Below are 288,358 nucleotides of genomic sequence, written 5' to 3'. Positions count from 1 at the left end.
TGCCACTTTACCAAATTCATTGATTAGCTCTAGTAGTTTTCTGGTAGCATCTTTAGGATTCTCTATGTATAGGATCATGTCATCTGCAAACAGTGACAGCTTTACTTCTTCTTTTCTGATTTGGATTCCTTTTATTTCCTTTTCTTCTCTGATTGCTGTGGCTAAAACTTCCAAAACTATGTTGAATAAGAGTGGTGAGAGTGGGCAACCTTGTCTTGTTCCTGATCTTAGTGGAAATGCTTTCAGTTTTTCACCATTGAGGATGATGTTTGCTGTGGGCTTGTCATATATGGTCTTTATTATGTTGAGGAAAGTTCCCTCTATGCCTACTTTCTGCAGGGTTTTTATCATAAATGGGTGTTGAATTTTGTCAAAAGCTTTCTCTGCATCTATTGAGATGATCATATGGTTTTTCTCCTTCAATTTGTTAATATGATTTATCACATTGATAGATTTGCATATATTGAAGAATCCTTGCATTCCTGGAATAAACCCCACTTGATCATGGTGTATGATCCTTTTAATGTGCTGTTGGATTCTGTTTGCTAGTATTTTGCTGAGGATTTTTGCATCTATGTTCATCAGTGATATTGGCCTGTAGTTTTCTTTCTGTGTGACATCCTTGTCTGGTTTTGGTATCAAGGTGATGGTGGCCTCGTAGAAGGAGTTTGGGAGTGTTCCTCCCTCTGCTATATTTTGGAAGAGTTTGAGAAGGATAGGTGTTAGCTCTTCTCTAAATGTTTGATAGAATTCGCCTGTGAAACCATCTGGTCCTGGGCTTTTGTTTGTTGGAAGATTTTTAATCACAGTTTCAATTTCAGTGCTTGTGATCGGTCTGTTCATATTTTCTATTTCTTCCTGATTCAGTCTTGGCAGGTTGTGCATTTCTAAGAATTTGTTCATTTCTTCCAGATTGTCCATTTTATTGGCATAGAGTTGCTTGTAGTAATCTCTCATGATCTTTTTTATTTCTGCAGTGTCAGTTGTTACCTCTCCTTTTTCATTTCTAATTCTATTGATTTGAGTCTTCTCTCTTTTTTTCTTGATGAGTCTGGCTAGTGGTTTATCTATTTTGTTTATCTTCTCAAACAACCAGCTTTTAGTTTTATTGATCTTTGCTATTGTTTCCTTCATTTCTTTTTCATTTAGAAATCAGTATCTTGAAGAGATACCCCATGTTCATTGTAGCATTATTCATGATAGCCAAGATATGGAAATAACTTAAATGTCAGTGGATGAATGGATAAAGAAAATGTGGTATATAACATTATATTATATTTTGATGTAATATAGATATAATACATGATATATTATTTTGTCTTAGAAAGGGAGGAAACCCTGATATTTGTGACCAAAGAAGCTGAACTTATAGTAGCAGAGGGGAGAATAGTGGTTACAAGAAACAGTGGTGTAGGGGAAAAAGGGAGATTAGAAAAAAAGAAAAAAAGTAGAACAGTGGTTGCCAGGGCTTGTGGGGAGAAGGTCATGGGGAATTGTTGTTTAATAGGTACAGAGTTACAATTTTGCAAGATGGATGGTGATGAGGGTTGCACGACAACATGAATGTACTTAATACCTCTGAACTGTACAATGATTAATATAGTAAATTTTACGTAATATTTATTTCACCACAATGGAAGAGAAAATAAAGTACTACTGGGTTATAGCCCAAAGTATAAAATAAATATTCATGAGTACATGCTGACATAAATAAATGATTAAGTGCATATGTCCATATATATATACATACATAAGGAGAGGGAAGAGATACATTTCCTATACAGGACATTCAAAATAATTTATGATGACACTCCACCCTCAGTGATGGGGAGCTTAACATCCCACATTTTTTTTTTTAGCTGTTGGGGGTAGGAGTTTATTAATTTATTTATTTATTTTTGCTGTGTTGGGTCTTCGTTTCTGTGCGAGGGCTTTCTCTAGTTGTGGCAAGCGGGGGCCACTCTTCGTCGCCTTGCGCAGGCCTCTCACGATCGCGGCCTCTCTTGCTGCGGATCACAAGCTCCAGACGCGCAGGCTCAGTAGTTGTGGCTCACGGGCCTAGTTGCTCCACGGCATGTGGGATCCTCCCAGGCCAGGGCTCGAACCCGTGTCCCCTGCATTAGCAGGCAGATTCTCAACCACTGTAACACCAGGGAAGCCCCAACTCCCCACTTCTTAGTTGTGGGCTTTGCACAGTGACTTCCTTCCAAAGAATACGGTACAGTAATATGGGATGTTGGAGAGAGGATGAGGAGAGTGGCAAAGCCTGATAGATGTTACCTCAGCCAGGTGATCAAAGTGATAAATCATGTGAATAGTATGTCCCCTTTAAATAATGTGATGAAAAAGGCACTTTACCTCTGTGGTTTTCCTCTTAAAAACCCATAACTCCAGTCTAATCATGAAGAAAACATCAGACAAACCCAATTTGAGGGATATTCTATAAAATACCTGACCAGGACCCCTCAAAACTGTCAAGGTCATCAAAAATCAAGGAAAGTGAGAAACTGTCACAGTCAAGAGGAGCCTAAGGAGACAAGACAACTAAATGTAATGTGATATTCTAGATGGGATCCTGAAACAGGAAAAGACAGTAGGTAAAAACTAAAATAATAGGAATAAACCTTGAACTTCAGTTAATAATAATGTACCAATACAGTTTTGTTAATTATAATAATAAATGTGCTATACTAATGTAAGATGTTAATAATAAGGGAAACAGGGTGTGATGTGTATGGTAACTCTTTTTACTGTCTTCTTGACTTTTTCATAAATTGGAAACTGTTCTAAAGAAAGGTCTATTACACCTACTACTATATGTAAAATAGATATACAACAAGGATTTGCTGCATAGCATATGGAACTATATTCAATATCTTGTAATAACCTGTAATGGAAAAGAATCTGAAGTTGTACAGCTGAAACTAACACAATATTGTAAATCAACTATAGTTAAATAAACAAATTAAAAAAAGAAAATAACAGAGAAATAAGGTCTACGAAAAAATCAAAACCTAAGACCTCAAAAACATTTGCACATATTCTGGGTGTTTCTGATTACTTCTCACTGTGCCCCCAATCTCCCCAACCAGTTCTACTCAGACTTCCTTCTAACTCTTGTCCTGTTAGGAGGACTTGAGCCTTCATTCTCATCCTCTGAATAATGAGAGCCGCTGACAAGCATTAACTCAAGGAGTGAGGTAGTTAGATCAGAATTTTAAGTAGAACACCCTGTCCTCTGTGTGATGGGTGGATTGCAGGGTGTGTGGAGACAGGGAGCAAAGGAGAACAGCTTGAGGGCCATTGCAATAGTTCAGGTGAGAAATGACCTCAGTCAAAGCTTGGGAGGTGTGGGTAAGGATAGCAAGGACTTGGTCTCTGCTGGAGAGTAGGGAAGCAAAGGAAAGGAGTGGAGAATGATGTGTTGTCTCTGGCTTCGGTGAATGCAGAGAAGGTATCATTACCCGAGAGAGAGAATACCTAAGGAGGAATGACAGTGGGTGTCCCTGGAGTTGGGTGGGCAGTAAGAGATACTAAGTGCCCTTCAACCTATTGAGTTTGGGTGCCTATGGCAGTCTCAAAAGGGATGTCCCTGACATATGCTCATGGCTGTGATGAAATAGCTTTGGGTAACTTGAGACAACCTGCCTGAGATGATGTGGTTAAGTAGTTAGAGCCAGGTGATTCCCAGGAAGGAGGGAGCCCCCACGTCCTGATGTGATTGATGGCAGGAAAGGCTACAGAAATGTCAGGGAGGGTAACCACTGCAATGACCTTGGATCTGTATTTCTCCAGGCTATTCAGCACTTTGGCTTCCATGATTCCAGCTGGCCCAACCTTTACTTCCTTTAGTGACACTGTCACTTTCTCCTTCAGAGACCAGTCCCAGGAGTCTCTCCTCTCCCCATCTTGCCCAGTTCTGCTTCTTTGCTTTCCTAAAGTCTTCCTTAACCATGGAAGCAGTTAGTAAGACTCTTGGAAACCATGAGGACATTCTATGGAGAGAAAACCTGGGCAGGGACCAGAACCCAGGTGGAGCCTCCACTCCCTCCCCGTGCCTTTGGCCATGGGCTAGGATTGGGCTCCGGGGCTATAATGTAAAGCAGTGTTGAACTGAGATGAATAGATCCTCTTCCCCCAACCAGAATAACCTATCTCCTCTTCATGACTGCCAAGTGCTACTTTCAGGTGCATGAATGAAGTTGTTTCATGACTGCTAAGTGCTCCTTTCAGGTGCATGAATGAAGTTGTTTTGTTTTCTTTTGGTGTTGTTGTGATCTCATTTTTAGAAGCTGTTGAATGTATTGAATGGTTTGGGGAGCAGAATTAAAAAGGGGTCAAAATGTCTGTCCTCCTTTGGAAATTGGCCAAGAGTCATTTGCAACCATTAACCCCCACACAGGTTTCTATATGGTGAGCGACAGAGGGTAAAAAGCCAAAGAGAATACAGGATCCCAGGTCTTCCAGCATTTATTCTGTATTATTGTACACACTCACAGATTCAACAATAGTAGTGGGGATGCAGTCAGAGTTGCTGTAGTCACTGTCTCTTCAAGCAGAGGCTCTGGACACCTGAGGTTGGGATTGGGCTCATCAGGGGTGGGTGCTGGGCAATAGCTCCCCTCCCCCCCAAGCCCTATCCAAGGGACATGCAGAAGGACAGGGTCAGGCAGGTTCACAGATAAGGTGGGCCACCCAGGCTGGGGACTGGAGGTAAGCCAGGCCACTGGCTCTCTCTTCACTTGTGTGGGATTTCCAGGGGCCTCTGGCCCCTAGGGGTGGTTACTTATATTTGGGGGACACTACACCTCCTGCTTCTTTAGGGTCAAGACTTCTCCCTTCAGTCGCTGGACTGGGTTGGTCTCTTGGACCTGGCCAGGAGTTGGGACAAGAAGAGGCTACTTCAGCAACCCCTCCTACTGCTTCAGCTGCTGCTCCCCTTTCTTTTCCAGTTGCTCATCTGTCTTTGCTAGCTCTTGATCCAGCCGCTGGCCCAAGACCTTCTTCTCCTGTTTCAGCTGTTCCACATGCTTTCCTTGCTCCTGTGACACTTTCTGCTGCTCCTGCTGTTCCACAGGCTTTCCTTGCTCCTGTGACTCTTTCTGCTGCTGCTGCTGCTGTTCCACAGGCTTTCCTTGCTCCTGTGACTCTTTCTGCTGCTGCTGTTCCACAGGCTTTCCTTGCTCCTGTGACACTTTCTGCTGCTGCTGCTGCTGTTCCACAGGCTTTCCTTGCTCCTGTGACTCTTTCTGCTGCTGCTGCTGCTGTTCCACAGGCTTTCCTTTCTCCTGTGACTCTTTCTGCGGCTGCTGCTGTTCCACAGGCTTTCCTTGCTCCTGGGACTCTTTCTGCTGCTGCTGCTGCTGTATCACAGGCTTTCCTTTCTCCTGTGACTCTTTCTGCTGCTGCTGCTGTTCCACAGGCTTTCCTTTCTCCTGTGACTCTTTCTGCTGCTGCTGCTGTTCCACAGGCTTTCCTTGCTCCTGGGACTCTTTCTGCTGCTGCTGCTGTATCACAGGCTTTCCTTTCTCCTGTGACTCTTTCTGCTGCTGCTGCTGTTCCACAGGCTTTCCTTGCTCCTGGGACTCTTTCTGCTGCTGCTGCTGCTGTCCCACAGGCTTTCCTTTCTCCTGTGACTCTTTCTGCTGCTGCTGCTGCTGTTCCACAGGCTTTACTTTCTCCTGAGACTCTTTCTGCTGCTGCTGCTGCTGTATCACAGGCTTTCCTTTCTCCTGTGACTCTTTCTGCTGCTGCTGCTGTTCCACAGGCTTTCCTTGCTCCTGGGACTCTTTCTGCTGCTGCTGCTGTATCACAGGCTTTCCTTTCTCCTGTGACTCTTTCTGCTGCTGCTGCTGTTCCACAGGCTTTCCTTGCTCCTGGGACTCTTTCTGCTGCTGCTGCTGTTCCACAGGCTTTCCTTTCTCCTGTGACTCTTTCTGCTGCTGCTGCTGTTCCACAGGCTTTCCTTTCTCCTGTGACTCTTTCTGCTGCTGCTGCTGCTGCTGTATCACAGGCTTTCCTTTCTCCTGTGACTCTTTCTGCTGCTGCTGCTGTTCCACAGGCTTTCCTTTCTCCTGTGACTCTTTCTGCTGCTGCTGCTGTATCACAGGCTTTCCTTTCTCCTGTGACTCTTTCTGCTGCTGCTGCTGCTGTATCACAGGCTTTCCTTTCTCCTGTGACTCTTTCTGCTGCTGCTGCTGTTCCACAGGCTTTCCTTTCTCCTGTGACTCTTTCTGCTGCTGCTGCTGCTGTATCACAGGCTTTCCTTTCTCCTGTGACTCTTTCTGCTGCTGCTGCTGTATCACAGGCTTTCCTTTCTCCTGTGACTCTTTCTGCTGCTGCTGCTGTATCACAGGCTTTCCTTTCTCCTGTGACTCTTTCTGCTGCTGCTGCTGCTGTTCCACAGGCTTTCCTTGCTCCTGTGACTCTTTCTGCTGCTGCTGCTGTTCCACATGCTTTCCTTGCTCCTGTGACACTTTCTTCTGCTGCTGCTGTTCCACAGGCTTTCCTTGCTCCTCTGACTTTTGCTGCTGCTGCTGCTGCTGCTGCTGCTGCTGCTGCTGCTGCTGCTGCTGCTGCTGCTGCTGTTCCTGCTGCTGTGGCTCCTGTTGCCGTGGCTCACACTCTTTCTTGGGCACCTCCTTCACAGGAGTTTTGTGTTTCTTCCCGAACTCCATGGGATCCTTCCCTGGGATCTCCGAGGGTACCTTCTGGAATGGGGCAGGCAGTGGAGTTGGCTGCTTCACTTGCTCCTGCTGGATGTTGGTGGGAGGAGAAACAGGCTTGAGGGGCTCCTTACTGGGGGCAGGGGGCAAGGTCACTGGCAGAGTACATTGCTGAGACATCTTGGAAGCTGCTTTAGGTCAACCTGAAAATCAGGATGGGTCAGAGGGTTAATTGAAGGCGAGGAATAGATGAACCCCTGGAAATATGCAGCAGCGCCTGGTTTCTCAGCATCCTCTCTTCCCTTGGGTGGGGGTACTCTCCCACCCACGCTGGGCTATCATTCCCCAGAAGCAGCAGAGTGAAGGGTAGGAATGGAGAGGGGCAGGGAAAGGCCCTCCTGGGAGCCTCTTGTTCCCAAGAGACAACAAAGAGGACTCTCCAGAGGTGCTCTGCAAAGGTGGGCTGGTACCACTTCACCTCCTGCTCTTGCCTATCCTTGTCTCTCCCTTGTTTCTGACCTTCATGTACAAAGAAGAGAGATGAGCTCTGGGATTATGACAGGAAGAGGGAAGGTGCCACGAAAAGAAAGGTCTCCTGGAGAACTCCCGAGTCCTGGAAAATCAGTAGCCCAACCCGAGAGGATCTGAGAGGTGAGGGTGCACGCCCTGGACTGGAGTCACATGACATGATCTCAGCTTAAATCTCCCAGTGAAATGCTGTGTGGTTCTGCAAAAGTCATTTAGCCCCTCTGGACCTCAGGTTTCTCCTCTGTAAAATGAACAGATTGGCCTATTCAGCTCCAGAGCTGCTTTCTCTCCTGACCATCTGAGCTTTAGCTGGTGGTGGTGGGAGGGGGCTGGAAGGTTGCTGAGAGTTGGAGTTGGTTCTTTCAAGTCTCCTACTTCTAAGCTGGGTTTCCCTGTCCCTGCTCAGCCTGGGTTCTCCAAATAGAAAGTGTTCCCCATGCTGCATTTCTCCCTTTGGTAGCACAGCCAAGAGTTACAAGCATGTCCCCGGACACCCTGCCTCCATAAAGAAGGCAAAATCACAGTCAGCCCAAATCAATCAAGAGAGAAACTGACCATATTTCCCCTTTATCCCCATCTTACTCCTCTCTCTGTCTCTTTCTATTTCTCTGTCTCTCTGCCTCTCTGTCTCTCTGCCTTTCTTCCTCTCTCTCTCTCTCTCTCTCTCTCTCTCTCTCTGTCTCTCTCTCTCTCTCTCTCTAAAATACGGTCCCAAGAAAGTATGGGGTAGGAGGAGATTGCTGTCTGTTCTGTGTTTCCATACCATGGCACCTAGCCCTCAGCACAGTGACCTGAGCCCTTCAAGAAGGACAGTAGTCCTGTTGAATCCAGCACACAAATGATACCTACACCCACCTGGCTGGCCACCCCCAGCCATGTTCTGGCCCGTGGGAGACCCCTGGTCCCAACCTTGGTTCTGCCAGCTAACACTTACCTGACTCACAGTGAGGATGGCTGCAGAAGCTTCTAGTGGAACACTGAGCCGAGCAGGGGCCGGGGTGCCCTTTATACTGTTCCTCAGCCTCGCCTCTCTCCCAAGGTGAAGGAGATGGACTGGTTTCACCACTCCTGTTGGTCTACTTCCTCTAGCCCCTTCCTGACTCATCATAGGAACCTTAAGCAAAAAACCCGTCAGGGCCCCTTTTCACAGGGACACACAGCTCCTGCCTGGCCAGAGGGCTCTGGGGGCTCATTCACTCCTGTGATCCTCGCGACCTGGGCACAGGGAGGTGAGGGAGGCATCTCAGGAACCTGGTCCCCTTTTCCTCTTGTTTTGTGACCTCAGCCAAGCTTTTCTTCTGAATCTCAGTTTCTCCACCATACTGTTTCCAAAAGGAATATGAAAAGATTCCCAGCATCACTTATCAGCAGGGAAATATGAATCAAACCACAATGAGATATCTTCTCACACCGGTTAGAATGGCTACTATAAAAAAGTCAAAAGCTAACAAGTGTTGGCAAGGATGTAGAGAAAAGAGAACCCTTGTACACTGTTGGTAGGACTGTAAATTGCTACAGTTATTATATAAAACAATATGAAGGTTCCTCAAAAAATTAAAAATAGAACTACCATATGATTCAGCAATACCACTTCTGGGTATATATCTAAAGAAAATGAAATCAGTATCTTTTTTTTTTTTTTTTAACATCTTTATTGGGGTATAATTGCTTTACAATGGTGTGTTAGTTTCTGCTTTATAACAAAGTGAATCAGTCATACATAAACATATGTTCCCATACGTCTTCCCTCTTGCGTCTCCCTCCCTCCCACCCTCCCTATCCCACCCCTCCAGGCTGTCACAAAGCACCGAGCCAATATCCCTGTGCCATGCGGCTGCTTCCCACTAGCTATCTACCTTACTACGTTTGTTAGTGTGTATATGTCCATGACTCTCTCTCGCCCTGTCACAGCTCACCCTTCCCCCTCCCCATAACCTCAAGTCCGTTCTCTAGGAGGTCTGCGTCTTTATTCCTGCCTTACCCCTAGGTTCTTCATGACATTTTTTTTTTCTTAAATTTCATATATATGGGTTAGCATACGGTATTTGTCTCTCTCTTTCTGACTTACTTCACTCTGTATGACAGACTCTAGGTCTATCCACCTCATTACAAATAGCTCAGTTTCGTTTCTTTTTATGGCTGAGTAATATTCCATTGTATATATGTGCCACATCTTCTTTATCCATTCATCCGATGATGGGCACTTAGGTTGTTTCCATCTCCGGGCTATTGTAAATAGAGCTGCAATGAACACTTTGGTACATGACTCTTTTTGAATTTCGGTTTTCTCAGGGTATATGCCCAGTAGTGGGATTGCTGGGTCATATGGTAGCTCTATTTGTAGTTTTTTAAGGAACCTCCATACTGTTCTCCATAGTGGCTGAACCAATTCACATTCCCACCAGCAGTGCAAGAGTGTTCCCTTTCCTCCACACCCTCTCCAGCATTTATTGTTTCTAGATTTTTTGATGATGGCCATTCTGACTGGTGTGAGATGATATCTCATTGTAGTTTTGATTTGCATTTCTCTAATGATTAATGATGTTGAGCATTCTTTCATGTGTTTGTTGGCAGTCTGTATATCTTCTTTGGAGAAATGTCTATTTAGGTCTTCTGCCCATTTTTGGATTGGGTTGTTTGTTTTTTTGTTATTGAGCTGCATGAGCTGCTTGTAAATTTTGGAGATTAATCCTTTGTCGGTTGCTTCATTTGCAAATATTTTCTCCCATTCTGAGGGTTGTCTTTTGGTCTTGTTTATGGTTTCCTTTGCTGTGCAAAAGCTTTGAAGTTTCATTAGGTCCCATTTGTTTATTTTTGTTGTTATGTCCATTACTCTAGGAGGTGGGTCAGAAAGGATCTTGCTGTGATTTATGTCATAGAGTGTTCTGCCTATGTTTTTGTCTAAGAGTTTGATAGTTTCTGGCCTTACGTTTAGGTCTTTAATCCATTTTGAGCTTATTTTTGTGTATGGTGTTAGGGAGTGATCTAATCTCATACTTTTAAAAGTACCTGTCCAGTTTTCCCAGCACCACTTATTGAAGAGGCTGTCCTTTCTCCACTGTACATTCCTGCCACCTTTATCAAAGATAAGGTGTCCATATGTGCGTGGGTTTATCTCTGGGCTTTCTATCCTGTTCCATTGATCTATCTTTCTGTTTTTGTGCCACTACCATACCGTCTTGATAAATGTAGCTTTGTAGTACAGTCTGAAGTCAGGGAGCCTGATTCCTCCAGTTCCTTTTTTCATTCTCAAGATTGCTTTGGTTATTCGGGGTCTTTTGTGTTTCCATACAAATTGCAAAATTTTTTGTTCTAGTTCTGTGAAAAATGCCCGTGGTAGTTTGATAGGGATTGCATTGAATCTGTAGATTGCTTTGGGTAGTAGAGTCATTTTCACAATGTTGATTCTTCCAATCCAAGAACATGGTATATCTCTCCATCTATTTGTATCATCTTTAATTTCTTTCATCAGTGTCTTATAATTTTCTGCATACAGGTCTTTTGTCTCCTTAGGTAGGTTTATTCCTAGATATTTTATTCTTTTTGTTGCAATGGTAAATGGGAGTGTTTTCTTGATTTCACTTTCAGATTTTTCATCATTAGTATATAGGAATGCCAGAGATTTCTGTGCATTAATTTTGTATCCTGCCACTTTACCAAATTCATTGATTAGCTCTAGTAGTTTTCTGGTAGCATCTTTAGGATTCTCTATGTATAGGATCATGTCATCTGCAAACAGTGACAGCTTTACTTCTTCTTTTCCGATTTGGATTCCTTTTATTTCCTTTTCTTCTCTGATTGCTGTGGCTAAAACTTCCAAAACTATGTTGAATAAGAGTGGTGAGAGTGGGCAACCTTGTCTTGTTCCTGATCTTAGTGGAAATGCTTTCAGTTTTTCACCATTGAGGATGATGTTTGCTGTGGGCTTGTCATATATGGTCTTTATTATGTTGAGGAAAGTTCCCTCTATGCCTACTTTCTGCAGGGTTTTTATCATAAATGGGTGTTGAATTTTGTCAAAAGCTTTCTCTGCATCTATTGAGATGATCATATGGTTTTTCTCCTTCAATTTGTTAATATGATTTATCACATTGATAGATTTGCATATATTGAAGAATCCTTGCATTCCTGGAATAAACCCCACTTGATCATGGTGTATGATCCTTTTAATGTGCTGTTGGATTCTGTTTGCTAGTATTTTGCTGAGGATTTTTGCATCTATGTTCATCAGTGATATTGGCCTGTAGTTTTCTTTCTGTGTGACATCCTTGTCTGGTTTTGGTATCAAGGTGATGGTGGCCTCGTAGAAGGAGTTTGGGAGTGTTCCTCCCTCTGCTATATTTTGGAAGAGTTTGAGAAGGATAGATGTTAGCTCTTCTCTAAATGTTTGATAGAATTCGCCTGTGAAACCATCTGGTCCTGGGCTTTTGTTTGTTGGAAGATTTTTAATCGCAGTTTCAATTTCAGTGCTTGTGATCGGTCTGTTCATATTTTCTATTTCTTCCTGATTCAGTCTTGGCAGGTTGTGCATTTCTAAGAATTTGTTCATTGCTTCCAGATTGTCCATTTTATTGGCATAGTGTTGCTTGTAGTAATCTCTCATGATCTTTTTTATTTCTGCAGTGTCAGTTGTTACCTCTCCTTTTTCATTTCTAATTCTATTGATTTGAGTCTTCTCTCTTTTTTTCTTGATGAGTCTGGCTAGTGGTTTATCTATTTTGTTTATCTTCTCAAACAACCAGCTTTTAGTTTTATTGATCTTTGCTATTGTTTCCTTCATTTCTTTTTCATTTAGAAATCAGTATCTTGAAGAGATACCCCATGTTCATTGTAGCATTATTCATGATAGCCAAGATATGGAAATAACTTAAATGTCAGTGGATGAATGGATAAAGAAAATGTGGTATATAACATTATATTATATTTTGATGTAATATAGATATAATACATGATATATTATTTTGTCTTAGAAAGGGAGGAAACCCTGATATTTGTGACCAAAAAAGCTGAACTTATAGTAGCAGAGGGGAGGATAGTGGTTACAAGAAACAGTGGTGTAGGGGAAAAAGGGAGATTAGAAAAAAAGAAAAAAAGTAGAACGGTGGTTGCCAGGGCTTGTGGGGAGAAGGTCATGGGGAATTGTTGTTTAATAGGTACAGAGTTACAATTTTGCAAGATGGATGGTGGTGAGGGTTGCACAACAACATGAATGTACTTAATACCTCTGAACTGTACAATGATTAATATAGTAAATTTTATGTAATATTTATTTCACCACAATGGAAGAGAAAATAAAGTACTACTGGGTTATAGCCCAAAGTATAAAATAAATATTCATGAGTACATGCTGACATAAATAAATGATTAAGTGCATATGTCCATACATATATACATACATAAGGAGAGGGAAGAGATACATTTCCTATACAGGACATTCAAAATAATTTATGATGACACTCCACCCTCAGTGATGGGGAGCTTAACATCCCACATTTTTTTTTTTTAGATGTTGGGGGTAGGAGTTTATTAATTTATGTATTTATTTTTGCTGTGTTGGGTCTTCGTTTCTGTGCGAGGGCTTTCTCTAGTTGTGGCAAGCGGGGGCCACTCTTCGTCGCCTTGCGCAGGCCTCTCTCGATCGCGGCCTCTCTTGTTGCGGATCACAAGCTCCAGACGCGCAGGCTCAGTAGTTGTGGCTCACGGGCCTAGTTGCTCCACGGCATGTGGGATCCTCCCAGGCCAGGGCTCGAACCCGTGTCCCCTGCATTAGCAGGCAGATTCTCAACCACTGTAACACCAGGGAAGCCCCAACTCCCCACTTCTTAGTTGTGGGCTTTGCACAGTGACTTCCTTCCAAAGAATACGGTACAGTAATATGGGATGTTGGAGAGAGGATGAGGAGAGTGGCAAAGCCTGATAGATGTTACCTCAGCCAGGTGATCAAAGTGATAAATCATGTGAATAGTATGTCCCCTTTAAATAATGTGATGAAAAAGGCACTTTACCTCTGTGGTCTTCCTCTTAAAAACCCATAACTCCAGTCTAATCATGAAGAAAACATCAGACAAACCCAATTTGAGGGATATTCTATAAAATACCTGACCAGGACCCCTCAAAACTGTCAAGGTCATCAAAAATCAAGGAAAGTGAGAAACTGTCACAGTCAAGAGGAGCCTAAGGAGACAAGACAACTAAATGTAATGTGATATTCTAGATGGGATCCTGAAACAGGAAAAGACAGTAGGTAAAAACTAAAATAATAGGAATAAACCTTGAACTTCAGTTAATAATAATGTACCAATACAGTTTTGTTAATTATAATAATAAATGTGCTATACTAATGCAAGATGTTAATAATAAGGGAAACTGGGTGTGATGTGTATGGTAACTCTTTTTACTGTCTTCTTGACTTTTTCATAAATTGGAAACTGTTCTAAAGAAAGGTCTATTACACCTACTACTATATGTAAAATAGATATACAACAAGGATTTGCTGCATAGCATCTGGAACTATATTCAATATCTTGTAATAACCTGTAATGGAAAAGAATCTGAAGTTGTACAGCTGAAACTAACACAATATTGTAAATCAACTATAGTTAAATAAACAAATTAAAAAAAGAAAATAACAGAGAAATAAGGTCTACGAAAAAATCAAAACCTAAGACTTCAAAAACATTTGCACATATTCTGGGTGTTTCTGATTACTTCTCACTGTGCCCCCAATCTTCCCAACCAGTTCTACTCAGACTTCCTTCTAACTCTTGTCCTGTTAGGAGGACTTGAGCCTTCATTCTCATCCTCTGAATAATGAGAGCCGCTGACAAGCATTAACTCAAGGAGTGAGGTAGTTAGATCAGAATTTTAAGTAGAACACCCTGTCCTCTGTGTGATGGGTGGATTGCAGGGTGTGTGGAGACAGGGAGCAAAGGAGAACAGCTTGAGGGCCATTGCAATAGTTCAGGTGAGAAATGACCTCAGTCAAAGCTTGGGAGGTGTGGGTAAGGATAGCAAGGACTTGGTCTCTGCTGGAGAGTAGGGAAGCAAAGGAAAGGAGTGGAGAATGATGTGTTGTCTCTGGCTTCGGTGAATGCAGAGAAGGTATCATTACCCGAGAGAGAGAATACCTAAGGAGGAATGACAGTGGGTGTCCCTGGAGTTGGGTGGGCAGTAAGAGATACTAAGTGCCCTTCAACCTATTGAGTTTGGGTGCCTATGGCAGTCTCAAAAGGGATGTCCCTGACATATGCTCATGGCTGTGATGAAATAGCTTTGGGTAACTTGAGACAACCTGCCTGAGATGATGTGGTTAAGTAGTTAGAGCCAGGTGATTCCCAGGAAGGAGGGAGCCCCCACGTCCTGATGTGATTGATGGCAGGAAAGGCTACAGAAATGTCAGGGAGGGTAACCACTGCAATGACCTTGGATCTGTATTTCTCCAGGCTATTCAGCACTTTGGCTTCCATGATTCCAGCTGGCCCAACCTTTACTTCCTTTAGTGACACTGTCACTTTCTCCTTCAGAGACCAGTCCCAGGAGTCTCTCCTCTCCCCATCTTGCCCAGTTCTGCTTCTTTGCTTTCCTAAAGTCTTCCTTAACCATGGAAGCAGTTAGTAAGACTCTTGGAAACCATGAGGACATTCTATGGAGAGAAAACCTGGGCAGGGACCAGAACCCAGGTGGAGCCTCCACTCCCTCCCCGTGCCTTTGGCCATGGGCTAGGATTGGGCTCCGGGGCTATAATGTAAAGCAGTGTTGAACTGAGATGAATAGATCCTCTTCCCCCAACCAGAATAACCTATCTCCTCTTCATGACTGCCAAGTGCTACTTTCAGGTGCATGAATGAAGTTGTTTCATGACTGCTAAGTGCTCCTTTCAGGTGCATGAATGAAGTTGTTTTGTTTTCTTTTGGTGTTGTTGTGATCTCATTTTTAGAAGCTGTTGAATGTATTGAATGGTTTGGGGAGCAGAATTAAAAAGGGGTCAAAATGTCTGTCCTCCTTTGGAAATTGGCCAAGAGTCATTTGCAACCATTAACCCCCACACAGGTTTCTATATGGTGAGCGACAGAGGGTAAAAAGCCAAAGAGAATACAGGATCCCAGGTCTTCCAGCATTTATTCTGTATTATTGTACACACTCACAGATTCAACAATAGTAGTGGGGATGCAGTCAGAGTTGCTGTAGTCACTGTCTCTTCAAGCAGAGGCTCTGGACACCTGAGGTTGGGATTGGGCTCATCAGGGGTGGGTGCTGGGCAATAGCTCCCCTCCCCCCCAAGCCCTATCCAAGGGACATGCAGAAGGACAGGGTCAGGCAGGTTCACAGATAAGGTGGGCCACCCAGGCTGGGGACTGGAGGTAAGCCAGGCCACTGGCTCTCTCTTCACTTGTGTGGGATTTCCAGGGGCCTCTGGGCCCCTAGGGGTGGTTACTTATATTTGGGGGACACTACACCTCCTGCTTCTTTAGGGTCAAGACTTCTCCCTTCAGTCGCTGGACTGGGTTGGTCTCTTGGACCTGGCCAGGAGTTGGGACAAGAAGAGGCTACTTCAGCAACCCCTCCTACTGCTTCAGCTGCTGCTCCCCTTTCTTTTCCAGTTGCTCATCTTTCTTTGCTAGCTCTTGATCCAGCCGCTGGCCCAAAACCTTCTTCTCCTGTTTCAGCTGTTCCACATGCTTTCCTTGCTCCTGTGACACTTTCTGCTGCTCCTGCTGTTCCACAGGCTTTCCTTGCTCCTGTGACTCTTTCTGCTGCTGCTCCTGCTGTTCCACAGGCTTTCCTTGCTCCTGTGACTCTTTCTGCTGCTGCTGTTCCACAGGCTTTCCTTGCTCCTGTGACACTTTCTGCTGCTGCTGCTGCTGTTCCACAGGCTTTCCTTGCTCCTGTGACTCTTTCTGCTGCTGCTGCTGCTGTTCCACAGGCTTTCCTTTCTCCTGTGACTCTTTCTGCGGCTGCTGCTGTTCCACAGGCTTTCCTTGCTCCTGGGACTCTTTCTGCTGCTGCTGCTGCTGTATCACAGGCTTTCCTTTCTCCTGTGACTCTTTCTGCTGCTGCTGCTGTTCCACAGGCTTTCCTTTCTCCTGTGACTCTTTCTGCTGCTGCTGCTGTTCCACAGGCTTTCCTTGCTCCTGGGACTCTTTCTGCTGCTGCTGCTGTATCACAGGCTTTCCTTTCTCCTGTGACTCTTTCTGCTGCTGCTGCTGTTCCACAGGCTTTCCTTGCTCCTGGGACTCTTTCTGCTGCTGCTGCTGCTGTCCCACAGGCTTTCCTTTCTCCTGTGACTCTTTCTGCTGCTGCTGCTGCTGTTCCACAGGCTTTACTTTCTCCTGTGACTCTTTCTGCTGCTGCTGCTGCTGTATCACAGGCTTTCCTTTCTCCTGTGACTCTTTCTGCTGCTGCTGCTGTTCCACAGGCTTTCCTTGCTCCTGGGACTCTTTCTGCTGCTGCTGCTGTATCACAGGCTTTCCTTTCTCCTGTGACTCTTTCTGCTGCTGCTGCTGTTCCACAGGCTTTCCTTGCTCCTGGGACTCTTTCTGCTGCTGCTGCTGCTGTCCCACAGGCTTTCCTTTCTCCTGTGACTCTTTCTGCTGCTGCTGCTGCTGCTGTATCACAGGCTTTCCTTTCTCCTGTGACTCTTTCTGCTGCTGCTGCTGTATCACAGGCTTTCCTTTCTCCTGTGACTCTTTCTGCTGCTGCTGCTGTTCCACAGGCTTTCCTTTCTCCTGTGACTCTTTCTGCTGCTGCTGCTGTATCACAGGCTTTCCTTTCTCCTGTGACTCTTTCTGCTGCTGCTGCTGCTGTATCACAGGCTTTCCTTTCTCCTGTGACTCTTTCTGCTGCTGCTGCTGTTCCACAGGCTTTCCTTTCTCCTGTGACTCTTTCTGCTGCTGCTGCTGCTGTATCACAGGCTTTCCTTTCTCCTGTGACTCTTTCTGCTGCTGCTGCTGTATCACAGGCTTTCCTTTCTCCTGTGACTCTTTCTGCTGCTGCTGCTGCTGTTCCACAGGCTTTCCTTGCTCCTGTGACTCTTTCTGCTGCTGCTGCTGTTCCACATGCTTTCCTTGCTCCTGTGACACTTTCTTCTGCTGCTGCTGTTCCACAGGCTTTCCTTGCTCCTCTGACTTTTGCTGCTGCTGCTGCTGCTGCTGCTGCTGCTGCTGCTGCTGCTGCTGCTGCTGTTCCTGCTGCTGTGGCTCCTGTTGCCGTGGCTCACACTCTTTCTTGGGCACCTCCTTCACAGGAGTTTTGTGTTTCTTCCCGAACTCCATGGGATCCTTCCCTGGGATCTCCGAGGGTACCTTCTGGAATGGGGCAGGCAGTGGAGTTGGCTGCTTCACTTGCTCCTGCTGGATGTTGGTGGGAGGAGAAACAGGCTTGAGGGGCTCCTTACTGGGGGCAGGGGGCAAGGTCACTGGCAGAGTACATTGCTGAGACATCTTGGAAGCTGCTTTAGGTCAACCTGAAAATCAGGATGGGTCAGAGGGTTAATTGAAGGCGAGGAATAGATGAACCCCTGGAAATATGCAGCAGCGCCTGGTTTCTCAGCATCCTCTCTTCCCTTGGGTGGGGGTACTCTCCCACCCACGCTGGGCTATCATTCCCCAGAAGCAGCAGAGTGAAGGGTAGGAATGGAGAGGGGCAGGGAAAGGCCCTCCTGGGAGCCTCTTGTTCCCAAGAGACAACAAAGAGGACTCTCCAGAGGTGCTCTGCAAAGGTGGGCTGGTACCACTTCACCTCCTGCTCTTGCCTATCCTTGTCTCTCCCTTGTTTCTGACCTTCATGTACAAAGAAGAGAGATGAGCTCTGGGATTATGACAGGAAGAGGGAAGGTGCCACGAAAAGAAAGGTCTCCTGGAGAACTCCCGAGTCCTGGAAAATCAGTAGCCCAACCCGAGAGGATCTGAGAGGTGAGGGTGCACGCCCTGGACTGGAGTCACATGACATGATCTCAGCTTAAATCTCCCAGTGAAATGCTGTGTGGTTCTGCAAAAGTCATTTAGCCCCTCTGGACCTCAGGTTTCTCCTCTGTAAAATGAACAGATTGGCCTATTCAGCTCCAGAGCTGCTTTCTCTCCTGACCATCTGAGCTTTAGCTGGTGGTGGTGGGAGGGGGCTGGAAGGTTGCTGAGAGTTGGAGTTGGTTCTTTCAAGTCTCCTACTTCTAAGCTGGGTTTCCCTGTCCCTGCTCAGCCTGGGTTCTCCAAATAGAAAGTGTTCCCCATGCTGCATTTCTCCCTTTGGTAGCACAGCCAAGAGTTACAAGCATGTCCCCGGACACCCTGCCTCCATAAAGAAGGCAAAATCACAGTCAGCCCAAATCAATCAAGAGAGAAACTGACCATATTTCCCCTTTATCCCCATCTTACTCCTCTCTCTGTCTCTTTCTATTTCTCTGTCTCTCTGCCTCTCTGTCTCTCTGCCTTTCTTCCTCTCTCTCTCTCTCTCTGTCTCTCTCTCTCTCTCTCTCTGTCTCTCTCTCTCTCTCTCTCTAAAATACGGTCCCAAGAAAGTATGGGGTAGGAGGAGATTGCTGTCTGTTCTGTGTTTCCATACCATGGCACCTAGCCCTCAGCACAGTGACCTGAGCCCTTCAAGAAGGACAGTAGTCCTGTTGAATCCAGCACACAAATGATACCTACACCCACCTGGCTGGCCACCCCCAGCCATGTTCTGGCCCGTGGGAGACCCCTGGTCCCAACCTTGGTTCTGCCAGCTAACACTTACCTGACTCACAGTGAGGATGGCTGCAGAAGCTTCTAGTGGAACACTGAGCCGAGCAGGGGCCGGGGTGCCCTTTATACTGTTCCTCAGCCTCGCCTCTCTCCCAAGGTGAAGGAGATGGACTGGTTTCACCACTCCTGTTGGTCTACTTCCTCTAGCCCCTTCCTGACTCATCATAGGAACCTTAAGCAAAAAACCCGTCAGGGCCCCTTTTCACAGGGACACACAGCTCCTGCCTGGCCAGAGGGCTCTGGGGGCTCATTCACTCCTGTGATCCTCGCGACCTGGGCACAGGGAGGTGAGGGAGGCATCTCAGGAACCTGGTCCCCTTTTCCTCTTGTTTTGTGACCTCAGCCAAGCTTTTCTTCTGAATCTCAGTTTCTCCACCATACTGTTTCCAAAAGGAATATGAAAAGATTCCCAGCATCACTTATCAGCAGGGAAATATGAATCAAACCACAATGAGATATCTTCTCACACCGGTTAGAATGGCTACTATAAAAAAGTCAAAAGCTAACAAGTGTTGGCAAGGATGTAGAGAAAAGAGAACCCTTGTACACTGTTGGTAGGACTGTAAATTGCTACAGTTATTATATAAAACAATATGAAGGTTCCTCAAAAAATTAAAAATAGAACTACCATATGATTCAGCAATACCACTTCTGGGTATATATCTAAAGAAAATGAAATCAGTATCTTTTTTTTTTTTTTTTAACATCTTTATTGGGGTATAATTGCTTTACAATGGTGTGTTAGTTTCTGCTTTATAACAAAGTGAATCAGTCATACATAAACATATGTTCCCATACGTCTTCCCTCTTGCGTCTCCCTCCCTCCCACCCTCCCTATCCCACCCCTCCAGGCTGTCACAAAGCACCGAGCCAATATCCCTGTGCCATGCGGCTGCTTCCCACTAGCTATCTACCTTACTACGTTTGTTAGTGTGTATATGTCCATGACTCTCTCTCGCCCTGTCACAGCTCACCCTTCCCCCTCCCCATAACCTCAAGTCCGTTCTCTAGGAGGTCTGCGTCTTTATTCCTGCCTTACCCCTAGGTTCTTCATGACATTTTTTTTTTCTTAAATTTCATATATATGGGTTAGCATACGGTATTTGTCTCTCTCTTTCTGACTTACTTCACTCTGTATGACAGACTCTAGGTCTATCCACCTCATTACAAATAGCTCAGTTTCGTTTCTTTTTATGGCTGAGTAATATTCCATTGTATATATGTGCCACATCTTCTTTATCCATTCATCCGATGATGGGCACTTAGGTTGTTTCCATCTCCGGGCTATTGTAAATAGAGCTGCAATGAACACTTTGGTACATGACTCTTTTTGAATTTCGGTTTTCTCAGGGTATATGCCCAGTAGTGGGATTGCTGGGTCATATGGTAGCTCTATTTGTAGTTTTTTAAGGAACCTCCATACTGTTCTCCATAGTGGCTGAACCAATTCACATTCCCACCAGCAGTGCAAGAGTGTTCCCTTTCCTCCACACCCTCTCCAGCATTTATTGTTTCTAGATTTTTTGATGATGGCCATTCTGACTGGTGTGAGATGATATCTCATTGTAGTTTTGATTTGCATTTCTCTAATGATTAATGATGTTGAGCATTCTTTCATGTGTTTGTTGGCAGTCTGTATATCTTCTTTGGAGAAATGTCTATTTAGGTCTTCTGCCCATTTTTGGATTGGGTTGTTTGTTTTTTTGTTATTGAGCTGCATGAGCTGCTTGTAAATTTTGGAGATTAATCCTTTGTCGGTTGCTTCATTTGCAAATATTTTCTCCCATTCTGAGGGTTGTCTTTTGGTCTTGTTTATGGTTTCCTTTGCTGTGCAAAAGCTTTGAAGTTTCATTAGGTCCCATTTGTTTATTTTTGTTGTTATGTCCATTACTCTAGGAGGTGGGTCAGAAAGGATCTTGCTGTGATTTATGTCATAGAGTGTTCTGCCTATGTTTTTGTCTAAGAGTTTGATAGTTTCTGGCCTTACGTTTAGGTCTTTAATCCATTTTGAGCTTATTTTTGTGTATGGTGTTAGGGAGTGATCTAATCTCATACTTTTAAAAGTACCTGTCCAGTTTTCCCAGCACCACTTATTGAAGAGGCTGTCCTTTCTCCACTGTACATTCCTGCCACCTTTATCAAAGATAAGGTGTCCATATGTGCGTGGGTTTATCTCTGGGCTTTCTATCCTGTTCCATTGATCTATCTTTCTGTTTTTGTGCCACTACCATACCGTCTTGATAAATGTAGCTTTGTAGTACAGTCTGAAGTCAGGGAGCCTGATTCCTCCAGTTCCTTTTTTCATTCTCAAGATTGCTTTGGTTATTCGGGGTCTTTTGTGTTTCCATACAAATTGCAAAATTTTTTGTTCTAGTTCTGTGAAAAATGCCCGTGGTAGTTTGATAGGGATTGCATTGAATCTGTAGATTGCTTTGGGTAGTAGAGTCATTTTCACAATGTTGATTCTTCCAATCCAAGAACATGGTATATCTCTCCATCTATTTGTATCATCTTTAATTTCTTTCATCAGTGTCTTATAATTTTCTGCATACAGGTCTTTTGTCTCCTTAGGTAGGTTTATTCCTAGATATTTTATTCTTTTTGTTGCAATGGTAAATGGGAGTGTTTTCTTGATTTCACTTTCAGATTTTTCATCATTAGTATATAGGAATGCCAGAGATTTCTGTGCATTAATTTTGTATCCTGCCACTTTACCAAATTCATTGATTAGCTCTAGTAGTTTTCTGGTAGCATCTTTAGGATTCTCTATGTATAGGATCATGTCATCTGCAAACAGTGACAGCTTTACTTCTTCTTTTCCGATTTGGATTCCTTTTATTTCCTTTTCTTCTCTGATTGCTGTGGCTAAAACTTCCAAAACTATGTTGAATAAGAGTGGTGAGAGTGGGCAACCTTGTCTTGTTCCTGATCTTAGTGGAAATGCTTTCAGTTTTTCACCATTGAGGATGATGTTTGCTGTGGGCTTGTCATATATGGTCTTTATTATGTTGAGGAAAGTTCCCTCTATGCCTACTTTCTGCAGGGTTTTTATCATAAATGGGTGTTGAATTTTGTCAAAAGCTTTCTCTGCATCTATTGAGATGATCATATGGTTTTTCTCCTTCAATTTGTTAATATGATTTATCACATTGATAGATTTGCATATATTGAAGAATCCTTGCATTCCTGGAATAAACCCCACTTGATCATGGTGTATGATCCTTTTAATGTGCTGTTGGATTCTGTTTGCTAGTATTTTGCTGAGGATTTTTGCATCTATGTTCATCAGTGATATTGGCCTGTAGTTTTCTTTCTGTGTGACATCCTTGTCTGGTTTTGGTATCAAGGTGATGGTGGCCTCGTAGAAGGAGTTTGGGAGTGTTCCTCCCTCTGCTATATTTTGGAAGAGTTTGAGAAGGATAGGTGTTAGCTCTTCTCTAAATGTTTGATAGAATTCGCCTGTGAAACCATCTGGTCCTGGGCTTTTGTTTGTTGGAAGATTTTTAATCGCAGTTTCAATTTCAGTGCTTGTGATCGGTCTGTTCATATTTTCTATTTCTTCCTGATTCAGTCTTGGCAGGTTGTGCATTTCTAAGAATTTGTTCATTGCTTCCAGATTGTCCATTTTATTGGCATAGTGTTGCTTGTAGTAATCTCTCATGATCTTTTTTATTTCTGCAGTGTCAGTTGTTACCTCTCCTTTTTCATTTCTAATTCTATTGATTTGAGTCTTCTCTCTTTTTTTCTTGATGAGTCTGGCTAGTGGTTTATCTATTTTGTTTATCTTCTCAAACAACCAGCTTTTAGTTTTATTGATCTTTGCTATTGTTTCCTTCATTTCTTTTTCATTTAGAAATCAGTATCTTGAAGAGATACCCCATGTTCATTGTAGCATTATTCATGATAGCCAAGATATGGAAATAACTTAAATGTCAGTGGATGAATGGATAAAGAAAATGTGGTATATAACATTATATTATATTTTGATGTAATATAGATATAATACATGATATATTATTTTGTCTTAGAAAGGGAGGAAACCCTGATATTTGTGACCAAAAAAGCTGAACTTATAGTAGCAGAGGGGAGGATAGTGGTTACAAGAAACAGTGGTGTAGGGGAAAAAGGGAGATTAGAAAAAAGAAAAAAAGTAGAACGGTGGTTGCCAGGGCTTGTGGGGAGAAGGTCATGGGGAATTGTTGTTTAATAGGTACAGAGTTACAATTTTGCAAGATGGATGGTGGTGAGGGTTGCACAACAACATGAATGTACTTAATACCTCTGAACTGTACAATGATTAATATAGTAAATTTTATGTAATATTTATTTCACCACAATGAAAGAGAAAATAAAGTACTACTGGGTTATAGCCCAAAGTATAAAATAAATATTCATGAGTACATGCTGACATAAATAAATGATTAAGTGCATATGTCCATACATATATACATACATAAGGAGAGGGAAGAGATACATTTCCTATACAGGACATTCAAAATAATTTATGATGACACTCCACCCTCAGTGATGGGGAGCTTAACATCCCACATTTTTTTTTTTTAGATGTTGGGGGTAGGAGTTTATTAATTTATGTATTTATTTTTGCTGTGTTGGGTCTTCGTTTCTGTGCGAGGGCTTTCTCTAGTTGTGGCAAGCGGGGGCCACTCTTCGTCGCCTTGCGCAGGCCTCTCTCGATCGCGGCCTCTCTTGTTGCGGATCACAAGCTCCAGACGCGCAGGCTCAGTAGTTGTGGCTCACGGGCCTAGTTGCTCCACGGCATGTGGGATCCTCCCAGGCCAGGGCTCGAACCCGTGTCCCCTGCATTAGCAGGCAGATTCTCAACCACTGTAACACCAGGGAAGCCCCAACTCCCCACTTCTTAGTTGTGGGCTTTGCACAGTGACTTCCTTCCAAAGAATACGGTACAGTAATATGGGATGTTGGAGAGAGGATGAGGAGAGTGGCAAAGCCTGATAGATGTTACCTCAGCCAGGTGATCAAAGTGATAAATCATGTGAATAGTATGTCCCCTTTAAATAATGTGATGAAAAAGGCACTTTACCTCTGTGGTCTTCCTCTTAAAAACCCATAACTCCAGTCTAATCATGAAGAAAACATCAGACAAACCCAATTTGAGGGATATTCTATAAAATACCTGACCAGGACCCCTCAAAACTGTCAAGGTCATCAAAAATCAAGGAAAGTGAGAAACTGTCACAGTCAAGAGGAGCCTAAGGAGACAAGACAACTAAATGTAATGTGATATTCTAGATGGGATCCTGAAACAGGAAAAGACAGTAGGTAAAAACTAAAATAATAGGAATAAACCTTGAACTTCAGTTAATAATAATGTACCAATACAGTTTTGTTAATTATAATAATAAATGTGCTATACTAATGCAAGATGTTAATAATAAGGGAAACTGGGTGTGATGTGTATGGTAACTCTTTTTACTGTCTTCTTGACTTTTTCATAAATTGGAAACTGTTCTAAAGAAAGGTCTATTACACCTACTACTATATGTAAAATAGATATACAACAAGGATTTGCTGCATAGCATATGGAACTATATTCAATATCTTGTAATAACCTGTAATGGAAAAGAATCTGAAGTTGTACAGCTGAAACTAACACAATATTGTAAATCAACTATAGTTAAATAAACAAATTAAAAAAAGAAAATAACAGAGAAATAAGGTCTACGAAAAAATCAAAACCTAAGACTTCAAAAACATTTGCACATATTCTGGGTGTTTCTGATTACTTCTCACTGTGCCCCCAATCTTCCCAACCAGTTCTACTCAGACTTCCTTCTAACTCTTGTCCTGTTAGGAGGACTTGAGCCTTCATTCTCATCCTCTGAATAATGAGAGCCGCTGACAAGCATTAACTCAAGGAGTGAGGTAGTTAGATCAGAATTTTAAGTAGAACACCCTGTCCTCTGTGTGATGGGTGGATTGCAGGGTGTGTGGAGACAGGGAGCAAAGGAGAACAGCTTGAGGGCCATTGCAATAGTTCAGGTGAGAAATGACCTCAGTCAAAGCTTGGGAGGTGTGGGTAAGGATAGCAAGGACTTGGTCTCTGCTGGAGAGTAGGGAAGCAAAGGAAAGGAGTGGAGAATGATGTGTTGTCTCTGGCTTCGGTGAATGCAGAGAAGGTATCATTACCCGAGAGAGAGAATACCTAAGGAGGAATGACAGTGGGTGTCCCTGGAGTTGGGTGGGCAGTAAGAGATACTAAGTGCCCTTCAACCTATTGAGTTTGGGTGCCTATGGCAGTCTCAAAAGGGATGTCCCTGACATATGCTCATGGCTGTGATGAAATAGCTTTGGGTAACTTGAGACAACCTGCCTGAGATGATGTGGTTAAGTAGTTAGAGCCAGGTGATTCCCAGGAAGGAGGGAGCCCCCACGTCCTGATGTGATTGATGGCAGGAAAGGCTACAGAAATGTCAGGGAGGGTAACCACTGCAATGACCTTGGATCTGTATTTCTCCAGGCTATTCAGCACTTTGGCTTCCATGATTCCAGCTGGCCCAACCTTTACTTCCTTTAGTGACACTGTCACTTTCTCCTTCAGAGACCAGTCCCAGGAGTCTCTCCTCTCCCCATCTTGCCCAGTTCTGCTTCTTTGCTTTCCTAAAGTCTTCCTTAACCATGGAAGCAGTTAGTAAGACTCTTGGAAACCATGAGGACATTCTATGGAGAGAAAACCTGGGCAGGGACCAGAACCCAGGTGGAGCCTCCACTCCCTCCCCGTGCCTTTGGCCATGGGCTAGGATTGGGCTCCGGGGCTATAATGTAAAGCAGTGTTGAACTGAGATGAATAGATCCTCTTCCCCCAACCAGAATAACCTATCTCCTCTTCATGACTGCCAAGTGCTACTTTCAGGTGCATGAATGAAGTTGTTTCATGACTGCTAAGTGCTCCTTTCAGGTGCATGAATGAAGTTGTTTTGTTTTCTTTTGGTGTTGTTGTGATCTCATTTTTAGAAGCTGTTGAATGTATTGAATGGTTTGGGGAGCAGAATTAAAAAGGGGTCAAAATGTCTGTCCTCCTTTGGAAATTGGCCAAGAGTCATTTGCAACCATTAACCCCCACACAGGTTTCTATATGGTGAGCGACAGAGGGTAAAAAGCCAAAGAGAATACAGGATCCCAGGTCTTCCAGCATTTATTCTGTATTATTGTACACACTCACAGATTCAACAATAGTAGTGGGGATGCAGTCAGAGTTGCTGTAGTCACTGTCTCTTCAAGCAGAGGCTCTGGACACCTGAGGTTGGGATTGGGCTCATCAGGGGTGGGTGCTGGGCAATAGCTCCCCTCCCCGCCAAGCCCTATCCAAGGGACATGCAGAAGGACAGGGTCAGGCAGGTTCACAGATAAGGTGGGCCACCCAGGCTGGGGACTGGAGGTAAGCCAGGCCACTGGCTCTCTCTTCACTTGTGTGGGATTTCCAGGGGCCTCTGGGCCCCTAGGGGTGGTTACTTATATTTGGGGGACACTACACCTCCTGCTTCTTTAGGGTCAAGACTTCTCCCTTCAGTCGCTGGACTGGGTTGGTCTCTTGGACCTGGCCAGGAGTTGGGACAAGAAGAGGCTACTTCAGCAACCCCTCCTACTGCTTCAGCTGCTGCTCCCCTTTCTTTTCCAGTTGCTCATCTGTCTTTGCTAGCTCTTGATCCAGCCGCTGGCCCAAGACCTTCTTCTCCTGTTTCAGCTGTTCCACATGCTTTCCTTGCTCCTGTGACACTTTCTGCTGCTCCTGCTGTTCCACAGGCTTTCCTTGCTCCTGTGACTCTTTCTGCTGCTGCTGCTGCTGTTCCACAGGTTTTCCTTTCTCCTGTGACTCTTTCTGCTGCTGCTGCTGCTGTTCCACAGGCTTTCCTTTCTCCTGTGACTCTTTCTGCTGCTGCTGCTGCTGTTCCACAGGCTTTCCTTTCTCCTGTGACTCTTTCTGCTGCTGCTGTTCCACAGGCTTTCCTTGCTCCTGGGACTCTTTCTGCTGCTGCTGCTGTATCACAGGCTTTCCTTTCTCCTGTGACTCTTTCTGCTGCTGCTGCTGCTGTTCCACAGGCTTTCCCTTCTCCTGTGACTCTTTCTGTGGCTGCTGCTGCTGTTCCACAGGCTTTCCTTTCTCCTGTGACTCTTTCTGCTGCTGCTGCTGTTCCACAGGCTTTCCTTGCTCCTGGGACTCTTTCTGCTGCTGCTGCTGTATCACAGGCTTTCCTTTCTCCTGTGACTCTTTCTGCTGCTGCTGCTGCTGTTCCACAGGCTTTCCTTGCTCCTTTGACTCTTTCTGCTGCTGCTGCTGTTCCACAGGCTTTCCTTGCTCCTGTGACTCTTTCTGCTGCTGCTGTTCCACAGGCTTTCCTTTCTCCTGTGACACTTTCTGCTGCTGCTGCTGTATCACAGGCTTTCCTTGCTCCTGTGACTCTTTGTGCTGCTGCTGCTGTTCTACAGGCTTTCCTTGCTCCTGTGACTCTTTCTGCTGCTGCTGCTGTTCTACAGGCTTTCCTTGCTCCTGGGACTCTTTCTGCTGCTGCTGCTGTTCCACAGGCTTTCCTTGCTCCTGGGACTCTTTCTGCTGCTGCTGCTGCTGTTCCACAGGCTTTCCTTGCTCCTTTGACTCTTTCTGCTGCTGCTGCTGTTCCACAGGCTTTCCTTTCTCCTGTGTCTCTTGCTGCTGCTGCTGCTGCTGCTGCTGTTCTACAGGCTTTCCTTCCTCCTGTGACACTTTCTGCTGCTGCTGCTGTTCTACAGGCTTTCCTTGCTCCTTTGACTCTTTCTGCTGCTGCTGCTGTTTCACATGCTTTCCTTGCTCCTCTGACTTTTGCTGCTGCTGCTGCTGTTCCTGCTGCTGTGGCTCCTGTTGCCGAGGCTCACACTCTTTCTTGGGCACCTCCTTCACAGGAGTTGTGTGTTTCTTCCCGAGCTCCATGGGATCCTTCCCTGGGATCTCCGAGGATACCTCCTGGAATAGGGCAGGCAGTGGAGTTGGCTGCTTCACTTGCTCCTGCTGGATGTTGGTGGGAGGAGAAACAGGCTTGAGGGGCTCCTTACTGGGGGCAGGGGGCAAGGTCACTGGCAGAGTACATTGCTGAGACATCTTGGAAGCTGCTTTAGGTCAACCTGAAAATTAGGATGGGTCAGAGGGTTAATTGAAGGCAAGGAAGTAGATGAACCCCTGGAAATATGCAGCAGCGCCTGGTTTCTCAGCATCCTCTCTTCCCTTGGGTGGGGGTACTCTCCCACCCACGCTGGGCTATCATTCCCCAGAAGCAGCAGAGTGAAGGGTAGGAATGGAGAGGGGCAGGGAAAGGCCCTCCTGGGAGCCTCTTGTTCCCAAGAGACAACAAAGAGGACTCTCCAGAGGTGCTCTGCAAAGGTGGGCTGGGTACCACTTCACCTCCTGCTCTTGCCTATCCTTGTCTCTCCCTTGTTTCTGACCTTCATGTACAAAGAAGAGAGATGAGCTCTGGGATTATGACAGGAAGAGGGAAGGTGCCACGAAAAGAAAGGTCTCCTGGAGAACTCCCGAGTCCTGGAAAATCAGTAGCCCATCCCGAGAGGATCTGAGAGGTGAGGGTGCACGCCCTGGACTGGAGTCACATGACATGATCTCAGCTTAAATCTCCCAGTGAAATGCTGTGTGGTTCTGCGAAAGTCATTTAGCCCCTCTGGACCTCAGGTTTCTCCTCTGTAAAATGAACAGATTGGCCTATTCAGCTCCAGAGCTGCTTTCTCTCCTGACCATCTGAGCTTTAGCTGGTGGTGGTGGGAGGGGGCTGGAAGGTTGCTGAGAGTTGGAGTTGGTTCTTTCAAGTCTCCTACTTCTAAGCTGGGTTTCCCTGTCCCTGCTCAGCCTGGGTTCTCCAAATAGAAAGTGTTCCCCATGCTGCATTTCTCCCTTTGGTAGCACAGCCAAGAGTTACAAGCATGTCCCCGGACACCCTGCCTCTATAAAGAAGGCAAAATCACAGTCAGCCCAAATCAATCAGGAGAGAAACTGACCATATTTCCCCTTTATCCCCATCTTACTCCTCTCTCTGTCTCTTTCTATTTCTCTGTCTCTCTGCCTCTCTGTCTCTCTGCCTTTCTTCCTCTCTCTCTCTCTCTCTCTCTCTCTCTCTCTGTCTCTCTCTCTCTCTCTCTCTAAAATACGGTCCCCAGAAAGTATGGGGTAGGAGGAGATTGCTGTCTGTTCTGTGTTTCCATACCATGGCACCTAGCCCTCAGCACAGTGACCTGAGCCCTCCAAGAAGGACAGTAGTCCTGTTGAATCCAGCACACAAATGATACCTACACCCACCTGGCTGGCCACCCCCAGCCATGTTCTGGCCCGTGGGAGACCCCTGGTCCCAACCTTGGTTCTGCCAGCTAACACTTACCTGACTCACAGTGAGGATGGCTGCAGAAGCTTCTAGTGGAACACTGAGCCGAGCAGGGGCCGGGGTGCCCTTTATACTGTTCCTCAGCCTCGCCTCTCTCCCAAGGTGAAGGAGATGGACTGGTTTCACCGCTCCTGTTGGTCTATTTCCTCTAGCCCCTTCCTGACTCATCATAGGAACCTTAAGCAAAAAACCCGTCACGGCCCCTTTTCACAGGGACACACAGCTCCTGCCTGGCCAGAGGGCTCTGGGGGCTCATTCACTCCTGTGATCCTCGCGACCTGGGCACAGGGAGGTGAGGGAGGCATCTCAGGAACCTGATCCCCTTTTCCTCCTGTTTTGTGACCTCAGCCAAGCTTTTCTTCCGAATCTCACTTTCTCCACCTATAAAATGGGTTTTTCCTCATTGTTAGGCTGTGGGATTCATTTCCAAGGGCACAGAATAGAAAGTTATATGTCTTTCTGGGATGTCCAGTCTGGAGATATTGTGTAAAGGTCGGAGGAATCACTTCTCATGAAGGGATGGGGCTGTTGGGGGATTCTCTTGGCCACTAGTCCATAACCCATCTGCTCTCGAGACACATCTATAACTCCATTCTGTGTGGAAATAAACTCTTTCCTGGGATGGGGTAGGGTTGAGTCTGACAACTTTAGGCCCAAAAAGTCAAGCAGAAGGCTTTGCAGGTGCTACCATGTGCTAGAAGTTATCCAGGACCTATGCTGAAGGCTGTAGTTACAGAAGTTTCTAAGAACGCCATGCTCACCAAAACTCCAAAGCATGGACCATTCTAAGTCTTTAATATATAAATATATATATATATATATATATATATATATATATATATATTTAAAATAAATATATAATACATAAAAATTAAATAATAAGGATTGCTTCTTATGGTGATAAAACAAACATTTCATACAATGTTTGGGGAAATGCATGAAGGTATAAAATCAAAACTAGATCATCCATTACTTTCTCTAAACTACTCTCTAAAAATAGCTTAAGCCAGCTTTCAGAGTGGGGATTAGAGCTTGTTTGTCCCTCCCCGGTGCTGATGATGACCTAACACTCCTGGAATACAATCCAAACCACTGCCTCAGGTTCAAAGACCCTCGCTGAGGGTCCTCAGTTACTAGGACAAGCCCAGTGCTCTCCACCTCTGGGGGCTCTCTGTGTCTTTCACCTTCACTGTAAATGTGGGGACCTGCCAGAGAACCTCCCTGAGACCCCATCTAGAGAGTTATTCCCTGGTTCACTTCATTTCACTAAGAACAATTGAGGGCCCTTTTATATGCTTTTGTTCACTTGTTTATTTCCCATGTCTCCCACTGGAAAATAAGCTCTAAAAGGCAGGAGTTTTGCCTGGTGTGTTTTCCACTATGTCCCCAAAACCTGTCATAACCGTCGAATATAATCAGTGCTCTATAACCATTTGTCGAAGGAATGAAAGAACAGTGCATCTCACCACCTGGAGACAATTACCATTGAGCATTTTAGTGGGGTGTGTGTGTGTGTGTGTGTGTGTGTGTGTAAACAAAACTGAACTGTGACTTGCCTTTCTTTTTAATGATTGGTTAATAGCTTATTTTATGAACATCATTTGAACTCTCTTCTTCACAACCTAATCAAAAAAGAAATATTAGAACAATATCAAGGAAAATACTCATTTCTGGGGCTAACTTTGAGATTCATTCTGATTTCCCCATAGTTTTCCTCACAGGCACCTCCCTCCCAGCCCCAAATAGATCTATTTATGGTGCTAATTTTGCCATGCTCCTGGGGCTTAGTCTGGAAAGACAGATGGAGGGACTCCTGCCTCCAGAATACTACCCTCTGCTCATGCCCTCTCTGGTCCCTGAGCCCACCTGGGACCTCACATGTTCTCCGCCTTAGCACAGGGATGGCCATCTTCTGGGGCTGGGAAAGCCCTCTCCACCCTGCCCCCTGCCATCCCCCTCCCCCATGCAAAACCAACCCTGTATCCTCACACATGGGCACCCATGCCCTGTGCTCTGCTGCTGACATCACACAGGAGGAATCTGCCCCTCCCCAGCTCATTACAGTCAGTCCCAGGTAGCCACACTGGTATTATGGGTTTCCAGGGGCTAGTACCTGCCAGATCTACCTCCCGCCCTCTGATTCATAGCATAATGAGAGCTTTGCAGGGAAGACAGTGTGTGTGAGTCTTTGGTCACTGGGCAAAGCTAGGGTGTGGTGAGGAGGGTGAAGCATGGAGCTGACGTGTGTGTGTGCAGGGGAGGGGTTGGAGGAGCCCCAGCCTTTTAGGGGCTCAGAGGCCCCATGCTCTGCCCTCAGTTTGCCCCATCTGGGGCACAGACAGGCATGTGTACAGGGGAGATCCTCTCGGTGTCTGTGCGAGTGACCCCACAGGCCCACATGAAGAGGCCGGGTAACTGTCCATCCCCCGCCCAGTGTAATGAGGATGAGCTCATATCCCATGACACATGCAGAGGCCCTGACGCCAGCTCATCCCCAGCTCAAAGAGGCCCCAGCTCTTTCTCTTGCAGAGCTAGAAACTCTCCAAAAGAAACGACCTTCTTGAACTGTTGCTTAGCTGTGGGGGCAGGAGGAATGGGTCACGAATTTCACTTCCTGGGGGATGTGAATGGATGAGGACAACTCTTTGTAAGGGACGGGGTGATGGCAGATGGTCCTGAGAGGCAGACTTGGACCAGGAGGTCTCATGTTCCCACCTTGGGTCACCATGACTAAGCTGTTTCCCGAAGAGGCAATACCTCCATCCTCTAAGGCCACTAACTTCCTCTCCATCCCCTGAGGCCTCCTCCTCTGTTCAGCGCACTGTTGCCTACATCATCTAACAATCTGCAGCCCACACTGGTCACCTTCCCACAGGCCCAGAATCCTCACTCTCCTCTCCATGGCCTCCTGAACCTGACCTCCATGCCTCATTTGTCTTTTATGCCCGTCTGCTGCTCCAAGAAGGGAGAGAAGACCAAGAAAGGGCCAAGAGGCTGATTCTTCCTCTCTGGCCTCCTGGGTTGGCCTGTGTGATGTGCCCTGGTTGCCTTCCTTATGTCTTCCTCTGGCTTCCCCTCCTTGGTCTACGGGGTTGCTGGTTCCCAATTTCAGTCCCCATCGCTGGCTCTTGTTTGTGAATCTGATCCCTGTGGAGGAACAGTCACAGTTCTGCCCCTGGTGCAAAAAGTGGGGCAAAGCCAGGAAAGTTTATCAGTAGCAGAGAAAAGGACCTGTTCAGCTTTCCTCCAGCTGGCAGGATGCCCTCCCCTGGGGCTCCCTGGGAAATCACATTCTGGGCTACATAAAAGTACTATACAGAGGATTGGCATCATCTGATCCTGGAGAAGAGGCTTTCACCAAGAGGAGTTAATTGTCTTGCTGGGGTCCTGCTCAGCCCCAGTGTGGCCCTTTTCTAACCTCATCTGTTCTTTGTCTTTGTGCATTGTTTGGCTGTCATTAAGCTGTCTAACTGCTCCAGGCATCCAGATGGGTCTGTCTGGTGTAGAGTATCAAATAGTGCCTCTTCCTTCTTCCCTAAAACACGCCTCCTGCTTACTCTCTGCATCAAACCAGGCCACAATGCAGAGTCAAGGCAAGTCTTGGTCTCTGGGGCCCCAGTTGGGTCAGTGTACTGGGGAGGGCCTTGGCTACCACCCCAACCTCCCAGGGAGTTACAACCCCTGACCTCAGAAAGCCCCAGATTTAGGGGGACACGGCTCCCGTTCCCAGGAAGCTCCCATCTGATGGGAAGACAGGTACAGGAACAGAGCGATGGGTACGATTCAATGCCATGCCACATGAGCACACAACTAACTGGCCTAGGCATGGATGCAGGGGTGAACAGGCCAGGGCTGTGAGTCTCCCTGGGGAGGAGGCAGAGGAGGCAAACCTTCAAAGCCTACTGTTTCCCAGACATGGTACTAAACAAGCCTCATCCGCTATCTCATTTAACCCTCTGCACTTCGCAGACGAGAAGCTGAGGCTCAGAGCAGGGGTCCCCCAGCCAGCAAGTGGAGCAAGCGTGGGTGTGTCTGCTCCCAGGCCAGCCTCTCTACCAGGGAAGGCAGAGATGTCCACCAGGTGCAATAGATACCGGAGATACCGGAGAAGCAGCGTCCAGGGTTGCCACAGAGGAAGATTGAAGAGCTGCAAACCAGAAGACGCCTGAGCTGGAAACTGCAGGAGTGGCCGAAAAGTTATTTTCCTGCCACTCAGGTTTTACTAGAAAGCCTGCTTGGAGTGGGGTGGAGGGGGGAGGGCAGGAAGGAGAGACAGAAGTCAGACGTCTTTAGGGGAGAAAGGCAAGCCCAGGTCTTCCTCTTACAGGCAAGTCCTTGCATGCTCGGCTATAGCCTCGCCTTTTCTCTCCCCTGTGGTCCAGCCTCCAGTACTTCTGGGAGCCTCAGGCCCCAGGCACCACCAAACCAGCTTCTTTACCAGCTTAAGATCCACATGTGAGAAAGCTGGTGCTGGAGGAGCCTTTACGGTCATCAAGTTCAACCCTGGCTTCACGAAGGATGACACAGTCTAGAGACGGGAAGGAAGGGCAGGAATCACACAGCGGGTCAGTGGCAGGCCCCGGCCAGGTCCAGATCCTCTCATCTCCTGAGTTCACCTTTACTCACCTCTGTGCTTCTGTGCTGGAAGTCCCTTTATCACCTTCTGCCTTACTGATCTTTTGTCCATTGAGAGCAGATTGAGAGCTTCCCGTGTGCCTGTGTTCCAGACACTTAGGGGTACAGCCTTGAACAAAACAGGTGAAAGTCCCCACCCTCCTAAAATTTTCATTCCAGTGTGAGAGGCAGGTGGCAAGTGAAATAAACACATGCCTGGAATATAAAGCGTGTTAGAAATACTGTGTAGAAAAATAGGGCAAAGAAGAGGTTTATGGAGCGCTCAGGGAGGGGATGTTGTGTATTTTAAATGGAGTAGTCAAGAAAGGCCTACAGCAAGAACATGAAGGAATGAGGTCAAGGTGAGGATAAGTGGGGGGAGAGGGAACAGCAGGGGCCATGTCCCTAAGGCATGTTCTGAAACCAGCAAGGAGGCCAGTATAGCTGGGCATGTGTGAATGAGGGAAAGAGCTGTCAGAGGTGAGGGTGGAGGAGTGGGTGATGCCAGGCAGTGGGAGAAATCATGCAGCAACTTGGGCTTTTACAGTGAATGAGATGAGAAGCCACTGCAGAGTACTGCACAGAGGATTGGCATCATCTGACTTACTTTAAAAGGATCTCTCTGGCAAGGGTGGAAGCAGGTAGAACCGTAAGAGGCAACCACAGCCACACAGTAGCTGCTTAGAGCTCGGGTAACAGTAGCAGAGGCAGGGAGAAGTGGTCAGATTATAGATATGCTTTGACAATAGAATCAGTAATACTCACTAACAGATTAGATGTGAGGTATAGGTGAGAGCAAACAATGACTCAAAAATTCTTGGCCTGAATGAATGACTAAGGATGGAGCTGCCATTTAACAGATATAGAGAAGACCAGGGGTGGGGCTGGCTTTGTGGGAAAAATCAACAGTGAGCTTTGTGACGTGTTAAGTTTGAGATACCCATTAGACACACCCAAGTAGAATTGTCAAGTAGGCAGTTAGATATACTAGCGGAGTTCGGAAGAAGGTTCATGCTGTAGACATAAATTTGGAAATCATCAGTGTATAAATAGCATGTGAAGTCATGAGCCAGGATGAGGTCATCAAGGGAATGAATACAGATAGTAAAGAGAAGAGGTTCAGGACCATCCCCTGAATTACTCCAGTGTCAAGGGGTCAGATGAGAAGGAACAAGTCAAGAAAATTGGGACAAACTGAGAAGGAGCAGGTAAGAAACCCATCCGGAGAATGGGGTATCCCGGAAGACAAGTGGAGACGTTGAGGAGAAGGGATGAACAATTGGAGGAAATGCTGTAAAGATGAGGACCAAGAACACCCATTGGGCTGGGCAACATGGAGTCCATTGGAGACCTTGACAAAGGCAGTCAAGGGCAGAGGTGAGGATGAAAGCCAGATTGCAGTGACTTCAAGAGCGAATGAGAAGAGAGGGCTTGGGACAGTGAGAATAGACAGCATTTTCAAAAAGTCTTATAGGGAAGAGAAGCAGATAAATGGGAGAATAGCCAGTGCTGATTCCCTTCCTCCAGCATCTTCTAAACTCTGCTCATGACTCTACCCTTCCTCTGCTGGGAAGTCGTCACTGACAGACCAAAGTCCATGAGACCCTGACAGCTCTACAGCCCATGTTCATTTCAACCCCATCTTCCCACTCCTCTGCTCCTGCCTGTGGAGGTTTGGATCCAGGCTGGGACTTTCCCACTTCTTCTCTGTTCCTGGAGACCTCTTCTGCAAATATCTCCATGACTTACTTCTGCACCTCATTCAGACCTCTACTCGAAATGTCACTTCCCTGAGATGGCTCCTCCAGCCACCCTATCTAAAATAGACCGCTCACTCCAACATGCTATTTATCTCATTAGAGTGCTCGTCATCATTTGAACTTATGGTTTTTACTTGTGTTCTTCCTTCGCTAGAATGTAAGTTCATGAGAGGAGAGCTCTTTACTGTATTAATTTCTCGACTTTCCCGATACTTGGGACCGTACTTGGCACATGGTCTCCTCAACATGTCCAATATGTCTGTCACCTACGTAAATACTTCTGGAAGGAATGTCTACTCATGTTAAAAAGATGTAACTGTGTTTTCCCATAAATAAATTTAACGTCTAATATCTAGTCACTGTTCTTGATGAGAGAAAACTTAATGCATTCAAGTCCGGATAAACTCAGTCAACTCTGGCTTAACCTCAGGCAAGGTAAGATCCCCTCTTCCATTCCTTCTCCTCTTACCCCTCAGATTATTTTAAGACTGCTTTCTGGAAAGTAGAAGATTTTAGATCTGTGCCATGAATCCCAAAAGCCTGCTTAGAAACTTAATTTTTGTTTTGAAGATCCAGCCGTAGACCCTCCTCTGGGGTCTGTGCTGCTCGCAAGATGGAAGACGGCTCCTCAGGGAGTCTTGTGTGAGAGAAAGGATGGGATTAAAATATTCCAAAATTTCACCCCCCTACATAGTCTCTCCTTCTTTGTAGCAGTAGTGATCATGTGACTTTGTAAACATTCCTTCCTCCACATTCATAGTCTCAAGCTTTAGAGAGCAAAACCAGGACCCCATTTTTCCTCCTGCGTCTGCCCTGGCGCTTTTTGGTGGTATTTCTGTGCTTAGAGTTTCATTTCTCCTCTCCCTGCCTCCAGCCCTAGCAATATAGGAATTCCAGCCATCCTCTGCCCCTGCCTCTAAGTCGTTCCAAGCAGCAGGTGGATCTAACTGGCCATGAGGCCAAACAAAAGTGTGAAATCTGCATTCAGGGATGAGACTAGAAGAGACAGTCCTGGCATCCCTGCAGGCACTGAGGGCTAATAGAGCCAAGCCAGCCCCAGCCCTTCTGGAGGGTCTGTGCTATGCCCACCTCCAGGAGGCAAGAAAGATGACGGGGGCTGGAGCCAGGGTAAGTATAGTATTATTTTAACTGGGGAAGGAGGAGCATTCAGTCTGGCTGAGGTTCAAGGAGCCCCATCTTCCATGCTTAACTTGCCATTGCAGCTTCCTGGGTCTCACATAGTACAAGCATCTCTGGTGTGTGCAGCAGGATATCAGAGTTTAAAAATTCAGTTTGTAATTTTTGTCTATGACTCCTAAATGTAACCCAACCACTTCATCCAATGCTTAATCAAGCAAACAGCAATTGATCTAGTGTTGAGTGGAGGGGAGAGGAAACATTTAAGTCTCCCCAGTTTGCACCTTCCTAACCTGAGTTTTCTGCCATTGAAATGGTTCTTCTTTTTTCCAGCTTTATTGAGATATAATTGATAAAAATCATGTAAGTCTAAGGTATACAATATGATGCTTTGATACACGTATATATTACAAAGTAATTACCACGATAAGGTTAGTTAACATATTTATCGCATAATTACCATTTGTTTGTGTGTATGGTAAGAACATTTAAGATCTACTCTCTTAGCAGCTTTCAAATAAATAAGACAATATTGTTGCTTACAGTCACCATTTTGTACATTAAATTCCCAGAGCTTATTTACCTTATAAATGGTGGTTTCTACCCCTATTCCCTCCCCTACCTGCCCCCACCCAGTCCCTGCCAACCACCACTTCACTCTGTCTCAATGAGGCTTTTTTTTTTTAAGATTCCACACATAAGTGAGAAAATATAGTATTTGTCTTTCTGTCTGACTTATCTCACTTAGAAATGATCCAAAATGAAATACAGAAAGACAATTTTAAAAGAAAAGGAACAATGCTTCAGTGAGCTGTGGGAAAATATCAAGCAGCCTAGTACAAGCATAGCTGAAGTCCCTGAAAGATGGAGTAGGAGGGCAATTACTGAAATGTTTACAAACCGGGGTGGGGGGATCTACACGGATACAAAAAATTAGTGAGCTCAAGCACAAGAAATGTGAAACAAATTATATTATCACATCAAAATAAAATTGCTTCTAGCAAGTGATAAAGAAAATAATCACAAAAACCAGCACAGAAAAAGACACATTGCACAAGGAAGGTCATATTACAGAGGGAAAAAGAGTAAGAACAAATTGCTCACTCTTCATAATGCAAGCCAGAAAATAGCAGAGCAAGTGTACTGGAAGAGACACTATATATACATTGGAATTCTATATTCAGTAAAATATCTTTATAGAATGAAGACTTTGTCAAACATTTCAAAGCCGAAATAATTTAACACCAGAAGACTCTGTATTCTAAGAAATGTTAAAGGTAATCCTTCATGGGCTTCCCTGGTGGCGCAGTGGTTGAGTCCGCCTGCCGATGCAGGGGACGCAGGTTCGTGCCCCGGTCCGGGAGGATTCCACGTGCCACGGAGCGGCTGGGCCCGTGAGCCATGACCGCTGAGCCTGCGCATCCGGAGCCTGTGCTCCGCAACGGGAGAGGCCACAACAGTGAGAGGCCCGCGTAACGCAAAAAAAAAAAAAAAAAAAAGGTAATCCTTCAGGATGAATAGGAGTGATATAAAATGGAATTATAGATCCACACAAAGGAAGAAAGAGCACTCTACCTGGATAAAAACAAAAGACTTTTGCTTACTATTTAAACCTACTTGGAGAATAAATAATTATTTAAAGCAAAATTGATAGCAATGTATTACGAGGTTTTTAACATATGTAAAAGAAAAGTGTATCACACCAAAACACAAAGGTCAGAAGGAAAGAAACGGAAGAATATTGTTTATAGGTTCTTAGGCTGCAAGTGAAGTGGTGTAATATGAAGGTAAACTATCCTAAGTGAAGGATGGATCTGTACAACACAATTTAACCACCAACATCACACAAAGAGTTATAGAGAGTAAGTCAACAGAGGAGGTGAGATGGGATTATATAAAAGACTCAGTGGAAAGGAAAAACAAAGGCAAAAGAAAACAGAACATAGGTGAGACATAGAAAACAAATAGTAAGATGGTAGATTTAAACTCAACCATATCAATAATCACATTAAAAGTATTGATCTCAATACTCTGATTAAAAAGCAGAGATTATCAGATTGAATAAAAAAGACCCAAATATATATTATCTAGAAGGAACCCATTTTAAATATAAAGATGCTAATAGGGTGAAAATAAAGTGATGGAAAAAGTAATGTCTTGCTTATACCAATCAAAAGAATACTGAAGTGACTAAATTGACTTGAAAGTAGATTTTAGAGCAAAGAATATCACCAGTGACAAAGAAAGTCATTCTGTGATGATTATGAGGCAATTTATGGAGAGGATATAATAAACCCTAAATGTTTATGCATCTAATAAAAAGTTTTCAAAATATATGAATCAAAACTGTTAGAGTTACAAGAAATAATAGAAGAGTTTATGGTTATCTTCAGAGATATCAACACTACTCATTTAATAATTGATAAGTGGCCATAGCATCATTAGAAATATAGAAGACTGAAATCACACTGTCACAAAAATTAACATAATTGACACTATAGAACATTCCGTGCAAAACAGATTCCACTTTCTTTTTGAGTGTACCTGGAGCATTCACCAAGATAGAGCATATTCTGGCCCATAAAACAAGTCTCAATAAGTTTAAAAGGATTCAAGTAATACAAAGTGTGTTATTTGACTACAGAGGAATAAAATTAGAAATAACATAAAGATCTTTTAAAAATCTCCCAACATTTGGCAAAAAAAAAAAAACATAGCTAACACATAGATCAAAGGACAACTCAAAAAGTTAGGAAGTCTTTTGATCTAGAAAGTTAAGACACAACATATAAAAAAATTTTGAAACTAGCTAAAACAGTACTGAGAGGAAAATTAATAACATTAAATGTGCATACTAGAAGAGGAAAGACTTCAAGTTAATGGCCTTGGCTTTCATGTTAAGAAACTAGAAAAGAGAAGAACAAAGTAAGCCCAGAGTAAGCAGAAGAAAGGAAATAATAAAAATCAGCTCAGACATCAGTGAAACAGAAAAGTGAAAACAACATAGAAAACCAATGAAACAAAAAGCTGATTCTTTAAGATTGATAAAATTGTTGAAAACACTAGCCAGACTAAGCAGGAAAAAAAGGGAGAAGACATAAATCACCAATATCAGAAATGAAAGGACTTCCCTGGTGGTGCAGTGGTTAAGAATCCGTCTGCCAATGCAGGAGACACGGGTTCGAGCCCTGGTCCAGGAAATCCCACATGCCGCGGAGCAACTAAGCCCGTGTGCCACAGCTACTGAGCCTGCGCTCTAGAGCCGCAAGCCACAACTACTGAGCCCACATGCCACAGCTACTGAAGCCCATGCACCTAGAGCCTGTGCTCCGCAACAAGAGAAGCCACCGCAATGAGAAGCCTGTGCACCACAACGAAGAGTAGCCCCCGCTCACCACAACTAGAGAAAGCCCACGTGCAGCAACAAAGACCCAACACAGCCAAAGATAAATAAATAAAAATAAATAATTTTTTTAAAAAAGCAATGAAAGAGGTCATCTTGCTACAAATTCTATAGGTATTAAAAAATGTTAAGGACATATTATAAAACACTTTATGCCAACAAATTCAAAAACAAATAATATGGATAAATTTCTTAAAAGAAAAAAATTAGCAAAGTTCATTCAAGAGGAAATAGATAATCTGAAAAACTCTAAATCAGTTAGAGAAATTATATTTTAAATTAAAAACTTTCCCACAAAGAAACACTGGTGAATTCTACCAAACGCCTAAGGAAGAAATATACCAAATTCTCCACAAGCTACTCCAGAAAACTGAAGAGAAGGGACTACTTCTCACTTCATAAGGACATTATTTTGACACCAAAACCAGAAAAAGGCATTACAAGAAAAGTAAACTATAGACCAATATCTCTCCTTAACATAGAGGCAAAAAGGTAACAAGAATTTAGCAAATCAAACTTAAACACATGTAAAAAGGACTAACAGCACAATCAAATAGGGTTTGACTCAGGAATGCAAGGCTGTTTTAATATTCAAAAATCAATCATTATAAAGCAGAAACTAACACACCATTGTAAAGCAATTATACTCCAATAAAGATGTTAAAAAAAATCAATCAATGTAATTCACCATATTAATAGACCAAAAGAGAAAAACTGTATGATCATTTCGATAGATGCAGAAGAAAATATTTTTCAAAATTCAACATCCATTTTTTGTTAAAAACTCCCAGCAAAGTAGAAAGAGAAGGACCATCCTCAAATGGCAGCAAAAAAAAGAGATAAAAAGCATCCAGATTGGAAAGGAAAAAGTAAAACTCTCTTTATGCTCAGATGACCTGATCACATATATTGAAAATATTATGGAATTTACATGAAGCTATTGAAACTAATAAGCAGTATACAAGATTATACAAAAATTGCATTTTCATATACTAACAATGAATAATCAGAAACTGAAATTAAAAACCCCATTTAAATTATGATCAAAATAGATGAAATACCTAGGGAAAATGTGACAAAATATGTGCAAAACCTTTTCACTGAAAACTACAAAACTTAAAAAGAAATTAAAATGACCTATATAAATGGTTAGATATTCCATGTTTATGAATTGAAAGACTCAATATTGTTAAGATGTCCATTCCTCTCCAATTTAATCTACAGATTTAATTCAATCCCAGTCAAAATCTCAGCAGGCTTTCTTTTTTTTTTTTTTTGTAGAAATGGACAAGTTTATTGCAAAATTCATATGGCAGTGCAAAGGACCTAGAATAGCTAAAGCAACTTCGAAAAGGAACAAAATTAGAGGACTTACATTATCTGACTTCAAGACACATTAAAGCTATAGTAAATAAGATGAGAGTGTCAGGAAGGACAAATAGATCAATGTAACAAAATAAGAATTTGGAGGTAAATACAAACAAATATGGTCAGTTGATTTTTGACAAAGATGCAAAGGCAATTCAGTAGAGAAAGGATCAATTGAATATCCCTATATGCCCCTCCACACTGCCCCCCCCAAAATAAATCCTTTGTCCAAAACTTTCACCATATACAAAAAATAACTTATAGAAGAACACATAGGAGAAAACCTTTGTGTCCTAGGATTAGGCAAAGATTTCTTAGATATGACACCCAAAGCAAGATCCATAAAAGAAAAAAAATTAATTGGATTTTGTCAAAATTAAGAACTCCTCCTCTTTGAAAGAAACTCTTTAAGAGCATGAAAAGATGAGCCACAGACTGGGGTAAATATGTGCAGATAGCTTATCTGATAAGGGACTTACATCAAAATGCATATATATATCTTTTAAAAACTTTCAGAATTCAGTAATAAGAAACCAAACATCTCAGCAAAGTAATGGAGGAAATATTTGAACAGATAATTCACCAAGGAAGATACCTGGAGACAAATGAGCACATGGAAAGATGCTCATACCAGTAGCCATTAAGGAAATGCAAATTAAACTCAATTAACACATGTCAATTAGAATGTCTAAAAATAAAAAACTGAGCACACAAAATGTTGGCAAAGATGTGCAGCAACCAGAATTCTCACGTACTTTCAGTGGGAATGTAGAACAGCACAAGCAGTTTGGAAAACAGTTGGGCAATTTCTTAAAAAGTAAAACATATACCTACCATACCAGTTATTCTACCAGTTATTCTACTCTTAGGTCTCTATCCAAGAGAAATGAAATCATATACCCATCCAAAAACTTGTCATGAACGTTCAGGGCAGCTTTATTTGTAATAGTCAAAACCTGAAAACAATCCAAATGTCCATCAATAGATGAATGGATAGACATAATGTGGTGTTATCCGTACAATGAGGGCATTTACTACCCAGCAATAAAAAAGAATGAACAATTGATACATGCAACAACTTGTTTGAGTCTCAGAGTAGTTTTGCTAAGTGAAAGAAGCCAGGCATAAGAGAATACATACTGGATGATACCACTTGTATAAAATTCTTGAAAGTTCAAACTAACTTATAGGGACCAAAAGTAGATCAGTTGTTTTCTGGAGATTGGTGGGCAGGGAGAATCATGAGGGAAGAAACACAAAAGGTCATTAGAAAAATTCTGAAGGTGATGAATATGTCAGCTGTATACCAAGAAAGCAGGAAAAAATGAAGTTTACAAGTATAGTGAATGAGACTGATTTCTCTATTTCTACCTGTCCACCTAGATTAACGGAGGTGTGTTTTGGGAACAAATTGCTGGAGCATGGTGGCTTCTTTGGAGAGTAATAGAGACCTGTTGACAGAGAGGGAAGTTTGAGGAGAACCAATGCATTGAGTATCCATGATGTGTCAGATCCTATGTCAAGCACTTTAAATGAATGATCCCATTTAATTCTCATAAAAACCCTTTGAAGTAAGTACCATTACCCTCATTTTACAGATGAGGGAATGGAGCCTGAGTGGGTCCAACAACTTGCTCCACCATCGTAGAGCTGGTATTGATGCCATAAGACTCTGCTGCCTGGGCCAGCTGCAGTGCTGTGCTGAGTCCTGAGAGCTCTATCTCTACGAAAATCTCTGGGATAAGGGAGGGGAATCACTCCTCGGCATGTGCTCTTGCTGGTTTGACCTCAAAGGTGGTGCACAGGGGCCCAGGGGCACTGGAATTCCTGCTCTTAGGTGACTGGCCGCCCCCTTTTCCTGGGACTGGAGGGATTCCTGGAACGTGGGACTTTCATTTTAAAACAGGGATGAGTCAGTCACACTAATTCTGGCTCAGCAGAGGCCTTGTACTTCTGGACTCTGGTTTTCTGGGTCCTGGGCCCTTGATGACATGCCTAGAATATTTTCTTGGACTTAGGCTGGACAAGGGAGATGGTTTTATAGGTAAAGGAGGAAACAGAGGCAATTTTGTATTGCTCTTTTATTTTTGTGCTATCTAATATCAGGATCGCTAGGCAAGATGTTTCTAGCCTCTTCAACCTTCCATTTCCAGCTGGGGCCTCCCTAGGTTGGGAGGCTATGAAGGGAAATAGGGGCTTCTGGTTGGGAGGAATTGGTGGTCAATGAGAATCAGCTTTTCTAAAAGTAGGTCTAGCCTGACTCTACCAGGTGGTGGGCATGGCACCATCCACTTGTTTGTGACAGTCTACTTGTTTGGCTGCTTCTGCCTCTGGGGACCTGATTTGGGCACCAGTTCTGGACTTTGGGACTGCTGTTGGCTTAGGGAGTTATTGTTCTGAGTTTTTGGTGCAGTGGGATCAGTCTCCTTATTAAGGCACGTGCACCCAGGCTTGGGCTCCAAACAGCAGCACGTGGGCTGAATGTAACACAGAGGCTTCCGCGGGCAGCATGGGCTTCATTTTGGTGGGCAGCTTGGGTTGCATTTTGGTTGGTCACACCTCTTCTCAAGTTTTGGAGGTCCTAGAACAAAAAGAACATTTTCAGAGGGAAAGCTGGCTGCCTGCATTCACTCCCCTCTTCTTTGACCCCCAGATACATCCATCTTCAGAGTGATGACACAGACCAGCGCTGGGAAAGCAAGGCTGGATGCTCAGAGGGAACCCAGTCCCAGAGTTCTGTGCCTTCATATGGGTCAGTGTGCTGGTTCCTCACTAGGGAGCCGTTTTCCAGATAGAAAAGGAAAGACCGGAATATGTAAGAATTTTGCCTAAGGTCTCTTAGCTAATGAGGAAGAGTGTGACCCTTGGCAGCCGAGTCTGAGTCCAGTGGCAGGCACTTCAAGAACTTCATCTCATGAAGGGTTACAGCCAGCCTGAGAAGTTGGTGTTTTCACCCCATCTTACCTATCAGTATGATTGAAGTTCAGAGATCTACCTCAGTTGCTAGTAAGTGGATTCAAGTCAGGTTCCATCCCAACCCAGAGCATGTGCTTGGTCTGGTGTCCAACATGGTACCCAGGGACCCAGGTGCAACAGGACTATTTCTAGGGTGACCGACTATCTTGAGACAGATGGATCTTTTGTCTTGCCCTTCCTGAAAGCATCATCCCCCCCACGCCCCTCAGCACGTAGGAAGTGTCTGCCTTGGGGACGTTTCCAGCAAAGGAGACAGAAAGGTCATTGCTCTTGGCATGGAGGACCGAGTTCCAGGTCTGGCTCTATGACTCCTGAGCCAGGGGGCAGGGCAGCTCTCTTCACCTCTCTGACCTTTATCTCTTCCTTTGTGTGGGGGCAGCGTTAGGGGTGAAGAGGAAACAACTGGACCTTGTAGATGTCCTCTAATTCAACCATTCAGGGCTTCTGTAATCTCCCGATTCTTCTAGGAGTAGGAAAAACCCAAACAACTCTTTCTTTGCTCCTTATCAACCCACCTACCTCCCACCCAGGAAATCCAGGAAAGTTCTCCTTAAGTCCACACATCTAGGACTCAATATATGACCCCTAGGGCAGCACCGCTATGGTTTCTGCCCAGTCCCTCTTATGGCACGTGGACGAAAGCCACTGGGAGGTCCCAGAGCAGGACAGAGTGTCTAGAAGTGGCCCAGAGTCAGCAGGCAGAGGGACTTGGGGTGTCTTCTAGCCCAGGGCGAGACGTGGAGGAGAAGAAATGAGCAAGCACCCCGGATGGGGGCTCATCCCACAAGTCCACACACCCACATCAGGGAGGTGCCTGTCACCCGGGTGGAGGAGGATGTGTGTGGGAGTTCAAGTGACAACTGCTGAGATCAAGTTGCCACCACCCTCCAGCCTCCAGAACCCACAGATAAGCCACTGGCCCAAAATGATTTTTCTTTTTTTTTTTTTTTTGATTTTTTAAAATTTTTTCAACTGCGTAGTTTGTGGGATCATAGTTCCCCGACAAGGGATCAAACCCAGACCCCCTGCAGTGGAAGTGCAGAGTCCTAACCACTGGACCACCAGGGAAGTCCTTCCAAACTGTTTTTTTAAGCTGAACCAGTTACTGCCGTGGGCTTTCCACTAGGCACACACACTTGTGTATCTGTGTGTGTGCATGTGTGCACCCACCTGTGTGTGAGTGTGTGTGTGTGTGTGTGTCCACGCAGAAGCACAAGAACAAGGTAGGAAGAACTTGAAGTTTATGACCATGGCTGCGTGGCTGGACCAAACAGATTTCATTGTATTTGTTCATCAGGCTTTAAAATTGGAGTCTGTGTGAATAACTCCTAAGGAGATTGCTTCTGTCCTGGCCTCAGTCCCTCCTGCCGGTGGATTCTTCCCCGTCCTCTATCCCACCCCTGCCCTGCCATCCACCACCCCCTCCCAGCCCTACTCCAAATACTCCATCCGGTGCTGAGAAAGCCATGGGTCTCATCTTTCTGTTCTTTTCTCTGTGTCGTGAGGATGGGGGGACTCCTGGGGACAGGAGTTACAACTCCCCCTCACACCAAAGGCTCCCTGAGGGTTCCCTGGGTGGGACGGAAAGCCTTACCATCCCCTCTTTGCCACTGAAGGCAGATCTGGTTCCCGGAAGGTGTGCGGGATTCTTACATTAGGTGGTTCCTGGAGGAAACCTGTCCGATGACACACTTTGCTGTAGACCCAGGGCCTCGGCTGTCTCAGATGATGGGTGTCAGGCCCATAGCTCAGCCCTTGCTTCTGGGGATCCACCTCACTCAGCTCGGGTGTGCAAGCTGGGCCCCACTGAGCTGGGCGTGGGGTTTCTCTGGGGGAAGGAGCCACCGCCATGAGCCTGAGGAGGATGTCACTGTGTTGCTTGCTGCTGGCTGAGGACAGACCGGGGTGGCTACCCTTTGGGGTCCACTAGGCTGTGCATCTCCTGAGCTAGAGCACCAGGAGGAAAAGAAATCTGAGAAGGGTCACCTCACGGGGTCCCTACCATGGGTCTGCACTCTCCACACTCCCAGGTCCCTGGCAGTCTGGCTGCAGCCTCAGCTGGGTCAGGGGCAGGTTCTCACCTGAGAGGCAAAAGTGATTTGTGGCGTAGGGTGTTGGCCTCAATTCAGTTGTGACCTTATGCCTGCCAGTTATTCAGGAACTAATTCTGTCATCCGGGAAGAGGTCTCTGCTCAGTTTTAGGCACACGACACTGGACCAGGACTCCTAAGGGGTGGGAGTAGGGCACAAGTGACACAGTCCCTCCCTCCAGGTCAAGAGACGCTGCAGAGAGGCTGAGGTGGCAGAGTTCTGCCCTGTCGATGCCCTGACTTGCCCGGGATGGAGGAGGAAGGAGAAGCAGGGCAAAAGGAGACACACAGATATGAAAATAGAACCCAGACATCAGCAGGAAAATGGGGAAAAAGAGGGGAGAGTTAAGGGCCATAGGAGCCTTGCTCGGTGCCTCCTCCATGGTCTTTGAAGCTGTTTGACAGAAAGTCTGTGTGCACTTGGGCTCCCTGGAGCCCTGGGGGCTGAGCTTGTGCATGTGCGTGTGTGCGCACGCGCACGTGAGCGTGTGCAAGGAGCCTGGTATCTGGCGCAGTCTCCGTGTTGTCAGAATCTGTCCCATGAGGGGGTCAGACCTGAGACCAGGGTAGAGAAGAAGGTGGGGGTGGGAGGGAGGTGGGGAGTGGGAGAGTGGACAGTGAGCCCTTTAAAATTTTTTGTTGCTTTTCTCTGTGCATGTTTTGCTTCCTTTACAATTTCTTCTCCCTGCCTCTCTGTCTCTCTCTGTCACTGTTTTCCATTCTCTCTTTCTCTCCTCCTCTGTGTCTGTGGTTTACCTTTATCCCTCTGTAGCCAGTGCCCCTGGACTGACAGTTGGGAGCCTCCTGTCCACCAGGAAGTCCAGTATGTCAGACTCCATCCTTCCAAGTCCAGGCTGGGCTGTTTCTACAGGAGCAGTTCTCATCCCAGTGGCCAGAGGGTACCCAGAGCTCCCATCCAGGGGTTCACCTGGCTGCTTCCAGACATCCCCTCCCAGCACGTTCCCTTTGGGCAGGTCCCGGGAACAGGTCCCGATTGGGGGTGGGGTGCTGCATCAAAGATGGAGAGCATCTTAGGAATCAGTCCTGTGCACTAAAGCACAGGGAGGGAAAGGACAAGGCCCTCAGGTCCCATGCGTTCTGAGCCAGTGCTCTCTCCTTTGTCTCACTGCCCTCTCCTTGACCTCTGCCCAGCAGCCCAGCCTCATCTCTAGCCACTGTTCCTTCCATGTCATCAGACTGGCCCAGAGCAGATCCCTGCTAAATCCTGCTGGCCTCTGTCTGGATCTTTGTACTGCTCTTCCCATGGCCTAGAACACCTATCCCCACACCCTCACTGAATATTACTCAAACCTGAAGTCTCAGCTTACACATCACTTGAGGAAAACAACACTAACCCGTAGGGTTTGTGGCCCTGATATAAGCTCTTGGTGCTCCCTACACTTCTCGCTACATTTTTATCATGATTTCCCTAATTGTCTGGCTTCTCCTCTGGTCTGTTAGTTTCATGGGCACAGGCATCCTTGCTGTCCTGCTCGCCACTGTTCTCAGCATCTAACACAGTGTATGACATTATGTGGACTTCAGTACTAAGGAATGAATGAATGGATGAATGGACAGCCATGAAGGCAGGACCCATCGACAAGTTTTCTCTGGGTTACCTGCTCTGGACACTTCTTTTTTGTCTCTTTTCAATTCGTGGTTCTCATGCTTGGCTTCCAAAAACTGTCTTCCCTGGACTGGCAGCAGATATGCCCCCGCCCTCAGCAGCCTAGTGAATCCATGACTATCAGAAGTCAAATGGTTTCTGTTCCCTCCGGATGCCAAGCTTCTGAGGTTCTAAGCCTCTGTGACCTTGTCATTCTCTCTCCCCAATATTCTGTGACTGTGACTGACTCACCGGCACCCCCTGCTGCCTGGATAGCAGGGTTCCCCTTGGTTTCTTCTCTCCTGAAGGGCACAGGTAGCTCTTGAGTAAACCCATAATGAGTTATTTGTAGTGAGGTGGATGGACCTAGAGTCTGTCATACAGAGTGAAGTAAATCAGAAAGAGAAAAACAAATACCGTATGCCAACACATATATATGGAATCTAAAAAAAAAAAAAAAGGTCATGAAGAACCTAGGGGCAAGACGGGAATAAAGACACAGACCTACTAGAGAATGGACTTGAGGACACGGGGAGGGGGAAGGGTAAGCTGGGATGAAGTGAGAGAGTGGCATGGACATATATACACTACCAAATGTAAAATAGATAGCTAGTGGGAAGCAGCCGCATAGCACAGGGAGATCAGCTCAGTGGTTTGTGACCACCTAGAGTGGTGGGATAGTGAGGGTGGGAGGGAGGGAGACACAAGAGGGAAGAGATATGGGAACATATGTATATGTAAAACTGATTCACTTTGTTATAAAGCAGAAACTAACACACCATTGTAAAGCAATTATACTCCAATAAAGATGTTAAAAAAAAAACATAATGGTTCGATTACCTAAGACATAAGCCTAACGCACACATATATACTGTCTACTGTCTACCAGGCTCCATCCTGAACATGAAGTGTACAAGCTCAATAGCTGACATTCTCAAAGCTCTTTTAATTCTGTGTAGAGACAGTAGACGGCGTCAGTACTGTGTGATGAGAATGATGGCAGGGGAAGCACAGGTTGCCAAGGGAGCACATGGGGTCGGGTTTGGGGTCTGGCATGCTTTCCGGAAGGAGTGATGTTTAAGCAGGGATTGGGTGGCAACGGGAGATAGAGAGTGGGACATGGAGGTGTCCTGTGTAGGGGAGAAGCTCGGTGTGGCTGGAGCACAGCGGGGAGAAAGGAGAAAGGGTGGACACCGTACCGATGAGGGCCTTATACGCCATGGGAAAGGGTTTGGATTTAACCTGAGGACAATGGGAGCCACTGAGGGGTTCTAAACATGGGAGAAACAAGGATCCCTTGGGGGGGTAAGGACTCTATTTTATTCATTTCTAGCTCAGCATAAACACCACACCCCTCCACCTGGGGCCCTTTGCTTGTACTGGCTGGAATAGTCTCCCCAAGAGATCTTCATCACTAACTCCCTTGCTTCCTTCAAGTCTTTGCTTAAATGTGGCTTTATAAGTGAGATATTACACCTTCATCTTCCTATTTAAAATTACCATCTGCCAATAGAGACACGGATGTAGAGAACAAACGTATGGACATATGGAAAGAAGGGGTGGAGGTCAGGGGTGGGATGAACTGGGAGACTGAGATTGACATGTATACACTAATATGTATAACTAATAAGAACCTGATGTATACACAGGGAACTCCACTTCACTGTACAGTAGAAACTAACACGACACTGTAAAACAACTATACTCCCAATTAATTAATTAATTAAAATTACAATCTGCTACTCTTTCCCTCACTCCAATCACCTTTATACAGTTCTACTTTCTTTTCCTAGGTAACACTTTTTGTATACATACAATATATTCTACGTATAATTTCTTTGCTCTGTTTTTGTCTATTGTCTTTCTTCTCTCACCAAAATGTCACCTCCAAATGGGCAAAGTTTTTTTTTTTTCACACGGACTCACCTCAAGCTTCTAGAATAGTCCCTGACATATAGGGAATAAACAATGTTGGTTGAATGCATGAATGCTGATTGTTAGTTACTTTTTTGTGTGTGGGCTGTGGTCTCTGCTATAACTCCAAACTTCATTTGCACAAGGTGAGAAACCTGTTTTTAAAGTCTGTTCTCCAAACATCATCCAAACTAACAGAATGTGTCCCTTCACAGCCCCACTCCTACCTCCTATTTATTTATTTTTTTTTGCCTCTGTCATCAAAATTAGGGATGATTATGACCATCTTCTTTAGTTATAGCAGCTAAATTTATTGGTGATGAGAAAATTGAGGCCAGTTTGCTCTGTAATGGAGCAAATCCTTGTGGTCTCTCACTTCTGGGTTCAGGTCCCTGAGGCCCAGCTTCCTGTACTTCTCCTTTGATATTATCCATTATTATCATATATTTATTTGGTTTGAAACCCAAAAGGTAAAAAGGATACACAGTGCAATTTCCCCCTGCTACTCCAATCCCTTCATCCAATAGCAATCAGTTTCTCAAATATCTTTCCAGGGGTATTTTATATGCTAAAAGCCACACACAAACATGTATACCTTTCCTTCTTTTAACAAAATAAGAGAAACTCCACATTGTTTTGCTCACTGCTTTTTCTCATGTTGGGGATCATTCCATTTCGGTACATAAAGAGTATCTTCATTCAGTTTGCTGTCTGAATAATAATCTAGAGACACATGGGAATTCCCAATTTGAGCTCTTGCAAACAATGCTGTGGTGACACACTGTACATACATCGTGCCTCGGGGAGAATGGATATAGCATACATTTCCCTAAGTGCAGTTGCTTCCTCAAAAGATAAAACTGAGAGACGTTGTCAATTTTTCTTCCATGGATGTTTCACCAATTTACATCATTCCTCACAACGTGTAGAACTGCATATTTCCCCACAAACTCACACAATGAATTCATTATTAAACTAATTGTGCTCTATCAACCTGATAAGTTAAAACTGATATTTCAGAGTAGGTTTGAGTTTTTCTTAGTAAGTCAGCTCAATTTTCTTTCATTATGCTTGGGAGCCATAATATTTCTTTTTCTGGAAACTGCCCAGTTATGCAATTTACGTGATACTTAATTAATTTCCCCTATATATTTGGTCCCAGCTTTGAGCTTCCCATTGAGTCCTATTGATCTGTCTGTATATTCATGGTCTAGTACCACACTATCTATATAACAGCTTCATAATATATTATAAATATATAATATCCAGTAGAGCTAGTCCCTGCAAATTACTCCTGGTTTTTAGAATTGTCTTGGCCATTTTAATATTATGCTTTTGTGCTCAACATCACTAATTATTAGAGAAATGCAATCAAAACTACAATGAGGTATCACCTCACACCAATCAGAATGACCATCATAAAAAAATCTACCAACAGTAAATGCTGGAGAGGGTGTGGAAGAACTGGAATCCTCTTACGCTGTTGGGAGGTATGTAAATTGGTACAGCCACTATGGAGAACAGTATGGAGGTTTCTCAAAAAAACTAAAAACAGAGCTACCATATGATCCAGCAATCCCACTCCTGGCATATATCTGGAGAAAAACATGGTTCGAAAGGATACATGCACCCCAGTGTCCATTGCAACACTGTTTACAATAGCCAAGACAAGGAAGCAACCTAAATGTCCATTGACAGATGAATGGATAGAGAGGATGTGATACCTATATACAATGGAATATTACTCAGCCATAAAAAAGAATGAAATAATGCCATTTGCAGCAATATGAGTGGATCTGGAGATTATCATACTAAGTAAAGTAAGTCAGACAGAAGAAGACAAATATCATATGATATTGCTTATATGCAGAATCTAAAAAAATGATACAAATGAACTTATTTACAAAACATAAACAGGCTCACAGACTTAGAGGACGAATTTATGGTTACCAGGGCAGGGGGAGGAGGGGGGAGGGATAGATTGGGAATTTGGGATTGACATGTACACACCGCTATATTTAAAATAGATAACCAACAAGGACCTACTGTAGAGCACAGGGGACTCTGCTCAATATTCTGTAATAACCTAAATAGGAAAAGAATTTGAAAAAGAAGAGATACATGTATAACTGAATCACTTTGCTGCACACCTGAAACTAATGTAACATTGTTAATCGACTATGCTCCAATATAAAATAAAAATTTAAAAAAGAACCATAGTCCTGAAGGATGGGCAGAGCATTGCTGTTGCCTATGGCCCACTGTTGGGTTGGAAAAAGTACCTTAAGAACTTGCCCCCCAACCCATGGCATTTGTCCCATTAAATAGAGGAGGAAAAGAAACCACATAGGGTGGATAGCAACACCAAGGCCCAAATGTCTCTCGGGGGTATTATGCTCACTGGACCGTGGTGTACATTCCCACCAGATTCTCGCGCCTGTGTGAAGAGAAGGCATGAGGGACTCAGTCAGGAGGATTCACTCAAGGAGAGCATTTTTCATGGCTTTTTGAACTGAGATCTGAAGACTACATGTACCCCTGTGGCATTTCCTTCTTAAGCATGTGATTCCCCCGAATAAAAATGATCTGGAGGCTAAGTTCTGGAACTGGGAAGTATCGTGTCCTTTATGAGTAGGAAGAAATTTCAGTGATGGTAGCAAATGTGGCAATAGCAGTGGAACAGGGTCACTGATACTTTGGGAACATCCCCTTCTTATTCCCCTCTGGATATTTTTTGTGTGTGTGTGTGTGTGTGTTTTTTTTTTTTTTTTTTTTTTTTGCGGTACGCGGGCCCCCCACTGCTGTGGCCTCTCCCGCTGCGGAGCACAGGCTCCGGACGCACAGGCTCAGCAGCCATGGCTCACGGGCCCAGCCGCTCCGCGGCATGTGGGATCCTCCCGGACCGGGGCACGAACCCACGTCCCCTGCAACGGCAGGCGGACTCTCAACCACTGCGCCACCAGGGAAGCCCCCCTCTGGATATTTTTTTCACAGCCCTCTCAGGCTGCTCAGACCCAGGGTCTACCTAGAGGGAATTTCCCATCTGGTGGCTATTTGTGGGAATCTGCTTAAGGAATCCAGGTTCCTGGAAGCTCCTCAAAGCTGAGGATGGGGGAAATCAACAAACTCTAATTAGTTTTGGGTGCCAGGAAAGATAAGCTTTATTTGTGCACACTGATAAGGCTTTGGGAAGTAGAGTTTTCTCCAGCGTTCAGGTCTTCTTGACCTAGGACCAGAGCTAAGGCCAGGAAGTGTGAGATTTTCAGGAAAAAGAGGAATCCATTATGTACACATCTAGGCAGCTTAATTCAGGAGGAGAGGGACGAATAAAACCGAGAGTGAGAAGTGATGTCAGCTCCAGACTGTTCTTTGGCTGTGGCTCTTTTGCTCCTCCAAGGTTGCAGATCAGCTGTAGCCCCAAAACTATGGCAGCAACTGGAACATCCAGAGGGTTCCACCTCACAGCAGTTGGAAGGCTGGGGCTGGCATAGGTAGACACTTGGAAACCGGTGGGACACCAGAGAGCAGCAGCTTCCAAAGCCAGAAATACAGCAGCTGGGGACACAGCAGGAAGGGGCAGGAGGCGGGCAGGGAGCCAGGGCCTGAAGAGCCTTTGGGGGGTGCTTGGGTGGATATTTGGGGAGGCACTTGGCAGGGAGCTGGTACTTCTGCTGGTTTTGTTGGCAGGACATCTTGGAAAATGTTCAGTTGCTCTATAAAGCAATGCAGATATTTCAAAAGTTCAGTGATTATAAATCTCATTTGTATCAGTATTTTTCCTACAGAGTCTGAAGTTCTGTAATTGATTTTGTGGTTCCAGGACCCATGTCTTTACAGCAGATTAGCCCTACTTTCCTGGCATAGGAGAAATCAGGCAGTTGGTAAGTTAGACTTTGGTAACACCTTCTCCTACCTGTCCTGGTTCTCCTACGACTCCTGACTTTAAAGGCAGTAACATAGGGCACTAGGCAGTTTCAAAAATCGTAAGTTTTTTTTATAACGTTATCTGGTTTATGCATTCTAGAAACCACATGTTTAGCCTCAGCCCATGGTCACTCCACCTGTTTTCATCATCTCCCTTCTTTTCATTCTTACATCATGGGCTCTACCTTCAGCCCTGTGTGGCTGTCTCTTGTCCTACCAAGTAGCCTCCCCCACCACTGGCCCAATCTCTGGTTACCATTTATCCCCCCTAGGATTGCTACTTCTGAGCCACACCAATGATCTTCATGAGCCTTATCTTCCTGCAATTACCAGGTAGTTCCCATTCTCTCCAACCTGTCCCATTCAGCTGATGTGTGGCAGTCCCAGCCACCCCCAAATTGCCATCAGATCAATGAGGACACTCACCTTGTTCTTCTACCCTTGGGCAAGTGATGATATGTCAAATGCAATGAGGAGATAGTGTGATCTGACGTCTTTTATACATATCTTGCACCTAACTCAAGGGAATAAATCATGTGAAAGCTGTTCTCAACCAGGTGGTTATGATGACAATTTCCCACATTCAAGTGGCTCCGTCACTTTGTCACACTGGGTCACTATTGGATGTTCATGAGTATCTTTCCAGAGCATCCCTCCCCTCCATAAGCCCTGGAATTATTTCCATAAAGATGAGAAGATCGTGATTTATAAGGGAGTTTATAATGGCGCAGCTTCAGGATTGAATTTAGGGTTTCTGGAGGAATCCAACACATGCTTGAGATAAAAATCTAAAGCCACAAATGTTGGGTCACCCGAACATATGAAGGAGTTTCTGAAAACTCGATCAACAGGTTTGGGACCAATAATCCAAGCACACTTGGGCCACAATCAAAGGCTCAGTGTATCTGATTCAGATCCCAAAGTGCCTAAAACATTGACCAACAATGTAGACTCATAGAAAAGCCCAGCTGGAAAGGATTTCAGGCCACTATTTACCCTCCACACATGGATGACGAAACTGAAAGCCAGAGCAGATGAAGGAGATGCTCTGAGTCCTGCAGAGTCTGAACTAGAAGCCAGGTCTCCTAACTCTCTGAGACCATGAATCCAGCCACCTCTTTCTTTGATCACAGTTCCTTGTTTCCAACTTCCTTCATTATATCCACTGGAACCTACTAGAGCCCTGCCCACCAGCAACCTTTCCTAGTTTGCTTTTCTTAGTTCATCATTTCAACCACTCTTTGGCCAATATAATAAACTTTCTTGCCCCTTCGGCTTGTTAATGCACTTGACGGACAAAACCCAAACCCTGGCTGAATCTGCCCTGCTATGCCTAGCTGCTATGAAAATTAAAAACAAAACAAAAACAGATCCTTTGGAAAGTTGGTGTTATCTTAAGATCATAATCATCCACCTGGTTGAGCCCAAAATACTGCTTGGCAATCCTGTATACTTCTCTGAATTTACTGCGCACACACATCACGCCTTTCCTCCTCTCTTGAACCTCTGAAACACTTGATGCTGCCTCTAGATAGATGATACTGCCCCTACTTCATGGGGTAAACAGCACCCGTCAAGTGTAAAATACTCCGCTTCCTACCACCAAGTCTACTCATGCCTGCAACCATCCTTTGTGACTTCCTGTGTTGGAGAAGGATCAGCTCCTTTTCTTTTCTAATGCCTGTCCCTATTCCTTTGCTCTGAATCCTTGTATCTCCTATGAAATGCTCCCACAGTTTACGGTATTTCTCATAACACCATGCTTGTATTTATTTTTCTATATCTGTCATCCTGGATAGAGTGAAATGTCAGTGTTTGCTGGTTCACTCTTTATCCTCAGCACCTACACAATGCCTGACATCTTGTAAGTGCTCAAAAAGTATTTGCTCAGTGAATTAATGAGCTGTGGTTGAGACAAAAGTCTCTCTCCTTTCACTCCTGGAGAGAGAGTACCTGGGAGGCCAGGTTAGCAGCAAGCAAATGGGTCGGGTGTGGGAGGCTGCTCCCAGGACAAAGTCATCAATAAAAACGAACCACAAGAACTTGACAATGGAAGTCAGGAATCTAGTCCTGGCTCTGTTACTCCCCCTGGGTTTCAGAGGAGACTGGACCAGATGGTCTCAGTACATCTTCAAGTGTGTATTTGCATTTATGAGCATCAGACCTCCAAGGATTAACATCCAAGTGCTACCTTTCCTGGTTTGCTGTTTTCCCTGAACTTATTTTATCTGAGGTTGGGAGCAGTGGTGAACTTGATGAAGAGGGGAGAGATGATGGCTGGTGTGTATGTGAGGATGTGAAACATTGCAAGGTAAGCCACATGATGAAGAAGCAACTCCATATAGTCTAGTTATTTCATCCCACTTATTAGAGGAAATTATTTAACTTGTCTGGTTGTGACAAAAGAGAGTATTGTGTATATATGTGACTCTTGCTTAATCGTGTCCCTCCTATCTAAGAGTGTGAGCTATTGAAGCCCAGATCTGTGGGATGGGCAAAATTATGCTCCTTCTTTGCATGGCCCCCACTAAAATATTACAAATAATTTTCAAAGATTGGAAAACATTGTTCTATTGTATTGATCCAAAATCATCAATGAATTACTGTTTAAATAATGAAAAATTATTTATCCCAACAGAAACTCCTTTCTTGGAGTAACTTTGAAATGACCATTTTAATGACATTAATTTTTCACTGAGTACCTGTTAGGTGCAGGATTTTGTGAATTCGAAGATTAAGATACTTCTTTGCCCTTAAGGAATGAATGATACAAGTGGGATGATATGAGAGAAAGGAAGGGAATTAAGATTTATTCTCAACCTCTCATCCATCAAACATGTTATTTTCATTATTCCAACACATTATTTCTTGAGTTCCTTGCTGTTAATCCCACGTTACAGATAAAACAAGACTGAGGCTCAAAAACAGAGTGCAAGTTAGTCAGGGGGTGAGAGGGAAACAGGCATTCTAGGTAGAGGGAAGCAGAACACATGCATAGGCACGGAGATGTGAAAGGGCTTGATCTTTTCTGGAAACAGAGTAGCCATACTATTGGATAAAAGCAAGAAGTGGGACACTAACTGGACAGAAAGGAAGGGAGGGTCCAGAGCATTAAGAGCTTTACTTGCTGGGTTGTGTACTTTAGCCTATAGATTAATAGCTTCCAAAATTATATCCTTTGGAACCCTGTTACCCAGGTTGTGCAAACATCACCTCTTCAGAGAGCCACACCTGCAGACAGTATGAGTTGCTCCGTTGCTCTGGGGGTGCTTCCAGCCCTCCCTCCCTGCCTCCACCCTTGCCTACGTGTCAGTTTCATGTCTTTGCATGCACAGAAGCTGGAAGAAGATGAGTCTTGGAATTGGGGCACTGGCCTTTGAACCATGGGTATGTTATTTAGTATTTTTGAGCCTCGTCTCTCTTTTTCTTTTTTAACCTGTAAAATAGAGTTAACCATAAGAATCTCATAGAGCTATTTAGTGTAATAATGCAAATAATGTTTGACAAGTAGTACATTGAAAATACATTTTAGTTTCCTTCCTTTCCCTCACCATTCTACTGATATGGGGGTTCCTAAAAACTTTGAGTCAGATTTTAAATGATCGTTTATCCTAAATTCTTGACAATTTGGGCTACCTGAGAGGGGGAGCCTGAGCAGACAGCAATCTGGACCTTCCATTTACCCCCTGTTGCAATAGAGTCATTGCACCTTTACCGGCTTTATGTATTAGAGGCAAACAATCAATTTCATCTGAAAACTAGATCATGCTGCCTAAAAACTTTTGACTAGAGACAACTGGGTCCTCCTTGACCTTTTAATCAAAGGAGGGACATGATGAGATTTTTATTTTAGAAAGATTACTTGGGTTAGGTGGCCTTAGGTGCCTTGATTTGGTTACTTAAGCTGAAGTCTATGGTGACAACCAGGCTACAAATCTGATGTGAGGATCAGAGCTGGACTCGGGGGAGCTCTTTGTTAATGAGCTTGTAGACAGAGGGACTGGTTGGAAGGTGATGGAGGGTCTTCTCTTCCTCGAGGGCTGTCTGGACCTCATATATTTCTTGACTCTATCCTCATCTGCCCAAGCACTTCCTCACCATCCTGCCTGCCTGAGGATTCAAGCGTGCTCTGGATTCCTGCTGTCTTGGGTGTGCCCTTAATGGAAGGGTGAGGTACCAATCAGGCCAGCATTGGTATGCATGAGATTCTTATCAAGCTAATTCCTAAGTGATGAAATAAAGGAAAATAAGGATCTTCTTTCTGACTTGAGTGGTCAGATCTTTGAACAGTCCTCCTATGGGACAGAATTCCAAATGGCAGGCAGACATGTGGGTCTGACTCTGGCAAACTGCACTGGGAGAGGATTCATGGTCCTCTCAATGGCAGTGGGATTCACACCTGCATTGCTGAAGGACTCATGCTGCTTGTGCTTTCCTTGGGGTAGAAGGAACAGTCATGACCCATGTTCAATGACCTGGCCCCGGGGGTCTGAGACCATCCCAATTAGTGGATGGAAGAAAGGGACAAGATCTGCTCAGCATAACACATCCCCATGACTTCTGTGACATGGTCACAAAAGCCAATCCCCCGCCCCTGTCTGTATAGTGTCGACTAGAGACGTAGGCCCACCATGTATAGGATGGTGGTTTGAATGAAGAAACCAACACCAGCATTGAGTGGGGTTCTGTAAGCTGTAGGTACAGTACAAACATCATTCTTTATTGCAGTCCCAAGTATTCCCTGGCTGCTGAGTCCTATTCCTGTGGTATTGGGGAACACACACCAGTGTCATCTGGTGCCAGTATTACGACCCCTCCTTTCTCTAAATTCTCCAACTGTAGAAAACTCCCTTAGAATGAAGTAGTAGGTCATCCCTGAGGCACAGGCCCAGTCCTGACACTGACCAGCTGTGGGTCATTTGCCTCTTTCAGGCCTCAGTGTCTTCACTTGTAAAGTGAGTGTGGTTATTTGTGTTGTTTTTATCTTGATCTCTGAGGTAATGATGAGACCTCTGTGCTTAGGGGCTGCTTGATCATATTAGGACCTGAGTGACTTTCTGATTGGTCATCTTTGACGGTTGTTGTGGTAACAAATGTAAGCATCCCTCTTTGAATCCTGGGCTCTACCCTGGCCCCTCAGTTGACCTCAGTGAGTAGAGCAATAACTAAGACCTCTTATTGCAGTTTGTATTTACAAATGTCACCAACAAATGATGCCTTTTAGTCCTAAGATCAGAAAGATGCAGAGAGATCACCTTGCCTATGCTTCTCCTCCAGGCAATGATCCCAAGAAGATATTTATAAATCTTCCAAGAAATGAGACACCACAACCTATAGCAACAGAGCTTTCCTGCTCTTGTATAACTTCATCCCTCTCTTCTGATGTTCACCAAGGTGAACAGAACAGATCTTTGGCTCCACCATCCTCCCATACTTAGTGACTGCTGTACACATAATATCTCTGGGTCATCACAACCACATGCTAAAGACTTCACCATCATTCTCTCCACTGTGTCAAAAAGAGAGAACCCAGTAGATTGTATCTTTCAGCTTGCAATTAACACATCTTAAGGAAAAGGCAGGGATGGTAATACTGCCCCTCACTGAAAAGCCAGCTTCCAGTTGGATCAGGAGTATTATCTTTACCTAGGAAGGACAGTTCTATGAAATGTAAGAGGATAGGGGGCAGGCATTAAGAAGCCTCAGGCAAGTTGCTCAGTTTGTGGCATCAGGACTTTCTGCTCTGTCAGTCTGTGAACCTGTAGTTCTAAGCCATTCATACTTTAGAGATAGTAGTCCCACAAGGGGAGTCCCTCACATTCCCCCACATTTGTCTTACATTTCACAGGTTTTACTTTCTCCTCTGAACAACACTGTGAGTTAGGCGTTACTGCCTATGGAAAACCTGAATATTGGAAAGTTTATGAGCAAGTGAAGATCACACAGTTCTAGGCTGAAGAATAATAGGGTTAACCCAGCAAGGAACTGCATGAAGCAAGGAAAGAATTCTTTTAGTCTTGATCTTGGTGCTGTTATAGATCAGAGACTCTACACCTTCTGTGCATCTGAGCTATCTGGGAAGCACTGTTAAAATGCAGATTCCTGGTTCCCAATTAAGACCTATTGAGTTATAATCTCTGAGGGGTGGGTCCTAAGTATTTACATTGTTTAAATATTCTCTGGGTGATTCTGCTAGTTTGAGAAATACCGTCCTAAAGTGTAATATGTATGTATGGTAGTACCATAGAATGAAAGTCAGCCCTAGAACCTTCGGGCAGCAGTGTTTCCTCAGCCTCTTAATCCCTTCCTCCAAGCTCCTCAAGGGATCTTCACAGGCAGTTAAAAGATGTAAGGAGCACTGTCAACTCACAAACTCATTCCGCCTTGGAGGGGTCTTAGCAAACACCTAGTCAGGTGCTTATATTCCCTCTCCCATATGCCTAATGCTTTCTGGCCTAAAATGAAATGCTTTTATTTGGAGAACTCATTACCTCACAAAGTAGGATATTTCCTTTCTGTAATTTTTGTTAGAAAATTTTATCTAATAAATGCATGAGATCAGATAATAAAGAAATAATGGCAATACCTCGAAAACCGTTCTTGACATAGAGTCAGTACTTATTTATTTGTTGAATGAGTGAATTAACTGGAAATAAAATGTGTTGTTTGGCTTGGTTATATGGTTTCATTTCACACATGAGAGTTGAAGGATCAGATAAGTCATTTCACAGAGTTAAAACAGAGGCAGAATTATGATGACACTTAAGGTCAATTGACTTCACCCAGTGTTTATGTTTGGCGTGGGCAGAGGGGGAGCACGATCCTCTTGGGAGCACAGCATAGGGGTTAAATGTCTAGTATCTGCACTCGGATCACCCAGCTTCAAATCCAGGTTCCATCACTTATTATTTGTACAACGTTAGGCTTGTCACTTGTCTTCTCTGTACTATGACTACTCATCTGTAAAATGGTGATAAAAATCACATCTACTTCATAGAGCTGTTGTGATGATTACATAAATAATATGCATACAGTCGTTAGAAGTCAGGTTGTACATAGTAGGTGCTCTATAAATACAGATTGTTGCTGTTTCTTTTTGTGTTGTTGTTGGTATTATTATGTTACTATTTGGCTAGTTCAGTGTCACTCAGTGCTGAGGGTCTATATTTTTATTTCTCTAAACATTTATAAATAACAATGAATATCATGAGAACATGTCAGTGACTGGGAAAAGCTGGTTTCACGACACTCTTCCCACCTCCCGCCCCCAACAGGTCCACCACCATCTCCTCCAAATATCCCCACGAGTCATGCATAGGTTGAGGCTGCAAGCTGTGACAATGGACATTGGGATGGATCAGGCAAAGATTCAGGGTTAATTGGAGTCATCTATTTGAAAAATGGCTCTCATATATCAGAGCTATTATATAAAGTTATAATGAGGAAAGTTCCCTAAAAATCATTTGCCTGTAGGGTCTGAGAGCAAACTTATTAACTAGGCACTAGAAAAATGAGTAGAGCTAGTGTTCGATCCAGGCAGGGACTGAGTTTGTATGGGGTTCAGAGTATGTCAATCCCTCTACTCCACTGGCAATCAAAGCAGGACAGAGAGAACCTGTCAGCGATAAGGGTAGAACTTCTGGGAATTCAATCAGAAGGAGAAGAATGGAGACATCACAGGTCCATGTCGAGAGGGCATACTGAAGCTCAAGGGAGGAGGAGGGATCCGTCAGAATTCAGGGACTTGAGAGAATTGACAGAGCATCTGTAGAGAGAGAGAGCAGTCTGGGACTTAGGTTCTGTTCTTGTTAGGTGTTAGAAGAAGCCTGAGCAGGTGGTTAACAGAGCAGTAAGATAGGTTTATTTAGACCCCTTTATCTTATTTGAACATCATTTCACACCAGAATGAAGAATGGAGGTACTTTTATTATCCATGTTTCACAGATGGGTGAGTTACATCCTTTGTGAACAAAGCTATGACTAGACCTGTGAGACCTTCTGTTTTCAGGCTTCCTTATACTCTCAGTTGACCCTCTCTGCCATGTTAATAAGCAGGAATTTGTTTTAATGTGACTTGCTTTTCTCAATGGGAGGTAAAACAATGTGGTTGTCCTCCATCTGTAATTTTGTTCTAATAATGTTTTTAAGTGTATCCCTGATCATTGCAAACAATTTCTTTTAGAATCCATTGTTAGGAAGGGCAAGCCTTCTCTTGAAGACTATATGTATATGATAATTTGTCTCTTTAGATTTTATCTACCAGAAAGTTCAGAACTAATCATTAGTCTGAGGTATAGTAACTATTTAGGTCACAAATTTAATACTTGTGTGCTTTGATCTACCTATAGGCTGTCCCCTACTGTTTTCTGATCTCCTACATGTAGTTTTATGACAGAGATGCTATGTCCTCTCCTACCCTGATTCATCGAGAGAATCCAAACTGGTCCTAATACGTGCCTGGGTATGGAATGAGGCTTTCTCATGCCTATAGTCCCACACAAGGTGTCTGTGATCTCATGCTTTATGCCCAAGCCATGTGATGAGCTTGCTCCTGGAAAGTGAGTCTGCTAAGGCGGGATGGCGGAAGGAGGAAGCTGAGCAGAGTCTATGTTTAGCAGATGATTTCTGGGGAGTGGAATCTAGGTCTGGGGCAGAGAATATGCAAAATGAACCTGGATCATCTTATAATACCATAAAACAAGGAAGTGCTTAAAAAAGAATCCAAATGGGGTTAAGCCAAAGGGACACTGGAGCTCGCTGAAAGAGCTCCCATGGAGTGACAGTCCATTTCAGTTTAGTCCCTTGGTCTTCAGGATGCCTGGTCTCTATCCTGACCCGTCTTTACCCAGCTTCAAGGACCCTGGCTCACCATTCTTTCCTCTTTAATCAATAGTCTATATAGCCTCCAGAGGCAAGAAAAAACGTTGCTTGCACAGCATGAAATTACTTCTGGGCTTTTATAACTTTGTTTTCAAAACAGAGTATACCATTCCTGCATACTGGGAATGAACAAATAAGTGAATGTGTGGCAAATGGTGGGAGCTGATTTCTCATTGTTGGAGTAGACGATTACAGACGAACAAAGAAGGAGGCTAGGATAAACCATGAGACACTGAATTAGAGTTGAAGTCATCAGTATGAATTCATTTTCAGCTGAATATAGATACTAATGGATAACTATTGAAAGAATTGCAGACCTGTGCCTATACACTGGTTAGTATGCACATGTATATTTCAAAGCTCCATCCACTGGGAAGGCCAAGAAACAATGACACCCCAGTAGCAGTGAACACAACCAACACCCAGATCTTGGTTTATAATGTAATTTCCTAATAAAACAAAGCAGGGCTCACAAGACAAATAGCTGAATCTAGGACTGGGGCAGAGAATATGCAAAATGAACCTGGATCATCTTATAATGCCATAAAACAAGGAAGTGCTTAACAAAGAATCCAAATGGGGTTAAGCCAAAGGGACACTGGAGCTCATTGAAAGAGCTCCCAAAGCTGGAATAATATGAACAACAAAATAAATAAATTGGCATTGGATTAGAACCCAAAGTATAAAATAAATAGATACCCAATATCTATGAGTTCCTACTGATATAAATAAATGATTGAATAAATTTAAATAAAGAGAAAGAGAGAGAGAGAAACAGAAACAGATAAAACTTCCTACAGAAAAATTCCAAATAATTTGTGTAGCTACTGCCCGCTCAAGGAGATGGAGCATAACTTCCTACCCCTTTGAATGGGCTTTGCATATAGTGACTTCCTTCCAGAGAGGAGTACAGAAATGAAAGGAAAAAGAGTAAACTTACAGTTTGGAAACCTGACAAACACTACCTCATCCAGGTGATCAAGGTCAGTATCAACAGAGATGTCATGTCGATAGTATGTACCGTTGATATGATGATATGATATGTAATATGTTATGATGAGAATGGCATTTTACCCCTGTGATCCTCCTCCCTCAAAGCCATAATCTCATTCTAATCATGAGAAAAACACCACACAAATCCCAACTGAGAGACGTTCTACGAAATGCCGGACCAGTACTCATCAAAATTGTCAAAGTCATCCAAAATAAGGAGAGTTTAAGAAACTGTCACAGTCAAGAGGAGCCTAAGGAGACAAGACAACAGAATGTAATATGGTGTCCTGGATGGGATCCAGGAACACAAAAGAGACACGAGTTAAAAATTAAAGAAATCTGAATAAAATATGGGTATGGACTTTAGTTAATAATAATGTATCAATATTTATTCTTTAATTGTAATTAATGAACCATACTAGTGTAAGATCTCAACAACAGGGGAAACTGTTACAGGGGACGTGGGAAATTCTCTGTACTATCTTTGCAACTTTCCTGTAAATCTAAAACTATGTTAAATAAAAAAGCCTATTAAAACATAGAGTACACCCCAAATGTAAATTACAACTAACATTTGTGTCAAAATGTGTTACCTACAATATCATATATAATCCCCTCCACAGTCCCATGAAACAGATACTCTTATTTTACTTTATTTCTAAATGAGGAAACTGAGCCATAGAAAAGCACAGAAACTTGAGTAAAATCACAGAATTATCAGAGATTTGACATGGGTTCCACCTGACAGGGGTCTGAACTTAACACTCACTCTGTTAAGGACAGTTTGGCCTAGGACTCATACAGGGATGTAAAACTAGGATGTGATTTGATTGATTTTTAGAAAAAGTAATATATATAAATGAAAATTAAAAATCAAGTGATTCAATAGGTTGTAATATGAAAAAATGTGTCACTGTAAATAACCTGCTTATACCTTTATTTCTTTGCCTCCTTTCAGACCTATTTACTTCCCCCAATGAAACACAGTGAATGAAGTCCATGTTCATTGTCCCTTCCCTTCCTCCTCCTTATTTAGACATGGTTTTATTTTTCATACTACTATTGGCTACCTCTATAACTTTAAATACTATAACTAAAATTCTATTTCTTCACCTGCCAAGTTTAGGCAGTATTTCTTGCCTTCCACTAAATGAGTGGAAATTAGCACCACATACTTTCTTTCACCTCAGGATGATTTTGTTTTAATATTTTATTTGTGACAACTTTACAGAGATCAATAAAAACAATGACTTTTTATTACTATTTGTGCTATGTCATGAAGTGTATAGGATCTAGTAATATAAAATATGGTCTGCAGACGTCGTAAACTAAGAGCTGCTGAAAGCACATTAGACCTAGGGAGTGGGCCAGGCCAGCCTCACTAGAGGTTGATCACAGAGCCAGGCAAACGAGAGGCATGTCTGTCCTGACTGGAGACCCAGGGAGAGCTGGGCACTCTGAGGCAGGGGCTGTCCTGGCATTAGATCACTGGGCTCAAACTCAGTTCCCCTGCAAGAACTCCCTTGTTGTAAGGCTGGAATCCAGACTGGAAGAGGGTACACAATGCTGTGAAACCTTCACTCAGGGACCTTTCAAAGTCCTTGGGGAGCTCTTTAAAATATCTAGCAACTTGCTTTCTTTCTTTTTTTTTTTTATTTACATGTTCTTTATTTAGTTCATACAATACTGCATTTAACATTTTTTTTAAATTAGATAAAAGGGCATATTAAATGTCAATCCTCTGTCAACATAAAATTTTTCTAAGTAGAAAATATTTAAAATGTGTAAATATTTAATATTCATTAAGAGTGTAAAGTTAGATACATTCTAAAGAAAAATGATGGTACCACTCACCTATTTTTGCTGGCCCAAGATTTCGTATATAGCACATTTTGCACAAAATGTGAAGTCTTTGTTTTTCATTATTTGTTACTATAAAACAAATGTATACTGTGTGTACGATATTAAAATAAAGCCATACTAATGCAACACAAAAAAGACATTTATAATATTGACATTTCTGATGTACAGACATATTTAGAAAATGTGAAGATGCCAAATGAAGACCTTTATGAAGAAAACCAATGATCAAATTACTAGTTTATTTTCAATGTAATTTTGAAGTCAATTTGATACAGACTGAACAGTGTGTCAATGCAATACTATGTAAGTTGAACAATTAGTGGAGGGAATTAACTAGTACTCTTGTCAAAGAAAATTTGTTTCTGTCAAAACTTAATTTTTTTTGTTTTGACTTGGTGAATGTCTGTTTTCAATAAACAGCAGAAATTAAAAATAGAAAAAAATATTCTTTCACATTAAACTTTGCACAATCAACCAAACGTTTATATTTTGCTTTTTTCTTAAGGAAAAATAAGATTTCATTTCCAGAAATCTCTCACATGGACATAACTGAATATCTAAAATCAAAAATATTTAAAAACCTATCAACTAAATATGGAAGCTTAAGCAATGGTATATCAAAATTCCTAAGACATTGCTTTATACAATATAAAGCATCCTTTTTCCTTCAAAGGGAGAAAGCATCTAAACTTTTTTTAAAAGGATGAATTTCATGACAGTAAAATAGATAGATACTTGTCAAGTTTCTCAGAAAGTATTTCTTCTCACAAGAGGCATTCTTTTTCTGTAGCTAGGGTAATTTTTTTTAACATAGTACTCACTCTTGCTCTTGAAAAAAGACATCCTTTTCCCAAAAATGATTTTCTTAAATGGAGGCATTGTAATTGCTACCAAGATGCAATTTTCCTGGAGGGTCTGAAAAAAAATAAAATGAAATAACTTTATAATCTTTGGCAATTCTAGAATTCCAACAATTTCATTCCTAGGCATATATCCAGAGAAAACTCTAATTCAAACAGATACATGCACCCCAATGTTCGTAGCAGCACTATTTACAATAGCTAAAACATGGAAGCAACCTAAATGTCCACTGACAGATGAGTTGATAAAAAAGATGTAGTATATATATGCAATGAAATATTGCTCAGCCATAAAAAATGAATGAAATAATGTAATTTGCAGCACATGGATGGAGCTGGAGATCATTATACTAAGTGAAGTAAGTCAGAGGAGAAAGACAAATACCATATGATATCACTTATATGTGGAATCTAAAATATGATACAAATGAACTTATTCACAAAACAGAAACAGACTCACAGACATAGCAAACAAACTTATGTTTACCAAAGGGGAAAGGGGGTGGGGAAGGGATAAATTAGGAGTTTAGGATTAGCAGATACAAACTACTATATGTAAAACAAACAAGGTCTTACTGTATAGCCAAGGGAACTATATTCAATATCCTGTAATAAGCCATAATTTAAAAGAATATGAAAAAGGATATAATATATATGTATATAACTGAATCACTCTGCTGTAGACCTGAAACTAACACAACATTGTAAACCAACTATACTTCAATAAAAAATTTTTAAAAGTAGAATTCCAATTCTAAATTATTTTATACATACATATATATATATATATATATATATATATATATATATATTTACTGTTGTTTAAACAGCAAAATAGTGGAAACAATTTTAGTGCCAGATATCAGAGAACTAGTTACATAAATTTATGGCGTATTCATCCAATAGAGTATAATAATGTTGATCAATATTTTTTTGCATGGAAGAGCATTGACAATTACATTGTTAAGTAAAACAGCAGGTTATACAATATTCTGAAATGATCTTAGTTTGTGATTGTTTTAAAATTTGGAAATAGATCCATGAAATTATTAGCAGTAGTTATTTTTAGGTGATAAGATTTTTGGTTGGTCTTGATCATCTTCCTTATGCTTATCTACATTAACATATCTTGCATACACACAAGTACGTATCATTTGTTTAATGAGAAAAAATTATACGTTTAAAATTATAATTATATATAATTATACTATATCTATATGACTAGGTATAAATATTTCACAACAGAGGCAAAATCAAGTCCTAGCAATAGGGGGGATGGCTAAGCTATGGAAATAAGCATCCTGTGTATTGGAAATGATAGACAGGCTGATACTCTGCTCTGAGCCTGGGTAATACAGTCTACTGGGTTGGGTACTTGGTTAAAAAAAATACTTCAGTGTCCCCCAGAAAATAAGAATCAGCTAAAATTTTCACACGAAACTTATACTGATAGGCAACATAGTTGAACCTCAAGCCTCTCCAGGCCTCTATACTTTCTTTACCTCAGGTCCCCCCAGTCCCAGACTGATAGACTCTGAGCTTGGGTATAATCTTTTGGTAGCTGGAGTTTTAAACCTTAAGTTCAGCAAATTCAGTTGGTTTGAGTTTTCATAAGGAATTGGAGTTATGAACTGTCCCACATTATCATCCTACACCTGGCAATACAGCCAAATTGAAATCCATGTCATTGGCAAGTACCCCATTTGCTTTGCATTCCATTGTGCTGTATCTTCCACCTGGAAGATCCTCCCTACTCATCCCAGCCCCAGTACCAAAGTCTGCTTATCCTTAAAGGCCCTGTTTAAATGCTTCCAACCCTACCCCGGGGAGCCTATTCTTCTCTCCCACAAGTGGTGTGCTCTCTCTGTTTTGAATTTCTCCTTCCAAAGCCCAGGAAGCCACCTTTGACCTACACCATCAGGATGAGTCTCTCCCTGCTGTCCTTGACCTTTCTTACTTTTTTTTCCCCCTTTAAGTTCTTTTAGATGCAAAGTAAGAAAAAAATAAGTATGTCAATCAGCTTAAAATTATATTTATTAGTCTACATATTTCAGTCTGGAGTGTACATTGCTTCTCCCACTAGACTGTAAGCTTTTCTAGAGCAGAAACAAATCTCCAACTTACATCTGTGAACACAGAGCCTGGTACACAGTAGGTTTTCAGTATATGTTTATTACATTGATGCCTTCAGTGCTAGGATTGGGGGATGACACAGGTCAATGGATGTGAGGATGCTGAGAACTCAGACGTAAGTCTCAAACCACCTGTCTCTTTAAAACATCCTCAGCTCTCTTAGGAGGAAAGAAGGAGGGGCAGCCTCCACCTGCAAAAGTCTCAGCACACCTGAGCAGAAACCTCAAGTGTTCACAGCAGCCGCACCTCCAAAGCAGTTGTGTTGGTGCTGAGCTGAAGGGGTGGGTGGAGGACAGATGTGGAAGTACAGCTTAGCAGAGTTCTGGCCTCCTAAGTGCAGGGGCGCCAGGAGGTGTTTCCCAGCCCAAATGAGAGGGAGGGGGCTAAGCTTCCAGCGAATGAGTGCCGGAGACCCGGGTGGGGCAAGAGCAGCTGTCCTCGTGTCCCCTTTTCTGGGCCAGTCACCTTAATACTCCATAACACTTCTCCTCTTTGATGTGGTAGGTTGTGCCACCCCTGAGGCCGTGGGGCTTCCGGCGAGCCCTCCAAGAGCCAACCAGGCTCTGATCTCAGGTCCTTTGGGAAACAGAACTACAGCCTCCTGTACAGGGAGTGCAAGGAACGGAGCAGGAGAACAGGGAAGGATTTGGGCCTTGGGGAGGGGGGCTTCTGAGAGCACTTGGAGTCTCCTGAGATTGCTGCTTCTGCTGTGACATTGCCTGGCTAGCCCGTGGAAGCTGGAAGGAAAAAGAACATTTGGTTAGATCAGGGACCCAGGTGCCTTGAGTGTTTGTTTCTCTTCTCCATGAGCTGGAGCTGTCATGGGAACCTAGCATTTACAACCTGTTAAAATCCACCCCAGGAGGGGAAAATGGATTTGAAAGGGGAGCAAATCGTGGTGGGAACTCCCAGGGGTCTCACTCATCAATAACCATAATAACTTATTTTTTTCTTAAATAAGAAAAACAAAAACTGCAACCTAGTTGAGCTGATAGTCCACTTTTCCCAGGCCAATGTCCACCATAGTCAAGTGTAAAGGAGGTCCGAGTCTCTACCCTTTCTTCACTTGTTCTTATTTTGCCCTGAATTTCCTAAGCCTGCATATACCTTCTCTACTTCTCTGGCCCTCTAGCTTCTGTGGCTTTCTCCCATGTTAGATCATTTGGGGTCTTTCAAAGGGATTCATTTCCCTTCCCTTCTCCCTGCCCCAGACCTCTCCTACCTGGAGTATCTACTCCCTAGGAGAAAAAAAAAGAGGAGGAAATGGGGCTGCCTTAGCAGCCTCTGAGTAAGAGATATCCACACGTATACCCACCCAGATGTAGCCTCACCCTAGAGGAAGACATGTGGACAACTTATCCCGGAGTCTGGAGGTCTGTGGGGCTGGGAAGGAAGAAGCCTTTTATGCCTACTCAATTAAAGCCTCCAGGCTACATGTTACTTGAGGGCAGCCATGGAGCAGATTATCCGGATGTTTCACAATTCCCAGGGCTGGATTCCTCAGCTACACGCAGCTGGATGTGGGTCAAAGGGATACCCATGTGAGTGAGTGACCAAAAGGTTGGGGCCTTCAGATTGGCCTGAGTGAAGGTGGGTACACTGACCAAGCCTAGATTACATCCCTAGGGGGCTAAATGGGGATATGACAGTTCTATCCAGGACTGGAGGGGGAGGATCAAAGTCAATACTATGCAAGTCTGAGGAGGACCCTTCTTGTCCACCCCCCACCCAACACCCATGACTTTCATCATCCAGCTCAATGCCATCTCCTTCATGGAGACTTGCCTGGTCTCCCAGCCACATCCAAGTCCTCCGTCCTCTGGAGGATGAACTTTGTAGATGCCTTGTTGCAATAAAAATGGAAGTGAGGTTTCTTTTCCCCCCTCTCCTGAGAACAAGGGAAATAAAGGGAACAGTGAACAGGCTAGAGAAGAAACATAACCTGGCCTGAAAAAGTTAATCACTCCTTGTTTTATTTTCAGTGTTACTAATCTGTAGTGTCTGTAACTACATTTGTACTTCACAAAGCTTAACCTACCACTCCCTGACACTATGTAAATTACATCCTGTGCCTACCACTCCCTAACTTTATGTAAATTACATCGTGGTCCTGGTGTTTACATTCCCTGGTCTCTCTCTCTTTTTTTTTTTTTAACATCTTTATTGGGGTATAATTGCTTTACAATGGTGTGTTAGTTTCTGCTTTATAACAAAGTGAATCAGTTATACATAAACATATGTTCCCATATCTCTTCCCTCTTGCGTCTCCCTCCCTCCCACCCTCCCTAACCCACCCCTCCAGGCGGTCACAAAGCACCTGGTCTCTCTTGTAACAATCACCCACTGTAGCTTTTGCATTTCAGAAAGAAGGTCACAGGCCGATAAACCAGAGACAAATGGACCCAATTACCAGGCTGCCTGATGCCAACTATGACTGTTTTGAAATAACGCAAGGACAAAAAGAATGCAAGACCTTCACTACTTTGATCCTTATCATATACCCTGGACTGCAAGCCCCGCATATAAAATCTTCTCTAATTCCCTGAATGGTGGGGGGGGGGGGGGCACAGTTCTTGAGGCACTAGCCTGCTGTGTCTTCCCTTATGCCTGGCAGAGGAATAAAGCCATCTCTCTTATCCTCCAAAATCTCTGTCGCTTTATTTCTGTACGGCATCAGTGCACAGAGAGCCAAGATTCTTTTTGGCAACAGCCTCTCACAGCCTTTAAAGCTGCTCAAGGTCAAGGTGACCTAAATTCCTGTCCTATCTCCTCTATTAAACAGTTCCTTGATGACAGGGACTTCATCACTTCTGCATTCCTAGAGCCTGATACTGTCCCTTTGCCATTTGCAACAACATGGATGGACATAAGTCAGAAAGAGAAAGACAAATACTCTTATGTTATCATTTATATATGGAATCTAAAAAATAAAACAGATGAGTAAATATAACAAAACAGAAACAGACTCACAGATATAGAGAACAAACTAGTGGTTACCAGTGGGGAGCGGGGAGGGGAGAGGGGCAAGATAGGGGTATGGGATTAAGAGGTACAAATTACTATGTATAAAATAAGCTACAAAGACATGCCATATAGCACAGGGAATATAGCCAATTTTTACAATAACTTTAAACGGAGTATAATCTATAAAAATTTTGAGTCACTATGTTGTACACCTGAAACTAACATAATATTGTAAATCAACTATACCTCAATTAAAAAAAGAGATGGATTTATGCATAATGACTGGAAAAAAAAGAAAAAAGAAGATGCAGGGGGAAGCTTCGGAGCCACGGAGGAGAGCACAGCAACAGGGGTGCGGAGGGCAAAGCGGAGAGATTTCCTCACAGAGGATCGGTGCCGACCAGCACTCACCAGCCCGAGGGGCTTGTCTGCTCACCGGCCGGGGAGGGCGGGGCTGGGAGCTGAGGCTCGGGCTTCGGTCGGATTGCAGGGAGAGGACCGGGGATGGCGGCATGAACACAGCCTGCAGGAGGTTAGTGCAGCACGGCTAGCCGGGAGGGAATCCGGGGAAAAGTCTGGACCTGCCGAAGAGACTTTTTCTTCCCGCTTTGTTTCCTGGTGCGCGAGGAGAGGGGATTAAAAGCGCCGCTTAAAGGAGCTCCAGAGACGCGGGCGAGCCGCGGCTATCAGCGCGGACCCCAGGGACGGGGATGAGACGCTAAGGCCGCTGCTGCCGCCACCAAGAAGCCTATGTGCGAGCACAGGTCACTACCCACACCTCCCTTCCGGGGAGCCTGTGCAGCCCGCCACCGCCAGGGTCCCGTGATCCAGGGACAACTTCCCCGGGAGAACACACGGCGCGCCTCAGGCCGGTGCAACGTCAAGCCGGCTTCTGCCTCCGCAGGCTCGCCCCGCATCCGTACCCCTCCCTCCTCCCGGCCTGAGTGAGCCAGAGCCCCCGAATCAGCTGCTCCTTTAACCCCGTCCTGTCTGAGAGGGAACAGACGCCCTCAGGCGACCTACACTAAGAGGCGGGGCCAAATCCAAAACTGAGCCCCGGGAGCTCTGCGAACAAAGAAGAGAAAGGGAAATTTCTCCCAGCAGCCTCCGAAGCAGCGGATTAAATCTCCACAATCAACTTGATGTACCCTGCATCTGTGGAACACCTGAGTGACATTTTCCATTGACTGAAAATCGTGAAATAATGTAAAATCAAGAATGATCAGCCAGACCTGAGCCAGAATGTTCCTTAAAATAAAACTAAAAAAACAATAAGACATCATAGAATTCCACTTCTAGGCATATACCCAAAGAATTGAAAGCAGGGACTCAGATACTTGTACACCCTAGTTCATAGCAGCACTTTGCACAATAGCAAAAAGGTGGAATCAACCCCAGTGTCCATCAACATAAAAATGGATAAACAAAATGTAGTATACAAGTACAATGGAATATAATTTGACCTTAAAAAGGAATGAAATTCTGACACTTGCTACAACATGGATGAACCTTTAAAACATTATACTAAGTTAAATAATCCAAACACAAAAGGACAAATATTGTATGATTCCACTTATATGAGGTACGTAGAGCAGTCCAATTCAGAGACAGAAGGTAGAATAGAGGTTACCAGGGGCTACGAGCAGAAGGAATAGGGAGTTATTGCCTAAAGGATACCGAATTTCTGTTAAGGATGATGAAGAAGTCTGGAAATGAATAGTGGAGACGGTTGCAAAACATTGTGAACGTACTTAATGCCACTGAATGGTGCATCTAAAAATGGTTAAAATAGTAAATTCTATGTTATGTACATTTTACCACAATAAAAATAATAATAGTAAAGACATAACAATGCCTGACCTAGAGCCAAACTGGCACAGTAAGTACCATGTTATAGTTCATAGAATTAAAAGGTCCTTAAAACCCTTGGGAAGTGGCAAACTAGAAATCAGCTTCCCCTCCAGCAGGCATGGATCCAGTTCCTTAGACTTCAGGAAAAATAAGTTACCAAAAATGGTCCACAAGATGGAGCCGATGTCTGACTCGCTTTGAAATATACAGCCCAGCTCGCCTGGCTGAGATAGGATTGTTTGAGGATGTGGATGCAAGTGTGGGACTCACACTATAGCAGGCTCTGGATTCACAGCATGGATAGACTATTTGTTATCCCAAATCAAAAAATTCTTAGGCCGTACTCAGCCAGGAAGCACAAAGAATGCGGAGTCATGGTTCGGGTAACACACACACACACATAAACACACACACACACTGCACAACACACACATATATACAGATACTCTGATGTGTTCCGGGATGGAAAAACTTGGCCTCAAGTTAAGATTTGTTTCCAGCTGTTTGAGAGCCCTGGTGTTTAATAGACACCAATGCAGGTTTGTTAAACTCAGGGAAGACCTCAGTCTGGGCAAAACCTCAGGTTTGCTGTGGTAGACGTGATGGAGACCTGTGGCCCTGTGAAGCCATGAGGTCTTGCTAGTATGACACCAACTGTCCTTCCTCCACTGGGCCCTCGCCATACCAGGCTGCTCAGTGCTTTCTCCTCCTTCAGCATCTTGGAGCCCAACCCTGCTGATGCAGGGTGCAGTGACCTGACTTGGGGTGAAAAGAGGAAGAGGAAGAGGAAGATAGATTCTCCCCACCTCAGGGGAAGTCTGTGGCCCTGAGCAGAGAAGTCAGTGCCCATCAGAAAAAGGCTGGGGTTACACCCTCCCTCCCACCTCCCCCTGCCACCCTGTGATTTGACAGTGAAAGAACATCACCAACCCCATGCAGGTAACAGTACACCCTGCATTCATTCCTCTTTCAGCCTGAGCACCGCTGACGAAGGCACTCCCAAACGCTCACTACAGGAAAGGGCCTGTGTCTGTGCAAAAGACTTTGTCCCAGGGGTAGAAAGGAGCTGGTTCCACACAGAGGTAGGGAGTAAGACCTTCTCCCCCTTGCTGTGCAGACTTTGACACTTGGGGTAACTGCTCACAGAGGCTTGTGCGGGGTTACAGCACTTGAAACATTGCATTTTACTTGGTTGGTTCCACATTTGCCCATCATGACCATGAGATCCTAGAATTGGGCTCTCTTGGTATTGCCAATGTTTTGCAAGTGTTTGGTTCATATTCATGCACTGAGCAAGTCAGTGAGGAATAGTAGGTCTGAGGAAATTTAAGAGGCAGAGTCAGGACTTCCCAAGGAATCTCTTAACCCTTGTCCAAGAAGATGCTGGAGCCTGGGTGTGAGGAGGATGTCATGGCTGTGTCTCACACAGCAAGTCACCAGGCCCATAAAAAATAAAAGTTCAATAAAAGGGACTCCCCCAATTTCTGTTGTCCCTGTACATGATTCTGACCTCTCTCCCTACAACTTTGACCTTATTACGCTCTAAGAGCCTTTGTTCCCCTCCTGACCTCAGGTTCTATTACAAGGAATCCTCATTTAGTTTGTCACTGAAGGACTTCTTTAATTTCCTCACTGCTTCCTAGTTCCTGGGTCTTTTCATTGGGTACCAAGGCAGAGGGAGAGGGTGCAGGACAGAACGGAGGCCAGGCAGTGGGATGGAGGAGAGCAGAGAGGTGTCTGGCACACAGCTCAGTGACTGAGCCGTTTGGGACAGAAATGGCAACCGGAGGTTGAGAGGTTAGGGAAAGGGAGCAATCAAAGGCGACCCTCAGGCCTCGGGTTTGGGCCCGAGTGGACTGTGGTGTTATTTCATCCCTGAGCTGAAGGATACAGGATGAGATGTTTATTCAGGGTGACACTAACAATTGCAACCTTAGACCTGTTAACCTTAAAGTTTATGAGGTTTTCAAATGTATAGAATGTTACAGTCACTGTAGAGGTAAGGAAACTTTCTAGGAACGTTAGGGTCAAATATACCCAGATTTTATTCCCAATTCTGCTGTTGTTTAAGTGTGACCCTGGACAAGTTGTTTAACTTCTCTGAGCTTCTATTTCTTTATCTCTAAGTGGAAGATACTTTTAGCACCTCCCTCACAGTGAGTGAGGGCTGTGAAAAAAAATGAGATAAACGTGTCAAAAAGCACAGTGTCTAACACATAGAAAGTGTTTAGTACATGGTAGTTATCATTATCATCATCATCATCATCATTATTCTTGTTGTTGTTGATAAATCATCAGCAATTGGTCAGTAAATGGAATTCAGTTCTCATCTTCTCCCACCACGCCAGCTCTTCCTCCCGATTTCCAAAGTTCTGTTATTGACACCAAGTCTCAGTTACCAGTCCTGGAAATCCCAAAGATTTTGGGGGTTCCCTGTCCCTCGCATCCAGCCAACCCCCAAGCCCTAGGGAACCAGAGAGTCAGCCTCTAGGAGGGTTCACACATCTGCTACCTCCTCCTCAACACCAGGGCCAGTAGCCTCGCTCAGGTCCTTCTCGTGTTTTGCCAGGCAATGGCCATAACCCATCTCTCTCCCTCTTCTCTGCTTTCCCGTTGGCCTAAAGGCAGATAAGACTTCCAGTAGCTCAGGTCAGATCTCTCATCAAAACCTCCAATGAGATTCCATAAAATGAAAACAGGCTCATCACATTCCAAGAAGAGAAAGGGGGCCAGTGTGGAGAGCATAGAGAGGAATGGGAAGGGCAGGACAGGAGAGCAGAGTTGACAAGGCACTGATCACAGAGGACCTGGAGGCCAAGGTCAGGAGCTTGGGTTTTATTCCAAATACTATGGAGTATTTTAAAGAAGTCTAACCTCATCTATGCTTTTCTTTATTGTTTAATAATTGGCTTCCATGGGAAGGGGTGGGGACAAGAATGGAAGCATGAGGGCATTAGAAGGCTACTCCAGTACAACTTAAAGGAGATGCTTATGACCGAATGGGGCAGTGGAAAGTGGAGATGGAGAGACACAAGCAAATTCAGGAACTATTTAGGAAGTGGACTGGACAGGACTTGTGGGTGGATTGGGTTTGGAGGGGAGGGCATCTAGGGGGCGAGAACAGTGAAGGCTGGATCCTCTCCTTCCTCTGAATTCTAAATGGCAAGTGCTCTGGAGGGCTGGCAGTCTTCCTACTGGAGGTCCTCACTTTTGCAGCAACTACCCCAAAGGTGATTCAAAGCCAAGTTCTGTCCTGACTACATTTTCTATTGTCTGGGAAGTTGTGGGGTGGTAGGGAGAGAGAAACAAGTCACTCTGCCTGTGTAAGAGCAGCCTGTGTCAGTCCCGGGGAGGAAATCAGCTTGAACCCTCCAAAGGATGTTTACCTCCTATACAATAAGGCCAAGGTCCTCAGTGCTCCATCCAAGACTCAGCCCTTCTGGCCTTACCTAACCCTTTAGCCCCATTTCTGGCCGCTCCCTCACCTGTGCTCAGGCTACCTAGGAATATCTGTGCTTCTTAGAAGCCATCCCACTGTTTGAGCCTGGCTTGTGCTACACAGTGCTTAGTCTGGAGTGCCCCTTGGCCTGGGAAATTCTGCCCGTCCTGCTGGACCCAACCCAGAATTCAATGCCTTCATGAACTCATTCTTTTCTGACCCTCTACATATCCCCAGTCCCCTGTCCAGTCAGAATCAGGAGTCCCATTATAGCACCTGTGATTGTTTGAGCATCAATCTGTCTCCTCTGCTAGACAGTGAGCCCTAAGACCTCCGTTCACCTCCCCCAACTTATATTTCTGTAATGCCCATCCCAGCCCTGCCCACCTCTTACACCAGCTTGCACTTAGGACGCTAAGCTGCTTGTTCTAACAGGACCAGAGCAGCATGGACCGGGTTGGGGTCCAGCAGCAGGCTGGCTGGAGCCCTGAGTGTTGATTGCTAGGCATCTATGCTTTGAGATGCCAGAAATCTCTGTGCCAGATATGCTCCCAGAGTCACCCAAAAGGACTCACATCGGCCCCAAAGCACAGGGTGAGGTCTGTTCAGAGGCACAGAGTACCAGGAAAAGGCAGACTGGGTCAAAGACAGTAATCACGACAGTGGCTAAAAACAAGGAAAGGGAATTAGCCATAAGGGCAGCTCCACCCACATGAGCTGGCTGCAAGGTTGCAGGCGGAGGGCTGCAAGAGTGACCAGAGCCACCTAGCAGCTACCTGCGGTGAGTGTTCCTCAGCCCTCCCCAGAGACATCTTCCAAATCGGTGGGGAGCTGCCCCAGCTGACCACACAATTTGCAGCCCCAGGGGGCAAAAGTTATCCTAGCAAAGTTTAAAAAAGGAAACAACAAACAGAGTAAAATTGTTTAGGGTGTTTATTCAACCGCATTAATATTATTACATATTATTAGAGCTATGTAATTACCAAATAGCACAAATGCAGAAAGTCCTATCATATTAAGGAATAAAAATTATTCCCAATTTTGAAAAATTGAGAAAGGACAAAGGCAATTCATGAGAGAACTGTAAATGGCCAATAAATATGAAAATATGTTCAATCTCCTCAATAAACAAACAAAAACTGTTCTACCTGTCTTTCTGTAATCACCAGATCCTGGGCACTTGAGGTTGTGAGGAATGGGCATACACATGGCGGTGATACGGCCAATTTAACCGTGTCTCCAAAACTTGAATTTAACAGAATAGTAACTATTTCTAGAAAAATGCCCGCATTTAAATCAACAGAATTTGATTGTGTGTGTCATTCTTTAGAGGAGCAATAAAGTAGAAATTGCTTCAATGTCCAGCGATAGAGGAAAGTTAACAAAAATATTGTGCATCCATGAAATGAACGAACTATTGCTCCACCATGTGAACCACTTTTAAAGATGGACACATTCTCATAATGCAATGTGAAAAAGCAGAATATATGGTATGCAGGTGTTGTCAAATTTGTATTCACATGTTTCTGTGAATTTTTCACATTTCCAACGTTTTCTAAAGTTTAGCAAATGTGCCTTGCTTTGATTATAATAAAATCGGTTTATTTTTAAAAGAGAATAATTAGGCAGCGTGAAATTCTTAATAATTAAGGGTCCTGATGCTGATGGGCCCAGGGGAAGAAAGGGCTACGGCATCAGAGCTGGAAAAGTCATCCCCCTCGTTTTATCAATGAAGAAACAAGATATCACTGCTCCTCCCTGGTCACCCCGAGTCGGTGACCGCCTCCCGTGACCACTGCTGCGTGGGGAAAGCTCCTTAACCAGAAGGAAAGAGAAAGGGGACTGTCCCCAGGTGAACAGCCTCCCCTAGGTGCTGCCATGAGCCCTGGGAGGAGGACCCGAGTCTGGCAACTCGCCCCACACCCTTGACAGCTGCCCAGATTGACCTACTCCGCTGCAGCAAATTAAGGCTGTGGCGCTGGCCCTAACCTCAAAGTTGACTTTTCCCGCCCCACTTGCGGTGCTGCTTCTCACTGCTCTCTACTGACATTTTATCACTTTTGTCGTTGTTTACAAAATAAGTAACTTAATTCCATTGTATGCATGTGAACTACCTTTGACATCGAAACACTCTGCCATTGAAACTTTATTTCAAATAAACAAACAAAAGCTCAAAGTTATGGGGATGCTTCCTTGGATCTTGTCTAGGCAGAGAAGGGATGCTGGGAGAGCCACCTCATTTTTTTTTTGGCTCTATTCTGAGCCTCCATCAGGCCCCTTTCTACAAAAACCTGTCTGTCGATGCCTTGGGAAGCAGAACAAAGCAGGGGAGAAGCTTCCGTGGGCTTTGAACGTTCACCTTAGAAGACTGTTGCTGGCATCTCCCGCCCCGCGCTACCTCTGCTCCTCTGGCTTCCCCAGGTCTCCAGGGCTGCGGGGTGGGGGCAGGGGAGAGCCCTTTGGCGATCAACAATACAGTAGGATTTTCACTCTGTCATACTTGCACTCACCCCCTTAGGGAAGTTATAGTCCCTATTGTCTTTCTAGTTGTCAATATAACTTAAAATTAAATTGAATTAGAAAGATAAAGTAATAATAAATCTACAGTCATTTTAAACTCATGAAAGATTTTATGAGTTTTTACTGTTAAATGTACCCAAACTACATTTGGGGACAAACTGGGACTTCACAGCCTCTGCCATGTTTTCTGAATGGCCATCCTCATTAATTTCAAAACTACTTTCCTCTTGTAAAATGGTCCCCACATTTTCCTGAAAGGGGATTCCAGGGATAATGCCATTATTGTATCTCAATTCCACGTCACCATAGTAGATATTAACAGAAAATGACAGCTTTGGGGGATAATTTGTTTCCCTAACAACACACATACACACACACACGCACACGCACACGCACACACGCACAAATACACAGATGCTTATTCACACGTATTCACCCACGTGTTTCTCTAGCTCCAGACACCAAGCAACACCTAGAGTCCAAAAATAGCTGGCATGATTATTTCGCATAATCCTAGAATAGGAGGAGAAATACTGAAACAACCTGGTTAATTTGGATGTCTAACCTAAGGGTGACCAGATGGCCGTATCGCCTTGATGAATTTCTTCAGGGTGTCTGTAGGGGAAGTGTGGGGCATGGGGGAAGAGCGCAGTATTTGGATTCTGGTGCTCTTAGTTTTAAATGGGCAGGGCTACTTCCTCTGTGATGGAGATGTTAATAATAATCAGTTTCATGCCAACATAAAAGTGTTAAAAGTAAGATTAAGAGTTAAAGAAACTGGGGCTTCCCTGGTGGCGCAGTGGTTGAGAGTCCGCCTGCCGATGCAAGGGACACGGGTTCGTGCCCCGGTCCGGGAAGATCTCACATGCCGCGGAGCAGCTGGGCCCGTGAGCCATGGCCTCTGAGCCTGCGCGTCCGGAGCCTGTGCTCCGCAAAGGGAGAGGCCACAACAGTGAGAGGCCCGTGTACCACAAAAAAAAAAAAAAAATGTTAAAGAAACTGTGGGCTAAACCTAGAACTGATAAAAATGATTATGTATAGGAAAGAGAAATGGGGCAAGGAAGGAAGCTGGACTTTGATGAATGTACCTTGTTTTATAGCTTTGACTTCAAAACAATGTAAATGTTTAATTCATGATTAAAAACAAAAGTATTAAACTTAAAAGTATCAAAACAGAGAAAACAAACTACAAGAAATGTGTCTAACCATATATGAGTTTGATGGGATAACTACACTGAGAAGAGAATTATTTCAAGTAACTTTAAAACACAATATTTTGACTCTACAACTCTATTCCGAGGATGAAAAGAATCTCAAAGAAACCTTACATAGCATTGAATGGTCTTATGATTAGTAGTAATATTGGCATTATCATTTAAATAATATTATAGCTATATTGTAGGATAAAACAAAAAAGACCAAAATTTTCATCATAAGAGGAGAAAGATACAAGTGTAAATATGAAAGTAGTATTATTCTAAAATGTTATTTTGAATATAAATATCATTATCCTTGATTTTTTTCTTGAAAGAAATATATTTCCTAGTGTTGCCCACTAGAAACGACCTAGCTACAATAAAACCTTAGTAGTATTTTTCATCCAATTCACCCATTTTAAGGTTTCTAAATACCATTTCCCACTAAAAGAAAGTGAGACTTCTTGGAGAAATGTCTGAGGCTAGATCTGAGGCAGGTGACGCTCAAGATGAGCCTGGGACATCTTACTATACCAGAAAGCAAGGAAGCTGTGGTAGACTACTGGGGTTGTGTCAAAATGACGCAAGAAGCTAAAAAATGGAACAATTTGAGAGTAAAAAAGAATAATCATTGCAATTGATCAAGGCACATCAAAAATAGAGACATCCATGGGTCCATAATGATACTTTTAAAAAAAAGTCATCTTTGGAAATCACTAGGCCACCAACTTATTATTCTAAAAATTGGCAAGAGAAAGACTTTAGCATTCATTCTGTCTTTCTTACCTAAACTGTATTTCAGGTTACCATGTAGTTGTTGAGGAAAGTTCTTCTTGATAAACAATTTTAGTTAATAAATGAAGAATGAATGATAGAATTAGAAAATCACCATTTATTGACCCCTAAAGAAATGATGGGTCTAGGAATAATCATCAATATGTGCTTATAGCATTAGGTGAAAGGTCTATAGAGAAGTTTAAAAGGAATGAATGGATGGTGCTAACATCCTACAGATTACCCAAAACTACAGATCAATCTCAATATCACTGAAGTAGAACATCTAGACAGTGTGTGCCTCTTGTACTGTGCAATAAGAAGTACATAACATCACATTTATGTATACTTGCCATAAATGAATGAATGAATAAATAAATAAGAAAACAAACTTTAATTTAAGCTTCTGATCTAATTGTCAATTTACAAGAAATATTGGAAATATAGGGACATCAGAAAAAAAGTTAAATGACACCAGAAAAAAGCAATCAGTTGAAATCAAAACATGAGAAATTCTTCAAGATAAATAATCTGTTTCTTCTAAAAGTAAATGATATGAAAGAGTAGGGGAACTATTATAGACAAGAAGAAATTTAAGAGACCTATCAACCAAACATGTGGACCTTGTTTTGCAACCTGATTCAAAAAATCAACTTTAAAATCCACGTTTTTTTAGATAATTGTGGAAATGTGAATGTGAGCTAGGTGTTGCATGATATTAAAATTTTGTTAATTCTGTCACAAATAGTAATGACATTGAAGTTGTATAAGAAAAGAAAATGGGGCTTCCCTGGTGGCGCAGTGGTTGAGAGTCCGCCTGCCGATGCAGGGGACACGGGTTCATGCCCCAGTCCGGGAAGATCCCACATGCCGTGGAGCGGCTAGGCCCGTGGGCCATTGCCGCTGAGCCTGCGCGTCTGGAGCCTGTGCTCCACAACGGGAGAGGCCACAACAATGAGAGGCCCGCATACCGCAAAAAAAAAAAAAAAGAAAGAAAAGAAAATGTCCTTATGTCTTCGAGATACATACTCCAGTATTTATGGGTAGGAAAAAATGTGATGTCTTAGCTTTGCCTAAAATAATCCAGGAAAAACAGTTTCTGCAGGGGCAGGGGGCAGTGGGCAGTGGAGGGGAGTAGATGAAACAATATTGACAAAATGTTTTTTAAAAATCTGAGTGCTGGGTAATTAGGGGCTTATTATCCTATTCTAACTCATTTTATGCAGATTTGAAATTTTCCATAATAAAAACAAAACAAAATAATGAATATATTAGGTTAGCATGTGAATGTTCTTTGTAAAGTGTGAAGTTCTATGTGCGTGAGGAACATTATTGCTGAGGCAAATAGAAAGCTGATGGCTGGTCCTGAGCTGATCCCTGAGGGCCAAAGAGCAGCAGTAAGACTCAGCACAGGAGCCAACATTGGTAAGGATGCCAAGAAGCAGGCCCTCTACACCATGGTGGGAGAATAGCTTAGTGCCAAATGCAGCAATTCCCCTTCCACAGGTTCATCTAAGGTTTATCCCATGGTTACATCACATAGTGTATCTTCCCTGCCTAAATGACAAACTCAACCCCATCACTTTCTATCTCATTACCTTGTTTTATTGTCGCCATATTGATTATCACTATTTGTGAGTATCTTATTTGTGGTCTGTTTGTTTATTTTAAATCTTTCACCCCCCTCTTCAACGATTATCATGGGGGGCAGGAACTTACCCCCATTCTGAATCCTCAGCACCTAGTACATTGCTAGGCAGAGTTAGGATGCTTAATATTTGTTGAATGAATAAATTGTGTGCATTACAGCGTATTTAATTATAGCAACAAACTGGAGGTAAGATAATGCCCAGCAATAAGGAGTTGGTTAAATAAATGAGGGACTATCCGTAAAATGAAAAATTATTCTGGTATAAAAAGTATGCTATGGATGAGTGTTCATTCTCATGAAAAAAAATGCTGTAATATATTATTGGGTGAAAAGTTCAAATGGAAAACTAGCATTCACAGTCTGAATACATTTTGTTAAAAGAGAAAAAGCTTGCATAGATAATGATCTGGGGAAATACACAACCAGATGTAGAAATGATTATCTGTGGATGATAGAATTATAAGTTATTTTGTTTATTTATACTTGTTTTTTTACAATGAAAAGAATTATTAAATAATAAGAAAAAAGTTACATTACTGAAAATTTAATACAAATATTATCGAACAAATTAAAATTTTCAAATGAAATAAACTATCTTGTGAGGTAGTGAGTTAACACACTATTTCTAATATGTTTAAGCATTAACCAGGTTACTGTAGAGGGACTTTTTTCTGCATTGAATGAGTGATTCTATTACACGGTCTCTATTAATCTTTTCAAATGTTAAAAATATTGTGAATTTTGGGCTATTAACCCTTAAGTTTAAAGAAAAACATACTTCTAACTAGCCAGGTAATACAGTAATAAGTTCTACTTTATTATTGATAGTGATTTAGTTACGGAATGGATATAATGGATATAATGTCAAAAATGAGCCCAGGCTCTGTATGTTTCTGGCCTGGGTGGAGTTCAGGGTTAATGTGCTGCTTTATATTAAGAATGAAGCACACTTTGATGTAATTTTCTGATTAATACAAAGCACAAAGCAAGGAGAAAATTATAGAGCTCATCGTGTCAACAATCAATCAACAGTTGTTTTTGAGCAACTTCTATATACAAATCATAGCGCTAAGCAGGCAGGGAAACACCAAGACATGTAAGATACAACCTCTGTCCTCAAGAAGCCTAGAATCTAGTACTTGTATAAGAAATCTGCCTTGCTTAGTAATGGAATGAGAATCAACAATTGGTCCTTGAGGTTTGGCTCCTTTGAGTTTCTCTTGAAACAAGTACTATCCGTCCCTCCACAACAGTCCCCAGAGCAAACCTGGCCCTAAGAAGAGCAGAAATTCTTTACCTTGATTTCTTTTAACACAGCTGAGACAAGCTGGAACTTTCAAAAAACCAACTACCGGTTCTGGCAATATTTCTTATAACCATCTCAAATGTTAGGTAAAATAGTATAAATATTATTTTAACATGTATCTATGCTTGCAAGCAAGTAGAAAAAAAATTCTCAAGTCTCATAATTCAAGGGAGAATTTAAAACCAAACCAGAATAGGAAACCCATAGGTGGATATGGAAGCTGCCTAAGGGCAAAGAGATTCATTTTCTAGGAGTTTGAGATCTAAGGTCATGAAAAGAAAGAGACATTGCTGGGCAATGTCCAAAAAAGGACATCCTCAGTAAAAAAAGGTTGACGAGATAAAAGGATACCACAGACACAGGGAAGCTTGTCCACCTTAGCCTGGGATTACAGTTATAATTTATAACCACAGGCCAGTGCCTCATGTTGGTTTGCCGTTCTTCCAAAATATACTACACATGTGGTCTGAGAATCCCTAATTTAAGTAATTAAAATAAAAATTGGTCCCAGGCAGGTGACCTGGATTTTTTGACAGAAACCAACCCAAAATTAATCTAGAAGGACTTGTCTTCAAAAAGTTACAAAAGATGCTCACAAATAAAGTCCCACTGAAGATGAACTCATGGTGGATTGTTTTCTTGTGTGTTTTGTAATTTTGAATTATGAGTTCACCTTCAGTGAAAGTTAATACACTCTGTAAACAGTAGAATGAGACTGCCAAAAAATTTCAAATTAAAGAAATATCTGATAACTGTTATAAAAATAAATGTTTTGGGACTTCCCTGCTGGTTCAGTGGTTAAGAATCCACCTGCCAATGCAGAGGATGCAGGTTCGAACCCTGGTCTGGGAAGATCTCACATGCCACGGAGCAACTAAGCCCGCAAACCACAACTACTGAGCCTGTGTGCCACAATTACTGAAGCTCGCACACCTAGATCCCATGCTCTGCAACAGGAGAAGCCACTGCAATGAGAAGCCTGTGCACTGCAACGAAGAGTAGCCCCCACTTACTGCAACTAGAGAAAGCCCGTGCACAGCAACGGGCGCCCAATGCAGCCAAAAATTAAAAAAAAATAATTATAAAAATAATTATAAAATAAATGTTTCAATTTATTTAAAACAATAATCAATTTAAAATGTAAGAAAACATGTAGACACCATGAAAAAGAACTAAAAGAACTATAAGAAATTATATATATAGTTAATGACATTTAAAAATCAATGAATGGAAGAAAAGGGAGCCCTCCTACACTGTTGGTGGGAATGTAAATTGGTGCAGCCATTATGGAAAACAGTATGGGAGTTCCTTAAAAAAATAAAAATAGAGTTGCCATATGATCCAGCAATCCCACTCCTGGGCATATCCAGAGAAAACTCTAATTCAAAAAGATGCATGCGTCTCAATATTCATAGCAGCACTATTTACAATAGCCAAGACATGGAAGCAACTTAAAAGTCCACTGACAGACGAATGGATAAAGAACATGTGATACACACACACACACACACACACACACACACACACACACACACACAAAATGGAATATTACTCAGCCATAAAAAATGAAATAATGCCATCTGCAGCAACATGGATGGACCTAGAGATTATCATACTAAATGAAGTAAGTCAGACAGAGAAATACCACATGATATCACTTACATGTGGAATCTAAAATATGATACAAATGAACTTATTCACAAAACAGAAACAGACTCACAGACATAGAAAAAAAATTTATGTTTACCAAAGGGGGAAGGGGGTGGGGAGGGATAAATTAGGATTTGGAGGATTTGGGGATTAGCAGATACAAACTACTATATATAAATTAGGTAAACAAAAAGGTCCTACTGGATAGCACAGGGAACTGTATTCAGTATCTTGTAATAAACCAAAATGGAAAATAATATGAAAAAGAATATATATATATATATATATACACATATATATGTGTATGTGTATATATTTAACTGAATTACTTTGCTGTACACCAAAAACTAACACAACATTCTAAATCAAATATACTTCGATTTCAAAAAATTAAAAGTAATTTTTCGAAATTAGTGATTATATTTGGCTAAGAATAAAAGATAAAAAGAAGAGATGGTGGCTTAACAAGTTACAATTTTCTCACCTAAAATTAGTTTTGTTTCTCACATAAAATTCTGCAGTGTGGCCACCCAGCCCTGGCATTGCGGTTCCACAGCCATCTGGGACTGATTCATCTTCTACCTTTCTGTTTACAACTCATAGGGGGTGACACTTGTTATTTTGGTTCAATATGTAGTTCCAGCCATCAATACACAATCCAAACAGGGAGAGGAAGGAAGGGATAAAGTAGGAAAGGGGCAAAGGGTGTGGATCTATCCTTTAAAAAGAATCCTGAAAATACTTCCACTGTTCCTATTGCCCAGAACTGAGTCACATGGCCATGCATAGCCGCAAGAGAGTCTGGGATATTTATTCTGGACAACCATGAAACTGAATCTGAATCTAAAATATGATACAATTAATTAGGAGTTTAATTAATGTGGAAGGAAGGGAATATAGATATTGGAGTAAATTAACAGGTGGCAAATGATATATTAAAAAGAGCTGAAAAGAGAAATCATGAATGGGAAGATATGTTGAAATAATTTCAATACAGTGTTTTCTGGAATAGAGAATATAAATGTCCTACATGTTTCTAATAAGACTTCCATAAAAGAAAGAATGAGTGAGGGGAAATATTTGAAGAGTTGTTGCCCTAACATTTTCAAGAACTAATGAAAGTCATGAATCCTCAGAAACACAAATCTCAAGGGAAAGTTATAAAACGTGCCAGAGAAATGAAAGAGGTTACCTCCAAAATATAAAAATTTGGCCGACAGCACCCTTCTCAAGAATTAGTGTCAAAAAACAGTGGGAAAATATCTTGCAAGTGAACCAAGACAATATTTGCCAAGCTGGAATTCTATATCCAGATAAAATATCATTTAAGGATGAGGAACAAATTAAAATATTTTAGATAAAGATGGATTTTGACAATCATAGATAGTAGCTAAATGAACTAGCAAAGTAATTACTTCAGGAAGGAGGAAATGGAACCCAGAAAGAAGGAATGACCTGACATAGCAATTGGGAGGGGTGGTGGTGAAAATGGGGATAAAAATAAACAAGCATTGACAGTATAAAATACTAGAAGTGATGATGGCTAACTTGAGGGTGTTAAGATGAAGCTATAATATTGGCCAACAATAAAATGTAAGGCAGGAAGAGAACAATTAGGGTTACTGTGCTCTAGAGTGTGTCAGTGTAAAGAGCTGTCTAGCAGATATGATATCGAATTCTGACCCCACTACAGCTAGTTGTTTCCATGTTATCCCTTGTAGGCTTGGATTAAGATTTCCAACTCTAGCCCACTTTGGCCCCAATGACAGGTGTCTTTCCTGAATCCTTTACTTCCAAACTCCCTGCCCATTTTTTTTGTTGAGGATTAAAAGACAATAGTGGTAGGGATAAAAAGAAAAGGGCAAAAGGGAGACCAACCTGGGGCGGAAGAAGCCACACAGCTTGGTGACCGGTCAGATACAAAAGCAAGGAAAAGGGAAGATTCAGAGATTTCACTACAGTTTTCAATGTGGATGGTGACAGAGACCGCACCTTGTGAAACAGAAAAATGTGAAGGAAAAAAAAGAACCTCATTTGAGAGGTAGTTATGTTTAGTATGAGATGTGACTGAGATATCCAAATGCAACTATTCCATAAGAATCAGAGGCTTTCAATCTATAATTTGCAGGAAATATCATAGCTGGAGATGGCGATTTGGGAAACATTCATGTAAGGGAATCACCCAGATTGTGTCTTTCTGTCTGAAATCCTAACCAAGAACCTAGCACATATTAGTCCCTCAATAAGATTGTGAAGAAAGAGTGAATGAATGAGATTTCTCTATAGAACGTTGAATCGTTACGGGCTGAAACTTAGGTATGATACACAGATTTAGAGGTGGAGCTAGGAGAGAGAACAGAAGAGAGGAAATTATTAAAAAGCCCAAAGCACAGAAACACTGAGGGGAAGTGCAGTGTCACAAAGGGAGAGGCAGAAGCTGATCAACGGTGGACAGTGGTGCACAGAGAGCTAAGATCCTGGGAACTGAGGAAAGACCATTGGAAGCAGAGCTTGAGTGATGACTTGGCAACCCTGGAGTGAGGTCATCTAGCATAATGGTTGGTTGGTGGGACAAGCATTATTCAGCTGGATTAAGAAAGATTTAATAAAAGATAAAACAATGAATGGCACTTTCAAAACTGGGATAAGACACTAAGAAAAAAAAAGATAGATGGACATGATAGCTGGAGATAAAGTTAATGCCCTCATTTTGTAAGCAAAGATAACTTTAGTATGATTGAAAACAAGGGAGAGAGACCTAATAAGCCCCCAAATATGGTTCACTAGGCCTCCAGGATAAAGTTCCAGGAGCTTTGGGTAGTTGCAAAAGGCCCTGCCTTATCTAGTCCCTGATCAGCTGTATAATCTCACCTGCCCTGGCTTCCTTGAGCTCCAGTCATGCAAAATTGGGCTACAAAACGTGTACTCACCTTGCCAGCCTTTGCATTTAAGGCTGTTTTTTTTTTAATTACATCTTTATTGGAGTATAATTGCTTCACAGTGCTGCGTTAGTTTCTGTTGCACAACAAAGTGACTCAGCCATATGTTTATATATATCCCCATATCCCCTCTCTCTTGAGTCTCCCTCCCACCCTCTATTCCACCCTCTAGGTCGTCGCAAAGCACTGAGTTGATCTCCCTGTGCTATGCTTCCTACTAGCTATCTATTTTACATTTGGTAGTGTATATATGTCAAGGCTACTCTCACTTCGTCCCAGCTTCCCCCTCCCCGCCCTGTGTCCTCAAGTCCATTCTCTATGTCTACCTCTTTATTCCTGCCCTGCCAGTAGGCTCATCCGTAGCATTTTTTGTTTTTTAGATTTCATATATATGTGTTAGAATACAGTATTTGTTTTTGTGTTTCTGTCTTATTTCACTCTGTATGACGTACTCTAGGTCCATCCACCTCACTACAAATAACTCAATTTTGTTTCTTTTTATGGCTGAGTAATATTCCATTGTATACATGTGCCACATCTTCTTTATCCATTCATCTGTCGATGGACATTTAGGTTGCTTCCATGTCCTGCCTACTGTAAATAGTGCTGCAATGAACATTGGGGTACATGTCTCGTTTTGAATTATGGTTTTTTCAGGGTATATGCCCAGTAGTGGGATTGCTGGGTCATATGGTAGCTCTGTTTTTAGTTTTTTAAGGAACCTCCATACTGTTCTTCATAGTGGCTGTATCAATAAGTGGTGCTGAGTTTGGTTGCATTTTCACCCGTACATAGGCGCGGACCGGCGTGTCCTTGGGATTAGAGAGCGGGACGTTTGGCTTGTGAGCGGGAACGGCTTAGTCGTACACGGAGAAAGAACGATTTAAAAATATGTGATATTGAGAAGGGCAAGAAGATTTTTGTTCAGAAGTGTGCCCAGTGCCATACTGTGGAAAAGGGAGGCAAGCACAAGACTGGGCCAAATCTCCATGGTCTGTTTGGGCGAAAGACAGGTCAGGCTGTCAGATTCTCTTACACAGATGCCAACAAGAACAAAGGCATCACCTGGGGAGAGGAGACACTGATGGAGTATTTGGAGAATCCCAAGAAGTACATCCCTGGAACAAAAATGATCTTCGCTGGCATTAAGAAGAAGTCAGAAAAGGCAGACTTGATAGCTTATCTCAAAAAAGCTACTAATGAGTAATAGTTGGCCACTGCCTTATTTATTATGAAACAGCTGTCTCATGACTTTTTATGTGTACCATATTTAAATTGATCTCATACACTAGAATTCAGGTCATGAATAGCTGATGTAATATTTCTGTCCTGATTTAAATAAGATTGGCTTGTGGCTAAATGAATATGGTCAGCTTTTTGAATTTTGATAGTAATTCTGGTTCAGCAAGTACTGTCAGTGTTTTCCCCTTCTAAAGACATGATTAAACTTGAATAAGGAATGTTAAACTTTTCAGGGATATGGTGAATGCCTTCTCAAACCCTATAGGAGATTGGTTTTATATTTAGATTTCTATAACTGGTTATATTAATATATTTAAATATTGAGAAGCTCCCTTCACTGTCTCATAGACCAGCAAGATTCACCTGTGTTTCAAGTTGTGTTCATTCACCTGTTAAGGCAAGGGCTGAAGATACACTGACAATGTCCACTTTATCTTTTTGGTCTTAAATATGCCAATTTAATTAAAATTCTCCATCTAAAATATTGCGTTTTACTTAATGAAGGGCATTTTAGTGTGGTTTATGTATAGCATCAGATAAAGAATATTTAGTACTTCTCACATTTTAGAGATGATCTTTAAGATCAGATGTTTTTAAAATTCACTGTGACATGATAGGTTGGGAAACTTGCTTGTGAATTCTTTACAAAGTCAGACTAAGTTATAATTCAGGATTGTCTTTTAAACAGGTATTCAGAAACACAACTGTAGAACTACTGTAGGTGTGTGATTGGTAATGATGCTTTTGCCAACTCAGAAGGGTTAAGGTAGAGGAGCTCTATCATTAGCACAGATTTGTAAATTATCTGATCATAAGGCTTAAGAATTAAAAACAAAGTCACAGATTAAAAAAAAATAATAATAAGTGGTGCTGGGAAAACTGGGCAGCTATATGTAAAAGAATGAAATTAGAACACTACCTAACACCATACACAAAAATAAATTCCAAATGGATTAAAGACCTAAATGTAAGACCAGACACTATAAAACTCTTAGAGGAGAACATAGGAAAAACACTCTTGTTTGACCCACCTCCTAGAGTAATGAAAATAAAAACAAAAATAAACAAATGGGACCTAATTAAACCTAAAGGCTGTTTACTTTAGCTTAAACATTTTTTCCTGTCTTCTCAGCCTGGCCAACTCCTATGCATCCTTCAGGACTAAGTTTAAACTATAGGTTTTGCCAAGCCTTCAGCAGCATGAGTGGTCCCCTCTCTGTGGTGCTGACTTCAAGCATTTAACCGTATTGTGACATTTGACTCTCTCTCTCACTGAATTATTAGAGAAGAGTTACTTGCTTGTATCAGACAGTACGTAGAGTATAGTAAGTACATAAGTACGTAGGGCATAGTAAGTGATCAATAAGATTTTCATGAATGAAAGATTGAGGTTATGAACAGAAAATCACCGGACTGGGGGTGGGGGGCATAAAGGGAGAGGGTTGATTCCTGACTTTCAGGTACAGGTAATCACATTTCATACCCATAGAAAAATAGCCTTCAAGCACTGCAAACTAAGTTTCCAAGCATGCAGAGCTGATACAGCTACTTTATTGGCAATAGATCTTATACATTCTTAAGAACAAGATACATCATTAAATGAGATACATTGGGAGCGGTAGCTCTTGCTCTGATGCAATGTCTACAAGAGAAGAGAACATACTTGCTTTTCTAGGGTGGACTATCATATATCCTGAGTCAAACTGACGTATTTCAGATTTATCAGGGCCAAATCATTCTGATCTTCTGCAGCGTCATTAGAGAGGATGTTTTCCTCACTCTATGAATGCCAGTTTTCCTGTTCAACAAGTTCCACTGAGTTAAGATGAAACTGCTGGGGCTTTCCTGGTGGCGCACTGGTTAAGAATCTGCCTGCCAATGCAGGGGACACGGGTTCGAGCCCTGATCCAGGAAGATCCCACATGCCGCAGAGCAACTAAGCCTCTGCACCACAACTACTGAGCCTGCCCTCTAGAGCCCGCGAGCCACAACTACTGAGCCCTCACACCTACAGCCCGTGCTCCACAACAAGAGAACCCACTGCAATGAGAAGCCTGCGCACCAAAACGAAGAGTAGCCCCCACTCGCCACAACTAGAGAAAGCCCGCGCGCAGCAGCAAAGACCCAACGCAGTCAAAAATAAATTTAAAAAAAAAATTTTAAAAGATGAAACTTCTATCCCTCCTGATGGAATCTCTTATTATAACTGTTCAATGATTTAAAGAGTACAAGATAGATCATGCAACAGGAAGAAAGATCTTGTGTAATTAACTTGATTTGGATGAGATCCTTTAGCTTCTGCAATTCTGCACTCTCCTGGTTCTCCTCCACCTGGATTTCTAGAATCTAAGACCCAAAATTAGTCTTATGAATTGTCTGAGTAATTTCTCTGATTTCATCTTTGCCCTCTCCCCTTGGGACTCAGCTTCCTCTCTAAATGCTCGATTTCCCCCTCAGCTCAACTCTTGACTTTCTGTTTGCCCATTCATCCATTTGTTCATGCATTCACTCAACACATATTGACTGAGTGCCTTCTGTGAACCAGTCTCTGTTCTTTACACTGAGGTTGCTGCAATGAACAAGACAGACAGACCAGGTCTGTCCTCTCAGTAACTTTCAATGAAGAGGTGGAACCACATTCATTCCCAAGGAATTGACTGTCATCTCTGGATGACTAATTTCTATGTGTTTATATCAATTTTCAGAGATCCTATGTCTGGAGTTCCAGCCCCACATCCTGCCTCATGGTCATGTGTTGCTAGCACCTCAAACTCAACGTATCCTGGACCAAACTTACTCCTCCTCCCCACATCTCTTTTCTCCTGACTTCTCTGTTTTGTCAGTGGTATCATCATTTCCCAATCACCAGTCACAAAGCCTCAGAGAACCCTAGCTGCTTCCTCTTCTGCAGTCCCAATACATCGCCCAGTTCTGTCTATTCTTCTTCCTTCTGGACAAATGCTTTTGACATTCGTCTTTTCCTTTCCTTGCCCACTGCCGTGTACTGCGTTCAGATCCTCACTTCAAGCCTGGGCCATTGCACCTTCTCACAGTGATATACCATATTTTCTCAGTTCACTTCCCCCTCCAGAGCATCCTAGTTACCACTGCCTAATTAATCTTAGGGTCATGTCAGAGAGTACTGTAGGTGTTCATGTAGACCAACTCCTATTTTCCTAAAGTACTTCTTTCAAAACCATTTTCCTACCGTCACTTGCCACAAATATATACAGTTTCAATGCTGTGATTTGGCAATCAAAACCATCTGTGATCTGGCCTCATCTCTCCTCTCTAAGGATGTGTCCTCGTGGTGTTTCTACACCACAACCTCCACCTTGGATGTCCTTTCTCCTTCCTCTGTTCAAGCTTAAAACTACCCGCCTTCTTCACCCCAAAAAAGCAATCAGAGCTCAGTGTTCAGATCATTGGTTTTGGAGTCAGACATATACAGTTCAAAATCCTGTTCTGACAATTACAAGCTGTACAACCTTGGGATGGCTACCTATTATAATAATATCTTAGTTTTTCTTATCCCAAATATGTGAGAAAAAAAACTAGCTTGTGGGAGAGTTGGGAGGATTAAGTGAAGTAATGCCCGGTTCATAGTATCTGATTAATCTTACCATCAAATCTGTATGCCAAGCAACTGGAATTCCAAGCTACTTCCTAGTAGTAAAAGTTTCTAATGGGGCCATCATAACCGTGTACTCCCCTTAAACATCGTAGCCTCAAGCTGCCAGCAAGGTAAGAACCCCATAATCGTACGCTTTCCTGCTCTGTGCAATGATTCCCACCTTTTCTGCTCAAATAGTTCTTCCTCCGGGAAGCCTTCCCTGGTCCCTATCTAAAATCTCCATACACCTTCGGTTCATGTCTGTATCTCTCTCTTCTTTATTTCATCACAGCACTTTTCATTATGTGAAATAATATGACTGCTCACTTTCTTGTCTGCCTCTGTCCCAGAAGGTGAGGTCCATGCAGGCAGGGTCTTGGTCTCATTCTTCATCCTGTCCCAGCACTGCCAACGGCGTCTGACGGGGTTGAGTAAATGCATAAACAAATGAATCTCTGCCTCCCGAAGTGTCTCCATCCTTCAGACCCAGATCCCTCCTCCGTGAAATCTCATGAATAACCCAGTCCACAGTAACTTGCCCTCATTTGAAGTCCTGTAACAAATCCTCATCTAAATTCATTTGAACCCCCGTAGTGCTTATCTATGTTGTGTTTTGTTTTTGATGTTTCTTGTATTCGTATGTATCAGTATGTGACATTATTTCTTGTATGTGATGTTATCATTCGTATCTTATATGATTATTTACCATGTTTCTCAACTCAGACTATAAGCTCCTTGAGGTAAAGACATACTTTTGTGCATCTCCTAGAATTGTTTAGGTCAATACTTTACACATGATGTGTTAATTAACATCCATTTACTTATTAACTGCTAATATGTACCTGGCATAGTTCTAGATGCTAGGAATGAAATGATAAATAAGGGATAAATAAACACTGTCCCTAAATAATTAATTGGGTGACATTATTCAATTATCTCAGTGTACAGATTAAGAAGAGGGAGCTCTTCAGATGTAGAAAACAAACTTACAGTTACCAAGGGGTAAGCAGGGAGGAAGGATAAATTGGGAGATTGGTACTGACCTATACCCACTACTATATATAAAACAGATAACTAATAAGAACCTACTGTATAGCACAGGGAACTCTACTCGATAGTCTATAATGGCCTATATGGAAAAATAATCTTAAAAAGAGTGGATATATGTATGACTCAATCACTTTGCTGTACAGCAGAAACAAACACATCATTGTAAATCATTAAACTCCAATAAAAATTTTTAAAAAAAGAAGAGATGACTCTTGGCTTTCTTGGAAAGCATTAGAAAGCCTAGTCCAATCAGAGACTGCCACTTCTTGGCTGGATAACCTCAGGTGAATCATGTAAACTCTCAGAGCCTCTCCTAATCTGTTAAACAGAAAAAAGAGACAATAATACTGTCTTACGGATTGTGAAGGAGATATGTGAAAACACCTTATAAACTGCTAAGTTCTATATAAATATCAGTTGCTATTCTTATTACTATAATGACATAATTTAAGAAGGAACTGGAGCCATCCTGAATAAAATACATTCAACAGTGCTGTCACTGAGGGAAAGCCTGTGCCACATATACAGCTTTACCTGCTGCTAGAAGTCAGAGAAGGCTATGGGGCCATGAACAGAGAGCTCTAGCCCATCCAAAGTAGCTTTCCAGGTGTCTGTAATAAAACTATTCTTAGAATGCCCAAACCTTTCTCATCAAAGTCCCCCCGTGTGTCCTGCTAGGGGTCACATACTTGAGCCTGGCCGTACCACCATCTCACAGTCAGCCATTTAATCTATATCTTTGTGCCTTGTGTGCAAGGGCATATACTGCTATTCGGATTCACGTGTCTCTCAGTGGTGAGTCACCATCTTTCCTTCCCAAAACTCATGCCTCACCTCCCTGATTAAGGGTCACTCCCTCCACCCTGAGGTTGGCTTTCCAATCTGTCTGTTCTGAGTCAGGTGGCTCTCCCTACCCGCCTCACCCCTCCACCAAGTCCCAGGGCTTTTTGCCTCAACACACGTCACTGGCATTGGGAGAGGCAGCTCTATGGGTGATGTCATCTGTTTGTAAACAGTTTCCACAAATCACCTCTCACTGGAAATTACAGAATCCCAGAGATGGAAATAAGGGCCCCTCTCATTCAGAGCAGGACTGCCTTTCAGAGCCTCCATGACAGGGGGCATTTGGTCTCAAGCATAAACATCCTGGATGAAATCAATGAAGCATTTCTGACCCTGCCTCAGAGCAAATACCTTTTGTTGGGTGGTTGCCCTGACAGGGCTTACCAGTCATTGGGTCACTGATGCAGCAGCAGCCAAGAAGCCAGGCTTCAATTTTCTAAGAGCCTGGGTGTGTCTGCAGAGGTCTGAGTGTCCCCTTCCCTGGGTGATGGTGATTCCTAAGATAGGAGAATATGACAGCTTGAGACTGAGAACATGGACTTTGGAGTCAGACAGATCCCAGTTCAACTCTCATCTCCCTCACTCACCATCTAGGGACCTAGAACATTCGCTAGCTGTGCGACTTTGGCCAAGTCACTGAAACTCTCTTAGCCCCACTTTCATTACATATAAAAAAAAATAAGGAAATTCCTGTCTATGTATGGAGATTATTTTGAGGACTAAAGGAGATAATATATGTAAAGTGCCTAAACCTGTGCCCAACCCAGCATGAGAACAGAGTAAATGCCCAATAAGTGGTAGCTATTGTCACTATTATTATCACTGTTACTATTGCCTCTTCCCTTGGGAACCCAGCAGGCACCACTGCAGAGGACATTGTTCTGCTTCCTCTTCCTGAAACGAGTGGATAAGATCTACACCTGCAGGCTGAGGTTTCCGAGCTACTCAGGATGACCCCACCACAACCACCACCTCTGGAGAATGACATTCCCATAATTCTGAGCATGACACTTCTCACCCTGCAGAGTCCTGGAAACCCATGTCTCCCAGTCAGACCTCAGCTGCATGAATGAGGCCTGGAGGGGGAGGTTCTCAGTCTCCCGGCATGCTCAACTGGCAAAGTTCCCTTACCCAGCAAGCAAAGCAGTGGGCTGGTGCTCTTCTGTGGCAAAAGTTAAGTCTCAGCTCACCTGATTCCAAAGCCCTTAAGAGTTGCAAATCCAAACCTTTGCCATGCAGCTGCCTGGGCCTGATGGGTAGGAGAGTGAGCACCTCAGTGGCAAGGCTCTGGAAGTCTTCCAGGGACCAAGCTGAGCAGTTAGGAGCATAAGCCCTGGCTTTTTCCATCATGTGCCAGCTGAATGACTTTGAGCAAGCTCCTTAACCTCAGTTTCTCTTCTGTAAAATGGGTATAATAGCACCTACCTCACTGAATCGTTGTGAGACGATGCATGTCCCATAAAGCCTTCAGAACACTGTCTGGCTCCATTATGTGAGTTCTGCTATCACGATTAAGTACCAGAAAGCCACTCTTGTTCAGGCTTTCCAGGGAAATTTTTAGTTTCCCACCTTTTACAAATGTGCCAAGCCAGAGCTGAGTGAGAAAATGGAGTAACAGAACATGATAATAAATACACAAATGAAAGAACAAATAGGAAAGGGAGTGTTCTCAGGAGGTAGAAGTTTTATTAAGACATGTCTTCAAAAGACAATAAAATCAGTAGGCATTTATTGAGCACCTACATATGCAAGTCCCTGCAGACAGTAAAGTCCAGTGTCCCACCCACAGCTTTCAGGTTCCTAAGGAGTAAAAGCACAAGGGGGGTCGGGGGTGGGGGTGGCGGGGTCAGGGAGTTTTGTGGGGCTGAGTACAGGGTGGGTGTCTGAACACCTAAGAGCAGTTATCTTTAAGGGGGCAAGCTCTGAGGCCCTGTCCCGCAGGGGAGCACGGTATTGAGGGGTGCAGGCACGGGGTGGGAGCAGCTCTCGCTCAGGTGTGGGGCAGCCGTGGCCTCAGCATCCGCCGCAGCAGTCGGAGCTCGAGGACCGGGACCTCTGGCTGCTGTCCGTGCAGCAGCAGCAGCAGCAGCGGCTGCCCAGCAGGCGGCGCCTCAGGGGAAGGCAGCAGCAGCCGACGGAGCTGCAGCCGCAGCAGCCCGAGTCCCTGCAGCAGCCCGAGCCGCAGCAGGAGGAGGTGTCGGGCGCCGGGGTGGGACACGGACCCTTCGTGCCCTGCGAAGACCCCTTGGAAAAGTCTTTGCCGGTCTGCTGGGAGGACATCGTCACAGAGAACCTGGAAGAAAAGAAGCTTTTCACATGGGAGCACTGTTTCTTTCCAACACAGGGCTTTTGAGATTTGACTTTGTGAGCACGTGAGCCCGGCATAATGCAAGGAAGGAAAACACACACACACACAAAACACACACACACACACACAAGAAAGAGGGGAAGCAAAGGAACAAACCCCAAACAAGTGTTCCAGTGAGTGAGTTCCACTGAGTTAAACCTGCATAGAGTGGCAAACAGTCTATGCAAAGAATCAATGGTTTTCCATTTTTCCTGACTAGAGTAAGGACCACCCAAGTTCACCACAGTGGAAAAGAAAGAGGATATTGTGGTAATTTTTCTGTTTGATCCAGTCCAAAATCTCCTGGCTCTTTTCCCCTCCCCCATTTCACTGTGGCCATAAACCTTCAAATGATATTCGCCTATCATTAGCATTGCATCAACACTAGCTCAGTTAGAAAATACCAAAATCACACATATGTCCGTCTGTCCTAACGACCCAGATCTAAAGAATACACGAACACCAGAAGCATGTCTTGCTCATTCTTTCCTGCTTATGCCTCTCACTCCCCATGACCATAAGGAAAAATAGAGTGGTGCAGAGGATGGTAATACATCCCAGGTCAGGAAGTCAAAGATCTGGATTCCAGTCACATCTCTGCTACAGACTTGCTGTGTCACCTTGCAGAGTCACCCCCCCCCAACCCCCAATCTGGCTTCCATGTCCTCATGACACCTGGAGAGGTCAGCTCACTTGAAGCTTAAGGCACTCTCCAGGGCCCTCTTTCTGTATCTACCTGCTGGCTGTGTTCTGCCTTCTCCTCCCCTCTGCCTTCAATTCTTCCCATACTCCTCCCCCAGGTTCCACTTGGAGACTTACTAGACCCTGGTTCCACTGGAAGACTCACTCAGCTTTCTAACTGGAATGCACCACCTGCTAGGCAATGGACTGAGGAGTGTCCAGCCAGAGAACCTTTTATAAGACTCCAGTTAGACGCTGGCTCTTGGGAGGGGCCCATTTCCCAATAGACATTGTCAGCTGACGCTTACATCCCAGAGACATTCATCACTCAGGTAGCACCGTAGGTGGTGCACATGGGTATTCAAGTCACCTCACAGAGGTGCCAGGATTGCTGTAGCATGTTTACTTTCCAAACAGGACTCTGTTCATAGCTGAGAGGGCTGTGTGTGTGCTAAGACAGGGCATTGGGGCTCAAGTGAAGAGAAGTCTGCCCCTTTCTTGGGACCTGTTCTCTTTGCCCTTTTCTACAGCGTACATGGACACACACACACTGTTCCCCTGTGCACACGTTCATCCCAGTGTAGTCATCTAGATGGTAGTTTGTATTGGGTTGGCCAAAATGTGTGTTCGGGTTTTTCTGTAACATCGTACAGAAAAGCCCAAACGAACCTTTTGGCCACCCCAATAGTTCACTTGTTATCTTAGTTCACATCTCTCAGAATCTTGGTCCTTGGCTCCTCTGGGAAGGCCACAGTTTACGCCAAAAGCCTGCTGGGTTTCATCCAGATGCTTCCGGGTGGGATTGAGTGGAGATGATGGTGAGGATGTGCCTATGGGAATCTCAGTGGCAGTTTCTTTGTCACTGGAGACCGGAAGAAAACCCCAGGCAAAGTTATGGAATAATTAAGACCAGGAAAGCTGTGAGGGTAGTCAGGTTACCATACCCCCCCATACAGCCCTGGTGGGCCTAAAAGAAAAACTTGTGCAGGATGCTGGCCGAATTGCCAAATACCAAGTCAGCTTGTGAGACTCTCCACTCCTGACCTCATCCCAAACTCCTTTTGAAGATAGGTTCTCCCTGGGGCCACTGCCCAATGTGAAGAGAAAGAAGCAAGAAGGAAGGAAGGAAGGAAGGAAGGAAGGAAGGAAGGAAGGAAGGAAGGAAGGAAGGAAGGAAGGAAGGGAGGGAGGGAGGGAGGGAGGGAGGGAGGGAGGGAGGGTGGGAGGGAGGGAGGGAGGGAGAGAGGGAGGAAGAAGGAAAGAGAGAGGGAGGGAGGGAGGAAAGGAGACCCTTCCAAAGGTCCAAAGTGCCCATGAAAAATTGTGCCTTTGGAATAACTAACTTTTAAGAATTGGGAAAGACTTTGGAGGTCAACTGCTTTCAGAGCTGCTTCTTAATCAATGCAACAGCCCACAACCATGAATACGAGGTAAAAGTGAAATCCAAGACTAAGAATTCAAGAATTGATGGTGAGATATAGGTTTGGGAGTGAGTGAGCTGGGAGAGGCATGAGTGTGCACACAAGGAAAGGTAAGTCACAAAAAGATACCAGTTTCATTTAACATGGCTTTAGAGCCTGATTAACAGGTTGCACGTACCTAGGGCCACCCGTTGGTGCATACAGATGAGACATTTGAAAGGTGAGGTCGGTATTAGAAAAGAGGAAGTAATGAAGTAACAAGATGGAGACAGGATGATGAGAGATGATTTGGGCAAGTACATGCTCATTATATGGCCTTGCTGTAGCCTCATATACTAACTTACTTTACCCATCACTGTTAACTCGTATCAAAGGAAGGTTTAATTGTTCATCTTGTACATAAAAGCCTGATTCAGAATTATCATTTCTAGATTAAGTCCCTTACATATGAACAAGTCCTGTTCCAAGAGCATGTACATAGGTCCAATTTGTTCGTACGTCCAACAAAGTTAGCCTAGGTACCCAACTAACACAATCGGCTATATAGTACTGTACTGTAATAGGTTTATAATACTTTTCACACAAATAATACATAAAAACAAACAAACACAAAAAATAAAGAACACATTTTTAATCTTACAGTATAGTACCTTGAAAAATACGATAGTACAGTTCAACAGCGGCATACAGGGGCTGGCATCGAGTTAACAGGCAAGAAGAGTTACTGACTAGAGGAGGGAGAGGAGATGGGAGATGGTAGAGCTGAAGGATCGTCAGCAGTAGGAGATGGAGGGCAGGCTGCATGTGACAATGTACGCCAGATGTGTGAACTAACTTACGTGATTGGACATGAGTACACACATTCACATCTTTGAAAGTTCACAACTTGAAGGTTCGTATGGAGGGGACTTACTGTATCACTACTGAGACTTTCCTGAAGGAATCATCCTATTCCTAAAGGAAACAGAAAATCCAATGCAGTGACAGAAGCCCCCCGGCTCCCACCTCCATCCCCTCACACACACACACACACACACACACACACACACACACACACACCCCAACCACATGGAGACAGTCTTTGGCAGAGGAGGGGGTCCTTCTTGGTTCCCTACTCAGACCCAAACTCAGGCTTTCAGGAGCCAGGGGAAATGGGCTCAGACATTCCATACCTGCCTCCTAAACAGTCCCCCAGAAACTAACCCCCATCAGCATTCCTCTCTAGTCAACTGATGGAAGCACGCAGAATTATAATAATCAGAAAAGTAAAGGTGTCCATTCATTGGAGCCCAGAATGAGCACCTTAGGTGATCTTATTGCCCATGACTAGGAAATAAATTCTTTTTTAAACCATCACCCATGCTTGAAAGAAACCCTCCCAGAGTCATCTCACTGCGACCTTTCTGGGTACCACCGTCTCCTCTCTGAAAACCCGTTCCCGGCCCTCCTCATGGAAAGCTTGTGTCAGAGGAATGGTCTCGGACATGATCCTTTCCTTCAAGCTTAAAGTTCCCTCCTTCAGATCATAAAAGGGAATATTGTTTCCCAGAGATCTAAGTAGCTTCAGTGCTGAAATCTGTTTCCCAAACTGATTTTTTTAAGTGTTCACTTACATTTAAAAGAAGGGAAGGGAGGATGGCTTGAGGCAGGGGGTGGGGGAGTGGGAGAGGTGAACAAAATAATCAGGAGGCAGGGACATCAGGAAGAAAAAGCTTTATTGTTACAGGGAAAACAGCTTCATGACCGAACTCCAATCCAAGTCCTCCAGAGAACTATACCTGGGAGGGGAATCAGGCCAGTGAAGGTCAGAGGTTAAACATCTAGACCTCACAAAGGAATGAACACAGGCAGGAAGAAGAGGGAAACGCTAAGCATTTCAGAAGCGCTTCCACGCTTCTTCCGTTCTTCCAAACCAGAAAAAGAGAAGACTCAGGCTGGGCAGGTCACCAGCACCTGGGCTCCTGAAGTGTTACTCCTCAGTGGTCTTCATGGCCCAGTGCAGCAGCGGCCCCAAGAGCTACAGCAGCCTCCAGAGCTGGGGCCACAGCAGGAGCCTGGAGGTGGGCAGGGGGACGGGCACTTGGGGGGGCACTTGGCTGGGCCTTTGGAGGCACACTTGGGAGGGGGCTGGCACTGCTGCTGGTTTTGCTGGCAGGACGTCTCAGCAGGAGCTGAACGAAGCTGGAAGAAAATACGGAAGTTTTAATTTCAACTAGCCCAAGATAACTTCCTTACATTTAAAACCGAACTATGAATTCACTAGATTTCTTCTTTATAATGATCATATTTTTAAAACCCAATCTCCCCAAATGAGTTACAAGAGGCATGCAAACAGTTTCAACCTAGGAACTCCATTGTTTCAAATGAATTTTTTGCAACCTCAAAAAGACGCCAATCCTTCTTTCCCTTCCACTAATCCTCCCTCCCCTTCCAGCAGAATCCTCCCTTTCAAACCCACTTTTCTCCTTGTCTTTCTTGAAGATTGTCCTCAGCCTCCACCCAGGGCTTCTGTCTGCCCAAAGCACCAGCACCAAGAGTCCCTCCTGGTCCTCAAGATGCCTTCACCTGGTTCAGCACTGGAGCAGATCACCCAGGAAGCAGGTGGACTGAGGTGCCCTCAGGAACTTCAGCCTTTTATACAGCCTCAGCTCTGACCTGGCATCAGGCGATGCAGACCATGGGGCAGGTTGCTGCTGGCATCTTTCACAAGGGGCACAGGTAACAACACTTCCCTCACATCCCAGGGACCCAATTCCTCCCTCCGTAAGCGTGTCAACTATTAACCCACAGGAAGATCCCCTGAGAATCGCTGCCCTCTAGCTAAGATTAGGATGGAACTTTGCAGGGTGCACACAATGTCTGTCAATCTCACAGGCAGCTCTGCTATGCTCCCTATTTCCCAGGCTCCGTCAGTAGGGTTCTAGACCTCTGAAATGAAGAGAAGTTCTCTCTTCTCGTTGGTATAGGAAATGGTGGGGGAAATTCCCAACCTGAAATTAAATGAACCTTTTTGGAATAAGGATTGAGATCCAAAATAAAGTGCCAAGCCCAAGCCAATAATCTAATGTGACTTTTTCATTTTTAGATGATGCCGTAGCCTGGACTAAGAATGCTTGCTATCTCAGTGATGCTACTTTAAGCAGGTCCCATGCAGATGGTGTGGGTAGTTGGGCTTCTCTCCTTACCTGAACTTAACCCTCTAAGAGAACTCACAAATAACACTGATTCGGCACCAACAATCCCTTTGAAAGGGTAGAAAAAGTCTAGGAATGGCTTCTCTTCCCACATATGGTCCTAAACAAGGCAACTTTGGCCTGCCCAAGGTGAGACGGCAGAGACCAGGTGTATGCTGCAGGTGGAGAAGAAGAACTAGATTTCGATGGAAGTTGCCAGAAGTGAGGCATGAGTTCTGGTCATAACCAAGAAAAGAGCATCCAACCTGGAAAGATCCTTTTTGTAGAGTTTTGCAAAGTCTGTGATGGAACCCTACAAAAAATATTCTGAGGACAAATTAGGTCCCCAGGAAAGTCATCAGATTCTGGTTAGCTGAAAAGGTAGTCAAAATTTGTCATATTCAGAATGAAAGCTGCAGTGAGAAGAAGTAAGACAGGGAGAAACATGAGACACCTCAGTTCTAAGCTGGACAGAGAGACTGTCTCCCATCAGTTCCCAGCTCTGCAAACTCAGACAAGTTACTTAATCATCACTATAAAAGGGGCTAAAACAATTCCTAGCTCACTAAATAAGGAATTATAATGTTCTTAGAACAGTATCTGGGACTATTAGTTCAAAATGCTAGTTTAAAACTAATTTTATCACTATGGATACTCATATCCATGAGAAAAGATCTTTTAAATTTCAAATTACTGATCTGCCAATTTTTGAAGCCAAAACTATTGTTTGCAGTATCAGAGCTTAGCCCTAATGTTTTCTTACAGAAAAAGAGTAATATCTTACTTGCCACTGAAGTATGACATTATAGGAAGGCATAGTCTTTATGAAAAAATACAAACAGGAAGAATTTTAAATTCATTTGTAATCCCATCTTCTGAGTATTCTTAATATTTTGTTATTTTCCTTCTGTCTCTTTTTATGATTATATTTCAATCTTTTCCACTGTGTATAGTTTTTTAGTGATTTTTGTTTTGTTTTGACTTTACCCAGTTTTGATCAGGTACTTTTATGAGTTTATCTTACTAACTTTTCACCTAACATCGTAACATAAACATTTCCCATGTTACTCAGCCTTTGGAGGCGTTATTATGGGCAAACATGGAACATTTCATGGAAGGCCCAGAATCCATTTATAAGTGGTTGGGAGCATGAGTTCTAGAACCGTCTCCAGTTCCAGCTCCCCACTGAGCAGCTTGTGACCTTGGGCAAGTGACCAGAGCTCTCTGTCTCACTGCCCTCATCTGGGATATGGGGAAGGTAATAGTGTTTATCTCATAGGATCATTTGCAGATCAAATGAGTTAACATCCATAAAACTCTTGGAATAGTGTCTGGCACATAGTAAGCACTCAATCAACATTAAAAGTGAAACCTGATGCTGTGTCACTTCTAAATGTTCTATAAAGACCACCAGGTGGGGAGCCAGAGAGCTTGCTTTGGTTGCTAGAGCTCTGCTCACCAGAGGATCCTTCTCATCCCCCGTTTGCTGAGAAAGATAATGTAAGGCAGGCTCTGAATTTCTGAAAAAAGAAGCCCAGTAGGGGTTAAAGGAATTATTCATTTAATACATGAGTGTGATTAATTTTAAAAGGAACAATGTCCATCCCCTTTTACCTATAATTATTTGGCTACGTGGCCACCTAGCTGACACACAGTAAGGTCTTTTGAGTGCAGGCACCCCTAAGGGATCTAGTTTAGTGCTTTGTAGGTAGTAGACACTCAATTTTCATTTCCTTGTCTTGTTGAATTTGCTATTTAGTAAGGAGGATGGATGCCTCCAATAAATCCGAACCCAGATTCTCATTGACAAATTCCAGACCTTTCATGGAATGAGGGAATAGAAGATGTAGAAAGGACCTTGGCTCATTCAGAGACAGTGGTACCCCATCCCGGTCAGGCCTGGGCATCGACAGCCTCCAAAAGTTCCCTGGGTGGTTCTAATGTTCCATCCGGTTGAGAATCACTGATTTAGACCATGCCCCTTATTTTGCAGATGAGGAAACTGAGGCTCAGAGAGAGAAAGAGGCTTGTCCCAGATCACACAGGGACTTAGAGGCTGGATTTCAGATCCTGCTATCAGCCCTCTCTCCACAGCACCTTGCCTCTTGAATATTTTATTTCTTCTTGTGATGTTTTTTCTAGCAAGCTTTATTTTACATAATTGCCTTGTTAAAAATGCCTATTGAAGTGGGGTGAAAATAGTAGTAAACATGATGGACCATTGTCTGAATCTCATGGTTAGAAAATCTGGACATAATTCTTACTATTAGTTGCTGTAAGTAACCAGGAGGCAAGCACCTATATCTGAAAGGCAGTGTCTGGCATCACCAGGGTTGGGCCAGCTGGCAGACCCCAAGAATGCTCCCTAGGGTGGCACTACCATGATGATGGTTCCCTGACCCAGAAATTCAACCTTGTCCATGTCTTTGAGTTTATCAATCCTGGCAGTGCTGAGTCACTGCAGCTAACTCACAAGAGACTGATTATGTCAATTTACAAAGAGAAACATGTGTACCAAATGTTGGCATGATGGGTACGTTCTCTTCTGGCAGGAAAATTTCTCAAAAAAGTCGAGCCATAATCTGGAGATGCTTGGTGATGGGGGAATTACATAATGGCCTCAGGTTTTGATGGTAAAAAAAACTAGACATCCCCATCAGATCATCTGAACATCTCCAGCCCTAGACAGATTAGGGTGGTGCTGAAAACATCTGCCACCTGGCTGCCCTTCCTCTGTGCTCTTTAGTAGATCATTCTTCCCTCTGCTGGAAGGCACCTCATTGGGCGGCCTTTGCTGAGTGCTGCTCTCATCCGTTACGTGCTGATTTTGGAGTTTAACATTGGGAAGATCATTTTATTATTTATTTGTCTTATTTCTACTGTTCACTATTGCCCTGACACACACTGTGGTAGACAGGATAAAGCCTCTCTTCACAAATACGGCCATATCCAAATCCCCGGAACTTGTGACTGTGTTACCTTATACAGCAAGAAGGACTTTGCAGATGTGATTAGCTTGAGGATTTGGGGATCGAAAACTTGTCTTGGATTATCCAAGTGGGCCCAGTGAACCTTTTTTTAAGGGGGAGGCAAGAGGATTGATGTTAAAGAGGAGACGTGTGACAACAGAAGCAGAGGTTGCAGTGATGAACTTTGAAAATGGTCATGAGCTAAGGAATGCGAGCAGCCTCTAGAAGCTGGAAACAACAAGGAAATGGGCTCTCCCTAGAGCCTCTGGGAGGAACACAGCTCTGCCACCACCTTGATGTTAGCTTAGTAAGACCCGTGTTGGACTTCTGACCTACAGAACTTGTCTTAAGCCACTAAGTTTATGGTAATTTATTATAGCATCAATGGGAAACTAATACATACACTTAGATTTTTAAAAATAAATTTCATAACGTGACTTAATTACTTAAAAGGAAATCATCAAAGTATTAAAATTATTTCCACTGATCTTTGGAATTGAAGGCTCACATATCTGATATTGACAGGATGTCTTTCACCAAGGGGAAGTTCAGTTAAGAGATGACAGAGAAAATGCTCAAAGATAAACAAAGATGCAGCCTGGGCTTGTGTCCCAGCTCTGTCACTTACCAGCTGTGTGACCTCTCTGAACCTGTTTTCTCATCCACAAAATGGGGGCAATAACAGTGTCCATCTCATAGGGTCGTATGAGGATCCCTTGAGATAATGTCTATAAAGCCCTTTGCCCCGGACCTGGCATGTAGGAAGCGCTTGGTAATTGTTAGCCACTCTTATTCTTGTTATAATTGCTATTGCCTTTATTAATAGTTATCAGTGACCATTGGAAACCCAGAGATGTCAGGATTGTTGCTAGGGCATTCCCAGGCCCTAGAGACAGGGATGAGGAAGCCACTATCACTGCCCACTGACAGTTGCCCCAATGAGCTATAATAGGAGCAGACTGATGACTATGGACCAAAGCTTAAGCAAAGTGGATTAGAAATTAAAAAAAAAAAAGTTTATAGCAAGTTACAATAGCATACAATATGGCCATTCCATTTATATGTCTCTCCAAATATGTCTGTATCTTTATATATAATACATGTAAATAAACAGAAAATAGTCTGGATGGATCTGTATTAAAATGTCAAGAGCATGTAATTCTGGGTGGGGAATCCCAAGCATTTCTTTTTTCCTTTTGCTTACTGACATTTTCTAATTTTCCTGCAATGAGGCAAAATGTGGATTTTATAATCTATGTTACTTGGATTATAAAATGTCTCAGGACATTCTAAACTCACTGGAAGTATCAGAGAAGTCTTCACAAAAATGGCCTTTGATGCTTCTACTCAACGTTGCAGATGTTTTGAGCTTCTGCTAAGCGCCAGGCGCCATGCTTGGCGCTGTAGGCACAGGGAGAGAGCTGTACACAGTCCTTGCTCCTGGGACTCAAATGCTGCCCTCCCTTCTCCTCCACCTGCAGCTCAGATGCCACCTCCCTACCTGTCTGGTCTCAGAAGCCCTCTCTGTCAGACTCACTGTCTCAGATACTTCATCACACCCTACACAGCTCTGTATATGGATGTCATTTACCCCCAAGATCACGAACTCTTTGGAAGACGGAACTATATGTTATCTTCATATTGAATTCCTAAAGCTGGGGGAACATGGGTGCCCTGAGTGGCATAGTGAACGGAACCCATTGGAAGGAAGTGGGTATCGTGGTCCAGACAAGAATCGGTCTCAGTGCCAGAGGTCTGGGGAGCTTCATGGTTCCCAACTCTTGAGCCCATCTGGGAACTGAGGAGGGGCTGCCTCACCCCATGCTCTGCACACAGAAGGGCCCCAGTGTTTATTGAACTGAAAAGTGACCACTCCAGAGACAGGCCCTGCACCCACATGTGGGAAAAATGATTCTCTCCACCCCAAGACACCACCTTCTCTCAAGGGCACAAAGCTCAACGGATTATGTTCACGTTCAGGGACTGAAGACACTTAATCTGATTGTAAACCTGGAGCCTAGCTCCAGACTGGATACGTGATAAGTGGGAAAGGAATCGAGAAAGGGAGAGAAGAAGGAATGAGGGAAGGAAAGAGGAAAAGAAAAAAGGGGGAAAAGGGAAAAGAAGGAAAGAAAGAAATGAACAGAGATGGGAAATGAGTGACAAATACAGTTCTCTCTTCATTCTGCTTCAAGTAGTGGAGATTCTGTTGACAAATAAAAAAAAATACTAATAAGGCAGGAAGTGACTATCACTTGTAACAAAGAAGAAAGACACCCACACATCTGAGCAACTAGGACGTGCAACTGTAGGTTGGAGCTGCACCTCGTCCCCTTTCCTCCTCCAGTATGTGATCCGGCCACCCATGCCCACCACAGCCTGACTCTCCCCGCCCTGCAAGGCCAAGACTTCTTCACGTCTTCTGTCATACTCCCAGCTCTGGCAGATAGGCAGAGCATGCCTGAGTCATGTAATAAGGGTCTGAGCAATTTACCAGATGCTTGAAGTCTCTAGCTTAATGACAAAATGACCAAAAATTTCCTGCTGCCTTTGTGCCAGTCTTTTCCACCCAAATCCAATGAGTGATTGGGAATATGACTGGCTCTGTCCTAAGACTGCAGTCTGCTCCATCCAGGGAATTCAGTCTCCAGAACCTCTTCTTACTCTCCTTTACTCGTCCTCTGCTCTCCTTACCTCTGCCTCGATATCCACAGACCCTATCAATCCTTAAATGTTCTCCATCATGAGGGCTCCCCATCACTGCCATGTGAGGGCCTCTCTCCCTCCTCCCAACTACCTGTTCTTTATCCGAACCTTCTGATGGCATAAACCATGTTCCACAGTTGACAGCAATCCACGCGCACAGAACCCACCATCACCACCTCCCCTCCAGGCCTCTCGGTTCCCTTAGTAAATGGTCCCAAGACCCAAGACTGAGTCATCCTAGCTTCTCCTTCTTCCTCATCCCACATCCAAAGATGCACCCAGGTTTCCTTTTCCCAGTTCTACTGCCTTCTTTCCTTGGACGCTTGCTATCTGTGTAAAATGTAAATCTCAGCCTATTTAAAACTTTCAGTAGCTCCCTATTACCCGCAAAGGGGAAAAAATCCAAGTCCCTCCAAATGGTGCCTGAATTCTTTGTACTTTGGCAACTTCTACCTCCCCAGGCTTGTCTCCCCTACATGGTAGGGACACTACTGCCACATTAAACTATTACCACCCTGAACGTGCCTATAGGCACCCCCTGTTAGAACACTCTTTGTTCCCCACCCCTACATGCTTCCAAAGACTGTACTCTGAAACACCTGCCCAGGTGGGACCTCATCACTGGCTCCCTGTAATGGATTGCCTCTCTGACAGGGCACCTGCTGTGCCCTGTGTTCATGACTGGCCTCCACTGTTAGATTCTGAGACCCTTCATGTTAGGGTCTGGGTGTTCCCCCTGTGACCTTGGGGGCACATCACAGTGGCTAGCACATAACAGATGCTCAGTAGGGATAAGACTTCCTGAAAGAGTTCCTCAGGGGCAGATGCCTCATATTGTCCATCACTGTGTCCTCAAGGATGCAGTGCAGAGTGCATAGCATTCAGCAGATACTTGTTATGTGAAGAATGAAGGAAGGAATGAGAACTAGTTGTCATTATCAGGGAGGGAGGAGGTCCACAGGGCCATCATAGTCGCTGCAGAGCATGATCTGACCTTGACTCAGCCTGATTCAGTGCAAAGTGTGACTGAAGTCACTTCTCTCCAGCATGTTGCCTTGGTCTCCCTGGGATACTGGACAAACAGGAGACCAAACCCTAGAAATTCTGGATCCCTTCTAGATAAATGGAGGGATATCAGGTCCTGCTTGAGTCATTCTTAGACAATCTGGGTCACCTGGAATCTGTCAGAGATCTGGCTCATCCCTCCTCATCTAGAGAATGAAACTGGCTCTGGAAGTCAGGACTAGGGCTCCAGCCACCGAGCCCCACATCGTTTCCATCTCTGTTGTCCGAACCACCTATTTCAATGGCCACAGCTGAACTGAGGGAGGACCTGGGGAGCTGTAACGTGAGAACAGAGTCCGGCAGTGCCTCACAGAGTGTCCACTTGACTGCCGGCTGCCCAACTGAGGGAGGGGGAGCCCACGGACTTTGAGAGGTGATGGGAGAAAGTCAATCCTGTTTTCTGTGGCTCATCTCTCCAATGGACTGCAGCCTGGGGGAGCAGGAATTGAGCCTCCGATGTGGTGTGTTCAGTCACTGCCCTCCCAGGGAGGTTATTCTGTGGAATCCCTCTAGGTGAGGCCAGCTTTCTGAACTTCTTTCAGTTCCTGGTAGGTATGGCAATATTCCTAGTGCTCAGGGCTTCTCTGGTGCAGAGAGAACTTGGGCCCCGCACCAAACTCTTCATGTACCAAATAGTTGATCTCTTTAGGTTCCCAGTTCATTGCTGAATCCCCAAGACCCAGAAGATGCTTTGAGCATAGTAGAGGTTCATAAATACTTGTGGGAAGAAGAAGGAAGGAAGGAAGGGAGGGAGGGAGGGAGGGAAGCCATGTGCCACTGTTGGCAGCAGCTACCACTGAGCTGGCTGAGAGCAGTGTGAGCCTCTATCAGTACCTGGGTACCCCTGCTGAAGCCAACTTCCCAGAACAGAGGCCACCTCCCACTAATCTCAAGAGTATTGGACACATATTTTCATTTACTGGAGTAGAAAGTCTCTTGGGTCAGAAAGCTTGACAGTCAATGAAGCGCCCTTTGTGGCACTTGGCAAGGGCCCTATGATCCTTTGCTCTTAGGTCGTGCCAGCTCTGTCTCTTCCTGGGGTTTTCAGCGCATCTCTCCCACAAGCCCCACCCCCACCCCAGCACCATGCAAGGAACTTGTCTCAGAAGCACTGTGGGCCTCAGCTACAGAGGTGCCATGTTTCTCACTGGGATCCAGGAGACGGGGTGACTGAAGCGAATCCTATTAGAAGTGGAAGACTCAAAGACCAGTGGTGCACCACTAATAACCTTAAAGTGGAAAAAGAAGAAGTTGAGCAGAGTGAGGACAGTGGGATAAAATCGAATATGAAACAGGGAAATCTGCTCTTGAGTCTCCGTTCTGCCATATTAACTCTGTAACCTTGGGCATGTGTCACATTACTCTTCTGAATCGCAATTTTCTCATCTCTAAAACAGAGGCTACTTACATGCTACCCAACCCAATGAGATCACATGTAGCAAAGTACTTGGTGAGCCATAAAGTACTATAAAAATATAAGCTAATAATAATAATAATATAAACATAACTAATAATGGTGATGATAATCAACATCAACCTATGAGTAGCTCTGTCCCTTGCATAACCCTGCAGCCTTATGTGATGTCAGTGAGCTCGAGGCGGGGAGCGGGGCGGGTGGAGGAAGGGAAGGGAAGACCCCAGGTGACAGCTGAGTGTCAACACTCTGCCAGGGCATTGCTGGTGCCTCTCTGGATGACAGTCCTAAGGGCAAACACTGCCCTGGCCCAAAGAGTGTGAGAAAGAAGGAGTGAACTTGATGGCTAATCTTTGTGACCCAGCTTTGACCCACGTGGGACACTTCTGATGACTGGGAAATGAGTTCTCTAATTTCTCAGTTAGTTTTGCAGGCCCTTGGGAACCAGAAGGTCGGGCTGGGAGTGGAGCCTGGGCTCAGGCAGTCACTCTGCCTTTGGAGCAGTATATCACTGTGTAAGATAAGAAGAGACTGGATGAGAAGACCTCTGCAAGACCCTCCTGCCCGAGAGGATCCCATGGATCAGTGCTGCAGGTTTCCCACAGGCTCTGTCTTCAGGGGCTCATAGTCTTTGGAATGGTACCCAACACCCAATACTGTTGACAGCACCCCTGCATTGGTTCCACTAAGGGGCACACCTGGCTTACAGGAGCCTCACTCTGACCTTGCACCGAGAGTGTCATATCCAAAAGACACTTGGAGCTGCTACTGGAAGGTTCATCCATGAGTCAATCATTCCATCCTCAAAAACAGATGGAGTACCTATAATGTGCCAGGTGTTGTGCTAGACCCTAAAGATACAGACGAGAAGAAGCCTCAGCCACTGTGCTTAAGCAGTTCCCATTCTGGGTCAGAGTAGGGTTGGGTGGAGAGACACATAAACATACATATACGACAGTATGATACGTGCATAGACCCTCCCAAGACATCTCAGTAGAAGGAAATGGGGTGGGGAGTGATAGGGGAGGTAACGCTCAATGTTCTGTCTTGGGTGTGACAGCCCTAGTCTGCCATGCCTGATAGGAGGTGAACGACCCTTGCCCACTCCTTCAACCTTCTAAGCTGACGGGAGGTGAATGACCCTTGCCCACTCCTTCAACCTTCTAAGCTGACGGGAGGTGAATGACCCTTGCCCACTCCTTCAACCTGCTAAGTTGACGGGAGGTGAATGACCCTTGCCCACTCCTTCAACCTTCTAAGCTGACGGGAGGTGAATGACCCTTGCCCACTCCTTCAACCTTCTAAGCTAGGAGCCAGAAAGAATCCCACTTCTGCCATTGATTAGCTAGGTGACTTTGAGAAAGTCACTTGGCTTCTTGGGGCCTCAGTTTCATCATCTGTAAAATGGAAACTATGATGACTCTTCATCTAGTCACTCAACCAAACCACAAATATTTTTTGAGTAGCAGCTATATGCTAGGCGTTGGGAACACAGCAGGGAGCAGACACATGTCTCTGATCTCATGAAGTTTAAGGTTCACTGGGGAAGACAGACATTAAAGCAGGACATCACATTAGTGCTGACAGCTAAAAAAGGGGAAGCACAAAGTCCCAGGGAAATGCAAGAAGGGACTCTCACCCAGTCATCGTCATTCTCTCTGATGTTATGGGCATCAATCAGACAGTGAATATGAAAGTTTTCTTTATACTGTAAAGTTCTGTGTAAATCTGTGCTGGCCTTTCCTGTGTTTTCCCTCTCTCACTCAAAGCTGGAAGGGTTAGAATGTAAGAAAGATAAAAAGGAAAAGCAACATCAATAGAGGTCTTACTATATGGCAGAAAGGGATGCTCAGGAGGCCATGCAGAGGGTGGCACAGCTTAGGGCTTAGATGCGAAGTTCAACCAGGTGTCTTTCAGCTGCTCCACGGTAGACAGGAGAATGATTCCCTTTAGTGTTTCCACCTTCAGCCCTGTTCCTTGGCTTCTAGTTAGTAGGAAAGGGGCAGACTGATGCCCAGCCAAGATGCTGAAAGAAAGGAGAGGTGCACCCAGGAGAGGGTGGGGCAAGAAAAGGTATCCTGGCAGGAATGCCCAGGTGGGAAGATAGGCCTGCCCAGCTTTGAACAGAATCCAGTCTGGCTTTGGAATACAGTGAGTGGACAGATTTGGAAACTGAGGTCCAGAGGGGATAATTGGGTGGCCGAGGCAACACACTGGTGAGTGCCGGTGGCCTGTTGCTCAGTCTGCTGGTCCCACTACACTGTGAAGTCTGGTTGGTGATGTCAACCTCCCCCTGTTGGTCTCCTCATTTCATGCTCCTCTCCCTCGGCCAATGCCCTCAGGTTCTCTCCTGTCCGTTCAAAATCTGCTGTCTGAAAACCATCTGAAACTTACACTGAGTATGGCCCTTTCCTGGGGAATGCATGTGTGTTGAAGCAGGTACTGACCCCAAGAAACTTGCGATCATGGGGTTTCAGGTCTAAGCCCTAGGAGGAACCCTGCACAGTGGTACGTGGTGGTGGCTAAGGTAGATTTCTCTCCAGATGAGGAAACCAAGGCCCAGAGCCAGAGAGGAAAGCAGCTCACCTTGGGTCCCACAGTTAGTAAGTGGCAGGACCAGGACTAGAACCCAGGTTTTCTGAACTTCAGCCCCTTCAGGAAAACTGTAGATGGTGTAGACCATAGGGCAGCCGGAGAGGACCCCTCCCGAGCTGGAAAGCTTTCTCATGGGATGGCCATCCTGCCCCCATACGACAAGGGGGAAACTAGATACGAAGAATGGAAATTTACTTTCCCAACATCCAGAGGTCTGGGGAGGAATTTTGGTCCCTATCCAGGGCTTTCCAGGTTAGCTGCCCCAGGTCCCTTGCCTGACAGCCACAGTGCAAACACAAGCCCTGGCATCCCCCAGAGTCAATATTTTCTTCTCTGAAGGTGTCATCCCGTTGTCGAGATGGCCCCTGGTGGTGGGGCAGGAAAACCCAACCTTTGAAGTCATACTCCTGTTTGAATCTCAGGTCTGTGGTCTTGGGGAAGTTATTCAACCACTCTGAACCTTGGTTTCCATGTCGATAATAATGGGAGAAATACTGCCTAAATTTGGGAGTTGGTCTGACAATAAGTGAGATGACAAATCTGAACTCACTGCATGGTACCTGACACATGGAAGTGCTCAATCAATGTTTTCCTTTCCCCTCTGCAAACCCTTCCTTTCTATAATCACCAGAATATTTCATGGAGTTAATTTAGAGAAAGTCAGTGATGTGATATAGACAAGACATACTGAAAGTGGAATCTTAAGGGAAATCTCTGGGTATCTTTATTAATACAGGTTCCTACTTCTTTGGGCCTGAGATACTTCAGAACTTGACCCAGCCAGTCTTTACAATACCTAGGGGTCAGGATGCTTGGATTCTGGTCTTGGATTTGAGGGCTTTGCTTCTGGGTCTTAATTTCCTTGTCTGTGACATGAGAAAATAGGTCAATAATTCAGCAAAGTTTTATTAAGCTTCTAATGTCTTCCAAGCACCAAACACAAGGCTTGTGTTTGGTGTTTGGTGCTTGTGAGGAAAGAGAGATTAAAGGGATGGACATGAGGATGGGTAAGATGTGGTCACTGCCATACAGGGACATAAAACCTGGTAGTAGAAGCCAAGAAACCCATGAGGGAGCTGGCACAGCAGGTGTTTAAAAGCACAGACTTGGAAACCAGTGTGCTGAATTTGAATGCCAACTCAACCTTGGGCAAGATACTTGACTCCTCTGGGATTTGGATGCTATAAAATTGTTCCTATAAATTATATATCATATTAATATTATATTAATATACATGTTACTATTTATAATATTTATAGCAATAGTATTATATATTATATTATTTATTACTTATTTGTAATATATTTATATTATATAATTGTATTATTATTTATTATATATTTATATTAATATTAATTATATATTATATAATATATTAATATATAATATAAATTTATATTATTTAACTTAAATATATTATATAAATATAATAACTATATTATGTATAATATATTAATTTATTAAAGCACTTTAAATAGTGTCTGGCTCAAAGTATAAGCACCATGTAAGGGTTTGGTATTATAACCAGGTTTACAACATAGAAGGCAGACCATAGTTGCATGCTTTGTAGAGGAAGGCACAGTCAGTTCTGATTAGTTGAGGTTGGTAGCATTACATCAGGCCTTAAAGGAGAAGGAGGTTTGTAGTGACGTGTGGGCAGCCTCCTGCTTTTTAGGTCAGGTCACTGGAATCCAGCCAAATCTCCAAGATGTTCCACCAGTTTTGTACTGATGCTTTTGATTCTGTCTCCCCCTACTGTCCAACGTGTATAAAGCAAATTGGATGCTCAATCTCGCTGTCACTAGAGAGACATGTTAAAACCCTGACATGGAGAGCTTACAGCCTTATTCAAGAGACTTGGACAAGTATGTGACATAGCTGTGGAATAAGAAAGAACAATGGAGAGAGGAGAAGCTGAGTTGAAGGGAAGTTTGGAAAACATGTATTCGTTTGCTAGGGCTGACATAACAATGTACCACAGACTGGGTGGTTTAAAACGCAGTTTATTGTCTCACAATTCTGGAGGCTAGAAATCCAAGATCACGTTGTCTACAGGGTTGGTTTCTTCTGCAGCCTCTCTCCTTGGCTTGCAGATGGCCACCTTCTCCTGTGTCTCCACATGGTCATTGCTCTCTGTGTGTCTGTGTCCTAATCTCTTCTTTGTATATGGACACCAGTCATATCGGATTAGGACCCACTTTAATGGCCTCACTTTACCTTAATTGCTTTTTTAAAGGATCCATCTTCAAATAGTCACATTCTGAGATACTGGGGGTTAGGATGTCAACATATGAATTTGGGGATCACAGTTCAGCTCTTAACAACAGATGAGAGGAACGGCCTCCAAAAGTGACTCCTGTACTATCACAGATATCCATCGATAGTGGGACAAGGATGGAGATGAGGCAGAAACAAACTAAGATCCACGCCCACCTGAGAAGTGTTCAGCAGACTTTAGAAGATGGAATGGAGATTACGTTGAGACTCGGGGAACAGCGAGGTGAGGCAGCTTCCAAGCATGAGCTTTGAAGCTTGTGTCTCCTGGGCACCAGGAAGTTAATCCCCATCATACTCCCTCTCCAAGGCACCTTAACATTTCTACTGAAGCACCAAGGAGTTTGCAGGGATTCCTCCAGACTTACTGAAAAAGAGGAGAGCCATCATGAGACCATCACTGACCCATCCCACCAGCCTACAAAGACTGGACGAGACATTATAGAAGCATTCCCTGAAGCGGGAAAGTTGCTTGGAGTAAGGAATTGATATCTCTGGGGAAATGGCTGTGGCTTATTTCCCTTTTCTCCCCTCGTGAGTGTGAAGAGTTAGTTTTTACCACCTCTCAAGCCAAGCAAAGGGACAAGAAAACCACTCAGAGATTGGTGGTACCTGCAGGAAAGTGAAATGGATATATCCAATCCCATCTGGAGGCTCGATGCGCTGCAGAAATTCAGAGCCCAGAATAGAGACCAGTGAGGGGCTGCTTTGAAGAGCTTACCCTGTGCCCCTGGAGTTAGGGAAGCATTCCTGGTTACAAAGGCTGGATTACTACAGCACCAGCCCAATCCATCTCCTGAGATCCCAATGTACAGAAGATGAAAGAATGCCCAAAAGAAGACCAATGAAAGAGGGAGAAGGAGAGAACCTGCAGGAAAGTGGAAGCTCAGACCATCCACTTCTCCCTACTTACTGCGGGTTCCTGGGCCATGGGTTAGGTCTGAGCTCATGAGGCAGGAAAAACCATTAAATTTAGTGCTAGACTGAAGTCTTCAACCCCTGAAAGTTATCAGAAAGCTGTATCATTTGCCAGAGAGATTAAGGGACAAAAAAAGAGATTGAATATAACATTTTTAAAGTATACGATTTGATAACTAGATAAATAACCCATTTTCTATCTATGAAATACTGAGTTCAAACTTGCAGTAAGTACCAAGAGCCATCTTCCCACTATCAGAAGTTACTGCTGACCACATACATGATTACTGCTCCTCTTATATGGCAACCTTCTCCACCCAGAGAGTTCGCCTAGTGGGTTATTTTTCTTAAAAGGTCGTCCATGCTGTTTCTGTGTATGTATATAAAAAGACTCTTGTCTTGTAAATGAATGTTCATAGCATTATTACTCATAGCCAAAAGTACCTATTCATAAACGAACAAACAGTGGCATATCCATACATTGAGGAATTTTTCAGCCATAAAGAGGAATAAAGGGTTGACACGTGCTAGAACTTGAATGAACCTTGAAAACATTATGTGAAGTAAAAAAAATCCAGACAGGAAAGACTACATATTATATGATGTAATTTATACAAATTTCTAAATAAGTAAATGCATACAGATAAAAAGTATATTAGTGGTTGCCAGGGGATAGAGATGGGAAGTTGGAGGGTGGGAACAGGAATGGGAGGACTGACTAATTGCTAATAAATTTCTTTTTAGAGTGAGAGAAATGTTCTGGAATCAGATAGTTGTGAAAGTTGCAAAGCCTTGTGGACAAACTAAACATCAGTGAACTGCACAGTTTAAAAGGGTGACTTTTATGGTATGTGAACTTTTATCTCAATTTTTAAGGAGCTCCTAGGGCCTTAGTGGGGTTCTGGGAAGGCTTAGCTCCAAAGTCTTCCTGCTGCTGACTCAGACAAGGAACTGTATTAACATTCCATTTCATTTAGTATGCACTACTACACCAAAGAATAGCTATTACATTAGACCAAGGAAATCACATTACAGAAGAACAATGCCAAATGGCGCGGTAGATTATAGAATACAAATACCCGGCATTCTAGCAGGTTAGGAGGAGAGCACAGTGGAGACTTGTTGGGGAATGGGGTGGAGTGACTTGCGGCAGGACTCAGGAAGCCTTCTGGGAGGGGTGGGGCTGAGCTAGACCTTGATGGATGGGTGAGGCACAGGTAAGTGGGTCGAGGGGCCGGTGAGAGGGTTGAGCATCCAAGGAGTCATGTAGAGGCCAAGCGATGAGACACATCCAACTTCCTTCCATGCTGCCTCTGAGACCTAGAGTGGGTGGAACATGGGAGAGAGCAAAGACGGCAGGGGGCAAGCCAGAGATGGAGAGATGTACACCTTGTGGGTGCTTCCCAGGAGAGCAGGTTGCAAGGAGACCAGGCTTTGTATAAAATGTGGTAGGTTGGCAACATTTGTACATTAAACCAAAATGTGGAAAGAACTAGGGCTTCGTTCATTGAAATGAATATAATGTTGTTTCTTGAGCAATTGGCCCACTTAGGATGGGGATACAGGGGAAAACACACTTAAAATTACTAATTAGCTGTATATATTTCTATCTCTTTTAAGAAAATCTCATTTTAGGAAATTATCCAAAGTAAATCTCACCTCCCTATTAACATGTTTTACCCCTCTCCCCCTTGTCCTGCCCATGCTGGCATCTGGGTTCATGAGCAGGGAAGCTTATATGGCCTGTAAGCCCCACGCCAAGGGAAGCCTGGTGTTCTACTGTTCGATTTGGGGTTTTTGCTGGTCCCTACTGTCGAAGGACTGAACTGACAGGGTTCTTGGGCTGGGGCCAGGTGGTCAGGGAAGCCGTGTTCTGTTCCGATGGCCTGGGCAGGTGCAGTATCCTCCTGGCTCATTCTAGTTCACTCTAGCTCCTCCTGCAGCTGGGGATCTCCCTGAGCCCTGGCTGTGACTCCCGAACAGCCTGTCCCCAGCAGCCCACCCTGACACTTTCAACTGTAGAGGCACAGACCCTATTCATCCTGGCTAGGGTCACCCTCCCACCTCCCAAGCCCCCACACCCCCAGCGAACTTTCTGCCAGCACCGTGAGTTCCTTCCATCTCCGTGGGACAGATGGGAACCTCTGGATCCCTTTCACTTCCATGGGAGCCAGGGAAGCTTGGGAGGAGTCTCAGCTCCTTCCACAGCACCAAGTAGGACATAAGTCACAAGATTTCTGTTTCCAGCTTTCTTCTCAACCTGATTATTTATCTACCTCCAGACTGCAGCCCCACTGATGAGAGAGTCAAAGCACGCATCTATTTGATTAGCCATCTCCATCCCCTTCTCCCGCAGGACCTCAGGACCCGAGGAGATTTTAATGACCTTCCTGTGTAGAAGGGAGTTCCCCTCCATCACATCCTCCTCCTCCTCTTCCCTTTGCCCTTTGCCCTTCCTGAGACCCAGAGGGTCACAAGGTCATCAGCTCTCCGAGGTCCTCAGCAATCCCAATATTACAAGCAGGTCCCAGATTTTTACTCCTTCCCCAGGCTCTTTGTTCCCATGTGAAGGGGCCAGATGCCATGGAGAAGGAAACTGTGAGAAATGTGTTCAAGAGAAGAGCAGACGTGTCGGCTTTGGGTAGAAGGGGGAGAGCAGGTGGGGGTCCTGAAAAGAAGCCTGCAGGCCCACAGAACGGACAGGCAACAACGAGGAAGAGGAGAAACCTGTGGGTGCCCCTTAGAGTCCGGTCCAATGTCAAAGCAGCCCCACCCTTAGCTCATCGACAGAAGAGCACAGGGCTGAGTTCATTCCGGCTGGGCTCAGAGACAGAGCAGGAGGCTGCCTTTAGTTCCCTACCCAAGGCGGACCCCAGCAGGTCCGCTGTGCAATTGCGGAGGGAAAATACAGCGTTAAGTGCAGCCCTTACAAGTGAAATAGGGAGCAGAGAAAAATCAAGGCAGAGCTTCACTCTGACCCCTCCCCGGAGGTCCCCTTCAGACTGAGACCTCGTAACAGAAAGACCATACTTGGATTTTACTCTCTGGGAAAGACAGGGCTGCGCTCAGGGGTATGTTGCGGAAAACTGAGTGGTGTGGGCTAAAAAGAGCAGTGGAGTGAAAGCAGAGCCAGGGAATCCCACATGTGAGACTGGCTCCTGCTCTTTCCCAGCCTTTAACCCCCTGAGCTTCCTTATAGCCACCTGTTAAACAGGTGTGACGTAGCTGTACTGCCTGCCTCGGTTATTGTGAGGATTAGAGAAAGAGTGATGACATGAACACATGGGTTGTCAACATTAAGGCAGAACTGTTTTCAAATAATCCTTTAGTATATATCCAGCAAGAAAGTTAGTCCAGGCAGTAATTCCTAAATTCTTTTAGCCTTGATGCCCATGTTCATTCCCTCACTGGAGAGACAGAGACAGAGACAGGGAGACAGAAGAGAAGAACTATGGGATTTACAAAGCAACCAACTTGGAAGATGCTCAGGCTCAAAGCTAGCAGCTGGCCCGTGAGGTTAAAGAGGCATTTTCTCAAGGACCAAGGAAGCTGGATCATGGGCTGAATTGAGACGACAGGAAAGTTGTTTATTTATATGTTTCCGAGAAAGAACAGGATCACAGTGCTTTGGGAAACCAGGTTCTTGACCCAGGGGCTAAGAATCCTCATGATGCTACATGGAGTCTTGAGCCTGGAAGAGAATATGGTTTGGTGAGGGTCAGGTCTCCAGCTTCAGAAGCATAACTCAGGCTCTCCCTGGGAGGAATGGAATGAATAGTCAAGGAGCTGAACGTCAAGAATTACCCTGCAGGTGCCCAGGGTAGAAGGAGCCACTTCCTGCTCCTCCCAGAGCCAGGAATCCCTGGAGCCTAGTCAGGTGGGAGCCTATAAAACACATCTCAGGCACCAGTTCCTCATCCACCCTCAACCTCTGGGACTGGCCGTACACATCTGGGTCTGACCAGGTGAGTGGGTCCTTCTGAACCTAGAGAGGACACAGCTGAAAGGGAGGGGCCTGTTGGAGACCACGGGGAAAGAAGAGGGAGGAGGGAGGAGGATGGATTTTGCCTTGGGGCTGGTGGATCTCCCTGGGAATTACACCCCCTAAAACTGGATGGTGAGTGATTAGCCGGCCTGAATTCTTGCCAACGTCTGGCCTCTGGCAACTGAGACAGCTGGCTGGGGAGGGCGTATCCTAGGCCATTTACCTCTCACAGGTGTATTCATGGATGCTTAGAGAGGGGGCGGGTGCACATGGAGAACATGGTGATACCCAATATTACCACGAAATGCCAACTGGTGTCCTTTTCTCTACTTGAATATAACTGCCTTCCTGCCCTCCTTCCTGCCTTTCTCCCTTTTCTCCTTCCTCTTTCTCATTCATATATTATTCACGTATTCAGTTATTTATTGGGCTCCTACACATTACCTGGTACTGTTCTAGACACTGGAATATAAAGTGTGCAGAACTGAGTGGGGGGCTGAAAATCCCTGTTCTCATGGAGCTTCCATTTTAGTGTTCCGTCTACATTTATTGGACATCTTCTATGCGACAAGAACTGTGCGATATCTTAGAGACACATTCATTTTTAATGACTGTGTGTGCGCTTACGGTTACCTCCAGATATCAGCAGCCTGGGGATAGATTGCAAAGGAGGAAGCAATGACCTAAGGTTTCACAAATCCATAAAGCATCTGGATTGGGTTTTAGGTTGACTGAATTCCCACCTAGATGTCCTGCCAGCAAACCCAGCGGCCTTGCCAGCCTCCTCTAAAAGTGCCCACGACCAAGTGTCCCCCAAAGTGTCCCCAGAAGGACCCTCCCAAGATGCCCTGCTCCAGTCTCTTCCTGCTGTGGTCCTGGACCTAGGGCTGCCGTGGCGTCAGCTGACTGGGACATCAGAGATCCAGCTGTTTCCACAGCCTTGAGGCCGCTTCCCAGCTGGGCTCTGAGCATCACCCAAGTAACCAGCAGGCCGAGGACTGGCTCCAGTCCGTGCTTCTCATCCCTCAGTCTCGTCCACCCCTCGATGAGTCTCACCTTGGGGATAAGACCACACCGGCGCTGCGCTGTGGAAACAGCTGTTGGCACAGAGACTCTGGGCTGGGCTCAAACTTGCTCTCCTGAGGTTTGGATGTGATTGCTCTGAATGAGCCGCTTTGCTACAATAAATGTTTTTAAACCCCCTGGTCCTGTTTTTTTTAATTCAAGTTTTCACTCCGCTTACCAAGTCTTACTCCTCCTCTCTGAATAAATGCCTCGGTTCTTAACTTCGGCTGGATAGGAGAAAAAAGATCAATCTACCAAACAGAAATAAATTAATTTTTAAAAGTACATGTATGCTTTGTTTTAATAAACCTAAAATGTGGACATATTACTGAAACAAATAAATTGAGGATATAATGGTGTATCAGGGAGACTCTTATTACAAAAATATATTTTAAATGTCCCTATAATGATTTTTTAAATGACAATGACATAAAATATCGTTTTATGTAAAAAAGACACGAATTTGGATATTATTTCATAAATGCATTTTCAATAAAATATCATATTAGCTACAAGTTTGTGTTCAGTCTTTGCTGCTAAGTTAGCTATTAACTGAAAGGATTTTTGCGAAGGAAAGCTCTGGCTTACTTGAGTTCAGATTAAGGAAACATAGAGCCACCCTTTCGGATTCTTAGATCCTTCCTATGCACAGAGAAGGCTAAGAGAATTAAGCTCTTTGACAACCACACATTAGAACAGAAGCCCATTGTCAGGTGTGCAGGGATCAGGAGAGGATGCCTGTATGGATTTTCACTGTCCTGCCCTCTCCACAACCTCAGGGTTGTGTGACCCTCCTCCTCTAGCTTATACAGCCCTCTGATGGATGAGGTGGAATGAGCTAGAAAGCAATCTTGTACCCATCCTTGCTGGACCACTGGCATTGTCATTCGGGGAAGGCCCGGGAATGGGGTTTGGTCTCAGTGAGGGTCTCCAGCACCATTGGAAGACCTCCAGTGGAATGACCCCACCCACCTGAAGGCCTATAATTACTAATTCTGTGTTTCCATTCACTTGTCCAACTTCTGTCTCTCCAGTGGAATACAGTCAAGGTGGGTAGAGGCTGTATTTCTTTAAGGCATGTTGGTGTCCAGAGTCGGCCTCATGGCCAGTAAGTACTCGTTGAGTGTGTGTGGGAGTGAGATAATGAACTCTGACCCTTGACCTTACTAGTAGGGGCAGTCTACAAAAATCCTTGAATTTTTCCCTTTGGAGATGCTTTGCTCTTTTAATTCATCTGAGCATATCCCTCTCTCTTGTACTCTCATGAGATCTGTTTGATCTTTATCTGATTTGCTCAGCCCAGAATCTCTGAGAATAAGTGCCTTGGTCACAGGTATTCCAAGGCTCAGATATGCAGTGTTTGGTAAGTATTTCCTTAATGCTTACGTATTCATCTAAAACGTCTTCTCATTCCAGCGATTAAAAAGATACCAAAACTGAATATAAGTGGTCTTAAGCTATCGTGTGTGTGTAGTGATGGTATCTGATTAAGATAGTTTTATTCCATGATAGCCTATAATTAGTACTGTTTGGGTCATGAAAAATGATCAGTTCCATCTTTGACTTGATGAGAAGCAAGTGCACAGGTATTACATAGAAAAGATGTTAAGCAGACGATAAGGTTGTCAGGGACCTGATATGAGGAAGTAATTTAAAAAGCATAGTTATCGGGCTTCCCTGGTGGCGCAGTGGTTGAGAGTCCGCCTGCCGATGCAGGGGACACGGGTTTGTGCCCCGGTCCGGGAAGATCCCACGTGCCGCGGAGCTGCTGGGCCCGTGAGCCATGGCCGCTGAGCCTGCGCGTCCGAAGCCTGTGCTCCGCAACGGGAGAGGCCACAACAGAGAGAGGCCCGCGTACCGCAAAAAAAAAAAAAAAAAAAAAAAAAAAAAGCATAGTTATCAATGAACTGGAAAACCCCACCAAACAAAACAATTGACATTTGGGGCCATACAGGAAAACTGACATTCTGGGACTATGTATGATGCTCACATCCAAAAAGAATTCGGTGGACTATAGCTTCTCGTATAATGCCATTACAGATGGAGTATGTATATGCCAGTGTATCTAATCTACGTGTAAATTTATTAGCACTTCAGATTGAGAAAGCTGTTGATATTATACTGAAATGATTGAGAATGAATTGTGATTTTATTTTGGGGGTCAAATTGTCTAAACTTTCTTCCCAGTTGTGTGAACTTGGGCAATTTGTTTAACCCTAGGAACCTCAGTTTTCTCTTTAGTGTAGTGGGAATATAAGTAGTACCTACATCACAGGATTATTAGGAGGATCAAATGGGGTCATATGTGTAAAGCACTTAGAACAATACCTAGAACAAAATAAGAGGTCAACAATCATTCGTTATTATATTATTTTCTGCTATTATGTGTACGTGTATGTGTGTGTATCTACATCTGTATATCTATATGTACCTCTTCTGTGTTCAATAGCCTCCCTGAGGCTCAGCATGGGGGCGGGGTGCTATAAGGTCACCAAGGTGCTGGATGACACTGTTCTCCCTGGGATTGGATTGAGATGTCAAGTGGATGGAGGAAAAAAAAAAAAAAAAATGCCAGAAGTCCCCAGGGAGGATTCGCACCTTGAAGCTTCATCAACATTTACAGCAAGTGTCGATGATTGACCTGACAGCTTACCTCTGAGGCTGAGGCCGGGGTTCTTTCTACAGGGCCAGTAGGACAGAAGTCCTGACTTCTCTCCTGAGAGGGTAGGTGGGAGGGCTTCTCAGGAGAGTCACTCACAGCTGGACAGGAGCCGAGTTGGGAATATTTACGCCATAGAAATGGATAATGCTTCAAACCAGACCCTTTTCTTTCCGGGGTGCTGGGTTAAACACATCCCAGAGCACTCCTAGTTGTCCTGGACGGCTAGCGGGGAGCACAGGCTTGTACTGAGGGAATGTGCACACCGAGGGGTTGTGAATTTTGGTGTTGGCATGTGAGGAGGCGGCAATCCCAGCTCCCCCCTGGAAGGAGAATAAGCTCAGCCTGTTGATTTTTTAATCCATGTATTTTCATCTGGAGGAAAGATGCAGTTGCTTCAGGTCACTGATGTAACTATGATATAAACATCATTCCTCTTCCATATAGATAGTGATTTTAAAAGAGGTACAATTATGAATATTTAAAGAGTTTCCTCATCTTTTAGGTTAACTGAACTCCTACCAAGATGTCCTGCCAGCAAAACCAGCAGCAGTGCCAGCCCCCTCCCAAGGGTCCCCTAAGTGCCCCACCCCCCAAATGGCCACCTAAGTGTCCCCTAAAGTGCCCACGCCAGTGCCCAGCCCCCTGTCCCCCTCCAGTCTCTTCCTGCTGTGGCCCCAGCTCTGGGGCAGGGGCTGCTACCTGGACCACCGCAGGCCCTTCTCCTCCACCGGTGCTGGCACCAGAGCCCCGACTGCTGTGAGCTGAGCCCTCGGGGGCTCTGGCTGCTGACCTGACCCTAGAGGGGCTGCTGGGGAATGGAATGACCGAGAACCTGCTACGGCCAGATGCCCCCCTCCTCCCTCTCATCTCCCAGGACAGGGGCTGACAGGGACCCCAGAGACTCACAGGGCTTCCTGGGGAGAGCCTTGTGTTCCGTTGGGCAGCCCAGAGGCTCAGCCTGGATATTAGCCTCCTTCCCTCTCTTCTCCGTGTTGGAATAAAGCTCTGATGTCCCCCCTACAAAACCTCTTGGTCCTTCTCCTCTTCTTCGTCATCTCCGACGTCCCCCAGAGTTCAGGGCCTCAGAAGCCTGCTGTTCATGATGCAGGGACAGGATCTGAGTGATTAGAAGGAAAAGCTGCTCTGAGGACTGATTCCCTCCAGGAGGGTCCCCTCTGGCCCCAGCAGCTTCGTCTTTCCACAGTAGGCTGTACACAGGTCCCTGTATTCTGTGTGTTCCGGAGGCTGAGAAGGGCTAGAAAACACTGCTTTGTGCTTTGTGTGTTAGAAATTGTTCTACCACTACAGCGGAAACTCAAAATTATAGCAATGTAGAATAGAAAGCAGCCTGTCTTCACTCGTGTACAATGAAGTCAGAGGTAGGTGTCCCATGGCTGCTTTGTGGCTCCAAAGAGTCATCAGAGAGGATGCCTTTCTATCTTATTTCATCATTAGCACTGCTGTTTCCTGCAAGGCACTCTGATCTCAGGTGGCTGATGGTATTCTCAGCAGCAAGGCTGCATTTTAGGTGGGAAGAAGGGAAAAGTGTGGGTAAAGGTCTTCCTAGGTCATTATCCCTTTACTGAGCTTTTCTAAAGCCCAACAAGCCCTTGAATCCCATTGACTGCCTGTAGGAACAAGAGAGGTGGAGAAGTGTAGGTTTTTATATCTGGACACTATGGACATCAGTGTAGAGATTCTGTAAGTTAAGGATGAAGGGGAGAGTAAGCAGTGGACACACAACCAGTACATCTACGCATATTTGACTTTCTAGGAAAGACGGCCGGGTACTGGGTATCTGGAAGTAGCGACACAGACTCTCCTGGATGTGCTTCACTGTATCTGGGAGAGTTACCCAGGCAGCCTTTAGCATAAACATTTAGGAACATCATACCCACCGTGGCACCTGCATGGACTCTGAGGTATACACTGGGGCAGGTCCAGGTGGAAAACTAATCAGGCAGGAAGGTTGGGAGTTTCTAGAACTGCAGCAGGGAGTCTGGGGTGCTGTGTGGGGACAGGTAGAAAAGCTGGCTCATCTGCAAGTGAGGGAAACTCAGGGTTACTTCTGTCTCCTCACCTCTCATCCAGCAGCCACCCAGAGATGGACTGAGAACCAGGGTCTTGTGTCTCAGCACAGGAAGAGGGTGAAGTAGAACCTCAGAGCATCAGACTCTGGGAAGAGCTGTGCAAACACAATGCAAGTTTGGTGGTTTTTTTGGTTTGTATTTTGGTTTTGGGTTTTTAAAATTTATTTATTTATTTTATGGCTGTGTTGGGTCTTCGTTTCTGTGCGAGGGCTTTCTCTAGTTGTGGCAAGCGGGGGCCACTCTTCATCGCGGTGCGCGGGCCTCTCACTATCGCGGCCTCTCTTGTTGCGGAGCGCAGGCTCAGTAATTGTGGCTCACGGGCCCAGTTGCTCCGCGGTATGCGGGATCTTCCCAGAACAGGGCTCGAACTCGTGTCCCCTGCATTGGCAGGCAGATTCTCAACCACTGCGCCACCAGGGAAGCCCCAAGTTTGGTTTTTATAAAAGCTCCATCCCTTCAAAAATATCTAGTGGAGGTTACTATTATTATCCCCTCATTATTTTTTTAAAAAATATTAAAACTAGATTCACATAATTAGATTTCCATATTAATTCAAATAATTTTGAAATACCAACATGCTCAGTATAATTTTGATTGGAGTTGCACAAAAAGTACAATTTGCTTTGGGAAGAACTGACTTCTTTATAATATTCATTCTTCCCTTCCAGAGAAGAAACATGCCTCTCTACTCAACTTTCATTGTACATCTGATTACAAAGCCTTGTAGTTTCATTGATATAAGCTCTTAAGCTGGTATTAAGGTGATTTTTATTAAGATGATTTTCCCAGCTTTATTGAGATATCATTGACATATAATTGTGTAAGTTTAAGGTGTACAATGTGATGATTTGATAATGTATATGATATAAAATATTTACCATAATAAGGTTAGTTGGCATACCCTTAACCTCACATAAGTACCATTTTTGTTTTTGTTATGAGAGAAAAAGCAATCCAAGAGACGCTCTAGATGCTGGAGTTTACAGACTAGTACTTAATATAACTCTAATAAATATGTTAAAGAAAACAGGAGGATGAATCAGATGAAAAGGAGGAGAATTTCAACAAAGAACTGGAATCAATAAAAAAATCAAGTGGATATTCTAGAACTAAAGAATGTAGCATCTGGAGTTAGAAGCTTACTGGATTGATCTAATAGCAGACTGGGAATGGCAGAAGACAGGATAAGTAAAGAAAAGTCAAAAGAAGATATACAAACATATGCACACAGAGGAGAAATGCGGGGGTCGGGGGCAGAGTGAACAAGTCAAACGCATCATGCTTGAGAAGTCAATATGCATGTAACTGGAGTCCACAAGGAGAAGGGAGAATGAGACAGAACAATCCTTGAAGAAATAAGGACCAAGAATTTTCAAAATCTGGTGAAAGACACAGGTTCAAAAATTTCAACAAACTTCAAGCATGATTCATATAAAGAAGTCCTCATCTAAGCAAATTATAGTGAAATTACAGAAAATCAAAGCATATGTAGAATCTCAAAAGCAGCCAGAGTGGTAGAAACATATAATTTTCAAAGGAGTAATGATAAAAATCAAGGCTGACTTTTCAACAGAAATTATAGACCTCATATTATGATGGAATCACATCTTTAAAGTGCTAGAGAAAAGCATATTTATCATAGCCCAAAATTGGAAACAACCCAAATGTCTATCAACAGTTGAATGGTATGGTAAACAGAATAATGGCCCCCGAAGGATGTCAAAGTCCTAATCCCCAGAATGTGAATACTTTACTTAACAGGGGATTTTGCAGATGTGATTAAATTAAGGACCTCAAGGTGGGAAGATTATGCTGGATTATTTATGCGGGTCCAATCTAAATTACATGGGTCCTTAAAATCAGAGAACCGGGCTTCCCTGGTGGCGCAGTGGTTGCGAGTCCGCCTGCCGATGCAGGGGACACAGGTTCGTGTCCCGGTCTGGGAAGATCCCACATGCCGCGGAACGGCTGGGCCCATGAGCCATGGCCTCTGAGCCTGCGCGTCCGGAGCCTGTGCTCCGCAACGGGAGAGGCCATAGCAGTGAGAGGCCCGCGTACCGCAAAAAAAAAAAAAAAAATCAGAGAACCTTTTCTTTTTCTTTTTTTAATTTATTTAATTTATTTATTTTTGGCTGCGTTGGGTCTGTTGCTGCGCGTGGGCTTTCTCTAGTTGCGGTGAGCAAGGGCTACTCTTGGTTGTGGTACGCGTGCTTCTCACGATGGTGACTTCTCTTGTTGCGGAGCACAGGCTCTAGGCATGCAGACTTCAGTAGTTGTGGCACGTGGGCTCAGTAGTTGTGGCTAGCGTGCTCTAAGAGCGCAGGCTCACTAGTGGTGGCGCACAGGCTTGGTTGCTCTGCAGCATGCGGGATCTTCCCGGACCAAGGCTCGAAGCCGCCTCCCCTGCATTGGAAGGCGGATTCTTAACCACTGCGCCACCAGCGAAGCCCATCACAGAACTTTTTCTGACTCTATTCAGTGAAGGAGGTATAAATACTGAAGAATGGTCAGAAAGATGCAAAGTTGTCGGCTTTGAAGGTGGAGGAAGTAGCCACGAACCAAGGAATACAGGCAGAGCCTCCAGAAGCTGGAAAAGGTGAGGAAGCAGACCCTGCCCTAGAGCCTCCAGAAGGGAATGCAGCCCTGCCTAGACCTTGATTTTAGCCCACTGATATCTTTATTGGACTTCTAACCTACAGATCTGTAAGATAATAAATTTGTGTTGTTTTAAACCACTAAATTTGTGGTGATTTATTATAGCAGCATCAGAAAACTAATACAAATGGATTTAAATATATATAGGGTATAGTCATAAAACACATCTATAAAAAGAACAAACCCAACAATATAGATGAACCTCACAGATACAATGTTGAGTGAAAATAAGTAAGATACAAAATAGTATGTACTGTATGAGTCCATTTATTTCTATTTATGTGAAGTTCAAGAACAGGCAAGAGCAATCTGTGGTGATAGAGTTCAGAATAGTATTTAGTCTTTGCACTAAATGAAAAGGAGCATGAGGCAGCTTTTTGAGGTGCTGAAAATGTTCTTTATCTTGATCTAGATGGTGACTACAGAGGTGCATACATGTGTAACAATGCATTGAGTTCAACACAAGGTTTATGTAATCTGCTAGTTAAAGTTATACCTCTATATAAAAAAAATAATGGGGAAAGGCTAGAATACTCACTTGTTGACACAGTTAGTAATCCGTAGAGTAAAAAAATATTTTTTAAACTTTTTGTTTTTAATTTGTTGGTTGTCCACTAGAGGGCACCCCTGCACAAGAGCGAGTCTTCATTTAATGTTGCAGGTATGGCCATTGGCAGCCTGCCCCAGGCTGGCTTTACGTACAGTTCACCTCCAACATTTCTCCCTCGTAGTCACTATGCCCTTTTAAACTATTTGTGGGAGGCACACATGTAGCCAGACAATCACGCTAAAGTGTGATAAGTGCTGTGACAAAATGTTTTTTTCAACTATTAGACAAGAGCAGATAAGGAATCTGGGGGGCCAGATCAAAGGATGAGCAAGGTTTAGCAATACCTAAATGCATGCAGTCTGTCTCTGTTTAAAAAGTCAAAGCCTTAACATCTGGAGATGTTTGTGTGAATTTTGACCCCTAAAAGTCTTAAGAAAGGATGTTCTTGAGTTGCCAGCATCAATATTTAGTATAAAAAAAATTTTTAAGTGTGATAACTCTTTGGAACTCTCCCATGAAAAGAGGGCCTTCTTCTTCCACTTTTAGAAACTACACACATCTCTACAGATCAAAGTGCAGTCTGTTCGCTATTTACTGTAGTCTGTTGCTATTCATTCATTCTTTCTTTCAACAGTTACTGAGCACCTTACCATGTCCCAGGCCCTGTCATCCAGAATCAGAGGTAAGGATGCTAATCCCCTGTCCTCAAGCAGTTCACACACTGGGGGAGACAGACACGATCACCACACAGTCTAAGGAAGTAGCACGGGGGCCACACAGGACTGGGAGGTGGGGAGGGGGGATTAAAGGATGGTCTCTGGGAATAGATGATTTTTTTTTTTTTTTTTGCGGTACGTGGGCCTCTCACTGTTGTGGCTTCTCCCGTTGCGGAGCACAGGCTCCGGACGCGCAGGCTCAGCGGCCATGGCTCACGGGCCCAGCTGCTCCGCGGCATGTGGGATCTTCCCAGACCGGGGCACGAACCCACGTCCCCTGCATCGGCAGGCGGACTCTCAACCACTGCGCCACCAGGGAAGCCCGGAATAGGTGATTTTTGAAGTTGTGATAGTTTAACAGGAGATGAAGGACATCTTAGGTGTAGAAAATATTGTTTCTAACGCATACCAGCACAAGCTGTGACAAAGGGACATTAGCATGATGCTACCATAAAGGTACCAGATACATAAAATGCTTTGGGAAGACTGAAAAGGGAGACATTAATTTGGTAGAGTCACATCTAGGAAGGTTTTGTGTGCCACTTCCAGGTTGACCTAGAAAAAATGAGTGAAGATTCACTTGGTGAAAAGGTGGTTTGCACAGGCAACCAGCAGGTGGCGCCCACACTTCTCCGCAGCATGCAGATACAGCCTGGCCAGATGCTCCCAAAAGTACACCAACCCCCCACCACCCCCAGGAAGGAGCCAAATGCAGAAGATACCTGCCTGGACCCCATCCCCTCCCCCACCTAACACACACACACACAAACACACACACACACACACACACACACACACACCATAGCACATACCTGAGCTAGTCTGTACCCACTACCCAGAGAAAGGAGAATCTGGGTAGGAAACAGCCATGGTGAATAAACCCCATATTTGCTTTCATTTTACAGAAGAATGTAACTTCTGTGCTTTCTCTTTCAGGAAATAAAAGATCGATCGTTTACTGAATGCCATGAAAAGAGAGAACTAAAAACAGTCATGGATTTCAGAGTAGTGCGGAAGGTGGACATAAAACTAGGGGTACAAGGAAACAGCCTCGATGTGGAGAGAAGATTCACACTCAGAGCCTGAGACTCCCGAGGGCTCCTCTGCGACCCCTGAGCCTGCCCCACCCACACCTGGAGAGGCTGGTCTAGAACGTTGCATCTGCTACAGGCAGGGATGGCTCACCCACAAAAGAACCACACATAAAGAAAGCAAAAGCGGGACCAATGGGGACGACTCCGCGCTCCCATCGCAGGGGGCCCAGTTCGATCCCTGGTCAGGGAACTAGATCCCGCATGCCACAACTAAGAGATCCTGCGTGCTGCAACTAAAGATCCCATGTGCCACAACTAAGACCCGGCACAACCAAATAAATAAATATATATTTTTAAAAAAATGATGAAGGCAATAGGGTGTTGAAGAGAGGACAGGGCTCTGGAGCCAGAACACCTGACTTGCTAGCCCTGTGACCATGGACAAGTCACCCACTCTCACTGAGCCTCCACTTCTCAACTTACAAATGGGTTCGTAACACCCTCCCAGAGGAGTTGGCAAGAAGTGCCTAATGATGCCCAGCATATAACAGTTACTCAATAAACGGTGATGTCTGGTCCCCATTACTCTCCTCCTCTCTCACTCCCTCCCAGCCACACTGGCCTCCTCGCTGTATCTTGCATGCATCAGGCACACTCTCATCTCAGGGCATGTGCACTGGCTGTTTCTTCTGCCTGGAATGTTTCTTACCCATGATATCTCCTTGGCTCACTCCTTAAGCTCATTCAAGTACTGGTGCAAAAGTAGGATTCTTAATAAAGTGGATCAGACCAGTCAGTCCATTTAAATTGCAACTCACTCCCCAACCTCACCACATGCACTCCCACTCCTCCTAATTCCACTCTATTTTAATAGCCATTATCACCTTCCAACATTTTATGTAATTTACTTATTTATTAGGTTCATTCTTTACTGTCTACCCCCCTGCCCCCACTTTTCCACCCCTACTTTTATCTGTTCTGTTCACTGTTGTATCCTTAGTGCCAGGTAACATGGACTGGGACACAGTAGAGGCTCAGTAAATACTTACTGGTTTCAGTGGATATATATATAACTGATTCACTTTGCTGTACACATGAAACTAACACAACATTGTAAATCAATTATACTTCAATAAAAAAATTTTAACATCTTTATTGGAGTATAATTGCTTTACAATGGTGTGTTAGTTTCTGCTGTATAACAAAAAATAAATGAATAAATGCGTGAACGACCTTCCATCTCTGAGAATCAAGTCTCTTCATCTGTCACACAGGGAGAGCTGGTGTTAAGAGGAAAGGTGGTCTCTTATAGAAAAGGACCAGGAGGAGGGGAAGCCCTACATAATGGCAGAGTGTTTTCCAAGAGGCTGTCAAAGGTGCTCAGCAGAGAGGGATGAAGGGCTTCCCAGACACATAACTGGGCCCAATTTTCATGCCCTGTGCAGAGGGGCTCAAACTTGCTACAGTTTGGCTCTGGGGAGGAGCATCAAAGTGTAGGAGCGTGAGCAGGGCTCTGTGTCTTTGGAGGTTGGCACTAATTGCCCCCCACTATACTCTGGGGACTCAGAAATCAGTACAGGTTGTTCCTTGTCCTGGAGGTGCCCACAGTCAACTTTTGTTTTTTGGAGAGGGGCCAACCTGGATTTAATCTCAGCTCCTCCACCATTGAGTTATGACCTTGGACACATCACATAATTTCTCTGAACCTGAGTTTACTCCTCTATCAAACAGGATAATAATGGCCACCGTTCGAGGGTATTTTGAGTGCCCAGCACACTGCTTACACATAGTGTGCATTTGACAACAACTATTTCCCTTCCACTTCCATCTTGAGCTCCGTTTTCCTGAGACATAGCGGTGCAATTCACAACTTTCCCTGCAGAGGGCGCCAGAGCACCAAGGAATCCTAGATTCCCCAGCTCCACCCGGCAGCACAGGGCAGCTGTGGGCAAGGTAAGCCAGCCAAGGTTCTCTGGGGCCCCAGACCTGGGGCTCCTCTCTCTCCATGCCCTCTACCCAAACCTTCCTCCTGGGCCAGCCTGCTGCCCACAGGCTGCCCATCAGCTCCCCTGTCCCAGGCTCTGTCTAATCAACATGCCAATGCTCTTTTTAGTCACTTGATACAACCTCTGTCCTGGGTAAGTAACAAATTGGTTTGATAAAACCAATTTTGCTGGGAAGTTGCTAGATAATACCCGCTTCTGAACACGTATTTGGGAACAAGTGGGCATTCCAGATGCTAAAATCAAGTGTGGCTCATTTAGACAGGCCTGCATTTCATGGGGAATACTGAGGATTTAGTGCCTATTCTCAGTGAGTTTACATTAGATTAAACAGATAAAATTGCTCATACTCCACCATTTTTACACCTAAAAACAATTTCATATGGTCAAATTAATGTTGCACCCCTTCACCTCTTCTCAATTTCACTACAAACCCTAGCTATTTATTTGTTTGTTTATTTATTTAAATTTTACCATTGCATTTCTGCCCTCAGCTTCTGTTTTCGTTCTCGTTCTATCCCCTCCTGGCCCTACAGTCTCAGGTTCTTGCTCCTTGCCACGACCACACCTCGCCCTTGTGAGGCATCTCTCAGGTGTGGCAGCTGCTCTGATGGGCGTGGCCCCCACTGGTGTCTCCAGAGCACAGACACCTCGGGCACATCAGGGCTTGGTCCAGCCGGGGGCTCCAGGTTCTCCCACACCAGTGTGTCCCACGAGCCCTCTCTCGGGCTCCCAGCAGACCTCCTTGCCCTCGCAGACTCTGGAATACGAGTCCCACAGAATAATTATCTTAACCCCTCTGAGTCAAATTGTCCTCCACTGTAAAACGTAAAAGGATAATGCCCACCATGCAAGGTTGTCATAAGGCACCAATGGAGTAATGACTGTGAAAAACCTAGCACCAGGCCTGGCAGATGATGGTCACTGCAAGTTACAGTTCCCTCTCAGGACCCCATGCACCGTCTACAAAACTGAAGCCCCCAAAGCAACCTTACCGTTCCTTCCACCCCTCCCGAAAATCCTGTTTACTGTTGCATCCCCACAGTTCACCATCTTGTCCGAAAGGACTGAGTCCTGCCCTACCAGCTTCTCCCATCCTGTCCCAGGACCCTGGGATCAGCCCTTCCACACAGCCAGAGTAGTGACTGTGATACCAGATCCATAAAACAATATCAGTATTTCCACATGGACCCTGAGTAATAAGAATATCTCATATTCTATTTCAAAAGGGAACAGAGTTGCCATTCACTTCTGCTCTTTCTCCGCAGATGTGGATCCACCCGGGACAACTTCACGTGGCCTAACACACACACGTGTAACTGGAGTCCACTGGAGAATGGGGTGGAGTGGGACAAAATTTTTCCAAATTTGATTTTTAAAAAACTGTACACCTGAGAATCCCAATGAACCCCAAACATAAGAAACATGAAGAAAACTAGACCAAGGCACGTCGAAACCAAATTGCTTAAAACCAGGGACGAAGGGGAAAAAAATCTTAAAAGTAAATGGTGGGGGAGGTTGGTGGGAGGGGGGAATACATTATTTACAGAGGAAGAAAGAGAAGAATGATAGCAGGCTCCTTGTCAGAAACAAGCCAAGCCAGAAGGCCACGGAACAAGATCTTTAAATTACTGAACGAATAACTTTCAACCTAGAACTTTATATCCAGTTAAAAAAAATTATTTTTCAAAAATAGATCTGTCTCCTAAGGCAAAAGAAATAAAAGCAAAAATAAACAGATGCGACCTAATTAATTTTTTTTTTTTTTTTTTTTTTTGCGGTACACGGGCCTCTCACTGTTGCGGCCTCTCCCGTTGCGGAGCACAGGCTCCGGACGGGCAGGCTCAGCGGCCATGGCTCACGGGCCCAGCGGCTCCGCCGCATGTGGGATCCTCCCGGACCGGGTCACGAACCCGTGTCCTCTCCATCGGCAGGCAGACTCTCAACCACTGCGCCACCAGGGAAGCCCAACCTAATTAAATTTAAAATCGTTGGCAGAGCAAAGGAAATGTTCAACAAAATGAAAAGATAACCTAGAGAATGGGAGAAAAAAAATTTAGAAGAACTAAGGAATTTTTAAGACGTTCAAAGGCTGAAAGAATCCATCACCAGCAAACCAGAAGTACAAGGAATGTTCAAGGAAGTCCTGCAGGCAGGAGAAAGGTGATGTCAGAGGGCACCTGAGAGACACAAAGGAGGGAAGAGCACCTGCAATGGTAATCACGTGCTTCAATGTAAAAGCGCTTTTTATTATTTAAGTCTCTTTTAAACGGTACAGTGGAATACTGAATCTCTAAGGACATATTATGATGCCTGGGCAAGGCACCCAGCAGCGAGCCCAGGGCCACCCCTCCTGCGAGGCGCCGGGGAGCCGGGAGGCGGCGCCTTCAGCTCTTGGCCAGCAGGGGGAGCCCGTGGGCTTCAGAAAGGACGCTGCCACCCAGCCGGCCTGCCCTTCCCGATGACAAACTCCCTGGGCCAGGTAGGATAGGGTTCTCCAACAGCGACAGAGGTGGGATCCCTCAAGGATAAATTATAAAACGTGAATGGATGGGTCCTGATCCGGGCTTTCCCATTAATTTGCTGTGCAACTTCATTTGGGCTCCTGCCTTTCTGGGCCTCATCGGCTCCCTCACTGGTAACGTGAAGGGTGAGACTAGCTGGTGTGTAAGGACCCTCCATTTCCCGCACTCTGCCCTTCCTTGGTCCTGCCTAGGATGAGCCAGCCAGGCCTCTCTGCTTCTGCCCTGGTGGAGCTTCCAGTGGTGAAGACAGGCAGAGCCCTCCCCTCCAGGGAAGTTTTAAAGAGAGAAGGCTTTGAGAAATCAGAAGCTTAAAAATCAAGCTCAGGGCTTCCCAGTGGTTGAGAGTCCGCCTGCCAATGCAGGGGACACGGGTTCGTGCCCCGGTCCGGGAAGATCCCACATGCCGCCGAGCGGCTGGGCCGGTGAGGCATGGCCGCTGAGCCTGCGCGTCCAGAGCCTGTGCTCCGCGATGGGAGAGGCCACAACAGTGAGAGGCCCACGTACCACAAAAAAAAAAAAAAAAAAAAAGATATCAATCTCAAGTATTCCCTGTGCCTGTCAGCCACCTCCATTTCCCACGTGCAACCAAAGGCAAAGCACTTAATATAATCCTTTCATTTAATTCAACATTCCAACCCCCAAAGCAAGGGAGATAGAAATAATTGTCCCGCTTTTACACATGAAGACACTGAGACCCAAAGATGTTAAGAAATTTGCTTAAAGTCAGACAGCTAATAAGAGGTGGGGCTGGCATCTGAGCCAAAGGCCGTGCCCTGACACGTGCTCCCCTGCAGGCCACCGTGAGCCTTGCCCTGAGCCTCCTGAGGAATGCCTCTATCTGCTGTTGGTTCCTCAGAATCAGACTCTAACCTGGAAGGGCTCCTGTGGTCCTCTGTGCACTCCCTCATTTTGCATAGGAAGACGCAAATTCCACGGGGTTTTATATTTATTTATTTATTTTTATGTTTCTTAATTGAAGTATAGCTGATGTAAAATACATGTTACAGGTGTACACTATAGTGATCCACAATTTCAAAGGTTATACTGCATTCACAGTTATTATAAAATATTGCCTATGTTCCCCATGTTGTACAATATATCCTTGTCACTTATTTTATACCTAATAGTTTGTACCCTCAAAAGTGTTTTTAAATGTTTAGACCCTCTTACACCTGACCAGTTCTCTTCCTATAAAAGTCCACTTTAATAAGAATGTGGCTTAATGATGGTTCTATACTGTATACTGGGATAGAACCTCAGAGTTGACACATAAGTGCCTGAGTATTATCTAAGCTCGTCACAACAAAGGTAAACGTTCATAATAAAAATGAATTTTTTAAAAATGCTCATTTTATAGATGTGGATATTTCAGCACAGTTTAAGTAACTTGGTCAAGATCATATAACCAAGAGTTAACTAAAAATATCTGTAACCTTAATCCCCCAATTCTAATCTCATGCTTTTCCATGACACCTGTTTTCTTCCAAGTCACTCTTTACCTTCAAATCCTGTGACACATAATGGGTATATGAGTGTGTGTGTGTGTGTGTGTGTGTGTGTGTGTGTGTGTGTGTGTGTGTATCATGTTTATCAGGAGAGGGAAATGACAAGAAAAAATGCTCAGATTAAGACCAGCTGGATGGAGCAGTGGCAAAGGGTACCATCAGCAAGAAGGACCCCTCCTTTCTTGCTGAGACCAGCTCACAGAACCCAGGGCTTCCCGGGGGTCCTCCCCTGCCTGCCCCCTCCCCTGGCCTGAGCTGGGCCACTTCCTCTGTGCCCATGTGACAGAGCTGACCTCTGTTCTGGGTACCAGGTCTTCTGTTCAAACTCCCCAGAGCAGACCCCACCCCAGCCCCTAGCCTTCTCTGAAAGTCAGGAGGAGCCAGGGAGCAGCAGGGGCCCCCCTTGCACACCCCTCATCTTTAATGAAGGAAAGATACCATCACCTGTCAGCTGCCGGGACTTAATTAACACCTGCTCTGAGTTTCAGTTGCTGATTCAGGGCGCTCCTCCCAGCTGAGACTCCTATGGGAAAGTCTGTCAACCTGCTACAGGTGGGACGTCAGAATGAGGTCAGTGTAGGGGCAGGGCTCACTCCTGTTTGAATTCTTCCAGCATCTTAGCACTAGAGCAGGAATCAGCCAACCTCTAACTAAACAACAGCCCTGTTTTGAAACCCTAACCCTCCCCTCCTGCAACCTGCCCAGACCAAGGGAGAGACGTCCGTCCAGCTCACCCAGTCCTCAGGGTCTCCAACCCACACTGTTTCTCCAAACCCCTCTCACACGAGTATATCTCCCTCCTCCCCAGTCGGGAGGATCTCCAAAACTTGAACCCAGGACTGTTTAGCTCTGAGCCTGATATCAAGTCTAGAACCTTCCCAGCTTGAACTCTGCACCTCGGGTCATGACTGGGCTTTCACAATTCCATCCCCATTTTCATCTCCTCCCCAAATTCACACCCTTTGGAATGACACCAGAATTCATCTGAATTATTTGAAGGAGGAATAAGCAAATAAATAAACAAACTCATTACAGAGTGTGATAAGCACTAAGAAGAAAACAAATAGGATGATGAGTAGAGACTGGCTGCAGGGGATAGGGTGGTACCACTGTAGCTACAGGAGACCCGGAAGGGCCGCTTCCTGGAACAGCCCCATATGCACATCCTGCAGCCCAGTATATACACCACCTCTGCCTTCTCAACCACTCCTGCCACCTACATCCAGCATCCCTGCCTTTTCTCCATAGCTCTTGCAACTCTTTGATATGTTTTACTTACTATTTGGCCTGTTTTTAGTCTAATCAACTATAATTGGAGGGTAAGGATTTTGTTTGTTTTGTTCACCCCTCTATCCCCAGCACCCTGAACAGAGTTTTGACACACAGCAAGTGCATCATAAATAGGTGTTGAATAAATTAAAGTGGCCTCCATTTCTCCCCGGCAAGATGAGCATGAGCGAACAACCCGGAAGGAGCTGGCTTTCCAAACCCTCAGCCATTTTCAGAGAAGACTTGGGCAGACATTTCTCTGATCTTCCAGAACCAAAAGGAAGAGCAAGGCTCCTGCACTACAGGCCATGCTGCAGCAGCAATGTCCCCTAGCTGGAGAGATGCCCAGGACCCAGGACCCAAGCTTCTGCCAAAGAGCCTACTCTTCCTTTTACTTGATCCTTCCCTTTCTCGCACCCCCCACATTGAGATCTCTTCATTTAATCACCAACTACATTTTGAAGCTGCCCACTTTGTCTCTGTCTCCTTTTCCACTACTTAGTCCGAGCTACCCTCTTGTCTGCCTGGACCACTGCAGTAGCCTACCAGCTGGTGTCTCTGCTCCTCCTCTGAGCCCTCCCAGTTAGAGCTCGTGCAGCACCCATGGTGCTTATTTTAAAACATAAAATTAGAGTATCTTCTCTCTGATTAAAATCCTTCAGTGGTTTTTCTTTGTTCTTAAGACAAAATCCAAACTCACTCAACCTTATCTCCTACCTCCTTGCCCTTCACTTGCTACACTCAAACCCCGCTGGCCTCCTCTCTCTTTTTCAAATACAGATCTTCTTTGACTTACAATGGAGTCATATCCCAAAAAACTCACAATAAGTTGAAAACACCGTAAGTCAAAAATGCCTTTAGGGCTTCCCTGGTGGCGCAGTGGTTGAGAGTCCGCCTGCTGCTGCAGGGAACACGGGTTCGTGCCCCGGTCTGGGAAGATCCCACATGCCGCGGAGCGGCTGGGCCCGTGAGCCATGGCCGCTGAGCCTGCGCTTCCAGAGCCTGTGCTCCGCAACGGGAGAGGGAGGCCACAACAGTGAGAGGCCCACGTACCGCAAAAAAAAAAAAAAGTTACCTTCTTGGGGAGGCCTTGGGGGCCTGGCTACCTGAAGGAGTGCCCCTTCAGATACAGCTCTTCTGTGTCACACCATCACATTCATTTCCTTCCTAACCCTACATCCTCTGTAATTGCTTTTATTTTTTAGTGTATTGTCTGCTTCCTCCACTAGTGGAAGCTCCATCAGGGTAAGGATCATTGTCTCTTTAATTCATATCCCTTCTCTGAATGCCTCCCATGTGGTTGGTGCTCAATGAATATTCTTTGGAGAGGATGGTTACAGGGGCCTCTCCTTATTAGCATTTTATCAATCTTTTACCCATTGACCCTGGCTGCAACCTTTTCATCCCGCTTGGCCTCTTACAAGCCTGTGCACCTTTGACATCCTCCCCACGGGGAATCCACCTCCTCTCTCACAAGGCCAATTACTTCACATCCTTGAGAGCCTCTGGGGCTTTGCTTTTCCCTCCGACCAATATGTTCCTCCGATACTTCTGTACCGGTTGAACCTTCATCCACCCTTCAGTGCAAGGTTCAAACATGACGTCTTTGAAGCGTGTGCAGATCCCCGACATCTCATCCCTCCCTTTAGGTCCCAGGTGGACTATGGCATCTTCTTGAAGACAGGGATCTGTCTTACTCATTATCATATTCCCAAGACTTACCAGTACACATAAACAGAGTAGGTGCTCAGTACACGTGAGAGGAACTGCGTGGGAGGCCCTTTATTATGTGATCTCTTAGCTCTGGGACTGTCTTTCGTCCCTTCAATGACTCCTCCCCTCTGTTAGCTTCTGCATGTGAAACTTCCTGAGTTTCTCCTCTCAAACCTGGTATTTTTCTGCACTCTATTCCACAGAGCGTCAGAGTTTTAAACAGGTCTTCAATTCCCAGCACACAGGAAGTCCTGCATGTTGGGACTCTTCCTTAGTCTGGGGGCCAGCCCTGTCCTTGACCTCTCCAACCCTCTACCTGGCCAGGCAGCATCAGTGGACAGACCGTATTTTTTAAAGGGTCTCTGATGAACCATTCTGACACTCAATGGTGCAACAGAAATGGAACACAGAAATGGGATACATCCTGTGCAACAGAAATGGGACACAGAGGCTTCCCTGGTGGCGCAGTGGTTGAGAGTCCGCCTGCCGATGCAGAGGACACGGGCTCGTGGCCCAGTCCGGGAGGATCCCACATGCCGCGGAGCGGCTGGGCCCGTGAGCCATGGCCACAGAGCCTGCACGTCCGGAGCCTGTGTTCCACAGTGGGAGATGTCACAACAGTGAGAGGCCCGCATAACGCAAAAAAAAAAAAAAAAAAGAAAGAAATGGGACACAGATTTCTGCTTTATGCCAGGAGGACATGACCTTAGGAAATGACTACTCAAGACTTGGGGGCTGTTGCCTGTTGGGATGAAACTAGGAAGGACAGGGCCAAGGGAATTTCAGTCCAGGGGGTCACTCTGCCTCCTCAGCTCATGGAGTTGATTTTAGACAGGGGTTCCAATGAGGACAGCGTTTCTGTAAAAGCAGAATCAAGTCACACAGCCACAAGACAACAGCAAACCCTCTGAATTCAATGTGGCCACCAAGCACCTAGGACCACGCCCCATGGCACTGTTCTTAGAACTACATAATAGGTCTACATGGGTGATCTCAGGGAAAAGTCAGGCAGGTGCAGTTCTAGGGCAACTACAATTAGTGTCCTAAACTCCCACCCACAGCACAGCACATCTGTCGCATGTTCACCCTGAGACTGAATGAGTGCTGCACTGAGTCCAAGGTTTGGCAACACCTGCATCTCTACCCCCACCCAGATGAACGTCAAGAGCTATTGGTAAGGTTTAAGGTGAAAAGCACAGGCTTTGAAGGGAAACAGATCAGGGTTTGAATCATGACACATCCACTTGCGAACTTCATTCAGCAAATATTTGCTGAAGTCATTCTATGCACCAGACACTGGATCAGACCCTGGGGAGAAAGAAGGAAACAGAACAGACATGGACTTCGGACAAATTAAACTTGCAGGCCTCGGCTTTCTCATCTCAAATGAGGTAATGGCTACCCCTTAGAGATGTTGGGAGAATTTTATAGGATAATACGTGTAATCGTGGAGCTCTTTACCACAAGCTCATTGTAATTAATAAAACAACATGGCAGCACTATGTGTGAAAAGCCATATAATTGTTTAAACTCTTGAACCCTAAGGAACATTCATCCTAAGGAAAAGCCCAGAGACGAAGATTATATATGAAGGAGAGAGATGGGAAAGAAAGAAAGCACCTACTAAGTGTATACATTTTGCGAGGTACTGGGTGAAATACCTTACATTTGTTACCTCATGAAAATGAGCAAAGGAAAAAAAAAGAAGCAACCTAAATATTCAGCAGCAGGATAATGAATGGAATAGTTTACAGTCATTTAAAGTAATTATAAAGTCTATGTAGCAACACAGAGAAATGCTCATGACATCATGTTATCTGGAAAAAGTAGGTTACAGAGTGTGGGCATGCGGATGCCAATTGCAGCTATGTACAATTCCTACTCAAACACAGCCACACAAAACAGCAAGGCTCGCTCTAGAATGATGGGTTGATGAAGATGATTCTTTTGCTCTCCATTTCCCAAACTACCTGCAGTGTTGTTTCATTGTTTGTTATGTTGGTGTGATAGGTGTACTTTGCGGAAGGTACTCTATTTGCTGGTTATTTCACTCTGTCCTATTTGGCCTCCCATCAATTCTGAGAGGGGAGGATAAAGATATTTTCATGCTTCAGAGTCTCGGTAGGCAGCAAATCTTTGACAAGGCATCAGTTGCGTTCAATTAATTGCTGTTTCCTGAAAAATAAATGGAAGAGCTATCCCCTTTATATTTAGCTCTTCAACTGTTCATAGCAAGCCTTCAGCACCTAAGGTACCGTTACAGCAGCACCTGCCCGCTCCAACATCAACAACTGGAGGGTTCTATGTCTCTAGGAGGGTCATCAGCACAGGCTGACCGCCCGCCCACCCACCCATCCATCTATCCACTTACCCTACCATCTACTTCTCTATCCATTTTACAATTCACTATCTGTCCATCCATATACCCCATCCCTCTGCCATTTACCCATCTACTCTTCCTTGGAAGGATATCATCACAAAACTCCCTTACAGGACTTATAAAAATGTCCCAATTCTTCAGCTGAAAAATCAGGTATGAAAGGGCAAGGTCCGTGTTCCCAAATGGGGTCAATGAGGCAACAGGACAGGACCCAGGAGACAGGCTTCTCATCTTCTCTCAGTCCCCGGTGGGCTGTTTAACAGCTGGTTCAGCCACTGGGCAGGTTCTCAAGGCCCATCCTGGGAACAAAGGGCCTCAGTAATCAGGTCACATTTGTCACCAGGGTCCTCCTTGTCCCAGAAGCACCCAGTTGGCTGGCTGGAACAGGATCTTCAAAGCATCCCAAGTATTTGCTAGCTAAATCTGTCACATTCTAGCCCTGTAGATGGAGTGGGAGAGGCTGTGCCGTATGCACTTGTCAAGCTGCCAACTAAAAACCTGTTTTAATCAATTAAATAATGGGCGCTCGCTACCTGAGCCTGGACTGTGACCTTCTCGATCAAGCGCTAATTGGGGTTGATGAGAACAAGCTACCCTGGACCTTGTCACTCTGCATCAGACTGCTTAGAGCTCTACCTTAATCCCTAATGAGGTCAGATGGGGACACCGAGCCAGGGTCTGCTGACTGACTGGGCCGTGTTCACAGAGCAAACTAAAGTATTAAACATGTATCAAGCGTGTGTTCTATGTGAGGTCCAGTGCCGGGTGCTAGGAATGCAGGGATGAACCTAGCACGCTTCCTGCCTGCAGCCACGCAGTCTAGGGGAGAAAACAGACCCTAAGACACTGACAACAAGTGTGCAAGGGGCCAAAACAGGGTGCAGTGAGAGTCCAAAAGTAGGAGCAGCCACATTTGTCTAGATAATCCCAGAGGCTTTAGAGAAGGAGGCATTAGAACAGGGCCTGGACAACACAAGCAGACATGGCTGTTCCCTGATAGATCAACCCATGGAAAAGCAAGGGAGAGGGCCCTCACACAAGGCCTCCGAGACCCTCTTTAACAGTACAGCTCAGAGTTGAAAATGTAAGCCACAGAAGGTCCTCCTGGTGTTCCTGGAATACACTTAAGGCTGTCATACCACCAGGTTACTGTTCTTTCTTCATTTTGTCTAGAATAGCTTCTCTTCTCTCTACCTGGCCCCAGTGTTCCCCAACCTACTACACTCCACTCACGCTTCAAGGCCCAACTCTTGAAGCTCTCCTGGAGTGACCCAGCCCCAGAGCCAGGCCCCTCTGCTCCTCAAGTGGGGGACCACATTTATCAGGTTGCATCCCATTAGTTTGTGAATCCTACCACCTTATGTCCCCTGTAGCCCACAAAATGCCTGGCGCACAGTAAGTCCTCAACATCTGATTGTCGAGAGACTGACTCCTCCTAGGATGGACTCACACTCAGGTGATCCAGTAGCACCATCCCGACCCACTTCCTACAAGGCTGAGCTTGTTGGCGTGGCAGGAATCCATCAGTTAACTTGGGAAAAATAAGTCCATGTGGAATGCAGCCAGCTCCCCAGCCAGTGTGCCGCAGACCAGCTGCCACCTCCAACACACAGCATAGTTTCTAATGTTTATACGAAACTTGGAGCTTGCTGGGCACCAGTCAACAGTCAGCCGCCCACAGGTACTGACTGAGCCCTCACTGCATACAAGGCATCAGAGCACCAGGACCCTTTAGAAGCTGGGAAGAAAAGTGGGAAGTGTTTACTCGTCATTGAAGATGAGATTAAGGTTGTTTCTTTTTAATTCATTGAAAAGGCAATCTGATTGATATCATCCTCATTATATATACTTTCCTGACCTTCCCATAGTGGGCCCGTCTTACTTGTATAGCTAGATTTCTTTTATTAAGAAGAAAATTTTAAGACAATCAGTAGGGGTCGTGAAGATTTCAGGAACATAGTCTCTGATTAATATTTATTGATAGATTACCAATAGGCTCCAATTTGCTATATACCTAGTTATTAGCCATGATTGGGAAAGCAAGGAGGTACTGAGCGTGTGGAAAGGAGAAGGGCTGGTGGGGGCATTGGGAGGGTCGAGGGAGCGGCACTACAGAGGCCTCTGGAGGGTGCTGTCAGGGCAGTGATGTCATCAACAGGACAGACCTCACGTGGCCAGGCTTCTTCCCAAGTTGCCCTTCTCCCACCTCAGCTCACCGTCCTTCCAACTTGAACCCTAAGGCCTGGGCCCCTAGAGCAGTTCGGTCTCTTTAGTTAACCTGCCCTGCCTGGGAACAAATGATTCTGCCTTCTTGTTTAGAAAAAAATGGGGGGGGCTATAATTTTTTTCAAAGGGAACTTTGACAAACCAAGAGGAAAACAAAAGAAAAGCAATTAAATAGAAAGTGGTAGAAGTGAAAAGCTGTACCAGGCACAGACTCCTTACCCTGCAGCACTGAAGATGCAGAGTGGCTTGGCTGGCACGTGCAACCCAGGGCTCTGCCTTCTTAGTCTCACCAGGGATCTGCTACCTGCCTCCCAGGTGCTGCCTCCACACCTTACCAACATGGTCCAGGCAGGCGAGAAGAAAACATTTTGCTGTTTCTCACCTGGGGGCTCTGAACTGAAGGCAGTTCTACCCACCCACCCCAACCAGCATCCCCAGGGGCCCTTTGGTCTCCCTTCTTAGCGGGTACCTGCCAGCAGATGAGCCGGCTGAAGTTTTCTCTTCTGTAATCTTACCGGGAGAGGCCCCAGCCCAGACTCCCCTCATGTTGCCTGCTCTCAGGGCCCCATCTACTCGCTGGTGCATGTCTCTCAGCCTGGGTCCTCTGTTCCGGTTAGCAGGTCAAATGCTCACTGGGCCTGTCATTGACTGTCCTGTCAGTCACCCCTCCCCAGGACCCTGACATCTGGTGCCGCCCCCTGCCCCGGCTCCTGCGCAGGACTCACTGGGCTCGTCTCCCTGCAAACCTCAGGCCCAGCAGCCACTTGGGCACATCTGGGCAGTGGTGGGGCTCCGCACCTCCCAGCCTCACTCTCGACCTTAAGCGCAACCAAGCACAGGTCTGTATTGCTCTGTTTCGCCCGGACCCTCCACGTGTCATGCTCACACCTGCCTAGACTGTTCCCACTGCTCCTGAAACGAAACTCAGCACCCTCACCCCCTACCCCACTTCTCAAAGTCTGTAAACCCCTTTTCCAATCTCAGCTCTGCCATTTAACAGGCGCCTGACAGGGACAAGTCTTTTGAACCTTCCAGGGATAAGCCACATCTGTAAAATAGGGAAACTGAGCATAGCTAACGCAACGAATCAAACGAAAGACAGTACAGGTAAAAGCACCTTGTTAACTACAACTGCGCTGTTAGTTTTCTTGGTGGACCCCTCTCCGGAGCCCGACATTTTTTGCAGGTTTTCTCGCTTCCTTGCCTGTCCTCCACTCAGGCCTTCCTGCTATACACCCAGCTCAACACTAGGTGGCAGCCTGACCACAGGCTCTTGCTGGATGAGCCCTGCCCACCCCCCACCCCCCCCCACCCCCCCCCCCACCCCCCGCCCCGCCTGAGGGTTTCACCTGGGTTAGCCTTGCGCAGGCACATCTCATGATCCGCCCTATCCCACAACCATGGCTGTTGGCAGCAGAAACCCAGGGAAAGCTTCCTGCTGCTACATTCAGGCTGAAGCTGCCATGGAGACAAGACGAGGCTTGGGCCAGGTCCCAAGTCAGCTCTTCTGCCAGCTGGGGCTGCCTTTGTAGAACGAATGTCCAATACAGCCCTTGGTGGAGCTGAGGCCTGGGTGGCCACAGAGAGGCCTGGCCTGGCAGCCTTTCTACCTACAGGGCCTGGGACCCAGAGGGCCCTCTGGGATCCCACCGAGCCTGGGGACACAAGCTTCCTACATTCAGCCTTTCCCTCCACCACTCCCTCCCCTCAACCTGTGTGTGATCAAGGCGTTCTTATTCGAAAACAGTTCTTCCTCATCTGGTCTCTCCTTTCTTAGCCAAACTGATTGAAAAGCTGTCTTCACTCCCTCTCCCCTCACCACCTCCCACTCGTGCCTCAACCTGCTATATTCTGACGTCTCCTCTGTCCTTCAAAGTCTGCATCCCTGCTGCCATATCGCCAACTCCAGGGCCCTTTCCAGTCTTCACCTTGGCGCATCTCTTTGACCACACTTACGCCCTTTCCTTGATACAACTCTTTCTGTTCTCCAGGCCACTGTAAAATGGGTTGATCTTCTTAATCTGCTCCATACACTCTCCTCAAACCTAATACTCTCATTTTTTTACCCAGCACTTATATCCCAAAGATTTTCAAATCTCTGCCTTAGGACCTGGCATCCTCTTGGCTCCAGTGCCCCATCTCCAGCCGATTCAACACGCCTGAGACTGAGCTCCTCTCTCTGCCCTAGGCCTGATGCACATGTTCCTCCTCCTGTTTTCTGTCTCAGTGAAGAGCATCACCAGCAACCCAGTGGTGGCCAGAGCCAGACCATTGGAAGTCACTGCTGACCCTCCCTGTCCCTCCTCTCCCCACAGCCGCTTGATAGCCACGTGCTGTCCACTCTGCCGCCTGGGGACCTCTCAGCCCTCTCCCCATCACAGTCCCTCCCCTGCCCAGGGAGGTCCTCATCTCCTCTTTTCCTGAACAACTACAACAGGCTCCAAATTGGTCTCCCTGCTTTCATTCCTGCCGCCACCACTGCAGCTCCTCACCGCACTCAGCGTTCTTTATAAAATGCAGAGCTAGGGCTTCCCTGGTGGCGCAGTGGTTGAGAGTCCGCCTGCTGATGCAGGGGACACGGGTTCGTGCCCCGGTCTGGGAAGATCCCACATGCCGCGGAGTGGCTGGGCCCGTGAGCCATGGCCGCTGAGCCTGTGCGTCCGGAGCCTGTGCTCTGCAACAGGAGAGGCCACAACAGTGAGAGGACTGCATACCACCCCCCCAAATAAAATAAAATAAAATAAAATGCAGAGCTAAACAAGCCATTTCTATGCTCAAAACACTTCAGGGCCCTGAGGGTAGCATCCAAATATTATTGCAAGAACCTTCATGACCTGGATCTGCCTGCCTTCTCTAGCCACACAGCTTGGTGGCCGCAACTCTCTCTCCGTCTCTCTGCCCCCACAAAAGTGTCCCTGGACATCCCACACCCTCACCTTCTACTATCCCTTCTGTCTGTACGTCCTCTCCTACCTCCTTTTTGTCCACTGGGATTCTGTTCAGAATTGTAACCCCAGTGCTGTATTGGGGGCCCCTTCTCTGTGCTTCCTTTATTTACTTTGTGAGATCACATGTCACTAGACGCTAAGCTTGAGGACAAGAACTGTGATTTTTTTGGTCTTTGGGTCCCCAGCACCAAGTTCACTGTCTGACACAGAGAAGGGGTAAAACAAATATTTGTTGGATGGGTAGATGGATGGATGGAAAATGAAAAATTATTGTCCAGGAAACGTTTCCTGATTATTCACACGTGGTCTGGTGTTTAGACTTCTCACCTTAACCCCAAGCGTCTGGCACCTATTACATGAAGCCAGATCTCAGACCTCAGAATGCCCCAAAGCAGCACAGCACAGAGCTTTCCCTGGGATCAGCGGGTGGGAACATCTTCCCCAGGTTCCCACCAAAAAGTTTAGGCGCTGAGTAGAATGCAACCAATGCAGGGCTCCAACTGTACTCTCACTTCGGCCCAGAGGGATGCCCTTGCCAGACCAGGGAGATGGGAGCAATGCAGTTAAGCACTTAACCAGAAGACGAAGCCAACCTCTCTACAGTTTGTCCCCTGCAGAAGAAGGGAGTGCCGAGCAACACACAAGCCTGGGGAACTCCAGAACAGGCGCACAGAAGGCAGGACCCCTATTGACAATTCAAATGAGATGCAGTGATGTTTACAATAGCCAAGACATGGAAGCAACCTAAATGTCCATCGACAGAAGAATGGATAAAGAAGGTGTGGTACCTATATACCATGGAATATTACTCAGCCATTAAAAAGAATGAAAGAATGCCATTTGCAGCAACATGGATGGACCTAGAGATTGTCACACTGAGTGAAGTAAGTCAGACAGAGAAAGAGAAATATCGTATGATATCGCTTACATGTGGAATGTAAAAAAAAATGATACAGATGAACTTATTTACAAAACAGAAACAGATTCACAGACTTAGAGAATGAACTTATGGTTACCGGGGTCGGGGGGGAGGGAGAGGGGCGACGGATAGTTAGTTAGGGAATTTTGGATTGACATGTACATGCCGCTATATTTAAAATGGATAACCAATAAGGACCTACTGTATAGCACAGGGAATTCTGCTCAATATTCTGTAACAACCTAATTGGGGAAAGAATTTGGAAAAGAATAGATACATGTATATATATAACTGAATCACTTTGTTGTACACCAGAAACTAACACAACGTTGTTAATCAACTATACTCCAATATAAAATAAAAAGTTTAAAAAATATTCACCTATTAAACAAAACAAAACAAAAACAAGTGAGATGCAAACACAGGGCAAAGTCTTCTTTTTTCATGTGTTCCCCAGCCTTGTTTGGCCTCCCTGCAACAGCTTCCAGAGAAGTGAATAAAACACCAAAGAGGGAGGAAAGCTTGATTTATTTCTCACTCTCAGCCTCTCTCTCCCAAAGGCAGAGTCCACTGATCAAAACCTGAGGGTCTGGAACCTGGGCAGACCCCAGGAAGTAGAAGCCCAAGTGCCTGCTCCTACTAATAATGACCACAGCAGGCTATGGTAGCACTGACAATGTTGGCTTCCATCGCAGGACACACTTTACAGGCTGGATCTGTTCCTGCTCTTTTCTCTGATTGCTGTCCCACCACACTGCCTTAAGTCTTAGCCATCCCTCAAAACCCTGTGCAAATGCGTGATCTGTGAAGCTCTCTCAGAGCCACCTACCACCAGCCTGAATTAAACAATATTTTCCCCATATTTCTATAATACACTGCTCATACTTCTTTTACAACACTCATCTCAATTTCTCTTTCATTGGTATTTCATATGACTGTCTTTGATTATGTTCCCGACAAGGCTATAAATGCCTGGCAGAGAGGGACTTTTTACCCATGTCTGCATACTCCACGATTTTAGCCCTATGTTCTAGGCATTTGATAAATGTCCATTAAATTGAATTACAATTTTCAAAGCATTACAAAGCACCATGCAGACAACTAGGTTCATAAGTTCAAAGCATATGGAGAAAATAGGAGTGATCATATGGGTGGGGCTTATCTGGGAAGACTTCCTGGAGGAAGTGTGGCTGGAGGAGGCTGTGCATGGTGGGGCTGAGAATCATGACCAAAGCCTGGCTGTTAATTTAATGTCTGGGAGGCAAAGGCCAGCCTTCTCTCCTTCCTTACCCACCTTTTTCTCCATCCCAGGATAGAATAGTGGCAGTATAGTACTGTGGTTAGAAATGCAGACTCTCAAGACAGACTGCCTGGATGTATATCCTAGCCTAGTCACTTAATAGCTGTGTGACCTTGGGCTAGTCACCTCACCCATCTGGTCTCAGTTTCTTCCTCCCTGTAAAGTAGGGGTAAAGTAGTATCTAACTCACTGGATTATGTGATGATTTAATGAGTTAATTTATGTAAAACTCTTACAAGGTGCCAACAGCTAATTTCAATGTTTTATATAGGTTAACTCATTTAATCTTCACACAGCCCAATGAGGTCAATACTATTATTATCCTTATTTTACAGGTGAGGAAACTGAGACTCAGAGAGCGTGAGGTGGGGAGACTATTAGCATATCCTACCCCAAAATGTCAAACCTTCTACAAACATGACAAACTTGGACCTGTTTACCCCGAACCATACAACTCTTCCCCTGAAGAACCAGAACCAAAATCATAGCTCAAAATAATAATAACTTTGGGGCTTCCCTAGTGGCACACTGGTTAAGAATCCACCTGTCAATGCAGGGGACACGGGTTCGTTCGATCCCTGGCCCGGGAAGATCCCACATGCCGCGGAGCAACTAAGCCCGTGCGTCACAACTACTGAGCCCGCGTGCCACAACTACTGAGCCCACGTTCCTAGAGCCCGTGCTCCGCAGCAAGAGAAGCCATCACAAAGAGAAGCCCATGCACCGCAACGAAGATTAGCCCCGGCTCGCCACAACTAGAGAAAGCTCGCGCACAGCAATGAAGACCCAACACAGCCAAAAATAATAATAATAACTTTGCCTTTATTATAATTCATAACCATCTGCTAAACACCTTCGCATTTGAAGCTCACTACACCCCTATGTAAGAGCCAGCACCACCGCTGCTTTTCAGATGAATGCTGAGGTCCGGAGGGGAGGTAGGACTTGGAGAAGCAGACAGCGTGGCTCCAGGTCAGAGAGCCTCCACTAGGCCCGACCAGCCTCCAGCCCACAGGCTGGGCCGCAGGGCATCAGGCAGGGGTCAGCAGCCCCACACCCTCCTCTTCCTCATGCCCTGAACAGCTCGTCCTCCGGATGAATCCACATGGTCTCTGCCCAGAGCCCACCTTGGCTGCTCATACCATCAAGAAGGTGAGTGAATTTACAAAAAACCAACTGAGGCTCCAGGGTCTAGAGATGACAGAAAACGAAAACCATCACCAAACAATAGCGAAAGAAGTGTTTAGAAGTAATTTTCAAAATAAAAGAGTTTGAATATACAACAAAGTCATGACTTACAAGGATTTTTAATGAAGCATGTCTACTTCTAATCTGATGAGCATCGATCATTAAATTTTTATAAACTGTGAGAAACAAACAAACAAAATAAAAGAGTTTGGTTTGGAAGACTATAGTTTTCATCTCTAAAAAACTGGACAAAAGAATTGAACCAAAACGCTATACATAAATTACAAATGGCCAATAAAATATTCTCCTCATAATCAATGAAAAGAATTCAAAACACAGCACTGAGACACCACCAATTAAAGTGGGAACTTTTAAAAATAATAGATATAGGGGTGGGGGGCAGTTGCAGAGGCTGAACGTTCATGGGAGTATAAATTGAACCACCTTTTGAGAGAGCAGTTTGGTCTGTGGTATGTAAGGGCCTTAACGTTATTGATGTTCTTTGACCTCACAGTTTCGTTTCTAGATATTTATTAAGAAAAGTGTATAAAATAGTCACAAAAATAGGTTTAAGAGAATTCATGTGGTGTGTTTTACAAAAGAAAAAGAAAGAGGCAACCCAGAAAGCTAAAGAGGGGAATGATTAAATAAGTAATATCACCTCCATCCAGTAGAATCCTTTGCTACCACTAAATATGACGTGGAAAAGTTGAAGATTATTTAATGACCTTAAAGAAGTTAATTGTGAAAAGCAGGTAAAAAATAAACAGTATACTGTATACTGTATATAGACTAATCCTCATATTGTAGAAAAGTGTATGTATACAGGGACACTATAATGAAGTGATTAAAAGCCCAGATCCTGAGCCAGAGTGCTTGGGTCTCAGTCTGAAACTGCCCTTAAATGCTGTGTGACCTTGGGCAAGGCAATTAACTGCTCTGTTCCTTGTTTAACTCATTTGTTATAGAAATAATAATGGTACCTTTCTCACTGATGCTGGAAGGACTGAATGAGTTAATAACTGGAACACAGTAAGTGGACCTCCATCAGGTGAATGGCTGGATGGATGCCCTTAACCTCCAAATCAAAAACTGAACTCTGCTCCTCTGGTCATGATATGGGTCCCTGTGGGAGAAAGCACTGTCCAGGGGATATGAGTGACTAGTCTTTTCAACATTCATGTTTCTTGTTATAAATCAATCAACTGAAATCGTGAAGGTCAGTCCTAGTCTCTGGGCTTGGCAGATGTGAGTCTGCCACTCAAGAAGGCACTCCTCCCAGATTCAGAGCCTGGGGACCTGTGTATGTGTCCTAGCCCCTGTGAACCAGGTCATTTGTTAAGGTAACAAGGCTGCTCCCTCCCTAACATGCCTCTCCTTCTCTCAGGACTTACTGGCCTTCCTCAGTCGCTTAAAGTTTCCACATAGATGCTTCTTTCAAACAATGTGCATGTTATCTTAGAGCCATGAGGGAAAACTTGTGGAATATACACAGGGGCTTGATGGGAATGGAGTTTATTTTTTCACATTCCCTGAGATGGACTCTATTCTCTTTGAAGGATGGAAGACTCAGCCTTCCACATCATATCAAACAAATTAAAAGGCACCTACAGACCACTTACGTATAATTTTTACTAATTTGGGGGAAAGTTTTAATAATTTTGTTTTTGAAATTATTTATATATAAGTAATACATTTACCTGATTTTAGTTATGATTTCTTTGCAATTACAGTTTGTATTCTTGAGAAAAACTCTATTAAAAATTGCTTAACAGGGCTTCCCTGGTGGCGCAGTTGTTGAGAGTCCGCCTGCCGATGCAGGGGACATGGGTTCGTGCCCCGGTCCAGGAAGATCCCACATGCCGTGGAGCGGCTGGGTCCATGAGCCATGGCCGCTGGGCCTGCGTGTCCGGAGCCTGTGCTCCGCAACGGGAGAGGCCACAACAGTGAGAGGCCCGCGAACCGCAAAAAAAAAAAAAAAAAAAAAAAATTGCTTAACAAGTAAGAATTTCTTATGATTACTAAATTTAACAATGCACAAATTTCATGAAGCTTTATTTCTAGATCTATAAACATTTACAGAATTTAATTTTGCACATTTTGTATTTTGGAGCAGACATACATATATCACATATAGGATGACATCTATTTATTTTTGACTCAAACATCTTGTTGGCCTTTGCAAAGCTCAGAAGCCCCAGTGATATGGTTTGTCGCATGTAAAGTATCCTGTCCCCCTGAGTTGAGTACGCAGGGCTGAAGCCCCATTCCAAATGCCCCACAAACCTTTTCCACCAGGTACTTTCCCTTCACGTAGAAAGGAGGTGTACTGCACTGCTGCCCCCTGGTGGTACTGAAGACTGACGTCTCTAAAGGAGCTTCTGCAGGACATTTGCTTATGCTGGAAAGGGAGATGGTATCAGAAACCCGGACAGGCTCAGTAGTGTGGCACCGGGCACAGCAGCATCTGGAGGAATTGACCCTGAAATCTCAGCAGTGACCCACCCCAGGCTTCTCTGAGCTGCAGGGATGATAGTGGGCGTGTATATGTGTGTCTGTTTGTCGGGGCGTGCCCTTCACAGAGCTGCTCCCACTGACAAATGGGCTCCCAGCATCTGGTTTGGGGCAGGCGCTGCCTCATCGCTCTGTAGAGCTAGACCTCTTGCCAGGGCTGTGGCTACACTGGGCAGGGACGGCCCTATGCGTGCCTGATTATCCCACCTGGGGAAAGTGCAGTTCTGGAGCAGCCCATGCGGAGAGGCAGGAAGGTAAACGTCCCTTGGCTCTCCCGCCTCAAGGCAGAAGACAGCTGTCTGTGCACTTCTCCTGGGGCCCCTGAGACCAAGGCTGCAGCCCACCCTTGTCCTAGCCACTCACAGGACCACTCTGGACTCATCTCCCAGGGCTGATTAGGCCACTCGGCTGTGTGTGGAGTGTTCTCAGTGCTCCCCATTTTACACAAGCTACAGGCAATAGATGGTGGTTCCCTTCTCCACATCTCCAGGAAGTGGGCAAAGTTTGGGTGGAGCAGGAACATCCTATTCTTATGTATTTCCATTTAGCAAAGAGAAAAAAACTATGGAAAAAAAAAGCCAAATGGCTTTGCCTCTATTGTTGCCTGAATGGTGAGAGGCCTGCGGATCCATAAGGCTAGTGATTGTGGAGGGACTGAGGAGAAGGACTGGGACCCGTTGAAAGAGACACGGCTAAACTCTCAAGGCAGCACCACTTCCTATCCATCAGGGCTGAAAGGGGCTCCTGAACCTCCTCTTACAGCACTAAATAGATGACCAGGGGATGAGGCTCCCCATTCCCTGGTGCCACCAGGGTAGCTGAGGCAGTTTTGAGGCCCATGGCTCTGGCTGAAATGTGGAGGAATAGTTGTCCTAGTTTATCTGGGGATTCTCCAGAAGAGAGCTGACATCACAAAGATAAAATGAACCCAGCTCTAATAGGAATGCTTGTTGGGGTCCTGGAGGCCGTTACAATAATGCATGCCATTGGAAGCCTGCACCTTCTCTTGGAAAAAAAAGTAAGACCCATTATGGTAATGAGACAGCCTGGTGCCGTTCCAGACCCAGAGTTCTGCTTGGGCTTTGTGTCATCCCTTACTGAGCAGGTAGGAACTCCGTCAATGCATGTTTTTAAATATCTTAAATAAGAAAAAAAAAATCTTTTTTTTTTTTTTTTGGCAGAGCTGTGCAGCTTGTGGCATCTTAGTTCCCTGACCAGGGGTTGAACCCAGGCCCTCAGTGGTGAAAGGGTGGAGTCCTAACCACTGGACCGCTGGAATTCCCAAATCCTTTTTTATTATTATTTTATTTATTTATTTATTTTTTGCGGTACGCGGGCCTCTCACTGTTGTGGCCTCTCCCGTTGCGGAGCACAGGCTCCGGATGCGCAGGCTCAGCGGCCATGGCTCACGGGCCCAGCCGCTCCGCGGCATGTGGGATCTTCCCGGACCGGGGCGCGAACTCGTGTCCCCTGCATCGGCAGGCGGACTCTCAACCACTGCGCCACCAGGGAAGCCCGCAAATCCTTTTTCAAATTTAGAAAATTTCGTTTCAAACCATTATATGTTTATCATAGAGAAATCATGAAAGACACAGCAAAGAGGTGAATACAAAAAACACCAACAATAAATCCCTTCCACACCCTCCTCTTTATGCAAATTACCATGTAAATAGCTATATGAAAATGTACATTTATTATTACATGTGCAGATGACTATGGAAATTATATTTGTAAATTATACATCTATATGTAAAACATATAAAAGTTATAATTCTATGAAAGTTACATTTATACATATATGCACATACGCATTATACAAGGATATATGATTGCAGGATAGCTTCCATGGACTTTTCCCAGCGATTTAGAGCATCCCACGTGAGTAGTGTTTGGTGATTGAGATGAGTGCTAAAGAGCCAGGTTGCCAGGGTTCAGACCTCAGCTGTGCACCTTATGAGAGGTGTGTGCTTGATCAAGGTACCTGTGTTAGTTATCTCACCCGTAAAGTGGAGAAAGAATGGTATCTCCTCATAGTAGTTGTGAGGATAGATAAATCCATACATAAAAAACTACATGTATGCTTGGCACACGGCATGGTAAGCACTCAACAATGTTAAGAACGGAATAAAGCATTCTTTAAGGCCAGCTATTTATAAAGCAAAGGATGTTTGAAGAAGGAGGAGAAGCTGCAAATGGTCCTAATCTGCTTGACCTTGATCCAGTATAGAAGATTCTCACGGGTTGGGCTTTCTTCCTACGAGGATAATTATGGCTTTTAGCAGTTGCTCCGGACCAAGCCTCAACTGTGGAGATTTCCATCTCCAAGAAAACCTAAGGATCAGGGCTGAATGTCACAGCATTACTCCAAATGTACCCATGTAACACCAACCCTCCCCCCATCTCTCTCAAGCCCCTATCCAGTCTACCAGGGTAAAATCAGTTTCTCACTGGTCCATCTCTCTCCCTCTCAGGATTACTAGGCTGTTACCTAAGAAGTGGGTAGGGAGTGGATCTCTAATTGGCTTATTTTTTCACAAGACTCAGGAAGCGGACCAGAGGATGTGTGTGGTTGGGGAAGGCATAGTCAACCATTAGGGCCTCAACTTTTGCATCTGACTTCGAGAGGCACGTTTAACAAACTAGAACAAGCTGGGCCACAGTGACCAGAAAAATCAATCTTTTGTTTTATGAGACCTACTCACCATTTGGGTTCTGCTTTTTTCTTCCAAGGGAAAGTCACCATCCACAGAGGAAAAATTCCCTTACACAGGCTGAAATCTACCTTGTGTTTTACTCCTAATCCCAAACATAAATAATCACAAATAATAAAGGTGGGACGCTATGCTACATGCTGACTTGTATATTACTATAAATTTACTGAGTGCCAATTTTATGCTCGGCATATTATAAAATGAACCAGACCTTGTCTCTCTGTCAAGGAACTAACGTGCAATTAGTAGGTATAATGGAAAATATATTGAAATAACCAAAGAACCTTAGCTCAGAGAGCAAAAGCCCATGCTGTCGCCTTTGGGCCCCTCCTAAACTAACCTTAGCTTTGGTATGATTCCAGGTGGCTCCATTACAGTCATCGTCAATCCTGAAAATGGCTCTTTGGGCCTCATTCTCTGGTGCAGAGAAAGATGTTTTGTAAAGACGTTTTGTAACTCTGCTCACAAAGACTGCAACACCCTCCCCACCAAAAGACACTCTCTGTTATTTCATCAGGGATCTTTTCCACTGCCTACCACTCACAGCACGCACATAGTCACCCTTATAAAACAGAGGACTAAAATCCACTTCTATTTTCCATGACACACCAGCCAGGAACTCACTGCTCTAACTACCATCTATTTTGTGATAAGATCAGTAGCCATATGTATTGTTGAAGTGTTTGTATTTTGAAAGGGTGTTGTAATATTTAATTGCACCTCCTTTCCCACAAACAGTGAAAGATTAAGTCATGCCTTAACATAACATAGGGTATTATTTATCCCCACTTAAGCAGTAATGCAGTAATCTGAGGTAAACCACAGATTTATGACTTTTCCACCCATGACCTGATCTCACTTAGCTGGTGCTGGCCATCTGCCTCCCCCTTAGAGTTTTGCCAGCAGAATAAGCTGCTGATTACTCTGCTCTCCACCCTTACATAAACACCTCACCTAGGAGGATGTGGGGCCTGCAGGTGGCTCTGCTGTGTTTTGTGGGATCTGTTGAAATAAATCAGATTATCTAGTTCAGTAGCATGTCACAAGTGCCAAACCCACACACCTCCATAGGGGAATATGACCGTCCACCAAATGGAGGCACCTTTCATCCCCTTATACAGAAGGACAGCCCTTACCTCTCCCTGGATCTAGGAACTAACAATAAAATTTGCCTATGCTTTTCATTTTGACCTTGCAACCTTGCCCATCTTCTTTGTCTCTCCTATCTCTCAGGGTTCTGATCTTCTCCTGAGAGCATCGTGGTGCAGTGGAAAGAGGCCACTGCCAGTCCCCAGAGTCAGAGTGTCAGATAGACATTGGCTGAGTCCTGGCTCTACCGCCTACCATCTGCATAACTTTAGAACCCAGGTTCTTTCTGAGCTTCAGTTTCCTCACTGGAAAATGAGGATCATCATATATATCTCCCTTACAGAGTTGTTGGGAGATCAACACCATACGTAAAGCACATAGAGATGCTTAACAAACTCTCCCCTCTCCCATCTGCACTTATCCCTACCACCTCACCAATCTACCTCCTGCTTTCTCATACAAGAAAATGCCAGTTTCTGTTCTTTTCCTCTAATAATACTTCCCAGATCTTCTTTCTAATCTGTATACCCACAACCTTAGCCAGGTAAGTTTCTTGCGAAGCCAAGACCAGAAATGTGTTATTGGTGGGTCAGTTACCTGGGAGGCCAGGTTGCAGAAAGAATGAATTATTTTTAATAAACATCAGAGTAAAGTGGGCAAAACATTATTGAAGGTTATAAAATTGGAGAAATTTTATGAAAAAAAATTTATGAATATGGATCAAAAGCTTTTAAAATGTTCATAGCTTTTTTTTTTTTTTTTTTTTTTTGCGGTACGCGGGCCTCTCACTGCTGCGGCCTCTCCCGTTGCGGAGCACAGGATCTGGACGCGCAGGCTCAGCGGCCATGGCTCACGGGCCCAGCCGCTCCGCGGCACGTGGGATCTTCCCGGACCGGGGCACGAACCCGTGTCCCCTGCATCGGCAGGCGAACCCTCAACCACTGCGCCACCAGGGAAGCCCCATAAAATGTTCATAGCTTTTGATAATGATTTTACCTCTAGGAATTTATCATATTAAGGAAATAAACAGATATATTCAAATATTTATGTATAGAATGTTCATTATAGTAATAGTGAAAAATTAGAAATAATCAAAATATCTAAGAATCGGATTACAAGGTAATGGAGTAAATACTAGGCAGACATTAAAAATCAGGTTTTAAAGAGTTTATAATGACATTGGAAAATGCTCACAATTTGATATAAAATTATGAGTATATTATCAATTTTTAAAATATATAAAACACTGTATTACCACGTGAACCAGCAATTCCACTTCTGGGTGTATACCCAAAAGGAGTGAAAGCAGGGACTCAGAACATATTTGTAAACTCATGCTCATAGCAGCATTATTCACGATAGCCAAAAGGTGGAATTAGTTCAAGTATCCATCAGTGGATGAATGGATAAACAAAACATGGTCTGTACACATACAGTGGAATTTTATTCAATCAAAGGAAGGAAATTCTGACACATGGTACAACACGAATGAATCTTAAGGACATGATGGTGGGTGAAACAGGACAGTCACAAAAGGACAAATAGCATATGATTCCACTTATATGAGGTACCTGGAGTAGTCAGACTTAGAGACAGAAAAAAAAAATGGTGGGTGCCAGGGACTGGGGGGAGGGGGGAATGGGGAGTTAGTGTTTAATGGGTCTAGAGTTTCAGTTTGGGAAGATGAAAAATTTCTGGAGATGGATAGTGGGGATGGTTGCATAACAGTGAGAATGTACTAAATACCAAAGAACTGGACACTTAAAAATGGTTAAAATGGTAAATTGTATTTATTTTATTATAATAGAAAAATTATATATACATACGTATACATTTATACAATACATGTACACACAGACACACGCATATATAAATGAAACACTAAAAAGCTATAAGTGTTTCCCTGGTGGCGCACTTGTTAAGAATCCGCCTGCCAGTTCAGGGGAAACAGGTTCGAGCCCTGGTCCGGGAAGATCCCACATGCCGCGGAACAAATAAGCCCGTGCACCACAACTACTGAGCCTGTGCTCTAGAGCCTGCGAGCCACAACCACTGAAGCCCGCGTGCCTAATTGCCGTGCTCCGCAACAAGAGAAGCCACTGCAATGAGAACCCCGCACACTGCAATGAAGAGTAGCCCCCACTCACCTCAACTAGAGAAGCCCACGCGCAGCAACGAAGACCCAACTCAGCCTAATTAATTAATTAATTTCAAAAGCCAACATGCCCATTTAAAACAAAAGCTATAAGCCAGATGTCAGCAGTAAGTTGTGAAGTCTGAATTGTGAAATTATAAGAGATTTTTACTTTCTTCTTTGTATTTTCTTGCATTTTACAATTTTTCTATCATGAACACGTATTACTTTTTTCAGGGAAAAATAAGTGTGTTTCTTTAAACCCATTGGAGTTTCCTTGAACGGCCTCCTTGCTTTGGCCAGGGAGGGGGAATGTCCTACAGGCAGATGCACGTGCTCCACAGCAGGAATTTCTCCTCTCCAGGCCTGTGCTCTGCCTTTACAAGGGGGTTTCAGGCTAGCAGACCTCATAAACAGCCTCTCGCCCACACAAGAAATTGTTGGAGACGACTTATGAGGTCTCTTTGAATCTTGTAGGTGAATTTATGGCCGTTTCATGAAGGATTCCTCCCTTTGGCCCCAGAAACTATGTTGGGACTGTCCTGCCTGACTTAACAGCCAAGAGTCATGTCAAGGCTGCGTGTGGCAGCAGCACAGTGCAGTGAGAAAAGTGCCACACAGGAGTCAGCCATGGAATTCTGCAGTGTGACCATCGGCCAGACCCTCCCCCTCTCTGGCCCTTTCTTCCTTCAGTGATAAGATGAGGGGATCAGGCAAACCACGACCCCCTTCCTCAAACCAAGCTCAGGCCTTGCTTGCCCCAGGGAGCCTTCGCTGATGAACTCCTCCAGCCTCTTAGGGGCACTTCAGCAGTCACGGCTTCAGATGCTCCTCTATAAAGCGGCGGTCGAGATTTGCCTGTATGTTCTTGAGTGGTTTTCATGTGATTAAGGTAGATAGCTAGTGGGAAGCAGCCGCATAGCACAGGGAGATCAGCCCGGTGCTTTGTGACCGCCTGGAGGGGTGGGATAGGGAGGGTGGGAGGGAGGGAGATGCAAGAGGGAAGAGATATGGGAACATATGTATATGTATAACTGATTCACTTTGTTATAAAGCAGAAACTAACACACCATTGTAAAGCAATTATACCCCAATAAAGATGTTTAAAAAAAAAGACAATAAATAAATAACAATGCCTAGGAGTCAGGGTCACAAAGTCTTCCAGTCCCACCTGCCCTTCCATTCCCAGCAGGGAATCTCATTCATTTGCAATTAAATGGGCCTCAGGCAACTCACAAACAGACCCTGCATGTACTGAGCACTTCCTCTGCCCTATTTAGAAGCCACCATTGGTTCCCCTTTGCCCTTAAAACAAATTCCAAATGAGGACTTTATTCTGATAGTCAGAAGGCCCCATCTGGTCTGCTTTCTGTCTTCCTTTGCCAGACTCAACTTTTGCTTTATCCCTGCTCTGCCCCCCCTTGGTATCCTTACCTTCTGGCTATAGCAAGCTTCCAGAAATTCCCTAACATACCATGCCCTGTAAAGCAGGGGCCTTTTCATACGTTGGTCCTTCTTCCTCCAGCTAGTGAATGTGACACCCTTCAAGACCCAACTTGCATAATAACAGCAAACATTACCAGTCCCTTACGGTGTGACTAATAATGTTCTAAGTGCCTTACCTGTAATAACTCATTTTTTTTTTGCACATAGCCAAATTCTGAGCAGGTTTTTCTTCTACTGCCTCGCTTTTCTAGTTTCCTGCCTATTTTCTTAACATAGTTCTTTACCCTTCCAGTTGATTCTATAAACCACTAGATAGCCTTCCTATGAAATGCTATTCTGCCAAAGGGAGCCAGAGTTGATGACTGCTGCTTAAAACCCATCATCTTATCTTATAAGGTATTTAGCTAGCTGAGTGTCACTGAATTCCAGGTACCTGTGCTGGTGTAGAGGGAATACAAGGCCTCAATTCTGCTCATGAGGAGCTCACATCTGTATGAAAAAAAAAGATAAACAGCAATGTGAGGTAGTTAAAGGTACAATGTGAATACCTATGAAAGTATAACTTAACTCTATGGGAACTCACATGGGGAGTCTGAGAGGGCTTCACAGAGGAGGTGACATCCAAAGAAGCAACGCAGCATCAGTGGCCAGAGTGGGCTCTGAAGCTGGACGACTTGGGTTCACATCCCGCTTCTGCCACACTTTGGATATGTAAGCTTGGGCAAGTTGCTCAGTGTATTTGGTCCTCAGTTTCCTCATCCATAAGTGAGTGACAATAAGAATATCTACTTAGTAATCATCTCTGCAGCCAGCACAGTCTGCAGGATCTGTCTATGGAACGTACTCCCAGGACTGATGCCAGCACCATCTGCTTTCTCACCAATCTTACATTGCTGTGAAAAACCATCTGTCTCAAGCCCAAGCCTCAACTCCAGTCACTAATTTATTACTTAGGCTTTTCCCCTAAGTAATGGGGCGGCTGGAAGGGTCATTCTTTTAGTCTTGGACCTAAAATGTGGCTCAGCCTCTCTTTGCTGTTTCCAACTTGACATGCACTTTAAAAGGTTAGGCTAACATTATTTTAGGCTTAGCTTTCTTATTCACTGAAGAAAAGTCTCTTCATTATGAGTCCAGAATCCACTCTTCTGAGCCTATTCTGAATTGTTCTCTCCAAAGCCACAAAAATACTATGCGTTAGCCTTCTAGATTCCCCTAAAAACATCCTCCCTAAACTAAGGAGCCTGGTATAGTAAAAACTCCTAGTCTTCTAGAGTCAGAGAGACCTGGGTTAAATTCACAGATCCTCTAGTTGTGAGACTTCAGTCAAGTCACTAAACCTTCCAAGTCTTTAATATCTATTTCATAGGGTTATTACAATGCCCCAATAAAGAAGATATGTAATAAAATTGTTTGAGTCTCTTCTTTTAATTTGTTCTTATTATGTTCTTTATTCCCATTTTGAAATATCTTCTGATGGTCCCATCCCCAGCCATTCTTACTGCTGCCTGTTGTCCCAATTTCTCTACTTTCAACTTTTTCTACTAAAAGTCCTATCTCCCAAGAGTCATACTTCTGAGTTTCTGGTGCTACTTCCTTGGAGCTGCTTGGCATAAAAGCCATGTTCATTGTTCATTCTATTTTAGCTCAATAAAAGTGTTTTCATTCCCAATTTAAATGTACATCGTAATTATTCTATTGAATATTATGCTGAAAAGATATGTCATTGAACTTCCACATGGCATTTGGCAAGACCTCTTACACTATCTTTGGGACAAGTTAGAGGAATCTTGAATATACGGATGATTATATTTTGCCAAAACTAAAGGTGATGACTAATGAAATAGAATCTTTATTAAGAAAGCATATAGTATGATGCCAGCAGCCTATCCACAGCTTATTCTAGTTAACATTTTTATTAATCACTTGAATGCTGATTTCTAAAACAGACCAATTGAATTTACAGATGACAGAAAGCTGGGAAGGTTAATAAACACTTTCAAGTAAGAAATGGTTTTCAAAAAAATATATATATCTTAGCAGGTTGTATTGATGCTGAATAAAACAAGACGTTTAAAGGGGGCAAATGTAAAACTCTTTCTTTGACTCCAATATACCAGCAGCACAAGTGCAGGATAAGATTGGTTTAGCAGTAGTCACTCTCCCACAGTCAAATCAGTATGATTTCATATTGTTATATAATTGTCCCCCTAATCAATATAATCTTAGGATGCTTAGACATCTAATAAGGGAGGTAGTGGTCTTCCTTTATCTTATGCAGCTAGATCACACCTCTGGAGTAGAATTCAGCTAAGGGTGACACATTTTAAGAAAGATATTGGTAAAATGAAATGTATTTAAACAGGAAGTCGTTAGGATTATGAACCATATCATAAGAGGAATGTTTGAAGGAAGCAGGGATTTTTAGACTACACAAAACATCCCAAAGGTTCGAAGGGAACAGGACAGTAGTAGGATGCAAAAATATAGGATACGTTCTCATTTCAAGGAGCTCACATACTAGGTGATTAGTGTTGTGATAGAGGCAGATTCAAAATGGGGAAGAAATGATTAATTTTGCCTGGGGGAGTCAGGAAAGTTTTCACAGAAGGGAATGAGGCTGAAACTGAATCTTAAAAATAATGGGAAGGATTTTACCACCAGCAGAGTACGTCATTTGAGGCAAAGGGAACAACACACACTTGAATCCCCAGGGCAGGGATTAAAGCAGTGGGTTAAGAAGTAAATGGGGGACTTCCCTGGTGGCGCAGTGGTTAAGAATCTGCCTGCCAAGGCAGGGGACATGGGTTCGAGCCCTGGTCCGGGAAAATCCCCCATGCCGTGGAGCAATGAAGCCTGTGCGCCACAACTACAGAGCCTGTGCTCTAGAGCCTGCGAGCCACAACTACTGAGTCCGTATGCTGCAACTACTGAAGCCCCTGCACCCTACGGCCCGTGTTCTGCAGCAAGAGGAGCCACTGCAAATGAGAAGCCCGCACGCCGCAACGAAGACTAGCCCCCACTCACTGCAACTAGAGAAAGCCTGCACACAGCAACGAAGACCCAACGCAGCCAAAAATAAATAAATAAATGTATAAAAAAAGAAAAAAGAGGTAAATGGGAGGTAAGAAAGTGATGACAGCAAGTACCAAAGATAGACTCTAGGTTTCTGCTTAAATGTAACTTCCTTAGAGAAGTTTTCCCTGGCCCCTGACCCCCAATCTAATTAGGTGTCCGTGTTACACTGTCTCCTAATGCTCCATAATAGCTTCAGGGGCTGTGCCTGGCATATGATAAACACTTAATAAACATGTTGAATCATGCACATAAAGACCAATTTAAAGCAGAGTATAACAAGTGCTATATTGTATATAGCACAGTTTTCAGGAGAAAAGGAAGATGTGAACTAATAACACTTGAACTAATTGAGCCTTATGGGAGAAAGAGAATACAAGAGGACATTGAAGGGAGATGGAGCAGCTCCAGTGGATGCATGGGGGCAGGAAACAACACAGCGGGTAGAGAACTGTGAAAACTTCCGTATGTTTGTACGTAGGTGGATATGGGTGCGTAGTAGCTGACAAGACCAGAGAGGTAGGCGAGGGCCGAATCATTCATCCAGTCACTGAATATTTATCAAGTACCTACTCATGAAGGGCTTCCTAATCCAGGCTAAGAAGTCTGGATTTTATCCAAACAGTATTGAGTAACTACTGGAGGATTTGAGAGTATTATGATTCAATTCATATTCTAGAAAGTTCATGCTGGAGGTTGGACAATGGATTATTTACATGGTGGCAAGACTGGAGGCGTGTAGAGATCACTTGGGAAGCTGTTTCAGAAATCCAGGTAAGAGAACCACGGCAGTGGGAACAAGGAGGACATGGTTCCAGGAAGTATGTAGACACTAGAATTGACGGAATTTGATGGGGATTTCTTTATGATGGGAATGCTCTCACTTTGGGAAGTGAGAAAGTGCGAAATTTAGGATGATTCTTGTGTTTCTGGTACATGCAATGGAGTGGATTGTGATACACAGAGAAAAGGACTACAGGAAGAAGAGACAGGTAAAATAGGGGTAAATTGTGAAGTCCATTTAATACATGTTGATATTTGTGGAAGAGATTGCTAGCTGTTTACCAGAATCCATTATCTCCTTTTTCCACATAACGGTATCTAGCATGTGGCTGTGCCAGGAGCAAAGTATGCAACCTCCCTCTCAGTTGCCTAAGAAGAAATTCTTGCCCTGGATTTCTGCCCTCTCCTTCTTCTATTCATTGGAATGGTAATTACTATAATGACCTAGGAAGTCACAAGTTGAGGATGGCAGAGCCTCCATTAGCCTGGTCCCTGTGTGCATCAGAGCTGTCTGCTAACTTAGAACACTGATCATAGGTTGTTTACATGACAGAAAAATAAATTTATTGCTCTCAAAGCCATTAAATTTTTAGTCTTTTTGTTACAGCAGCTGAGCCTACACCATACACTATTATGAGGTAGATTTATCAGTCATAATCACATTGGGTGGGATGAACGACATTAGCAAGTTGCTGAAACAAAAGTTTCCAGCCCACATCCTCCCACAGAAATACCAGTTTGAAAACTATCCACAGACCAAAATATCTTCATGAGGGTCCCAGAATCCAGGTGAGAGATTACAGCGATCAGGTGGAGCACAGAAACTAGAAAAGATGCATTTAAGAAAGTAGGAAGGATAGTATCACTTTACCTGTGTCACCCTTCCCCCCAGCCTGTGGAATGCAGCACCAAGAGAGATCCCTTGGCTCAGGAGTTCTCCTGTGGGGAAAAGAGAGCAAAGTGAGAGTCCAGCTTCACTACTGACCCTGGGACCAGGCCCACCCCAGTGGACCCTGGTGTCAAGCCAGCCCCTGTAGATCCTGGCTTTAGGATCACCACCATGGACTCAGGCACCAGGCCAACCCATGGACTCTGGAACCAGACTCACTTGTCCACAGACCCTGGCACCAGGACCACCCGCTTGCAGACCCAGGTATCAGGTCTGTTCACCTGTGGACTTTGACAGCAGGCCTACCCATGGACCCTGGCATCTGGCCTTCCCAGAATCTCTGGCAGGGTTGACTGGTGAAGAGATTTTCCTGCCAAAGCCAGTCTTTGAAGACTGGAAGAAGTGACTACTTCTTTAAATGTGCAGGCACCAATGCAAGACTACAAGAATCATGAAGAATCAGGGAAACATGATAATACCAAAGGAAAAAACTAAAGTTCCAATAACTGACCCTAAAGAAATGGAGATCTACAAACTGCCTGACAAAGAATTCAAAATAATCAGGTGAAAGATATTCAGTGAGCTACAAAAGAACACAGATAGCTAATTAAACAAAATCAGAAAAAACAATACATGAACAAAATGAGAAGTTCAACAAAGAGACAGAAACAATACAAGAGAACCAAGCAGAAAGTCTGGAGCTGAAGAACACAATGACTGAACTGAAAAATTCAATAGAGAGGATAAATAGCACACTTGCTCAAGCTAAAGAAGAAAATCAGCAAGTTTGAAAACAAGACACTTGAAATTACCCAGTCAGAGGAACAAAAAGAAAAATGAATGAAAAATAGTAAAGAAAGTCTATAAGACTTTATGGGACACTATCAAACAACCCAACACATGTTATGGAAGTCCCAGAGGAGAAAAGTAAGATAAAAGGGCAGAAAGATTATTTAAAAAAAAATAATGGTGGAAAACTTCCCAAATCTAGGGAGGGAGATGGACACCCAAATTTGTGAAACCCAAAAAATTTCAAATAGATTGAATCTAAAGAGGTCTACAAGTAGACACATTTAATTAAATTGTTGAAAGTCAAAAGTAGAGAATATTGGGGCTTTCCTGGTAGCACAGTGGTTAAGAATCCACCTGCCAATGCAGGGGACATGGGTTCGAGCCCTGGTCCAGGAAGATCCCACATGCAGTGGAGCAACTAAGCCCATGCGCCACAACTACTGAGCCTGCACTCTAGAGCCTGCGAGCCACAACTACTGAGCCCGTGTGCCTAGAGCCCATGCCCCACAACAAAGACAAGCCACTGCAATAAGAAGCCTGCACACCACAACGAAGAGTAGCCCCCGCTGACCGCAACTAGAGAAAGCCCACGTGCAGCAGCGAAGACCCAACGCAGTCAAAAATAAATAAATAAATTTATTTTTTTTTAAAAATAGAGAATATTGAAAGCAACAAGAGAAAAGTGACTTGTCACATACAAGGGGTTCCCCCACAAGACTATAAGCAGATTTCTCAGCAGAAACTTTGCAGAAACAAGCGAAATTATATATTCAAAGTGCTGAAAGAAAAATTCCTGCCAACGAGGAATGCTTTACCAGCAAAAGAGTCCTTTAAAAATGAAGGTGAGATAAAGACTTTCCCAAACAAACAAAAACTGAGGGAGTTATCACCACTATACCTACCTTACTAGAAGTGCTAAAGAGAACTCTTCAAGTTGAAACAAAAAAATGCTAAACAACAACATGAAAGCATATGAAAGTATAAATCTCACTGGCAGGGGTAAGTATATAGACAAAAGCAGAATAACAATACTTTGAGTGGTATGTAAGTCACTTTTAACTTCAGTATAAAAGTTAAAAAACAAAGTATTAAGAAAAACTATAAACACAAGAATTGGTTAATGTAAACACAATATATAAAAAAAGAAAATTCTGACATCAATAACATGGTGTGTGGGAGACTGGTTCAAGATGGTGGAATAGAAAGTTGTGTGCTCACTCCCTCTTGCGAGAGCACCGGAATCACAATTAACTGCTGAACAATAATTGACAGGAAGACACTGAAACTCACCAAAAAAGATATCCCACATCCAAAGACAAAGGAGAAGCTGCAATGAGACAGTAGGAGGGGCGCAATCACAATAAAATCAAATCCCATAACTGCTGGGTGGGTGACTCACAAACTGGAGAATGATTATACCACAGAAGTCCACCCACTGGAGTGAAGGTTCTGAGCCCTATGTCAGGCTTCCCAACCTGGGGGTCTGTCAATGGAAGGAGGAATTCCCAGAGAATCAAACTTTGAAGGCTAGCGAGATTTGATTGCAGGACTTCAACAGGACTGGGGGAAACAGAGACTCCACTCTTGGAGGGCATACACAAAATAGTGTGCGCATCAAGACCCAGGGGGAAGAAGCAGTGACCGCATAGGAGACTGAACCAGACCTACTTGCTAGTGTTGGAGGGCCTCCTGCAGAGGCAGGGGGTTGGATGTGTCTCACCGTGGGGACAAGGACACTGGCAGCAGAAGTTCTGGGAAGTACTCCTTGGTGTGAGCCCTCCCAGAGTCCGCCATTAGCCCCACCAAAGAGCCTGTAGCCTCTAGTGCTGGGTCACCTCAGGCCAAACAACTGACAGTGAGGGAACTCAGCCCCAGCCATCAGTAGACAAGCAGATTAAAGTTTTACTGAGCTCTGCTCACCAGAGCAACACCTAGCTATACCCACCACCAGTCCCTCCCATCAGGAAGCTTGCACAGGCCTCTTAGATAGCCTCATCCACCAGAGGGCAGACAGCAGAAGCAAGAAGAACTACAATCCTACAGCCTGTGGAATGAAAACCACATTCACAGAAAGATAGACAAAATGAAAAGGCAGAGGACTACATACCAGATGAAGGAAGAAGATAAAACCTCAGACAAACAACTAAATGAAGAGACAGGCAACCTTCCAGAAAAAGAATTCAGAATAATGATAGTGAAGATGATCCAGAAACTCACTGGAATTCACTGCTGTGGAACAGAATAAAGAATGAAAAGAAATGAAGACAGCCTAAGAGACCTCTGTGACAACATTAAATGCACCAACATTTGCATTATAGGGATCCCAGAAGAAGAAGAGAGAGAGAAACACCCAAGAAAATATTTGAAGAGATCATAGTCAAAAACTTCCCTAACATGGGAAAGGAAGTAGCCACCCAAGTCCAGGAAGCACAGAGAGCCCCAAGCAGGCTAAACCCAAGGAGAAACACGCCGAGACACATAGTAATCAAATTGACAAAAATTAAAGACAAAAAAAAAAAATTATTAAAGGCAACAAAGGAAAAAACAACAAATAACATACAAGGGAACTCCCATAAGGTTAACAGCTGATTTCTCAGCAGAAACTCTAAAAGCCAGAAGGGAGTGGCACAATATATTTAAAGTGATGAAAGGGAAGAACCTACAACCAAGATTACTCTACTCAGCAAGGATCTCATTCAGATTCGATGGAGAAATCGAAAACTTTACAGACAAGCAAAAGCTATGAGAATTTAGCACCACCAATCAAGCTCTACAGCAAATGATAAAGGAACTTCTTTAAGTGGGAAACACGAGAGAAGAAAAGGACCTACAAAAAACAACCCAAAACAATTAAGAAAATGATAATAGGAACATACATATTGATAATTACCTTAAATGTGAATGGATTAAATGCTCCAACCCAAAGTCAAAGGCTGGCTGAATGGATACAAAAACAAGACCCATATATACGCTGTCTACAAGAGACAGGACACATACAGACTGAAAGTGAGGGCATGGAAAAACATATTCCATGCAAATGTAAGTCAAAAGAAAGCTGGAGTAGCAATACTCAAATCAGATAAAATAGACTTTAAAATAAAGAATGTTACAAGAGACAAGGAAGGACACTACATAATGATCAAGGGAACAATCCAAGAAGAAGATATAACAATGGTAAATATTTATGCACCCAACATAGGAGCACCTCAATACATAAGGCAACTTCTACCAGCTCTAAAAGAGGAAATCAACAGTAACACAATAATAGTGGGGGACTTTAACACCTCACTTACACCAATGGACAGATCATCCTGACAGAAAATTAATAGGGAAACAAAAGTTTTAAATGACACAATAGACCAGATAGATTTAATTGATATTTATAGGACATTCCATCCGAAAACAGCAGAATACACTTTCTTCAAGTGCACATGGAACATTCTCTAGGATAGATCACATCTTGGGTCAAAAATCAAGCTTCAGTAAATTTAAGAAAACTGAAATCATATCAAGCATCTTTTCCGACCACAACACTATGAGATTAGAAATCAGTTACACGGAAAAAAAGGTAAAAAACACAAACACATGGAGGCTAAACAATACATTACTAAATAAGCAAGAGATCAGTGAAGAAATCAAAGAGGAAATCAAAAAATACCTAGAGACAAATGACAACAAAAACACAATGATCCAAAACCTATGGGATGCAGCAAAAGCAGTTCTAAGAGGGAAGTTTATAGCAATACAATCCTACCTCAAGAAACAAGAAAAATCTCAAATGAACAATCTAGCCTTACACCTAAAGGAACTAGAGAAAGAAGAACAAATAAAACCCAAAGTTAGTAGAAGGAAAGAAATCATAAAGATAAGAGCAAAAATAAATGAAATAGAAACAAAGAAACAAGAGCAAAAATCAATAAAAGTAAAAACTGGCTCTTTGAGAAGTTAAACAAAATTGATAAACCTTTAGCCAGAATCATCAAGAAAAAGAGGGAAAGGGCTCAAATCAATAAAATTGGAAATGAAAAAGGAGAAGTTACAATGGACAATGCAGAAATACAAAGCATCCTAAAAGACCACTACAAGCAACTCTATGCCAATAACATGGACAACCTGGAAGAAATGGACAAATTCTTAGAAAGGTATAACGTTCCAAGATGAACAAGGAAGAAATAGAAAATATGAACAGACCAATCACAAGTAAAGAAATTGAAACTGAGATTAAAAATCTCCCAACAGTGCTCCCTTCGGCAGCACATATACTAAAATTGTAACGATACAGAGAAGATTAGCATGGCCCCTGCGTAAGGATGACACGCAAATTTGTGAAGCGTTCCATATTTTTGGCTTTGTGACCACATAGATGGGTGGGATACGGAGGGTGGGAGGGAGAGAGATGCAAGAGGGAAGAGATATGGGAACATATGTATATGTATGTATAACTGATTCATGTTGTTATAAAGCAGAAACTAACACACCATTGTAAAGCAATTATACTCCAATAAAGATGTTTAAAAAATAAATAAAAATAAAAGTTGAGTTTAAAAAAAAAAAAATTTCCCAACAAACAAAATCCAGGACGAGGTGGCTTCACAGGTGAATTCTATCAAACATTTAGAGAAGAGCTAACACCCATCCTTCTCAAACTCTTTCAAAAAATTGCAAAGGAAGGAACACTCACAAACTCATTCTATGAGGCCACCATCACTCTGATACCAAAACCAAAGATACTACAGAAAAAGGAAATTACAGACCAATACCACTGATGAATATAGATGCAAAAATCCTCAACAAAATAGTAGCAAACAGAATCCAACAACACATTAAAAGGATCATACACCATGATCAAGTGGGATTTATCCCAGGGATGCAAGGATTCTTCAATATATGCAAATCAATCAATGTGATACACCATGTTAACAAATTGAAGAATAAAAACCATATGATCATCTCAATAGATGCAGAGAAAGCTTTTGACAAAATTCAACACCCGTTTATGATAAAAAGTTATCAGAAAGTGGGCAGAGAGGGAACCCACCTCAACATAACAAAGACCATATATGACAAACCCACAGCAAACATCATTCTCAATGGTGAAAAACTGAAAGCATTTCCTCTAAGATCAGGAACAAGACAAGGATGTCCACTCTCACCACTATTATTCAACATAGCTTTGGAAGTCCTGGCAACAGCAATCAGAGAAGAAAAAGAAATAAAAGGAATCCAAACTGGAAAAGAAGAAGTAGAACTGTCACTGTTTGCAGATGACATGATACTATACTTAGATAATCCTAAAGATGTCACCAGAAAACTACTAGAGCTAATCAATGAATTTGGTAAAGTTGCAGGATACAAAATTAATGCATGGAAATCTCTTGCAGTCCTATACACTAACAACAAAAGATCAGAAAGAGAAATTAAGGAAACAATTCCATTCACCATTGCACCAAAAAGAATAAAATACGTAGGAATAAACCTAAATAAGGAGGTAAAAGACCTGTGCTCAGAAAACTATAAGACACTGATGAAAGAAATCAAAGATGACACAAGCAGATGGAAAGATATACCATGTTCTTCGATTGGCAGAATCAATATTGTGAAAATGACTATACTTCCCAAAGCAATCTACAGATTCAATGCAATCCCTATCAAATTACCAATGGCATGTTTTACATAACTAGAACAAAAAATCTTAAAATCTGTATGGAGACACAAAAGACCCCGAATAGCCAAAGTAATCTGGAGGGCAAGAAACAGAGCTGGAGGAATCAGACTCCTTGATTTCAGACTATGCTACAAAGCTACAATAATGAAGACAATATGGTACTGGCAGAAAAACAGAAATATAGATTAATGGAACAGGATAGAAAGCCCAGAGATAAACCCACACACCTATGGTCAACTAATCTATGACAAAGGAGGCAAGGATATACACTGGAGAAAAGACAGCCTCTTCAATAAGTGGTGCTGGGAAAATCGGACAACTACATGCAAAAGAATGAAATTAGAACACTCCCTATCACCATACATAAAAATAAACTCAAAATGGATTAAAGACCTAAATGTAAGACCAGAAACTATCAAACTCTTAGAGGAAAACATAGGAAGAATATTCTTTGATATAAATCACAGCAAAATCTTTTTTGACCCACCTCCTACAGTAATGGAAATAAAAACAAAAATAAACAAATGGGACCTAATGAAACTTAAAAGCTTTTGCACAGCAAAGGAAACTATAAACAAGACAAAAAGACAACCCTCAGAATGGGAGAAGATATTTGCAAATGAATCAATGGACAAAGGATTAACCTCCAAAATATATAAACAGCTCATGCAGCTCAATATTAAAGAGACAAACAACCCAAACAAAAAATGGGCAGAAGACCTAAATAGACATTTCTCTGAAGAAGAGGTACAGATGGCCAAGAGGCACATGAAAAGCTGCTCAGCATCACTAATTATTAGAGAAATGTAAATTAAAACTACAATGAGGTATCACCTCATACCAGTTAGAATGGGCATCATCAGAAAATCTACAAACAACAAATGCTGGAGAGGGTGTGGAGAAAAGGGAACCCTCTTGCGTTGCTGGGAATGTAAACTGATACAGTCATTATGGAGAACAGTATGGAGGTTCCTTAAAAAACGAAAAATAGAATTACCATATGACCCAGCAATCCCACTACTGGGCATATACCCAGAGAAAACCATAAGTCAAAAAGGCACATGCACCCCAATGTTCATTGCAGCACTATCTACAATAGCCAGGTCATGGAAGCAACCTAAATGCCCATCAACAGACGAATGGATATAGAAGATGTGGTACATACATACAGTGGAATATTACTCAGCCATAAAAAGGAACGAAATTGGGTCATTTGTAGAGACGTGGATGGACCTAGAGATTGTCATACGGAGTGAAGTAAGTCAGAAAGAGAAAAGCAAATATCGTACATTAACGCATATATGTGGAATCTAGAAAAACGGTACAGATGAACTAGTTTGCAAAGCAGAAATAGAGACACAGATGTAGAGAACAAATATGTGGACACCAAGGGGGGAAAGAGGGGGGTCGGAGTGGTGGTGGTGGGATGAATTGGGAGATTGGGATTGACATATACACACTAATATGTATAAAACAGATAACTAATAAGAAACTGCTGTATAAAAAAATAAATAAAATAAAATTCAAATCAAAAAAATAAATGAATAACATGGTGTGTGGGAAGGAGGGGATAAAAGTGTAGTTTTTTGTATGTGATTGAATTTAAGTTGTTATCAGCTCAAAATGGACTGTTATAACAATAAGGAGTGTTATGCAAGCTTCGTGGTACACACAGAAAGAAAAAAATCTATAGCAGTTACAAAAAAAGATAAAGAGAAAAGAATCGATGTATATCACTACAAAAAAATCATTGAATCACAAAGGAAGATAATCAAATTGGGTTAAAGTCAAAGACATGGATATGAATAAGTCATCAAACGTGTACAGATAAAGAAAAGATGACTTCAGATGAAACACGGGAATACAATCTTTAAAGTGTGCATGTGGGAAAGAAGACACTATCACAGTGAAGTGTGAAAGAATAATAAGAGAATTAGAGGGTAATGGTCTATTACAGAAGCCAAGAGAGGAGACAGTATCAAGGATGGTGCTGTCAAATGAGAGACCAAGAAAATGTCAGAACTGAAAATGGTCATTGAATTTAGCAGTTAAGGTGACTTTGATTTTATATTACAGTGGAGGGTGGCAGAAAGGGAGACAAAGTCATACCAAAATGGATGTAGTAAAATTAAGAGGAGAGGAAGAAGGGTCAAGGGGAGATTATTCTTTCAAGAAGCTTCACTCTGCAGAAAAATGACGAAATGGAGTGAGATCAAGGAAGAAGTTATTTTAAGATGGCAGAAACCTGACCATGTTATTATGCTAAGGAGAAAAGGGAAATGTACAGAAATATTGAAGAAAAGAGCCAGATTGACAGATGGAGGAAGGAAGTTCCATGAGAGTATGGGAGATGATGGGATCCAGGACATCAAGGATTAGCTGTGGACCAGAGTTGGGACCCTTTTCCCACTGTAAGAGAAAGTGAGTGCAGAAGGAGGTAAATTTTTACAGGTGTAACAGAAATTAAGAAATGATCATTATTTTCTCTAAAAGTAGACAATGAGGTTAGTGTTTGACTTTAGCTCAGTGAAAGTGGTAAAGCTACCGGGGGTGGAAAAAGTACGTAGGGATAAATCTGGAGTTGAGTGATTTCTTCTGTATGTAGACAGTGGGAGGGTGTAGATGGTAAAACTGGTCCAAAATAAGAATTCTGAGCAGCAAGTGTAGTATAAGGAGGAAGGTCAAAAGCAGAGGATGTAGGTGAAAGCAGTTGGTGGATTTCTCTTAATCACTGGAGCCTTGCATCCTTGGAGATTGTATCCCAGGTTTGCCACACTGTCTGCTACAAACTTCACACCATCACCACCACCATGCCTTTCCAAGTCTGAGAACTACATTTCCCAGAACCCCTTCCAATATATTTCAAAATTACAGTTTGCCACTGAAAGAGACTTGTGTGAAGTTTGGAAGGTGGGAGCAAAGAGGAAGCCCTTATTCCAAGGAGGAAAATGTGGCCAGACGTGATAGTTTTTAGAACTTCCCCAAGGTAACTTTTTCTCCAGTCCTCTGGAGGCCTTCACTCTGTCAGCTCCTCCCACATTCACATCACCTTGAATTCCTATGTTAAATCTCTTATTCCCATAATACTCATATTGGCTCCCTTTTCCTAATCAAAACCAGATGGGTTCAAAAAGTCTACAAATAATAAATGCTGGAGAGGGTGTGGAGAAAAGGGAACCCTCCTGCACTGTTGGTGGGAATGTAAATTGATACAGCCACTATGCAGAACAGTATGGATGTTCCTTAAAAAACTACAAATAGAACTACCATATGACCCAGCAATCCCACTACTGGGCATATACCCTGAGAAAATCATAATTCAGAAAGAGTCATGCACCAAAATGTTCATTGCAGCTCTATTTACAATAGCCAGGACATGGAAGCAACCTAAGTGTCCATCGACAGATGAATAGATAAAGATGTGGCACATATATACAATGGAATATTACTCAGCCATAAAAAGAAATGAAATTGAGTTATGTGTAGTGAGGTGGATGGACCTAGAGACTGTCATACAGAGTGAAGTAAGTCAGAAAGAGAAAAATAAATACTGTATGCTAACACATATATGGAATCTAAAAAAAAAAATGCTTCTGAAGAACCTGGGGCAGGACAGGAATAAAGATGCAGAGAATGGACTTGAGGACACAGGGAGGGGGAAGGGTAAGTTGGGACGAAGTGAGAGAGTGAAATAGACATATATACACTACCAAATGTAAAACAGATAGCTAGTGGGAAGCAGCCGCATAGCACAGGGAGATCAGCTCGGTGCTTTGTGACCACCTAGAGGGGTGGGATAGGGAGGATGGGAGGGAGACGCAAGAGGGAAGAGATATGGGAACATATGTATATGTATAACTGATTCATTTTCTTATAAAGCAGAAACTAACACACCATTGTAAAGCAATTATACTCCAATAAAGATGTTAAATAAATAAATAAATAAAACTACTCCAAAATTAACAAAATTTAAGCCTGATAGCTGTAACTCATAGAGGTCCTGGATTTATTTTGCCCTAGTCCTATTCAAAGATGTCACCCCATTAGTAGATGCAAACTATTATATATAGGATGGATAAACAACAAGGTCCTACTGTATACCACAGGGAACTATATTCAATATCCTGTAATAAACCATAATGGAAAAGAATATGAAAAAGAATATATATATGTATAACTGAGCCACTTTGCTGTACAGCAGAAATGAACACAACACTAAAAATCAACTACACTTCAATAAAAAATTTGTCATGAAGAACCTAGGGGTAAGACAGGAATAAAGACACAGACCTACTAGAGAATGGACTTGAGGATATGGGGAGGGGGAAGGGTGAGCTGTGACAAAGCGAGAGAGTGGCATGAACATATGTACACTACCAAACGTAAAATAAATAGCTAGTGGGAAGAAGCCGCATAGCACAGGGAGATCAACTCGGTGCTTTGTGACCACCTAGAGGGGTGGGTTAGGGAGGGTGGGAGGGAGGGAGATACAAGAGGGAAGAGATTTAGGAACATATGTATATGTATAACTGATTCACTTTGTTATAAAGCAGAAACTAACACACCATTGTAAACCAATTATACTCCAATAAATATGTAAAAAATACAAAATAAATTTTAAAAAATTAAATAAAATTTAAAAATTTAAAAAATTAAAAAAAAAAAAAACAAAGATGTCATCCCAGGCAGCCCAAGATATTTTTTGTTAATTTTCTCCTCATCCATAAGGCATGAAAAATCAGCCTTATTTGGTACTGTAGAGCAAGTCTGTCCCTTGTCAAAATTTAATGATTTGGGGATGGAAAAATGTACATATACATCTATATATTTGTGTAAATGCGTGCACACGCACGCACGTACAATGTAATCTGAGAAAGCCCAATGGCAAATCCTCAATACCCTTTCAAATAGGAGTGTGTCAAGATTGTTGAAAGGAAGTGGTAGAAAATTCCAGGTTCAAAAATAATCCCAAACCAATATAACCTGACTGAAGACACCACCCTTAGCACTGGGCTTTGCATATTATAGCTCTTCAGTAATTTATATTAACTGTGTGTGGGAATGTGTGTGTGTGTGTGTGTGTGTGTGTGTGTGTGTGTGTGTGTGTGTGTGTGATGCATACATAAATCTTTAACAGTTTTCCTGATGCCAAAACTCCAGGCCAAGCTTCAATCCTGATCTAGCTTCATCATACTATTTCACACAGTCTTGGACTGCCTCACCATTGGAAGCAGATTCACACAAAGAAAAGGATCATGGGAGCATAGCAAGTCCTGAAAAAATGCTTGCCGAAGTCACATGAATTGCTGAGAGCCACTGGACTGAAGAAATTAGTTTGGTTACTTTAAATTCATATGTAACAATGGACTCCCCCTTTTTTAAAAACCTTATGAGTTATTCTCTTTGTTACCAAACTTGGTTCCAAATGCTTATAAATGATTCCAAAGATCCAATTCATGCTTAAACTGCTAATATTTTCATCCACCAAATGATATTTAAAAGGATGTAAGGCTCTGAATGCTTTGAAGGAAGAGCTCCTGTTAACATTTTGAGCACATATGTATACAGCCTTTCAGGCAAATTACTTTTATTGTACAGGTTCTAGGCTGTTTTACGGGAAAAAATCCCCTGCTTTACTTAATAATCGTACCTTGCAAATTGTCAAAATACAAATTATAGATCATCTAGTGAATCCTAGATTTGCAAGACTAATCCAAGTCCCTACCTCTTCGGTCAGGTTTATCTAGCCAGTAAGTTTCCAAATCCACCAGGGAGCAGCCTCTTCTTCATATTGTCATTACAGGTGATAGATATTGTGACTGTAAAAACCATTTGAGTTTCTGAGACTCAGCCTTCAGAAGTGGCCCTGAGTAGATTTCAGCAAGCATCTGGAGGCCCCAGATTGTACACCTCACTTAGATCTGCACAGAATGAGTCACTGAAGCCTCATATTACAGACTGAAAGCCTGCGTGTGTCCGTAGGCATCTCTTTGTAAGACTCTGTTGCACCAGTTCATGAATCTTGATATCAACAGTGATGTGAGAAAACAAGTGGATCTGGGGGTGGGGGCATTCTCAGCTGGTGTGGCTAAGGTTCCATCTTCCCCATGAACTTTTCATAACAGAAAATTTAAGTTCCTTTGAAGGTTAGGTTCCAACAGTCAACCCATTTGGCCTCTGATTTCAACTAGGAAGAGAGAATACCAGGAGGTAACAGAGTTAAGAACCATCTCCAAGAATCATCACCCCCAAATTTATTGATAACCCTCTACCAATCAGATTAAACTTGAAAATAAGATGGAAAGAAAAAATATATTAAATTCTTATCATGTGGTCAACATTATCCTAATATTATCTCATCTAATTCTCACATGTCTGGCATTATCCTCATTTCATAGGTATAGAAAGAGACTCAGATTTAGAAACTTGCCCAAGGTGTTATAGGTAGCACATGTTGGAGCTGTAATATAAAAACAATCTGTCTTGGGCTTCCCTGGTGGTGCAGTGGTTGAGAGTCCGCCTGCTGATGCAGGGGACGCGGGTTCGTGCCCCGGTCCGGGAAGATCCCACATGCCGCGGAGCGGCTGGGCCCGTGAGCCATGGCCACTGAGCCTGTGTGTCTGGAGTCTGTGCTCCGCAACGGGAGAGGCCACAACAGTGAGAGGCCCGTGTACAGCAAAACAAACAAACAAACAAACAAAAACAATCAGTCTTACTGCAAAGTCAATATTCTTCCTACTGCATCATAAGCCAAGAACAGCTCCCCAAGAGGAATTTGATAGGTATCAGTAGCAACTCTCAGGTATCAGTTCTAAGTTGAGTTCACTGCGAAACCAAAATACGGGTTCCTAAGAGTCCCAGCACAGAGAAAATGTTTGGTTCTTAATGATAGGCACAGGCCCATTTAGGCCCTAAGGCAAGTCCTTTAAGGAATTCCCTTTGAACGTAACAGGAAGTTAAAGTGGACTACTTTAACTTGGAGAAGGACCCCCTTGAATAGAATGAGATTTGGAAACAAAATTCAGCTGATATTCAGAGGAAAAACCAAAAGGTGGGACTTTCACAGATACAATTAAATTTGTTTTTAATATTCTAAGGTATTGCTTCGCCCTCAAGACAGCCCATTTGCCAATAGTGCACAAGCTTCACCAAATGGACCTAAAGTCGAACAGTCTGGTAGGTCCTGAGAACCCAGAGCAGTGTGGATGTTGAGTGAGCAGAGGATGATGAGATGAGTGGAACAGGGCAAGAAGAAGGTCCAGACCTGGAGAAATGGTATAGCTGAGATTGTGCCCTAGCCCCTGACTCCAGGCCTCTGCTTCATTGGACTAAACAACCTTTCAGAACCCAGGCAGGCAAAATTCTCTGCAGGTGTCATCAAATTGATCCTTAGAAACCGTCACTTTGATTTCTTTCCAAATAGTGCTTAGGCCTCTGGTAGGACGATAGCTGTTCTCCAGAATTGCAGCTGAAATGATCTGACATGTGCCCACTTATTCCCTGACACTAATAACACCTTGTAGTTATTACAGAGGGGAAACAGAAGCATTGAGGAGTGAGGAAACTTACTTAAGAACACTAACTAACCATGACTTAGTTGCACAACTCTGTGAATATACTAAATACCACTGAATTATATACTTTAAAAGGCTGAATTTTATGGTATCTTAATTATGTCTCAATAAACTCGTTATTAAAAAAATCATGACATCTTCTGGGGCAATGCTTTTGACAGATAAGTAGTATTTCTGCCTTTAAAAGCCAACTGTTAGCTCCTAATTTATTTTTATCAAACATGATTGAGTGCCTCCTAGGTGTAAAACACTGTGATAGATGCTATAAAATATTTTTAAAGTATCTTGCAATAATTATATCATTTACTAAGCTTTATTATATGCCAGATAGGTACTAAACAATTTCACATGTTATCTTAAGTAATCTCCACCAGTGAGGTAGGTGTTATTATAAAAATTGGAAAACTGAGGCTCAGAGGATTAGATAATTGCCCAAGGAACACAACCAGTAAAAGACAGAGCTGAAATCTGAACTCAAATATTTCTGACTCCTAAGTCTATACTTTTATTTAGTATGACCTGCAAGTCAAAAGAGGAAGAGAGATCAGAGCACAAAAAATAAAAGCATGAGTGGCAGAGTTCTGAGAGCAGGCAAACTATGGAACTAGATTCAAAGTTCTAAACTAGAATCAAGTTGCAGTGAAAGGATGGCTTTAAAAGTCTACCTCAGTGTGGAGTCTGGGGGTCTGAAAGTCCTCCTGACACAAGAGTCATCTCAACAAAAACAAGCACAATTCCAAAAAAGGCATACAATTGAAAATGACCATAATATCCAAGAGACAACATAACATTCTGTGTCATTGTTTTGGTCTGGGATTCCCTGGCTATGAGAGCAATGGATACATCAGTGGTATATCCATTAACATTTTTTGAGCAGACACTCTCTCTAAGTGTTAACTAAGTTCTAGGCATTGTCTAGACAGTGAGGTAAATAAGATTAATGGCTTCCCTGAAGGAGCACCCAGATAGGAATTGATCGACCCAAAATATGTGGTATATACGTGGTTAAGTGACAGGCTTTAGCATTGGACAGTATTGGTTTCTATCCTAGTGCTGCCACTTACTAGATGTGATTTTGGACAAATTATTCAATGTTTCTATGCTTTCATTTCCTTACCTGTAAAATGAGAATGATAATAATACTGACCTCACAGGATTATTGTGAAGAATAAATATATAAGCATGTAAAACTGCCATGGCAGGCGATTCCCTCAGGCATTATATTTGATATACTCTATGTATATAAATGACATTTTCCCAAGGGTCTGGGCCCAAAGCCGCCAGACTACCAATGGACAGCAGGATGCTAGAAGAAAGCCTACTCTAAATTCACCCTGAACACTTCTGAAAAAATTACTTTTATGTATAGCCCATCGACATAATTTTACAGCCTAGAAAAAAGCCTTCACAGGGCCAGAGAGTATGTTTCTTCTCTTCCTGGCTGATAGCACTCCTTTTATTACTCTTTCACATATTTCCTAAAACACTGCATAATTTTTTGTGCAATAGGTGTATGTAATAGATATGCAGAGGTATGCTAGTATAATGGTTAAAAGAAAAGGCATTGGGCTTCCCTGGTGGAGCAGTGGTTGAGAGTCCGCCTGCCGATGCAGGGGACACGGGTTCGTGCCCCGGTCCGAGAAAATCCCACATGCCGCGGAGCGGCTGGGCCCATGAGCCATGGTCGCTGAGCCTGCACGTCCGGAGCCTGTGCTCCGCAACGGGAGAGGCCACAACAGTGAGAGGTCCGCGTATCGCAAAAAAGAAAAAAAAAGAAAAAAATAAGAAAAGGCATTATGATAAAGTAGATATAGGTTCAAACACTGGTTCCTCCACTTTCGAGCTGTGTGACCTTGGAGAGGACTCTTATGATCTCTGACCATGTTTCTTCATCTGTAAAATGGAATACAGTACAAACCTCATAGAAATTGTTGTGGAGATTAAATGAGATGATATGTGAAAAGAATTCAACACAATACCTAGTACATAGTAAATTCTCAATAAATAATAGCTATTATTATTGTAAAAAGACGTGAACTAGGCTATCCTAATGGCCCAGGTTCATTTTCAATTAAATAAGCATCTATCGTACACCTGCCAAGTATCTTACACTTTGCTACTTTTGGTGGGTACTAAAGGGATGGAACTACATTTGTCCTCTAAAACATAATCTCTGCTTTTCACAAGTGTATGACCCTGAGAAAAGTGTCGTGCAACGTGTCCTCATACTGGTAGGTGGGCCGGTACCAGCCTTTCTGCAATCATCTCAGAGATGAGAATGTGAAGAGGTAGGAAAGTAAACATGCACAGAGGTGGAGTTAGGTTTGTTGAAATGAATCAGCCCATCCCACAGAGGGCAGCACCGACATGTTAGCTATATAAGGGCCACCAGCTCAATCCGTTGTCACCCTGCAAGCTGCATCAGGCTTTATCCTACTTGTTCCTTTGGTGAACCAGATGAGAGAAAATTCATCCAGCTATATCAATGGATATTTGGTTGGTTGTTGCCCATGGTAGAAATCCAGGGGTATGAGCTAAGGCAGAGTTAATATATATTTGGCCTTTCTGCCTTTCTTCTTCTTTTTTTTTTTTTTGAAGTACACGGGCCTCTCACTGTTGCGGCCTCTCCCGTTGCGGAGCACAGGCTCCGGACGCGCAGGCTCAGCAGCCATGGCTCACGGGCCCAGCTGCTCCACGGCATGTGGGATCTTCCCGGACCGGGACACGAACCCGTGTCCCCTGCATGGGCAGGTGGACTCTCAACCACTGCACCACCAGGGAAGCCCTGCCTTCCTTCATTTTTGTTTCTTTCTTTTTTCTTCTTTTCATTTGCTTATTTGTTTGTCAGTTTAGTTTATTCCAGGGTATTTTTAGAATAAATCTGTCTTTGTTGTGGAGAAGAATAATGTAAGTAGAAATCTGCCTTCTTCTAGGCCATTCTAATACTCTCTTCCTAATTATTTTTCATGCCATGTTTTCTGGGTTGTCTAGCTCAAATAGGGAAAAGACCAGCACTGTTGTAGAGTCCCATCCTTGGTCAGTGTCAATTTCCAGAGCTCCAAGATCTAATCATCCGCTAGTCAAACTACTGCCTACATTGCTGATTCTTTCCCCCGATTATTGAAAGAGAACAGTGTTTGGTCAAGGCGTAGGTTAGGATACCTCCTGAGCGTTGATGAGGGCTATCTCATGCTTCTGAAGCACCAGGATAGTGTTGGCCCACTTTGCCCATTTTTAATTTGTTAAATGCCTTTACAGTCCAGTTTAGCTTCTGGTACCCAGAGGGGAGGTAGGTATTCATGTTAGAAGGTCTGTTATTTTTGACTCAAGAAAACCATTGAAACTAGCCAGAGAGACTGGGGAAATAAATCTTGGCAGTTCTAGAAGACTTGGAAGCTCCACGCTAACACCCAGAAAACCAAAGTACACAAAGGGTAGAGATACTGTGTTAAGAATATATTCATCCAGGACATGGAGATCTGAGATCTAGTCCCAGTTCAGTCAGTAACATACCATGACTTGATCTTAGTAACATAACTCAAAGTTAACAAAATTAGTTTTCACTGTGTTAAAGTGTGTTGTAACATCCGTGACCTATCCTTACTTGTTGATGTATTTTAGGTTTAAAAGAGACAAGATATTTGAAAAATCATGATGATGATTATTAAAATCAGAACTGTTTAGAATTTAAAAGAAAATAAAATGAATGATAGGATCCTTTCTTTTCCTTCAGGTTCACTTAAAGCTGCAAAAAGATGACCAACCTCTTGAGAAGTGTTGTCACTGTCACTGATGTTTTCTACAAATACACCAAGAAGGATGGGGAGTGTGGCACACTGAGCAAGGATGAACTAAAGGAACTCCTGGAGAAAGAGTTTCGTCCAGCTCTGAAGGTGAGGACCATGTGCCAGGACTGAAAGCTGCTAGGGTCCTGTATATTCTCTGTTATATGACTAAAGAGTAGCTAAAAAGTGCACAGTCCCCATGGCCTTTGAGCTAACTCTATGAGCAGTACTTTTTGAGGACATCCAAAAGTCTGTTGAGGCAGTGTTTACTTTTAGAAAGGTGAATGTTTTCTTCCTTACTTTCCTGTACACTCCCACAATGCAGACCTTCAGACTTTTTCATGCCCCCAGGTTTTTCCTTCTAAAATAGCAGAAAATAAATTTGTGCTAAGATATCAATTTATAAATTACCCTAGTAAACGAGGAAGAAAAGGTATAAGAGAGGGAAAACATCTATAAGGGGAGTCAATCAAGTAGCCAAGGTGACTAAAATCTGAAAACAAAATACAAGCATTTTTTTCATCTACTTCCATCAACTATTAGCTTCAAAATTATAGATCGTGGGCTTCCCTGGTGGCGCAGTGGTTGAGAGTCCGCCTGCCGATGCAGGGGACACGGGTTCATGCCCCGGTCCAGGAAGATCCCACATGCCGCAGAGCGGCTGGGCCCGTGAGCCATGGCCGCTGAGCCTGGGTGTCCGGAGCCTGTGCTCCACAATGGGAGAGGCCACAACAGTGACAGGCCCGCGTACTGCAAAAAAAAAAAAAAAATTATAGATCGTAACATAGAATATATTAGTATGCAAGACTTAAAATGTATGTAAAACTAAAATACACCAGGTACTGAACTTGGTTTATTCAGCTCCTTCCTGTATGCCATACCTGAGTACCTAGTCTTCTAGCTTAGGTCCTTGAACTGTATCCTGCTGAGGATTCCAATAGCTTTTATTCCTTTCTATCACCTCTTCACACCTGCTAGGTGCTGTTAGGCTGCCTTAGCCTAAAGTATTTCTTGGTTGGATTAAAATACCTAACATCAAACATTCACAATTCTATAGCTCTACCCAAATAATTTAGCTGAGAATATGGACTAGGCTGACCAGGTCTCCTTTGATGTGTTGCTTGTATACAGAACCCAGATGATCCAGACACAGTGGTGTCATCATGCATATGCTAGATCGAAATCATGACCAAAGAGTGGACTTTACTGAGTTTCTTCTGATGGTATTCAAGCTGGCTATGGCTTGCAACAAGGTTCTCAGCAAAGAATACTGCAAAGCTTCAGGGTCAAAGAAGCACAGACATGGTCGCCGACACCAAGAGGAAGAAAATGAAGCAGAAGAGGAAGAAGAGGATACATTCGGACAAAAATCAGTTTACAGATATTCAAGTTGCAGTGAGGGAGAGGAGCATGGTTATGGTTCTGAGAGCTCGAGGGGAACTGTGAAACATAGATGTGGGTCCAGCTCTAGGAGGCTGGGAAGGCAATGTGGTTTATCTAGCTCAGAGAGACAAAAGGGATCTGAAAAAAGGCTCCTTGGGTCCAGCTCTGGTCACTCATAGAGTAGTGGCAAAGAAAGACATGGTTCCAGCTCTGGAGAGCTGGTGGAAAAAAGAAACAAGTCACATGTTAGCCCCTCTAGGGAATCTGGGGAGGAATATGAACCTGAATCTGGATCAAAGAGTGGGGGAAGGAAAGGTCATGGTGGTCTGTCACGTGGATTAGATGATAGTGAACATGAATCAAACTTTACTTAGTCAAGGAGTGCAGGACAAAAACTTGGGTCTAGCTCTAAAAGTTCAGGAAATGGTTGAAGGGAAAGCCACGCATGTGGTTCCAGCAGTTCAGGTGGGTGTGGAAGGCTACAAAACGCTTCTAGTTCTTGTCAGGCAGGTAGATTTGGAGGGCAAGGAAACTAATCTAGCTATACCCAATCAGGTTATCAATCAGGAAGTAGTGGAAAAGAAGGTCACAGATATATCTCAGGAAGTCAGTCCTCTGGATATGGTCAACATGAGCCTAGCTCCTGTAGCCAGTCTTCTAGTCAGAGAGGATATGGATCTAGAGCATGTGGTCAGCCACAGAACTGTGGAGGACAACAGGGAACAAGTTCAAGTCAGTCCTCTTGTTGTGGACAATATGAGTCTGGAGTACGTCAGTCTTCTATTTATGCTCAACATGGATCTGGTTCCCGTGGATACTCTTCAAATTCTCACCAAAAAGGGCCTGGTTCAAATGAATTTTCTAAATGTGGTCAACATAGATCCAGCTCAGGTCAGTCTCCTGGCTTTGGACAACATGGGTTTGGACCAGGTCAGTCCTCTGGCTTTGGACAACATGGGTCTGGCTCAGGTAAATCCTCTGGCTTTGGACAATACGGGTCAGGCTCAGGTCAGTCCTCTAGCTTTGGACACCATGCGTCTAGATCAGGGCAATCTGGCTATGGCCAACAAGGGTCTAGCTCAAGTCAATCATCTGGCTTTAGCCAACATGGGTCAAGTTCAAGTCGGTCTTCTGGCTTTGGACAACATGGGTCTAGCCCAGGTCAATCCTCCGGCTATGACAAAAATAAATCTAGGGTAAGTAGACAAGGAAGCAATGGGCCTAGTTCAAGCAAAAAGTGTCCAATATGTAGAAAACCAACATCAAATTCACCCCACAGTCAAACAAGAGGAAGCAGTCAGGAAAGAACTACTCAGAGTGATAATGAAAGAAACAGGGGTCACAGTATACCAGGAAGTCACACTGACAATAATGACAGCATTCATGGACATAGCCAGAAAAGGCCAGGATCAGGTCAGGAAAGGAGACCGTCCAGAAGGCAGGAAACAACACATAGCCAGTCAAATGACAGTGAAGCAAGTCAGATAACTGGGAAAGATATTCAGCATTTACCCATGGACATTCTGGAAATGACCATAGAGAATTGAGATCTAATACAAGTAGAAATAAAAATACAACCCATGGACAATCAGGAGAGAGAAGTAGATACTCTAGTATAGGTCATGGAGATACAGCAACGACCCATGAACAATCAGGATCTAGCACAAGAAGACAAGAATCTACTCATGGTGAGTCAAGGGATACCGTGACACATAACGAGATTAGTCGTCTATATTCTGCATAAGAAGAATCCAGCAGAAGTGGAAGAAAAGGATTAGTCAGAGTGAGTTCAGTGACAGTGAAAGGCATTCAGGAGTCTCACACAGACACTCAGGATCCACTCATGGGCAGGTTGGATCTCAACATGGCCAGTCAGGATCCACAGTTAGAGAGAGACAGAGAACTGTTCATGGGCAAACTGGATCTCAACATGGAGAGTCAGGATCCACAGGTAAAGGGAGACTGGGAACTGCTCACAGACAGTCAGGAGACACCACACAGTCCACACAGTCCACGTCCAATACAGTTGGAAGACAGGGATCTAGTCACAGTGTCCAGCGACAGTGAAAGGCATTCAGAAGTCTCAGAGACACTCAGGATCCGCTCATGGGCAGGCTGGACCTCAACATGGACAGTCAGGATCCACAGTTAGAGGGAGACAGGGAACTGCTCATGAACAGTCAGGAGATACCACTAGACACGTCCACTCTAGTCATAGACAATCCACACGGTCAGGATCCAGTACAGCTGGAAGACAGGGATCTAGTCACAGTGAGTCCAGTGACAGTGAAAGGCATTCAGAAGTCTCACAGAGACTCTCAGAATACACTCACGAACATTCTGGGTCTGCCCCCAAACATTCAGTCACTAATACAAGCAGAGCACATGAACATTCAGGAGATACATCTAAGCGCTCAGTATCAGATCAAGGGCAGATGTTGACTCATGAACAATCAGGATCCAGAAGTTCAGGGAAAGAGGTATCTTTCCATGGACACACAGGAGACAAATCTACACACTCACAGTCAGCTCGTAGGCAGACCACATCTACCCATGGACATTTAGTATCTGGCACAATAGAGAGACATGGGTCCAGCCATACACAGTCACATGATACACATAGGCAGTCAAGCGATAGCCTAAAAACAGTCAAGTAGCAGCCATGCTCAATCTGGTATGTCATTCTCAGTCACAGATTAGTGGAAGACAAAGACATGGATCAGGTCAAGGGTGGAAACATGGCAGTTATGGAAGTGCAGCATATGACTATGGGCAGTCTGGGTATGGACCTTCTGGGGCCAGCAGAACAAGGAGTCGTAATTCTAGTCCTTTGAGGTCAACAGATAGAGCTACAACCAAGCAAGTGTCTAGACATGGACAATCAGTTTCTAGTTTTGACCATACGGGATCAAAAGCAACAGAGCAAGAAGACAAGATTCAAGTCATGGACAGTCAAAGACAAGGCAGTCAGCTGATTCCCATAATCATTCTGGATTCAGTACAACTAGAAGGCAGGGATCTAGCCATGGGAATTCAGTACCAACTCAGAAACAGTCAAGAGACATCCATGTTCAATCTGGAAGGCAGGGATCCACTCCTAGCAGTCAGCCAAGTGACCACTCTGTATCTGGCCATGGAAAATCCTTAGCAGCTCACAGCCATTCAGATTCTAGTTCAACTAGGAGTCAAGGATCCCATAGTGATAGTACAGGGCATTCAGAAGATTGTGGGGAAAAGATTCATGAACAATTAGGATTGAGGCATAGACAATCAGAGTTCAATACAATAGGTATACATGGATCCAGCCAGCAGCTCTTGGGAGATACATCTCATGAGTTGCTATGATCCAGCACAAATTTAGCAACACAGGGATCAAGTGATGGACAATCAGGAGATATCCAGGGTCAATCTGGATTCAGCACCAATGATAGACAAGTATATAGTCATGGTCAATCAAGTGACAGCTATGAGCAGTCAAGTGGCAGTCACTCACTTGATAGCCAAGACCCTATGGTAACTGAAGAGTATAGATATAGGTATTTATCAAGCAGTATAAACACACGGAGTGGGGAAAGGCAAAAGCAAGAGTCTGGATCGAGTCAGTCAGGGACCATGAGAAGATAGAGTCAGGATGTGGATGATAAGCAGACAAGAGACTCTGAGGCCAGAGGTTACCATGGAAGAGAGAGAACAGACTCTGGTTCCTTTTACTTAGATAGCAATACCCCACTCTGTGAATATGTCCAAGAACAAAGGTGCTATTACTTTGAATAATAATTTGAAACCAAAGGAAAACAAACTAACTCAAGATAAGACCTAACCCAAAGGAGAAATGAGACACACAATATGGGATTAAGATATTTAACATGGTCCTTTCTTTTGGTAGTGGAGGTATATGTCTGATCTTTTATTTTAACTGTAGCACTGTATTCTATTTCTTTTGTTTGGTGCAAAGCTTTTTTGTAAGGCTCCATAATCATTGAGCTCTTTGGTTAGAAAATAGTGGATGGAAGAAGTAAATTGAATTTGAGACTACATTTAGAATGATATGACAAAGTGATTGGGTGCTCTGGAATAAAGTGAGCATTTAAAAAATTTCTGAGACTTAAATTTTGGATATTCCAGATTGTTTTAATTGAGTGTTAACAAACCTAACCAGGAAGCTAAGAGACATGGTTTAGGAGCCAAAATTTCCCTAATAACATTATAATACATTCCATGCCCTGAACAAAGAATGTTGTAGTACTTGAAGATTCAGAATATTTGCATCTTTTGTGCCACCACTGGAACTCTGTACTACTACTTTTGAACTTATTGTCATGACTGCCTGGATACAGGATCCAGAAAATTGTATTGTGTAAACATTGAAGTAAACTTTCCATCAAGGTATATTTTGTCTTCTCTTTTATCTTCACAAAAACAAACATAGTCTCCTCCCATGGGGTCAGATGCACATTTCTTTCTTCTACCTCTGGACACCTAGATGGCAGGAAAATACCTGAATACTATTAATAGGGAGTCCAAAGAAGGCAAAACTCAATCATGTCTGATCTTTTCCTCAATCTAATCACTGTCCAAAGCATTTATAGGAAGAAATGTTTTATGCTGAGGAGTTGATCTCAGATACTTTGGTTAATCATGATCATCAAAGCAATCATTATTAAACATAACCCTAAGTGGCTATTTCCTGAGACCACACAAGCTCTGAAAATAATAAGAGTTGAGTCACAGACTTTCTCTGTCAAATATATTAACGGAAATATCCCTTAGCAATGGAAGCTAATGGGAGTGGAGGCTGATGGGGTCCTGAAGTTTCCAGTCAAATAAAAACAATTAAAAATATACTCCTCCCTAGGAGGAAAAAAATATGTGAATTTATTATAAACAGAAAGAGACATAACAAGGAGTAGAAAAATATGTACAAAAGATACTAATTTCAGTAGAAAGTTTACTGCTGTAAAATCAAAAGGAAAAGTCCACAATGTGAGAACTAGTACAGACTTTAAAGATCATCCCCTTAATTTACAGATTAAAAGAAAAAAAAGCAAAGCATATTTAATCTAACCAAAAAGAGTGATAATTCCTTAAATCAGAATTTGATGCTCCACCATCTTCTCCTCCCCCAAAAAACTCAAGCTACTTTTCTTCAACCTTCTCATTTGAAATTCAAACTAAAGTACAGTTCATCAATGGGTGTTCAAGATCGCAGCCACTACTGGGGACAGAAGTTATATGAAAGACCAAAAAATAGTCTCATTCTTCTGATTAGACTTAGAACATATTCCATCTAGTTTTTAATATTTCATTTTAAGAACTATACAAACTTTAAATCATGCTATGTGATAAATAGAACACTAGTCATATTAGTTTATTAGTGAAAGAAAATAAAATTATTGTTCTACTATTAACAACACACACAAAAAATAACTGAGTATATGGTAGTTAACCCTAAGTGGTAACCAATTCATACAAATCTATCCATCATCATACTTTCATTGAATAAATGCTAATTACCAAAGAATAGTTAGAAATTTAAATATTATGCTTAATCTCATCCAGTCAATTTCTATTGTAGGTAAAGTAAATGAGACTCAAAGAGATTAACTTGCCCATATCATGCAGATAATTAGAAGTGCTGCTATGACTAGGGTATAGGTTTCTGATTCTTAAACCAAAGCTCTTTCCATTCTGCCAGGGGCTCTGCACTCATTCCATTCATTTATAACTTCCACATTCTTTAATCTCCAATTATAAAATTTAGGAGTATCAAAAACTTCACCAGTTCCCTGAATCAATGTTAATTTGCCTTTATTGTATTTGTGTGTGTATAAATACATAGGATCAAATATTTATCAGTGATTCCCATAATCCCTTGACCACACTCATTTGAGTTTAAATATAATGAAAAAATTATATTCCAGACTGCTAAAACCATCAATAATTTTGTTTTAGTCAAATTGAAGGCAACTGTCCCTTGTAAATTACACCAAAAGTATTCTAAAATAGTTCAAAAAGAATTACATATTCCCCTTCTAAGATAAAAGCAAGACAGCAGGTATGGTCTACAAGGAAAACAGTTAGAAAATGTACTGCACCCATATGGAACCCCTATGAACAGTTGAATTTCTTAGATGCAATTCTGCTGGGAAATTAGTCATAGGGTATGTATGACTAGAGATTTTCCCTCTGCCACCACGTGTGTGCCAGCATCCTATGGATAAAACATCTCTGTACCAAGGAACACTAAGTTAGGTCAAAGCATTCTTCAAAGCATGTCTGTACTGTCAGGGAGGAGCATGTGGCACTGAGGAGAAACTCTGAATGGCCAAATTAGGAGGAACAAAGATAAAATTCTTCTTTCCCCAAACTTTCTAGATAAAGATGACCTTTGGATGTGGGAAATTGAAGGTCAGTTTGTACTGGACACACTACATACACTGGTTGTTCTGCTGGAATGTAAGTCATAGTCCTCTGTGTTATGAGAGTTTATGATAACCAGAAAAGGCCTTCCGAAATAATACTACATGTAGTTTATTTTTGTGTATGGTGTTAAAGAATGTTCTAATTTCATTCTTTTACATGTAGCTGTCCAGTATTCCCAGCACCATTTATCTCCATTATATAGTCTTGCCTCCTTTGTCATAGAGTAATGGACCATAGGTGCATTGGTTTATTTCTTGGCTTTCTATCCTGTTCCATTGATCTATATTTCTGTTTTTGTGCCAATGCCATACTGTTTTGAGGACTGTAGCTTTGTAGTATAGTCTGAAGTCAAGAAGCCTGATTCCTCCAGCTCCGTTTTTCTTTCTGAAGATTGCTTTGACTATTCAGGGTCTTTTGTGTCTCCATACAAAGTAAAAAATGTTTTGTTCTAGTTCTGTGAAAAATGTCATTGGTAATTTGATAGGGACCGTATTAAATCTGTAGATTGCCTTGGGTGGTATAGTCATTTTGACAATATTGATTCTTCCAATCCAAGAACATGGATTAAAGACCTAAATGTAAGACCAGATACTATAAAATTCATAGAAGAAAACATAGCAAGAACACTCTTTGACATAAATTGCAGCAATATTTTTTGACCCCTCTCCTAGAGGAAAGGAAATAAAAACAAAAATAAACAAATGGAACCTAATTAAACTCAAAAGTTTTTGCACAGCAAAGGAAACCATAAACAAGACCAAAAGACAACCCACAGAATGGGAGAAAATATTTGCAAATGATGCAACCAACAAAGGATTAATCTCCAAAATTTACAAACAGCTCATGCAGCTCAATATCAAAAAAACAAACAATCCAATCAAAAAATGGGCAGAAGACCTATATAGACATTTCTCCAAAGAAGACATACAGATGGCCAAGAGGCACATGAAGAGATGCTCAACATCATTAAATATTAGAGAAATGCAAATCAAAACTACAATGAGATATCACCTCACACCAGTTAGAATGGGCATGAGCAAAAAATCTACAAACAATAAATACTGGAGAAGGTGTGGAGAAAATGCAACCATCCTACACTGATGGTGGGAATGCAATACAGCCACCATACGATCCAGCAATCCCACTCCTGGGCGTATGTCCAGAGAAAACTATGGTTTGAAAGGATACATGTACCCCAATGTTCATTGCAGTGCTGTTTACAATGGCCAAGACATGGAAGCAACCTAAATGTCCACTGACAGATGAATAAAGAAGATGTGGTGTGTGTGTGTATATATATATATATAATGGAATATTACTCAGCCATTTAAAAGAATGAAATAATGCCATTTGCAGCAACATGGATGGACCTAGAGATTATCATACTAAGTGAAGTAAGTCAGACAGAGAAAGACAAAAACTGTATGATATCATTGATATGCAGAATCTAAAAAAAATGATACAAATTAACTTGTTTACAGAACAGAAACAGTCACAGACTTAGAAAACAAACTTATGGGTACCAGAGGGGGAAGAGTGGGGGGGAGGGACAGATTGGGAGTTTGGGATTGACATATACACACTATTATATTTAAAATAGATAACCAACAAAGACCTACTGTATAGCACAGGGAACTCCACTCAATATTCTGCAATAACCTAAATGGGAAAAGAATTTGAAAAAGAATAGATATATGTATATGTATAACTGAATCACTTTGCTGTACACCTGAAACTAACACAACATCGTAAATCAACTACACTCCAATATAAAATAAAAGTTAAAAAAATAAAATAATACTACTTGCAATCAAACGTGAGTATATAAGCTGTGGGGGCAATGAGCAAGAGGAAGAAGAAGAAGAGAAAAGGATGAAGATTGAGGTAATGCTGGATTCGACTGGAAATCAACCCAGCCAATAAACAGAGGGCAGCTTCCTCTCTAATAATAAACCACTTGGCACGATTAAAAGGCCACTAACCCAGACTTTTAAACCTATTTTAAGTGACATCTTACCATCTTTGGGGAGTATGTTAAGTGAAAGTGAGAGAATTCTACTTATGAAGTACACGAAGGTACCAGTAGGAGAAGTTTATAAGTATTCTTTTTGTATTATGAAGCCATCTCACACGAGGAAGTATAGAATTTGCAAGGCATTGTGTCCATTTTTAAAGATTATTTAAATATATTAAATTGCCTCTTATATTGCCTGTTTTTTTCATTTCTCCATGATGAACACTGATGAAGATCTTGTGACCTCCTACTGCCTACAATAAAGTAATTAGGAAAAGGATGAAATGGAGAATCACTCTCTGTTCCCAAATACTTTGATGTGTTTCTGGCTTTACCAACTTTCCCTAGGATTAAAGTTGTAAGGGTTGACTGGTTATCAGTCCTTCATTAGAACATAGTCATGAAGTGTAGGAGAAGCAGTTTCCCATAGTGAGGCTATTAGAGAAGAGGAAATATAGAGAGAATCTGAAATCTACAAATCGATGATTTGCTGAGGGGGTTGCAGGGACATGATTTAAGGACTAAATAACTTAGATTCCAGTGTAGGCAAATTCTCCCCTTCCTCTAATGACCCAACTTAGAGTCATTACTTCAAGATTCCTCTAGTGCTGGGAGTCAAAAAATTGAGTTCCAGTCTACTTCTATTACTTCAGTTAATACAAATCATGCAATATTTGTGCTATTTATCCCACTGCGGATTAAAGAAAGAAAATTAAAATATTGAATGCCTACTTACTGTGCTTCAGATACTTTCCCTACACCTACCTTGCAAATCAAAAATGATCCATACTTTACAGGCAAAATTAGGCTTAGAGAAGTTTAAAAAAACTTACTCAAATCCACATAGCTGGTATGCAGCTAAGCAGCAAAGTCAGACCCCACTCACGCAAAAGCCCAGGCGTCTTCCACCCCCTCACACTACCCAACACAGAACCCTAACACCCAGAGAGCACACATCAAATGTTTGTTTCCCTTTCTTTCCTCTAAAAATCAGCTCACATCTCTTCTTTTAGATAGAGATAGATAGATAGATGATAGATAGATAGATAGGTAGATATAGAGATATAGAGATAGATAGATGATAGATAGATTTTTGAATTTTTTAAATGTTAAAGTCTTCGCCGTACCTCACCCAGCAGTATCTTTCCCTTGTCAAGAGGGCTTTAATAAGACAAAAATTCAACCCTTCTTCTTCCTCAAATTCTCAAGATGAATTTTGTCAGCTCTGATGTTGTTTGTTGAATTGCTTGGTTGGCTGGGTGTCTTAAAACCCAATCAACCAAAACACAAACAAAATCACATCTCATTTACACTAATTTTAGCATAAAAAAATGCATTAGAGAAATTATTTCCAATTGGTGCAATTTCAGGGGCTGGACAAGTATTATGTTGCTCCCAAAGCATACCACATAAGCCCTAGATTTGAATATTTGGGGGAGTTGGGGAATACCCAACACCCTTTATTTTCCAGCAACATTACTATCTAATTCCTATTGTTTTTATTTCTTCCAAATCCTTGCCTCACTCTTCCTAATACATTTCCTGACAAGTTTTGTCAGACTCAGCTAGCCAAGCCTGTAAGAAGAAATGGTTGAGCTCCACCTATGTGTGACAAAATACTCACATTTCTACAGCTCTCCAACAAGCAATCTCAGAATGTGGGATAGGCTGATGAGCAATCCCTCTCTGATTAGTTTAACTACAGAATCCAGATGATCCAGATGATGTAGGTGTTGTCAATGCAACATAAGGATCATTTGTTCACTCATTTCATTCATTGGAGGCAAGTTAGTAACTACTTAGTTGACAGATGCTATACTTGGCACTGAAGTTACAAATACCAGAAAGACATTGTCCCTGTCCTTTAGGAGTTTACATAGTAATTAGGGAGACCAACATATGAGAAAGCAATAGATGAATACTGTGGCAAGTGCTATAATAGACATGATTAAGGGACTGTGTTTGCGGTGAAGTGATCAACTGATTTTAACTCTGATTAAAAGTGAAGAAACAGTATTCAAAGAAATCTTAAGAGGGGAACTTTGCAATGAGTCTCCAGAAGTGGCCAGGAGTTATCCAGGTTTACTTGGGGAGACTACCCCAGGAATATATATCTTTAAGTGTGCATAAAGTCTTAAAGTAAGAAAGACGATGGTGAGCTAAAGGAACTCGAAAATAATTCAGCACAGGTAAGACACAGGTTGTATGTGGCAGCATGGTAGGAAATGATGTCAGAACAACAGGCAGAGGTTGGATAACAATGAATCTGATAAAACTTGCTAAGAACTTTAGTCTTTAGCTATAAGCAATGAAGAACCATCAAAGGGCTTTTGTAAAATCACATGATCATATGTTCATTTCAGAAAGGTTTTTTTTTTTGTTTTTTGTTTTTGTTTTTTGCGGTACGCGTGCCCCTCACTGCTGTGGCCTCTCCCGTTGCAGAGCACAGGCTCCGGACGCGCAGGCTCAGGGGCCGTGGCTCACGGGCCCAGCCGCTCCACGGCATGTGGGATCCTCCTGGACCGGGGCACAAACCCGTGTCCCCTGCATCGGCAGGCGGACTCTCAACCACTGCGCCACCAGGGAAGCCCTGTTTTTTTTTTTTTTTTTTAATGGCAGAGGGGCAAGACTTGAGGTGTGAAGACCAATCCAGCAGCTACTATGATAATCTGGGTAAAAGATGACAGAGGCAACATGGGGTACATAAAAGGGGCTGGATGCAGAACATATTTCTGAGATTTGTGGTTAGATAGTATACAGTGACTGAGATGAAGGTGTCTAACATGACTTGCTAGATTTCTGGCTTGAGTCAGAGACCAACTTTGTAGGAAGGAAAAAAAATGAGACTTTGATGAGAGAGTAAACTTTGTTGATATTTTCTTTACATGGCATTGTTTGGTTCAGGCCATTGGTCATATACAGAAACCTAGAAGTTCAAAAACGACCAACAGGCTATACATAGTCTACTGATATGTTTCATTTAGCCAGCACACCACTAGTTCACACTATTTAAAATATGAATTAGTTAACAATGTTTAGAAACTGGGAGATGACACCAAAAAAAAAAAGGCCCTGGATTTCTGATTTCTCTTAAGCCAAATATCCAGCCTGGGTCAACATCCTCCTCTCAATAATCAGCCAGATCTGGGCAGCTGTGATCTCATTTTGGATTGGACATGTGCAAGCCTGTTCATGAACGTCTCCCCAGCACTGTAGCTAGCTTCGGGCTTTACATGGATTATTCCATTTAATAATCATATTAATTTTGAAAATTAGGCATTTTTATCATTTTATGGTTGATAAAACTTGTTAACTGTTTTTGTCTTGGTGTTTGTTTGATGAGAGAAAAGAGAAAAAGAAAGGACAGTATAAAAAAGTCTCAGTATTTACCTTTAACAGAATTTCACAGCTGAAAAGGACACTGAAGATTATCTAGGTCAATGACTATAAACCTTTTGTTCTTGTTTTTGTTGTTCCATAACCATTTAAGCATCTTTCTCCCAAATGCCCTCCCATTAAAAAAATGCACACACCTACCTACACACAAATTTTTTCCTGTAATTTCAAGGACTTTGCAGACCAACTGAAGTCTGATCATAGATATTGACAGATTAGGAACCTCATGATAATCCCTTTATTTATTATTTGTGGGAAGTGAATCCCAATTGCACACAATTAATATATATTGACTGTTTAATCAGAAAAAAATCTGCAGACTATATCCCAGCCCAGTTCTTTTTCTACCATATTCTTTTGTCTTTTGGAAACAGAACCAAAGGAAAATGGATTCATGTCGGTATAGACTGAGGTTTAAGGAGAACTCAACATGAGAGCCCAGCTTTTTAAGTAGTCTTAATGTTTTTTCTTATTTTTTATTATTGGCATGTTACATAAACATGCAAGCTTACTAGTATAGTGAGTTAATTTACTACTATAAATAAACAAAACTCACATCAAAATTATCCTGGCCTCTATTAATCATAGGAATAAAAATGACTGCACATCATTATTAGTTCACACAGTGCATTCTTTCAACAAAGACATACCACAGTAATAGAAAGTGTTTTGAAAATTAATTTTAATTATAAAATGATACATCAATATATTTTTCCTTTTAAAAGTAGAATATTTATAGATGAAACTACAGTCCTTTCTGATCTTCATCCCAAATTCAATCCCTCTCCTCCTTCCCCAGAGATAATCACTGGGAAGTTGAGCTTATTCCTTCCAGACAACTTAAAGCTATTTTTTACACACATAAACCAGTACACAGAGAAAATACTTTACATTTACTATGCATTTTTATATTTAAAAAGTCATATTGCGTTTATATTTATGCATTATAAATTTTTCACTGAATAATATTTGGAGATGCTGATTTACAGAAATCTAGTTTATTCTTTTTAATTGCTATAGAATTCTATGCTACATCAGACTATACTACAAAGCTACAGTTATCAAAACGGTATGGTACTGGCACAAAAACAGAAAGCTAGATCAATGGAACAGGATAGAAAGCCCAGAGATAAACCCACGCACATATGGTCACCTTATCTTTGACAAAGGAGGCAGAAATGTACCATGGAGAAAGGACAGCCTATTCAATAAGTGGTGCTGGGAAAACTGGACAGCTACATGTAAAAGTATGAAGTTAGATCACTCCCTAACACCATACACAAAAATAAGCTCAAAATGGATTAAAGACCTAAATGTAAGGCCAGAAACTATCAAACTCTTAGAGGAAAACATAGGCAGAACACTCTATGACATAAATCACAGCAAGATTCTTTCTGACCCACCTCCTAGAGTAATGGAAATAAAAACAAGAGTAAACAAATGGGACCTAATGAAACTTAAAAGCTTTTGCGCAGCAAAGGAAACCATAAAGAAGACCAAAAGACAACCCTCAGAATGGGAGAAAATATTTGCAAATGAAGCAACTGACAAAGGATTGATCTCCAAAATTTATAAGCAGCTCATGCAGCTTAATAACAAAAAAACAAACAACCCAATCCAAAAATGGGCAGAAGACCTAAATAGACATTTCTCCAAAGAAGATATACAGAGTGCCAACAAACACATGAAAGAATGTTCAACATCACTAATCATTAGAGAAATGCAAATCAAAACTACAGTGAGATATCATCTCACACCAGTCAGAATGGCCATCCTCAAAAAATCTAGAAACAATAAATGCTGGAGAGGGTGTGGAGAAAAAGGAACCCTCTTACACTGTTGGTGGGAATGTAAATTGATACAGCCACTGTGGAGAACAGTATGGAGGTTCCTTAAAAAGCTACAAATAGAACTACCATATGACCCAGCAATCCCACTACTGGGCATATACCCTGAGAAAACCATAATTCAAAAAGAGTCATGTACCAAAATGTTCATTGCAGCTCTATTTACAATAGCCAGGAGATGGAAACAACCTAGGTGCCCATCATCGGATGAATGGATAAAGAAGATGTGGCACATATATACAATGGAATATTACTCAGCCATAAAAAGAGACGAAATTGAGCTATTTGTAATGAGGTGGATAGACCTAGAGTCTGTCATACAGAGTGAAGTAAGTCAGAAAGAGAGAGACAAATACCGTATGCTAACACATATATATGGAATTTAAAAAAAAAAATGTCATGAAAAACCTAGGGGTGAAACAGGAATAAAGACACAGACTTACTAGAGAATGGACTTGAGGCTATGGGGAGGGGGAAGTGTAAACGGTGACAAAGCGATAAAGAGGCATGGACATATATACACTACCAAACGTAAGGTAGATAGCTAGTGGGAAGCAGCCGCATAGTACAGGGAGATCAGCTCGGTGCTTTGTGACCGCCTGGAGGGGTGGGATAGGGAGGGTGGGAGGGAGGGAGACGCAAGCGGGAAGAGATATGGGAATATATGTATATATATAACTGATTCATTTTGTTGTGAAGCTGAAACTAACATACCATTGTAAAGCAATTATACTCCAATAAAGATGTTAAAAAAAAAAAAGAATTCTATGATACAGATACACTGAATTTTATTTAGCCATCCATCTATTGGTGGGCATTTAGGTTGTTTTCAGTTTTTCAGTATTGCAAACAATGCTGCAATTAGTATCTTGCACTTGTCTCCCTGTTCACACAGGTAAGTGTTTCTCTAGGGTGGAAACCTAGAATGGAATTATTGGCAGATAGGATGTGTGTAATTTTGAATTTAATAGATATTGCCAAATTATCCTCCAAAGTAACTGTATCAAATTAGCCTCCTATCAGAAGTATATGAAAGTTCCCTTTCCCCAATACTGGGCCAAAAGTTAATATTATCAGCTTTAGAGGTTTTGATAATCTTAGGGGTAAATAATAGCATCTATCATCATTTTAATTTGTATCTTCCTGAATACCAGCAGGTTAAGTGTTTTCTCTAAATTGTATTGCCTTGTTGGGTTTTCTTTTATTTTTCTTTGCTTTTTTTGTCATTTCCATCAATTCTTGGGTATAAATAAGGGAAGTCATCAAAAACATAGGGAAGTCCTGAACAGTTACTATTCATTGAGCTTGAACATAGATAGATTTTTTTTAAACTTTTTTAATGTTTGACCCCCTTCACCCATTTCTCTCACTCTCCTCCCCACTGCCTCCACCTCTGGGAAACACAAATCTGCTCTCTGAATCTGTGAGCTTGTTTTTTGGGGGGGGTGTGTGTTGTTGTCTCTTATTACAGTCTTTGCTTTAGTCTATTTTGTCTGACATAAGTATAGCTACTCCAGCTTTCTTTTCATTTCCATTTGTATGTAATACCTTTTTCCTTACCTACACTTTTAGTCTGTGTGTTTCCTTACATCTAAAGTGAGTCTCTTGGGGCTTCCCTGGTGATCCAGTGGTTAAGACTCTGAGCTTCCATTGCAGGGGGCACGGGTTCGATCCCCAGTAAGGAAACTAAGATCTCACATGCTGTGTGGCGAAACTAATAATAAATAAATAAGTAAATAAATAAATAAATAAAACTTAAAAAATGAAAGTGAGTCTCTTGTAGGCAGCATACAGCTGGGTCCTGTTTCTATCCATTAAGCCACTCTATGTCTTTTAATTGGAAAAATTGGTGCATTTACATTTAGAGTAATTATTGTTAAGTATGTACTTACTTCCATTTTGTTAATTGTTTTCTGGATGTTTTTGTACATCTTCTCTGTTCCTTTCTTCTTCTCTTGCTCTCTTCCTTTGTGGTTTGATTATTTTCTTTAGTGATATGCTTATATTTCTTTCTCTTTATCTTTTATATATTTACTATAGGTTTTTGCTTTGTGGTTACCATGAGGCTTACATACAACAATGTGTATCTTTAACAGCCCTTTTTAATTTTATGACAACTTAAGTTTCATCCCATTTTAAAGCTCAACAGTTTTAATCTCCCTGACCCTATATTTTATGTTTCTGATGTCACATTTTACATCTTTAAAGGGGAAGAAATCTTATTTGAAGAAATAATGGCTGAAAATTTTCCTAACCTGGGGAAGAAAACAGACATCCAGATCCAGGAATCCCAGAGAGTCACATTAAAAGGAATCCAAAAAGACCCACACCAAAACACATTATAGTTAAAATATCAAAAGTTAAAGATGAGGAGAGAATCATAACAGCATCAAGAGAAAAACAACTTGTTATGTACAAGGGAACTCCCATAAGACTATTAGCAGGTTTTTTTCAGCCGAAACTTTGCAAGCCAGAAGGGAGTGGCATTATATTTTCCAAGTGCTGAAAGATAAAACTTCCAACAAAGAATACTCTACTCTACAAACTTATCATTCACAACTACATAAGAGACAAAGATTTTTCCAGACAAGTAAACATTAAAAGAGTTCATTACCACTAAACTGCCTTACAAAAAAAAAATGTTAAAGAGATTTCTTTAAGTTGAAAAGAACAGAGCTAATTACTAATAATAAAACATAAAAAAGGATAAATCTCACTGGAAAGGTAAATATATAGTAAAGGTGGTTGATTAACCATCTATAAAGCTAGTATAAAGGTTAAAATACAAAAGTAGTAAAAATAACTATGATTACAATATTAGCTAAGGGATACACAAGGTAAAAAGACGTGTAAAGAGTTTTCTTTTCTATGAAATACTTATTTTAATCCTTGATCCTTTTACTATTAGGTTATCTTATCTAGGTTATCTCAATGTAATTTGAATACCAACACATTACTTGTTAAATATGTTGCTGGTATTTTCTTCCAATTCAAAGCTTCTTTTAACTTAGAGTGTCTTTTGTCAAATACAAATTTGGAACTTTTATGTAACCAAATGTATCTACCCTTTTCTTTTTTTTTTCTTTCTTTTTTTTTTTTGCAGTACGCGGGCCTCTCACTGTTGTGGCCTCTCCCGTTGCGGAGCACAGGCTCCGGACGTGCAGGCTCAGCGGACATGGCTCACAGGCCTAGCCAGTGAGCACGAACCCGTGTCCCCTGCCTCGGCAGGCAGACTCTCAACCACTGCACCACCAGGGAAGCCCTACCCTTTTCTTTATGAATTCAGCTTTGGGGGACATATTCAAGAAAACCTTCTCTCCTAGAAACAAAAGATATTTTTCATTCCTTTACATCTTCAAATAATTTAAGAGTTTTATTTGCTTAGTTTTGTTTTGGTTGTGGTTGTGGTTTAGGTCCTTTATCCATCTGGAATTTATTTTTGTATGGGGCATGATCTGATTTTCTATAGAGGTATCTATTTGGTTTTAACATAACAGGAGAAAATTGCATCCTGCCATTTTCAATAATGTCCTCTCCCCATGTATTTGAAATGCTACCTCTAACACACTATTCCAAAATCCCTATAGGTAGGTCTGTTTCTGGCTTTCTCCTCTACCCCATTGTTTATTTGCCCTTCCACACCATTCTTTAACAATTAAAACTTTAAAATGTCTAGATCACTAGGGGCCAATTTCTCCACACTTTGTTCTTCTATTCCAAAGATATATTGACTTTTCCTTTATATTTATACTGTATATGAATTATAGAATCATTTCGTCAGATTCTACTGAAAATCTTCAAGGATTTTAAAAGGAATTGCATTTAATTTTTTTATTAATTTGGAGACAAATGACCATTTAACCATTTCTCAATTTATTCAGGTTTTCTTTTATATCTCTCTGTAAGTTTTTTTTTCCTATAAAGATATTGCACTTTTTCATTAGGTTTACTTGGGGACACTTTATATTTTTGTTGTTAATGTACATGGGATTTTTCTATTATATTTTTGAATTGGCAATTTTTAGGAAGCTACTAATTTGTTTATGCTAATTGTATATTTAGTTAATGTGCTGTACTTTATTGTTTTCTTTGAATATTTGTCAATTAATTTTCTTGGGTACATTTTGTCTGAAACTGATAAGTGAATTATCTACCTTTTCCATATTTATGCCTCATTTCTTACTTTTATTGTAGTGAAATATACATAAAATAAAATTTACCATTTTAACGGAGTTTAATTGTACAGTCCAGTGGAATTAGTACATTCACATTGTTGTGTAACTGTCACCACCATCCATCTCCAGAACACTTCCATTTGCCAGAACTGAAACTCTATACTCATTAAATAATAACTTCCCATTCCCCCTCCCCTCAACCCCTGACAACCACCATTCTATAGAGGCATCTATTTGGTTTTAACATACCAGTAGAAAATTGCATCATGCCATTTTCAATAACGTCCTCTCCCCATGTATTTGAAATGCTACCTCTAACATACTATTCCAGAGACAGACTATTTCTGTCTCTATGGATGTGACTGCTCTAGGTACCCCATATAAGTGAAATCATACAATATGTGTCCTTTTGTGTCTGGCTTATTTCACTCAGCATATTGTTTTAAGATTCATCCATGTTTTGGCATTCTGTCAGAATTTCATTCCTTTCTAAGGCTGAATCATATTCCATTGTATGTAGAGACTGTGTTTTATTTATCCATTCATCTGTCAATGGACATTTGGGTTGTTTCTACATTTTGGCTACAGTGAAAAGTGCTGCTATGAACTTAAGTATGCAAATAGCTCTTTGAGAACCTGCTTTCAATTCTTTCAGGTATCTATCCAGAAGTGGAATTGCTACCTCATTTCTTATTGGTTAAGACTATGAAGTATTAGTATTGATAGCAGGCATCCTTGTCTCATCAATGGTATGTTTCAGTATAATGTTTGCCATAGGTCTCTATTAAATAACATCTATCAGATTAAAGAAGTTCTCTTCTATTCCTAGTTTGCTGAAATTTTTACCATAAATAAGTTTTGAATTTTATCAAATGCTTTTTTTCAATCTATTGAGATGATTATATGGATATTCTCCTTTCTTTTCAATTTATTTTATGAATTGTATGATTGATTTTCAAAGACTGAGCTTTCAATCTTTTGGTAAACTTCATTTGGTCCTTATTAAATATTTTTGATACTCTCCTAGATTTGATACACTAATATTTTATTAGGATATTTGCAATTCTGTGTTCATAAGTAAAATTGATCTACAGTTTTCTTTCCTAGGGCTTTTATTATATAATTTTCATGTCAAGGTTAAACTAACCTGAAAAAGTTGGTTGAGAAATTTTCACTCTTCTCTGTGCCCTGGAATAGTTCATATACAATATTTCTTGAAGGTTTAGCAAATCTAGCTCAAAAAAGTACTGGGCCTCCTGCCTTCGGAGAGCTTGGAATAGTCAGTCTCTCATAGTCAAAATAGAAAGAATCAGAAATAGGTTTCTTGGGCTAACTTTGGTGGTTTATATTTTCTTAGAAAAGTATCCATGTCATTTTCAACTTTATTAGTATTTAATTGCTCATACCACCTTATTTTAAAATCATTATTTTACCTGTAGCTATTCCTGCTAGCTTTTTTTTTTTCTTTTTTTTTTCTTTTTGGCTGTGTTGGGTCTTCGCTGCTTGGCGAGGGCTTTCTCCAGTGGCAAGTGGGGGATACTCTTCGTTGCAATGTGCAGGCTTCTCATTGCAGTGGTTTCTTGCGGAGCATGGGCTCTAGGCACGTGGGCTTCAGTAGTTGCGGCACGCAGGCTCAGTAGTTGTGGCTCACGGGCTCTAGAGTGCAGGCTCAGTAGCTGTGGTGCACGGGCTTAGTTGCTCCGCAGCATGTGGGATCTTCCCGGACAAGGGCTCGAACCCATGTTCCCTGCATTGGCAGGCGGATTCTTAACCACTGTGCCACCAGGAAAGACCCCCCCCCTTAGCTTTTTTACTGTTCTTTAAAGTCATTTTTATGGTTATTCTTCTCTTTATTTATGTTATTATTCTTTTAAAAGAATGCCCATGGTTTGGGGGAGAAATATAACTTTTCTCTATCAATTTCTGCTTTTATCTTTATTATTTTCCTCATTCTATTTCTTTTGGGCTTGTTTCACCATTCCTTTTCTACTTGAAAGTTTAGTTTACGTTCTTACACTTTTCTTTGCAGTTAATATCTTTAAGGCAGTAAATTTTCCTTTGAGTTCTTTACCTGCATTTCATGGATTTTAAATATACTGCTTTAGTGGTCATTCTATTCTAAATATTTTTTCATCTCCATTTTTATTTTCTGTGTGTCTCATGAAGTACCTAGAATTCTATATGTTGTTTTCTATATGTGCGATTTTAACATTTCCAGATATATGGAATATTTGGTTTTTATTTTGTTTTACCTATTCTTCAATGTTGATTTCTACTTTTTTATTGTAGTAAATTAATGTGGTATTTTTTATATCCAATTTTTGCAGTTTGTTGACACTTCCTGTGTAATTTGGTATATGATCAACTTTTATTAATTTTGCATGTGCTATTGAAAAGAACGTGTATTCTCTGTTGAAAGCAGAGTTTAATATATATCTCCTAACCTATAAAAGCTTGTTAGCTGTATTATTCAAGTCTTCTATATCTTTTTCACTTGATGATTTTGACTTCTAACAAAAGTATGAAGGTCACCTACTATAATTGTAGACTTCTCCATTTTTTTCTTTATTTTAATTAGTTCTTAATTTATATACCTCAAAACAAAGTATTAGGGGTTAAAAGTTCTTCGCAGATATTTTTGTGAATTTTTCCTTTCACCAATATGTTATACCTCTAATTACCAGTATGTTTCACTTTTAATTCTATTTTATCTGATACTAATTTTAATGTTTATGTGGCATATCATTTCCATCCCTCTCTTTTTATCCTTTATTTATAATTTTATTTTATGTATATCTCTAGTAAATAATATATGGCTAAATAACAGTTATTTATTTCTCCAGCATTTATATCCATTAATATAAAAGGTTATAATATAAAACCACTCATTTTATCATGGGAAAAAACTACAAAGGAAGAGTATGAAATGGGATGCAGAAATGTCTTACTATTACCATAATTTCAAAAATGTAAATGGTCTAAACTAACCAATGAAATGACAGAGGATTTCAGATTTGATAACACAAAAAAGATTCAACACATGGTGTCTACAAAAGACATGCTTAAGACAAAGGCACAGAATGGTTGAAAATAAAATGATAAAAAATAAATCAAGCAAATATGGACTAAATAACATTGGAGTAGAATTCTTAGTATATGAAAAAGATATTTTGGAAAATATAAAAAAACAAAGGAGACATAACTGTCAAAATATATAGGTACCTAATAATCAGGCTTAAAATGTAACAGACAACTAAAACAATTCCAGGGAAAAATAGATGAATAAATAAATATGATTTTCAAATTTTAACATGCTCTCTCAGAAACTGATAGCTCAATCAGACAACTCCATCTAGTTTTTGGGTTAAAAAAAATTATGAAGAGAATGGAGAAACAATTATGAACTAAATTATGATGATAATACTGCATATCAAAATTTGTGGAACAGAGATCAAACAGTTCTTAGAGGGAAATTCATGGCATTAAATATACATATCAGGAAAAAAAGGTAAAAATAAATGTGCTACACATTCAGATAAAGGCATGGGAAAAGAGCAAGAAGGAACAAAAGAATAAAGTCAAAAATCAATGAATTAAAGAACAAAAGGATTGGGGATTAATTTTAAAAAGCTATTTCTTTGAAATGATTAATAAGATGGACAGAGCTCTGCCAACACTGATATAACACTAAAAAAGATGAGAAACAAATATAGCAAATATATAAAAGGAGACATGACCACTGAACATAAGGTAACACATTTGAAAATTTAGATTAAAAGGATATATTCCTATAAAAAATATAAATTGCCAAAACTGATGCAAGAATAAATTCAGTCGGCCAATAAGTATTGAAAAAATTTAAATAATAATTGAAAGTCTTTTCTTCCTACCTTAAAATAAATTCACAACAAGATTTTTAGTGAATTTTACCAGAATTTTAAAGACTTAGTTCATATTATACAAATTCTTTCAGAAAAGAAAAAGAGTAAAAGCTACCCAGATAATTTTATAAAATAGCATAATCTTTATTCTAAAACTAGATATGAGTATTACAATAAAAGAAAATTATAATCCCATATAATTTATAAAAGTATATTCAGAAAATTATAAATAAAATATTAGGTAACCATATCTGACAGCACATTTAAAAATAATATCATGATCAACCAAGGTTTATACCAAGAATGCAAAAGTGATTCAAAATCAGATCATCTACCTTTGTAACTTGCCACATTAATATGCTAAAAGAGAAAAATAATCTGTTTATCTCAATAAAGTAGAAAATGTATTTGAAAAATCTCAATGCATATCAGAGTTAAAAACTCATACTAGAAGTAGATGGGAAGTTTATCAACTTGGCAAAGATTATATATCAAAAACTTACAGTATATCTCATAATAATGAAGCAAGTTTAGAGGCATTCATTTCAGAAATAAAATCAGGGACAATATTGCTGTTAGTATTTAACAAAATATGAGGTAACCAGCCCAATGCTATAAAGAAAAATAAAGGAGAAGTATATTGATTGGAGGAAAGAATGAGAGAGAGAAAACCATCATTATTTGCAGATGATATGATCCTCTAGCTAGAAAAAAAATAAAATCAGCAAATTATTACAATTAATAAAATAATTCAATAAGTTTATGAGTAAGGTCAACTTACAAAAATTAAAAGCATTTCTTTCTCACCAAAAGTAACCAATCAAAAAGTGTATTAAAAAACAAGATATCATTCAGACTAGCAACAAAAATACTATGTAACTAGAAATTAATGATAATACATAATACCTTCAGGGAGAAAATTTTTTAATCTAATAAAGAACACAGAAGTTCATCTGAATAAATTAAGAGACATCCCATCTCTTGGTTGTGATGACAATATTATAAATATATCCATTTATCCCATATTAATCTATAATTTTAATACAATCACAAATACCTCAACTATTTTTGAATTTTTTTGAGAAAGGTGATAACTTTATCTAAAATTTTTACGGAAGAATAAAGATCCATGAATAAGTATGTCAACATTTCAAAAAAAGAGCAAAAAGGAAGAATATGTCCTATGAGGTACTGAGAAATACCATAGTCATAATAATAAAAAAGTGTGATATTATTGCAACCAATAAATCAGTGAAACATAATGGAGAGCTTAGAAATATAACCTTGCTTATATGGGAATTTAATATACAATAAAACGGGCACCATGTATCAGTGGGAGAAGGACAGATTACTTAATAAATGGAGTTGCAAACCTAGCTCATGCTATAGAGTAAAATAAAATTGGATCTTTACCTAAAGCTATATCAAAGGTAGACTGCAAATGCAATAAAGATCTAAATGAGAAACATAAAACTATAAAGTAAATAGAGGAAAATAACTTCGTAATCTCTGGGTAGGAAAGGACACTGTCGACAGAACTTTATATACACACATTTTTTTAAATAGTGATTATTTTTATGACAACATAATTAAAGATTTCTGGTCAGTGAAAGGTGCCATGACAAAGTTAACAGACAAGTAACAGATCGGGAGAAATTACTTGCAGGGTCTACATCCAACAATGGATTAATATAAGAATATACAAGGAACTCTTTCTAAAAAAATTAACAGAAAAATGGGAAATACATTTGAACAGGCAATTTATGGAACAGATAATCAAAGTACTTTAGAAACATACACAGAGATACTCAAACTTATTAATTAGGGAAACACAAATGGAAATAACAGTGAAATAGACTAGATAAGCTAGGTGTCGGTTGGGGTGTATGTGGGTTTAGGAAACACTTTGGGTAGAAAAGTAAAGTAGTACAGCTGTTCCAAAGAGTGCTCTCAGTATTTTGTCAAATCAAGCATACACATACCCTACCACCAGGCAACTCTACTTTTGTGTTTAGAGCCTCAGAAAACACTTCTCAAACATCCCTAATGAACATAAAAGGATATTCATTGTTTTTCATACTGGGGAATTGCAAGCCATCTGAGTGTCCATTACTGGGGAAGCACATAACTATACAGATAGGTACACATCGGTGGCACAGTTACAAGCAATGGGGTAGATATACATAGAGCAGGAGGGATGCTAAGTGAAAAAGGTAAGAAACAGAATGAGATCTACCACATAATAGCACGTACATAAAAGAAAACAACATGCACACAGAAATAACAATGCATATTTTATAGAACATATACAAAATTAAAAGATATACAGTAAACTCATTAGAACAATTGTCTAGTGGGTGAGGGACAGAGGAATGTGACTGAAGAATGGGGATATAAGTTAATCAATCAATGAACCATTCCAAAAAAATCTGCATAGACCAATAAGGATAATATGCCATGTTTAACAAATATAAATTAAATGAATGAATGCACGGATAAATAAATTGATCCAATGTATAATATAAATTTTTAAGTTAAAAGAGTTATCTTAGTTTCACAGGACAGTTACTAGACCTTTAGAGTTAGTAGACATCTTTAATCCTTACAATAAAATTCAACACAATTTGTTATTGAACTGGAATTCTGGTTTTCTAGCCAAATATAACAGCCTTACCATATCCTAGAATTGATACATGGTGGTAAATTGAAATTGAGGCTTTGACTTTGTACTTGGCCATGAACACACTGCTTAGCATTTTTCTTGTTAAAAAAAAAAAAAAGGATAATATGCCATGAAGTGAGGAACATGATTAACTCAAATCTCTACAACTAGAATTTAAGAAAAAAGAAAAAGAAAAGTCCTTGGTGTCCTGGGCATTGATGGTCTCAAGTCAGCAAGAAGTCTGGGGTCAAAGTCTATGAAAAGTAATATTATAAGATCACAAAACTGTCTATGAGAAGGGGAAAACACCTTGGGCAGAGTGAAGGCACAGGAAAGAATAAAAGACCTAAGAACAAATGGATTCTGGATCTCTGACTTCAGAAGATAAAAGGAAAGTTAGACAAGGGAAAATTAAATCATCTTCTAAATAGGAACCATGCTTAGACTGCCAGGTAGCTTCCAATGTTGGACAGGGCAGGAGCCACAGACACACACTCCTCTTTCTGCAGGGGTTCCAGAAGCAGGCTTCCAACATCCTCAGGCAGGCCCCTACTCTTGCTCACAAAAGAATATATCCTTAAAAAAAAGTATAATGTGACGAATATTGGTTCAGTCTTTGGTTTGGAGGGAAAAGGAAGCCATGAAAGAGTTGGCAGGGAGGGCTTGTTTTTCCTCCTCCTCCCCTTTCTCTATTATCACTCTTTCCTTAACATGCCCTAGTTGCTATGTTTTTTATATTTATTATATGTGCAGAACACAGTAAAAAGCAAATAGCAATTATAGCAGTTAGTTCTACTTCCATCTGAAGTAACAGAAAAATTCAACTCAAACTTTATTAAATGAAAAGGGGAATTTATTGGTTCATGTAATCAAAAAGTTCTGCATGGGTCTTGCAGACAGTACTCAATCCAAGGCTCAAATGGTATCATCAGGGTTGAGGGAGTCTCTTAATTTCTAGCTCTGCTTTCCTCTCTGCTGACTCTATTTTCAGGCAGACTGCTGACATAGTTGCAAGATGGCTGCAGTAGTTCAGACTACATGCTTCCAGGTTCAAAGCTCAAGATGTAGCGGGTGGGGGAGCATGGAATGATGTCTCTTTACTGGTGGTTCCCACAAGGGTCCTGAGATTCACTCTGCCTGAATCAGCCCAGGTTACATGCCCACCTACTGTTAGCAATTATATCCAAGAGACATTCTTCACCTCAGAATCAAAGCTAGACCTTCCACTCCACCCAACCACATGGAATAAGAATGGGAAATAGGTGAATTCTGACGTGAAAATCAGGGGCTGTTGCAGAAGGTGGAATGTACAGAAAGGAGACAAATAATAAATGTACCTAGAGTAATTTTCACCAAGTTTTTTTTTTAGTATTTTCATTTATCATTCACTGTTCCCTTAAAGCTACTCTTTTCCTAAAACAGATGAAAACCTTCTCCCTGATCTCCCAGAGTTAGTAAAGGAATCCAACAGACCACCCTGCACCTTTCAATAACCTCCACATTCTCATGGAAAGGGGATCAAATAGTGAAGAAAAATGAAAAGAGGTATATATCATGCTCTTCTCTCTTGATGAAAACGTGTAAAAAATCAAAATAAGAATGTGTCACATTGAGTTATCAATTCTGTTAAGATTTCATAATAACATAATATTAGTAATTGTCATTTATTAAACACCTGCTATAATGTCAGGCAAAGTGCCAGACCACTGACATATAATTCACTTAATATTCTTGACAACCATGCATATTATGTATTATTATCCCTACTTTAAAGATGAGGAAACAGAGTCAAGAAGGTTAAGAAGGGCTTCCCTGGTGGTGCAGTGGTTGGGAATCCGCCTGCCAATGCAGGGGACATGGGTTCGAGCCCTGGTCCAGGGGGATCCCACATGCCGCGGAGCAACTAAGTCCGTGCGCCACAACTGCTAAAGCCCCTGCACCTGGAGCCCGTGCTCCACAGTGGGAGAGGCCGCCATAGTGAGAGGCCAGCACACGGCAGCAAAGAGTGGCCCTGCTCGCCACAGCTTGGGGGTGGGGGGGCACGTACAGCAACGAAGACCCAACACAGCCAAAAATAAATATGTAAAAAATAAATTTAAAAAAATTTTTAATTAAAAAAAAAAGGTGGTTAAGAAATCTGCTCAAAATCACAGAGCTGGTACTTCGAGGAGCCAATAGTCAAAGGCAGTCTGTAGGACTTGTGAGACTGGGCTCTCAACACTATACCATGGACTTTGGGATCTGGGCACCAATTAGGCACCAATATTGTGACCACAGTGTTATTTCAATGCAATCCTTTCATGTACCTCATCTGAAAAGTTCTTATAATTAGGAATTTCATGGAGAAAATGAAGTGATTAGTTGAGGATTAATAAATTAATACTATAAAAAGAACTGCAAATAGTCTTCTATGAACTGCTTTAAGCACAGATATATATGAAATACTACCAGAGTATACTTTGCAAGTGTAACTGATGGCTTGGTTAGAAAAATGATAGAATGAGTTCAAGAGGCAGAATCTGGGAAATATGGGTTTAAATGGTTAAACACAAGTTGAGAACAAAAAATACTTCAATTTCTCAAGGACTGCCACAGCAGAGCAGAAAAGTCATCCTGAAAAAAGCCAAAGACAGAAGATCTAGGTTCCAGACTAACACACTGGTTTGATAATCCACACTGTAGGATGCCAAGAAAAGATGTCTGATACAGCCCTGGAGGACTTTGCCTCAAGTTGTTAAGATATCCTAAAATGAGATAAATCCCTTGAAATGAATGCTCTTAGAAATTGAGAAAATCTGGTCATACTTTAGGCAACACTGGTAAAACAAGTAGAAATGTTGGTGGGCCAAGAGTCCATCTCTACTTCAGCAAGATCACCATTGATGAGGAAATCTATGAGGTTAAAAGAGCATTATTCATCTCACGAAGTCACATTTAAGGACTCTGGAGCCTTCGGTCTCAGTGATTCTGGACATACAGTAATTTAGAGTCTGAATGACTGCTTTTAACTTTTGCTGTAAGCAGAAATTATAAATAATATGCCAGAGTGGTTCTGATGTTCACCTTCTGAACCCATCAGTCCCCAAACTATTAGACTTCTGGCCCTATAGCTAAGTCGCATACATTATTCCGGGCCCTCCCCCAACTACACCTGGGTGATAGGGGTGTGATGTAGTCAGTATCTGGAGCTGGGCTATACCAATAGTCACGGAGATTATTAGCCAAACATGTGCCTAATCTACAGAGTGTAGGTGGTGAATTATGAGTAACCAGAAGATTTGCAAGGGGGAACCAATGTCCAAGTTGATAAAAAAGTGGGTGCAGAGCAGTTAGAGGGGTCTTCAGGTACTGGAAGTTCAGTGAGATCCCTCATCACCCAGAACAAGTACTGACCTTCAGCAGGAGGAATTTAAGAATGGAAGTTCCCCAAAGTTCAGGAATCAACATCAGGTCACCTGTTCTACTACTCTGGCTTTGATCCCTCTCAGTAGTGATAACTAGGTCTCTGCTTGGCTCCTGGTCCTGGAGTGTCCCATGTTAGGAGCTCTTCTTTATTTTTCTGCCTTCCCTACTTCCAAAATTAAAATCCTGCTACCCGTGAACTGATATTGTTGATACCAACTCCCCATCACCTCTCCATCTAAATCTCCTATTCCTGGCTTCTCAATCATTGAGTTTTGTCCACCTGTCAGACCCTACTTTACTGAGGCTGCCCCTCCCTAACCTGTCTGCCTACACCAGCTATTGCCAGCCCCTCCCTAACCTGTCTGCCTACACCAGCTGTTGCCAAAACTCTAACCTATTGCCTCTTGTTTTATTCCCTCCCTCAACTTCTGTGTCCAATGCATTGTCAAGCTCTAATTCTGAAATGTCTCTTCTCTTCAATCCCACTGCCAACACCTTAGTTTGGTACCTCATTATCTCCCCTCTTTTTTCAAACTGGCTGCACCCTTGCCTGTATCAAATTCAATTCACCATCCATACTCCTACAGTTATTCTTACTAAATAAAAATCTGATTCTGTCACTTTTCTACTTAAAATTCTACTTAAAAATTCTACTTAAAAAAAATTCAGTTGTTCTCCAATGTAAATAAGATAACATCACATGACTTAGCATGGCTTTTGAAACCTTTCCATATGGCCTTTCAGGTCAATCTTCCCATGTTCTGTCCCACAAAATCCAATAAATGCAATCTTTAAAACTCAGCTCAGATATCATCTCCTTTGCAACTCTCTAAAGGAGAATGAGCTAAAATAAACAAGAGGGACTACATCAAACTAGAACTTCAAATAATACATTGAAAAGGCAACCTACAAGTTGGGGGAAAATATTTACAAATCATATATCTGATAATGGGTTAATGTAAAAATATATAAAGAACTCACACAACTCAACAGCAAAAAAGCAAATAATCCAATTTAAAAGTGGGCAAAGGATCTGAATAGATATTTTTCCCCAAAAGACATACAAATAGCCAATAGGTACACGAAAAGGTGCTCAGCATCACTAATAAACAAAGAAATGCAAAGCAAAACCATGATATCACCTCACACCTGTTAGGATGGCTATTATGAAAAAGACAGGAGATAAGTTTTGAGGATGTGGAGAAAAGGCAACACTTATACACTGTTGGTAGGAATATAAATTGATAGAGCCACCGTGGAAAACATTATGGAGGCTCCTCAAAAAACTAAAAATAGAACTACCATATAATCCAGCAATCCCACTGTTGGGTATTTAACTGAAGTATCAGTATCTCGAAGAGATATTCTCATATTCATTGCAGCATTATTCACAATACCAAGATATAAAAACAACTTAAATGTTCTTCAACATATGAATGGATAAAGAAAATTTGATATAAAATATATATATTTATACATTATATATATAATGGAATATTTTTCAGCCATAAAAAAAGGAAATCCTGCCATTAATAATAACACAGATGAAGCAAAGGACATTACCCTAAGTGAAATAAGAAAGACAAATACTGTAAAGTATCACTTATATGTGGAATCTAAAAAAAGTTGAGTTCATGGAAACAGAGAACAGAATGGTGGCTGCCAGGAGCTGGAAAGTAGGGGAAATAGGGAAAATGGGGAGACGTAGGTCAAAGCATAGAGACTCTCAGATGTGAGAAGAATAAGTCCTGAGGATCTAATGTGCAGCATGGTGACTATAGTTAATACGGTATTGTACAATTGAAACCTGCTGAGAGTAGATCTTAGGTGTTCTCACCACAAAAAGAAAAGAGTTAACTATGTGAGGTGATACATGTGTTAATTATCTTGATCTTGGTATTCACTCCACAGTTTATATTTATATCAGATCAACACACTGTACCCTGAATATATACAATTATATTTGTCAATTATTCCTCAATAAGGTTTGGGGAAAAGTTAAAAAGTGGAAGAAAATGAACTGCTTCCTCATTTGTCTTTCCATTATGGTTTATAAATACCTTCACCATAACATATATCACATTGTATATATATGTTTTCTTCATTAGATTATGAACCCTTTGAGGACAGGGAGCATGACTTCTTCACTGATGACCCCATGACAGGTATGATGACTGGTAGGTAGTCAGCTGGTAACAGATGTTTGTTGAATGACTGAATGATCCCTGAATACTGTGACCTGTTCTTCATCTGAACTTCCCTCTGACACCTGCAGAAATTGTCCCTCCAGAATACGCTCTAATCTATCTTCTGTCTATAATATCCCTATATATAAAGGGAGCATGTAAGAAGGGGAGTAGGAGCTTATTCCAAGTTCTAGCCTCTCCCGATCTTCCACATTCTCCTGTAATTACTGGCGTATGCTAGACCCCATCTGAACAGGTGATATTGGTGAAGTCTGGTCATAATGGCTATAATGTCTCTGTCCTAACTTGCTCCTGGATTCTTTTTTTCCAGTTTCCTAATACTGCACCACCCTGTTATCAAAACTCAGTTTCTATGGAACATGGAAAGGGGACTAGTCAATCCTTTAGTGCTGATACTAGTCTTTGCCGATGTGACCACTCTGAAGATCTCATAATCTCTCTGTTCATAACCATTCAAAAATTAAGTCATGAAGGCTTTTTCTTTAACTACAATGAGATGATCAGTTTCATTTGTATCATCTCTTCTATTATTTTTTTCTCTTCTTACTTTGTCCCTAATTGTTAGAGAAAACTTTCATATAACACAGTACTGCATAGATGCTACTCCCATCTCACCCTAGAAAGCTTCTGGCCATCTCTGCATTGTACTTGAGGGGTGTAATAAATCACCATGATTTTTTGAAAAGTAACATCTTATTGGTGTAAGTGCTCCTGGGAAACATTTCCCCACTATTCAAAAGACATGTCTTTAATCATTGTTTTCTCTGTGACCGTCTCTCTCACACATATTCTCATTTTTGTGTGTGTGTGTGACTCTTGAATCTGCATTAGCTGGAATGATGTGTTACACACACACACACACACACACACACACAAGATTAAAGTAAGAAGAACCTGAGGTCACTATTGGGAACTTGAAGTTTTTCCTTGGGCTCAACATTACTTTCTTTTACTATTGTCTTGGTAAATACAAGCTATGAGTAAAGGTGGAGATACTGCTCCACCACTGGATAGCTAAGCAGGAACATCAGCTACAACTACACCAAGGAATTCAAGAGAATATTCAACCTGGAAAGACTCCACCTCCAAAACAGCACCTCCCAGGAAATGACTACAACTCCTGTAGGAAATCATTTAACCACAAATTCCAACTCCCCTTCACTCCTACAGCCTCAGTCACACATCTCAAAGGGCTGTTCCCTTGAATTGTGACAACCTGACCCACATAAGGAGCCCAGAGGCCATATGGCAGCATAATGCCTTTCTAGCCCATTGGATAGGAAAAGGGAGGGAAAACCACTAATGAATAATTGCAATTGAAATCCTATAATTTCTGATTTGTCAATAACTCTGACATTTGGGGCATTTTCTTCATCCCATAACAAATCTTTGTAGCTACAAGATGTAACTATGGACACCTAAAATGCCTCTGAAACCATTTCATTGTCTGGTAACGGCAAGGCAAAGGATAAGTTCTCTCTGAGGATAGAGAAGATGCCCCACATCCCAGAGTTTACTATTCCATGGTCAGTAATTTTAAGGGTTTAGGGGGGAAATCCTTTGGTATTTAAAGGTAAAAGCTAATATGCAAGAGGGATCAGGTCTGTTTGCAGGAAGTGGAATATGAAAACATACCCCATGTATATATAGGGTACAGTGGAAATTCCACTATAAAGTGGAATTGATAGTCCTGTTACCCCTGCAGTTAGTAAACTGCACTGATCAAATAGCCGTATGAGCTGAGTTTAATCAAGTCAGGCAAAGAAATTTACTTGAATCATAGAATCACAGCTCTCAGGTGGAAAGAGGGATTTATCAGACATCCCCCCAGTGCTCCTCTACTTAATGACCCTCCAAAATATCCCTGTCTCATGCTCATCTCCCAGTAACAGATGTAACCTGGTGCAACACAAAGTGCATTTGGAGTGAAAAATCTGAGTTGGAGGCCAGGTCTTGAATTGCTGATTAATCAGCCATGCAACATTTGACCTCCTGGTCGTCACCCACAATGTGAGGAGCCTAGACTAACTGACTGCCAGCAGCTCATCCAATTCCACATTCTCTACGCAGTCACGGAGAAACATCTCCAAAGATAATTCTTTTCATGTTTGGACAATTCTGACTATTAAAATGTTCTTACTTATACTAAGCCAAAATACGCTTCCCTACAGTTTCTACCTATTTATGTGAGTTTTTATACAACCCAAGCATAATAAGAGCTTCTCGTATCATTGAAAACAGATATTCTTCTCCCACCATCTGCTTCTCACTCGGTTCCCTTTACCACCTATCTAGCCAATCACCCTATTTACTTCACTCAGAACACATAACAATTTGACAACATCCCTATTGAGAAGTGGGTGTCAGAACTGAATTAAAAAGCTACAGAAACAATCTGACAAGTGCTGAGTGAAGAACACCATCACTTATTTTGTTCTAATTAATGTGCGCTTTTAATGCAGTCTGAAATAGCATTACCTTTTGGGCTACTACATCACACTGCCACTACCACAATACCCCTTCTTTTACTCATGGCTTCTACCCTGTCCTTGGGAAGTTTAATTTAGAACCAAAGTCAGAATCTTACTTTTACTTCAGTAAGATTCACTTTTATTAAATTTGAGCTATTTGTGTGACATGCTAAAATCTCCTTGGATCTTCAGTCTATCCTAAAAATATTTGCCATCTGCCCACATTTTCTTTTGTTTCTCTTTTTTCTTTTTTTCTGGCTGCACCGTGCAGGATCTTAGTTCCCCAACAAGGGAAGGAACCTGAATGGTTCCTGCATTGGAACCATGGGGTCTTAACCACTGGGCCACTAGGGAAGTCCCTCTGCCCACATTTTCATGCAAGTTATTGGTTGGAATATAATGATCATAACATGGTCAAGAAAACAATCCTGGAGCAGACTACTAGGACTGCCCTCTATATTGATAGGAACCTGTAAGATTTGTGTCTTCTGGGCGTGAAACATCAGATCCCAGATTACCCCATCCTTGCCACTCTCTAGACTCCACTTTTCTCAGCTCACTCACACTGCTGGCCCTGCAAACGATTTCCACAGTTAAGGTCACCCAGGACATAGGGCACTTTGAGAGAAACCAGTTTAAATTACCAAAAATATAAATAAAGCTAAGAAAAAAAGAAGAAAAGCTCACACCCAAAGCAATGTCGTGTACTGGAAGTAATGTGGGAGTTGGAGTGAGAATGACCTGGGACTGAATCTTTGGTCTGTAACTTACTCGCTGGGTAACCTTGTGCACCCCATCATTATCAGTTTCCTCATCTCAAAATTACGGGTAATGATAATGCCCCCACAGGGTTGTTCTGAGGGTTAGAAGAAATACGTGCAGAATCTTAGCACATTCTTGGCACATGATGGGCATGCAATATAGATTACTACCATTATTATAGCCTGGTAAGAGAGAGACAATAACAATAACTCCTGGCACAAAAAGACAATTAAACCCAGGAAGAAAAGAGGAGAAAATGAAGACCTGTGTTCTGTGGATGTTAACTAATGTTCCACAAAAGAAAAGAAAGAACTGGTGGTCTGTTAAGGTTAAAAACGAGGGCATTAAACAAAGTTTTTAAAATTCAGGCATGTGTATACCTCACTGACTCTAAAACAAGATCACCTCTCCACCCACCCCCACCCCCACAACCATCCCACCCTTGCGTTTATTTGATCATGTCTCAGGAACTATTACAGGGCCCAAGAACACAAAAGATGACTCAAGACCCAGTCAATACCAGGGTGAGAAGAAACACAAAATGGGGCACTGCGGGTCTGGGAGGATCCCACGTGCCGTGGAGCGGCTGGGCCTGTGAGCCATGGCCGCTGAGCCTGCGCGTCCGGAGCCTGTGCTCCGCAACGGGAGGGGCCACAGCAGTGAGAGGCCCGCGTACCGCCAAAAAAAAAAAAAAAAAAAAAGGGGGCACTGGGCACTACAGACACATAAGTAAATAATTAAAATAAAATATCACCAGTGCTATAAGAGAGATGAATACAGAGTATGTGTGGGAACAGCGATCCATCTGGAGATGTAAGGTAAGGCTTTATGAAGGACGTGGTGATTCTGGAGGATCTTAAAGGATAAAGAGAAGCTAAGGTTGAGGGACTCACCCAGGTAGTAAGGACAGCATGTAGAGAATCTGAACAGTGGTGGACCATTAAAATAACATGCGAGGAATGTGGATCAGGCTAGAGTGACTTTCCCATAAAATACAGGTGATAAGAGAAGCAGCTAAAAAGATACAAATTCATTCCTACTGTGAAGGGGCTTATATGTCAAGTAAAGAAATTTGGAATTTTCCAGGCAAGCAGGAGTCACCAGAAGGAATGATATGATAAGAGTAAAAGATGAATCAGGCAGGCTAATAATGGAGGGGCTAGTTAGGACACTTTTTATTAATGTCCAATCCAAAGATGGTGAGGTCTAGAACTAAAATTGCTGCACTAGATATAGAGAACAGGCCTGCATATTAAGAATACTGGTCTAGGTAAAAGTGACATGTCATGACATTCGCATGAGGGCTGAAGACAGCGAGAAATGGAAAATGACTTTGCGGGGTTTTAGACACTCAGTGGATGGAGATGTCATTGACCAATATGTGGACCTCTGGAGGATGGTATATTTTGGTATAAGGCACGATAATGAGTTCAGTTTTGAACAGTATGGACTGAACTAATTAGGGGACATCCAAATGGAAACGTAAGCTGTTCAACATACAGTCTGGAAATTAAGAGAGAGGCCAAAGATAGGTGTCTCCTGTATATTTACGAGGTTAATGAGAAAACCCACAGTTTAACCCACAGGAAGAGTAAATAGAGCATGTCTCTGATACCCCAATGTAATAAACTTGAAAATAAGAGTAATGATTCTTTCCCAATAAGTTCATGCCAGCTCAGAGTGATCACTGCTTCTAACTCAAGAGCCCACTTTCTTGTTCTCTTTTGGAAAGTCAAAATTAAATTTGCCTACCTTCTCTGAATTGCATACTCTGTAGAAGATCAACATTCATCATGGCAAGTTCTCTCAGGATTCAGAGATGGAATTCAGATATAAAGGGACATGCAGGTAGGTGCTTGTGATGTTTGCTTAAATATAAATTGAATTTAAGTTTTTCAGAAATGTATATTCTACTCCTCTAGAGACAAGGATAAGGAAGTACATTTATCAATAGATAGTTATCAACCACCCGCCATTCAAAGCAGGGGTAACAACAACCACAACAAAACCTAGACGGTGTGGACCCTGCACACTAAGAACCCACGCTAGCCAAAGTGTACCTTCCATAAAATCTCCAGTATATGAGAATAATGTAAAGCGAAATTTGGAACTTGGCAAGACAAGTACAGATGAGGACATGAAGAAGTTGGGAAGCAAACACATTGCTAGAGAAATAATAGAGGTGGAGATATGGGTGGATCTGGGTTTGGTTAGGAATGAATCAGACCAACCTACAGAAGATGGCTCCTCCCTGGATGGACCTGCTATAAAAAGGCCATTATCCCAGACTTCAGCACACAGCAAGCTCCTTCAGGCTACATTCTACTTGCTCTTCTGGTGAAGGAAGGAAGTAAGTAAGAGGAAATACATCTAACCTTGTCTACTTGCTCTTAAGCAAGGTGGAGATCTGGATGTATGTGTGGTCTGAGGCCACAAGTTCTGGATGTTTGGGGTTCTTTATTTTTAGTGGCAACGTTACTAAAAGTTTATTTTGACATAGAAGGAAAATGAGGGCATAACTTTGCTTTCCGCAAGGCTACTCTCTTAATACCGCTGGATTATCTATTTATCCATTCACTGAACAAATATATATTAACTACCTTCTATTTGCCCAGTGCCGCTCTTGGCTGATTATGTGGCAGTGGACAACGTAAACTCCCTACTCCTGGGAGCTTACATTTAGTAGGGGGAGACTTTCAGTAACAATAAATGAATAAAAATTTCAAATAGTGATAAGAACAATGAAGAAAATAAGAGAGTGATATAGTAAAGTTAGGAGGAGAGTACTTTAGATTGGAGGGCTAGAAAATGCCCCTCGGGGAATTATCTTTTGAGCAGGGATCTTAATGACAGATGAAACCAGTCAAGGCAAATGAGAGGATTCTAAAGCAGGAGTAAACTTGCTTTAAAGGATAAAAAGAAGCTAGTGTGCCTAGAGCATGTTTAACAGGAGGAACAGTGGTATATGGTGATGTCACAGAGCTAGACAGGGGTAGACCATGTAAACAGGGGCACAGTAGAGTTTGTACATCATTTTAAGTATATGAGAAGCCACTGGAGAGTATTAAGCAGGAGGAGTAAAAAGATCATTCTGAGCTGCTATGTGGAAAATAGGATAATAGGCAATGGTGGGAGAAGGGAGATGGACTGCAGTTTAGATGAGAGATGGCAGCGTAATAGAAATAGTGAGAATTTTTTTCCCCCACGTCTTTACTGGAGTATAACTGCTTTACAATGTTGTGTTAGTTTCTGCTGTACAACAAAGTGAATCAGCTATATGTATCCATATATCCCCATATCCCCTCCCTCTTGTGCCTCCCTAATGGAATATTACTCAGCCATAAAAAGGAACAAAACTAAGTTATTTGTAGTGAGGTGGATGGACCTAGAATCTGTCATAAAGAATGCAGTAAGTTAGGGGGCTTCCCTGGTGGCGCAGTGGTTGAGAGTCTGCCTGCCGATGCAGGCGACATGGGTTCGTGCCCCAGTCCAGGAAGATCCCACATGCCGCGGAGCAGCTGGGCCCGTGAGCCATGGCCGCTGAGCCTGCGCATCCGGAACCTGTGCTCCGCAATGGGAGAGGCCACAACAGTGAGAGGCCCGCGTACCAAAAAAAAAAAAAAAACAAAAGAATGCAGTAAGTCAGAAAGAGAAAAACAAATACCATCTGCTGACGCATATATACAGAATCTAAAAAAGCGGTACTGATGAACCTAGTGGCAGGGCAGGAATAAAGACACAGACGTAAAGAATGGACTTGAGGACATGGAAGGTAAGGGTAAGCTGGGACGAAGTGAGAGAGTGGCATTGACATATATACACTACCAAATGTAAAATGGATGGCTAGTGGGAAGCTGTTGCTAGCACACGGAGATCAGCTCGATGATTTGTGCCGACCTAGAGAAATAATTCTTTGCTCAAACCAAAATCTAGAAGTTATGCAGGATTCCAATCTTTCCTTTACACCACACTGATTCATCACCCTGACCAACCAACTCTGACTATAAGACGTGCCAATCCATCTTTCTCCCTGTCCACCACTACCATCCTAGTCGAGGCTATCCTTCACTCCCACCTCTATTATATGAAAATACCACAATTTATTTATTGTTTTTATTGATAGATATTTGGGTTGTTTCCATTTGGGGAGGTATTATAAATAATGGAGCTATGAACATTTTTGTACATGATTTTTGGTTACAAATGTGTATATATTTCTACTGGGAACATTCCTAGGAGTAAATTACTGGTTTTAGGTATTACCAAACAATTTTTGAAAGTACTTCTGCCAGTTTATGTTCCTTCTAGCAGTGTATGAAAGATCCGGTTTCTCCATATTCTCACCAATATTTGGAATTAGGATTCTTTTTCCCTTTTGTCTATTTTGTCATTTTGGTGGGGGTACTACTGTCTCACACTGTAATTTTAATTTGTATTACCCTGATGATTAACAAGGTTAACTTTTTGTGTTTATTAGCCATTTCGATATCCTGTTTTGTAAAGCTCCTCTGCTCTCTACCCATTTTTCTATTGGGTTGTCTGTATTTTTTGTACTGATTTATAGAGTTATTTTTATATTCAGGATAGAGTCCTTTATTGGTTAAATGTGTTGCATATATCCTCCCACTCAATGGCTTTCCTTCTCTCCTTTAATAGAGTCTTTGAATAAACAGACATTCCTATTTTTAATGCAGTCCAATTAATCCATCTTTTTATCATTAATATTTTTTGAGTTCTATTTAAGAAGTATTACTCTACCCCAAGTTCTTGAAGATATTCTCCTATGTTGTCTCCTTTATCTTTTTATATATAAAATCCACCTGGGAACAAATTCATTTTTCCATATGGGAATTCAATTAACACAGCACCATGTATTCAAGAGACCATCCTTTCCCTGACAACTCTCACCACAATCTTTTTCATAAATTAAATGTGCATAATGATATAGGTCTGATTTTGGACTCTTACCTTTCATTTATCCATTTGCTTGGCATTGCATTGATGTCACGCTGTCTTCTTTTATAATGTACTTTGATATCCGGTATGTCCACAAACTTGGTTTTCTTCAATGTTGTCCTGGCTAATCCTGGACCCCCATATTTTAATATAAATTTTAGACACTGTAGAAAATTTTTCTATATACAGAAGACACATCAGTCTCAGTAATGACAGTTTTGTTACTTCCTTTCCAATTATTCTGTTTTTCATCCTTTGTCTTAACTGTTGCTCTGGCTAGGACCTTCAATACAATGTTGAATAGGATATTAGCAGGTGTACTGATCTCATCCCCAAACTCAGAGAAAAGTTTTCAGCATTTAACCATTAAGTATGATGTTTGCTATAGCATCTTCATAGATATAATTGGTATTTTTTATTTATAAAGAAAAATTAATATTGGATTTTATCAAATGTGCTTTTGCATCTGTTGAGAGGTTCATAGAATTTTTCCTCAGTATTCTATCAGAGTAGTTAATCAGTTCTCAAATGTTAAACCAAACTTGAATTTTTGGATTAAAATTTTCTTAAGTATGATGTATATTCTTTTTGTACAACACTGGATTCAGTTTATTATCTTCTTTCAGATTTTTGCATCTATATTTATGAAGGAAATTGTCTTGAAAATTGTTTCTTGTAATATTCTTGTCAGGTTATGGGTACTGAGGTTATGCTGGATTCATAAAATGAGTGTTCCCCCTTTTCCATTTCCCTCAAACAATCTGTGTGATGTTAGGGTTATTTATTTCTTACACATTAAATAAAATTCACTAGTAAAGCCATCTGATTTGTAGTCACCCCTCCCCCCAACATGGAATATGTATTCATTTAAGATTTAATTTCTTTTTTTAAAAAGATTTAATTTCTTTAATAGATATAGGAATATTTAGGTTTTCTATTTCTTGTTGTTTTCATTTGCATAAGCATTTTTCTAGAAATGTGTCTATTTCATTTAAATTTTCAAAAATTTTGGTTAATGTTTTTTATAATATGCACTTACCTTTCTAATATCTGCAAAATCTAAAGCAATGTCCCCTTTTATTTTCCTGATATTGGTTACTTATGCCTTTCTCCTCTTTTCTTAATTTTTCAGGGTTTCTCAGTTTTATTAATTTTTCAAAAATCTTGGCTTTTGGGCTTCCCTGGTGGCGCAGTTGTTGAGAGTCCGCCTGCTGATGCAGGGGACGTGGGTTCGTGCCCCGGTCCGGGAGGATCCCACATGCCACGGAGCGGCTGGGCCCGCGAGCCGTGGCCGCTGAGCCTGCGCATCCGGAGCCTGTGCTCCGCAACGGGAGAGACCACAACAGTGAGAGGCCCGCGTACCGTAAAAAAAAAAAAAAAAAAAAAAAAAAAAAAAAATCTTGGCTTTTTGGTTCCCTAAATTTGTTTTCTATTTCATTAATATCAGTTCTTACCTTTATTATTTCCTTTAGTATACTTTCTTTGGGCAGAATTTGTTGTTGTTTTTCAAACTTCTTGAGGTGTATGGTTAGGTTATTGATTTTTCAGCCTTTCTTCTTTTTTAATATATGTATTTAAGCTATAAATTTTTCTTTAGGCATGGAATGAATGTATCCCACAAGTTTTGCTATTTCATATTTTTCTCATTTTCATTTACTTCAAAATATTTTCTAATTTCCATTGTAATTTATTCTATAACCTATTTGTTATTTAGAAGTTAGTGCTTAATTTCCAAACATTGGACATTTTTGTAGGTTTCTTTCTATCATTGAAATCTAGCTTCATTCCACTGTGGTACAAAACAAATTCTGCATGATTTCAATCCTTTAAAATTTGTTGAAACTTGCTTTATGACCAGCATATAGTAAATTTTTTAAAGTCTCATATTCATTTCAGTAGGATGTGTATGCTAGATTTGTTAGATGCAATGTTCAATACATATTAAAGTTTTATGAATAATTTTGTGGAGCTCTCCTACATCCTTACAATATTTTTATTTACTTGTTCTATCAGTTGCTGAGAGAAGTGTGTTACCCATTATAATTATAGATTTGTCAATTTGTCCTTATAATTCTGTCATTTCTTTTGTATGTATTATGAGGCTATGTTATTAAGTACATATCAATTTAGATTTTTATATCTTCCTCATGAACTAATTATTTATTGTTATGAAGTATTCTTCTAGTTATACTTTTTGTCTTAAAGTCTACTCTACAGGTATTAATATAGCAACAACAGCTTTCCTTTAGTATTTGAATAATGTATCCTTTTTCCATCATATATCATATTTAAGTGTGTCTCTTGTAGGCATCATGTACTTGTTTTCTTTCAATCTAGTCTGACAATCTTTGTTTTTAAATTACAGTATTTAGTCCACTCATACTATTATTACTGTTTAAATCTATTTGGTTTAAATCTACCATATTACTACTTGGTTTCTATTATCCCACCTGTTCTATATTTCTTTTTCTCTTCTTGACTTTTTTGAATGAATTACATATTTGTCAGTTAATTTTTGTCATATTGGCTTATTAATTATACATTCTTTTACTATTCTTTTCATGCTTACCCTAGAGATTACAACACCTATCCTTGACTTATTAGAATATATTATAAAAACGACTTTAACACTACTCAAACAATTCAAGTATCCTATAGTACTTGAACTCAATTTACCGCCTCCAGCCTTAGGTGATATTGTTATGCATGACCATAAATCCTACAAAATATATTATTGTTGTTGTTTTCAATCAGTACCCATTTAGATTTCCCCACACACTTACTCTGTTGACATTTCTTCATTCTTTCCTGCCTCTCTGTGCTTCCAACTAGGATCATTCCTTACTATTTCCTTTACGGATCTGCTGGTGATTGGTTTTGTTTTTGTTTGCCTGAAAATATCCTTAGTTAAGCTTTCTTCTTCTTTTATACTTTCACTGAGTATAGAATTCTAGTACAGAACTTACTTTCCTACAGAAAGATGAGGAAAACATTTGTCTCCTGGCTTCCATTATTTCTTTTGAAAAGTCAGCTGTCGGTCTTACAGTTGCTCCTTTGAAGATAATGTGTTTTTTCTCTGGCTGCTTTTAAGATTTCCTCATTGTCTTAAGTGTTCAGAAGGTTTTTACTATGTGTCTAGGCATGGTTTTCTTTTATATACCCTGCTTGGAGTTGATAATAGTTTTTGATTCTGTGGCTTGATATCTTTCATCAGTTTTTTTAAAACTGCAGTTACTTAACCCCCCAAATTACTGTACTTCCCTTCCAGTCTGAATGTAGGCTTCAATAAATTGTCACAATTTTGGTAGCATTATGACACCTTCACACACACACACACACACACACACACACACCAGCTTTCTAGTTGTTCTTTTTTGTTTTTGTTTTTTTGTTTTTTTACATCTTTATTGGAGTATAATTGCTTTACAATGGTGTGTTGGTTTCTACTTTATAACAAAGTGAACCAGTTATACATATACATATGTTCCCATCTCTTCCCTCTTGCGTCTCCCTCCCTCCCACCCTCCCTATCCCACCCCTCCAGGCTGTCACAAAGCACCGAGCTAATCTGCCTGTGCTATGCAGCTGCTTCCCACTAGCTATCTACCTTACGTTTGGTAGTGTATATATGTCCATGCCTCTCTCGCGCTTTGTCACAGCTTACCCTTCCCCCTCCCCATATCCTCAAGTCCATTCTCTAGTAGGTCTGTGTCTTTATTCCTGTCTTACCCCAAGGTTCTTCATGACATTTTTTTTTCTTAAATTCCATATATATGTGTTAGCATATGGTATTTGTCTTTCTCTTTCTGACTTACTTCAGTCTGTATGACAGACTCTAGGTCTATCCACCTCATTACAAATAGCTCAATTTCGTTTCTTTTTATGGCTGAGTAATATTCCATTGTATATATGCCACATCTTCTTTATCCATTCATCCGATGATGGACACTTACGTTGCTTCCATCTCCTGGCTATTGTAAATAGAGCTGCAATGAACATTTTGGTACATGACTCTTTTTGAATTATGGTTTTCTCAGGGTATATGCCCAGTAGTGGGATTGCTGGGTCATATGGAAGTTCTATTTGTAGTTTTCTAAGGAACCTCCACACTGTTCTCCATAGTGGCTGTACCAATTCACATTCCCACCAGCAGTGCAAGAGTGTTCCCTTTCCTCCACACCCTCTCCAGCCTTTATTGTTTCTAGATTTTTTGATGATGGCCATTCTGACTGATGTGAGATGATATCTCATTGTAGTTTTGATTTGCATTTCTATAATGATTAATGATGTTGAGCATTCTTTCATGTGTTTGTTGGCAGTCTGTATACCTTCTTTGGAGAAATGTCTATTTAGGTCTTCCGCCCATTTTTGGATTGGGTTGTTTTTTTTTTGTTATTGAGCTGTATGAGCTGCTTATAAATTTTGGAGATTAATCCTTTGTCAGTTGCTTCATTTGCAAATATTTTCTCCCATTCTGAGGGTTGTCTTTTGGTCTTGTTTATGGTTTCCTTTGCTGTGCAAAAGCTTTTAAGTTTCATTAAGTCCCATTTATTTTTGTTTTTATTTCCATTTCTCTAGGAGGTGGGTCAAAAAGGATCTTGCTGTGACTTATGTAATACAGTGTGCTGCCTATGTTTTCCTCTAAGAGTTTGATAGTTTCTGGCCTTGCATTTAGGTCTTTAATCCATTTTGAGCTTATTTTTGTGTATGGTGTTAGGGAGTGATCTAATCTCATACTTTTACATGTAGCTGTCCAGTTTTCCCAGCACCACTTATTGAAGAGGCTGTCCTTTCTCCACTGTACATTCCTGCCTCCTTTATCAAAGATAAGGTGACCATATATGCGTGGTTTACCTCTGGGCCTTCTATCCTGTTCCATTGATCTATCTTTCTGTTTTTGTGCCAGTACCATACTGTCTTGATTACTGTAGCTTTGTAGTATAGTCTGAAGTCAGGGAGCCTGACTCCTCCAGCTCCGTTTTTCGTTCTCAAGATTGCTTTGGCTATTCGGGGTCTTTTGTGTTTCCATACAAATTGTGAAATTTTTTGTTCTAGTTCTGTGAAAAATGCCAGTGGTAGTTTGATAGGAATTGCATTGAATCTGTAGATTGCTTTGGGTAGTAGAGTCATTTTCACAATGTTGATTCTTCCAATCCAAGAACATGGTATATCTCTCCATCTATTTGTATCATCTTTAATTTCTTTCATCAGTGTCTTATAATTTTCTGCAAACAGGTCTTTTGTCTCCTTAGGTAGGTTTATTCCTATTTTATTCTTTTTGTTGCAATGGTAAGTGGGAGTGTTTTCTTGATTTCACTTTCAGATTTTTCATCCTTAGTGTATAGGAATGCCAGAGATTTCTGTGCATTAATTTTGTATCCTGCTACTTTACCAAATTCACTGATTAGCTCTAGTAGTTTTCTGGTAGCATCTTTAGGATTCTCTATGTATAGGATCATGTCATCTGCAAACAGTGACAGCTTTACTTCTTCTTTTCCGATTTGGATTCCTTTTATTTCCTTCTCTTCTCTGATTGCTGTGGCTAAAACTTCCAAAACTATGTTGAATAAGAGTGGTGAGAGTGGGCAACCTTGTCTTGTTCCTGATCTTAGTGGAAATGCTTTCAGTTTTTCACCACTGAGGACGATGTTGTCTGTGGGTTTGTCATATATGGCCTTTATTATGTTGAGGAAAGTTCCCTCTATGCCTACTTTCTGCAGGGTTTTTCTCATAAATGGGTGTTTAATTTTGTCAAAAGCTTTCTCTGCATCTATTGAGATGATCATATGGTTTTTCTCCTTCAATTCTTAAAGTAATCTTACTCTGAAACAACCTACTAAGCCATTCCACAAAGTGATCCGTTAAAAACTGAATTATACTAGATTACTCTGTTACCAAAAAAAAAAAAAAATCATTTAGTGACTTCCCATCACTTAGAATAAAATGCACAAATATTACCCTCTTTGGAAGATCATCGTTTTCTGACCCCTTTCTGTAAATCTGAATTTAAGTTGTATCACTCCTGATTTGTTCTGGAGTTGTATTTTTTCTGTATCACTAACATTCCAAGTTGATTCCCATGTTGGGATTACTGCACTGTTCCTTTTACTTAAAATTCTTCAACTAGTCAACAAGGTTAGTTGCTTATTTTTCCATTTTAAGCTCAAATATCCTCTTTACTGCAAAATCTTCTCTGATTAATCTAAAGTACATTCCCCATAATAACTCTATATAGCACCATTGTTATTTTAATGGTAATGTATATCACTCCTCAATATCTAATCACTTCATTCGTTTGTTTACTGTCTTCATAAGAATGGGCACCTCATTTATCTTATTAGTATATCCCCAAAGCATAAAATAGTACTTAATCCTGTGGTAGGTGTTCAATATTTGTTAAATAAATTAAGGTGTGAATGAAAGAGTGTAGAAATCAAGGTAACGTCATGCTTGGAGGTATCAATCTGGAAGTCATCAGATAGATAGTATCTGAAGTCAAGGGATCCAATGAGATTTCGAAGTGCATAGATACATGGACATGGGCCATGGGGATTTCCAACATGTGGAGAGTAAGCAGATGAGAGGTTAGCAAAGAATACTGAGAAAGAGCAGCCAATAGATAAGAGGTATATCAGGAGAAGGTAGTCTTGAGATCCAAGAAACAAACAAACAAAATTCCATGAATGGTTAGGGAAAGGTTAACTCTACTTTACACCACCAAGAGGTTGAGTAAGATGATGATGAGATGGAACCAAACACTGTATTTAGCAACCTGGAGATCATAGGTTATTTGACACAAATCAGTTTCAAGTGTTTTGGAGACAGAAAATTGAGAGAACTGGGTTAAAATGAATGGTAAACATAAAATGAGGGAAAGCACAGAAAATTCTTTGAAGACTCTTTGGTGAGAAAGTAAACAAATCATTAGGAGAGCTGGATGGGGTGGAACATCCTGGTTGAGGGAGAAATACTGTTCAAGGGAACAAACTTGTCTTCAAGATGATACAAACTCCAGCATGTTTTTGTTATGGGTCAAAATTAATTACTAGATAAGGCAATAGTACGGAGGTAGGAAAAGTGACCAGTTTCAGGGATATTTTTAAAGTACACTGAATAAAACACTGATGAATTAAATACAGGATGTGAGAAAAAGGAGAACCAAGACTAATTCCCAGGTTTGTGGCTTGAGCAATCAGCGAGATAGGGATAACTGGGGAGGAGAGGGTGTGGGGTAAAGTAGTTGGAAATGAAGACTTCTATCTTGAACATGGTAGGTTTAAGACCTCTCTTAGGCCCAAATAGAAATATTTGATAGGTATTTAGATATACACGTGTCAAGCTTAGAGGAGACTTTATAGCTGGACATGTAAACTTGGGAGTTGTCAACCTATACATAGGATTTAAAATTATAGGGCTAGATGAGACCCCCTCCACCCTGTTCAAGGGAACATAAATAGAGAAAAGAAACTAAGGAGTCAATCTCAGGCACATCGACATTAGGGACTGAAAGGAGACTAAGAGCAAATAGGCAGTGAGGTTAGAAGAGAAACAAGAGAGCACAGGGTCTCTGAAAGAGGATGTAGCCACCTGCATCAAATGCTGCTGATATGTCAAGCATATGTGAAATGAAAATGGATAGTTGGATGTAGTAAGATAAAGGACTTTTTTTTTATCTTCATAAGAGATTTAGTGGATTTTTTCAGAGAGAAAGATAATTTGAGTGAAAGAAAATAGGAAGTAAAGAAGAACTATAGGCATATCTTTTGAGGGATTTTGCTATAAAAGTGAAAAGATAAATCAGGTGGTTTCTAAAGGAAGATGTAGGATGGGAAGAGAGGATGTTAATAAGAGACACTTCAGCATAAATATATGCTGAAGGGAGTGATCCAGCAGAGAAAAAGAAATTGATGATGTAGGAGAAAAAGTGGACAACTGCAAAAGCAAATTGTTTGAATAGGCAAGAGAGTGAGGTCCGTTGCTGAAACAGAGGAGAGACACATAGTTTATCCACCAAAACAGTAGCGAAGGTTAAGGTATGTGGATACAAATGCAATAGGTTGGGTGAATAGATATTGGGAAAATGAAATTATCTTCTAATGGCTCCCAAGTTTTCAGTGAAATAAAAAGCAAGGCCCTCTTCTGAGATAAAGGAAAGGAAGAAGCTGTTGGGGCTTTGCCAATGAGTACAAGAAAGAGTGGGACAAGAAACAGAGGGTGTATGCAAGGAGTAATGATGGAGATTAACTATAATGTCTAACCAAGGTAAAAAGAGAAGTGAGTACATAAAGCAGTAAAAAATGAGGTTAAAGAATTATTGAAGTATGGGTACAAGAGGAAGTCAGAGAGTAAATCCTTGAGAGTGAGATTTTGGAGACAGTGCCATTACAATTAAGTCCAGGTCTGAAATATCACCACAAATAACAGTAGCTGAAAAAAATCTTAAAATCTTAGGTGTGTTTCTGTAAAAAGCCTATAACCATATTTTTAATTCAACCTTTATAATCTGCCCTTTAACCAGAAAGTCTGACCTATTTTACATCTACTGTAACTAATGATAAAATTATATTTAATTCTACTCTTTTATATTTTCTGTTTATCCTGCCTTTTCTATGCTTTTTATTTTCTTTTCCCCTGGCTTCTATTGAATTGATCAAGGTTTTTTTATTCCCGTTTTTTCTTCTCTTAATGGTTTAGAAGTTATAAATTCTATCCTTCTAGTTCTTATCCATAAGCTTATCAAAATACATATTTAACCATGTCAAAAATTAATCAGTACCTATTTCCTCTTACCAAACAATCTAAGGTCCATAAATGCTATAGATCTACTACAGTAATGCCTTTCATACTGTTATTTTCTATGGCTTCCAAATTCTCAGTGAAATAAAATCAAGGACATCTTCTGCCTGGTTTTATAAGTCCTAAAGTAGTCATTATAATGCTTTTATATAATAAATGCTTGTTTAGATTTGTTGACATGTTTAGTAATTCCTTTGTTCAATGAGATAAACTGAACATTCCTTAAATGCTATTCCTTAAATGGCAAAATGAAAGCTAGTCAACAAAATATTTTTTTTGTTTTGTTTTTTATTTTTTATTTTTATTGGAGTATAGTTGATTTATTACAATGTTGTGTTAGTTTGAGGTGTACATCAAAGTCAATCAGTTATACATATAAGTATAGCCACTCTTTTTTTTTTTTTTAGATTTTTTTTCCCATATAGGCCATTACAGAGAATTGAGTGGAGTTCCGTGTGCTATACAGCAGGTTCTGACTAGTTATCTATTTTATATATAGTAGTGTGTACATGTCAGTCCCGATCTCCCAATTTATCCCCTCCCCCCTCTTATCCCCTGGTAGCCACAAGTTTGCTTTCTACATCCATGCCTCTACTTCTGTTTTGTAAATAAGTTCAGTTATACCCTTTTTTTTATATTCCACATATAAGCAATATCATATGATATTTGTCTTTCTGTGTCTGACTTACTTGACTCAGTATGACAATCTCTAGGTCCACCCATGTTGCTGAAAATGCCATTATTTTGTTCTTTTTTATTGCTGAGTAATATTCCATTGTGTATATACACCACATCTTCTTTATCTATGCCTCTGTTGGTGGACATTTAGGTTGCTTCCATGTCCTGGCTACTGTAAACAGTTCTGCAATGAAAATATTTCTTACAATATTGAAAATTTATTAAAGCCATTTGATCCAATCAAACCTTTTTTATAATATTGAAAAGGTATTAAGCCATTCTATCCAATCAAAACCAAAAAAAAAAAAAAAACTGAAAGGATGTTTGTTCATTGACTGTCTCAGCCATTTGACAAACTGGCTTGCAGAAAATAGTCTCTCAACATACATTTAGCAAATTAGCTTTTGGAGAACGGATTTTTAGCAAATTGGTATGAGTAAATTTTCCTGCTTCTGACGAGTAGCCTTTCTAAAATCCTGTTATGGACAATGGCCAGATCAGAAAAGGGTGTCTTATGTACAGCACACTAAGGTCTGTGAGAGTGTCTAAATCCTGCTGTGAATGAGTTCAAGGCCAAAATGTTGGCATTTTTTAGTAAGTAGTTCAGTCAAACTCTGTGTTAATATTCACCATGTAGATAATAGATAGAAGTTTTTCGTGGCCATCTTCCATTTTTAAAGCTGGACTACATAGGGAAAGATGTAGGTTTATAAATGTGGAAATTCATCACAATAACTGATATGACCTACAAAATAAAATAAATATAAGAAAAGTACATTTTAATTTTTTTCTAGGTTCACCTATACTTCCAAAAGATGTCTACTCTCCTGGAAAACATCACTGCCATCATCAAACTATTTCACGAATATTCAAAAACAGATAAGGAGACTGACACATTGAGTGCAAAAGAGCTGAAGGAACTTCTGGAAGCAGAGTTTCAGCCAATCCTGAAGGTAAAAGATATTTGCCAGCATTAAAGGGTGTATCATTTTTGTTCTGCATCAATCTGTCAAAATATTACTGTGAAATCTTTATGAGTTGTTTCTTTTGGAAGAGGAACAAATGTAATCTTATTTCAAAACAGATATAATTTGTTCAAATTCTTTATATCTCTATATATACTACACACACACACACACACACTGTGAAAAAATATATATAAATATTTAGTGACAAATAAGTGAAAAACAGTTAGTTAATTCATTGTAATATTCCCCCTAATTTCAAGAATGTAAAGAGGGTACAACTAAAAGACAATTCAGTTAAGGAATTTATAAAATACTGACATTTGAAGAAGTAAAAAGAACTTGCCCCATCAAATTTTTTGTGTCACCATACTAGTGTTTAAGATTTATTTTTCATTTTTTATTTTTTTTGCGGTACGCAGTCCTCTCACTGTTGTGGCCTCTCCCATTGAGGAGCACAGGCTCCGGACACGCAGGCTCAGCGGCCATGGCTCACGGGCCGAGCCGCTCCGCGGCATGTGGGATCTTCCTGGACTGGGACACGAACCCGCGTCCCCTGCATCGGCAGGTAGACTCTCAACCACTGCGCCACCAGGGAAGCCCAAGATTTATTTTTTTTAGGACAGTACCAACAGCTCCCTGCTGAGTCAGGATAAGATAAATATTATTAAAGAAAAAATTAAGTTCTACTTTCCTGTACCAAGAATTCACATTCCCTAAGTTAACTTTAATTATTTAATTACCCATTTGAGTCAGTCTCATGGATTTTCCCTCTCTGTCTTCCTTGTATACAGAATCCAGATGACCCAGATACTGCTGATGTTTTCATGCATATCCTCGATGTAGATCACAACCATAAAATAGACTTTACAGAGTTTTTCCTGATGGTATTCAAGTTGGCTCAAGCATATTATTATACCCAGAGACCGAATTTCAAGACATTAGGGAAAAAGCAGAAAAAGAATAGATACCATTATGAAGATGATACAGAAGAAGAGGGTAAAGAAGAAAGAGAAAGAAAGTCCAGTCATTCAAGAAGTGATGGAAAGAAAGAAGATAGAACAGAGGAAGAGGAAGAAGGAAGAAGCAGACATGGGTCTAGTTCTGGAAGGGAAGGAAGACACAGAAATAGATCTGGGAAGAAACGTCATGAATCAAGTAGGGAAAAGAAAAGGAGAGCGAGTTCTACTGAACTAAAAGAAAGAAGTCACATGTCAAGTGTTAGCCCCATCAGGGAATATGAAGGAAAAGAAGAAGAACGTGGTTACGAAAATAAAGATAGAGGATGTGAAAAATGGATAGGATCAGAGCCTAAGGGCTCATATCAAGTTTGTGAAGAAACTGTGACTATGGATTTTCAGTCCGGTTGCAGTACACAGCAGGTTTCCAGTATCAGTAAGGGCAGCGACAGCAAAGAACATTCACAAGATTCAGGTAGACAACCAGTGATCACTCATGGAAGGTCGCCATCCAGCTCAAGGAACCAACATGGGTCTTCCCACGACCAGTCAGCAGACAGCCCTAAGCACTCAGAGTCGCATCAAGGGAGGACAGACACACACAGGAAGAGTGAATCTGTCCATGGAAAGTCAGGATCCAGCACTACGCAAAGACAGGGGCGCCACCATGAGCAGGAAAAAGACAGCTCCAGACCCTCTGGAACTGGACATGGACACGCCTCAACTGGATCCGGAAGCAGTAGGCACAGGGAATCCAGTGTTGGTCAGTCCAGTGACAGCGAAATACAGTCAGGAAATTCAGGTAGATATTCTGTGACCACTCATGGAAGGTCTGGGTCCAGCTCAAAGAACCAACATGGATCTTCCCAAGGCCAGTCAAGAGACAGCTCTAGGCACTCAGAGTCACATCAAGGTAGGACAGACACACACAAGAAGAGTGAATCTGGCCACAGCAAGTCAGGGTCCAGCACTACTCAGAGACAGGGGCACCACCACGAGCAGGAAAGAGACAGCTCCAGACACTCTGGAACTGGACATGGACACACCTCAGATGGATCCAGAAGTGGGAAAGACAGGGAATCCAGTGTTGGTCAGTCCAGTGACAGCGAAGGACAGTCAGAAGATTCACATAGACATTCTGTGACCACTCATGGAAGGTCTGGGTCAAGCTCAAGAAACCAACATGGGTCTTCCCATGGCCGGTCAGGAGACAGCTCTAGGCACTCAGAGTCGCATCAAGGGAGGACAGACACACACAGGAAGAGTGAATCTGTCCATGGAGAGTCAGGATCTAGCACTAAGCAAAGACAGGGGCACCACCATGAGCAGGAAAAAGACAACTCAAGACACTCTGGAATTGGACATGGACACGCCTCAACTGGATCCAGAAAAAGTAAGCAGAGGGAATCCAGTGTTGGTCAGTCCAGTGACAGTGAAGGACAGTCAGAAGATTCAGGTAGACATTCTGTGACCACTCATGGAAGGTCTGGGTCCAGGTCAAGAAACCAACATGGGTCTTCCCATGGCTGGTCAGGAGACAGCTCTAGGCACTCAGAGTCACATCAAGGGAGATCAGCATACAGGAATAGTGAATCTGGCCACAGCAAGTCAGGGTCCAGCACTACTCAAAGACAGGGGCACCACCATGAGCAGGAAAGAGACAGCTCCAGATACTCTGGAACTGGACATGGACACACCTCAACTGGATCTGGAAGCAACAGACACAGGGAATCCAGTGTTGGTTGGTCCAGCGACGGTGAAGGGCAGTCAGGTGATTCAGGTAGACATTCTGTGACCACTCATGGAGGGTCTGGGTCCAGCTCAAGAAACCAACATGGTTCTTCCCATGGCCGGTCAGGAGACAGCTCTAGGCACTCAGAGTCACATCAAGGGAGATCAGCATACAGGAAGAGTGAATCTGGCCACAGCAAGTCAGGGTCCAGCACTACTCAAAGACAGGGGCACCACCATGAGCAGGAAAGAGACAGCTCCAGATACTCTGGAACTGGACATGGACACACCTCAACTGGATCTGGAAGCAATAGACACAGGGAATCCAGTGTTGGTTGGTCCAGCGACGGTGAAGGGCAGTCAGGTGATTCAAGTAGACATTCTGTGACCACTCATGGAAGGTCTGGGTCCAGCTCAAGAAACCAACATGGGTCTTCCCATGGCCAGTCAGGGGACAGCTCTAGGCACTCAGAGTCACATCAAGGTAGGACAGACACACACAAGAAGAGTGAATCTGGCCACAGCAAGTCAGGGTCCAGCACTACTCAGAGACAGGGGCACCACCACGAGCAGGAAAGAGACAGCTCCAGACACTCTGGAACTAGACATGGACATACCTCAACTATTTCTGGTAGCGGCAGACACAAGGAATCAAATATCAGTCAGGCTAGCAACACAGAAGGACATTCAGGAGATTCAGGTAGACAGCCTTTGACCACCCAAGGATGGTCTGCATTCTATTCAAGGAACCAAAGTCATGGTTCAGATCAAGGTTGGAGACATGGCAGCTATGGCAGTGCAGATTATGACTATGGACAGTCAGGGTTTGGTCATTCTCAGGATGGAAGTGTCAGTCATGATTCCAGCCATATGGGAGCCAGGGACAGATTTGAATATAGGAGCATTTATGGGATCCAATATAACAGGCAGTAACAGACACCCTGCAACATATGGCCATTCAAATTATATTTCAAAACGGTTGGGGTTTGGACAGTCACATAGACACTATTATTATGAGTGAGAAACTATTAAATAAAGTATTAACCCAAAGAATTGGAGAATGACCAAGACAACTTTGAGTTCATTATACTTTCAGTGAGGTTATCTTTTCTTGTCATTTTTTTAAAAATTAGTTACACTATTTCTTTACATTGGTGATAGTTTCTTTTCATTCTATAGGAAGCTTTGAACTTTATAGTTAGGAACTGGTTAATGGGAGAAAGCAATATCATGGAGTGCTAAATTTGGAAAACCATAAGTATTTGGGGAGGTTGGGGTTAAGTAAGGATTTTTCTTTTGAGAGGTTAAGTTTCAGAACCTCTCCAAATTGGTACATTAATATTTGTAAAAAAAAAAAAAAAATCAAAGGAACCAATAGTATAAAATCACTGTTCTGTCAGCCAAAGCTGCTATATTAATATTAAGGGTCATCACACTTGCCTCTATTATCCTTCTATTGGAACTCTGTATTATTCTTCATTCATTAATCACCTTGGGCACATAGAATCCACAAAAATTGAACTGCATGAAAACTGAAAATAAAAAATTGATCATATATCATACTGTGTCTCTTCCATGCTTCTCATAGACCCAAAAAGACTTATCTCCCCATAGTAAGAATGACATATTTTCCCCTGTCACTGAAAACTATATGTCCAAATGGCAGATGTTCACCATGCGAAAGAAATAAGGAGTCCAAAGAAGAAAAAATTTAATCAAATCCTATATCATTCTCCAACATAGTCATTGTTCCATGTAGTCACCATCAGGATGAAAAAAGGCTTAGCTCAATCATAGATAGCATCATAATTATTACAAAACATCAACTCGGGGCTTCCCTGGTGGCGCAGTGGTTGGGAGTCCGCCTGCCGGTGCAGGGGATACGGGTTCGTGCCCCAGTCCGGGAGGATCCCAGGTGCCGCGGAGCAGCTGGGCCTGTGAGCCATGGCCGCTGAGCCTGTGCGTCCGGAGCCTGTGCTCCGCAATGGGAGAGGCTACAACAGTGAGAGGCCCGCGTACCGCAAAAAAAAAGAAAACAAAAAACATCAACCCAGTGGCTATTAGCAAAGTCAAACCAAGATCAGGGAACAAAATACTGATCATAGGTCCTTCTTACAAAGATACAAAGAGATATTTTCCAATGGAAACTAATGAGAGCAGAAAAACCATGCTGAAGTTTCTTGACAAAGGAAAAGCGATAAAGAAAATCGTCTCCTGTCCTGGAAAGAAAACATATATTCATATATTTTATGACTAGGCAGGAGATTTAATAATTTTAGTAAAACTGTGAACAAGCTTCTACCATTAAAAGGAATATCTCTCTGTGAGAATCATACCCCAAGTTTTCCTTCTCCATGATATCAGACCAGTAGGAATATTAGACAATATCTAGTCCAATGTTTGCATTTTGCAGATGATTCTATCACAGAAATAATCCATACCAAATACCTCAAGTCCCCAACTCTGAGTTTAGTGGTTTTATAAAACCACTTATAAAAGCTGCTTTGCTTTGACTTTTAGTTAAATAAATTAAGCTAAACCTAAATTACCTGTCAAAGTTAAAATGATCTGCAATGGGGCTTCCCTGGTGGCGCAGTGGTTGAGAGTCCGCCTGCCGATGCAGGGGACACGGGTTCATGCCCTGGCCCGGGAAGATCCCACATGTCACGGAGCAGCTGGGCCTGTGAGTCATGGTCGCTGAGCCTGCGTGTCCGGAGCCTGTGCTCCGCAACGGGAGAGGCCACAACAGTGAGAGGCCCGCGTACCGAAAAAAAAAAAAAAGATCTGCAATGTACACAGGGACTGAGTGAAAAGCAACCAACAAGCTCATTTTTCTAATTAGTCTCAAACAATATTATGTCTATGTTTGTGCTCCATTAGCCAAATGAAGGGAGCACCACCCACAACGGGAATCCTGCTTCCCTACTTGAAGTACTATCCCCAAATACCCCTACAAAGCTGCAAAGTCCAGACAGTGCCAAGAACACAATCAGCATCCAGTAAATGTTTGCCATTAAGGATGGAATTATAGGCATGATTGAATGAGGGGATGGAGAGTGAGAACCAAGGAAAGAATATTGAGAAAACCCACCATTAAAAGTTCTGCCCAAGTCACATAACAAGTAGGCAGTGGAAACAAAATTTGAAACCCGATTCTATCTTCCAAGTATAAGTTCTTCTCACTGAAAAGGAGAGAGCGTTATCAAAGTTTCAATAGTTCAAATTTCAGGTAAAATGAAGAATGAAATACATTCATTGATTTTGGTAACTTGACATTTGCAACGTGGAAACAGTTATTTCTGTGGAGAGGTGATGATGTAAACTCTGTTGGAAAGCTTACAAGTGAGTTGGTTTTTAAAGAACTGGAAACAATAAAGGAAGTTCAGAGTAAATATCTAACCACACTTCTCCTGTGAAAAAGCCAAAAATTAATTTCCAACCAAATCCCTTAGGTTTTACCCATCACTAAGTGTCCTGGGATAGAGAGATTCTGGGGGTGAAGGCTGGGAAAACAGTCTGCGGGAGATAATTTTTGAGAATTAAGTAGGGATCATATCATGTAATATCTTGGAAGCCACAGGAAAGAGATTAGATTTCTTTTTTAATTTGTAGCTAAAAAAAACCACGTAACATAAAATTTTATCATTTTATCAATTTTTAAGTACACATTTTAGTAGTATTAAGTATATTCACATCGTTTTGCAACCAACCTCCAGAACTTTTTCATCTGCAAAACTGAAACTCTGTACCCATTAAAAAACAATTCCCTATTTCCCCCCTCCCTGCAGCCCCTGGTAACCACCGTTCTACCTTCTGTTTATCTTAATTTGACTACTAAAGATACCTCATATAAGTGGAATCATGAAGTAGTTGTCTTTTTGTGACTGGCTTATTTCGCTTAGCATAATGTTCTCAAGGCTCATCCATGTTGTAGCATGTCAGATTTTCCCCTTTTTAAGGCTGAATAATATTCCACTGTATGTATACCACATTTTGTTTATCCACTTGTCTGTTGGATGGACATTTAGGTTTCTTCCACTTTTTGGCTATTTTGAATAATGCTTCTATGAACCTGGTTGTGCAAATATATCTTTCAGACCCTGCTTTCAATTCTTTTGGATTGAAATGGGATTGCTGGATCATATGGTAATTTCATATTTAATTTTTTGAGGCACTATCATACTTTTTTTCCGTAGGAGCTGTAGCATTTTACATTCCCACCAACAGTGCACAAGTGTTCCAATTTCTCCAGGTCCTCACCAACACCTGTTATTTTTTGTTTTTCTGATAGTGGCTATCCGAATGAGTATGAGGTGGTATCTCATTATGGTTTTAATTTGCATTTCTCTAATAATTGTGGTATTGCACCTCTGATCTTTTACATCATCTTTGGGTAAATATCAATTCAAGTCCTTTGCCCATTTTTTTATTAGTTTTTGTTGTTGTTGTTGATATGTAATAGGACTTCTTCATATATTTTGGATACTAGCACCTTATGAGGTATGTAATTTGTAAATATTTTCTCCTATAACATAGGTTGCCTTTTCATTCTGTTCTACCTTTTGATGCACAAACTTTTTAAGTTTGATGTAGTCCCATTTATCTATTTTTGGTTTTGGTGCCTGTGCAGAAGGCTGGATTTTATTCTGATCTGATAGAAAGTCTTTGAAGAATTTTGAGCAGTGGAGTGATAATAATCTGATTTTTTATTTTAAAAACATTTTAACTGTCTGATAGAGGATCTATCTCCATTGGGATTAAAGGCAAGACTGGAAAAAGAATAACAGGAGTCAATACAAAATATTATAGTAGTTGGGATGAGGGCAGAGGTAATAGAGGGAGTAAGAAGTGGTTATAATTGGTGTATATATATATATATATATATATATATATTTTGCGTTACGTGGGCCTCTCACTGCTGTGGCCTCTCCTGTTGCGGAGCACAGGCTCCGGACGCGCAGGCTCAGTGGCCATGGCTCACGGGCCCAGCCACTCCATGGCATGTGGGATCCTCCCGGACCGGGGCACGAACCCGTGTCCCCTGCATCGGCAGGCGGACCCTCAACCACTGCGCCACCAGGGAAGCCCTGGTATATATTTTAAAAGCAGAATCAATAGAACTTGCTGATGGATTGGTTTTGGAGTATAAGAGAGAGTGTAGATTCAAGGGTGACTCCCAGATCTTTGGGCTTGGAAGAGCTTGGCTGAACAGTTCTCACTTCGGGTCTCTCATGCAGTTTTAAGTAATAGTCAGATGTCATCTGGAGTTTCAATCATCTGAAGGCTCAACTAGATCAAACGTACAAGATGGTTCATCCACATGACTGGCAGCTGATACTAGCTGTCAGCTGGGAGCTGAGCTTGGCCACTGACTGTGGGCACCTCTATGTGGCCTCTCCAGCCTGGCAATCCCAAAGAAGTCTGATGTCTTACAAAGACACCCAGCCTTCCCCAGAGAGGGCATGCCAAGAAAACCAAGTGGAAGCTGAGTGGTCTTTTCTGAACTAGCCTCAGAAATGACACAGAATCACTTCCTCTTTATTCTACTGGTTACAAGCAAGTCACAAAGTTTGACCCAAATTCAAACAGAAGGACCGTCACCTTTCAAAGAGAGAAATGCCAAACAATTTGAGGATGTGTTTCAAAACCACTACACTTACAATGTCAAGTTTTTCTAGGATAAAAATTTTAAAGGTGAATGTAAGTGAATCCCTCAATTAGAACATAAGTATGAGAGACAGAAGAGAGGCCAGCTTCCTGGAGGTAATGGAATATGTGTAAACTTGGAATACAACTGGATAATCTGTGTGGGCTCAAACATGAAATCTAAGGGACTCAAGGACAGAAGTCAAGCTTGAATACCATCAGCTTAAAGTTAAGATTCATCCAAGACAACACACCGACTGGGAGAAAACATTTGCAAGTCATATATCTGATAAGGGGTTAATATCTAAAATATATGAAGAACTCATACAACTCAACAGCAAAAAAAAAAAAAAAAAAAAAAAACAATTTGTAAAAAATAGGCAGATCTGAATAGGAATTTTTCCAAAGAAGACATACAGATGGCCAACAGATATATGAAAAGACCCTCAACACAACTAGTTATGAGGAAAATGCAAATCAAAATCACAGTGAGCTATCACCTCAGACCTGTTAGAATGGCTATTATCAAAAAGATAAGAGATAACAAGTGTTGGTGAGAATGTGGAGAAAAGAGAACCCTTGTGCACTACTGGTGGGAAAGTAAATCAGTGCAGCCACTATGTAAAATGGTATGGAGATTCCTCAAAAAATTAAAATTAGAACTACCATATAATCCATCAATTCAACTTCTGGGTATTTATCCAAAGAAAACAAAAACACTAACTCAAAAAGATATATGAACCCCCATGTTCATTGCAACATTACTTACAATAACCATGATCTGGAAACAACCTGAAGTGTCCATAAGTAGATAAATGGATAAAGAAAACGTGGCATATATATATACATACATACATACATACACACACATACATATGCACACACACGTATACATACAATGGAATATTATTCAGCCATAAAAAGGAATGAAATCTTGCCATTTGTGTCAACATGGATGGGCCTTGAGGGCATTATGCTAAGGTTAATGAGTCAGACAGAGGAAGAAAAATACCATATCATCTCACTTACATGTGGAACGTAAAAGAAACAAACAATAAAAAGAGAAAACAAGCTCATAGATACAGAGAACAGATTGGTGGTTGGTGGAGGTTGCAGGGTGGTCAAAATGGGTATAGGGTGACAAAACTTATAAACTTTCAGTTATAAAATAAGTAAGTCATGGGGATATAATGCACAGTATGTTAACTACAGTTAATAATACTGTGTTGCATATTTGAAAGTGCTAGGAGAGTATATCTTAAAAGTTCTCATCACAAGAAAAAAAATTGTGTAAATATATATGGTGATGGATGTTAAGTAGACTTATCATGGTAATCATTTTGCAGTGTATACAAATATTGAATCATTATGTTGTACACCTGAAACTGAAACAGAGCAGAACCTTATGGTCCTTGCCCCCCACCATGTCCTCAGCCTGCCTTTTGTCTGTGGAAAAACTTTAGCCAAAGAATAAGTTTAATCAGAGAAGTGAGAAAATACAGAAACAGAGGAAAACAGTCAAAGGAAACCAAATAATAATAGTTTAGTCATTAAGCATAGTCAAGGACCTTTAGTTCCTCCTTAAGGGCTATAGATAATATTCTGAGCCATATCCTGTGAGCTTTCTTATAGATACTGAAACCCTCACCAGGTGGAAGAAGTTAACTGCATGATGACCAAGCTGTAGCCATGACATAAGCTGCCACAATTCTGAGAACTGGCCCCAAAGAAACGGAAACAAACCCACCCTGGAGCTGAAGATTAACCGTGCCTAACACAATCAAGATGATGCTGGTCAGACCACTGATGACCAATTTCAAGATGACTGTCAGAGCTGACTGCACTGTTTCTGCATGTAGCCCCTCCCTCAACCTATAAAAGCTCTTGCCCAATGGTTGCAGGAGGCAGGGAGTCGGCCTTTGGACAGGGGTCTGCCCTCCCTGCCGGTTGGCGGCAACCAAAATAAAGCAAACTTTCCTTTCCACCAAACTTGCCTCCTTATTGGCTTTTGAGCAGCAAGCAGCCAGATCCCACTTTTGGTTACAAAACTAACATTATGTTATATGTCAATTATACCTAAATTAAAAAAAAAAATTCATCCACAGCTAGCAATGTTCTACTTTACTGGTAGTAACTTGCTATAAGTTGACCTTATTCAAAACACTTAATAACTATGTTATTTTTTCTACCATAAAAAAAAAGAGAATGGAAATTTATTGATTTCTCACTGCACATCACCTTCCTCACAATACAGCAAGGTAAAAAAATTATAATTTACCCTTTACAAATTATAAAACTGATGAGCAAAGACATCAACAATAACTTATCTAAAGGCATGAACTGAGTGACAAAGCCTCAAAGCCCAGTCCCTTCTACTACGACATACTGACTAGCACAGTTTCTGGCACACAATGGATCCAGATTAGACACCAGTTTCCTTTCTTGACTTCCTCTAAAAAGCAGCTTAGGGTTCCATTTTTAGAGCCTAAAAAGAGAAGGCATATCTTCATATTAACTCAGCAAGGTCTCTTTCCTTCCTTGGCAGTAGGCTTTAATAGAAGATAAGTTGAACCTAAAATTCTCAAAATGAAACTTTATCATAATCCAAGCAGAGACTCTTCTTGGTTCTATAAAAATATACTATTAAAATGTACAAAAACATTAATCATTGCCTATGGTGTCATTTCAGGTTCTAAACAAGTGGTGTTGTTCAGAAATCACACCACCAAGGTGACCACTTACTGCTAAGATGTTAACATTTAGGGAAGTAGAGGACATGAGAAGAAAATGAGTAAATTACAATCATGTCCTATGCTATTACCAAAGTGACTGAGCTTTTGGCAATAAGATTGTGGTTTTAATTTAACAAATGATTTATCTATATAGCTTCATATGAAAATGAACAAAATAGTCCCTAGCTCTTTGTGGGGCTGTACAGCCATCAGTTTTCATTGCTCTTCCCTTCCAAGGACTTGTTCCACTCTCCTCAGCACCTCTCCCAACCTGTCACGTGAGGAAAGGATTGGCAATACATATCAATGGATGTCTGGGATCTAGACAAACACATTTCCACACACCTTCAAATAGAAAGCTGAGAATAAGGATTAGACTGATCAGAATCCAGATAATACAGTTGTTGGTTGGCTTTTGATGAATATTACTTCATTCTTTCATCAGGAGGATTCAAGGAAGTTAAATATTAATCATTTAGTTGTCAGTCTCTATACTAGATGTTGGAGTTACAAAGATGAGACAGATCTGTTCCTTCAAGAGATCACTAACAATGGAGGAAAGACATAATAGCATAAGTAGATTTAAAAAGATATTATTAGGGCCTCCCTGGTGGCGCAGTGGTTGAGAGTTCACCTGTCGATGCAGGGGACACGGGTTTGTGCCCCAGTCCGGGAAGATCCCACGTGCCGTGGAGCGGCTGGGCCCGTGGGCCATGATCGCTGAGCCTGCATGTCCGGAGCCTGTGCTCCACAACGGGAGAGGCCACAAACAGTGAGAGGCCCGTGTACCGCAAAAAAAAAAAAAAAAAAAAGAAGAAAAAAAAGATATTATTAATGTGCAGCAGTGGTTGAAAACTATAAGGTGCTACCTAACTGTATTTAGTGGTAAGAAAGACCTGGTTCAGGGCTTCCCTGGTGGTGCAGCGGTTACGAATCTGCCTGTCAATGCAGGGGACATGGGTCTGGGAAGATCCCACATGCCGCAGAGCAACTAAGCCCATGCACCACAACTACTGAGCCTGGGCTCTAGAGCCCGCAAGCCACAACTACTGAAGCCAGTGTGCCACAACAACTGAAGCCCGCACGCCTAGAGCCCGTGTTCCACAACAAGCGAAGCCACCGCAATGAGAAGCCTGTACGCCACAACGAAGAGTAGCCCCCGCTCACCGCGAGTAGAGAAAGCCCGTGCACAGCAATGAAGACCCAATGCAGCCAAAAATAAAATAAATATTAAAAAAAAAAGAAAGACCTGGTTCAGATAAACGTTTTGAATTTAGGAGAAACGTGCACTAAATCTCTAAAAATGGCTGGAAATGTGCCAGGTTGACTTGGGAAGGAGAGTATTCCAGGGGGGTTAACCATCCTGTGCAAAATCCCAAAGATGAAAAAATAAACAAATAAAGGTGCTCTAAAGGAAGTGATAGTAGCTCAGCATAGCTAAGATATAAGATGAATGTTGGGACATGGCATAAGGTGATTCTGGAATCCTTGGAACCAGATTGAAAAGCTCCTAGTAAGCCATCCTAAAGGATTTGGTCTACATGGGAGCCAACAAAAGGTTTTAAACAGAGAACATGATTACGTTTGCATTTTAAAAGATCATTTGGTGTGAAGACATGGAAGGGATGACGTCAGTGGCAAGAAGACTAGCTAGGAGACCATTGCAATATCTTGGCAAAATTATGTTAGGAGTCAGTAAGAGCAAAGCAGAACTGAATGTCACAGACATGACTGAGATAAAGTGAATATGATTTGGGGATAGATTGAATGTGGTGATTGTGCAAAAGGAAAGTCTTAGATAATCTACCAGATTTCTGGCTTGCATTTCTAAGTAAATAGAGCACATCAGAGGTGAAAAACAATACCTTAATAGATGAATGTACTTTACTGGGAACTTTCTGACAGTTTTAAAGTTGAATCACATCCCAACCAGTGGTTATAAACTAGTAACCTAAAGGCCAAATCTAGCCTACAGATGTGTTTTATTCGGCCTGCACCATTTTAGCTCAAGTATTCTGAATCTGATATAGTTGGATGATTCCACATAAAAGCATGCATAGCTGCCTTCTTTCAAAATTGTAAGACAAGGCATGGGTTCATTAGCATCTTTTTCTGAAGACAACCAGCAATACTTAAGAAGTAAGACTGCCACCTATTGGCTGGACATATACCAGCCTGTTCATTCAGATCCATTATATCCACTGTCTTCCCTCCACTGAAAGCTGCCTCATTTATCTAGGTCATCTACCTGCCTGATCCCATTAGGGATATAGATATGTGACCCCATCTCCAAGCCTAAAGCACACTGAAGCTCTCCTCACCACTAGCAACCCCCATTTCACCCCACAGTCACAAGGGGAACTTGAAGTCAGTCAAGGGTGAACTGGTACAACAATTACACCGTGGGGGTCATTGGAAGGAGGGGTGGACCTTTTAATGATGGTGTAAAGAGGCTTAAAATTCTCTTCTTCTTACCAGATCTCTTATGTGTTCCTTTGTTCTGAGATACTTGGTTGTATTAGTACAAAGAGGGAATCAGAGTGGGATTAGGAGGAAAGGACCTAAAAGAAGCTACTAGTACTAGCCACTCTTCCAGGTCTTAAATTAAAGGACTACAAGAAATTCATGAAGTTCTCCTTGGTCACAAAGTTGATCTGGGTGATAGAGCAGATAGAGGTTTGGGCTGAACCTTGGGAAGTGTGCATTTCTCTTGCATGTACCCTTGGGTATCTATCTTCCTGGAACAGAGTTCATAAGCTGTCAGCTATGGGAAGTGAACGAATTTTCACATTAAATTCAGTGTGAAGAATTCTCAAGAGAAAGGCAAATACAGTAAGAAAATAAACTCTCTTTGCAGAGGGAAACTGCATACTCCCTGTGGCAGATTTTAAACGGCTACAAATTCGTTGACACTCCTGGCATCAAGCGGTGGAGTCTATGTCCACTCCCCTTGAATCTGGCTGTCCCGTGACTACTTGGGCCAACAAAGGGGAGTTAAACCTGTGCCATTTCCAGGGCTAGTCTTTAAGAAAACTGGCAGATTGGCCCTAAGAGACTGAACATACAAACAAATAATGGCCAGATCATATATAAAAACAGAATTCTGATCCACAACCTGCAGAAACCTGCCCAGGAAACCAACCCCTTATCTACAATAAACCACCCAGGAAGCCAGCCTACTATAAGTCAGATTTGTAGTTAGACTGTTATCTCTAATAATAATCCAGGAAGCTAAACAATTACTTTCGTAACAAGCAATCCAAATGGCCAGGACTCAGCTAATAACTGACAGCTTCCCTGAGTTTTATCCCTGACTCCCACTTAAGACCAAACAGATAAAGCCAAATATGCACCCCCATCCAATCAGACAGGATGTTCCATTTCTAATTAACCCACCTACAGCTTCCCCATGCCAATGGGGAATGTGACTTTAGACAGCAGATCACGTTTCATTTGGAGGAGATAGAGCACATAACACAGGACACCTAAAGTCAGTCAAGGACAAAAAGAGGAAAGGATAAATGCAATGTTTTGGTTTTTAACCATTTGGAAACATAGTCATTCCCCACCTTCACCCCATTCCCCTAACACTATTTTCTTCTTACCATGTTCCTGGCTCTTGTGTTATGTTTTTCCAGTAAGGTCTTCATTCATAGGGTCTGAAAATACAGAGGAAAGCAAAAAGCAAAAAAGCACTATTTGGAGGAACTCTACTCACAAGTCACAGCTTCCCTAAGGCTGTACTCCAAGTGACGTGAAAACCTACCATGATTTTCCAAAGTTTAGGAAGGGGATTGGGCAGCACCCAGATCACACTGCACCCACTGCATTATGCTTCATGAGGTCTCCAGGGAAGTATCCCCTAAAATGAAAAGTCCTGAAAAAGACATTTACATTCTTAGATCTTCTCTTGCTGGAAACACATATAAGTACATAAGTTCACCCAATTAAGACAGTCAATATTAGGCTGACAACTAAACTCTGATAATTTTATGATAAATTACTATCTATGAGTTTTCATATAACTAAACTTTGAGGCAATGTGCCAGATAACTGACAGAATTAACTTATTTAATACTCTCAAAGGCCCTTTAAAACAGGCATTTTACCCTCACCTTAAAGATAAGGAAACAGACTCAAAAAGGCTAGGTAACTTGCCTGACGTCATAGAGCCATAAATGGAAGAGCCGGGGGCAAACTCAGGTGGGTCAGACTCCAAAACTTTAGCAGCTGACACTGTTCCACGTTGGCTTGTGGCCTTGTCTACTCAAGAAGGGCAACAATATAGTGGCGGGTGTGTTTTTTAGGTCAACCCCATTATGTAAACTTACCTCACAAGATTTTTTTAAAATAGGAATTGTTACCAAGTCCAAGATCGTTCTGCTCACCACACAACAGGCCAACAAATTGGAGATGAGGTGCTGAGGCAAGGATTAATGACTTTATTCAGAAAGCCAGGCATCCGAGAAGATGGTGGACTAGCATCCTAGAGTACCATCTTATCGGGGTCTGGATGCTAGTTTCTTTTAGAGAACAGAGAGGGGGAGGAGGTGAGGAAGTAAAGTAAAAAGGTCATAAGTCTTGCAAAATATCTCCTGGTTTTGGCCATCCTCGGGGAGGGGATGTGTTAACTTCTTCTTTCCTGCAGCCATTCACAGGTGGGCAGGGTCAGGGTGTGTCCCTGTGGGCTGAACAAAGGCACTTTGGTTTAACATTCAGGCAGAGGGGTAGGGTTCCCCAAGGCAGGCAATTATGTATGCCTATATCTATAGACGGAACAAAAGCAATGGAAGGCAAAGGTCAAAGTAAAAGAAACAGATCCAACATGGAGTCAGTTTGTTCTTCCCTGTTACAGAATTGCATTTAAAAAAATTTAGTTGAAATATAACCATACTACACATGAATTACATATAATTCAGTGATAGTTATCTTGAGTGATAGGGGTACACTGTACATGAGCACTAGTAAAAAAGTGGGAGAAGAGTTGGTGTGCTCACCACCACTGGGGGTACCACTAAAAATGCCTGATCCAGCCTGAAGGGATTTTGCCCTAAGTTGGTCAGGAAATCCCAAAGTAGAGTTGGGAAACTACAGGAAACTGTGAACACAGTTCAATACTGAAATGCTGATGAAGGAATTAAAATGCTGATGGAGAGACTAAGCCAGGCTTCACCATGAGATCAGCACTGCTTGAGGAATCAGCTTTTTCAACATAAAAACACATCACTGGTGACACGAGGTCATGCTTGAAGGCCTTTTGGAACTGTATCTCAGTAATTATTCTGGTTTTATAGAGGTTCACAGCTCAGGGTAATTTTTATACTATTGTTATTTTCTGCTACCTTTTGAATATCCTCCCCCAACTTATATGTGGGCAGGAAATTACAAATAATATGCAATGTGGTATAGACAGAGTCTTGTGCAAAACTAGATCAATAATCTCGAAGATTAGGGATGTTATTTTATTCCCAAGCTCAGATTTTAATATTTAGCATTATTAAAATGATCTCTGTTCAATTTTCATTCCAGCCTATAATATCTTCAGTGGTAGTATTGAATCTTACATACAACATATTAGCCACCTATTCACACTGTTGTTCAAGTCACTGGTTAAAATGGTGACCTACACACAGTCAAGGGAACCAGCACACCAGCTAACCACCCTACAGACTGTTAGCAACCCATGAGTCAACAAGATTCAGAAACCCTTCCATCATATGGACAGACCCTGCCACCATTCCCCTGAAGGCCTCAGCCACCTCATAAATTTCCATCAAGGTGGCTGGAGTCATTAAGTGACAAAAACCTCTGAATAAGAGAAGAGGTAGACAAAGAGAAAAGCAATGTAAGAGAAGCTAATGCTGACAAGGAAGAAAAACATGGATTTTTTTTTTGTCCTTTTATTATGCTTCAGAGAGTATTTGATACAGGGCAGCATTTCCCTCACTGTGTTCCCTAATAATACATGTTCTTCAAAAGAAGAATTCCAAGGGGAAAAACATTTAGGAAACCCTGGTTAGACAAGGGTCTTAGGTACAGCACAGCTTCTCAGAGTCAGAGCCTTTAATAGTCTAATGCACATTGTACCTCCAAGAGAATTGTGTGTGCTTTCCCTAACATTCGAACACTATAACTTATTTCTCACAGAGCACCTATTAATACCCTATATCCCTGATGGTATGAAGATGAGCAAAAAGGAGACTTTATCATGAAGATGGGGACACAGCAATGAGGGTAATGGGATGACAGATCCATGAACAAACAATTAGAATACAATGTGACAAGAGCCATGGGAAAACCCTATGTAGATGCAAGTGATTTCAGTAGAACAAATGACCTCAGGGGAAGTCACATATAAGCGATGACATTTCAGGAAGATCTTACAGTATATATAGGAGAGCTTGTTGGGCAGAGAAGAAATACAGCAGAGGAAACAGCATGTGCAATGACATGAGATCAAGAGTGAGGGTGGTATGATCAAGGATAGTAGTTAACATTCAAAGGGACAATCCCATAAGAGACAGTTCGTAGAAGAGGAGGCTAAAAAAGTGGATTCCCGTCTGATTTCAAGGTGGCTTGTGGGCCCAAAGTTTAAATAATTTGAATTTATTCTATAGGCAAAAGAGACGCCACAAGCTTTAAGGCAGGGAAACGACATGATACGGTTTGTTTATAAGAAGATGAACCTGGCAGCAGTATAGAAGGGATAGTAGGAAGATATCCTGGTGGTAGAGAAAGACTGATTACAAAGCTGCTGGAAATGGTCAAGATGCAAGGTGACCAGGGTCAAAATCAGATCAGTAGTGCTAGGACAGAAGAGGGCTGGGTCCAGGAGACAAGTCTGCGGTAGGACTGACAGGATAGGATGTGGTGGTCATCTGTGGATGAGGGTGGGAAAAAGGGGGAGAAATGAAGAATGACTACAGAAGTTCTTAGCCTGAGACACTCAAGAACAATGATGTTACTGATATGACAGACAACAGGAGAAAAGATACTTCTCATTATATATTATAATGGAATCAGTTTGAACCTCTTAGGTTTCAGATGACAGGGATATCTAAATACGTAAAGAGATCATATAGGCAGTGAGATATAACAATCTAGAAAAAAAAGTGCAAGTTTGAGCATGTTCTGCAAAGAGATAGTAGTGTTTTTATAGGAGTGAACACACGGTGTATGGCACGTGTCTGATATACCAGGGTAATAACAATGATAAAAAGAGAAAAGTAGACCCTCCTCCCAACTTGGGATAACTAAATGTTTGCACCTCCAATGTCCTCTCTGTTCTCATTTACCACAGTACTTCAAAGACTACTAGTAGTGATTTAATTATCTCATAGGCAGGTTTCTTCAATACTCAGAGATGGAATTCACAGTAATCAATGAGGTCACATTAAATCCTAGGTGGGCACACTCTTTTTTTTACACTCTTCACCTCTCTTGGATTTCAGAGCCCTCTTACATATGCATATTCTATCACTCTTAGTTCAAGGATCACTGCTCTTCAGCAAATATATATATCAAGCATTGTTAAGTCACCACAGCAGACACAAGAACGTATAAGGGATGACAGATGTATACAAGGAACGTGTGATTTCCAAAGAGACTCTTCTGTAAAGTTTCTGGTAGAAAGGACTAATATTAATCTAAATCTGGAAGTTGCTAATATAAGCAGAAATGAGTACTTAAAGAAGTTGTGAAATAAACAGTAGAGAAAGAAAGGTGGGGATAAGGGTGGATCAGAATATGATTGTGAATGAATTAGACCATCTCATAAAGGATGGTGCCTTCTGAGAATGAAGCTTTCGTTGCTATAAAACGGCCACTCTCCTGACCTTCGTTCGGCACCCTGCCAGCTCCTTCAGTCCACACCCTAACTTGTACTTTTGGCAAACTACGTAAGAAAAAAATCTATCCAACTATTCCTACTTAGTATTACCCAAGATGGAAATCTAGGAATGTGCTCTAAGGCATAATACCACTGGGAGCTTAGCTTTTTTTCTTTATTTTATGTTCCCTATTATCATAAGATTCCATATAGAGAGGAAACTAAGGACAGAAATGTACCTTTTCTGAGATTACTCAGTACTCTCTTTGCAGTGCTGCATTGTACAGCCCTAAGACATGGGAGGCCATAAGAGGGTCAGCATTATTGACAGTCTCTACTATTTTCAGAGAGCTTTATCTAAATGTCATACAGCTCTTACTGCCTCCTGCACTGTTGAATCTAAAGATGCAGGGAATTCTTGTGTCCTCCTACAACCTTTGGGATATATGATAATTTAGACAAGTCTTCAGTGAGATAGAAGCTGATCTTAGGAGACCAATCCCATGACTCTCTATTATCTAGATTAATGATAGCTAAATTCTAATTCAATGATTCATCTAATCCTAATTCAATGATTCCATTTTTTCAGGTAATATTTATTCAGTTCTACCATTGAACAGGTGCTTTCATATATGTTGGAGATACAAAGATGAATAAGCTATAGAGATACAAAAGTCCGTAAACTAGCCTCACAAAGATCACTTACCACATGAGACAATCCCATAAAATGCTAACTATAATTTAGTATATTACATGATATGTGTAGAACGAAAAGGACACAGTATGAACAGTGTGCTAAGGATAAATGAAGGAAGGAGACCCTACACAGATTAATTTGTTCAATTAATTTGTATTTTTTGTACCATCATGCGACAGATAATAAGTGCCTACTCTAAGCCAGAATCTATTCTAGGTTTTGGCTTTACTGCAGATGGCAAAACAGATAAAATCACTCTCTCAAAGAGCTTATTCTTCTGCGGGAGATAGGTACTACACAAATTTCAAATGGTAATAAATGCTGTAAAGAAATAAATGTGTCAGAGTATCTAGCAGGAAGGAGAGTTACTCTGAGGAGGCATCATCTGAGCACAGATCAGAATTACAAACAGAAGTCAGCTATGTGGAGAACAAAAAACCAATAACCAAGTCAGAGAACAAGGTTTTCTGGAAGGTACAGGCTGAAAAAGACACGATATTCTTCTGAGCTGAGAACTCACTGTGTCTTCAGCATGGTGAAAAAAGGGAGAATAGAGGTACGAAATGAGATCACAGAGGCAGATGGGGGTCCAATCACAAAGTGAGTAGTGGTAAGAAGTTGTCAACTAAGTATGATGAAAAGCTCTTGGAGTGCTTTAAACAAGAAAGTAACATTTTGATTTACATTTTTTAAACTTCAGTCTATTACTGTATTGATAGTAGATCGTGGAATAAAGCAAAAAGAAAGAGGGAGACTAATTGCACAGTATAGTTGAAAGGATGGTGGCTGGGACTAGGTTGGTGACAGTAAAGATGGAAAAAAGGAGATGAATGGAGGATATTTTGAAGGGAAAGTCAATGGGACTTGTTGATGTACATTAAAGATGAGGAAAACAGGAATGAAGGATGACTTCTAACAATTTAGTCTGACCAAGCTGACAGATGATGGTGCCTTTTCTGGTTCCATTTATTTTGGTCATGTTAAGTTTCAATGCCTACAAACACCTGGAAATTCAAAAAGGCAGCTGGATAACATCCATGTGCCAAACTGAGTGTTCATTTTTACTGCTTGATACCTTAGCAGCATTTAGCACAGTTGACCTGTCCCTCCTGATTCCTCCTGGCTCCCATGACACCATGTTCTCATGGACTCCTCCTACCTCACTGTCACTATTTTTGGGTCTGCTTGGCTGGCTCTGCTTGACCTCTAAAGGTTGAAGGTCTCCACAGTTCTATCCCTTCTATACAGCTACACATCTACTAGGTTGTCTCAACCTAGTCGTTTGACCTGCCATCAGTATGTCAGTGAGACAGCTTATAGTCAGTCCAGTGATAGTAAGGGACAATCAGAAGATGCAGAAGAATAGTCAGTGTTCCCCCATGATCAGTTTTAGTATGGCAATAGGCAATATGGATCCAGCATAAGAGGAGAACAAAACTCTCATCATGGTCAGAGAGGAAGCAACTCTAGACAGTCAGGATCTCAGCAGGGCCAAATACCCAGTCTTGGAGAGTTTGGTTCTATGCAAGAAAATATGGGTCAAGTATAAGAGGACATGCATCCAATCATGGACAGTCAGGAAAGAGTTCCAGACATTCAGCATCATCTCATAGCAAATCATTATATATAGAGTCTGGAATCAGTATAAAGAGACAATGGTGCCTAGTATAGTCAATCCAGTGATAGTGAAAGACAATCAGAAAACTTAGCATCAACCCATGAACAGTCTGGGTGTGGCCATAAACAATCAAAATCTGACAAAACAGGAAAACAAGGCTCTAGCCTCGTGCTAGACTCTCAGGACCAACATCTACCCATGGACAGTCTGGATCTACACATGTAGAATCTGGGCCCAACACAAGAAGACGTGGATCCAGCCACAGTCATTTAGGAGAAAGCTCCAAATACTTCTCACAGACAATCATCACCTCTGCAGTCTAGATTCAGTACAAACAGTAGAGATATAACTTTACTCAGTCCAGTGGTAATGAAGGACAGTTAGGTGACTGGATAGACAGTCACTCTCTTCCCACAGTCCACCTGAATATAGGCATGGGCAGTCTGGATCTAGCACAAGAAAAAGAAATGGCTCCAGCCATGGACACTTAAAAGATAGGCCAGGGACTCATCAAAGATGGGTATCCACTCAATCTGGGTCTTCCAATGAAGAATCTGTGTTCAACACATGAGAAAGAAATGGATCCACCTACGGACAATCAAAAGGCAGCACTGGAACTTCAGGGTCAACTCACAGACAAGCACCATTAATATTCTGCAGACATTAACAGTGATGCAGACATCAAGAGACACAGTTATACCCAGGCCAGTAATGATGAAATACAATCTGGAGATACAGAGAAAGAATCACAATAAACCCACTGGCAGTCTGAGTATAGACAAAGATAGTTGGGCTCTAACACAAGAGAAAAACAAGGATTGAGTCTTAGAAACAGAAAAGATAGCTCTATAAACCCTATGAACTCTAGGGCTTGTCAGAGCCAGATATCCACTAACGTTCACTCTGAATCTACAAATGAAATCTCAGGATCCAACTCTAGAAAGAGACAAACATCCAACCACAAACAGACATGAGAGCTTTGGAAAATCAGTGTCCCATCATGGCCACATAAAAATTCATAAACAGTTGGGTCTAGTCATGAAGAGGCTCAGATAGAGAGTGAGGATTAATCCATGAAAAGTTTAGGTCCAGCATAAAAAAGAGACAAGTATCTAGCCATAAAAAGGAGATGGCAGTGGACATTCAGGGTCTACATCCACACAGCCTCTACCACTGTAAGCAGGAAACAGACATCAGTTATAATCAATCTAGTGATAGTAAAAGGCAATCAGGAGATTGAATAGACAGCTTCCACTCATGGTCAGTCTGAGTGTAGTCATAAGCAATCTTGGTCTAGCACAAGAGGAAGACAAGGCTCTACCAAGGAGAATCAGAAGACAACTCTAGACATTCAGAATGTCAACATGGCCAGACAGCAACTCATGGACATTCTGGGTCTACCCAAAGAGAATCTGAGTCCACTATAACAGGAAGACATGTACAGTATTTGGCTATGGAAAATCAGGAGATAGCTCTGAATACTCCAGTTCTGCTTACAGACAATCTGAAAATACAAGGTCTAAATCAAGTATAAGCAGACATTGAGGATCCAGCTATAGTTGATAACACAATCAGGAGACTCACATAGAAAGTCAACATTAGTCCATGCATGGTCTGAGTATGATTATGGACAGTTCAGAAACAGGAAGTCAGAAGACAGGTTTATATACTCAGAGTCTCACAAGGACAGACACACACTGGAAGACAGTCTGGACCTACTCATGAACAGCCCAGATCTAGCACCAAAAGCATATAAGGTAGTTATGGACAATCAAGAGATAGCTGTGGACACTCAGGATCTACCCACACACAATCATTTACAAAGTCTGGTTATAGTATCAGCAGAGAAGGGGGATCCAGTTATAGTCAGTCCAGTATATTGAAGGACAATCAGAAGACAAGGAGCAACAGTCTTCACCTTCCCATGATGAGTCTGAGTATGGATCTAGTAGCACATGAGGAATAAATTACTCTAGCCACGGGAAATCTGGAGATAGGCCAGGGTTCTATCAAAAATGGACATTTACTCAGAGGCAAGCTAGGTCTACCCATGCAGAATTAGAGTCTAACACAAGAGAAAGATATGAGGCTTTTATGGACAATCTGGGTCATCCCACAGGCAATCATCATCTACACAGACTGGATCTGGAATAAGCAGACATCAAGGATCCAGTTACAGTCAGGCCACTGATAGTGAAGGGCAATCAGAAGATTCAGAGAGACAGTCAGAATAAACCCATGGGTGGTCTAAAGCCCAGTTCAAAAAACCAGTATGAATCAATCCACTCATGGCCAGTCACTACACAAATCTAGATATTCAGGGTCTCATCAAGGCCAGAGAGCCTTCCCATGGACACTCAGAATCCAGCAGAGGAATAAATCAAGGATCCTGCCACAAGCAGTCAAGACATAGCTCTGACACTCAGGGTCTCTTGAAGGGCTGATGACAATTTATGGACAGTCTGATTCCTCTCAAGGATCATCAAGATCAAGCATGAGAGAAAGATAAAGATCCTCCGTGAACATACAGGACACAGTTCTAGAGACTCAGCCTGGGTATGCAGCAAGCAGACATCGAGGATCCAGTTCTGGTCAGGCCAGTGATATTGAAGGAAAATCAGAAGATTCAGAGAGGGCATCAGCATCAACTCACGGACAGTCTGGATGTAGACATGTGAAATAGCATTCAGGAGGACAAAGAGAGAGGTCCATACAGTCAGAATCTCAAAAGAGCCAGAAAGCCACCCAGGGACAGTCAAGATTCAGCCCAGCAAGCAGATAAGCCTCTAACTAGGAGCACACAGGAGACTGCACTAGATATTCACAATCTCCTCATGCCCAGATATCCACCAACGGACAGTCTGGGTCCATCCATGAGAGAGATCTGAGGATACAACAGAAGGACATGTATCCAGCTATCAACAATCAGAAAATAGCTTGACACTCAGGGTCAGCCTACAAACTTCATCCATACAATCTGACCCTAGTAAAACTAGAAAATGAGCATACAATTGTCAGTTTAGTGGTGGTGAAGGAGACTCAAATAGAGAGTCAACATAAACCCATGGACAATCAGAGCCCCCAAAAATAAGCCCCCCAAAAGACCCATTCATGAACATTTCTGAAGACCAAGTTAGAAATTCAGAGTCTAGTCAACTACCCACGAGCAGTCAGAATCCAATACCAAAAGAATAATGTATACAACAAATTCTTTCCAGGAAAAAGTTATGGTCATAATCAGGCAAGAGCACACTCAGAAGCCAGACACATCAAACCCAAGATCAGTTTGGGTCTAATCATATTCAGACAGTCATTAGTAGAGACAAAGGCAAGGATTTGGGTTATAATTGCAAACATGGCAGCTATGGAAGTGCTGAATATGACTATGGATGGTCTGAAAACAATAGAACAGAACATTTAGCTTTGACTCCAGTCCACTGAAATCTGGGAATAAAAGTACAAACAAGCCTAGGCTTGATCAGTCAGGATCTGCTTCTGATCATTCAGAGTCCAGATCAACAGGTAAGATAGAAAGGCAAGGATTTAATTTTGGATACTCAAGAATAAGTTATAAACTTAATTTGATACCTATGATCAGTCTGAATCTATCAGAGGTGTAAGACCATCAACTGCTTAGAGCATGTCCCCTGAATGACCTTAGACAATTAGAATCTAGTCATTTTCTAACTAATTCCCCTACTGTCCATAATTCACTTCAACTAGAAAACAGGCAGCTAACAATAGACATTCTAGTAACTCTGAAGTTCAGTCAGGATAATCAAACAGAAAATCATCATCTACTAGTGGACAGATGACTTCTGGCCATGAAAGACCAGGATTCAACTCAACAATACTGGAAGACAGGAGTGCAATAATACCCACCCAAGCAAGTTACATCTACAGTCATTTTGAGTCCAGTACAAATGGAAAGCAGGATAATAATGTCCAATCTAGTGATACATCCAGGCAATCATGGTATGAACAAGGACAATCAAGTTCCCCAAAGTGAAAATCACATCTCCAGTTCTTACAAATCTGGTGACCCAAAAATAGGAGAATGCAACTATTGCTATACATTCAGTATCAAAACCAAAGGGTTAAATGGAAGGTATAAAAAGGAACCTAGCCATACTCAGCTATGGGACAGTGGAAGGTACAGCCAGGATGAGGATATTTATCAAGATGGCAGTTCTGAGACAACAAGTAACAATGGAAGCAAGCGAAAACCAAGTTTTTACTACTTTTTGTAGCAACACTCCACTCTATAAATACATCCACGAGCAAAGGGACAATTACCATAAGTGAAACACCAAGAGAAAAATACATAAAGCACAGGAATTTGTAGTGAAAAACTACTTTTTAAAGACAGTTATCTGTCTCTATTATTTTCTTTAAAAATGTAATTCTACTTTAATCATTATACTTCCTGTTAATCTTCCTTTAAAGAATAGTATATACTCCTCCCCCTCAGCTATATGTTAGTGATATAAGTTTAAATGTAATAATATAATACAAAAAATTTTGCTGCGTAGGGTTCAATAAGAGTTAAATATGAGCACTTAAGTTTTGAAGTTTCTGCCAAGTTTGATATTGCATGTGACTCAAAAGTGACATATTAGGTCTTACAGCATCATCAGATTACTGTGACGGCCATACCTTGAGTTTATAGACAGAGCTTTCAAGTCTTTGGTTTCAGACTATCTACTGCATAAAAATTGCCAATATAAAAGTATAAACACTATGTCTTGCCTCTTCCCTTCTCCATTATCTTACTATATAAATGGTAAAAACTGACCCAAACAGGCAGAGAACTAAGGATGCTTTGCAGAACAGAAGCATTTAAGCACAACCATGGAAGACGAGCCCTCAAACAAGCCTGAAAGAGGGCATGAAACTCAGGTTGTAAAGGGCTGATGAGTAAATGGAAGATAAGGGAGTCAGAGACAGGGAATGCTCACTGCTCTTTTAAAAAGTGAGTTATGAAGAGGTGGAAAGAATTAGATGATGGTGATAACTTAGATGACAAGTCATCATCCTTCCCCCATCTCAAGCCCTCCCTTTAAGATGTATTGCTTTTCTCAGTGTGTATGATAACAACATAATCATCCAAGCCAGAAGCCTTGGTTACCTCCATTCCCTCATCTCTCAACTGACTGATCTTCCTTATTCTACCTCATCTCCCTATGGTCTAGTATCAACATAGAAGTGAGTCAGATCATGTCTCTCCTCTGCTCAAAACCCTGCATAAGCCAACAATACTCTAGTATGTTAGATGTATGTATCACATAGAAAAGGCAGGGAGGCCTTGTGAGACGGTAATATTTCAGCAAAGACTTGAAGGAGATAAAGGATTAAACCAAATGGATATCTGAGGGAAGACGTTCTTGAAATAAAATTCCTAAGGAAAGAGTGTGCCTGAAGGTTTTGGAGAACAGCAAGGAAGCAGCATGGCTTCAGCAGAGTCTATGAGGAGAGGGAAAGTAGGAGGAGAAAAGGTCAGAGAGGAAACTGAGGCCCAATTAGCTTCACACTCATTACATTCGCTACATTCCCTCTCCCCTCCCTGTCCCTCTCCCTCTCCCCCTGCCCCTCCCCCTACCCGTTCCCTTACCCCCACCCCAAAAAACACACACACTAAAAGGCAAAGGTTCTGGATCTGACTCCCATCAACCAGGGTCTATAGGTCTCGCTTTTTCCCCTCCCATACTTAAAGCTCGGACATCCCCTCTGATGTCTCCCATGCTAGCAGGTCTTTTATGCCACCTCTGTAACATCTGGAGGATCCCTAAGGAGCACTCCCAAACACTTTCTCCATCTGCCCACTTTGAGAGACCAGGTCTACATGCAGAAAGCCTCAAGTAGGTAGGAACAAAGGGATACAGGCTATAAATGGCCATGCCAATAAGAGAATCAAACAGCAAGTTAAGGAGATGGAAACACACTAGTGAAAGATATTGACAGAAAAAACAAGAGGATACAAGTAAGAATGAGCTCTGGATTCCCAGCATCTGGGTGTTTTTGAGAACTTGAAGGAGAAAAGGGAGAATACTAAGATGAGAGAGAGAGAAACAACTGAATAGGAAGGCAAATCCTCAAGCAGAGTTATTCCAGGGCCTAGGTCTGGAGCTGAAAGATACATCAACGTGCCTGGCCCACCTCCCAGATAACACATGTTAAGGTATAAAATTACATCAGATCCATTTTTGATTCTTTTGAGATAAGAGAAAAAATGACCCCTGTACCTGGGGAGAAAGATATGGGCGGGGGGGAACACCTCTTGGCCAGTTTTATATTATAGCTGACTTCTTTTTGATTCCATTTACCCCCAAATCATGACCATCAACACTCTGTTTGTTATGTCCCTGCTTTTTACCGTCTCCTCATTCATAGACACTAAGGTACAAACAACTCTCAGAAACTGCACAGGGAGTTGAGGGTAAAAGACAGAAAGGACAAGAGGGAGACTTTCCCTAGCATTTCCCTAAGACCCAGCAGATGGTGCTATAGGAACAGTGCCTTCCAGACAAGAGTGAAAATGTGACTGAACAGAGGTGGGAAGAAAGCTTCACTGTTTATCCTCACCAATCTTATTTGTTTGTTGGTTGGTTTTCTTTAAGTCAAAATTAGATTCCTTAAGAATTGTCCCCCAAACCCTTCCAAGACACGAATAGTCCCCCATTCCCTGGCTATGCTTAGGAAGAAACAGATTTGAGTTTGAATCTTTTTCTCCACTTAATAACTGACTTGAAACAAGTTTTGTATTTTCTCTGAGCCTTGGTTTTTCATCTGCAAAATAGAGGTAATAATTCCTACATCATATGGTTGTTGTGAGGATTAACAGAATGATGTACAGAAGGGCACAGAGCACTGTGCTTGGCATAAAGGGGAATGTAATTTCCTTTCTTCTGCCAACACATAAGGCACTGAAAATCCTAGAACATGTCACATACCTTAAGAAATCTCTTCTCCTGAACGCTGTCACCTTCAAGGGCATAAACCACTAGCTAAACTAATGGCGGAAGGCGGGGGGTGCAGACTTCATGCCCACTCTGTTAATGTGGGGCATGTACTCTGGTAAAATCATGAATCTCAGTTTGAGAAAAGACTTCTCTGATAATCTAGTCTGACTCTTACATTAGTAATTCTCAAAGGGGAGACAAGAGGCCAAAAGGCACATTCAACATGCCTGTTGTTTTCATGACACAAACCGAGAAACAAAGCTCATCAAACTCTGATTGTTGATTTTGCAGGATAATCAGAAAATAAAGCACTGAAAGGATTAAAACTGCTTACACGATACATGAAAGTTCCTTTAATGCCCCGACAATAAATACAATTACTTTGGAAAGACTGCATTGCATTTTCAGCCAACAGAGATATTAAAAGTTTCTTCGTTACATCAAGTCAAAATTTACCTCCCTTTCATGGTCGCTTGTTCCCTTTCCTACCACCTCACATACACCAGCGTTCACAGACATGCATGCTTTTCTCTGTCGCAAGAATTAGTGCTTCCGATGTCCACACTTCCCAGCCCTTCTCTTCCCTCTAGATTCTCCTCTCCTGTGAATCTTCCTGACGAGCAAATATAGAAGAGGGCCAGCAGGGTGGCAAACTACAGCCCAGAGGCCATATCTAGGGCATCACCAATCTGCTAAAAATGGCCCCTAAGCTAAGAATGCTTTCTACATTTTTAAGGGTTGAAAAAAACTTGTTACATGTGAAATTATGAAATTTAAGGGTCAGGTCGATCAACAGGTTTTATCGAAACACAGTCGTGCTCATTTGTTTACACATCATTTATGGATGCTTTCATGCTGCAAGAGCAGGGTTGAGTAGTTGCAACAAAGCCCATCTGGCCTACAAGCCTATAATATTTACTACCTGATCCTTTACAGAAATGTTTGCCAACCCCTCCTGTAGGAGAGCACTGGCCCCAAAAACATGTTTTACCCACAACCCTTTCTTCCCTCTGTGGTGACAGCCAGCTCCTGCAGGAAATTAGCCCTCACTCAGCAAATTCCACCCCCACTGCAATCCCACAGTCTCAGTCACACCTCTGATGAAGCATGACAACCAGGCCTAAATCACGCATCCAGAGGAAACGTGGCCACAGAATGGATACTGACTCTGCAGCCCTCTGAGTAACACTGAGAAGAAAACATGTAGCCTAATAATGGTAAAATTTGGAATCACATAATTTATCATTTCCCAATAGTTGCTACAACCCCTTCCCAAACCCTGATGATCATATTGCACAAGTTGTAAGTCTATGTCACTTCACCCAGCTTCAGTGAGATTTGTGCTACATATTCACAACAGATGGAGTGTACAGCAAGGTCCTCAGGGACGATTCCTAATGTAAGATTCAGTTTATATCCAGGTGAAATCATGTCCTCTGAGCTGAACATGGGAAGAGAAAGGGCAGATCCTAATCCTGTGAAGAAACAGAGGTGGTCAGTGCAGAGCACTGTAGTCATGACCCTTACTCCTCTTTCATTTCGATTCAATTTGGCAAACGTTTATTGGGGACCTTTATGTGCCATGCAATGTGCTGTGTCTCCAAGTGACATAGGGATTATATAAGGCCTGTTCTCTATTCTAAGGAGCTAATAATCTAGAAGTGACATAGGCACATAGCCAAATACATTTGGGTGTGTGTGTGTGTGTGTGTGTGTGTGTGTGTGTGTGTGTGAGAAGGATATACACCAAACAATTAACAGTAACTATTTCTGGGCAGTAGGATTACATGTATTTTCATTAACTTTCCTCTATCTACATTTTCTAATTTTTTGTATTAAATATTAATTACATAGACAATTTTAAAAGACTATAATAGTGTGTGATTGATATTAAAATAAAATTATGAATAAGGGACATAATTATAACTCTCTCTCAAGTAATTCAGGAAAGATTTCCTACAGAATATGAAAGGTGAGTTTGAAAAATGAATAGTACGCGTTTGTCAGGAAGATAATGACGAAAGATATTCCAGAAAAATACGTAAAATAGTATGGTATCTTCAGGAAGGTTTATGAAGTTAATTACCAGTGGAGCACAAAGAAGGATAGGGAGTGAGGAGATGTGGCTGTAGAGAGGCCACATCTTGGATACCTTGGATACCATGCTAAAGAGCATGGATTTCTTCCCAATGTTAGATAGTGGTTGAGTGAAAGCAACATTGATGAATGGTCACTAAGGTCTCATAAATAGACTTAGGTAAAGAAACAAGAGGACCTCTGCGGCCATTATCCGTTCCAAGAGGCAATAATATCATGGGTGACACCTTGGCTGGAGTCCTGTATAAGAAAATTAAGTTTAAAAAAGAGAGTTTGACTAGATGATCTTCATGGCTCCTAAACATCAGATTCCATGATTCATTGACATCTGGTCCGTGATGTCCCTGCACACACTCCATTCAACTTCAATTAAAATCCACATAATTTGTTATCAATGCATTATGCTAGACATCTTGTTGAACAGCACAGAGGTCTTTCATTGCAGTGTCCAGAGACTCTGGCAGGTGGGGTTGATACTAGCCCAGATTTGGGAACTGCTAACGCAATCTCAGGTGAACAGGTAAGGAAGCAAGAAGGTAAAAACACCTGGGAGGTGGAAATGTAGGTGGATCTGGGCTTGTTTGGAAGTGAATTAGGACATCTCAAAGAGAGCAGCTCGTCCCTAAGATGGACTACTATTCGTTCTATAAAAAGGCCACTATCCCCAACTAGCAGCACCCTGTAAGCTGCTTCAATCTCCATCCTACTTGTTCCTCTGCTGAACCATTTAAGTGAACAGGAGAACTTAGGGTTATAAATTATGAGAATCCAAGATGTGCTCTAAGGCAAAGAGGCTCTGGGCACCAGGCTCCTTTGTAACATACATACTTTGGGGAACTTTGGTATAAGTTTAGCTTTATTGAGAAGGAAAATGAAGAGATAGTTGGGATTGGTAGTACCTCCTTTCTTTGGGGTCATTTCCTTAAAGATCACAAGGCTCAAATTATCCTTTACTCTGAGCCTTTTCTCTTTGATGTGTAATCAGTAAAGCCTGAGGGTCAGTCCCTGCTTAAAGAATGAAAACAGAGGGCTTCCCTGGTGGCGCAGTGGTTGAGAGTCCACCTGCCGATGCAGGGGAAGCGGGTTCGTGTCCCAGTCCGGTAAGATCCCACATGCCGCGGAGCGGCTGGACCCGTGAGCCGCGGCCACTGAGCCTGTGCGTCTGGGGCCTGTGCTCCGCAACAGGAGAGGCCACAGCAGTGAGAGGCCTGCATACCGCAGAAAAAAAAAAAAAAGGAAGAAAAAAAAAGAATGAAAACAGAAGCTGAGCCTCATAGCAGCTGTCCCTGGCTCCATATCACATAGGCCTATGGTTGGCTTTGCCCACTTTGTCTACTTTCTCTGGCCCACAGTCTTGAGCATCCAGGTGAGCCCTGGTGCCTCCCAGCTGGAGTCAGGCATGCATGTGAACAGACCTGTCCCTCCCTAGTTTGAGGGTTGGGACCTAGAGCGAAACTGAGGAAGTGGATGGATTGGCGCACTCAGGATTCCTACAGCTCCCAAACAAAGCTATGAAAATTATCCCTGGTAGAGGCAGGGAGCCCAGAACAGAAAGTCATTGTTGCTCCATTCATTCAGGAATGGAAAGAAGAGATATATCAATAGATTCTCTTCCAAATTACATCACTTTCTTGCTACATGGCTTGAACAACTCATTCAACTCTGGATTGGTTCTTGATTACAACAGAATGAAATTAATCATGGCTAATTAATGAACAATTATTACAAATGACTCAAACTATTTATCTATTTAAGAAAGAAAAAAGAATAATAATAGGTGGGTCTCTGTCCTTTTTTCCCCTCTAGGTTAACTGAATTTACAGAGAGATGCCTAAACTCCTACAAAGCACTGTCACTATTATCAATCTTTTCTACCAATATGCCACCCAGGATGGGGAGTGTGACATGTTGAACAAGGCAGAACTGAAAGAACTTTTGGAAAATGAGTTTGATCAAATTCTGAAGGTAAGAACTCCACGTCTGGACTGAAGACAGCTGCAATTCTTTTCGTCACCTCTTTCTACCTTTTTGTCGCATACGTCAAATTCCTGGAGAACTTTCCCTACTTGATTGTAGAGAACAGTGTTTAAAAAAGGGCTTGAAATAAAGTCAAAAGTTGACCCATGGGCTTCCCTGGTGGTGCAGTGGTTGAGAGTCCACCTGCCGATGCAGGGGACGCGGGTTCGTGCCCCGGTCCAAGAAGATCCCACATGCCACGGAGCGGCTGGGCCCGTGAGCCATGGCCGCTGATCCTGCACGTCCGGAGCCTGTGCTCCGCAATGGGAGAGGCCACAACAGTGAGAGGCCCAAGTACCACAAAAAAAAAAAAAAAGTTGACCCATAATGTTTCCATAACATGACCAAGGGAAGTGATCCTACTAAACAACAGGGGAAAATCCACAGATTAAATAATGTCCTATGCGAGTAATTCTTCTGGAAAGAAAATGAGCTGGTTCTCAGAAAAACTGCAAAATAGATGAAATGCATCTTCTTCCCTTTGTCTTTCTTCGACCCAGAACATCCTGACCACTGTCCATTACTGAGATTCTGGCACTATAAGGCCTCTGAGTTCAGGAAATTAGCATCTTACTCCTAAATCATAAAATAGAGTGACTACCACCCTAAAATGTTAGCTCAGGAAATAAATATTCATTAGCTCTTGATCTTCAATTCATTAAATCAAGCTGTCTACTGAATAGTTTTATTTGGGTTTCTATGGATGCCTTAAATTCAGCGTCGGATGCGAAACTCATCATCTTCCCCTTTAAATAACCCTCCTCCTCTTCCGACCAAGGCATAATCTGGTGCCATTCTTGATTTCCTCTCTCAGCAGGATCCTCCACCCTCCAACTTCTATCAAATTCACCAACAGTCTCTCAAAACAGCCCATTTCTCTCCATCACTATTGCTAGTCTTTGGGGTCAGGCCACCTTCCACTTCCAATCTCAACATTACATGCAAATCTAATCATTTCACAACTCAACTCAAAATCCTTCAACAGTTCCCAGCTCTTAAACTTCAAGTTCCTTAACACAACTTAAAAGGTATGATCTGGGGCTTCCCTGGTGGCGCAGTGGTGAAGAATCCGCCTGCCAATGCAGGGGACACGGGTTCGAGCACTGGTCCAGGAAGATCCCACATGCCACGGAACAACTAAGCCTGTGCACCACAACTACTGAGCCTGCGCTCTAGACCCTGTGAGCCATAACTACTGAACCCACGTGCTGCAACTACTGAAGCCCGCACACCTAGAGCCCGTGCTCTGCAACAAGAGAAGCCAGCGCAATGAGAAGCCCGTGCATCGCAACGAAGAGTAGCCCCCCGCTCGCCACAACTAGAGAAAGGCCACACACAGCAATGAAGACCCAACACAGCCAAAAATAAATAAATAAATAAATTTAATTTAAAAAAAAAATCTTTAAAAAAAAAGGCATGGTCTCGTCCCTATTTATCTTTCTAGCCATATCTCTTGACTGTTAGACTCTATATTTAGCAATCCTGAATCTCTCAGTTCCTTGTATGAGCCATGCTTCCCCTCACCTCTGGCTCTCTGTTCATATTGTTCCCTCTGCCTGCAACAATCTTTTGCCCCTCATGCTCTTTCCATACCCCTTTATTTGGCTAATTCCAACCCATCATTCAAAACACACCACTTTCTCTCATTAACCATCCTTGAACCCCCAGTGGTTGTCCTCTGGTATAATGTTTCACATGAAATTATCACCATACATGGAACTTTTAAGTTTGTGTGTCTTGCCCAGTAAACGTTAAGTTCCATTTTGTCAGGAACCAAACTTGTTCACTGCTTTATCCCTGAACCTCACTCAATGCTAGGCAGATAGTAGGTGCACAATAAATGTTTGTTGTTGAGTTAATTAAGTAGTTAATTAATTAAAAGCTGGACAAATAAAGAAAAGCCATATAGAATTAAAGCAGTTATCCAAAATTATTGTTTATAAATTAGCTAGTCATATATATTTGACCCATTCCTTAAAAAATAATCAATTCCCTGTTCCCTGTCATCTTCCAGTTGCACCCTCTTCTAGCTATTCATTGCATATTCCTTTTTCTCTTTCTGCATGAGATAGGGCAGTCCAGCCTAAAGGACTATGAGGCTGAGCTCCACCTAAGTAAGCTAAACATTCATATTTCTACAGCCTTCCTTCAATTGGTTAGCTCAGTGTGCGCTGCATACTCACAGAGCTTCCTTTTGTACCTTGTTCCTATACAGAATCCAGATGACCCAGACACTGTAGATACCATCATGCAAAATCTGGATTGAGACCATAACAAGAAGATAGAATTTACTGAGTACCCTCTGATGATGTTCAAGCTGGCTCAGGCTTGTAATAAAATCGTCGGCAAAGACTACTGCCAAGCTTCAGGGTCAAAGCAAAAAGATCACAGTCACCAGCACCAAGAGGAACAGAGTGAAACAGAAAAGGAGGATGAAGGGCAAGAACTGTCTTCTAGTATTCAAGTTGGAGTGAAGGAAAACATGATTCTTACTCCAGAGGCTCCAGGGGCAGCATTAAACACAGGTCTGGGTCCAGCTCCAGAAGAACTGGGCATCAAGGAGGCTTGTCTAGTTCTGGGCACAGGCAAAGCTCTGGGGAAAGAAAGAGTCAAGTTCAGGCTACTTCAAGAATAGTAAGAAAAATAAGCATGGTTCTCATCAGCACAAAAGGTCTAGGAGTGAATAAGCTGGTTATACTCATTCAAGGAACTGTAGCACAAGATCAAACTCAGCAAATCAGTCAGGTACTTATGGAGAACAAGGGCACGTGTGCCACACAGAGGATCAGTCTTCCAGTTCTGACCAACACTGGTCTGACTCAAATGAATCTTTAGGGAAGAGACAACATAAGAAAAAATCATGCCATTCACTTAGTAAGCAGCATCGTGGAGTCATCACAAGGAGTTGTGGAGGACAAGACCACTGGTCAAATTCAAATGAGACCACTGGTTGTGGTCATGGCTGTGGCTCAGACCAGCCCTCTCAACAGAGATGGCATGAATCAAATGAAGGATATCAATCAGGAACCTGTGAAGAACAAGGATACTGTTCTACTTCTAGTTCGAGTGAGGTATCCAGTTATGGCCAACACAGGTCAGACTCAGGATGGTCTTCTAGCTCTATCCAATGTGGGTCTGGATCAGGTCAATCCTCTGGCTACAGACAACACAGATCTGGCTCAGGTCAGTCTTCTGGCTTTAGGCAGCATGGATCTGGCATAGGTCAATCCTCTAGCTATGAACAGCATAGTTCTACTTCAAGACAGTCACCAAGCTGTAGTCAACATGGATCTGGCTCAGGTCAGTCATCTAGCTGTGGCCAACACAGTTCCGGATCAAGCCAATCTCTTAATCATGGCCAACACAGGACTGGATCAAGTCAGACTTCCAGCTATGGCCAACAAAGGACTAGATCAGGCCAGTCTTCTGGCTTTAGACAACATGGGTCTGGCTCAGGAGAGTCTTCTGGCTTCAATCAGCACAGATCTAGCTTAGGTCAATCCTCCAGCTATGAACAACATGGTTCTACTTCAGGACAGTCACCAAGCTGTGGCCAAGACAGATCTAACTTAGGTCAGTCTTCCAGCTATGGTCAATGTGGCTCAAGTCAACATGGCTCAAATCAGTCTTCTAGTCACAGCTGACACAGTTCTGGCTCAAGTCAGTCTTCTGGCCACAGCCAACATATATCTGGCTCAGGTCAGTCTTCTACATTTGGTCAGCATTGTTGTAGCTCAAGAGAGTCATCTGGCTTTGGTCAGCATAGATCTGGCTTAGGTCAATCCTCTAGCTATGAACAACATGGTTCTACTTCAGGACAGTCACCAAGCCGTGGCCAACACGGATCTAACTTAGGTCAGTCTTCCAGCTATGGTTAACGTGGCTCAAGTCAATGTGGCTCAAGTCAGTCTTCTGGCCACAGCCAACATGGATCTGGCTCAGGGCAGTCTTCTAGCTTTGGTCAGCATGGTTCTAGCTTAAAAGAGTCATTTGGCTTTGGTCAGCATGGATCTGGCTTAGGTCAGTCATCAAGCTATGGACAATACCAATCTGAATATGGTCAATCTTCTAGGCATGGAAAACATGGTTCTGCTTCAGGTCAGTCCTCCAGCTTTGGACAAAAACGGTCTGGATCAGGTCAATCTAGCTATGGCCAACACAGGTCTGGCTCAGGTCAGTCTTCTAGTTGTGGCCAGCATGGATCTAGTTCAAGACAGTCTTCAAGCTATGGCCAATATGAGTCTAGCTCAGGTGTGTCCTCTAGCTATGGCCAACCTAGGTCTGGAGCAAGCCAATCTTCTAGCTACAGCCAACATAGGTTTGGCTCTAGTCAGTCCTCTAGGTATGACCGTTATGGGCCCAGATCAGGTCAGTCTAGCTTTGGGCAACATGGGTCTAGCTCAGGAGAATCTTCTGCCTTTGAGCACGGATCTAGCTTAGATCAATCATTAAGCTCTGGATAGCGTGAATCTAGATATGGTCAATCCTCTGACTATAGACAACATGGTTCTGCTTCAAGACAATCATGAAGCTGTGGTCAACATACATCTGGATCATGCCAGTCTTCTAGCTATGGCCATTGTGGGTCTGGATTAGGTCAATCTTCTAGCTATAATCCACAGAGGTCTGGATCAGAACAGTCTTCTGGCCATGTCCAATGTGACTCTGGCTCAAGTCAGTCCTCTAGCCATGGCCAGTTTGGATCTGGATGGAGTCAGTCTTCTAGCTATGGTCAACACAAATCTTCCATGGGTCAGTGTTCTACCCAGAGTCAACATGGATCTGGCTTTGATCAGTGTCCCAGTTCTGAACAATATGGGCCTGGCTTATGTCACTCATCTAGCCCTGGACAATATGGTTCTTGATCTGGTCAGTGTTCTAGCTCTGGACAATATGGGTCCGGCTCATGCCACTCATCTTGCTCTGAACAAGGTGGTTCTGGATTTGGTCAGTGTTCTAGCTATGAGCAACGTGAATTACAAGGGAGATGTAGGTCAAGTTCAAGTGGAACTCATGAAGGGTTTAGTAGACCCCAAATAGGCTCAACCCCCAATCAGTCAAGAAGAAACAGCCAGGAATGGTCAGGGTACAGCCAGAAAGAAAGAAGTAGGAGTTGTAGCCCATTAAGTAGCAAGTCGAATGGATATGAGAGTATTCATGGACAATCAAGAACATGTAGGCAACAAAGCCAAGGACAGAGCCTGGGTCAAAGGGAATCCGGCTGTAGCCATTCAAATTGTAATGAAGGGCAAACAGGAAGCAGTTATAGACAAGATGAAAGCTCCTCAAGTTGTGGCTTTAGACAGTTTACACCCTCCTATGGACAGTCTAGATCCAACACTACCAATACATTGTTAATTTGCAAGGAGGATAATAGACAAGGTGGCTATTATTACCAGAGAGAAGGAGGTAACTATGAAGGGGGAGATACAAACTCAAATTCCCACAATTTCCATAGCAGCACTCCACTCTCTGAATATGTCCAAGAGCAGAAGTGCTAATTCAAGGAATGAATAATAAATAGAAGTGAAATTAACTCAAGTAGTAGTTTAAGAAATATGAAACTTATATACAAGCAATTCATTATGAAACTTCTTTCTAACACTGGATGTATCTATTTCTGTCTTTGCCTTTTAAACATGTAACTGTACTCAATTGCTTGTTATTGGGTTCCTTCCAAAGAATGTACAGTATGGGGGCTACTTAGTTAGGAAATACTGAGTTGAATAAATAATGTGTGGGAATAAATTTGGAAGAATAAGGCAAAGCATTGGAGGAGCCTGGGGTTCAGTTGAGGTGTCTTTTTGAGAGCTCCTTACTCACCATATGATGCCAAAACTAATGTTTCATCTCTAAAGAGCAAAAAATTATAAATGTGTTACCAGTTCTGGAGCCAAAGCTTCTCTTATAGTAACATGGACCATAATTTTTTGTGTGCCCCACAATGGATGACAGCAGAAAAAAGAAGACCCTAAAAGCAAAGACACAGCATTGATAGTGTCTTTGCTTATCAAAACCACCAAGCCCCTATTCTTAGCTGCATCTTTAATGAGTAAACTAACAAGAGGCATTAAAAAGTGGCACCAGGTGCTTCTCCCTAACCTGTGAGTGAGAGCAATTTTTTCTTAAAGGGCAGGGATGAATCAGGTCAGGATTAAAAGATCCAAATGTGGGCTCTGGGACTTCCCTGGTGGCGGAGTGGTTAAGAATCTGCCTACCAATGCAGGGGACAGGGGTTCGATCCCTGGTCTGGGAAGATCCCACATGCCGCGGAGCAACTAAGTCAGTGAGCCACAACTACTGAGCCTGCGCTCTGGAGGCCACGAGCCACAATAACTGACCCCACATGCCACAACTACTGAAGTCTGCGCACCTAGAGAAGCCACCGCAATGAGAAGCACACGCACCGCAACGAAGAGTAGCCCCCGCTCGCCACAACTAGAGAAAGTCGGTGCACAGCAACAAAGACCCAACACAGCCAAAAAAAAAAACAAAAAAAACAAAAAAAAAAACAAATGTGGGCTCTGACCTGGTTTCAGCAAGAGAGATCTTGACCCCTACTACTAAGAATTTTCTCCAGGTTAAAAAAAATTTATAAGAGCAATAGCGTGAAAATACAATGGCTCTAAACTACTTCTGTAGTTCACTGGCCTGCCTCATAGGACAATACCATTTATACAGCGATTGAACAAAACACTGTCAGCCACTGCTTCATAGTTTCTTAGTTTGACTGTCGCATATTTGTTTCAAGTCTTTGGATTCAAATAACTGGACTGCATTAAAACTGACAATAAATAATGGTGATCAAATACTGAGGTTTGTCTCATCTCTGCTTCAATTCACTCTCACACACAGGTGGTCAGACTAAAAACTAACTTAAATAGTTATTTTCCAAGGCCCTGTCCTTCACAGATAACCCAGAATATGTAAATAATTTTTTAAATTCAAAAACAAGACAACTCAATCTTAAAATGAGCAAAAGATCTGTTTGGACACTTAACCAAGCAAGATGTACAAATGGCCAATAAGCACCTGAAAAGATGCTCAATGTCCTTAGTCATCAGAGAAACGCTAATTGAAAAATAATGAGGGGCTTCCCTGGTGGCGCAGTGGTTGGGGGTCTGCCTGCCGAAGCAGGGGACGCGGGTTCGTGCCCCGGTCCGGGAGGATCCCACGTGCCGCGGAGCGGCTGGGCCCATGGGCCATGGCCGCTGAGCCTGCGCGTCCGGAGCCTGTGCTTCGCAACCAGAGAGGCCACAACAGTGAGAGGCCCGCGTACCACAAAAACAACAACAACAAAAAAAACATAATGAGATACTACTACACACACATTAGAATGGCCAAAATTAAAAATACGGGCAATACCAAGTGTTGGTATTACTGGTGGATAGTAAAATGATAATGCTTTGTGATGACCTAGACCCAGAGGGGTGGGATAGGGAGGGTGGAAGGAGGCTCAAGAGGGAGGCCATATGGAGATATATGTATACATATAGCTGATTCACTTTGTTGTACAGCAGAAACTAACACAACATTGTAAAGCAATTATACTCCAATAAAGATATTTTTTAAAAAAAGAAGAAAGTACAATGATATATTCACTTTGAAAAATAGTATGGCAATGGCTTATAAAGTTAAATATACACGAGTATATGACCCAGCAATTCTACTCCTAGGTGAAATGAATACATGTCCACGTGAAGATTTTTACATGAATGTTCACGACAGCTTTAATAATAATACCCAAAACTTAAAACAACCAAAATGTGCACAACTGATGAACAGATAAACAAATTGTATAGCCATCCAATGAAACACTATTTAGCAAAGAGAAAAGAATGAACTGCTCATATACATGACATGGATGAACCTCAAAAACATTATACTGATCAAAAGAATCCAGACACAAAAAAAGTACATACGGACTTCCCTGGTGGTGCAGTGGTTAAGAATCCACCTGCCAATACAGGGGACATGGGTTCGAGCCCTGGTCCAGGAAGATCCCATGTGCCGTGGAGCAACGAAGCTCGTGTGGCACAACTACTGAGCCTGTGCTCTAGAGCCCGAGAACCACAACTACTGAGCCCGTGTGCCACAACTACTGCACCCCTCATGCCTAAAGCCTGTGCTCCACAACAAAGAGAAGCCACCGTAATGAGAAGCCCGCACACCACAATGAAGAGTAGCCCCCGCTCGCCGCAACTAAAGAAAGCGCGCGCACAGCAACAAAGACCCAACGCAGCCAAAAAATTAATTAATTAATTAATTTTTTAAGAAGTACATGTTATATGATTCCATTTATAGGGAACTATTAAAGACAAATTTTAAAATACAAAACATAGAAAGTAGACCAGTGGTTGTCTAGGGCAGGGAACAGAACTTATGAACTTATGGATTAGCTGGAAAGAGGAACCCAACGGAACAGTCCAGGGTGATGGACTTATTCTACATTGATATATATTTACATCAAAACTCATAAAATAGTATACTTAAAATGGTGTATTTCAATACCACAAAAAAGTTAATTTTGTTTAAAATCTCCACATGGCTTTTTGTGAAACTTGATACACTAATTCTAAAATTTATATAGAAGATCAAAGAATCAAAAATAGCCAGGACAATTTATAAGATAAATAAGGAGGAGGAATGTCACCTTAATAGATATCAAACTATGTTACAAAGTTATATTATCTAAGACAATGTGGAATTGTTGTAAAAACAGACATATAAAGCAATGGAGGGACTTCCCTGGTGGTCCAATGGGTAAGACTCCGCGCTCCCAATGCAGGGAGCCAGTGTTCAATTCCTGTTTGGGGAACTAGATCCCTTATGCATGCCGCAACTAAGAGTCTGCATGCCGCAACTCAGAAGTCCACATGCGGGCTTCCCTGGTGGCGCAGTGGTTGAGAGTCCGCCTGCCGAAGCAGGGGACACGGGTTCGTGCCCCGGTCCGGGAAGATCCCACATGCCGCGGAGCGGCTGGGCCCTGTGCTCCGCAACGGGAGAGGCCACAACAGTGAGAGGCCCGCGTACCACAAAAAAAAAAAAAAAAAAAAAGAAGAAGTTCACATGCTAGCAACTAAGAAGTCTATATGCCACAACTAAAGATCCGCATGCTGCAGTGATGATCCCACATGCCGCAACTAAGACCCAGCACAGCCAAAATAAATAAATAAATAGTTTTTTTAAAAAAAAGCAATGGAACATCCAGAACAGACCCAATTAAGTTATAAATGTCCATAAATCAAAAGACATTCTCAAAAAGTAAAAAAGACAAGCCATCGATGAGGATAAAACTTCTGCAAGGCCTATAAACAACAAGTAATTAATAGCTAGACTGTACACAGAACTTATAAATATCAAATTAGGAAAAAATGGCAAAACTCACAAAAAGAAAGTTTACCAAAATAGAAATTTGAACAGCCAAGTGACATTTTAAAAACAATGCTTAGGGAAACATAAAATTAAAATACAATGAAATACCATTTCATACAGATCAGGTTAGAAAGAACTAAATTCTGGCGATATCTAGCATTGGGGAGGACTGGAGCAATGAAGGTCTACATTGGTAACCATTTAGGAAGCAATCTGGCAATGACACAGGAGTCAGACAATGTTGCAAATAACTTAAAAGTTCAACAGAAGAATGGATAAATAAATTGTGACATATCCATATACTAGAATGCTATACAACAGTTAAAATTAATGAGATATACCTGGGGTGGAGGGGAGGGGAGTACAGAACACAACACCGAAAAATATTCCACGTTGGCATGTAGATTGTTTTGGGTTGAAGGCAATCAAGGCCTAGCAGACTTAGGAAGAGTTTTGTTTCAGAGGTTTGTTTGTTTTTGCCTCTCCCTTAACTGTCTAAAAGGGTTTAGGTAGGGGGCCTATACCAGGACCAGAGCTATTAGCAGAGATAACTTTTTGTATCAGAAAGACTTACCTACATGGCCTGGAAAACATTTGTTTACCAAACATTTGCTCTTCTCAACTTCCTGTGATTTTTCTTCCTCCCTTTGAGGACCCCTACCCCCTTCTCCTTTGTTCAGAATGGTATATAAGCCTCAATTGCCTGACTGCCTTTGAGTCTCATATTTTTATGGTACTCTCATATGTATGAAATTAAATTTGTTTTTCTCAAGTTAATCTGTCTTACATCAATTTAACTATTAGACTAGCCAAAGAACCTAGAAGGAAAGAAGAGAAAAGTTTTCTGCCCCTAAGTATATTCAGATCTTCCTCAACTTATCATGGGAGTTATATCCCAATAAAACCTGGAAGGTTAAAATATCTTAACTTGAAAATGAATTTAATATACCTAACCTACCAAACATCATAGCTTAGTCTAGCCTACTTTAAATATGCTCAGAACACTTATATTAGCCTTTAGTTGGGCAAAACCATTTAAAACAAAGCCTATTTTATAACAAACTGTAGTACATCTCATGTAATTTATTGAATACTGTACTGAAAGTGAAAAACAGAATGGTTGTAAGTGCATCAGTTGTTTACCCTCGTGATTGCATAGATGACTGGGAGCTGTGGCTCGCTGCCACTGGCCAGCATCAAGAGAAAGAACCGTACCACATGTCACTAGCCTAGGAAAAGATCGAAATTCGAAATTCAAAGTACAGTTTCCACTGAATGCTTATCATTTTCAAACCATCACAAAGTTGAAAAAGTGTAAGCCAAACCACTGTAAGTCAGGGACTGTCGATGTATCTCAATAGGGAGAAGTCCCCAAAATATAAAGTGAAAAAATTGTAAAGCATGTATACGTTGTGTGTTATCCTTTATAAAGTGTTACAATATACATCATAATACCATATATTATTTGTAGTTAACACATACTTGGTAAATATAAAAATCTTTATGGGAATGTTAAACACCAGATTCAGGATAGCGGTTACCTCTGGAGAGAGGGGAGAAAATGGGACTGAAAGAATAAATGAGGCCAAAAGTTTTCTTAAGCCAGTTGATGTTTATTATATTATTCCCTACACTTATTTGTAAACCATAATTATTTCACCAAAGGAGGACACAAAGATCAATGTGAGCATGCCATCAAGGACCACTCAAGGGAGAAAGTGTTCTGACAAGCTACTCCACTGACATACATGGTCCAGCGTGTCCCGGGAGTTGAAATAAACGTATCAGCAGCTCAATGCCTGATGAGATTCATCAACTGAATCACACAACCGTCTGGTTCAGACCTGAAACTTACCAGAGAACCTTCTGAAATGTTGGCTTCCTATAATTTTCCCAAAAGGCCAAAGCATTCACTAGCCAGATTAATAAAGACACCTAGTATTTCTGACAGCACATTTCTGATTGGAAATTAATAAGCTGGCATTCTAGTTTTCATGCTTCACACCCTGGTTAGTTTAGTTACAAAGAAACAGCTTTCCTAAGTCTAATCATCTCTGAGACACTGATATCAGTGTACATCTGAGTCTACAAGGATGAGGACCAAACTCTAACCCTTTTACCAGGCAATAACTCAACCTTACTTTTTGCCTCTTCCAAATTTCAGGGTTCAGGAGAAAGAAAATTAAGATAAAGCAAAAAGAAATTCAAATAAATGCCTCGTTGTACAGATAAGCCAAGTTTTTCATAGTATTCCTCTTCTCCTTGTTATGACTCCAAAATCTAAGAACCATAGTGTTTCACCTAAGAGAGAGGGGTAGACTAACTGTTTGGGGCAGGATCTTACAGGATCTTAATAACTTATCCAGGGTCTGGATCCCAATTCAGAAAATAAAGAAAGTCAATTTTTTTTCTGTGCACTCAATATGCAATTAATCTCTGGGAGACAGATTCATACTAAGCAAAGTCTTAACAGTCCAATTTTTAACAAAAGATAGATATGCATTGAGAACAGAAACCAGTTGTCTATCATGGGAACTTCCTTCCCACTGGATAGATTCATTTAAGAAATATCAGAGCTTCTTCGATGACCTTTAGAGCAAAGGAGTTTGATTCTCAAAGTGTTGCCCTATCATGATTTAACAATTTGTCTTAAAAGGGAAAGAGTATGAAACTAACATTTTTATTGAGTTCTCTATGAACTGGGAATACTAAATTATGTGCTGTACATATATTATTTAATAATATTATTTATTGCTTAATTTCACTCTCATAGCAACCCTGCAACTAGAGGAGCTACACTCATTTTATTGAAGAGGAAACTGAGGCTCTGAAAGGTCAAGTGACTTGCTTACGTTAGTAGAGACAGGATTTAGACCCAAACCAGTCTGACTCAAAAACACACATGAAGTTACCATATGTCTTCCACCCTAGTAATATTTCTCTTTAAACAACTACAGTCAAACTTCTAGGACCAGAGCAGCCCCCTCGTCTGGACACCGCTGGAGACACACCATCTGGTACTCATCCTCTGACTCTCCTTTTCCTACCCTCCATGCAAAGATAATGTCCTTGAGGGACACTTGAGAAACACCCTTGCTCATTAGCAACATACATAAGAAAAATTTTAAGGGAGGGCCCTGCGGCAGATAACTCCTCACATTTTATTTATCTGATCACATTTAATGCTTCTCATTAGGTTCAATTCCAGAGGGTGGCATTTCTGACCTAGTCCTCCCTAGTGCATGCCTTATTTGAGGTTCACTAGGGACTACTTATCAACAACCTCCCACAGTCTAGCACTCCTTAAAAACAAAGATCCTACATCAATTCCCCCAACAGCCAGAATTCCCTGTCTCTGCCCTGCCCGCATCACCCACTCCTGTGCCCTCTGACTCCCTCACTCTGTACTCTCTACCCCATATATGAAAGATCCCTGAGCAGCCCTCCCGGCTCCTGCTTGGTCCTTATCTACAAGTCCTAGTCAGAGCACATTCCAGATGTTGAAGATATTATATCATCAGGTAATCTGAGACACAGCTATGACAAATTTGCCTTGCAATACTCCCAGACTGCAACAGGCAGAGAACGAAACTCCATGTGCAAAGACATCAAAGAAGTAATATGTTCAGGGACCAAAGAGTAGATGTCTTTGGCTGAAGCATGTAGGCAAAGAGTATCAGGAACTGCGCCTGGAAAAGCTAGTCGGGAAAGGCTTAAGTGGACTGTGAGGTACACAGAAAAGAAAAGTCAGGGAAGAACACTGATAAAGATGAATCAAAGTAGGAGGAGAAGCAGGGGAAACTGCTGTTCCAGAAGCCAAAAAAGAGAACTCCGGTAAGTAACAGGCATGAATATAAAAGGTATTTTTAAAAGTTACAATAAATAAAACCAGAGAGAACTGGCAGAAGAGTAAACAAATAGATCGATATATCTGAATAAACAGTCCAGAAATATATATACATATATATGTATTTTTTTAAAGGACACATGGAGTGTCTGCTACATACTCAACATATGTAAAGCACTTGGAGACGTGCCTAATCCACAGACATCCTCTGGTAAATGTTAGTGGCTACCCTTATTATTATTTGTTGTTGCTGCTGCTGCTGTTGCTGTTATCATTATTCCAAATCAGTATGGAAAGGACAGATTCTTTCAAGAAGTTTGGTAGGAAAGAGAAGTAGGAGAGTAAGCAAGGAAGACAGAAGAAGCCTTTACGAAGAACGAAATTAAAGTATGGGTTGAAAACCTAGGAGGCACCCAATAAAGTTTACTAAATGAGTGAATAATATTTGTAAGCTAAGGAGAAGGAGACTGAAAAGAAAGAGATGCTTGATACCAAAAAGGGGGTTCATTGCTGGCTCAAGGATCTGGAAGAAATGACAGAAATGGAAGCAAGAGCACATATAGCAAAATCAGCCCTAGAAAGGAATAGGATTCCTTATATGCTTGAGGGTAAAAGGAGGTAAAAATGAGTGAAGATATTATTATCTCAGTGTTACTAAAAGAGGTGCCTAGGGTGAGAATTATCACCTGAGGTACTTATTCAGAAAGCTAATTCTTGGACTGTAGCTGTAGATTGTATATCAGATTGCTGGTTGAAGGCATATGTATTTGGAGGACGTGAGGGGGAGGACACAGGGAGGAGAAGGAAGGGAGAGGAAGAAAACAAGCTCAGCCCATCATGATCATTATCTGTGACATCTCTCAGTGGAGGTGGAGGCCCTGTCTAGATGAGGAGTCACTGAGCCTAGCAGGAGGAGCTGATCTCATTGCACCCTTAATCCAGTCCTTTTCTTCTGCCCACTTTGGGAGCAATCTGGGTGACCAGATTTGTGCCTCTTTGAGACGCTTACCCACTGCTGACAAACTCACGATGCATTATAACATAACTGAGGCCTATACTTTCAAAAGTGTGATTATGGAATCCAGGACAGATATGAAAGAAGGCAAGACGGAGACTGGCAGGCTGAACAAATAGAGACAGAATAAAGAATAAGTTTATTTAAAATGCACACCCAACCAACCAGCAGTTCCACTCCTAGTCTTGTATCTTAAAAGAAGGTGTACATATATGACAATAATAATATCTAACATTCATATAAAACTTAGTATAAGTCAAACCTATTATATGTTACTATATTATATGCAACCCTCTCAATTACCCCATGAGAGCGATAATTCCATATTCCCATTTCACTGATGAGGACAGTGAGGCACAGCAATTGCACAATTGGCTATGGTCACCATAGCTAGCATTTGAACCCCAGTGGTGTGACTCTAAAGTTTTTCTTCTTAACATAAGGCACCAACCATGGCTGTGAAATCTGTCCACTGTCCAGAGACGCCCACAGGGAGCAAGTCCAAGAAATCCAATGCATGTCCACGTAACAACCCACATATCCTTAGCACAACGCTACAGCCATGTGAGTACTTTTTCCTTTTCCCCAGGGACCCTCCATTTGCCAAGCTATGTGTCCAGAGGACTAGGCCCATGCAAAGAGGAAGCCTTTCTAACTCACACAAAGGTGCCACAGTCTAGCTGTGGTCCTACCTACCTGCCACAGCACCACACTATTTTGCGTGGGAAGATATTTATGAGGCTGTTTGATGCGGCACTGCTTGTAGCGATGAATGTGGAACTGGATAAATAAACTGCACAATATACTTATACTGGAAGGCTATGGAACACTTAAAAAGGAATGAACTACTTGTTATATATATATTGATTATTTAAATATAACATTGAGTGAATCAAGCTGTAAATTATATACAGTATACTATGTAAATTTTAAAACCCAGAAAGATTACATTTTATAAACACACACACACACATACACAGATTCACCAACTTTGTGTTGGTGATTGCTTCTGAGAAGGGGAGGAGATCATAACTTGGGGAAGAGCATAGGAGACTTAAATGTACCTGTAATGTTTTATTCCTTTTAATAAGCCTTGAAGCAAACGTGACAAAATATTTGTCACTATCAATTCTGGGTGACAGGCATGCAATTACTCAAAATAAAAATAAAGATTAGTTTTTAAGAATGGGCTTAGTAGGAACCTAAGGAATAGAAGAGTAAGAAGGCTATGCTGTGTGATCAATAAGCGAAACTCTGGGAGTCCTGGCTTCCCAAGAGGTGGAGTAGTTATCGGTGAATGCAAGGTTCAGGGTGTGGCCATTTGAATGGGTGGCTGATGTGCAATGGAAAGGAGCCAAAGTCCTTATTGAATACGGTTATAGGGCAAGATTAGTCAACGGAAAAATGAGGTTGGAAAGAGGGTGGAGTACGTATGCATCAATGGGGGGAGTAGTCGTTGAAAGAAGCCAGGGTGGTGAGCAAAGGCAAGCTCAGCCCATCTCCAGCCACAACACAATGAGAGAGAATGAGCACCCTGCACTGGAACTGCTGGAAAGTCATGTCACTCAGGAAAAGTCTGGTTTCAGTTCAGGTGAGGAGGTAGTTACCTCAAAAATTCTACCGACTCTATCTTTCTAATTCATTGATCCAAAACTATGGGTTCAGTCAGAGAGGAGTGGTTGATGTTACCAACAAAAAAGACCTAGGGACACCTTATACTGGGAAATCAAGCGGCCAACTGCATCAAGGAGCACAGAATGCTGAAGGAGATTATCACAAAGCAAAGGCCAAACGGGCAGTAAACTACTCAGTCCTGGGAAATCAAGTTGGCACTGAATGAGTGAAATGACCTGAGGGAGCAGATAGAGATATTTCAGAATATTGTCAATGAAGAGATGACTCTGGCTCAGGAAGTGGTTCTGGCTCTGGAAACAGCTCTGGGAAAGTGTCAAGGGATGAATGGAGAGAGGGGCCCACACGTGAAGGGATGTGAGGTTGAGAGTCCAGATGGACCCATACAGACAAGGTAAAACCATATCCTAAGAATTAAATCTTTTCAAGATAGAATAGAAGAGTGACTAGGTCAGAATGGTGAAGAGGAAGACAGGCAAGTAGCCAGGAAGGAAACAGGAATAACTGGATGGAACTTGCAGATGTCCCCTGATGCCACTTTTGGGCTAGGAGAAAGTCAGTCCCCTCATGCATGCCAAGGCATACCAAACCATGTTTGTCCTCCCCAGCACTGAAGGGCCTCACCTTGGAGACACTAATGGAGGCCCGTGTCCCCTCAGCTCTAGGATGCCCACACTTAGAGAGAGGGGACTGTTCGTTGTCACTGGAAATGTTCATTCAAAGAGACTCCTTTATTTCTGGGCAGAGTACAATGTGCTAAAAAAGAACTGTTTGGGCTTCCCTGGTGGCACAGTGGTTGAGAGTCCGCCTGCCGATGCAGGCGACAGGGGTTCGTGCCCCGGTCCGGGAAGATCCCACATGTCGCGGAGCGGCTGGGCCCGTGCGCCATGGCCGCTGAGCCTGCGCGTCCGGAGCCTGTGCTCCGCAACGGGAGAGGCCACAACAGTGAGAGGGCCGCATACCGCAAAAAAAAAAAAAAAAAAAAAAAAAAGAACTGTTTACCTTGATCAAGACCTTATTCACAAAGTACACTGATGCCTTTCTGTTAAAAAAGAAAAAAATTCATCACACTCACTCTGGGGCAGAGGAAGAGCACAGACCCACATGCTGCATCCTCCTCTTTATTTTTCTCCAACTCCCCTCCATCCCTGTTTAGGCAGTCTTTTTTCTATTCTGCATAGAGGTAGAGTAGAAAAAAATATATAGGTTCCTTGCAATAGCATCTTCTTTCAAATTTGAATGTCTCACACCTGCACCTTGCCTTTTGCATTTAGAAGAGAGGAATGCTGATGTCTTCTTCCTCAGGTCCTTTAGTTTGGGCTGAGGGGCCCTCAGAGTACACTTTGTGAAGCCCACAGGGAGCTGGGAAAGACCTCATTATTACTACACATAGATGGCTGCGGATGTTTCTGTACCTATAAAATGTTTCACTTCCAAGTATTTCAAAAGTCAGCACAATAAAACCACTCTATAGTGTAAAATAACTGGTTATCAAATCCATCTTTGCTCTGTTTGTAGAGGGAAGTAGTAAGAGAATTAAATGCCTGATATGGTGGGGAACTAGGACCCAGTGGTGACAAGTAACTTTTTATGGTTCACCAGTTTGGTGAAAGCACCAAACCCTCCTGGGCCACCTTGACAACAGCACCATTCTTGTCCAGCTATACTCACTGAGCTGGGGAGCGTCATTTGAGGAAGGAGAGGATGGGGAAGTAGAGCAGGACTGCGATGAGACCTAACACTCAGTCTTCAGACTTGGCTGCCTTATCCTCCTACAAAGCAAACCCAGGGCAGAAGCACAGATCTTTCTGTCTCTGTGCAGCCTTGCGTATACAGAGCTAGGCAGTAACACGTCCTTCACTGTGTCAGGGAATTATGTGTATATTCCACCTGAAATAATCCCGTCTGCACCTGGGGCCTCCCTCTGTGGCCACTGTCATCTCCTGCAGGAGCTCACCCCTCACTCAACAAATTCCAACATCCCTTCCTACCACACCCTTGGCCACATCGTGATGAAGCCAGGCTGCCTGTCTCTGAGCAGCAGCCCCCAAATGGCAAGAGAACAGAGGTTGTCTCAATGGCCCATTAAATACCCAGAACTAGTAATTACAGTCAAGCCTTGTTGAGCATTAATACATGGTAGCACTGCTCTGAGAACTCAATCACTATAACTGTGTGAGGGAAGTATTATCTTCACCCATATTTCACACACAAGAAAACTACACCATGGAGAGGTTAAGCAGCTTTCCCAAAGACATACTGCTAGTAAGTGGCCCAACAAGGATTTCAGCCCAGGCAATCTGATTCCAGAGCCCATACTCTTACCCACTGTGTGATTCTGCCCTTTGGAGGAATTCAGAACAGCTAATATGATTGTTACGTTGAGAAATATGTAATCTACAATTTGCAGCCCTGCCTCCCAATGAGTTTTCACTCCTTTCAATGTTTACGTTTGAGGCTTTCAGGCTTCACATCTAAAATGCAACAGGGTATGTAGTTTTATCTTGTCATAATGGAGTAGAAAACAAGATCTCAGTGGGAGTACCGTCCCCATGCCAAGTTCAGGAGCAGTCAGGTCATGTGCTCATGTCTTCACCAAGAGTGACTCCAAGTTTCCAACTTTGCAGACCAGAGAGACAATGTCAGCACTAACAGATTCAGGCATTCAGAGGGCAGAGCAGGTTTGGAGAAAACAGATATTTAGTTTAGTTTATTCATTCAGTCAACAAGTATTTTCAGAGCATTGAGTATCTGACACTGTGGGGGAATCTGGGGACACAACAGGGAACCAGAGTCTGGCAGCATTCCTTGCAGGATATGCTAGAGGAGACTGAGAAAAAACAATCAAACAGTACGTAAGAAACAGGATGCCATGACAAAATAACCCAGGGAACCTCTTTTATACGGGCGTTCAGAAATGTAAATAGTAAATTTGAGATCCTCAAAGACTGGGAGGTGGATATATAGGTCCTAATGACATGCCCCACTTTATGACTTTATGCCAACTTCCCAGGAACTTCCCTAAGAATACTTTAGGACACTGTAATGCAAACTTCTTGACCTGGTGCTCCAGGCCCTGCTGCAGCCCCGACCTACCTACCTACCTCTTCCCACCACCACTTCCAAACACACCCTCTCCATTCCATTTAGGCTAATGTCTCACTGTCCCGCAACACCTCACGTTCACCCACCCTGTTCTCTCCCTTCACCTATTAATTCTACCCACCCTTCAAGACCAGGCTTCCTCATTTTTATCCACTACAGGCTTACCAAGCTTCCCTCTCCTCTACACTACTAGTTTGCAAACAATTACCTCCAAATAAAGCCTGCTGTCTTTCACTGCTGTTTCACAAGCACCATAACCAAGGACTTTAACACAGACCCTAACCACCATCTCCTTGCAACAAGTGTGGGCAGGAAGGGAAGGGGATTCAGTATACGTCCAGAGTTCTCAGAGCCAGAGGCTGAGAGAATGGACTCAGGCTCAGAAAAGCAGCTCGAGGGGACCAAGAACAGTGTCCAAGTCCACAAGTCCACATATCAGTGTCCAAGAAGCACAATTTCCAAATAGCAAGACACAGAGTCTCCAATCAAGTGGAGAGATCTCTATAGTTGTGAATACAGGTGGCAAGGAGACAGTTCTAGGGGGAGACTAAAAGGCCAGGTGGGGTATGTAATCAAAGCCTAGGAGTAGAGGATAAAGCATAAGCCTGGTCTCACAGACCTGGTCCAACACAGGCTGGAGGGAGCACAGACTTGTGACCGGGGGATAACCAGGGGCACCACGTATCAACTGGCAACAAAAGGAATCTGGGGGAGAATTCAGGAACCTAGACACCAAGACTGGGTGACTAAGTTTGATAATCTGGCTCAATTCTAAGTTTAAGCTGTAGGTAGAGATCATCAGTGGACTTGTTTGGGGAAAGTACAGAAAGTAGATGAAAGAGAAGAAATGAAGGCCAAAAATGTCCATGGATAGATTACTAGTCCCCCGGGTGCAGGGCCCAAGCCTCAATTCTATCCTCCACAGCACTTAGCAAATACATATTTATTGATTACATAAAAAAGGAAGGGCTTCCCTGGTGGTGCAGTGGTTGAGAGTCCGCCTGCCGATGCAGGGGACGCGGGTTCGTGCCCCGGTCCGGGAAGAACCTACATCCCGCGGAGCGGCTGGGCCCGTGGGCCATGGCCGCTGAGCCTGTGGGTCCGGAGCCTGTGCTCCGCAGCAGGAGGCCACAATAGTGAGAGGCCCGCGTACCGCAAAAAAAAAAAAAAAAAAAAAAAAAGGAAGATCACAGAGAGTCTGGTGTCACCCAATTGAGGAAATAAGCCAAGCCAACCTGAATCATCACTTAAGCAAGCTATGTATTTTTGCAGGTTTACAAGAAACCTCCATCACCGTGGCAAACACAGAGCAGTAATGTGACGTGGTGAAGGAAGATGGGGCTAGAAATGAGGGGGAACTACACCAACTTTGCCAGCAACCTCCTGTAAGACCTTAGACAAGTCACTTCACTTCTCTGAGCCACAATTACCCCATCTATAAGAGGGCAAATGTAATTGCTTCAAATTTTTCATGGTATCTAAAACACTCTTCACCCAGTTCTCTGCTTGGCTAACTTCATTTTTTTTTTTTTTAATCTCTGATCAAATCCTGCATCCCTAATGAGGCCTATCCTAGCCACCCTATTCAATACTGCAACCAGCCCATGCCAACACCCCACCCACACACACTCTGGTTTACACTTTTCTTTTCCATAACACTTCTAACACACTATATAATTTATCTATTGTCTTTATTGCTGCCTGCTAGAGTGTAAGCCCCATGACAGCAAGGATCCTTGTCTGTTCTAGTTCACTGATATTATCAAGTCTCTGAATAGCATCTGGGACAGCGTAGGCATCCAATAAATATTTGAAGAATGAATATATGAACAAATCAATTAAAGGCCAAAATCTTGTGAAATAAAAAAACTACAATAACAAATCTGCCCACACCCTCAAGCATCCCTAAAATTCCTTAATACCCTCTTGAGGGAACCCAAAAAGGCAAACATGTCCACAGTGCTCTGGGGCCATCTGCTGGCAGCTCTACCTAGTAGCTACCTCAGCAATTAAACTGACAGGAATTTCCAGTGGAGTATGGAGTTGCAGGGAACATCTCCCTTCAGCCACTGAGCACACTCAGGCTACAGATAAAAAAGAAAGAAAAGGGCTTCCCTGGTGGCACAGTGGTTAAGAATCCGCCTGCCAATGCAGGGGACACGGGTTCAAGCCCTGGTCTGGGATGCCACGGGGCAACTAAGCCCGTGCGCTACAACTACTGAGCCTGTGCTCTAAAGCCTGTGAGACATAACTACTGAGCCCTGGTGCCACAACTACTGAAGCCTGCGCGCCTAGAGCCCATGCTCTGCAACAGGAGAAGCCACCACAGTGAGAAGCCCACGCACTGCAACCAAGAGTAGCCCCTGCTTGCCGCAACTAGAGAAAGCCCACGTGCAGCAACAAAGACCCAGTGCAGCCAAAAATAAATAAATAAATTTATTTTTTT

At 42.3% G+C, this 288,358-nt stretch overlaps 5 protein-coding genes, 1 long non-coding RNA gene, 1 other non-coding gene and 2 pseudogenes across 7 annotated transcripts; 4 read left to right on the top strand and 5 right to left on the bottom strand.

Moving 5' to 3' along the window:
* Positions 1 to 4,773: 4,773 nt before the first annotated feature.
* LOC132422605 (involucrin-like) lies at positions 4,774 to 8,179 on the bottom strand. Its single transcript, XM_060007405.1, has 3 exons — positions 8,128 to 8,179; positions 6,354 to 6,868; positions 4,774 to 5,606 (listed from the first exon to the last, which is right to left on the bottom strand). Exons 2-3 carry the CDS (start codon positions 6,843 to 6,845, stop codon positions 4,917 to 4,919), a joined length of 1,182 nt encoding a protein of 393 aa, XP_059863388.1. The 5' UTR covers positions 6,846 to 6,868; positions 8,128 to 8,179; the 3' UTR covers positions 4,774 to 4,916.
* Positions 8,180 to 15,194: 7,015 nt separating this feature from the next.
* On the bottom strand, positions 15,195 to 18,972 carry LOC132422599 (involucrin-like). The gene is made up of 4 exons (XM_060007391.1): positions 18,921 to 18,972; positions 17,150 to 17,655; positions 16,037 to 16,447; positions 15,195 to 15,949 (listed from the first exon to the last, which is right to left on the bottom strand). Exons 2-4 carry the CDS (start codon positions 17,630 to 17,632, stop codon positions 15,758 to 15,760), a joined length of 1,086 nt encoding a protein of 361 aa, XP_059863374.1. The 5' UTR covers positions 17,633 to 17,655; positions 18,921 to 18,972; the 3' UTR covers positions 15,195 to 15,757.
* Positions 18,973 to 26,063: 7,091 nt separating this feature from the next.
* Positions 26,064 to 29,356, bottom strand: LOC132422595 (involucrin pseudogene; annotated as a pseudogene).
* Positions 29,357 to 53,501: 24,145 nt separating this feature from the next.
* LOC132422588 (late cornified envelope protein 7A-like) lies at positions 53,502 to 53,885 on the bottom strand. The gene has a single exon (XM_060007364.1). It carries the CDS (start codon positions 53,883 to 53,885, stop codon positions 53,502 to 53,504), a length of 384 nt encoding a protein of 127 aa, XP_059863347.1.
* Positions 53,886 to 82,945: 29,060 nt separating this feature from the next.
* LOC132425153 (cytochrome c-like) lies at positions 82,946 to 91,118 on the top strand. Its single transcript, XM_060011576.1, has 2 exons — positions 82,946 to 83,050; positions 89,960 to 91,118. Exons 1-2 carry the CDS (start codon positions 82,946 to 82,948, stop codon positions 90,341 to 90,343), a joined length of 489 nt encoding a protein of 162 aa, XP_059867559.1. The 3' UTR covers positions 90,344 to 91,118.
* Positions 91,119 to 151,842: 60,724 nt separating this feature from the next.
* On the bottom strand, positions 151,843 to 162,567 carry LOC132437017 (uncharacterized). The gene is made up of 3 exons (XR_009521947.1): positions 162,508 to 162,567; positions 152,292 to 152,356; positions 151,843 to 152,183 (listed from the first exon to the last, which is right to left on the bottom strand). It is a non-coding gene; the product is annotated as an uncharacterized lncRNA (long non-coding RNA).
* Positions 162,568 to 171,848: 9,281 nt separating this feature from the next.
* Positions 171,849 to 171,955, top strand: LOC132416751 (U6 spliceosomal RNA). The gene has a single exon (XR_009517708.1). It is a non-coding gene; the product is annotated as a U6 spliceosomal RNA (small nuclear RNA).
* A 12,649-nt stretch (positions 171,956 to 184,604) lies between these two features.
* Positions 184,605 to 257,825, top strand: LOC132425088 (filaggrin-2-like). Its single transcript, XM_069540625.1, is given in 12 exon segments — positions 184,605 to 184,742; positions 185,766 to 185,787; positions 185,790 to 186,390; positions 186,671 to 187,213; positions 187,869 to 187,968; positions 188,132 to 188,497; positions 234,485 to 234,643; positions 235,450 to 238,274; positions 257,164 to 257,192; positions 257,195 to 257,304; positions 257,692 to 257,740; positions 257,743 to 257,825. Coding segments are annotated over 12 exon segments (5,025 nt in total).
* Positions 257,826 to 266,749: 8,924 nt separating this feature from the next.
* LOC138414049 (hornerin-like) lies at positions 266,750 to 269,773 on the top strand (annotated as a pseudogene).
* Positions 269,774 to 288,358: the final 18,585 nt, after the last annotated feature.

The sequence above is a fragment of the Delphinus delphis genome, chromosome 1 (assembly GCF_949987515.2).
Source record: "Delphinus delphis chromosome 1, mDelDel1.2, whole genome shotgun sequence".
Taxonomy (NCBI): Eukaryota; Metazoa; Chordata; class Mammalia; order Artiodactyla; family Delphinidae; genus Delphinus; species Delphinus delphis.
Note: the sequence above shows the minus strand (reverse complement) of the source record. Positions and strands in the feature narration are given on the sequence as shown.

What these genes read in the sequence shown, in the direction of transcription:
- LOC132425153 (XM_060011576.1), top strand. Translation starts at nt 82,946, where the DNA reads ATGGCTGGTCCTGAGCTGATCCCTGAGGGCCAAAGAGCAGCAGTAAGA. An exon ending in AGCAGGCCCTCTACACCATG is followed by an intron (nt 83,051 to 89,959) that starts GTGGGAGAATAG and finishes CCTTGGGATTAG; the next exon opens with AGAGCGGGACGTTTGGCTTG.
- LOC132422588 (XM_060007364.1), bottom strand. Translation starts at nt 53,885, where the DNA reads ATGTCCTGCCAACAAAACCAGCAGAAGTACCAGCTCCCTGCCAAGTGC.
- LOC132422605 (XM_060007405.1), bottom strand. Translation starts at nt 6,845, where the DNA reads ATGTCTCAGCAATGTACTCTGCCAGTGACCTTGCCCCCTGCCCCCAGT. An exon ending in CACAGGAGAAAGGAAAGCCT is followed by an intron (nt 5,607 to 6,353) that starts GTGATACAGCAG and finishes CCTGTGGGACAG; the next exon opens with CAGCAGCAGCAGCAGAAAGA.
- LOC132422599 (XM_060007391.1), bottom strand. Translation starts at nt 17,632, where the DNA reads ATGTCTCAGCAATGTACTCTGCCAGTGACCTTGCCCCCTGCCCCCAGT. An exon ending in CACAGGAGAAAGGAAAGCCT is followed by an intron (nt 16,448 to 17,149) that starts GTGATACAGCAG and finishes CCTGTGGGACAG; the next exon opens with CAGCAGCAGCAGCAGAAAGA. An exon ending in AGCAGCAGCAGCAGCAGAAA is followed by an intron (nt 15,950 to 16,036) that starts GTGTCACAGGAG and finishes CAGCAGGAGCAG; the next exon opens with CAGCAGAAAGAGTCACAGGA.